This window comes from Carassius carassius, chromosome 9 (genome assembly GCF_963082965.1).
Source record: "Carassius carassius chromosome 9, fCarCar2.1, whole genome shotgun sequence".
In the NCBI taxonomy this organism is placed as follows: domain Eukaryota; kingdom Metazoa; phylum Chordata; class Actinopteri; order Cypriniformes; family Cyprinidae; genus Carassius; species Carassius carassius.
This window is the reverse complement of record NC_081763.1, coordinates 33,156,590-33,444,947: the sequence shown is the minus strand read 5'-3', so window position 1 is coordinate 33,444,947 and position 288,358 is coordinate 33,156,590. Positions and strand designations below refer to the sequence as shown.

At 38.7% G+C, this 288,358-nt stretch overlaps 9 protein-coding genes across 12 annotated transcripts in view; 2 read left to right on the top strand and 7 right to left on the bottom strand.

Moving 5' to 3' along the window:
- Window positions 1–31,216: 31,216 nt before the first annotated feature.
- LOC132149765 (interferon-induced very large GTPase 1-like) lies at window positions 31,217–60,315 on the bottom strand. Its single transcript, XM_059559169.1, has 4 exons — window positions 60,185–60,315; window positions 59,188–59,433; window positions 59,019–59,142; window positions 31,217–36,019 (listed from the first exon to the last, which is right to left on the bottom strand). The coding sequence occupies exons 1-4, from the start codon at window positions 60,313–60,315 to the stop codon at window positions 31,217–31,219; spliced, it is 5,304 nt and encodes a 1,767-aa protein (XP_059415152.1).
- A 10,627-nt stretch (window positions 60,316–70,942) lies between these two features.
- LOC132149764 (interferon-induced very large GTPase 1-like) lies at window positions 70,943–76,865 on the top strand. The gene is made up of 2 exons (XM_059559168.1): window positions 70,943–71,110; window positions 71,746–76,865. Exons 1-2 carry the CDS (start codon window positions 70,943–70,945, stop codon window positions 76,576–76,578), a joined length of 5,001 nt encoding a protein of 1,666 aa, XP_059415151.1. The 3' UTR covers window positions 76,579–76,865.
- Window positions 76,866–99,733: 22,868 nt separating this feature from the next.
- Window positions 99,734–110,714, bottom strand: trim35-3 (tripartite motif containing 35-3). Of its 2 annotated transcripts, XR_009435048.1 has the most exons (7): window positions 109,925–110,714; window positions 109,690–109,785; window positions 102,736–102,966; window positions 102,636–102,658; window positions 102,434–102,555; window positions 100,193–101,259; window positions 99,734–100,120 (listed from the first exon to the last, which is right to left on the bottom strand). XR_009435048.1 is itself a non-coding variant. In XM_059559064.1 (6 exons), exons 1-6 carry the CDS (start codon window positions 110,315–110,317, stop codon window positions 100,781–100,783), a joined length of 1,344 nt encoding a protein of 447 aa, XP_059415047.1. In that variant the 5' UTR covers window positions 110,318–110,714; the 3' UTR covers window positions 99,734–100,780. The 2 variants fall into 2 exon arrangements, 1 of the variants encoding a protein (XP_059415047.1); XM_059559064.1 differs by having other exon boundaries at window positions 99,734–101,259.
- A 1,986-nt stretch (window positions 110,715–112,700) lies between these two features.
- On the bottom strand, window positions 112,701–125,226 carry zc3h7ba (zinc finger CCCH-type containing 7Ba). Its single transcript, XM_059559166.1, has 24 exons — window positions 124,992–125,226; window positions 123,540–123,615; window positions 123,415–123,451; window positions 123,042–123,239; window positions 121,565–121,723; window positions 121,311–121,391; window positions 121,138–121,194; window positions 121,043–121,047; window positions 120,062–120,147; window positions 119,260–119,450; window positions 118,895–119,138; window positions 118,757–118,815; window positions 118,568–118,670; window positions 117,771–117,932; window positions 117,483–117,688; window positions 116,599–116,699; window positions 116,335–116,513; window positions 115,485–115,540; window positions 115,122–115,360; window positions 114,911–115,016; window positions 114,625–114,733; window positions 113,440–113,573; window positions 113,187–113,356; window positions 112,701–113,098 (listed from the first exon to the last, which is right to left on the bottom strand). Exons 2-24 carry the CDS (start codon window positions 123,596–123,598, stop codon window positions 112,918–112,920), a joined length of 2,922 nt encoding a protein of 973 aa, XP_059415149.1. The 5' UTR covers window positions 123,599–123,615; window positions 124,992–125,226; the 3' UTR covers window positions 112,701–112,917.
- Window positions 125,227–145,067: 19,841 nt separating this feature from the next.
- LOC132149665 (E3 ubiquitin/ISG15 ligase TRIM25-like) lies at window positions 145,068–151,541 on the bottom strand. Its single transcript, XM_059559063.1, has 6 exons — window positions 150,831–151,541; window positions 147,286–147,381; window positions 146,535–146,768; window positions 146,282–146,432; window positions 146,109–146,168; window positions 145,068–146,021 (listed from the first exon to the last, which is right to left on the bottom strand). Exons 1-6 carry the CDS (start codon window positions 151,440–151,442, stop codon window positions 145,492–145,494), a joined length of 1,683 nt encoding a protein of 560 aa, XP_059415046.1. The 5' UTR covers window positions 151,443–151,541; the 3' UTR covers window positions 145,068–145,491.
- A 1,859-nt stretch (window positions 151,542–153,400) lies between these two features.
- LOC132149762 (E3 ubiquitin/ISG15 ligase TRIM25) lies at window positions 153,401–165,351 on the bottom strand. Its single transcript, XM_059559165.1, has 8 exons — window positions 165,253–165,351; window positions 162,097–162,695; window positions 156,327–156,419; window positions 155,953–156,189; window positions 155,671–155,821; window positions 155,525–155,584; window positions 154,732–154,961; window positions 153,401–153,475 (listed from the first exon to the last, which is right to left on the bottom strand). Exons 2-8 carry the CDS (start codon window positions 162,685–162,687, stop codon window positions 153,401–153,403), a joined length of 1,437 nt encoding a protein of 478 aa, XP_059415148.1. The 5' UTR covers window positions 162,688–162,695; window positions 165,253–165,351.
- A 19,917-nt stretch (window positions 165,352–185,268) lies between these two features.
- slc25a38a (solute carrier family 25 member 38a) lies at window positions 185,269–192,414 on the bottom strand. Its single transcript, XM_059559069.1, has 8 exons — window positions 192,257–192,414; window positions 191,999–192,064; window positions 190,266–190,390; window positions 190,110–190,194; window positions 189,848–190,027; window positions 189,355–189,523; window positions 188,506–188,672; window positions 185,269–186,038 (listed from the first exon to the last, which is right to left on the bottom strand). The coding sequence occupies exons 2-8, from the start codon at window positions 192,011–192,013 to the stop codon at window positions 185,916–185,918; spliced, it is 864 nt and encodes a 287-aa protein (XP_059415052.1). The 5' UTR covers window positions 192,014–192,064; window positions 192,257–192,414; the 3' UTR covers window positions 185,269–185,915.
- Window positions 192,415–193,986: 1,572 nt separating this feature from the next.
- On the bottom strand, window positions 193,987–238,518 carry LOC132149664 (myosin-9-like). 3 transcript variants are annotated; one of them, XM_059559060.1, is made up of 40 exons: window positions 238,313–238,517; window positions 224,657–224,988; window positions 222,390–222,546; window positions 220,205–220,232; window positions 220,020–220,113; window positions 218,982–219,002; window positions 216,107–216,199; window positions 215,959–216,022; window positions 215,300–215,398; window positions 215,023–215,166; window positions 214,844–214,939; window positions 213,518–213,789; window positions 213,255–213,428; window positions 212,072–212,245; window positions 211,872–211,986; window positions 210,327–210,514; window positions 208,634–208,755; window positions 208,406–208,475; window positions 208,164–208,324; window positions 205,998–206,106; window positions 205,773–205,904; window positions 205,239–205,583; window positions 205,036–205,159; window positions 203,781–203,952; window positions 203,488–203,700; window positions 202,376–202,520; window positions 202,080–202,286; window positions 201,868–201,972; window positions 201,629–201,781; window positions 201,302–201,550; window positions 200,333–200,545; window positions 200,040–200,252; window positions 198,883–199,044; window positions 198,325–198,453; window positions 198,148–198,236; window positions 196,943–197,066; window positions 196,659–196,867; window positions 196,473–196,581; window positions 196,227–196,399; window positions 193,987–195,337 (listed from the first exon to the last, which is right to left on the bottom strand). In XM_059559060.1, the coding sequence occupies exons 2-40, from the start codon at window positions 224,981–224,983 to the stop codon at window positions 195,229–195,231; spliced, it is 5,883 nt and encodes a 1,960-aa protein (XP_059415043.1). In that variant the 5' UTR covers window positions 224,984–224,988; window positions 238,313–238,517; the 3' UTR covers window positions 193,987–195,228. The 3 variants fall into 3 exon arrangements, with proteins under 3 accessions (XP_059415043.1, XP_059415044.1, XP_059415045.1); XM_059559061.1 differs by lacking the exon at window positions 238,313–238,517 and adding an exon at window positions 238,167–238,273; XM_059559062.1 differs by lacking the exon at window positions 218,982–219,002 and having other exon boundaries at window positions 238,313–238,518.
- Window positions 238,519–280,968: 42,450 nt separating this feature from the next.
- The window catches only part of LOC132149650 (CCN family member 1-like), an 8,363-nt gene continuing 973 nt past the window's right edge, over window positions 280,969–288,358 (top strand). Inside the window, exons 1-5 of the mRNA XM_059559045.1 lie at window positions 280,969–281,174; window positions 283,366–283,579; window positions 285,646–286,050; window positions 287,029–287,207; window positions 288,316–288,358. The exon at window positions 288,316–288,358 is cut by the window's right edge and continues 973 nt beyond it. Coding sequence (XP_059415028.1) covers window positions 281,118–281,174; window positions 283,366–283,579; window positions 285,646–286,050; window positions 287,029–287,207; window positions 288,316–288,358 — 898 coding nt within the window. The 5' untranslated portion in view covers window positions 280,969–281,117. The remainder of the gene's footprint in view (window positions 281,175–283,365; window positions 283,580–285,645; window positions 286,051–287,028; window positions 287,208–288,315) is intronic.

Genomic DNA, 288,358 nt, shown 5'->3' with positions numbered 1-288,358 from the left:
TGAACTGTTTTTCAAATGTTCATTGCTCCCTACTCTCTGAGCAGGGGAAATCTGTTGAAGTTTACCTCACATCGAAACATTCATTCACTGATTTGTGCTGTGCAGCGTCTTTAAAAAAGGACAACTGTGACATCATGACATCATGTCTTGCACAGTTCAATGCACTTTGAATGGAACATACACGTTCATTTCATACTGGAATCATGGCGGAATATCCTGTGATGTCCACTTCGCAGGGCACTAACGTCAGAATAGAACAAACGTCTGAAGCGCTAAGAGAAACATACAAAATGTGCAGAGCAGTGGGGCATGAGGACTGGAATTGAGAACCGCTGGACTAACTCAAAGCCTACAAATCTCATGCCCAAATTCATTAAAATGTCTGGCTACGGGTGACTTAATATCATGATTGTTACTTTTGTGCAGCATGAAATGGGCGGGCATATCCAGAGGTAAACTTGTCTAAAAGACCACTTAGTATTGAAGAGAATGACGTTCTGTCAAATGGACTTTCTTTTGTTCCTTCCAAATATACTGATCCTCTTTCGACAAAAATTGAACTTTTTAAATTCTTTAGGTCCATTAAATTGAAATCCTTTTTTTCTTGTGGAACAGGTCCTTTGCTCTCAGTTCAGCCTATAGTTAGAAATTATTCTAAGGAACATTTGGAGAAGACATGTTTTCGACCAAAAAGTACATTTATGCCCCCTGTATCTAATCCTTCGGTTCAGACTTTTGGCCGGTTGTTCAGGATGTCTTTAATGTATTTACAAGAGATGGACATTTGTTCTTGACCCTTTCGGTTAGAAAACGTACAGCTTTGAGGGCTCTTAGTGAAGATGTTTTGATTGTGATTGCCGACAAAGGTGTAGCAGTTGTTATAATGAAATTTTGAATCAACTTAGAGATCAGGAATTTTACTCCTCTCTTGGGATGCGATGGGATCTCCATTTGCCCCTAATTATGCAAATTTGTTCATAGGTAAATTTGAAGCAGATTTTGTGTATTCCCCAAGTAACCTTTTCCATCACTGTTTGAAATGTTGATTTCATTATATTGATGTGTTTTTCATTTTTAGCGGAACAGTTGAAGAACTTAATTTCATGAATTTTTAAATTCCAGACTTTATTCTATATGATTTTCCTTGGAATGTAATAGATCTTCTATATCTTTTCTTGACGTTAAGGTTTTTAGATCTACTGGTCAGAGTCTACAGACGACAGTATTTTGTAAATCCACAGATAAGAATAATTTTTTTACATTCTAAAAGTTATCATCCTCCATCTATGAAAAAAGCCTCCCGTATAGTCAGTTTTCGCGTATAAGGAAGATTTGTAGTACCGATGAAGAATTTGAAAACTAGGTCAGAATAGTATATGACTGTTTCTTTTCTAAAGGTTACGACCATATAAATCTTGACTCGAGTTTGGATAGGGTACGTGGCATTGAACGAGAATCACTTTTTTAAAAAAAAAAAAACAGCCGCTTTGGACAATCGAGTTGTCTTATCTACGACATTTTCTCCCCTTTTGGGTAAGATTAAATCAATAGTGAATGAACATTGGCATGTTTTATCTAGTGACACACTGATTGGCCAGTCGTTTCAAAACCCTCCACTTTTTCTTATAAGAGGTCGCATAATTTGAGGGATATATTGGTTAGAGCTGATTCTTACAATCTGCCTCCCAATTGGCTCACACACTGTAAAAAATAAAACGGTGTTTTATTCAGTAGAGTTGATATTTTTAGTATTCCAGACAGGAAAATGTGTATTAATATAAATGTATGCAGAAAACCATGTTAGACCAATGTTTTGCATATCAATGATGTGTAAACATGTTTTTGAGAATAAACTGAACATAAAAAACGTATTAAGCACAACAGCCAATTAGAATGCGAAAAGCGCATGCGCATGTTGTCTGACATCCGGGGCGGGGTTTCAACATGGATCTCAACGCGGGCTTTCCTCTCCCTCGAAGTTGTCTTTCTCTCATCTGCAAGTTATCCAGTTAGGACTATCGGGATTGACGGCGTAAAAGTAAGTATTAAATTACGTTTTGAAACTACACTTTAGTTGTGGAATGATTTAGAAGAATTGGATGATTTTCAAAAAAAGCATTTAATCGAAAATATTTCGTCAGAAGATGTGCTAGTTTGAATTGCACTGCCATCGTTGTAATACTAGCAACCTAACTTAACATCCCACCAATTTTTTTTTCGGTGTAGAATTCCACCATTAAAGTGTGGTGTTCAGATATTATACCTATGTGACCAGAAATATATTGTGGCCTATTGTTTCAGTACATTTCGTGTAAGTTAATTGTACCACATTCTAAGTTGATGAGCTAAACTGGATGAGGTAGTCATGCCTGTCTATCAAGAACTAGAACATATTGTCTAACTTGCAGCTAGATGCTAACAGCAGAGGTGGTTTAGAAATCATAGTACTAGACTAAGTTAGCTAACTAGCACGAAATCAAGGATCTTTGGTAACAGTTATCCCAGCATCCAGCTATTTTGTTCGGAGTAACCTATGTTATATGGCTAGTGAAGATATTTTTTTAGCTAACTTGTCATTGTAATATTCTATTAGTGGTTTTACTCTTAATCTGATTTACACCTTAAAACATGGTTAATGGCTTACATTTTGGTTATGGTATATATACTTTTATGGAACTAAAATCACATTATTTACTTGTAAAAAATGCTATGGAAACACACTTTATTTAGCTAAAGTAAACTGGCATTTTAATTATTTCCTTGAACAATATAGCCTCCGGCTTGATGTAACCTAAGCAGTTTTTTTGCATTGTGTTCCTATGATCCTATGTAATATTTTGTATTATGTAATATTAAGTCTTTGAATGTCATAATTATATGTTTCAGGTGAGAGAATTGGCACCACATGCATTGCAAGTTTTGCGATTATTCCGCAGACCAAGACAGTCTCATCAGACATCACCAGCTTAACCACAGAAGACCAAACCATTGGCCGTGTGTTCACCCCAACTGTGTGTGTGTCTTCAAAACTCAAGGAGCTTTAAGGTCACATCTTTCAAGAAATCATCGCAAAGGTGCATCTGTTCACCATCAATCTAATTATACATTCAAATGTGAATGTTGTGATTTCCAAGAAATATGTTCTGAAAGAGACTTTTTTAAACATCTTGGAAATCACCTTAAAATTCAGGAAAGTGTTCCTTGCCCGTTCTTAGATTGTGAGTTTAAGACAAACACATATTCAACATTCAACTCCCATAAATGTAGGAAACACAATCTTTACACATTGAAAGATTTTAGAACTGTGATTCAGCCTGTTGTGATTTCTGGAGATGACATTGCTGATGAAAGTGTAGGTGATGAAAGTGTGGCTTCAACGTCCTTTCAAGATGATGTGTTGAGGGAAGACAGAGTAGGTCATTGTGAGTATGAAACAGTAGAACACAAAATTGCAAGTCTTTTCCTTTGTATGCAGACTGTTTTACACGTCTCAAGAAGCGCAGTTCAACGAATAGTTGAGGAAATTCGGGATATATTGACATGCACAAAATTCCATGCCTTCCTCTCCGTAGCAGAGGTTATTGAAAAACACAATATTTCAACCGAAGGCACTCTGGTTGGGGAAATAGTTGATTCTTTATTTACATCCACCCCATTAGTAACTACAACCTCTGTGAAAGGCTGTCTATCTACTGACCACTGAAGAAACTTATATTTCAAACAAAATTTTCCTCTGATTGAGCCTGTAGAATATCTGTATAGACAGGGCAATAGGAACTCATTTGTCTATGTACCATTGGCATAAGTGCTAGAAAATCTTTTGAGACGCTCTGATTTTTCAGGTGCATTAGTTTTCAGACAGGAAAGCTCACCAGGTGTTTACAGGTCTTTCCAGGATGGTCAGTACTTCAAGCTGAATAGTGCTTGCCTTGGTGAAGATGTAGAAATCAGCTTAGCTCTGTACATCGATGAGTTCGAAGTGTGCAACCCTTTAGGTACATCCAGAAAGATCCACAAGGTAGTTGCAGTGTATTGGGTCATCTTAAATTTACCAGCAAAGTTCAGGTCAGGTCTGACATCCATTCAGTTGGGAGTTTTAGGGAAAAGTGTTGATGTCAAGAAATTTGGGTATGACAGATTTTTAGAGCCACTGATAAAGGATCTAAAGCATGTTGAGCAAAATGGGGTGTTTGTGGAGGCTTTACAGAGGTCTGTTGGAGCAAAGCTGTTCTGTGTCTGTGCAGATAATCTTGGAGCACATGGCTTAGCAGGGTTTCAAGAAAGCTTCACAGTAGACAAGTTTTGTCGTTTCTGTTTGGTCAGTCAAAGTCAAATAGGTGATATAAAACCAAGAGAATTCCCTTTGAGGACTATTGAGCAGCACAATAGGTTTGTGGATGACATAAAGCAAAACCAAACTCTTACGAGTGTAAATGGGGTAAAACAAGAGTGTGTGTTAAGTAAGCATTTGGCTTCCTTTCATCCTGTGACAGGATTTCCCCCAGACATTTTGCATGATTTTTTTGAAGGGGTCATTCCAGTGGAATTGTCATTGTGCCTCAAAGATTTAATTTCTAAAAGATTTTTCACACTTGACAAGCTTAATCACAGCATCAGTTCATTCCCATACAAGAACACTGACCAAGTCAACAAACCAAAGATCATTACTAAAGCAGCCCTCTCAAAGGGTACTATTGGGGGCAATGGGCATGAAAATTGGGCGTTGTTGCGATTACTTCCCCTCATGGTTGGTGGTTGTGTTCCAGAGAATGAACCATCATGGGAAATATTAATGGATCTTAAAGAGATCGTTCAGATTGTTGTCTCTGACAAATTCACAGAGGAAACATTAAGCTATCTTGCATTCAAGTTATCAGATCATCACTTACTACTTACAACCACATTTCCTAATTTTGTGTTGAAGCCAAAACATCATTTCATTGAGCACTACACACACCTCATACGCTGTTATGGTCCGTTGGTGGACCTCTGGACCATGCGGTTTGAATCCAAACATGGTCTCTTCAAAAGAATTGCCCGTAATGTGCATAATACGAAGAATGTGCTGATGTCTTTAGCTACGAAGCATCAGCAGTTGATGGCATACCATTTGGATGGGCAAAGTGTCTTCAAGTCAGACCTTTACATTGACAAAGTCAGAGCTGTTCAGGTGGGATCTTTGGACATTGCACAGAGATCTGCTGTGTTAAGAAAATTCCCAGATGTGGAAACAGTCTCTGTCACTCGTAAAGTGCAATTCTTTGGAACAGAATATGGTCAAGGCATGATCATCACAGCTGGGCAATGCTATGGTCAGCCACAGTTTTTCAAGATTTTGAGCATTTTAGTTGATGCTGACAAAGTGTCATTCCTATCCAAAAAGCTTGTAGCATGGTACCTTGAACATTATAGGTCTTTTCAACTTGATGACAGCAGCTATGGTGAGGTCATCGTTCTTGATATGAATGACTTGAATCATTACTATCCTTTGACAGCCTACTCTGTTGGAGGAAAGCTCTGGGTGACCCTTAGAACACATTCGCGCTGAGAGAAAATGGTGAGCTATCTTAAGATTTTTTTCAATGTCAATTGATGAAGATATCAAAATTTTACTCTAAGCTAAAAGTCATTGTTGTTGTTTCTTTGTAGGCTTTGCTACTCCGTGTTGTGGTTTCTGATGATGAGGCACGGCGTGTTCATCTTTCACAAGTGCCAGAGTCAGTGGATGCCCTTATAGACGTGCTAAAAGAAAAGCTACAGCTACAGGGAGACTTTACATTACAATTTGAGGACCCTGATTTCGCAAAAATTTCCCAGCCTGACAATAGTGATGGTCAGTCCCTTGGATCCATATCGTCGTTGGATACAGCAAGCTTAAACTCTCCAGTGCACACCTCAACTAACCCCTCACCAACCACTTCAGGGAATTTGCGCAGCACTTCAGTTTGGCCTTCTCCATTTACTATCCCCCCTCTGTCTCATGATGTGGAACTGAAATTAAGAAAGGCAAATGAAGCTTATGAAAAGACCAAAACAGGGATTGATGTGACAAGAGACATAAAGACGGACATTCTGGACAAAATTACTCAAGTGACTTTTGACATTACGGCATATCCTAGGCCTCATGAAGTCGAATCCATTGCTGTCGCTTTGATATCCAAGTACCCGTGACTCAAAGAGAATGATGGCAATGGTTATGAGGGATGGTTGACCAGCATTAGGAATAGGTTCAGTAACTTCAGAGCAAAGCTCCGAGTGGCTGGTTGCAGTGAAGTCTCTATCAATAGCAAATCCAAGGGAGACGGTGACATGACATACACTCTGAAAAGGGCTAAACGTGGTGAAATTAACCATTGTCCTAACCATCCAAATGAACATGATGATGCTTCACTTGAGGAACAAAGAATGCTCTTGGTGGAAGCATCAAAGAAAGCCCGAGTAGATGACTCACTTATCAGAGTGAAGATGGACCTGACATTCTCCCTCAGGAGAAGGGAGGTAGTTGAGGAGCAACCCATGGTCATGGTGATACAAAATCGATGGCCTGCTTTATTCTTTAAAGAACAGGTATGTTTTTTACAAAGCTGACAGTAATGTTTTTACTCTTGTCATTTAAATAGCTGTAAACTTTCATTTACATGGTAATATTCTGAGCAACACTATTGCTTTACTCACTGTTCTTCTGTACATGTTAACAGATTGGTGAGGAGTTTTTTCGCATCACCAATAAGAACTTACTGGGGACATTTAGAGCTGCAGTGGAGAAATACACTCCGAAACTCCTTCGGCTCTACCGTTCCCGGAAAGCATCCTTAGGAAAGGACCTAGAACACATCCTGATGAAGCTTGATGATGAGGTATGAGTTATAGTAGAGAAAATACCTCTACTCACTGAGGTGAATGTTTCTTTGTCTGATATAAAGACATTTTTCCCGTCTTTTTTGATAGACCTCTAATATTATCCGGCACCGCCAGGATGCTGCACTCAGAGGACTTCCCATTTTTCTCTGTGAGGAACCTGGACAACTTTTCAAGCAATGTCTTGTAAGTGTCAACTAGAAAAAAAGTTTGAGACAAACTTTAAGTTGGCTTGAGAAAGCCGGACCAGAGAGTTTGGAAAAGTTTAAAGTATTTTAAATTTTGATTGATAAATTAGTTAGGAAGAAAGAAAGATAGATTGATTGGTTAGAAAGAAAGAAAAAGATAGATTTGTTAGAAAGAAAGAAAGATAGATTGATTGGTTAGAAAGAAAGAAAGATAGGTTAGATAGACAGATAGATAGATAGATAGATAGATAGATAGATAGATAGATAGATAGATAGATAGATAGATAGATAGATAGATAGGTTAGAAAGAAAGAAAGAACGAAAGATAGATTGGTTAGAAAGAAGGAAACAACGAAAGATAGATTGGTTAGAAAGAAGGAAACAACGAAAGATAGATTGGTTAGAAAGAAGGAAAGAAAGATAGATTGGTTAGAAAGAAAAAAAGGGTTTGGTTAGAAAGAAAGAAAGAGTTTGGTTAGAAAGAAAGAGTTTGGTTAGAAAGAAAGAAAGATAGATTGGTTAGAAATATAGATAGATAGATAGATAGATAGATAGATAGATAGATAGATAGATAGATAGATAGATAGATAGATAGATAGATAGATAGATAGATAGATAGATAGATATAGAATGGTAGTTTAATTGAGTCTAAGGCTTCAGGGAGTTTAGATTTGAGTTTTTGGCTTGTACACTAATGGGCCACCGTAGTCTTGGCTCAATTTGAGCACTCTGCAATGTAAGTCTATGGGATTTTTATGGTTTTTAATATTAATTTTTAAGAAAACTGAAAGTCAAATCAGTCTGAAAAGATATAGCACACCAAGTCAGAACAGTCTGAAGGTCTGACCTGAGTTTGAAGTTTGTAGAGTTAAAGCTCTAGGAGTTAGAGTTGATAAATTTTGGGTCAGAAGAATAAGAAGAATAATAATAAGTTTAAATAGGATTTCAGTAAGTTGGCTTTCTCAAGCCAACTTAATTATCATAACAGAATAACCACTCATCATTCCAGAAATACATGGAGAAAAAAGTAACATAGAAAGATGGGATGGAAGAAGTTTGCCTCAGCTACTAGTGAACACACAGAGCACACAGTGAATCGAACCTGCAAGCCTTCGATTACAAGCCCGAACCCCTAGCCAGCAGGCCACGGCTGCCCCATTACAATTACAAGATGAAGATGATGTGTGTGTTTTGTGTTGTGTGTTGAAAATCACCTTTTAATGTTTTGACATCTCTATTGTAGGAAACTGATCCAGATGATGTGGCCGTAAAGGGAGTGGCTGTGGGGGTGCTTTATGTCCTCGAGGACTGTGCTGTGGAAACCTCCTCTCCAAAGGTGCAAAACATTTCATTGATTGTGGAGGAATCTGTAGTTGTACAGGACATCGCTGATACTCCCACTGCTGTGGCATACCTTTTTGGCCTTTTATACGCCCTCAACATTTCCTACCCAAAACATCTCAAGTACACTTTTGATACTCTACAGAGCGTCTTTATGGAAATGGGACCTAAATGCACAAAGCGTGTCCGATCGCTTAAGAACAAACTAGCATTGTGAAATACTGGAAAATGAGGCCAAGGGCAATTTCTGTATAGGACAATAGTAATATGAATGTATTGTTCTTATTGAGTAGCTCATTATAAAAATAGTTTGCACCTTCATGTGTGGTTGATTTCAATGTTTTGTTTTTTTGCACAAATGCAAGAGACACTTATGCCATTCTTAAGGATATCGTTAGGATATCTTTCAAGTTTTTTGTTTTGTTTTTTGGTGTATGGTGCTTACAGAACCATACAATATCCCAGATCTCTCCTGCCTTGGCCTTCTCTTCTGTTTTGCTCCTTGGCAACTCTAATGCTGATGGACTCTTCTAACCAAATGTTCAAACTTCCACACATCCCAAGAGGATTGGTTACAGTTGCTCAATAACCATCATAATACATGCATAAGATCATCACAGACAAACATTTACATTAAACACACAATCATATGCACACAGCCTAAAAAAACACCATATTTTATTTTGTATCATGATGCTCTAACGTAATGCTGGATGGGCTCTTTTAACCAAAATGTTTTTGAACTTTTCGCATTGCCCAAACAGTAATTCTGTGTAAGTTTCAGGTTTTGTGGACGTGTTTGATGTCAAATTTTATGTGTATTAATAGTTTTTCATTTATGGTGGTTGTGTTGATTGCATATTTACACTTTTCACATTTTAATTGTAATTTGACCTGTATAGGCCCATGTTTCTGAGCCCCAGAAGTTCTGGATTGTAAACCTCTTAAATTGGTATTCTTTCTGTGGTTTCATTTTGGAGTTATATGGTATGTCATTTGACATGCATTTATAGTTCTTGTATGTTGGTTACAATGGTAACATTTACTCCCAACACGTTTTCATGTTCAGCTACTGTGAATTACGGCTGTTAGGGCTATGTTCTGAGTGCCAGAACACTGTGACAATGTCTACTGTGACATTTATCTTAATTGAAAACATTTATGTGGCCTTTCTGTGTTTATTTTTCATTAATATTATTTTGAAGAGGTTTAATTGCATAGTGCCACCTATTTTTTTGTTTTTAATCAGTAAAATACACCCTTGGTCACAGTGAAATAAAATACTTGAAATGTATGACATTGTTTGTTATGGATTTATTTTAGTTTGTGAATTAAAAAAAAATATGTAGGCCAAAGGAAAATAAGTGAGTTTCCAGTATAGTGGAAAGAGAATCAATATATTCTTGATAAACATTTTCTAGTGCTGTGAACGAGGCTATTGACTGAGCAAATATATATTCATTGGTAGAATGAGGAATTTAAAGTGCTGTTCATCAACAGAACTAAGTAATATTAGTAAGGACAACAACATTATTGTTGTTGGGGTAATCACATGGCTAAAGCGCTGTCCCTTATCAGAACTAAATAATATTAGTAAGGACAACAACGTTATTGTAATTGGGATAATTACATTGCTAATCGTTGGGAAAACATAAAAATGTGAATGCAATGTGTTGCCTTGAATTTTTCAATATTAGCAATGATTTTTTTTTTACAGTGCAACTCTTGATCCGGGCAATTTCCCTAGTAGGAGTTGTGTGAATTGTAATGCGATGATTGTGGGTAATTCTTTTTCACATCCACGGACTGGCAAGATATTCTCTGTGAGAGGGAGAATTACTTGCAGTTCGTCTTTTGTTGTGTACTTTCTCAAATGCCCATGTGGGCTTTATGTTGGTAAAACTAAAAGAGAATTAAGAATAAGATTACACGAACACAAAAGTAACTTACGCAATCATGATATTAAGTCACCCGTAGCAAGACATTTTAATGAATTTGGGCATGAAATTTGTACTTTGAAATTTTTAGGCATTGAGTTAGTCAAACCTCTTCAACGGGAGGTGAAAGGGAGCGCTATTCTTTCTGACCACCATGTTTGGTGATATTCAGGAGTTATCGTTTGGTTTCTCAGCATCTGGGTGATTCTCACGAAATCGTAGTTTCAAAGATTTCATACATGACATTTAAAAAAATGTTTGTATGAACAAATTTTCTTTTTAAGCATTAAGAACCAGGTCTGAAATGTCGGTGACCATAAATGTAAAAAAGTTTTACTGACAATTTAACAACTTTTTAAACATATTTTCCAAAATATGTCCTTAAAAATCTCATTACCGTAACACTCTAAAAAGGCTAGTGCCATGGAGAAAACTAATACTTTTTTACATTTTTAAAAATGGTTTATTAACAGTCATGCACAGTTACTTGAAACTCTGAAATAAAATATATTTTTATAATAAAATTTTTGTGATTTTCAATGATTTCTCTCATTACCGCAACACATTCTGCATTTTGCAGCCAATTATTATTATTTTTTTCATTAAAAACTGAAATATTTTCAAAATGATGTGGCAAACCTGAAAGAACATAATGTATAGATTCTGCACATACATTTAAAAGCAGACTGCTATTTTTAAATTTCTTAAATATTAAAAGAACACATGTAATGATACATAGGTTACAAAAATGAGGTTCATGATTTCGGTAATGATAATAGGCATATTAAGTATGTGGTATACCCTTATGAAAATTAACCATGGTTTTACTACAAATAAAACCAAAAAACCATGGTTACTATAGTTAAACCATGGTAACCACAAATTAACCATGGTTTTGCTAAATTAACCATAGTTTAACCATGGTATTTGTAGTAAATCTGTGGTTATACAAATGGTAGTCAACACGCCAAAAAAACCATAGTTTTACTATAATAAAACCATGGTTATTTTTCGTAAGGGTAGTCAAACAAATAATATTTAATGTAGAAAATAAATTAGATAATATTGGCATAAATTATTTTGCAGTGCTTCAAAACTAGATAACATAGGGTAAAAACACCAGGGGCCATTTTCACAAAATATTTTAAGACTAAATGTTTCTCCTAACTCCTCATCTTTTTGTTCTTAGAGTACTTCTCAAAGTGTTTTTATGTAAAAATCAGCTCTTACATCTGTGAATAGTTAGTGGTAGTCAAGAGGACACCTAAATCACAAAGACCAAATCATAAACAATCCTAAAATGGCTGTTTCCACAGCAATCCAGTTTGGATTTCTTTTACATTTGTACTAAATCTTACTGTCATATCAGCCATAATAATTATATTCTGTTAATTAAAAGGCAGCTTATACATGACAATTACCTAAACATATGCTTGTTTAATTAGTGACACTTAGCAGCCTATATTTAAAAAAAAATGTATTTGAGTATTGCAACATTTTTATTCTGAAAACTTTATTTGATTATGGCAACATGATATCTCATTCTACAATATTTATATTATAAAATGACTGACAGAGACCCATCCCCTATCAGCCAATCACTGTGGGTGTAGTTAGTAATTATGCTGACATCATCCATACCAAAAAGGTCATCCTCACTCTTTCTATTAGCTTAAGATTTCTCCCCATTCCTTAGTAAAATTCTGTCTCGGCTGCTTTATGAATAGGTTTTATGAGAAAACTCGTACCTAAAAACTTTTACTGCTATTAAGGAGAACTCTTAGTGGCAAGATAAAAGGTTTTGTGAATACAGAATATTATATTGTTGTGAGCAAAGAAGCAGTTTAAAGGGCACCCTGTGGTTTTCCACAAAAATAAATACTTAATAGTGTAATGTTAGAAAACAAAAGACATTAATATTAGTATTGTAATTTTAGTTTTATTATTTAAAAATTATTCACAATACATTATTACAAAATAATGTTTCTTATTTTATTTAATATTTTATGTAATCATATAATTATGTAATAATTATTATTTAATAGTCATTGACAGTGGGAATGTAGTCTTTGATAACTCAAGTGGGTTTTTTTCTTTATGGCTACTGAAAGAGTTGGTTCTGGTAAAGAGTATACCCAAGTGTGAACATCTAAAGTTTTTCCAAAATCGCTCATTCCTAAAAGGATGGTTCACAATATATTTTTCTTTTTTCCATAAAGATGTTCTCCTTCAATTTAACCCTAACCATTCTATAATAATTGTTTTTGAATTAGAATTTTTCACATTCTATAATAATTGTTTTTGAATTAGAATTTTTCAGATTTAAATACACTGCCCTTCAAAAGTTTAGCATCAATAATACAAAATAAAAAAAGTTTGTTAAAGCCTCTTCTGCTCATCAAGGCTGCATTTATTTGATCAGAACTACAGTAAAAACAGTAATATTATGATAAAGTGATTATCTTTTTAATATACTTTAAACCAGAATTTTTTTTCTGTGGTGACAAAGCTGAATTTTCAGCATCATTACTCCAGGTTTCAGTGTCAAAAGATCCTTTAGAAATTATTCTAATATGACATACAGCCAAGTATGGTGACCCATACTCAGAATTTGTGCTCTGCATTTAACCCATCCAAAGTGCACACACACAGCAGTGAACACACACACACACAAAGTTCTGTTGCTCAGTATAAAAATCATTACACTTATAGAAAGTCCTCATAATGATAGATGCACCAACATTTGTGTAGGCTTCCCAACAATTTTTGATAACTACTCCTGCTGTAACCTCTAACCCATGATGTCTCTCTCCTTCCTGGGAGTTGGTGGTTTGGTATAAACGTTTTCTCTGAAAATGGTCACCCTAGCCTTTGCTTATGCTTTTTTATTTTGTTATTAAATAATATTTAATTTGATAACTCATTATATACTTTTAAAAATAGTCTGAATGATTAAATTCTCATTACCGAAAAAGAGGTTCTCTCTACCGCAGCTGGCCTTAAATTGTTGCGGTGAGCGAAAATGCTGTTGCGGAGGATGAGGTGTCTTAGCATGTTTTGCTAACAACAGAGAAGCCATGATGATTTAGCAAATTTTTTACTCAGTGTATATAATCAGGCATTAATGAAGTATATTTTCATAGAAAATTTGTAATCTAATATTTTTCTAAATGGGGAAAACTACCCGTTTTGGTGATGATAATGAATTTGTCGTGTACACGTTCTGACAAGAGAATTTTAAACTTTTAACTGGAACAATATGAAGATATCTGCCTACCTTGTCGGTATTTTGAAGGTTCTGCCTCATGTGTTGCTTAATTTAAAATCAAGATTTATATAAAAAAAAATTGTGTGCGTAAATGACCCTCAAACAATATTGCGGAGGATGAGAACATTAGTCATGGACACTTTTGTATCATTATTATTATACATGAATATTCAGTCTGTCATTTTTCTGTCATGTGAAAAATTATAGAAGAATATCCATTTACTTTTTTCAGAATATTTTAATTGTAATTTGTTTAAATTACAACATAACATAAGTTAAGATACAGCTGGACGCATTGCGGTAATGAGAATTCCGGCAGAAAATGCAATAAAATGCAAAAATAATTAATTCCTATGTTGAAATTACTCTTTGTGCAAGGTAGAGAACCGTATTGTCTTTATTATGGTGTTTTTATATATTACTAAATTGCATGTTTAATATCGAAAATAACTAGTGCCATGGTGTTTCAACAGTTTCGTGAGAATGACCCACCCAAGATGTGTATCAGATTTAAGTCACAACCCAAGGATAGAAGGAAGGGAAATGGTTTTGCTACTACAGTAGCCATCATAGGCTCACTTTCAGGAGTTGGGAGTTCAAAATCAGCCTTGGAGGAGGCTGACAAGAATGATTGCCTATGCTGTTGTTATAATCACTCATTGGAAGAGTGTGATCAGTTCAATTAAAAGAAGCATAAGGAAAAGATGGGCTTTCTTAAGGAAAAGGGATTTTTGTTTGTATGTTTGTGTACTGGATTGTAAAGGACACCTTAAATGCAAAGTTAAAACATATGCATTCTTGGATCCGGGTAGTTCGGCTACATTTTGCTCAGAACAGCTTATGCAGAAGCTGAATATTTCAGGTAAACCAGTCACATTTCTGCTCAGTACAATGGGGCATCAAGCCATAGTTCCAGCTTACTTCTTGACTGGCTTGGAAGTATCTAGTCTGGATGGAAATGACTTCTGTCAACTTCCTGAGGTGCTCACAAATAAGAAAATGCCAGTTAATACTGAGAACTTGATTACATCTGAAGATTTGGCTAAGTTTCCAAACCTATCAAAGTGTACTACCCAAACATAAAAGCAGATGTGGACTTGTTGATTGGTAGCAATGCTCCCAGGATATTGGAACGGATTGGAGTAATGTGCAGGTTGGAGTAAATGTTAATCAATCAGTACAATCATGACTTCAATGAAAGCAAAGTGAAAAAAGAAATGTCGAGGGAGGACATCAGTTTCATGGAAATCATGGAGCAGTCAGCTGCATTCAAGATGGGAAATATTGTTTGAAGTTGCCCTTCAAGACCAACAAAGTCCATCTACCTAACAACTTTGCTGTGGCAAAGCAACGGGTCCTTGGCTTGAAGAAAAAATTCCACAACAACCATGATTTTCATCATGAATATGTAGAATACATAAATGATGTCATAAGCAAATGCTATGCAGAACAAGTACATCAAGAACAGCTGCACTGTGAAATTGGGAAAGTATGGTATATCCCTCATCATGGTGTCCACCATCCAAGAAAGGGATCTATTCGTGTAGTGTGCGACTGTGGAGCTACATTTCAAGGAACATCGTTAAACAACAACCTTCTCATTGGAGTTCTCAATCGCTTCAGTGAAAGTGAAAAAAAAGTGAAAGTAGTGACATTTGCCAAGTATGGTAACCCATAACCCATCCAAGTGCACACACACAGCAGTAAGAAGTGAACACACACCCGGAGCAGTGGGCAGCTATATATCCAGCGCCCGGGGAGCAACTGGGGGTTCAGTGCCTTGCTCAAGGGCACTTCAGCCATGAGTATTGAGGGTGGAAGAGAGTGCTGTTCATTAACTCCCTCCTACCTACAACTCCTGCCAGCACCAAGACTTGAACCGGCAACCTTCTGGTAACTAGTCTGGCTCTGGGTGACATTCAGGCTATCTTCCATCAAGTGTAATTTTCTATGCTTTTTAGGTGGTCAGATGGAAACTTCTGAGAAACTTGTGGAATATAGAATGACTATACATTTATTTGGTGCAGTTTCCTCTCCAAGTTGTGCAAGTTACGCACTGAGGAAAACTGCAGATGACAATCAATTTGACTTTCCAGTTCATGTGATTCAATCGGTCAAGCAAAATTTCTATGTGGATGACTGTTTGAAGAGCTCAGCCTATGGAAAAGGAAGCCATAAAGACGATGACAGAAAGGGAGATTTATTTTGGGAAAATGGATCGGTAGTCGTGCACGGTTGCAAACTATTTAAGTGGATCAAAGGGCTAAAGACCTGAAGGAGTTAGATTTAGACAGAGATAAACTTCCACTTGAAACAGCATTGGGCCTACAATGGTGTATGGAAACAGACTCTTTTAAATTTAAGTTAGAGGTAAAACAGCAATCTCTTACCAGACGATCACCAGGGGTCTTATTTGTAAAACTCTCCGTAGATTTCATCTTAAAATGTTATGTAGGCACAAAAGCTAGATTTAGCTCTGCTTTTTCAGGGGAAGATTGTGCGTACGTGCATTTCCACCTCATCTCCTCCCCGAAATCACCATATGGAGCTTGCAACACCTTGTTTTACTATGCATAACTTCATCTTCATATAATTTACATGCAAATTCCCATTCACATGACACCATGTTTAACACAGAGACAGTGGGGAAATAGTATCCCTGCTGTGTTTTACAACCCGAATTCCGGAAAAGTTGGGACGTTTTTTACATTTTAATAAAATGAAAACTAAAAGACTTTCAAATCACATGAGCCAATATTTTATTCACAATAGAACATAGATAACATAGCAAATGTTTAAACTGAGAAAGTTTACAATTTTATGCACAAAATGAGCTCATTTCAATTTTTATTTCTGCTACAGGTCTCAAAATAGTTGGGACGGGGCATGTTTACCATGGTGTAGCATCTCCTTTTCTTTTCAAAACAGTTTGAAGACGTCTGGCATTGAGGCTATGAGTTGCTGGAGTTTTGCTGTTGGAATTTGGTCCCATTCTTGCCTTATATAGATTTCCAGCTGCTGAAGAGTTCGTGGTCGTCTTTGACGTATTTTTCGTTTAATGATGCGCCAAATGTTCTCTATAGGTGAAAGATCTGGATTGCAGACAGGCCAGGTTAGCACCCGGACTCTTCTACGACGAAGCCATGCTGTTGTTATAGCTGCAGTATGTGGTTTTGCATTGTCCTGCTGAAATAAACAAGGCCTTCCCTGAAATAGACGTTGTTTGGAGGGAAGCATATGTTGCTCTAAAACCTTTATATACCTTTCAGCATTCACAGAGCCTTCCAAAACATGCAAGCTGCCCATACCGTATGCACTTATGCACCCCCATACCATCAGAGATGCTGGCTTTTGAACTGAACGCTGATAACATGCTGGAAGGTCTCCCTCCTCTTTAGCCCGGAGGACACGGCGTCCGTGATTTCCAACAAGAATGTCAAATTTGGACTCGTCTGACCATAAAACACTATTCCACTTTTAAATAGTCCATTTTAAATGAGCCTTGGCCCACAGGACACGACGGCGCTTCTGGACCATGTTCACATATGGCTTCCTTTTTGCATGATAGAGCTTTAGTTGGCATCTGCTGATGGCACGGCGGATTGTGTTTACCGACAGTGGTTTCTGAAAGTATTCCTGGGCCCATTTAGTAATGTCATTGACACAATCATGCCGATGAGTGATGCAGTGTCGTCTGAGAGCCCGAAGACCACGGGCATCCAATAAAGGTCTCCGGCCTTGTCCCTTACGCACAGAGATTTCTCCAGTTTCTCTGAATCTTTTGATGATGTTATGCACTGTAGATGATGAGATTTGCAAAGCCTTTGCAATTTGACGTTGAGGAACATTGTATTTAAAGTTTTCCACAATTTTTTTACGCAGTCTTTCACAGATTGGAGAGCCTCTGCCCATCTTTACTTCTGAGAGACTCTGCTTCTATAAGACAAAGCTTTTATAGCTAATCATGTTACAGACCTGATATCAATTAACTTAATTAATCACTAGATGTTCTCCCAGCTGAATCTTTTCAAAACTGCTTGCTTTTTTAGCCATTTGTTGCCCCCGTGCCAACTTTTTTGAGACCTGTAGCAGGCATTAAATTTTAAATGAGCTAATTAAGTGGATAAAAGTGTAACATTTCTCAGTTTAAACATTTGCTACGTTATCTATGTTCTATTGTGAATAAAATATTGGCTCATGTGATTTGAAATTCCTTTAGTTTTCATTTTATTAAAATTTAAAAAACGTCCCAACTTTTCCGGAATTCGGGTTGTAGAATAAATACATGAAAATATCCATAAAAACAAAATCGTTTCAAATAGTTCTCAGATATTTTAGATGATCTCATTCTTTTACACTGGCCAAATATAATTTCGATTATTTCAAATTAAATGTGTGCAGGTTTGCTGCTAAGATAAACATATTTTAGCTATTTTAGTGGAAACAGATAAACGCATTTATTGTCTGATTCGGTGCATCACTGACAAAGTATTGTAAAAAGAACACATGCAAATGTTAACACCTCTGTGCAGCTGTGGTTGTACAGTAATCCAGCAGTGTCTGTCATAATATCACAGTAAGTACGCATCATCGATCATTGTTCTCGCCAAAATATTTCTCATAACATGTGGTCTGTAGTTTAGTTTAAAGATTAATTTTTGTGCACCTATAGCACTCCTCGCTTTAATAAAAATAACATGTCACAGGAAAATTGTTTATTGTTAATGAAATTATGCAATTATGTTGTTTGTAAAATTATGTAACTTCAGTGTTAACCTCTTTTAATGTGAGTGGAATATTTCATGTAAATGTGTATATCGACATGAAAACAGTTTAAAGTCGTTGTTTATTTCATTAATTTTCTCACTCCATTAAAAAGTTTGTACGCATGGTTTATAATGTCCGTATGGTGCGTACATGTTTACGGCAAGTTTATTTTTTTATAATTCCTGATATGTTCATTAAAAAATGCATACACAATTTCTATGCCTATTTTGTGCGTACACAACGTTTATAAATGAGACCCCAGCTCCGTGTATGATCCTCTGGGGTTCCTGGCGCCAGTCATGTTGTCTGCTAGGATGATGCAACAAGAACTCTGCAGGAGAGGTTGTGGGTGGGATGATGCCAAACCAAAGGACATCCTAAGACAGTGGAAGAGATGGTTGGAGGATCTGGGGTCACTAGCTGCATTCACTGTGGACAGGTGTACGAAGCCTAGTGATTTTGGAGACCTTATGCATGGTCAACTACACCATTTTGCAAATGCAGGTAACAAATGGATATGGTACAGTAACATACATCAGAATGTTAAATCATTCCCCGTTTGGAGTTGACAGCAGCTGTGCTTGCTACCAAGGTAGATGCAATGCTGAAATGCTTGGTTTTCTTTTCTCCTCTCCCTCGCTCCAGTTTTTCACAAGTTCATCAAACAACCGCAGTAAGAATTTTCATCAAGCACGGTGAGTAATGGCTTCTCCTATCATTGTTTCTTGCACCTCTTGCCACATGTACAGTTTATCTATCTCTGTCGCTGATGAGGGATTCACATGTGATAAATGCAGGGAAATAGTTAGGCTGACAGAGAAGATTTCAGAATTAGAGACACGCATCCAAACTTTAATTGAGGACAGTAAGAATGTTAGGGCTCTAGATACGGCTTTGGATGCGTCTAGCTCAGGGATTCCTGTACATTGTTCGGTTCCGGAAACAGAGCCCCAGCAGCAGGGCAACTGGGTGACGGTGAGGCAGCGTAGTCGTGGGTCAAAACACCGCTCTTCTGTTCCGATCAAAACATTAAACAGGTTCTCCCCACTCAGTGATGCACCCACTGAGAAACCTGATGAAAGTGCTCTAGTTATTGGTGATTCTATTGTACGGAACGTGAATATAGAGACACCAGCCACCATAGTCAAATGTTTACCGGGAGCCAGAGCGCCTGACATCTTGGCAAATTTAAAAGTGCTGGCTAATGCTAAATGTAAATACAGTAAGATTTTTTATTCATGCCGGCGCTAATGATGTTCGACTTCGCCAGTCGGAGATCACTAAAAATAACATTAAAGAGGTGTGTGAAATTGCAAGCACGATGTCAGACACTGTAATATGCTCTGGTCCCCTCCCTGCTTACCGTGGTGATGAGATGCATAGCAGATTATCATCACTCAATGGCTGGATGTCTAAGTGGTGCCCACAGAATAACATAGGTTTCATAGACAATTGGACGAGCTTTTGGGGCAGACCTGACCTGTTTAAAAGAGATGGTCTTCATCCCTCCTGGGGTGGCGCCACTCTTCTCTCTAGAAATATGGCAAATAGTCTTAGTGTTTATACTTGACTAACTGGGGCCCAGGTCAGGAAGCAGACAGACTGGCTAAACCGACCGTCTGCTAGCTGCCTCCCGTCACAGAGGTCAGTTAATTCTCAGCACATAGAGACTTTTTCACCTAGATATCACACTATAGAGACTGTGTCGGTTCCCCGAACTAGAAAATACAAAAAACGTCCAAACCAAGTTAAGATTAACAATTTAATTGAGGTTCAACAAAATAAAAAACAGAAGCAATATGGATAAACAAATGATAAAGCTTGGCTTATTGAATATCAGATCCCTTTCTACGAAAACACTTTTTGTAAATAATATGATCACTGATCATAATATAGATGTACTCTGTTTGACAGAAACCTGGCTAAAACCTGATGATTACATTATTTTAAATGAGTCCACCCCCCAAGATTACTGTTATAAACATGAGCCACGTCTAAAAGGCAAAGGTGGAGGTGTTGCTTCAATTTATAACAACGTTTTCAGGATTTCTCAGAGGGCAGGCTTCAAGTATAACTCATTTGAAGTAATGGTACTTCATATAACATTATCCAAAGAAACAAATGTTAATGATAAATCCCCTGTTATGTTTGTACTGGCTACTGTATACAGGCCACCAGGGCACCATACAGACTTTATTAAAGAGTTTGGTGATTTTACATCCGAGTTAGTTCTGGCTGCAGATAAAGTTTTAATAGTTGGTGATTTTAATATCCATGTTGATAATGAAAACGATGCATTGGGATCAGCATTTATAGACATTCTGAACTATATTGGTGTTAGACAACACATTTCATGACCTACTCATTGTCGAAATCATACTCTAGATTTAATACTGTCACATGGAATTGATGTTGATGGTGTTGAAATTATTCAGCCAAGTGATGATATCTCAGATCATTATTTAGTTCTTTGCAAAATTCATATAGCCAAAATTGTAAATTCTACTTCTTGTTACAAGTATGGAAGAACCATCACTTCTAACACAAAGACTGCTTTTTAAGTTATCTTCCTGATGTATCCAAATTCCTTAGCATATCCAAAACCTCAGAACAACTTGATGATGTAACAGAAACTATGGACTCTCTCTTTTCTAGCACTTTAAATAAAGTTGCTCCTTTACGCTTAAGGAAGGTTAAGGAAAACAGTTTGACACCATGGTATAATGAGCATACTCGCACCCTAAAGAGAGCAGCCCGAAAAATGAAGCGCAGCTGGAGGAAAACAAAACTAGAGGTATTTCGTATTGCTTGGCGGGAAAGTAACATATCCTACAGAAAAGCATTAAAAACTGCTAGATCCGATTACTTTTCTTCTCTTTTAGAAGAAAACAAACATAACCCCAGGTATTTATTCAATACAGTGGCTAAATTAACGAAAAATAAAGCCTCAACAAGTGTTGACATTTCCCAACACCACAGCAGTAATGACTTTATGAACTACTTTACTTCTAAAATCAATACTATTAGAGATAAAATTGCAACCATTCAGCCGTCAGCTACAGTATCACATCAGACAGTGCACTATAGATCCCCTGAGGAACAGTTCCACTCATTCTCTACTATAGGAGAGGAAGAATTGTATAAACTTGTTAAATCATCTAAACCAACAACATGTATGTTAGACCCTATACCATCTAAGCTCCTGAAAGAGGTGCTTCCAGAAGTCATAGATCCTCTTCTGACTATTATTAATTCCTCATTGTCATTAGGACATGTCCCCAAAACCTTCAAACTGGCTGTTATTAAGCCTCTCATCAAAAAACCACAACTTGACCCCAAAGAACTAGTTAATTATAGACCAATCTCGAATCTCCCTTTTCTGTCCAAGATACTAGAAAAGGTGGTATCCACACAATTATATTCCTTCTTAGAGAAAAATGGTATATGTGAGGATTTCCAGTCAGGATTTAGACCGTATCATAGTACTGAGACTGCTCTTCTTAGAGTTACAAATGATCTGCTCTTATCATCTGATCGTGGGTGTATCTCTCTATTAGTTTTATTGGATCTTAGTGCTGCGTTTGACACAATTGACCACAACATTCTTTTGCATAGACTTGAATACTTTGTTGGCATCAGTGGAAGTGCATTAGCATGGTTTAAATCATACTTATATGACCGCCATCAGTTCGTAGCAGTGAATGAAGATGTATCCTATCGATCACAAGTGCAGTATGGAGTACCTCAAGGCTCAGTACTAGGGCCGCTACTCTTCACGCTTTATATGTTACCCTTGGGAGATATCATCAGGAAACATGGTGTTAGCTTTCACTGTTATGCTGATGATACTCAGCTCTATATTTCTTCGCAGCCCGGTGAAACACACCAATTTGAAAAACTAATGGATTGCATAGTCGATATAAAAAACTGGATGACGAGTAATTTCTTACTGCTAAATTCTGAAAAAACAGAGGTGTTAATTATAGGACCTAAAAACTCTGCTTGTAATAACCTGGAACACTGTCTAAGACTTGATGGTTGCTCTGTCAATTCTTCATCATCAGTTAGGAACCTAGGTGTGCTACTTGATCGCAATCTTTCCTTAGAAAGCCACGTTTCTAGCATTTGTAAAACTGCATTTTTCCATCTCAAAAATATATCTAAGTTACGGCCTATGCTCTCAATGTCAAATGCAGAAATGTTAATCCATGCATTTATGACCTCAAGGTTAGATTATTGTAATGCTTTATTGGGTGGTTGTTCTGCACGCTTAGTAAACAAACTACAGCTAGTCCAAAATGCAGCAGCAAGAGTTCTTACTAGAACCAGGAAGTATGACCATATTAGCCCGGTCCTGTCAACACTGCACTGGCTCCCTATCAAGCATCGCATAGATTTTAAAATATTGCTTATTACTTATAAAGCCCTGAATGGTTTAGCACCTCAGTATTTGAATGAGCTCCTTTTACATTATAATCCTCTACATCCGCTACGTTCTCAAAACTCAGGCAATTTGATAATACCTAGAATATCAAAATCAACTGCAGGCGGCAGATCCTTTTCCTATTTGGCGCCCAAACTCTGGAATAACCTACCTAACATTGTTCGGGAGGCAGACACACTCTTGCAGTTTAAATCTAGATTAAAGACCCATCTCTTTAACCTGGCATACACATAACATACTAATATGCTTTTATTATCCAAATCCGTTAAAGGATTTTTAGGCTGCATTAATTAGGTAAACCGGAACCGGAAACACTTCCCATAACAACCTATGTACTTGCTACATCATCAGAAGAATGGCATCTACGCTAATATTTGTCTGTTTCTCTCTTGTTCCGAGGTCACCGTGGCCACCAGATCCAGTCTGTGTCCAGATCAGAGGGTCACTGCAGTCACCCGGATCCAGTACGTATCCAGACCAGATGGTGGATCAGCACCTAGAAAGGACCTCTACATCCCTGAAAGACAGCGGAGACCAGGACAACTAGAGCCCCAGTTACAGATCCCCTGTAAAGACCTTGTCTCAGAGGAGCACCAGGACAAGACCACAGGAAACAGATGATTCTTCTGCACAATCTGACTTTGCTGCAGCCTGGAATTGAACTACTGGTTTCGTCTGGTCAGAGGAGAACTGGCCCCCCAACTGAGCCTGGTTTCTCCCAAGGTTTTTTTCTCCATTCTGTCACCGATGGAGATTCAGTTCCTTGCCGCTGTCGCCTCTGGCTTGCTTAGTTGGGGACACTTCATCTACAGCGATATCGTTGACTTGATTGCAAATAAATGCACAGACACTATTTAACTGAACAGAGATGACATAACTGAATCCAATGATGAACTGCCTTTAACTCTCATTTTTGCATTATTGACACTGTTTTCCTAATGAATGTTGTTCAGTTGCTTTGACGCAATGTATTTTGTTTAAAGTGCTATATAAATAAAGGTGACATTGACATTGACATTGAAAGAAGAATTGAATATCCAGTTAGAAGATTCAGTCTTCTGGACTGACAGTACAGCAGTACTGAAGTACCTAAACAATGAAGATAAACGTTTTCATACATTCATAGCTAATAAGGATTGCAAACCATTAGAGAAACACCTGAACCCTCACAATGGAGATGTGTTGGTTCTAAGGACAATCCAGCTGATGGTGCTTCAAGAGGAATGAAGGTTTGCAAACTTTCTGAAGAACAGCACGTGATTTGAAGGTACAGCCTTATTTTGGTTGCATGAGGAGTATTGGCCAATAAACGCACTAAATGTCTCGACAGACTCTGATGACACAGAGGAAAGGAGAAACCACAGTAAACGTTATTACTGTGAAGGAAGTGTCTAATCCTACTGATCAACTAATTGCTTACTTTTCTGAGTGGAGGAGGCTCAAAGTAACGGTGGCCTGGTTTCTCAAGTTGAAAATGATCTTGTTGGAAAGAATTAACTTGGGAAAGGAGCAGAAGGATACAAATGCTGGTCACCCAAAGAACAATCAGGATCGTGGTGTACAGTCTGAGGGATCAAGAGTCACAGCAATGCCTAAGTCTTGTTTTGACACTGAATGATCTAATGGGAGCAGAGGAAGCCATCGTTCGCTATTGTCAGCAAAAGAAATTTGATAAGGAATTTTTTGATAATTCATCTGGGCAAGTGACAGTGAATCGGCAAAGTCCTATTTATCGGTTGGATCCATTTTTGGATGATGGACTATTAAAGGAGTCATACCCTCGTATTACCTTGGATACCTACTGCTGTATTATAGTCTTTCAGGCCCTTCTAAAAAAGAAAAGTGGAAAAAAAAATAAACACAGAGCTCCTCAGACCCTTATCTCTGTAGGCATTATTGTCTCGCGAGATCTGATGCGATATTTTGGCTGTCGTGGACGGTCATTATAATAATGCAAATGAGGGGCACGTTGATTGGTTGCAGGAAGGAGGGGGGTTGACACCGCAGGTAACGCTTTAGCATATCATTACAAACTGACATCATGGCGCAAGTTGTGAATGAACGCGACCGGCTTCCCGGCCAGTGTATAAGTATGAGGAGCTGTTTAGGGCTTAAATCAAACTTCATTCACGCACACATATGAAACACGCTTGCATATATACTAAGTACTAGTCACACATACATGTATATGAACTATCTACGCACATAAAGTTACTCATATGAGACGTGAGCACAGCACACACACACAAATATAAGACGTGAGCACACACACACACAAACTAGACGGGGCCTCATGTAAGCGTTAGGCAATAAATAAACAATAACCGAATTCATGATGATCTCAGTCATTTGTTTTTTGCAAAGTACGTTAGCAGCCATTCCCCATACCTCGAAGCTAATACTCCCGCCAGAGTTGTGCCTGGACGCGTTCATTGAACGATAATTCATGAACTCGTTCATGTTTTGGACTGAACTGAACGTACCGCATTACTGCCTGATGAGCGTTACTGTGAAGTCGTTCATTCTGGTGTCTGTGAACGCCACGCTCTCTCAGTTTAACTTCGTTCAGTAGGATGCCAGATTTCTATAAAGCCTTCCAGGCGAAAACCCACCGTAAACCGGCCTTAATATGTAGCGGAAAAAACACCCAATCTGGCAACGCCAGACTCTCTTGTTCAAACTCGTTCATCAAAATGAACAAATCTTTTTTCGAGTCATTTCGTTCATTTAAGGGGCTTTAAATGTTACTATTAATTGGCAAATTCCCCGAACACATCAACCTACGCAATCTTGATCATATTCTGAATTAAGAAATCATTATAATGCAGTCAAAAGTCCATTTTTGCAGTCCGTTTACAGGGAACATAAATGATTACATCATCTCCAGTCTTTCGTTTATTTGTCTAGTGACAGACGCAATAGCATACAATAGCCGCATTAGCAGTTATGCTGTTTGTTACACACAGTAGAGCAATAAAAACACAGTCTTACCGTTTCAATTGCAGGCAATTTTGTTGGAATGGCGCTTTTCCCGAGCTTCGATGCCAACTTCGCCTGATATTGCCCCAAATTTGTGAAGGATTTCGGCCTACAATGTTTAGCACAAACACGTAACGATAAACCAGTGGAAGGGTTGAAGGAAATGCGTCATTAAAAATGAATTTAATCCACTGGTCTCTGATAGCTAGGTCCATTCTTGGTAGAGAAAACACATGTTGATTCTGGCAGTCAACCACAGAGCAACTCACGTGTGCACTACGTTCCAGCGTCTTTCTCGACTGAATATGAGGGGGAGAGGGGAAGGGCGAGCTTCCTGCTGCGGTTTCCATATATGGGATGTCCTGCCCCGTCTTGACGTCAAGACGGGGAAGAAATCAAAATCTCGTATTTGAGTGCGCGTGCACGTGGGCTATTTTACAAACCCTGAGGTAAACAAACGCTTCACTTTTAAATATCGGCTTCCCGGCCAGTGTATAATCGTTAGGCAATCATAACATACATTGATTCTCGTGGAAAAGTGAAAATTGTGGGTCATGACTCCTTTAAGAGCTGGAGGAACACTGAGCAAAGCAGCCATTTTCTGAAGAGGTCAGGCATCCGCTTATACTTGGCAAATATCAGCATATTTCTATGCTTATTCTGAAGCATATGCATGAAAGTCTGGGTCATGGTGGACAAAGCCAAACGTTATCTAAAGTTAGGAGAATTCTTTGGATTACTATCTCCAACTCAGCTGTTAGGAAGATCATTTCTGGGTGTGGCTTGTGTAGACACCATAATAGAAGAGCAGCTGAACAAAAAAATTACAGATCTTCCAAAGGAGAGAATTTTTCCCGATTTACCACCATTTACTAACACTGGAGTAGATTACTTTGGACCAGTGGAAATAAAGAATAGAAGAGTAATCTGTAAAAGATATGGAGTAGTATTCACCCATATGGCAAGTTTGGCAATTCATCTTGAGGTAGCAAGTTCACTGGAAACGAGTGCATGTATTAATGCATTACGGCGTTTGATTAGCAGAAGAGGAAAAGTGATGCATCTAAGATCACATAAAGGGACTAACTTTATTGGAGCACAAAGAGAACTGAAGGAGGCTTGCGCTACATTGGATCATGATACATTTCAAGGAGTGTTGTCACAGGTTGGAATTGGTTGGAGCTTTAATCCACCAGCAGGTTCACACCATGGTGGTGTATGGGAAAGAATGATACGCTCTGTAAAAAAAGGTTCTCAACTCTGTGCTACATCAACGGTTAGATGATGATGGTCTTCACAGAGTTTTCTGTGAAGTGGAATCCATTTTGAGTGATAGACCAATTACCAAGCTATCATGCGATCCTAATGATCTGGAGCCTCTCAGACCTAATCATCTTCTTCTCTTGAAAGGAAAACCAGCTTAACCACCTGGTGTGTTTGAACCTCATGATCAGTATGCAAGAAGACGAAGGAGACAGGTGCAATATCTTTCAGATTTTTTCTGGAAAAGATGGATACGGGAGTACCTGCCTTTGCTTCAAGAGAGGCAAAAGTGGAATCAGAAGAAAAGGAGTTTGGTTGCTGGAGACATTGTAGTAATTATGGACTCATCAGCTCCTTGTGGTTCTTGGGCACTTGGCAAGGTCATAGAGGTTTTTCCAGATAATCTTGGTCTGGCCCAGCTTGGAATGGCCCGAACCTAGAGTACCCCCACTTCCCCGTCTAATTATAAAGTGAACTCGAAGTGAGGAGATGGGGTGGAGGAGGGATGCTGATTACCCGTCAATGGATAGAGGTAAGTCAGCGATATTTATACTGTTGGATTGATTACTAGATTGTGGTCCACCTGTGTTGATTAGGCTAAGTATCTGACGCATTCCTCCCGAACCCTGTTAACGAGAACATCATAAGGTTTTTGACCGCAACAGCGCAAAAGATGTGAACGTTTGTTAGAGTTTCCTTTTAAAGTATGTATTGGATGGTAAAGTGGAAATTATGCACACTGATGGTTTGTGGAACCAATAAATTGTTTATGGTGATGCAAGCAGAAGAATGGTCTACTCCTTTCTAATGAAGGAAGTAAACAACATGCGTCAAAGAAAGCGCGTCAACCTAAATTCTCCGGGATCAAACAACTCAGTAGCTTAAAGTATTAGATTTGGCTCCTACATGTATACATTAAGTTTCATCGCACATTTACGAATGATGTTACATGTATTTATGGATAATTGAATCTGCATTTGCAAATCATCACACATGCATTGACTGCTTTGAATTTGTGTGCAGTATTTTTGAAACCTTCCTGACAATTCATAAATTAAATGCCCTGAATCTCAGCTACCCTGCTGACCTCCGCTACACTTTTGAGGTAATCCAGAAGTTTTTTTATGGAACTGGATGGAGAAAAACTTTTGAATAAAGCACTCCCTTTTTAAGAATGGGCTTTTCATTGAAAGGATCATTGAATAGAATGCACTGCCACCACAACTTTGTATCACTTTGTATTCACTTGTATTCAAAGTATTCACTTTGAAGAATCAATTAAAACAGTTTATTGTTTACCTGTTTTTAGTCAGTTTTAAAGACAATTTTTGTATTATATATTGGATACTTTGAATCTCCTTTGACAACAGAAGTTGCAACTATAACAAGCTCTAGCTCCATTTCAACTTATTAACTTTGTGCCATGTTTAGATTACTACGGTAAGTGTTTTGTTCGTGTTAAGATTTTTACAGATGACTTTGCTGTTCTTAATTTGCACTGACAACCGTTTATAAATGTCTTAACTTTCAAATCCACTGTGATGATGTATCAAGTGTGATATTCACTGTAAAAATGTATGCCAGGTTTCTTCATGTATTGTGATTACATTACACTTAATGCAGAATTGACATGAGATTTGTGAGTCCACTCTGAAATTAATACTATGTTTATATTATAAATGCTGTTCTTAATCCACTGTGACGATACATTTGAAGTAAGTATGCTCTGATAAATGTAAATACAAGGGGTTTTCTCTATGTGAAATATGGACTAATAAGAGGCCTGAAACCTGTTGTGGTGGCTGACACTGACATTTACATTTATGCATTTAGCAGAAGCTTTTATCCTAAGCGACTTACAGTGCATATGGGCTAATATTTTTTACCTAACATGTGTTCCCTGGGAATCAAACCCACAACCTTTTGCGATGCTAACACAATGCTCTACCTCTGAGCCATAGGAATCAGAGGTAGAGCATTGCACACAATGTATTTTAAGTACAATGCAATTAATGCAGAATTTATATTAATTTTGTGAAACCACTCTGAAAACAACTGTCATTTGCATTGTGTAATACGCTGTTGCTGATACAGCATTTAAAGTGTTGTTTTGATCCTACTGTGAAATAAATTCATGACACCTGTCATAAGGCCTACATTTTTGCAAATATTTATAATTCAATATAGCAAAACTTAAGTACCAACTCTTGCCTTTTGCCTTTATTATTGCCAATATGCATTTTTACTTTTATTATTTTACACACACACACATTTGAACATGCCTAGTACATTTGGATGGTGTTAACTTAAAGCCAATTGTGTTTACACAACTCTGGTACCAAAGACATAATGAAATTGCTTTAGAGTTGCATAATAGCTTTTGATATAATTACAGCATTAAGAAATTACTTTGGATTACAATTGAAAATCTGGTACTTTTGACACAATGAAATCACTTTAATTGTACACAATACATTTGTATTACAGTAATGTCAAATCTTGAATCAACATTATTTTTTTGAGTAGTCTAACATAAATGAAATATTTTGGTTTGGCAATCAATAATTGATTTGAGAAAAAGAGAGTAATTATGTCAGTTGGCCACATTCTGATCATGTGGGACCGACGTACACATTAAAATTGAGTAAAACCTTTTTTTTTTCAGTCACAGGAGCCAATCACCACTTCAAATTAATGCATATACTTCATATTTTGTGACATTGCTCCACCTTTGCTTTTCAATCCGGAAGAATGAAATTACTTAGAAAAATGCAAAGATAACCAATTTCCACTAAAATATTTGAGTCCTATTGCTATTATACCATCAATGTACAATCTATATATTTCGGTTAATATCTCAAAAAATGTGTTTCATGGTTTCTTGACCCTTTAATATTGATCGTCTCTGAGTATTCATGTCTTCACCTGATGAAATTCCTAGACTACCACAATATTTTTATAAAAAATAATGATTGGAGAAACATTTAATTCAGTGGCAGACATTACTTCAGCTGATATTCCTTATAACAGCATTTAAAGACCTAATCACTCTCGTGGTCTGTGCAGCACCACTTCAAGTCAAACATACTTCTGTGGAGCACAAGTTACTGTGGCAATGAACAGTGGTAAAAGCAGAGCTACTTTCTTGGTGCCTAAAACCCAGGATTAACACAAACTAACCTGAAATGTACCTTGCTATCGCCACCTAAACCAGCTTCATGGCATAAGCCCCTTAGGCTCAAAGACACAATCTCAAGAATAACATTTGTGTCAATGTAGAAATATTTAACCTCCATTAGATCTGTTTCTGATAAATGTATTGAATTTACTGAAAAATAATTCCATTACTGTTTTATTAACACACACACACACACACACACACACACACACAGAGGTAAACGTAAATATACACATGAATACAATGTTTATTTTTTTGTTTCTTGTACATAATCACAAACACTTGCATTGATACTACAGGTCTAAAATGTGCATACATTTAAACCTCACAGAAAGTCTGATGGGCAGACACAAAGATACACATTTGCAGGAATGTATTGGATCCTTCTGAAAGTTTTTAGGAAGTAACTTAAAACTAAAATTATTCGTAAAACCTTTTCATCATTCTAAAACTATTTAAAATAAAATATCATATGTTTTTTGCTAAGATGCACACAGTATATTTTATATTCATTAATTTAAAACATTCACAACCCTATGATTGCAACTAGTAATAACTATATTAAAAAGCTGCTTAGTGTTCAGGGTGCTTTCACACTAGCACTTTTGGTGCGCACCCGGATTCTATTGATGTCAGAGTTCGGTTCGTTTGGATGATGTGAACGCTGTCTTCCGTACTCGGATGCGCACCCGCAAACCGTACCCGAGTCTGCTTAAAAACGGTGGTCTGGGGTACGCTTTATGTGAACTCTGGTACGGTTCGCTGCTTATGTGAACCCCATAAAATACACCCATAAAATACTAAATCTAAAATAAAACTGATTTGAACACAGCAAACTAAATTGAAATGACAAATAGTGATGTTTTTTTCTCAATATGATATTTTGTTCCTACAGCTTTTGTTTTATACAGTGTTGCTAATGAAGTTGAAGGTGAGACATTCAACTTGAAATTTTTAACTTCCAACCTCAATGCAACCTCAATGCTTGTTCATTTAAATGTAATTGTCCAAACTCTCAATAGCGTCCAGTTTTGAGTATTTTTTCCATTCATCTGGTATCTTACCCTGTCCCTCAAATGTTTTTTTGTGGTATTTTTCCAGATCTTTCTGGAATCTGCACACAAACCACTTCCAGTAGGGCAGTTCAGAGAAATCAGGGGTGATGCTCCAGTCTGCAAAAGCTCCTCCTGCTCTTCTGTAATCTGTCCAGGGGATTTCATCATCTGAGTCATTGGGATACATATATAGAATGCTGCTTGCTTCTGCTGATGTGCAAATATGAGTAGACAAGTTAGATGTATCATTGTAATATATTCCATTCAGACCAATACTACGATGGAAAGGAGCACTGTGATCTCCATGATGGTTGTTTATGGTGTGATTGCATGTGGCTCCACAGAATGGACACTGATCCCAACAGCACTGACAGAAGTGATCAGTCAGAAGCTCATGTGGTCTGAATTTATAGTCTAGCTTCACTAGAAAAGTGTCTGTGTTTAAACTATTGCTGATGTCAGACATTATAGCAGTTAGATCTTTCTTTATCACATCTTCTAGGAGGTTGAAATCATCAACATCATGATGTTTCTCTCCACTGAGGTCTTTCTGAGAGAAGATCAGCGCGTCTGAGAGCTGCTGTGTGAAACTCTTCAACCACAAACCAACATCTCCACTGTTGACTTGAACATGTTCAGTGGATTCATGAGCTGCTTTCATGATCTTCTGCTGCAGGAGTTTAATGTTCTCCTTCATCTTGGGTAAAACACTGAGACTGAACTTATCAGTGATGTACCGACTGACTTCATCTCTGATGAAACTCTTGAAGTGAAGCCTGGGATAATTCAGGTAATCCGTGTATTGGACAAAATCCTCTTCTTCTGCCAATGTCTTCAGGATGTGTTTCTCCAGATTTAATCTGTTTCCATTCAGTGATTCACAGTTTTTCATAATTTCATCTGTCAGATCTCTGGCAGTCTTCTTGTAGACACTCTGCTCAATGGGCTCTTTCAGTTTTTGACAGATGATCTTGCCAAAAACAGCAGCTGATGGAGCTTCATTACAGGATTTTTGAAAGATAATATAGTACTCTTCTCTCTTCTTCTCGACATATATCACAGGATCATTGGTTTCCCTGAATAGTCTGTGTTGGTCTGTGATCATCTTGTTTGCTTTTTTACAAATGGAAAGAACCAAATCGATAAAGAACTCATTCTTGAACTCATATTTCACTGGTCCTTCCTGATGTTCTGTTACTCTTTTCTTGATATAATGTATGAGTTTTTGAATGCAGCTGATGTTGTAGCCCATCTTTGAAATGTTAAATGACTGAATCATTTTGTCTGTCTGCTGGTCAACATCTGAGACTAATGATTTAATTTGAGCTTCTTTCTCTGGAGACAGATTTTGAATATTTCCAAATGTTTCTTTCTTTGTACTGAAAGCACCCGTTATCAAGCCTTTAACCCCCTTTTTTGTGGACGTTTTGAAATGAACATAATCAAAAAAACTCCAAACAGTGAAAATACTGATGTACTCACTGTCCTCTTTAATGTAGTCAGGGAGATCCCCCTCATAGATGTCACTGAGAATTTGTATTGCATCTTTCATAATGTCAATGTCATTGATTGGAGGCGTGTCTGAGATAATCTCATCTACACTCTGCTCCAAACACAAATCAAACTCTTTCTTCAGTGTTTCTTCATCATTTGCTTTGTCTTTGAGTTTTAAGGGAAGTTCTTTGCTCTTTTCATAGAGAGTGTTTTCATGGTTTGTCCTCTGATCATCAGTCTTTTTCTTCAGGTCTCGCTGCTGAACAATCCCATTTAATTTCCTCTTTGTTTCTCTCACGATATTTTCCTGAAGCTCTTTGATCTTGATTTCAAATGATGTTTTCCACTGAATCAGTATAAACACTGAATCTTTGTCTTTCTCAAAGAATTCAGACATTGACTTTTCTACTTCTTCACTTGTCTTCTTCAGTTCATTTTGAAGATCAGTTTCCTCAACCTCATGAATTGCTTCATTTTCTATTTTATTGTATAGTTTGTTCTCAATTTCCATCATGGCACTGTGCAGACTCCAGGACCACTTGCTGTACTCAGTTTCCAGTTTCCTGTAAGCAGAAATCTCCAGAGTATTTCTGAAGCTGAAGACAAATCGTTCATTCAGTAAAGCCTCCCAGAGATCTTTAATACGATCTTTAAAGTGTGTCAGCATAAGTCTATTTGATTTAGCTGCATGAGAAATAATAGTTTGATTTAGTTCTTGAATGTTCTCACAGTAGTTTGGGTTTGGTGGTGCCATTGGTGGGCTGCCCTCCCAGAGATGAGCGAAATATTTTACATCATTCTGAACATCAAATCTAATGACATCACTGAAATGTTGTGCATCACAGTCTTCCTCTTCAGCAGCGAGTTTTGTCATCTCATCCAGTTTCTCCAATAGTCTTCTCCTTCCCTCCATGTTTTTCTCTCCAGCAGTGACGTCTGAGACGTTCTGGTGCACAAACACACATCTGGGATTCAGTCTTACCTTCTTCATCCTCATTAAGGCCTGAACAACAATCTGAAGAATGTCCTGCATCTCAGATGGGTTTTCTCCAAAGATGTTGATCAAGGTCAGATTTGCAAGACCTACAACAAATGTGGCCAGTTCATTATCATGATCTCTTGTTGATCCTTCAGCAAGTTCTAGAGCACAAAGACCCTCTGTATCAACAACCAGAATATAGTCAAAGTTCATCTGTGTTTTCATCTCGTCTGATACTCTGATCAGCTGCATGAAAGCTCCTCTGGTGCACCTGCCAGCACTGACGGCAAACTGGAGTCCAAACATGGCGTTCAGCATGGTGGATTTCCCAGAGCTCTGAAGCCCTAAAACTGACAGCACAAAGACTCTCTGGTCTCCCAGTTTCTGGATGAGTTGATCTAGAACAGCAGAGACCCAGATCACAGGAACATGAGCAGCATCTCCATCCATCAGCTCCAGTGGAAATCCAGAGATCATCATCTCAGCTGCAAGACTCGGGAGAGAAGAGAAGTGAACCTGCAGGTCTTTCTTGTTCTTCTTCACAGATGAACATGATTCATAGATCTGACCGATCTCCCTCATGATGTGCTCCAAACCAAAAGCTGCAGCTTGAAGATCCTCAGATATTCTCTCAAGTTCTGCTTGTTCAGCCGGGAGTTGTTCAAATTCATCTTGATTCTCTTTCATTTGTAAGACCATTGACCACTTTTCATTATACTTGTGATGTAGAGCAGAAAGATCAGCTGAGATATATTCAGGCAGAAGGATTATGAGCCATCTAATGAAAATCATCTTTTCATGTTCAGTATCTGAGTTCATTTGTTTTAGAAAGAGTTTCATAAACTCACTGATGTTAGATTCATGCTGTTGCTCAAGGATTTTCTTCATTTCTGTCTGTTTTATGCTTATGTCCTTTTCTGTCTCATCCGCTCGAGGTCGATGTAGTTTTTTGTTCTTCTGACTCCACTGATGCCACAGTTTCCCCTGATGAGGCAGAAATGATTCTTTGATTTCTGTCAGATCTTTCTTCTCCAGTAAACTCATCATCTGCTGTGCTGCTTCTCTTCCTCTCCTGCAGTCATCATCATCTTCCTCATCTACTTTGATGTCTGAGAGTTTGGACACATCTTCAAGTTTGAACGTGGAAGATCTTTCTGAGAGACAATCCTTTATTGCTTTTCTGAGTTCTTCAAATACATCTGACTGATTTCTGTCTTTCAGACCAATCCGGTATTTTTTCTTCAACACAGTTACAGCAGATTCATCCTCAGTAAAAAGACAAATGAGTGGCTTTGATCCCTTATAGAGTTCTTGAAGTTTTGTCATGCTTCTGTCATTCCTCTGAAGTTGTGGTAGAAGGACAACATTGACTGAGCTCATTTCAGTGAGGATCTGCAGCTGTTTCTCATGGTCTCCTGCATCACCGTGTAGATTGCAGAATGCTACACACTCAGTGAATTTATCTGTGTCTCTTCCAGAAGGGCAGAACCAGGCGATCTCCACCACTCCATCCATCAGGAGCATGTTTTTGCTGCTGCCGGGACAGTTCCTGTGGAAGAACGTGTTGTGTTTCTCATTGATCAGACTGTTCATCAGCTGAGACTTGGATGAAGACACCGAGCCAAACCTGAAGAAAAACACCATTGGAGTTTCTGCCTTGTAGATGGGCTGGGTTTGACTGATGATTTTATTGTTGATGTTTCTCATCTTCCAGCTCTTGTTGATTTGTCTGAACGTCCAGAGAGGAAACTCAATCTGTTGAGTGAATGGATCAGGAACAAGTAGAGGCAGAGCGTACTGACACTGGGACAGTTTAGTGACCATCAGCTGCTTCAGGAAACTATCAGCACAATGAAACACTGCCATCTGAACATCCATCGGATGAATTTTCTCATATCGACCTGTTTCTTCATTAGACACTGACCATAAATTGTGAAAAAAATCATCAGAATCAGCCACTTCTGTAAATGAATCATAGCTGGTTTGACCTTTGTGAACTTCCCCATTGTTGCCTTTAGTTTTAATATATCTTGCTCTGTAGTCCGTTATCAGTAGTTTTTGTATGAAACTCTGAATCAGGTCTTCTTCAGCACAAGACTCATGGGAGTGTAATGAATGTGCAGTTAACTGAAGAACATCTACAGCTCTCAGTTTGTGATGTCTTTCTTTCAGAAGTCTGTGAAATAGAGTCTCTGTTTTATTCAACAGTTCCTGATGTAGGTGTTGATCTGAACTAACTTCTGATGTTGCATAGAGCTTGTTCTCTGCCTGTTGAAGAAAGAAACTTTCATTTACTTTGGTTTTAAACAATTACATACTAATATCAGTCTTACATTTTATATTTGATAACATTTATTGGATTTATTGTCAGTTCCAATTTTTAAGCATAGACATGAGAATAATATATCCAACTCAAATGGTTGTAAATCATGAATTGCTTTAGTCAGAAACATAACTTTGGACTCTTTTGAGATGGAAAACTTTGCAGATTATTATTGTTTGTTTAATTGAAAAAACGATTCTAAAAGTGGAACAGGAAAAAAGTTATAGAAGTTATAGTTGTAAAGAAGAGAGTAAGACTTTGTTTGGGCACAGTGCCACACTTTTCCACAAATGACACCCATGCTATATGATTTGGGTGATCTGAACCATATATTTCCATTCAAAAATCACAGTTTTTGTAAAGTAGACACTGTATTCAGAAATAGTATGGCAGTGTCTTTGAATACAGTCTCTAACAAACAGGTTTGGATCGCTAGATTCAGCAAGATCACCTGTGTTAAATGCACACCTATACACTGCCAATAAACTTAATAAGACATTTCATTTTGGCTTCCAGGTTAACATTAACTGCCGTAATTAAGGTTTTAAATGATCTGAAATCTATTCAGGACTCGGATAAAGACTGGCCAACACTAAAAAGCCTTATCAGATTTTCAAGAATATGAACACAAACTTGACTATGAAAAAAAAAAAAAATATATATATAATAGTTTTAACAATTTTGTTCCTGTAGTGTGTGGAGTACCATGGTGTGACCTATAAAGCACACATTACTCTAACATATTCCATTCAAAAACAAAAAGAGTCCCAAATGTGAAATTCATCATGGTAAAATGTGGCTTTAGAGTAAAGAAACATTGTGGTAAATGGGCAAGAATAAATGACAATAATATAGTGTTTGGTATAAAGGATAATATTTTTGGAAGTGTACATAAAACTGTAAGCGTAAAATTAAATTTACATGAACACGAAGCATTTTGCAAAGGTGTAAATCGTGATTCAAGCACAATATTTTTTTTGCAGCATTTTACTGTTAATAGTAAATGTAATTCATGTATTGTGTACCTGCAGCTTCATGCTAGCACAAAATAAATATGATCTGTATTCTTCTGACTTCCAGTTTTCCGCGCTTATACTTTTGGCACATTGTTTTTGCCAAAAGACGGTCAAAAGCACTTCAAGCCTCTGAACAGTGATTTGCCAGTGAAAACAACGGTTTAAAGACTGCATATTAGCAATCTGTATGTGTAAAAAAAAAAAAAACATTTTGTTGCAAATGTCTTAATGACTCATGTACGTACAGCAAAAAGTTCCAGATATAATCCGATATGTACAGCTCCTTCTTTCTTTTCTTTGAGCTTACAATTTTGCCATGATTCTCTCACTAACTGAGTTTTGCAAGTGTGAGGGGGAAGGAAGGTCCACCTCCTGCTTGTAGCCAAACAAATGAGGCTTTCACTGTCTCTCCATTTACTCTTCCCTGATTGGCTTAATAAACACATCATATGCCAAGACATCTATCTTCATTTAGTTCAGGATCGTTCCTGCTGTCGGAATGGTAATTTTGGTGAAAATATATATATACTACAAAGAGAGCCATTGCTGCTGTTATACAATCAAAGGCTGTTTAATAGGCTATTGACCAGTAGGCCTGTCGCGATAATCAATAAATCAATTAATCGCACAAAAAAATGAGCTCGATAATATTTTCGGACTTGATCATTTTTTTCAATTTTTATTTAAATAATGTAGCATGTCATGTCATGATGTGGGGTTAGTCTGGAGCGCAGCCTGTGGACAGCCCGCGGTAGAAAACACCCTCTCCGATGGCACAGATGTCCCGGGAATAAAGAGATAACATCTCGCTAGAGTGGCCAGCTTTGGGAAACGCCTTTCATTTGCTTGTGGATGTTTATGTCGCAAGTGACACAGCATTGTACTTGCACTACTGCTTTATTTTAACACCGCGTAACATATTTTGCAAGTAACTTTGTTGCCCTTTCTGTGGAAATGGGCCTACTTTTCACTCGCTTCATTTGGCTTGCTTAACTAAATATGTCTGTAGGCTTGTGGTTGCATGTCAATGCGCCCAGTGAGTTCACACACCCACACACATACACACATCCGTTACAACAAGGAAATTTCAGAAATTTCAGTAATTGATTTCCACCACCAAAAAACCCTTGCTGTAACTTGCTGTAACGTAAAAAAGTAAAAAGTGTTTGGGTGCACCCCATTTTTCAAAGTGATGCACGCGTACAGGAGTGATTGACAGTTCGCGGCACTGTGTACAAAAAAATACTCCACTACACAATTATTTCGTTATTTTAGTTTAAGCTTATTAGCGTTAGCGTTACAGAAAGGTCTGATTTACGCACTGTTACAACAGTCATTGTTTTTTTGTTTTGTTTTTTACAATGACATTTGAGTTCTTGATTTTAATGATGTTTTTATTAACAAGATTCGGGAGGAGCGCGTCAGATACTTAGCCTAATCAACACAGGTGGACCATAATCAAGTAATCAATCCCATAGTATAAATATCGCTGACTTACCTCTATCCATTGACGGTTTATCAGCATGCTGGTTCGCTACGTCTGTCAACTTATCACAGACCCAATTTTCCTACCAACGAAGAGAGCTACACCGGGGATTTATCAGACCTGCTGCTTTTGCCGGAACCACGATCATTCCTACCCAGCCAAACATGGCCGTTGAGGACCATTAAGCGTCATCGCGACAGCTGCTCTCCTCGCCAAGCCACACGTCATGGCCAAAAGACTGCGCAAGCTCCGAACTCTCCTCGCTCGACACAACAATCGTGCCGCCCGAGACCGAGCTCTCCTCGAGTGCTGGATTGCAGCAGCAGGAATCCAACCAGCCTGGGCCGCACCCCAGTTCTCACCGCAGCAAGCCTCTCTCACTGCCGACCAAGGCGCAGTTTGAGGCCGCTTCCTCTAGCAGCGCAGACTGCGTGACGTAAACCAATACATTTTTAGGCGAAGACGCTAAAAGCAGGTTCGCGGCTAAAGTTTGTTAAACGATGTCATGACGCAGTTCCGTCTTCTACTAGTGTTTTATGGCGTTTTTGGCAAACCAGCGTAAAGATGCATTACCGCCACCTGCTGATCTGGAGTGTGGAGTGAGCATAGATTTGGAAGACAAATGTAGTTCCGTCGGATGACGATGCCACTTTTAACCACGAAGCCAAGGCATTATTTCCAGAGTCTTCATCCACACTGATAAGATCCATGATATAAAAAAACAATAAATAAATAAATTTGCATGAATGCACTGTAGGTCGCTGGATAAAAGCGTCTGCTAAATGCTTAAATTTTATTTTAAATTTTATTTTCCATGCAAGTATTCTGGCAGGACCAAATTATTTAGGGACCTATTTCACCATTCACTGGCGTGATCACTCAAAATTCATCTAAAACGCATCTGCCCTCGTGTTTTGACGCAGGATAGCAAGTGTGAGTAAAATTACTGTTGCCTTTTTAGGACCGTAATACGAAAAACGGGCAAGTAAATATCTTTAGAAACCACTTGGAAGCGAATAGCACATAACTGCTATTAACCCATTTGCTTGCAAGCATCGCCAACGGCCCCAGTTTATTATCGTTTCACTTTCACAGCACGTTAAACATCACTCTCTTACTTGATCTGGATAAACCGTGCATCAATTGAAAGTCTAAAGACTCTGGCTTCGATATTTGACCAATATTTCGATAAAACATCATTTCAGTGACAGTTATTTAGTCTTACAAGACTAAACATGCTTCATCGTTTTCAAAAGCCTCTGTTTCCACAGTCCATACTACAACGTGAAAACAGCGTTCCAAACGTATCCACTCTGGAGACCGTCTAAAAAGGCCGGAGGTCAAATGAGAGGAAAGATGCTTTTCCAAAAGGAACATAATAATGTGGACAAGGCTTGAGGAATTGTCAAATCAGGCAACCAATTGCTAAGCTGGCAACACAGTAGGCTACCCTGATTTTGCAGAACATTTAGACTAACTTCCGTGCACAGATAAAAAAAAAAAAAAAACATTTCACTGGACAAGCGAGGTGACAGTAGTGCCGACTAAATGAACTAGCTGTTTTAAATATAGTATTTTATATTTAATGCCAGTTTATCAGTACGTCCGAAAGTATATTTTTCGGCTCTTTTTCGTGCACCTGCAATGGTTAAAATGGCAAATAGTAAGCTCAGACAAGAATAAAGAATCTTTCTCTTACTCCACCCGTGCACGATTAAATTGTCGATATGTACCATCAATCTCACGTGCTGACAATGACGATTCGACAATGACCACATCGCTGATTCATGGCACCTATTCGAGGTACACTGGCACAGGAAATCCAATTTATTTTTGCACGCTTAATTTCGAATACAATGACTGCACCAAGATTTTTCTGACTCGTTATCGGAAGCAGCTCATTGGATTTGCTAAACAATTATTCAAGTAAGCCTCACAGCGTCTACCCTCGTAGACAACCAAATCATCCTTAGTATTGAACTCCCTGTCAGAGATACTTAGCCTAATCAACACAGGTGGACCTTAATCAAGTAATCAATCCCATAGTATAAATATCGCTTGCTTACCAGATCCATTGACGTTATATCAGCATCCCTCCTCCACCCCATGTCCTCACCTTGAGTTCACTTTATAAATAGACGGGGAAGGGGGGGTACGCTAGGTTCGGGCCATTCCCGAGCTTGGAGCCCTTCCCCGGACAGCATGCCAAATACGCATACCATACCTCAGCTAATTATATGTAAGCGTGAACTAGTGAAATTTTGTTGTTTCTTGTGGAAGACTAAAGAGTAATGACAGACGGTAGTGCAGTGCAGTCTCTCAATTTTTATAGAAGCTCCCGAACAAAAATCATTATTATATTTTGATGACATATGCTACGCAGAGCTAAACTCTCGAGACAAGACTTATGACAGATAATATATGTTACTAAATAAATACACAATTGTGATAGATAATAAGAAGCTGACGTCTGATTTCTCCTGGTTGCATTTACCATGTTTACTATGGTAACGTTAATGTTTAGTGTGCACAGTCTTTTACATCGCTTATAAATATTTCTGCCGTGTTTGTTGATTATAATCCACATTGAATCAAGTTATTTCAAACACTCGCTGCTGACTAAGAGTGATTTTTGAACTCAACTTATTTTAAAAAGTCTTTAATAGTGGAGTTTTAGTTGTTATCTTTCTGAAATGATCCGCAGCACTGACGCTCTCCAGACACAGAGAAACTCTGCCTTTGTTCATAACCCCTCCTCTAGCCCCAGCTGGCCCGCTTTAGACCAAGGTTTTCGTTGGACCAAAAAACCCTGGCCATTGGCCCAGAGGAAGCCCCGACAAGACACGATCAAGCACCGGAAGTGATAGTGGAATCACGACTGGCCCTGGCACACACTAGCACGCCCGGTTTAAGCTCGACAGTGGAAACGCGGCTAATGTAGATCTGTCATCAGTTTAGCCATGAAATGACCAAAAGGCAATTACTAACTAACTGTTAGTTTATCTAAAGTCCTTTTTCGCTTATTAGTATGGTTGAAGAAATTTTTAGGAAGAAAAAAAACATTTGTGAATTGCTGGCCTTCTGGAAAGTATGCTAATTTACTGTACAAGTACTCAATACTTGGTAGGGGCTCCTTTTGCTTTAATTACTGGCTCAATTCGGCGTGTTATGGAGGTGATCAGTTTGTGACACTGCTTTCTTTCTTTCTTTGACAGTGGCCTTCAGCTGATCTGCATTTTTTGGTCTCTTGTTTCTCATTTTCCTCTTGACAATTGACCATAGATTCTCTCTGGGGTTCAGGTCTGGTGAATTTGCTGGCCAGTCAAGCACACCAACACAATGGTCATTAAACCAACTTTTGGGAGTTTTTGGCAGTGTGGGCAGGTGCCAAATCCTGCTGGAAAATTAAATCAGCATCTTCAAAAAGCTGGTCAACAGAAGGAAGCATGAAGTGCTCCAAAATTTCTTGGTAAATGGGTGCAGTGACTTTGGTTTTCAAAAAAACACAATGGACCAACACCAGCAGATGACATTGCACCCCAAATCATCACAGACTGTGGAAACTTAACACTGGACTTCAAGCAACTTGTGCTTTGATCTTCTCCACCCTTCCTCCAGACTCTAGGACCTTGGTGAAATACAAAACTTGCTCTCATGTGAAAAGAGGACTTTGGATCACTGGGCAACAGTCCAGTTCTTTTTACCCTAAGCCCGGGTAAGATGCCTCTGATGCTGTCTGTGGTTCAGGAGTGGCTTAACAAGAGGAATAAGACAAATATAGCCAAATTCCTTGACACGTCTGTATGCCTTGACCCAGCCTCAGTCCATTCCTTATGAAGTTCACTCAAAATCTTGAATCAATTTTGCTTGACAATACTCATAAGGCTGCGGTTCTTTCGGTTGGTTGTGCATCTTTTTCTTCCACACCTTTTCCTTCCACTCAACTTTCTGTTAACATGCTTGGATACAGCACTCTGTGAACAGCCAGCTTATTTGGCAATTAATATTTCTGGCTTACCCTCCTTGTGAACGGTGTCAATGATTGTCTTCTGGACAACTGTCAGATCAGCAGTCTTCCCCATGATTATGTAGCCTAGTGAACCAAACTGAGAGACAATTTTGAAGGTGCAGGAAACCTTTACAGGTGTTTTGAGTTGATTAGCTGATTGGCATGTCACCATATTCTAATTTGTTGAGATATTTTTGTTAAATGTGAGCCATATTCATCACAATTAGAGGAATTAACACGTTTCTAGCATGATACTAACATTACTAGCAAGTGACTAACATGTTTTAACATGATTAACAAGTGACTAGTATGTTGCTAGTATGATTAACAAGTGACTAGCTTTGTTGTTAACATGTTTCTAGCATTTAGTTAACATGATTAGTAAGTTACTAGCATGTTGCTAGCATGATTGGTAAGTAACTGACATGTTAGCCATATTAGCAAGTAGTGTTGTCAAAAGACCCGGTACTTCGGTACCAAGTCGGTACTAAAAAAATATTTATGTGATGGTACCAGGTTTCTTTAAGTACCGGTAGTACCGAGGTCCCGTTCAAACCCGGTTCAGCCCTATGATTTCCGCGAAGCAGAAAACGAGGACGGAATCTCAAAATCCAGTCATGAAAATGAAACTTACATTTTAACATGGACAGTCATGGAATTTGTCAAAGTTAGCATAAATTCAAATCTCCATATGGACCAGTATCTGTAAATGTTAAGCCGCAAAAGTTGTTTGAAATATGAATCCGTGTTCTGCACGTCTCTGTGTGAATTAATGAATGGCAGAGACGTGCGGGTTTGTTTACTACATAGACCGAAGCGCATGACGCTTGCATTAATTTCAGCATCTGAGCATCAGAGTTCTCTCTCCATCAAGCGATCTGAACTTTTCAGTTCATCTCAATGGACGCACAGTGCACCTGTAATTGATGCTCTGTAAACTCTTTGTGAAGGCGCACGACTCACCGTCGCTTTACTGATAGCGCTGTTTCTCACACATGCAAAGAGAGAGAGAGCGACAGTCTTACCACGCTGATTCGACACGCTATATGTAAACTATTATTCGGTGTCTTCTCCAGTCAAAATAATGGAGTCCATATAGAATTATTCATATTTATTTTCGAACAAGCTGAAGACATACCGGTTTCTCCTGTAGTGGGCGGAGCTAATGCGCAAATGGCAATTTCATTGGCTGGCGCTGATCTCTTACCGTCCCTGTTTTGATTTCAGCAAATCATTTTGACCGAACGCAGACAACGTGATTAATATTCATGAACCCAGCAGCTCCATGCATTGTATATACATTAGTATGATAGTAGAATTAGTAGTAGTATTATCTTTTAATAATAATTAATATGATCTATTACTATTTTTTTACAGAAACCCTCAATGACCAAAAATATCTTATGCATCACCACCAGTCTTAAGTTCAGTTAAAATGACAAATATGCATTCATTAGGTCTAAAAGTTAATTTTTACATAACGGCATTGTGCTAGAAATATTACTATTATTTAGTAAAATGTATGTGATACTGCTACTACTGTTGAAAAAAATTATAAAACTTTATTTTTTAAAGAAATAAATCACAATATTTCTTCCATGTTTTAATTTTACTAGCAAATCCCCTTTATTTACCAAAAATAAAATGTTTAAATTTCATAAATTAAAAGACAAATTAAATTTGGGTGAAACTTGTTTACTGTTTTTCAAAATTATATAACTTGTAGAAAAACTTTAAACACAGTTGTAATTTTAATTTTAATTTTATGCATAAATTTCTGTTTTTAGTGCTAAAAAGTTATTTTTATTTTTAATTAGCATATTTTTGTGTTTTGCTTTGGTACCGAAATTGGTACCGAGAACCGTGAATTTTCACTGGTATCAGTACCGAATACTGAAAATTTGGTACCGTAACAACACTATTAGCAAGTCACTAGCATGTTGATAACATGACTGCCAAGTGACTAGCATGACATTAGCATGATTAACAAGTAACTAATCATGCTAATAACATGCTAGTAACTTAATCATGCTAGCAGCCTGCTAGTTATTTGTTAATCATGCCAACAACATGCTAGTCTTTTTGCTAATCATGCTGGAAACATGCTAACGACAAGCTAGTTACTTGCTAATCATGCTAATGACATACTAGTTACTTGGCAGTCATGCGATCAACATGCTAGTGACTTGCTAATAAGGCTAACAACATGTCAGTTACTTGCCAATCATGTAATAATCACGTAATATTAAGATCAGTCGGACGATCGTTTTTACAAACTTCTTAGGCTTACGAAGCTTTTAGAAAAATCTGCCCTGGACAGCTGGTCGTATTTAAAAATAAATTTCATTAACGCATATAATCAGTTAAATGACAGGGAAAAAAAATTATTTGGCATAAATGTATAATTTTATGGACTATCACACGTCTAATAAAAATGTGAAATTGTTAAATTATACTATATTTTCTCAAAAAGAAAAAAAAAACTTGTGATAGAGAGATACAAATACGCAATACAACAGTAATATTTTTTGTTGTGAAATATATCAAACCTGAGTATTGAAGTCCTCCATCTCTGTATTATCAGTTCAGTCTTGGGCTGCATCTGAAAACTCTGTGAGCTACTGTTTGTCTATTTATACTGTATGGCGTGATGCGGAAAATGCTTTGCATTCTTCAAATCAACTGTTTTTGGGTTATCTTTGCGAGGATGTCTTTGAGCTGAGTTCACCCTTTTTGCATTTCCTGAAGATGTGAATGTTTCATTTCTTTCTGTTTCTGTCTTTATTATTTAGAATTAGTTTACAATAAATGTGAAATAAAGAAATGTAGAAATTAATAGATGTGGAAATAAATACACAAATACATAAATTGGGAATATACTATTTACATATACATGAAAAATAAAAGAATTAATTAATTTTGAGTTTTTAGATTTCTTTGTATGTATATTTATTTATTTATTTATTTATTTATTCACTTCACTTCACTGCACTGCACTGCACTGCACTGCACTTCACTTCACTTCACTTCACTGCACTGCACTGCACTTCACTGCACTGCACTGCACTTCACTTCACTTCACTTCACTTCACTTCACTTCAATGACATTTGTATTCTCTTGGAAAACACTTCCTGTTTACTTTAGAGCTTGAAGTGGTTCATTCACAATGGAGCTGTTCATATAGTTTAACTAGAATGGAATGTAGAGTTTTTTTCTTTAGAACTGTTCTTTAGAAAAATATTTCCCCATTTTTGTTTTAGGATATCTTACTTCCTCTTTCCAGTCAGACAGGTTCTCAAGATCACTGAAAATGTATAGTTGAAACCTAGCTTACAATTTGTTCTAAGAACATTTCCAAATTTATTTATTTATTTATTTTAACACAAACACCTACAGTTTTCTAAATGTTAGTGGACCAGATTTTTTTAAAGTTTAGTATGGTGTTCCTGAAACATTATTTCAACTTAATTTTAATTACCAACTCAGCATTTTAGGAATGTTGATTTGTAACTTCCCAAGAAGATAAAAAAAATTCAGTTTCCGTAATGTTCATAGAATGTCATTAAAAAGCTTGCATGAGGTGCCTGAAATACTCATGTAATTTTTATTAACAAAAGTTATCAAAAAGTTACTAATAAATCCAATGGAGAAGGCTGTAGCGACATGGTACACATCTGAACAGACATTGTCTGAAGAAACTGCAGTTAATAAGATAAGTGATTAATTGAGTGATGATTGAGAATTACTGATGAACACCTGTTGTTTACAGACAGAATCACTAAAGTAAAAAAACAAAACAAGAAGAACAGAATAAAGCAGAGATGAGCAGAAAGCACAAAAATTACAACTAACTTCCAGTCATAGCCTAGATGATATCAAATGAAATAAAACATTAATAAAATACATTAATCCCCTCGAGATTTGTTCTTGCTCATTTCTCCTGCATCCAACATAAAATTTAACAACGCTTAAATATATAAATACAAACACAATTTTGTTAAAACCCCATAAAGAGTTGGTTTTGTCTTAAGTGAGTGTAAACCGTTGAAAAAGAAAATGCATGTATGACATTATATTGGATCTGTGCAGCTCTTAATGTGACAGCAGTCAATAAAATACTATTCCAAAATGACACCCTTTCCATTAACCAATGTTATGTGACTGAAACCAAATTTTTCCTCTTACAATAAGTCATGCCGACAGATGTTGGTAGGTTAATATATTTTCTTTTAATATATTTCATCTTGTAAAAATGACGTAATTTGGAGCTTGATTCTGTACAGAAGTGGTTCATTTGGGCCCTGAGTCTGCTCAGTAGTGATAGTAAGGACGTTCTAAACCGAAGTGCTCAAAAATTGTGACTTCAAAGGGCCCTTCAGAATGAAGGAGTTCGAAGGGTGCAACTGATGGTACACTTTGGGCCCCCATGATCTTTTGCACAAGTTGTTTGGCATCACAGAGTTCGACTTCAGCTATAAATGTATGTACAATATTTATGTACAATATTTTTTTATACTACTGTAATATTATACGCGTTAGATTTGGTTATTATTATGGATAAAATGGCATTGTACTTCAACAAAAATACTTTACATCTACCTTTATATGTCCATTTAAATGTTTCAAATATATACACACAATATACATTACAAACACATATTACATTACATATACAAATATACATTACATTTAACGGAAAATACCTTTGGGGTCAAGCAGCATACAAAATGTGCGATTGTCTCATTAAGGTAAGGCCGAAGTGCATAAAAAAAAAGAATTCATCCCTTCAAATGATGACTTGCAGTTAATAGTGTGGACAGTTTGGCTCAAAAAGATGTGATTTGACAAAAAATATTTGCCCGCAGTTTGAACATAGCTATAAACATTGAGTAGTGTTCATTTAACACCAAAGATTTTGTTGTGTCTCTTGTGTACCATGCATACAGCAACAAAATCCTACATTAGATCAATTTCTAAATTTTGCTAATAAAAATTAAGTTTAAAGAATGTTCCAGGAATGTTTGACATTTATTTAGCAATAAGGAAACTGGATTTTTGTTGTTGTTGTTGTTGTTCCTGGAATATTACAAATCAACATTCCTAGAATGTCGAGCTGTTGAAAGAATGTTTCAAGAACGCCGTACTAACCATTAAAAATCCATTCCACTAACATTTAGAATATTTTTAAATAGACTTTGAGCTTGTTAACTTAAGCCGCGTTTCAACCGCAGGAACTTTACCCAGGAACTAGGGACTTTGTACGGTGCCCGTAAGGTGACTTGTTCGGTTTACTTAGTTTTGTCGTGATAATGATAACTTTATGATATGTTTATGATAAACTTTATGATAAACTTCATTTGAATGCTATATACAGCCTGGTAGCCAAAGCATATGGTTAATATAATAATTACTTAATTCAAAATAAAATATTAATGATTCCATCTCTGATAATCCTGGGTTGCTATGGTCACGCAGGTTTGTTTACGCATTAAACTCGTGGCCATGAGAAAAACATGTTGTTCCCTCAACATAAGAAGTCGTGGCCACGAGAAATGGATGTTGTTCCCTCAACATAGCATCTCGAGGCCCCGACATAAGGATGTCGTTACCTTGACAAAATGATCTCGTGGCTATGACATATGACGTTCCCACGAGTTATTATTTCGTGGCCACTACAAAACTAAGTAAACCGAACAAGTCACCTTACGGGCACCGTACTTTGGGCTGGTACTCGATGTGTTTCCACCGCAGGAACCAGGAACTATATAAAGTTCTGGGTAAAAAAATGCCCCTCAGAAAGTCCCTGCTGTCGAGATAGTACTTTTTCAAAGTCCCTGAACTTTTGGGGGCGGGACTTGGGCGCTAAACATCCCGATTGGTTGAGTTCACGCAGCATTGTGATTTCAACCTCCATTTATTCTGGTAATTTTCAAAATATAAGTGTTATTGTGTCATGAAATGTAATTTTAAAAGTATTTTAGGCGAGAATGTAGTTGTTTAAAACTCAAATCTGTGGTTTATTTATAAAGACAGCGCCTATTTAAAAATGTGTTTCGCCGATCTTGGAGACGTGAGCTCCACGCGATCAGCAGGTGCTCAGTGATCATGTATCCGCCGAGAGCAGCCTCACCTCGGCTAGACCTTCTGATGTGTGCCACTGGCTCTGATGTCTCTTTAGTGGTTAAACATAAAATATAATTCATTTTGGGTAAATCTAACAGGTTATCTTTGGTCTTTATTCAATTTATCTATATGTTAAAATGTGCACATTTATATAATATTTCGTTTCATTGTAATGACTTTATATACGCACATTTCCCTGAACTAGTTTCTGCTGCTATTATTATGTTTAAATGAAAAATGAAAGGAGGCAGTAGTGTTTGATATCCTATTTTTTTTATTGTAAATATACAGTGATGAAAATTGCAGTAGCCATGGTCAGCTGACTGAAGTAATCAAGTAAGCTGCTGTTTGAAGAAATCGCGGACATCACACTCTCGAGTCGACTGCACAAAGTCTGAACTACAGAGGATGCAAGTCCAAAATTCACGTACTTTGTATTGAGAAACGCACACAGACATACATCATCAGACTATTTGCTTAATCTTCACAGCACTTTAGACCACGGTGGAAACACAAAAAGCTACAGGTCTGGGGGGGAATAATGCCGCATTCCAGGCAACCCGTAACTAGGGATCGACCGATATGCATTTTTCAGGGCCGATGCCGATACCGATTATTACAGATCAAGGAGACCCGAGAACCGATATGTGTCTAGTGTAAAAATGAAAATTAATGTCAAAATTAACAATTAAAAGGCCTCTGACAAAGACTCTCTTCAAATTATTTTAACACATCTTTAATTCTGAGAACTGTTCATAATAACAACATTAATATTAATAATAACAACAAACATAAAAAGTGCTGGGAGCATCCATCAGCAGCATTCTGTAAACTAAGTAAAACTTGCATCCATCAGCAGCATTCTATAAACAAAGTAAAACTTAAAGCAAATTTAAACAGCAACAAATGAACAAATAATGGAAAATAAATGTAATCTCTCTGAAGTTTTATAAAGTAAATTAAAATGGGTAACAATTAGTAGTCCCAATTCAGCAGCACCAGGTTGTGGTGCAGGAAGCAGAGCTGCTCCGCGTGCTCTCCAGTGAGCCTGCTTCTTCTTTTGTCATAAATTGCAGACACTTTGTGAATGGTTGGTTGTCAGAAATGATCATTTATGTGATCAGTTTGTCCATTTGTTTTGATCTGTCATCCAGATTTGTCCATTTTTTTTGTTTCTGAAAAATGTCATGTATTGTAGGCTGACATGTGGATGTTGCTCCCTGCTCAGATTCAGCTTTGTTTGATTGGGCAGATTTATACAAGTCATTGTGGTGAATTCTAAGATGGGACCACAGGTTTGAAGTATTGGCACTTTTTGCCACTGTACCACCCATACCGACAACATTTTTACATGTATTGCACACTGCCTGCCCTGGTGTTGGTTGAGTGTAGTACTCCCACACTGCACTTCTAAATGTTGTCTTCTTCTGTGAATGCATCTACAATGAGGGTAAGATAAAGAGAGAGTTAAAAGTGGGACCACAGTATGTTTCATGATTAAGCCTATAGATATTTTACTACAGCTAAACAGCTTAGGGAAAGGGAAGTATTGGCATCAATAATTTACATGTTAGAAATGTGCAATAGCTTAACCACTCATAATTATTTTCTGATGACTAAAACATAGCCTAAAATAATAGATGTGACCACTCAATTAATAGTCTAATGCTCATCAATGGATTAACTAAAAAAGCACACACATACACACACACACACACACACAGACGTGTGTATATATATATATATATAATGTATGTATGTATATATGTGTGTGTGTGTGTTATAGTTAGCATTTTATTTGCAACCCAGAATTGCATTAAAATCACACACAACCCATATTGTAATAGTGTTTTTTTTTTTTTTTTTTGATGTGTAAAATGTTTGTTTGACTGTTTATCACGGCGATACAAACTAGGAAGTATACAGGACAGCGTCATCCAGAAACGTGCAATGTGAGATTATTGACAATTTACGTTATTAGCATAGGGTTATTAGTCAAATGAGAGAGTGCGGCCGCGGAGATAACTAAATCAGGAATAGGGAGCTCGCGTCACGTCAGGGCGTCAGAGCTCGCGCTTGATGCCCTTTCAGCTCTTCAAAATTGCATAATGGTAATTCTGTATCTGTATGATAAATTGTTTTGCAATCATGTTAGAATAAAGCAATATTTCTCCAAATATGCGCAATGTTTTTGACTAAGAGCCCTAACGGAACGGACACTGTTCAGTGAAGCTATGTGAACAACACAAAAAAAAAAAAAACACAGCAGGCGTGAGTGAATTCATTCGTGTTGATAATCTATTCACAATATAACGTTAAGTTGGCCGAATGCTGAGAGAAGTAGGTTTTAGTTTCACTATCTCAGCACTGATGTGATGATCCGTTAAAGCATATCACTGCAATGACGGACATTGACCGGGAATTCACAGTATAATAACTGAACGGGGCTTGTCATCATAAATCGATTATATTTAGTTGTTTTGCAACTTCAGTGTAGTGATTTATTGCAACTTCAGGAACGTTTACTGCATTCTTACCTTCGAGAGATAACTTATTGATGTGTGATGATGATCACTGAAGCAGCTCCTGTGCTTTCAGTGTGAGAGCGGAACATTTTCCAGCCGCGCCAGCCGTATTGATTGGCCAGTAAAATAAAATAAAAATGCTTAATATCGGCGCCGATAATCGGCCACGGCGATAATCGGTCGACCCCTACCCGTAACTCGTGTTTTTCCAACCTTCTACCCGTGAAAGTGCATTGGAACAGCAGTCAAAGCCGTGACACCCTACTCGTGAACTCGTACTAGATCGATGTACTCCCAGTTCCGAGCTCTGACATCACATAACCCACGAAACAACAATGGCAGCCCCTGCGTATAATATTGCCTACGGATGCAGTGTTTATTCAAGTGGTACTCATTGAAAAATAGATTTCAGGACAATATAACATTGCAATAAAATGAATAATCTAGCCACAATTCTTTTCTCTCAGGAAGTTTGGTGTGACTTGCCTAGAACTCTACAAAGTCGTGAGTCGTGGTTTGAAGTCGTGACTAATGGGCTAAAAACCTGCCTGGAACGCAGCAATAGTTTCTGGAGAAAAAAGTTCCTGGTACAATTGTTACAGGTAATTCCGGTGGAAACACGGCATTTGCAAATCTTTTTATGCTCGAACAGCAACATTACAGACGAACTAAAGTTGAAAAAGCAAAATAGCACCCCTATAATAAACCTTATTTGTTTTAATTTTAACTACTTGTTGATGAATCAAGCACCACTTAAAAGTATTTTTCACTGTACTTATTTCAATTGTTTCACCATTAGTGTGTGTCTGGTGTAAATTCTGAGTTTATCAGAATTAATAGAATTAACAGAAAAGCTAAATGTATTATGCAAAAAAAAAGGAAAAATAAAAGCTTATTTTTTTAACTTTACTGTGTGTGTGTGTGTGTGTGTGTGTTTGTGTTTGAGCATGTTTATGTGGTTTTAGGACACAAATTTGTATAATGACATGGTTATGACATAGTTACAATGAGGAGGTGATTTATGAGGACATTTTCAGTGTCCCCGTAATTCAAAAGGCTTATAAATCATTCAGAATGAGTTTTTTCTTTTTCTAAATCCACAACTACACAAATTGTCCTGTGAGGGGTAGGTTTAGTTGTAGGGTTGGTGTAGGGCAATAGAAAATACAGTTTGTACAGTATAAAAACCTTTACGCCTATGAAGAGTCCCCATAAACCACATATACCAACATGTGTGTGTGTGTGTGTGTATTCCACAATATATTATTGTATTTTAAAATATTAATTTGCTCTGTGTTAAATGGAAGAGGTCAAGAAAATGGAACATGCTGCACAACTCCTTGTTCAAGATCTTGTTCTGTCCAGGCTGGACTATTGCAATGCCCTCTTGGCAGGCCTTCCAGCCAATTCTATCAAACCTTCTCAATTAATTCAGAACGTGGCAGCAAGATTAATTTTTAATGAGCCAAAAAGAATACACGTCTCACCTCTGTTTATCAATTTGCACTGGCTTCCAATAGCTGCTCGCATAAAATTCAAGGCATTGATGTTTGCCTACAAAACTACCACTGGCTCTGCACCCATTTACCTAAATTTGTTACTTCAGACTTATGTGCCTCTAGAAGCTTGCGTTCTGCAAGTGAACGTCGCTTGATTGTGCCATCCCAAAGAAGCACAAAGTCACTTTTACGGACTTTTAAGTTAAATGTTCCTTCCTGGTGGAATGACCTCCCCAACTCAATCCGAGCAGCTGAGTCCTTAGCCATCTTCAAGAATTGGCTTAAACCACATCTCTTCCATCTTTATTTGACCCTCTAACTTTAACACTCACTATTCTAATTCTATTCTTTAAAAAACTACTAACTACCTTTCTAATCTTTTTATATTCTATTATTTTTCATTAATTATGCAATTGTATGTGTGTGTGTATGTGTAAAGACCTCTAACACTAGCTTGCTCTATTCTTTTTTTTATTCTATCTGTTTTCTTTATATTATTTAAAATCCCATGCTAGGTGTACTGTGTTAAGCTAACTGAGACTTGTTATAGCACTTATATATCATTGCTCTTTTTGTTGTTTTTGATTGCTTCCACTGTCCTCATCTGAAAGTCGCTTTGGATAAAAGCCTCTGCTAAATGAATAAACGTAAATGTAAATGTAATGTAAGAAAATACTGTTCAAAAGACATTACTCCAGTTATTGGAGTTACTGTAGTTGTACTCAGTGTGTTTGAGGTAATCAGTTGCCACAAAGTTTTGAACCGCATTATTTTGAGTATAGTAATATTAAAGTGTTTGAGCTAAGTTCTCCTAAGTAATACTGAGTTAAGTAATACTAATATTTACTTTTATATAACTTCATTTTTAAGTATTTCTTTTTAAGTTTTGTTAACTTAATAAAATATTAAATGATCAAGTCATAATAACTTATAATATTTAAGTAGATTTAAAGAAAACTTTTAAATTAATCTTAGTCAAAAAAAGTACATGTAACGTTATGCAAATATTTAACTTCTAAATACATGATTTCTATGTTTATTAACTAAAAAAAAAAAAAAAAAAAAACTAAGGCAGTCAATTGAGTTCTGATACCATACAGGTTACAGGTTTCTACCAGTATATATTTTCATTGATCTTGAGAACCTGTCTGACTGGGAAGGGGAGAAAGAAAATGCCTGCAAGAAAAAAACAAATGAGGAAATAATTTTCTAAAGAACAGTTTGGCAAAAACAGTTCCTAGACATTTCTTTCTAGTTAAACCTTTTCAAGATTTACATATCATCTCTAAAATTATGTTCATATCATTTATACAAACATTTATTACATATAGTTAGTTTATTATTAAAATCATAAAAATAATAAAGACAGAAATAGCAGAAATTAAACATTCACATCTTCAGTAAATGCAAAAAGGTTGACCTCAGCTCAAAGACCTCCCACAAAATTAAATAACACAATAACTTTCACTTTCTTACTGTTATGACAGTTGATTTGAAGAATGCAAAGCATTTTCCGCATCACGCCATACAGTATAAATAGACAAACAGTAGCTCACAGAGTTTTCAGATGCAGCCCAAGACTGAACTGATAATACAGAGATGGAGGACTTCAATACTCAGGTTTGACTTCATTATTTCACAATTAAAATTGTTAGAGATTTGTTATATATTGTGTGTGTGTGTGTGTGTGTGTGTGTACAGTACATATAAACCACCACCAAATTATATTACTCTACCAAAAAAGACAATGTGACTGAAATTACATTTATACATTTATTCACTTAGCTGACGCTTTTATCCAAAGCGACTTACAATTGCTATATATGTCAGAGGTCGCACGCCTCTGGAGCAACTAGGGGTTAAGTGTCTTGCTCAGGGACACATTGGTGTCTCACAGTGGATTCGAACCCGGGTCTCTCACACCAAAGACGTGTGTCTTATCCACTGCGCTAGCACCACCCCTAAATTAAAGCTAAGAATTCATTGTGGGTAGAGAAAAACATTACATTTTCAAAAGAAATAAATAAAATAAATCCTGTTGGTAGATTACTTTGCTTTGATAAATGGTGTATAACACATGCATAAGTATAAATATAAGCTATAAAGAAGCAGCATTAACTTTGAGTGTGAACTTATGGAAAGAAAGATCACGTTCATATTCATTGAACTTCTAAGCTCGTCGCCTCTGAATGATCTTTGCCAGGTTTTTCACGTTTCCAGCTTCAGGGAAGTGTGATTGTTGTCCACAGTTAGAAGAAGAACTCCAAACTTACAGTACATGAGGACAGATACTCCATCATACTATAGCATACCCTGGAGATGATTTCTTTGCCCCAGCAATAGCTCTTTTATGTTCAGACAAAGAGAATGTACTTTCAAAAGAGCTTTCAGCTGCCATATATTTCTCTAAAACATAGAGATTTCTTCTTCTTTACCTCCACATTTCCAAATTTCTCCTGTCAAAATACAGTCAGTATACACCTTATCAATGACTTTAGCAAACATCTCTGAAGGTCCTAGAAATAGCAATCTCCTTCTCCAGTTTTTAGAGGAGGCATATTATTGTCTTCCTTTGCAAACTCTCTTAGTCCTCCTCCTCCACCCCACAAGAATTGCAAAAAAAATTGTAATTTTTCTATTGACGGCTGTTTGTAGTGCTGGCGAGGTGTTACTGCTTTATCTAACCCTTAAATTTCATTTTATCACTGTAACCTAATGTATAGGTTAATTAGGTTGATATTTTTAGGTTGGATAAAATCAAATAAATTAGATGTTACAACATTAACTTTGTAAATATTCAATAAAGAAAAACACTTAAAGGGACATTAATGTACAAATATAAGCATTTTTGGAATGGGTTGTCCCTATTCTCTTAATAAGTAATGGTTAAAGCTTGCGAGCAGATCATCAACGGGACAAGCAGGAATCCACCAAAGCTGATGAGTCAGTAATATATATGTGTGTGTATTGGCACGATTGTTCAATTAATTTAATTCATCATTATAAGCAGTAATAGGCTGAATTGCAAATAGGTAGCCTAATTCTAATACACGCAATGGCTATCCATCATTACATTTTTATATTTATGTAGCCTACACAATAATATTCTTTTACACTGTAATCCTTTTGTTTTTAATATTTGGCATGTTTGTGTGATGTGAATTTCTGTGTGTAATAAGTAAAGTCAATGCACACTGTGGACACGCCCAGAGCATTTTCTACCAACGCGCTCTTTAAATAAAAAAATTGCGCCATTGACTTTAGACTAGGGCTGTCACTTTTGTCAAAAAATCATTTAGATTTTTATAGATTTTTAAGACATAAGTGTTCATTGAATCGATTGTAAAATCAATTTTCCATGTCTAAAAAAAAAGACGTTTCCTTTTTCAACGTCAAAATAACGGACGAACGTAAAGAGGGCGCTGGAAACGCACAAGTCAGCAATATGTCTTATTTATTGGCATGAAGTTTTATGCAGAATAACAAACAGCAACAGGAGTGCAACATTCTCGAAAAAATATATGTGCAGAGGGGACGGCTGCCATAACAAAAGAAAAACATCACTGCAGGCTCCAACCAGGCTGCATTTATGATTTTAGGCAATTCAAAAATCTCCAAGATTATTTTAAATAATGATTCAATCCTTTTCAAACAACTGTTCAAAAAATGAAACTTTAAATGGACTTGAGAACAGGCCATGTGTGTTTTTTATTGAAGGTAACCGACACTTAGGCTAGGCGGCACTAGGCAGGCATAATGAAATGCACAAAAAGGCTAGGGCCATTACAAATTTATTGGACAGAAAAACAAGTCGATCAACATTTTCGGGGTCCAGAGCAGAGCGTTTTTTATTCACTATATGTCCACAACACACTATATGTTGTTTGTGAGTTTTGTTACATCTATATTTTTTAATTGTTTAATTATTTTAAAATTAATAGTGTACATATTTGGTTAAAATCGATTCCCTATTTTCATTTTCTAAACTTTTTTTGGTTGGTCTGTTGGTAAGTTGGTAAAAGTGAGAGTCCTACTTTAGACCAGGTTTGAGTTGGTCTATGGTGCAGTCTATTTTCAGCTCCATAAAATAGCAATGTGCCTGAACACACCTCTTTTTTATACCAGCATGCCCATGGGTGCACAAATAGGTGCAAATGCATTTGCTAATTAAACGACGTGGCGCTGGACGGGAAAATCAGAACGGCGTCGGACTGAAACTAGCAAACACATTTGCGCTGCGCCTTGCATTGCATTGCGCCGGGTTTATGATACGGCCCATTGACTTTAATGTCTGTTTTAGTGAGACCCAGGACAAATGCATCAGATATCACTACAGCTGAATAACATGCAGATAGAGATACTTTGACTGATGAAACGTGGAAGACAATAAACACACAATTGCAATGCATCACAATATATCACAGTATATTATTTTATAAAGAATATTTTCTCTCTCACCTTGATAGAAAGTAGGGGTGTGCACGGATAGTCGAACATTCGAATATTCGTTCTGCTCTAATTATTCGATAAGTAAAAATGATATTCGAATTTCGCAAAAAAAAAAAGTTCACAATAAAACCTAATTTGGTCACTTTCTGTGATTCACCACGGCATATTTGAAGATGTATGCAAGCAAAAAATAATGAATAAGGGGCTGTTCACATATCGCGCCTAAAAACGAATGGAAAACGCTAGGCACACCGCTTTCTCCTTCTTTCCAAGGCGCTCGGGCAGAAGCGCTCCTGGGGCTCTCTCCATGAAGACGCAGAAATTTCAGCAAAGGATAAATGGATTTGCAGCACAAAAAAATCGCTTTTAGTAGCTCTGCTACTAAATTTATTTCAAAATGGCAATCCATATATAGCTATGATACGCTGTTCCTTCATCTTGGCTGAGCTTTCAACGTTGTTATTGGAAAGGATGAAGCTGAATGTTTAGTTCTTGTCACATGACCTGCGGTGCGCTTGCAGCATTCAGAAAAGTTGAGATGTTTTTAACTCGATGCAGTGTGGACGCACCTGAAAAAAACGGGCGCGTCGCACCGCGAGCGCATCGCGACCGCGTTGCTTCCATTATGAGCGTGCATACCGCGCACCTACATTGGAAATAACGAACTTGAGCGCGCAAAAGACACGATATGTGAACGGCCCCTAAGAACTGCAGTCTTCTACAGTACTTCAGATATGCTGTGGAGAATCAGAGAAAGTGACCGAATTCAAGAACATTGTTGCGGCATCTCTCAAGCAACGAATAAACACCGCTACTTTGGAGAATGCAGTGAAAACTCCTCTTCTCGCATCTGCCCTAGACCCTCGGCACAAACATCTCAGGTTCCTCGACAAAAACAGACTAAGGAGCCGACTTTGATCATTTTTACATGCTCATATTTCTTAACAAGAACATGACAGTTTAAAAGTTTAAAAGTTAAGTGTAGGCTATGTTCTACAATAGCCTAATTGCTGCAGGCTGCTTTACGTTTTTTCTTTGTTCACTTTTTTTTCTCTTTGTTCACTTTTTTTTGTTGCTTTTAATCTACTTTTGTTTGTTTGCACTGCACGCATTGATAAAGGTTTTCAGCTACAAAACACGATGTGTGATGTTCAAGCGTATTGTGTGTAAGCTTGTTCAAAATGACGGAAACAATAAATGTTGCTGAAAAATAACGTCTGTCTCATTAAACTTAATTTAAATAAACGAATATTCAAATATTCGTTTTTTGTGAGCTCAAATAGTCGAATGTGATATTTGCGGAAAACGCCCATCCCTAATAGAAAGCATCATGGAACCACAGAAGCTAACTGTTTCAAACTCGACTGATGTGATTTAGTGATTTTGGAGCAGAGCATGATATTAGTTTGACGCTATGTTAAGCAAACATATTACCTATCCCTGTTGCCAAGAGCAGCAGTTTTAGAACTAATTTTGAAACGTACATTCACTAATAAGATTATGTAGTTATTTTTAAGAAGGGAAAAACCACAGAAGGGTAATTAAGGGTTTAACATAAAATAAATTGTTTAAAACAGTGTGTGAATTGAAATTTGCCAGAATAAAAATAACCTGGTGTATAAGCAAGGCAAGGCATCGTTTGAATTTTTATGATTCCGATTCTTGTCAATTGCTCATTTTGATTCCTATAAGGTAAATAATAATAATAATCAGGACTGCAGCCAGAGAGCTAAATTTAGTTGCCCCCCCAAAATATGCGTGTTGAGAAGAAAAGCGCAGAGCGACCGGAAGAGCCTGTGCAGTGTTCGACGAGAGCTGCGGCCCGCAACGTCTTACCGGCGAGCCCTCTGTGCCACTTATGAGAGGAGCACAATGCCGGATATCAAAAAATGAGGGACTCTTTTTGCCTCCGAAGGGAGCTGCGGCTCTGCTGCACCAGAAGGGAGAGTCCCTCTTGCGGCTGAGTACGAGGCACGGTTTGGTGCATCTGATGGAGGGCTCTCACTGCGACCGAATGGAGCCAGCAGCTGTAACCCCTTCGGGAGGGAGATCCCTGGCCGCCATCGAGTATGCGAAGTACTCAGACGGGGGTTCACACTGCGAGCGAAGGGAGCCGTGGGTCTGCTGCACCCGAAGAGGAGCCCTACTCCGATGCTGAGAAAGCAAAGAGACACGATTGATGGAGGGACTCCCGCTGCATCTGAAGGGAGCTGCGGCTCTGCTGCATCGGAAGGGAGAGTCCCCGTTGCGACTGGATATGAAGCATGAATAGAAGCGTCTGGGGAGGGGAGCCCCGTCCGATGCAGAGTAAGCAAGAAAATGCGACTGATGGAGGGACACTCGCTGCGTACGAAGGGAGATGCAGAGTAAGCAAGAAAATGCGACTGATGGGGGGACACTCGCTACGGAAGAAGGGAGCTGCGGCTCTGCTGCACCGGAAGGGAGAGTCCCCCTTGCGACTGTATACGAGGGGTGATTTGATGCATCGGATGGAGGGCTGTTACAATGACCAAAGGGGGCCTGTGGCTCTGCTGCACCAGGAGGGAGAACCCCAGCTGCCACTGAGCGTGCAGTGCAACTCAATGACAGACAAAAGGCTCACGCTGTGACCCAAGGGAGCCACTGCACCGGATGCTGAATAGGTGAGGAGATTGTAACGACGGCTGGAGGGCCCTTACTTTGACCAAAGAAGCGATAACTGACTGCAATGGGAAGGAGAGGCTCCGATTAAATGTATTTATTTTTCTTTAGCTTTAGCTTTGGATATAAGAAACGAGAGCCTGATAAGGTTGAATTGGAGATGGGAGATTGAATATGTATATGTAGTGGCCTTTCCTTTCTTGGTCCGTCTTTGTTTAATGGAGTAAGCGATAGTTTCGTTATCCAGTTGCACAAATTAGAGATTGTCGGGTGGAGTTTGGGGTTGAATTTAGAGGTTATTGCAATTTCTGAGCATCTCAGAAAACCAAAAAAAGCCAATAGGAACATGGCATCTAGGGTACGAGTGTGGTATGGATCGAATGATACTCTGTGCGTAGATTTTGGATGCCGAAGCAGAAGAAAATAGCTCAGCCTGCTGCTCTCCTCTGCCGAAGAGCCTCTGCAGAGTAAGCCTGTCTTCCACTGTGGCCATCCAGTTTTCACAGAGCAAATTTCTGACCAAATTCCAGCAACATTATTGCAAATATCTTTCCATAAGTGTGGCTCGTGCAGGCATGCCATGCATGATACAGATGGGCACAGCGAGTGCGTTACCTACAGTGTTAATTTAGTCAATGAAGACAGACGAAAAAAATTTGTTAACAAACATTTTTTTCTGTGACGAAAACGAGGCGTTGACGAGCTAAAACTAATAACTGATGATAAAAACTATGACGAAATATATGCCGCGTCTTCATTAACAAGACAAGATGGGACTATAATGTTATTTGAGGACTACCAGACATTCAAAATACATCCCATAGGCTAGGCTACTGTCTTGTCCTTAAAAATGTGTGTTCCTGTCATTGGATTGCAATCGTATTAGGGGCGTTTGCATATCTATTCTCAGTATGGCAGCCGCAGTGGATGGATATACTAAACAAACGCAAACTAGCAATCTGAAACAATGGTCTTAGCACCCGAAAGGGTAGGGATGAGTTGACCAGAAGTAGTTTTCCCCGTGAGTCACAATTCGTTGTCAATTAACTTTAAGTTAGTGAAGGCGGGATAGGCGGAATTGTGCTGATAGCAGTGCTCTCTCTCGCGCATGCTCCACATCTTCAGTTCTCATATACAGCGCAGAATCAGTTCTCAGTGCTCAAATACACACATAGCAGTCCAAATGTCTTTTGTGTAGAATATCATATGTAGAATACAGCTATGCATTAAGTGAAGGTGAACAGGTGGGTGAAAACTGAACGTGTGTCAGTATTACATGCATGCTGTCTTAAAGGGACAGCATTCCTAATTAAGTACCTATCCGTGCCATTAATGTTAACCAACAAATATTAAATAAATAAGTAAGCCTAATGTATCTGAAAAAAAAAATGTGTTTACTTTGTATCTTTTTCGTATTTGTCTTATCTTGTTCGGCATCTTTTGATAAGATATAGAAATTATAGGGGGCGCTGCTGAGGTGCGCATGGAGTAGACGTGTTTTATCGAGCTCCTCCACACCAAGTTTCTTCAACGAGTGAAACTAAATGCCGTCTTCATTTTTATTTCATATACGTGTGTTGTGAACTTTATTTAGTTTGTATCTCTCAATTAGTAAATACCTGGATGCGCAAAATGCCTTTAAAATCGACAAAAGCCTCGAAAAGTTCCGGCTCTCAGCCGTCGGCTAGTTGTGACGAAGCTAATCCCGCCGCTAGCCAAGCCTCTGTCGACGACGATACACCGTCGATGTGGGAAAAGATATCAAACAGGATTCTTGCGACAATAAATGAAAGATTTGACAAGTTTGAGGAAGACTTTAGGTCTCTACAGACATCGGTACGGGATTTCGCGGAGAGAGTGGAGACTGTTGAGGGTCAAACACGAGACCACGAGGACCGCCTGTGCACTCTCGAAGCGACTTTGACTGATTTGCAAAAGACCAATAAAGCTCTTAAAGCGAAGGTCAACGACTTAGAAGGGCGATCTCGGCACAACAAAATAAAAATAATTGGTATCCCGGAGGGAGAGGAGAAAGGGAGACCGACCGAGTTTGTCGCGGCGCTAATTCCAAAACTACTGGGAGAGACTCACTTTCAAAGACCGCTGGTCATTGACCGTGCTCACCGTGCGCTCAAGCCAAGGCCATCAGATGAGGAGAGGCCTCGCCTCATTATTGCTCGAGTGCATTTCTTTCAGGAAAAGGAATTAATTCTTCGACTTCGCCGGGATCGCACCCTGGAATACAATGGTCACAGGGTTTATATTTTTCCGGACTACACCGCAGAAGTTATGGAACAGCGAAGGGCGTTCAGCGACGTGATGCGCGACTTGAGAGAGCTAAAGACAACACACAGTCTCCGCTTTCCTGCACGTATCTGTGTTCAGCACAATGGACAGTTCCAGACCTTCACTGACCCTGTAGAGGCTGCGAAATTTGTGGAGACTAAGCTGAGACCGGGGTAGAGACATATGCGCAACACTGGTATTACTCTTAAAATGCTTCATACTGCCTGTTGATACGTTATCATTTTTTTTGTTTTCATCAAGAGTGTTTCCAAAACAGCATCTTTATAGACGGCGTCATTGTTAATAGTTATAGACTAAAATGTTTGTAACTTGGAAGTGGAGTAGAGCGGGTTTTCCGCGATCGTAGTGACTGGTGATGGTTTTTCATACTACTTACATGCGAGTAGTGTTCTCGGGTCGAATTAGGGACAATGTGCTTCATTTCGGGGAAGCCAGGGGTGGGAGGGGATGGGTCGACTTTGTTCTAAGTTCTAAAAGTTTACATGTTCCTGTCTTATGTGCTTGGTTTTTTTTTTTTCTCTCTCTCTCTGGACTGCCTCATTTCAATGTCTCAATTTTTTTTTTTTTGTAGAATTTGATGTCTAACATTACGGGAGAAGCCTTAACATTGGCTTCCTGGAATGTAAGAGGGCTTGGCCATGTAATTAAAAGAAGTAGAGTGTTTGCACATTTGAAATCACTTAAAGCTGATATAATATTTCTCCAGGAAACCCACCTCAGTATAACTCATCAATGCAGACTCAGGACCAACTGGATATCACAAGTATACCAGGCCCCATTCAATGCCAAAGCAAGAGGTGTAGCTATTCTTTTTTGTAAGAATGTTCCTTTTCGACTTTCATCCATGGTTGCTGATCCCCAGGGTAGATATATAATGGGCATATTAATGCTTTTCCAATAACTTTGCTTAATATATATGGCCCCAATTTTGATGACTCTGACTTTTTCCACAAAATCTTTAGTGTAATCCCTGATGCAAATTCTTCAAATGTCATAATAGGTGGAGATTTCAACTGTTATTTAGATCCTTATATGGATAGATTATCGTCAAAACCACCACCTACAACCACCTCCATACAAACACTTAACAATTTAATCAAATCTAGAAACATGGTTGACATTTGGAGGCTTCAACATCCGACCGATAGGGATTATTCCTTTTACTCCCATGTTCACAAATCATACACTAGAATTGATTACTTTTTGGTAACATCTGAATTGATTTCCAATATTAATAATACTAAATATCACAATATATTAATATCTGATCATAGCCCAGTTACACTCCAAATTAAAAGTGTTTTGCCAAAAGGAAACTACTCATGTTGTTTCAACCCAATGCTAATCAAAGATTCAACTTTTATTTTACATTTAACTGAAAAAATGGATGAGTTTTTTGCGACTAACGACAATGGCGAGGTTTCAGATTCAATTTTGTGGGATACCTTTAAGGTCGTAATGCGAGGCCATATTATATCATTTGAGTCGTCTAAAAAACGGGCTTTAAATAGTAGGCTTCGGAAAATAGAGGAAACTTTGCCGGTACTCGAACAAGCTTATAGAGTGTCACTCTCAAAGTCTGATTATAATAAAATATTAAAACTAAAATATGAATATAATTCTATCCTAAATGGCCAAATAGGTAACCTCCTCCTCAAACTCAAGCAGAAGAATTTTGAGTTAGGGGATAAACCTGGAAAGTTGCTTGCTAGGCAATTGAGGGGTGAACAAGCCAAGAAGGCAATTCAGATGGCTAAATCAAAAACAGGCATCCCAATAACTAATCCTAATAAGATAAATGAATGTTTCAGGGAGTTTTATTCTGAACTATATACTTCTAAAATTACAGATGCTGACCTTAATTATGATGGCTTTTTTCTAAACTTAATCTTCCAAAACTTAGTGAATCCTATAGGTCTGATCTAGAATCTGAACTTTCAATTGAAGATTTGTTAGAGGCAATTCATGCTTTTCCATCTGGGAAAGCAGCAGGCCCGGATGGGTTTGGCAGTGAATTTTTTAAAGCTTTTAGTAAGAAGCTGGCCCCTTATATGCTGAGAATGCTACAAGATTCAATGCAAAGGAAAATGCTGCCTGATTCTTTGTATGAAGCAAATATTTGTGTAATTCTGAAAAAAGGAAAAGCTGAAACAAATCCAGCTAACTATAGACCCATTGCTCTTTTAAATTTTGATCAAAAAGTTTTGACTAAAATATTGCCTTCCAGATTAGCACGACATATCTCAACAATTATTCATCCTGACCAAACTGGGTTTATTCCAGGAAGGTTTTCATTCTGTAATGTCCGCCTACTACTTAATATTTTATATTCTGATCATCAGTTAGCCGACAATTCTGCAGCCGTTATTTCACTAGATGCCCAAAAAGCCTTTGATCAGATTGAGTGGCCATATATGTTTGAGACTTTGAAACAGTTCGGATTTGATGACAAATTTATCAACTGGATCAAAATTGTTTACTTCCATCCGTCCTCATCTGTATTGACCAATGGTATTAGATCCAGCTCTTTTGAACTGAACCGGGGTGTACGACAAGGTGATCCTCTTTCACCTCTACTTTTTAACATTGCCCTCGAGCTATTAGCGGTAGGAATTAGAACTCATCCACATATCCATGGAATCTCTTTGGGCAATGCTGAAAGTATGATAAGCTTATATGCAGATGATCTCTTACTGTATATCACAGATCCTGTGGTTTCTGTCCCGAAAATGATGGAGAAAAAGGATGGAGAAAAAAAGGTTTATGCTGTATAGGAGATCTCTATATAGCAGATCAATTTGCATCCTTTTTGCAGCTTAAAAATACATTTGCACTCCCGCAGTCTCACTTCTTCTGTTACCTGCAAATTAGAAATTATGTAAAGAAAAATATTCCACAATTTATAAATAAACCTGAAAGCAATGTTATTCACACGCTTTTCTCCTCTAATCCTGAAACTAGACATTTGGTATCTCGTTTTGTTCATGCTTTTACAACACCTATAAGCACCAAGCACCTTAAAATAGCCTGATCTAATGAATTAAGCAACGACGTGTCTGATGAGATCTGGGAAGAAGGTCTGTCGAGAATAAAGAGTTGTTCTGTAAATTCAAGATATAAACTAATCCAGTTCAAAGTTATGCATCGTATTCATTACTCCAAAACTAGATTGAACAAAATATTTCCCTCAATTTCTTCTCAATGTGATAGGTGCAAGATGGCAGATGGGACATTGGCACATTTATTTTGGTTTTGCCCTATTCTTTATGATTTTTGGTCTAACATTTTTGAATTGTTTTCAAGCGCATATGGAGTTAACATTCAGCCTGACCACAATCTGGCCATTTTGGGCTATTCTGATGTTATGGGTACTATCCCTCATACTCATCAGCACGCGCTAATGGTAGGCTTAATCGCAGCCAAAAAGATTATACTCCTCAATTGGAAAACCTCACAAGCTCCTTGTTTTCAGAGTAGGGATGGGACGGTATGAAAATTTAATATCACGATTATAGTGACTAAAATTATCACGATTATCAATATTATCACGGTTTTGTTGAAACGAGATGAAAGTGTTCAAAAATAGTTGATGCTCACACTGAAAACATTTCAGCAAGTTTTATATTTAATAATCAACAAACAACTAATAAAACAAGCAACTCTATGCACTTAATTTAAAGAAAGATTAAATTCTGTGGCATTTCCTTCCTTACAATGAAAAGTGTAGAAGCATAGAAAAGCATAGAAAAGTCACTGACTTTCACCATTCCTTCTCGAAAAAAAACAAAAAAAACATTGTGCGCTGCGCTTGCGTCAGACTGTTGCTGGCTGGACATGATTTAATAGTGAGTTATTAAAACCGCGATAATCAAACACGGTTTAAATGATAATTCCTTTTTAAACGATATTACTAACCTTCAGCACATTTTATCACGGTTATCAATAAAACCGGTTATCGTCCCATCCCTATTTCAGAGATGGTTAAATGAGATGCTTCATATTATTCAAATGGAACAGCTACGTTTTGGTGAGCTTGGCGCACTAAAAAGATTTGAAGCCACTTGGGGACCTCTCTTGAGTCTTTTGGAAGTTCAAAAATAACATACTCTGTAATCATATCCTTTTATTTTATTTATTTATTTTTTTTTTTTAATTCGTACCAGTTTTATTTACTTCACTAATGGTGATATTACTGATTTACAACACAACTGTGAATATTGTCAGTTATGCCTACTCTCAAAAATTATTATGTATATATATTTGCTGACTGAGGCAATCCAGATGTGTTTTTTTTTTTTTTGTATCCTTGTTGTCTACTGTTCGTTGTTTATTCATGTTTCTGTGTTTGTTAATGCAACTTTAAAACTTTAAATAAAATATAAAAAAAAAAAGATATAGAAATTATTAAATATACATGAACAACTATATTTTTTTCAAATTGCTCCCTTTTCACTACTATTGAAAGGATAGTTCACCCAAAAAGGAAAATTGCCCTCATGTATTCAAGTTTTTCCAAATTCAATCCTTCATTCAAATTTATTATAGAGTACATAGAAAATAACTACCAAAATAAATGTTGGTAACTGCAGTTTGACTAAAAGTAATGATTAATATAAGATATAAGTCTTATATATTAGATATAAGACTTATATGACTAAAATGTGATTAAGACTATTAAGTATTTTCATCTCAAGATAAAAGACCTGTCAAAAATCCCTGTCAAAATTAACACTGGTTGCTTGTCTGGGCAGTGCCTGCGCAGAGGCTGCAACTGCCAGGGGATCATGCTCTCACTGGAAGGATATGAGTCTCACCCCTTCTCCGCTTGCATATCACCTTCTTCCACAAAGTCAAGTCAAGTCACCTTTATTTATATAGCGCTTTAAACAAAATACATTGCGTCAAAGCAACTGAACAACATTCATTAGGAAAACAGTGTGTCAATAATGCCAAATGATAGTTAAAGGCAGTTCATCATTGGATTCAGTTATGTCATCTCTGTTCAGTTTAAATAGTGTCTGTGTATTTATTTGCAATCAAGTCAACGATATCACTGTAGATGAAGTGACCCCAACTAAGCAAGCCAGAGGCGACAGCGGCAAGGAACCGAAACTCCATCGGTGACAGAATGGAGAAAAAAACCTTTGGAGAAACCAGGCTCAGTTGGGGGGCCAGTTCTCCTCTGACCAGACGAAACCAGTAGTTCAATTCCAGGCTGCAGCAAAGTCAGATTGTGCAGAAGAATCATCTGTTTCCTGTGGTCTTGTCCTGGTGGTCCTCTGAGACAAGGTCTTTACAGGGGATCTGTATCTGGGGCTCTAGTTGTCCTGGTCTCCGCTGTCTTTCAGGGCAGTAGAGGTCCTTTCTAGGTGCTGATCCACCATCTGGTCTGGATACAGTACGTACTGGATCCGGGTGACTGCAGTGACCCTCTGATCTGGATACAGACTGGATCTGGTGGCTACGGTGACCACGGAATAAGAGAGAAACAGACAAATATTAGCATAGATGCCATTCTTCTAATGATGTAGCAAGTACATAGGGTGTTATGGGAAGTGTTCCCGGTTCCGGTTTACCTAATTAATGCAGCCTAAAAATCCTTTACCGGATTTGGATATTAAAAGCATATTAGTATGTTATGTGTAAGCCAGGTTAAAGAGATGGGTCTTTAATCTAGATTTAAACTGCAAGAGTGTGTCTGCCTCCCGAACAATGTTAGGTAGGTTATTCCAGAGTTTAGGCACCAAATAGAAAAAGGATCTGCTGCCCGCAGTTGATTTTGATATTCTAGGTATTATCAAAATTGCCTGAGTTTTGAGAACGTAGCGGACGTAGAGGATTATAATGTAAAAGGAGCTCATTCAAATACTGAGGTGCTAAACCATTCAGGGCTTTATAAGTAATAAGCAATATTTTAAAATCTATACAATGTTTGATAGGGAGCCAGTGCAGTGTTGACAGGACCGGGCTAATATGGTCATACTTCCTGGTTCTAGTAAGAACTCTTGCTGTTGCATTTTGGACTAGCTGTAGTTTGTTTACTAAGCGTGCAGAACAACCACCCAATAAAGCAATACAATAATCTAACCTTGAGGTCATAAATGCATGGATTAACGTTTCTGCATTTGACATTGAGAGCATAGTCCGTAATTTAGATATATTTTTGAGATGGAAAAATGCAGTTTTACAAATGCTAGAAACGTGGCTTTCTAAGGAAAGATTGCGAGGTGATAATTACCACCTCTGTTTTTTCAGAATTTAGCAGTAAGAAATTACTCGTCATCCAGTTTTTTTATATCGACTATGCATTCCATTAGTTTTTCAAATAGGTGTGTTTCACCGGGCCGGGAACAAATATAGAGCTGAGTATCATCAGCATAACAGTGAAAGCTAACACCATGTTTCCTGATGATATCTCCCAAGGGTAACATATAAAGTGTGAAGAGTAGCGGCCCTAGTACTGAGCCTTGAGGTACTCCATACTGCACTTGTGATCGATATGATACATCTTCATTCACTGCTACGAACTGATGGCGGTCATATCAGTACGATTTAAACCATGCTAATGCACTTCCATTAATGCCAACAAAGTGTTCAAGTCTATGCAAAAGAATGTTGTGGTCAATTGTGTCAAACGCAGCACTAAGATCCAATAAAACTAATAGAGAAATACACCCACGATCAGATGATAAGAGCATATCATTTGTAACTCTAAGGAGAGCAGTCTCAGTACTATGATACGGTCTAAAACCTGAAATCCTGGAAATCCTCACATATGCCATTTTTCTCTAAGAAGGAATATAATTGTAAGGATACCACCTTTTCTAGTATCTTGGACAGAAAAGGGAGATTCGAGATTTATCTATAATTAACTAGTTCTTTGGGGTCAAGTTGTTTTTTTTTATGAGAGGCTTAATAACAGCCAGTTTGAAGGTTTTGGGGACATATCCTAATGACAATGAGGAATTAATAATAGTCAGAAGAGGATCTATGACTCCTGGAAGCACCTCTTTTAGGAGCTTAGATGGTATAGGGTCTAACATACATGTTGTTGGTTTAGATGATTTAACAAGTTTATACAATTCTTCCTCTCCTATAGTAGAGAATGAGTGGAACTGTTCCTCAGGGGGTCTATAGTGCACTGTCTGATGCAATACTGTAGCTGACAGCTGAATGGTTGCAATTTTATCTCTAATAGTATCGATTTTGGAAGTAAAGTAGTTCATAAAGTCATTACTGCTGTGGTGTTGGGAAATGTCAACACTTGTTGAGGCTTTATTTTTCGTTAATTTAGCCACTGTATTGAATAAATACCTGAGGTTATGTTTAATTTCTAAAAGAGAAGAAAAGTAATCGGATCTAGCATTTTTTAATGCTTTTCTGTAGGATAGGTTACTTTCCCGCCAAGCAATACGAAATACCTCTAGTTTTGTTTTCCTCCAGCTGCGCTCCATTTTTCGGGCTGCTCTCTTTAGGGTGCGAGTATGCTCATTATACCATGGTGTCAAACTGTTTTCCTTAACCTTCCTTAAGCGTAAAGGAGCAACTGTATTTAAAGTGCTAGAAAAGAGAGAGTCCATAGTTTCTGTTACATCATCAAGTTGTTCTGAGGTTTTGGATATGCTAAGGAATTTGGATACATCAGGAAGATAACTTAAAAAGCAGTCTTTTGTGGTAGAAGTGATGGTTCTTCCATACTTGTAACAAGAAGTAGAATTTACAATTTTGGCTATATGAAGTTTGCACAAAACTAAATAATGATCTGAGATATCATTACTTGGCTGCATCATTTCAACACTATCAACATCAATTCCATGTGACAGTATTAAATCTAGAGTATGATTTCGACAATGAGTAGGTCCTGAAACGTGTTCTCTAACCCCAATAGAGTTCAGAATGTCAATAAATGCTGATCCCAATGCATCTTTTTCATCACCAAACTATTTAAAATCACCAACTATTAAAACTTTATCTGCAGCCAGAACTAACTCAGATGTAAAATCACCAAACTCTTTAATAAAGTCTGTATGGTGCCCTGGTGGCCTGTATACAGTAGCCAGTACAAACATCACAGGGGATTTAACATTAACAATTGTTTCTCTGGATAATGTTATATGAAGCACCATTACTTCAAACGAGTTATACTCGAAGCCTGCCCTCTTGAGAAATCCTGAAAACATTGTCATAATTTGAAGCAACACCTCCCCCTTTGCCTTTTAGACGCGGCTCATGTTTATAACAGTAATCTTGGGGGGTGGAACCATTTAAAATAATTTAATGTTTTTTAAAGGCAGTCCTCTCCGCTCTCCCAAGAGAAAGAGTACAGAGGAGCAGTAGGGTTTCCTCTCAGGGCTCGAGTGAACCCATGTCTGCTCAGTTGCCGCATGCTTCACTCTCCCTTTTTTTAGCTTGAGCTCCTGTGCTTCACATGTGAGGATCAACGGCCCACATCTGCTTGGTATAGCCTGGTTTCTTTCGGTGCATCTGAGGAGGAAATTGCCAGTGATGACTCTATGTCATTAACAGTGCCTGACACTGAGCATGAACAGTGAGCTGATATGCGTGTACATGAAGGCTGTGAAGGATCTAGGTCTCGGTTGGTTGGCTCCAGAAGGGCCTGCCTTCAGCCTCCTTGAGTGGTACCTGAGTGGATGCCGTCAATAATCCTCCCATTATTGGCCCAGTCCATTCCTTAGTTCACCAGGAGCTCACCAGGATGCGGCAGTCTGGCTGGGAAGCTGATGTCTTCAAGGAGCTGTGCACAGCAACAAACCTCACTCTACTCGCTACCAAGGCAGGGGATCGGCAAGACCATGACCAACTTGGTGGTGTTGGAACGCAACCTTTGGCTGAGTTTAACTGAGATCAGCGGCGCTGACAAGGTCACCTTCCTCGACTCGACAGTCTTACCCAAAGGACTGTTCAGTCCAGCCGTAGATGGGTTTGCGGAGCGTTTCATAGTGGCACAGAAGACTTTGCAGGTACTGCAACACTTCTTGCCAAAAAGACCCCATCCAGCTAGCAGCTTGCAAAATAGTTTATGTATCTAGAGATGCCTTCATTACAAAAAAAAGTACAAAATATATGTGCATACCAACAGATTAAATCCTGCTGCACCCCTTTTCTGAGTTTGGTTAAAATATCTCATTCCATTCAAGAGTTTTTGCATCCTGTTCCAACCGACAATGGAACTAGAAATTTTGCTAATCAGACCCCAGAGGATTTTTTCTTTTTTTTTTTCAGTAGGTTTTGCAAAAAAGTCCCTATGACTTATGGTTTGTTCTGCATGATCACCTTGAACCCCTAACGTGCAACAACCCCCCCACTGAAATAAATACACAATGACCTACATTTTCTGTGTTTATTTGTCCTATTACTTTTCATTACTCGCATAATCAAATACGATTTTGATCACATCACATGCCCCTAAGGCTGATAACACAAAAATGGGTTGAACAGACACTGAAAAACCATAAATTAACCAAGTGATACACAACATCCACAATATATTTATTTACTCACAGAACAGCATCATATGTAAAATCATATTACCATTTAATTGTTTAAGACCAAAACAAAGTAATTAAAATTAATGAAATATATATTTCTTCAACAGGCAGAGAACAAGCTCTATGCAACATCAGAAGTTAGTTCAGATCAACACCTACATCAGGAACTGTTGAATAAAACAGAGACTCTATTTCACAGACTTCTGAAAGAAAGACATCACAAACTGAGAGCTGTAGATGTTCTTCAGTTAACTGCACATTCATTACACTCCCATGAGTCTTTTGCTGAAGAAGACCTGATTCAGAGTTTCATACAAAAACTACTGATAACGGACTACAGAGCAAGATATATTAAAACTAAAGACAACAATGAGGAGGTTCACAAAGGTCAAACCAGCTATGATTCATTTACAGAAGTGGCTGATTCTGATGATTTTTTTCACAATTTATGGTCAGTGTCTAATGAAGAAACAGGTCGATATGAGAAAATTCACCCAATGGATGTTCAGATGGCAGTGTTTCATTGTGCTGATAGTTTCCTGAAGCAGCTGATGGTCACTAAACTGTCCCAGTGTCAGTACGCTCTGCCTCTGCTTGTTCCTGATCCATTCACTCAACAGATTGAGTTTCCTCTCTGGACATTCAGACAAATCAATAAGAGCTGGAAGATGAGAAACATCAACAATGAAATCATCAGTCAAACCCAGCCAATCTACAAGGCAAAAACTCCAATGGTGTTTTTCTTCAGGTTTGGCTCTGTGTCTTCATCCAAGTCTCAGCTGATGAACAGTCTGATCAATGAGAAACACAACACGTTCTTCCACCGGAACTGTCCCGGCAGCAGCAAAAACAGAGTCCTGATGGATGGAGTGGTGGAGATCGCCTGGTTCTGCCCTTCTGGAAGAGACACAGATAAATTCACTGAGTGTGTAGCATTCTGCAATCTACACGGTGATGCAGGAGACCATGAGAAACAGCTGCAGATCCTCACTGAAATGAGCTCAGTCAATGTTGTCCTTCTACCACAACTTCAGAGGAATGACAGAAGCATGACAAAACTTCAAGAACTCTATAAGGGATCAAAGCCACTCATTTGTCTTTTTACTGAGGATGAATCTGCTGTAACTGTGTTGAAGAAAAAATACCGGATTGGTCTGAAAGACAGAAATCAGTCAGATGTATTTGAAGAACTCAGAAGAGGAATAAAAGATTGTCTCTCAGAATCCTCGTCCACTTTCAAACTTGAAGATGTGTCCAAACATTCAGACATCAAAGTAGATGAGGAAGATGATGATGACTGCAGGAAAGGAAGAGAAGCAGCACAGCAGATGATGAGTTTACTGGAGAAGAAAGATCTGACAGAAATTAAAGAATCATTTCTGCCTCATCAGGGGAAACTGTGGCATCAGTGGAGTCAGATGAACAAAGAACTACATCAAGCTCAAGGAAATGAGCTAGAAATGGACATCAGCAGAAAACAAAAGGAGATGAAGAATATCCGTGAGATGCAGCACAAAACTGATATCAGCGAGTTTATAAAGTTCTTCATTAAAGAAATTAACTCAGATACTGGACATAAGATGTTTTTCATTAAATGGTTCGGAATACTCCTGTATGACTATACATCAGCTGACTTGTTTGTTCTTCATCACAAATATTATGAAACGTGGTCAACGGTTTTAAAACTAAAAGAGAAAAATAAACTAGAAGAATTGACACTTAAACAAACAGAACTTGAGAGAATATCTGAGGATCTTCAAGCTGCAGCTTTTGGTTTGGAGCACATCATGAGGGAGATCGGTCAGATCTATGAATCATGTTCATCTGTGAAGAAGAACAAGAAAGACCTGCAGGTTCACTTCTCTTCTCTCCCGAGTCTTGCAGCTGAGATGATGATCTCTGGATTTCCACTGGAGCTGATGGATGGAGATGCTGCTCATGTTCCTGTGATCTGGGTCTCTGCTGTTCTAGATCAACTCATCCAGAAACTGGGAGACCAGAGAGTCTTTGTGCTGTCAGTTTTAGGGCTTCAGAGCTCTGGGAAATCCACCATGCTGAACGCCATGTTTGGACTTGAGTTTGCCGTCAGTGCTGGGAGGTGCACCAGAGGAGCTTTCATGCAGCTGATCAGAGTATCAGACGAGATGAAAACACAGATGAACTTTGACTATATTCTGGTTGTAGATACTGAGGGTCTACATGCTCTAGAACTGTCTGGAAGATCAACAACTCATCATGACAATGAACTTGCCACATTTGCTGTTGGTATTGCAAATCTGACCTTGATCAACATCTTTGGAGAAAACCCATCTGAGATGCAGGACATTCTTCAGATTGTTGTTCAGGCCTTAATGAGGATGAAGAAGGTCAGACTGAATCCCAGCTGTGTGTTTGTGCATCAGAACGTCTCAGACGTCACAGCTGAGGAGAAAAACACAGAGGGAAGGAGACGACTGCAGAAGAAACTGGATGAGATGACAAAAATAGTTGCTAAAGATGAAGTCTTTGATGCAAAATGTTTCAGTGATGTCATTAGATTTGATGTTCAGAATGATGTAAAGTATTTCGCTCATCTCTGGGAGGGCAGCCCACCAATGGCACCACCAAACCCAAACTACTGTGAGAACATTCAAGAACTAAAGAAAATTATTATCTCGCATGCCTCAAAATCACATGGAATGATGGTGCAACACCTAAAACTTTGCATTAAAGATCTCTGGGAAGCTATCAAAAATGAACGATTCGTCTTCAGCTTCAGAAATTCTCTGGAGATTTCAGCTTACAGGAAACTGGAGACAAAATACAGCAAGTGGTCCTGGAGTCTTCGCAGTGCCATGATGGAAATTGAGAACAAACTATACAATAAAATAGAAAATGAAGCAATTCATGAGGTTGAGGAAACTGATCTTCAAAATGAACTGAGGAAGACAAGTGAAGAAGTAGAAAAGTCAATGTCTGAATTCTTTGAGAAAGACAAAGATAAAGATATACTGATTCAGTGGAAAACATCATTTGAAAACAAGATCAAAGAGCTTCAGGAAAATATTGTTAAAGAAACAAAAATGAAATTAAATGGGATTCTTGATACTCAGAGGACACATCATGAAAACACTCCCCATGAAAACATCAAAGTACTTGTCTTAAAACACAAAGACAATGCAAATAATGCAGAAACACTCAAGAAAACGACTGAAGCTAAGAGAACGGATCATGAAAACACTCTTTACGAAAAGAGCAAAGAACTCTTAAAACTCAAAGCAAATGATGAAGAAACACTAAGGAAAGAGTTTGATTTGTTTTGGGCGCAGACTGTTGATGAAATTACCTCAGACACACCTCCAATCAATGATATTGACATAATGAGAGATGTGATAGAAATCCTCAGTGACATATATGAGGGACATCTCCCTGCTGACCTATTTAAAGAGGACATCGACATTTTCACTGTGCCAGGTTTTTCTAAATATGTTTTCAAAAAGTCCTCAAAAAGGGGGTTTAAAGGGTGGGTGATGGGTGCTTGGAGAAGATTCATAAAAATATTTGGATTTGCAAAAACTTTGTCTCCAGAGAAAGAAGCTCAAATTAGATCATTAGTCTCAGATGTTGACCAGCATACAGACAAAATGATTCAGTCATTTAACATTTCAAAGATAGGCTACAACATCAGCTGCACTAGAAATCTCATAGATTATATAAATAAAAGAGTAACAGAACATCAGGAAGGACAAGTGAAATATGAGTTCAAGGATGAATTCTTTATCGATTTGGTTCTTTCCATTTGTAAAAAAGCAAACAAGAAGCTCACCAACCAACACATCATTTTCAAGGAAACAACATTCTCTCAGAAGAGAGAAGAGTACTATAGTATTTTCCAGACATACTGTCATGTAGCAACTTCAGTTGCCATTTTTGGTGAGATCATCTGTCAGAAACTGAAAGAGCCCATTGAGCAGAGTGTCTACAAGAAGACTGCCAGAGATCTGACAGAAGAAATGAGAACAAACTGTGAATCACTGAATGGAAACAGATCAAATCTGGAGAAACACATCCTGAAGACACTGGCAGAAGAGGAGGATTTTGACAAATACATAAACTACATTCATAATCCCAGAGATCACTTCAAGAGTTTCATCAGAGATGAAGTCAGTCGGTACATCAATGGTAAGTTCAGTCTCAGTGTTTTACCCAAGATGAAGGAGAACATTAAACTCCTGCAGCAGAAGATCATGAAAGCAGCTCATGAATCCACTGAACATGTTCAAGTCAACAGTGGAGATGTTGGTTTATGGTTGAAGAGTTTCACACAGCAGCTCTCAGATGCGCTGATCTTCTCTGAGAAAGACCTCAGTGGAGTCAAACATGATGATGTTGAGGATTTCAACCTCCTAGAAGATGTGATAAGACAAGAACTTTCTGCTATAATATCAGACATCAGCAGTAGATTCAACACAAATACATTTCCAGTAAAGTTAGAAAATAACTTCAGACCAGATGAGCTTCTGACTGATCACTTCTCTCAGTGCTGTTGGGTTCAGTGTCCATTCTGTGGAGCCATCTGCACCAACACTATAGAAAACCATGATGGAGATCACAGTGTTCCTTTCCATCGTAGCATTGGTCTGAATGGAATATATACATCTAACTTGTCTACTAATATCTGTTCATCAGCAGTAGCAAGCAACAATCTATGTTTTTATCCCAATGACTCAGATGATAAAGTTCTCTGGAGAGATTACAGAAGAGCAGGAGGAGCTTTTGCAGACTGGAGCATCACCCCTGATCTCTCTGAACTGCCCTACTGGAAGTGGTTTGTGTGCAGATTCCAGAAAGATCTGGAAAAATACTACAAAAAAACATTTGAGGGTTATGCTGAGATACCAGATGAATGGAGACAATACTCAAAACAGGAGGCTATCGAAAGTCTGAATAAGTACCTTTAAAAGAAACGACATAGAATGAGACTCTTACATTTCTCAGATTCTCCTGAGACCACAGAAAATGAGTTTCTATGAAATTCATCATTGAGTCTCTGGAGTCATTACATCAAATAAACTAGAAGAGGTTTAAAGACAAGATTCAATTCCTTATACACGCATGTGTGAAATTATCTTATCTTCAAAACAATAGGAATTCATGTCTATGTTTCATGTTTGATGTATATTACAATTTATTACTATTTGACCGCTTAATCTTTATGATCAACCAGCTATGCCTTAATTAAAGCTATACTGCAAGGGTAGAAGATTTTTTCTTTTAATTTCTACTATTTTTCTTTTTCTTTTTTCTTTTTTGCTTTGAAGTGGTAGACACCATTGCATTGCACCTTCTGAATGATGTTAAAAAAATTAAAAATCAAGAAGTGTTTCTTGTCAGATTTCTTTTTGTTTTTGTCTTTTGGTAAAAACCAGGATCTGCAATTGAAGCAGTGGATGCAATTGTTACTCAGTGCAACCCATGTTGATGGAAGGCTGCAGACATTGTTCTCACTTTTCTGAAAGTCTTCAGTACTTCTTTGTAGCGTTTAATAACTTTTCTGGCTTTATGACTGCACAAAAAAAGTCAATACATTTAATGAACAAAGACAATAAAACACTGAAGACACAAAAATGGAGTTATTAGTTATTTGCCACAGTCATCTCTGTCTGCTCACTGTGACCCAAATCTTACACAATATGAGTAATTTTCAATCTCAGTAACAATGTTACTATGAGTTAATCAGATTACTTTTTCAAATAATAAAATAATACTGACATCAAAACTCGCTTAGAAAAAAACTTACTAATATATAAGCTTCTCATACTTCCTATATACTTTTATTAAAAAAAAACATTAAGAAAAGTTTGAGTAACAAATATTTTCCCTTTGAATTCGGGTCTGGTGAGTTTGCTGGCTAGTCAAGCACACCAACACCATGGTCATTTAACCAACTTTTGGCAGTGTGGGCAGGTGTCAAATCTTGCTGAAAAAGAAGCATGAAGTGCTCCAAAATTTCTTGGTAAACGGGTTCAGTGAATTTGGTTTTCAAAAATCCCAATGGACCAACACCATTAGATGACATTGCACCCCAAATCATCACAGACTGTGGAAACTTAACACTGGACTTCAAGCAACTTGGGCTATGAGCTTCTCCAGCCTTCCTCCAGACTCAAGGAACTTGGTTTCCAAATGAAATACTAAACTTGCTCTCATCTGAAAAGAGGACTTTGGACCAATGGTAACAGTCCATTTCTTCTTCTTAGCCCAGGTAAGACGCCTCTGACATTGTCTGTGGTTCAGGAGTGGCTTAACAAGAGGAATATGACAACTGTAGCCAAATTCCTTGACTGTGTGTGGTGGCTCTTGATGTCTTGACCCCAGCCTCAGTCCATTCCTTGTGAAGTTCACTCAAATTCTTGAATCGATTTTGTTTGACAATCCTCATAAGCTGCGGTTAGAGATATTGACTACTATTGACTACTAACCCTAAGGTTGTGTGTTCGAGTCTTGGGCCGGCAATACCACGGTGTCCAAGGTGTCCTTGAGCAAGGCACTTGAACCCCCAACTGCTCCCCGGGCGCTGCAGCCTAAATGGCTGTGTGTGTTGGTGTGTGTGTGTGTGTGTGTGTGTGTGTGTGTGTGTGTGTGTGTGTGTGTCCGGCCTTTGGATGGGTTAAATGCAGAGCACGAATTCACATCACTTTCAAAATTATCCCAATGAAAAGAACCAAAGACTTAAACTACTTCAGTCTGTGTGCATTGAACTGATTTAATACATGACTTTCACAATTTGAGATGAATTACAATGTAATGATATATATACTGAAAAAGTTATGTACATTGTGTTTTACATTTTGAGGTAAAAAAGGATCAAATCAGGAAGCCCCTGTGTCTGAGATAGTGACCTTTTGTCTTTGTACTCTTCCTTGAAATTTGGCTTTTTAAGACTGATTGAATTAGCACCTATGTATTTGAATGACACTGTTATGCTGAAGAGATCAAGGCAGTGTCTGGCATTTTCCTGATTCCTGATTCCTGATTCCATTTGCGTGCTTTGTGTAAATTGTCTCCACCTCTGTGTATCCCTCCTGCTTGAAATGTATATAAACTACAATGTATTAATGACTAGTTAGACTTTTGATGACTATAGCACACACAGCGTGTTTCTAAATAAAGAAATCGTCTGAAGATATCCCAACATCTCCTGGTCTTCACTTCGGAGATTCCAAACCTGTGTTCACACTGTGGTCAGTTTTTATTGTCTTAATTTTGTTATTGAAATGAAAGCGCGCAGCATATATTTACATATTCATTCAAACGAATCTCAGCAGCCTTATGTTCGGCTGTATTTGCTCTGTACTGGAGCACTGTGTTTTCTTCTCTTGAATTGCATACAGGAGGAATTGCACTACATCGCCACACTAGTCAAACTGTCCTTCATAACCATCAAACAATTTTTCAACAGTGAGTTTGTAGATTCTTATAAACTGTGAAAAGTCTATAGTTCCTGTTAGGGTTAGGTCACTGGTCAAAGGTTACTTCTTCACTTTGTATGATACTAAAACTCCTTTCACTGCCATTTTGTTTTTATATCTCCAGAAACAACAGCTTCCAAGACAACTTTATTATTAACAAACAATTATCTCTCAACTGGTATCTTCAGCTCCAGTGAGAAATTAGCTAAAAGGAGAAATAATGGTTGTGTAAATTTGGAGAAGTGAGAGTGTTAGTGCAAACCAACATTAGATGACTTACAAAAGTTCTTCTCATTTACTTTCCATTGTACAATAAGGTTTTTGGGGTAGAAATTCTCAATAACACACATGACAAATGTACTTTTTTTTAAAAAGTCATTACAGGAAGCAAACTCAGGGCTGATGTTTGTGGATCCTCTGAATTAAAATGATTTGGGTTTATATACAATGAAATTATGATGCTCTGCTACACAGTTTATATTGCATTGATTTAATTTATCTTAAGCATCCCTAAGACTGACTCAGAATGACTTGTCTCCAGCTCCAAAGAAAGCATAACATTATCGTGTAATGTAAGATGTAAATGAGTAGGTCCCAGTTACAAAAAGTACAGAAGGGTCAATGACTTGATTAATCCTTATTTCTAATCCTGGTAACTTCTTTACTTTTTCTGGGTGAATCGGAGTAAGCTGATCTGAAAGATCTCTCATGAATGTGTGATTGCACACAGAGACCAGGTCAGGACTTTTTGTTATATAAATAAATAGAAGAAATAAAATGGGAAAAGCAGTTTCAGAGGCAAAGACCAAAAAAAAAGAAGTGAAATGAAACTTCTTGAGTTGCATTTACGCAACATGAACAGAAGTTTAAATTCTGTAATTTAGGCCAAGCTCACTTCTGAAGCCTAAATCTGTAAGCTGTTTTGACTGTTTCATGTATTTTATTGATTTTAGAAGAATGGTATGTGATTGTTAAATCTGACCCAAAGAGCATTGTGAAGTTTTATAACATCTTAGGGCTTTCAAACATTGTAATGGTACAGTCATGACTAAATGTTTGTAATTGGCATTGTAAAATGTTTCCTTCAGAATTCAGAACAATCTAATGTGAACACTGAAAATGTTAAAATCCAGCGTCTTGCACTTTATTTGTAAATGGATGACAAATACTGAGTTTTGCAAGCTTTGAAACAAATGTAAGTTTGAAATAACTTATTTTCTTAAATTTGTAGAAAATATTTTTAATACTGTCATTTATTTCTTTCAATACAATACAATCTAGCAGAGTTAAACATTGAGCTTAATGAATTTAGTGAATATTTTATTGTAAAAAAATGAAGATGTGATTATTTACTTCGTCTTCCTGTCAAGCTGCAGAAAATGATTAAATCTCTAATTCTGAATATGTAAAAAAAAAATGCTGCTTCTATGTTAAATTGTAATGTCTGAAAATGGTCTTTGATCATCACGGATTATCTTCTTATAGGCTATATCTTCAAATAACTTGTTAAATACAGTTTTTGATTGAAGCTTTCCACTATTTTAATTCACTCTTTTCCTTCCCTAGTTCATTTTAAATGTTACTGCAGTGTAACAAATGAGCTCTTGACAATTCAGATGTGTTGTGTTATAAAAAAAAGTAAAGTCATGGTTGCTTGCAAAACTTCAACAATATCCTCAATTCTGAAACAAAAAAACACTGTAATTAAAAGGACCGTTGATGTGACAGTGTTAAACATGCCTCTGTCTCAACGGTTTTGGAGTGTGTTGCAGCCATCAAAATCAAAGTGAGTTTTTATTTACAGAATATAATGTATTTAGTTAGTGTAAACATTGGAAAGCTTTTGCCAGTTAAAATAAATCTTAAACAGAATTAACAAAACAAATTTTATTGCATTTTACAAAACGTCCCAACTTTTTCCCAACTCTGATTTGGGGTTGTGTTTATATGTAGGTAGATGGATGGATGGATGGATGGATGGATGGATGGATGGATGGACGGACACAGACAGACAGACAGACAGTTTTAATCATGAAAGAGCTTCAGTGATGATTTTCATACTGCACATGCCTAATCGGCCCCTCATCATTCCTAGAAGCAATCAGGCACATGTGATCATTCCTTCTACAAAAAAAACAAAAAAAAAACATTGCAACCATTCCAACAGTCCCTCCATTGATGTAAAAGCTTGCCATAACATTACAGAATTGTAATTTTACAAATTAATAAAGAGCACCTTTCAATAATTAAGTAGATTAAAAATCAGAGTCTAAAGTGGACTAGTTTCCTTCACTCTCATCTTTCTTACAAACACACACACACACACACACACACACACACACACACACACACAATTATAAAGCCAGTTATATAAAATTGTATATTTCTCTAATTTAATGAATTTGAAAAGTAAGACTGATCTTAAATACTGAAGTAAGACTGTCTTAATATGGTGCCTATATTTATGCATCTGACCTGAGTTCAGTAAATGTCTCGGTTACGTACGTAACCCTCGTTCCCTGATGGAGGGAACGGAGACATTATGTCGAACGAAATATGGGGTCTCACTTGGGAGGCCAATCATCTCGGAGTTTAAGAGAAAACGCCAATGAAAATTGGCTAGTGGATTTAACGTACATGAGCCACTCCCCGTGCCAACGGGTATAAATAGGGCGACAGGTGCATCCACTCATTAGGTTTTATGCCGAGGAGCCGAGAACGTGTCCCGGCAACAGCGACCGGTTCAAGGTTGTGGCATGGGGACATAACGTCTCCGTTCCCTCCATCAGGGAACGAGGGTTGCGTATGTAACCGAGACGTTCCCTATCTGTCGGTCACTACGAGTTACAGCGAACGACATATGGGGTCCTATGGAAAACGCCACAACCTGAACACCGTCACAACCCTGTGGCGCTACAATTGTCGACAAGCCGTGGTGTGCCACAAAAGCTACGCTTAAGTTCGTAACCTTCCCAAAGCCCCAGTGCAAATTCACTGACCTTGGTACCGAAGGGGCCAAAGGGTGAGTACCTCGCTGCTGGAGAAGGCCACACAAAGTTAGTGGAAGGGGTTTCATCCTTCGGAGAAAGATTGCTTCAAATCTTCCCTATTTGTTTTTACAGCTTGGCAAGACGATGGGGAAGCGGGCCTTAGGAAAAAGTCACTACGGAGACCACATCCTACCCGTAGGGAGGTGACATGTGGATATACTAATATGGACTGACCCCGGGGGCAGTACTACATATGGAATGGGTCTCTGAGGCAGGTCCTACCTTAGAGTAGGGATAGAACAGCTGCCAAAAGAGACTGACAGAGTGGGTCTGTCAAGGGAAGACACGGGTTTGCCAAGAGGGAAACCTTACCGTGGAAGAATACAAATATGGGATTACCCACAGGGAATCAAGCCATATGGACACCTAGCCCAGTACAGGGGCTGACCAGAGCTCCGGGCATGCGAACACCAGTACTGGGCCTGGCAACAGACTGCTCCGCCAAGTCTGGCTGCCGAGGTTGCTGGAGGATGCTCGATCAGGGTATGCCAACCGGGGAACTCTACTGGGAGAAGAAAGGCGCTTGCATCCCCGTGTTAGGGGGAATGGCGCAGCAAGCGTGACACCCAGCTAGCCCTTCCCGCCAATTACCTGTTACCCAACACACGGGAAGAAACTGGCTCTAAACAAAGGTTGTAAAACCTCACAAAGGTGTTAGGTGTCACCCAGCCCGCAGCTCGACAGATGTCTGCCAGAGAGGCACAGTGCACCAGTGCATTGGAGGAGGCAACATTCCGTGTGGAGTGGGCCCTCACCCCCAGGGGGCACGGCTCGCCTTCGGAATGGTATGCCAAGGTGATGGCATCCACTATCCAGTGGGCCAACCTCTGCTTGGAGACAGCCTTCCCCTTCTGCTGACCTCCAAAGCAGACCAGGAGCTGCTCAGAGCCTCTGAAGCTCTGGGTGCGGTCCACGTATATGCAAAGCACTCTTACGGGACACAGCAACACCAAGGCTGGATCTGCTTCATCCAGTGGCAGCGCTTGCCTTGGGCACGTATCCCGGGCGGGTTCTCAGGACAACGTGAGAGTAGGCTGGCGCGAACACAAGGCACTCTTCACTTACCGAAAATGCTTGAAGGTCCCCGACCCTCTTGATGGAAGTGAGCGCGACCAGGAGTGCTGTCTTGAGAGACAGGAACTTAAGCTTGACTGAATCCAGCGGCTCAAAGGGACCCCTCTGAAGTCCTGTCAGGACAATACAGAGGTCCCAGGAGGGAATCAGGGGTATCCTAAGAGGATGTAACCTTCTGGCACCCCTCAGGAACCTAACAATCAGGTCATGCCTCCCCAGGGACTGGCCGTCCACTGCATCGTGATGGGCTGCAATGGCAACGCTTGTGGCCATTGTCAGAGAACAGGAAACGACCGCATCCAGAAGGACGCGGACGAAACGTCATCTTTAAAAAGACACGAATCGTCCGTGATTTGCTCTTTTAGGAAATCTGCTCTCTTAGTTGAAGCACCCAGGGGAATCGCTGAAAGGGACACCGCTGTTTGCGCCGTACCGCTAACCAGAACAGCTTCCTGACACAGCAGATGAATGGCTTTGTGGAGTATAACAGCTTTCATACAACCACTCGGCTCCGAAGCAAAAATCTAATGAGTGGATGCACCTGTCGCCTTATTTATACCCGTTGGCATGGGGAGTGGCTCAGGTACGTTAAATCCACTAGCCAATTTTCATTGGCGTTTTCTCTTAAACTCAGAGATGATTGGCCTCCCAAGTGAGACCCCATATGTCGTTCGACATAACTCGTAGTGGGCGACAGATAGGGAATCACAGATGTTAACAGAAGTAAGCTATTATTAAATTTCAGTGTCTTGATTTTGATTAAATTAATATTTTGTAGTTCAAATGTATTGTAATGATTAACCAAAACATGGTTGTTGTTTGTTACTTGAAAAAAAGTCTCTTCCAATTACTTTTTTTTTTACAGGCAGTTTAACTTATTAAATAACTTGTCTGCTTGAGAATTTATTGCAAAACAATACAGGACACTGACAAAAAAACATTCATTGCAACAATATAAGGCAGTGGGGCAATAAACAGTTGCATTTCAACACTGACCAGTGCAGCCATATAATAATAAACATTGTACATGTAAAAATTTGTTGTTTTGTGTGATAGATAGTGCAAGGATTTTATTTGTGCCCCTTTAGCAAAAGAGTTTCAATGAATTGTGTGTGTGTGTGTGTGTGTGTGTGTGTGTGTGTGTGTGTGTGTGTGTGTGTGTGTGTGTGTGTGTGTGTGTGTGTGTTAGTCCAATCCTTTTGTTTTGAGGAGCATGCCCATAGACAGCTATGAGGTCACCGAGGTCCAGACCTCTGTATTTTTATGAGTTACTTTGTGAAATAATTGCCTAATATAGTATTAGCCTTACTTTGTGCTTCACAGATATTGCACAGCAATACTTCAGTTAGCGGCAATTAAGTGCGAGATAAGATGCAAGTAGCCAAACATTTCATATCTGACAGCATGTTAAAGGACTGGCAAAAATAATCAGGAATGCAATACTTATATAATAAAATACTTTAATAATATGAATAGTATTTGAGTTATATTAAAATTTAAAAGTCATAATTTGAGTTAGGGGGAGGAAAGCCGTCGTCTCCTGTGGCTACAAGACAAGAAACCAGATGTGCTCGTTTTCTCAGACGCTTGCAGACAAAAGGCTTACCAAAACAAAGTTAATGGGTTCATCTTTTTCACGTTTCCTTGGTTGGTAGATGCACCGGGGACCTGATTATAGCACTTAAAACCTGGAACAGTCAGATTTTCATGATATGTCACCTTCAAGAGAATATGCTAATTCGGATGCAGCAACACTGCAGTGTTCTATTCTCTTCTTCTGTTATTTAAAGGAGCTGTATGTAAGATTTTGACTGTACTAAAGCAAAAACATACCATAATATATTTGCAGATATTTAAGAAAAATGCTAATACTTGTTTATCCGAAAAACAATGCCACAGTCAGTTATTTTACTTTGAAAATGTGTGTTCCGGCCCAGAATGTCTGTGTTTGTTTTGGTTTGTGAAATCTGCTCACTGCCAGTTTACCCAATTGTATTTTGGCATCCCCGGTTGCCAGTTGGAAGAAAACACAGTATATTTAATTTCATTCATCATCAAGTGCACTCATTCCTGTTGTGTTGTCAATCTGGCAACCTGTGTGTGCGGCAAGTCTGAGGAGAAGGGCCTGGGTGAAAAAAACCCTCTCCAATATTTTGATATTTGTATTACAATACCAAGTTCAACCACTTTGTGTAAATTCTTCAACTAGAAAGGGCATTTCCACTGCCTACTAGACTGGAGCATGAAGCGCAACTTAGTTGGCAATTTAAAGGAAAACTAACTACTTTAAAATACTATTGACGAGTCTTGCAGCATTCAAATATCTAAATATTTTTTTTCTCCAGAACGCTGGCTGTGTGAAGTCTCTTTCATCAACAAATATTGCTTATAAATAACAGAACTTTGAATAAATGAATACATCTGTACATTAAATCACATCAATATGTGTCTGAAGCCAATAATAAAATACATCACTTCTTCTATAACATTCATAACGTAACACCCTTCCGTCTGTGTCCTCTTGCAACTGCAAAATGAGTTATTTCCTCGTGATGACAATACAGTTATTTTGTGTTCGACATCAATTTGTTCTTCAGTAACTTTTTCCACTTTTCATGAAAGAGATAACTATTCAGAGTCCCAATCTTGATGAAACACTATTTCAACAGTGTATAATAAAGCATTGAACTCATTATGAAATACACAAAAAAAAACATGAACTTCATTACACATAACTTTCTGTTGACATTGTACAACTATAGCTACTCTTCTGTTCCACTTAAACCACTGTGACACATCTCATTTAGTTTTCTCCACCCTAATGTTTAGCATGTTTAGCATGTTTAGCATGTTAAGCATGCCGATTAGCATAGGTAACATTACAGTCTTTGTTTGTATCAAACACCATGCTTTTGCATATAATCTCAGAAAAATCCAGTCTCATGACTATTATATCACTTTAACTCATGATGAAAATACATTTTTATGTATTTCATACCTGATAAAGGGGGAAAATAGAAATTAATAAATGAAAACACAGACTCGTGCTGTAATCCGTCTGCAGTGCGTATGCAGTCGTGTGCGTTACGTACGTATGACTCATTGTACTTTCACACAGGACGCGTTTGCAGTCCGCTACTGATCCGCGGCTGTTTAAGCCACAAAAAACAACATTTGTCCATTATTTTGATATCAAATCATGTAAAAAAAAAAAAAAAAAAAAAAAGTTTTTCAGCATTGTGATACTCTTTCATCACAGTACAGTAACAATCTTTCATAGACATATTTAAATTCAAATATAAACAACGTATTACTCAGGCATCTGACTGCTAGGTTTTTATAATAAGTTGCTGAAACAAGCTGCAACACATTTAAACACAACATTAGCCTACTTTTCTTGTTAGGCTATCACAAACATTTAAAATTAAAACTCACCACTGACAGAAACAGTCGACTCTCGTGCATTTTGCATTTAAATCTTTATTACATGCAATCCAACTTTGTTTTTCTGCCTCTATAAAAGTGCATATATAATGTTGCCTTGTTTCTCTAAAGTTGCTCTTTTTATTGTTTTAAATCAAGCCAAAACTCATGTGTTGCGTGTGAAACACAGTAGGCTTTAATTAGTATACATTTATTGTGAAATGACTGCATTTCCGTGTCAATCCATGTTCATTTTTACCACGAACAATGCGCTGTCACTTTAATTCAGCGCATGCAGCACAGCAAAAATAGACTCGGTACGTAAACGATCGCTGCACTGCTGCAGACGCACTGCTCCTGGAACGCTCTGACGGACCGCAACCGCGTGAAGTGTGAACGCTGGAATCCGTTAACATGGGTGCGTAAAAAATTACGCAACGCATACACACCGCAGACGGAGTATGTGTGAAACGGCGACGCACAGCACACATCGCATCAGCCACAACCTGCAACCTTCAATCTCCCCCTAGTGGACACTCCAAAAGTACACTTAAATCATATATTGATTTTATCCCGTTTTTTTCTTCTCTTTTTTACAATCGAATCACATTGATTCCATCATTTATATGATCATTTTGATCTTTAATCTTTTTAACCTCTACACATACAACAGTTAGCGGAAGCTAGAGATTAAGGATTATAATGTTGTAAATATGGATTGTTCTTACACAAATGCATTGTTTCACTTGTGTGAACTTCATTTATAAAGGATGGGTGAAATTGTTTTCAATTCCAATTATCCACTCCCATTATAAAGCATGGTTTAGCCTGGATATTATTTAATGTAACTCCGATCGTTTTCGTCTGAAAGAAGGATGTCATTTAAACCTAGGATAGATTGAGGGAGAGTAAATCATGAGGTAATATTCATTTTTGGGTGAACTAACCTTTTAAGTCTAACTTGTTCTTTGTCTTGGAGTGCTTGAAATAATTTCAGTTTCCTTCAGTATTTCTTGTCTTGCTGAGGATACACCACTCGCTAAATGTTCTAGCTCTGAGCACCCTATTCTCAGCCAGTCCTACACTGTTTATGGTGGATTTACTTTCGTCTTTACTTTTCAGAAAATATCAATGAATAAATAGTTTTGAAAATATCCCATTTAACTGACCTAACTATTGAATTGATTAAGGATCATTAATTTTTTATATCATATAAAAATATTTTTAATCATAATGGATTTTGTATTTATTTGATTTATTTCTGCCTTTGTAATGTGTTGTGTATATAAATAAAGTTAATTACTTTCTCATGTGACTGTAGGGACTCACTACAATTAACTGCTTTATTAACTGGTAACTATAATAGTCACTATTGGAAACAATAATTGGCTTTACTATATGCAGAATCACATTAATATTATTGTTTCTCTAAATACTGATGAAAATGGACCAGAAAACGAACCACACAAAATTATCTTATGTCAAGAATCTCATAAGAGCTGAACTGAATCATGCAAAGACAAATATTTATTGCTTAATATTCTAAAACAACATAATCAACTGTATTGGATTTGAATCATATTTTTTAGTAAACAAAATCTTAGAATCTTAGAATACATTACATGGCATGACTGGGTAAACAGCAGTACAGAAAGCACAGGACATGCTCTTGAAAACATTTTAATTTTCACACTATGATATTTATATGTGGACATATTTATTTGCATGTAATAAAATATTGCGACTTTAATTTGGTACTGATGTCTGAACGATGCAGTTCAGTGAAACAGATACAGACAGAAAAGTGCACAAACACCGAAGATATATGAACTGACGAGAACATAGAAGTCAACAACATAAACGCAGTGATCGTTTGGTCCAGTTCTTTAATCACAGGAAATCTCTGGCTCTTTACTATTGGATACTGAAACTTGTAATGGAGCTCCATTATGCATGTTGGCATGTATGACTGCGCAGGTGATGGTGGTTTTGGGATTCATACTCTTGTTTTGACAGTGTTAGTATGCTGAGCACAGATGTGGAGTCCCGTTGATGGATGGGAGCGCTGGTTGAGCCCTTTCTGTAAGACTCATCGCCCACTTTCCACATGATATAGACATTGCCAAGATTAGGGCTGGTGACTTCACACACCCAAGAGAATCTCTCTTTGTCAGAAACAGGTTTGTAAATGAAAACACTGGGTGTCAGTCCATCTGAATTAAAAAGATTGATAAAGATTGATTAAACAATCAAACATAAGAGTCAAATAATAGTGGATAACAGTGGTTTAATTTCAGTGTATCACAGGGCATTTTATATATGCTTGCATTTTCTGTCAGACAATACAATTATGCTCAAACTTTCATCATCTATGAATGCACACAGAGCCACAGAGTTGATCATTTACCTCCTTTATCGAAATTTGGGTTATGATTATTTGGGTCATGAACGGTGCAGGTGACCGGTTCACCATCCAACCATTTATTTCACCAACAGTGATTTTTTGGACTGCTATAAACTGTGAAGTGTCCTGAGAAAAGTATATATTTCCTGATACAGATTCATATTTTACTTTGCATGCCACTGAAGCCTTTTCCACTGACTGCCATTTATCTCCAGTAACAACAGCTTCCAAGACAACTTTATCATTGACAAATAATTCTCCCTCAATTGGTGGCTTCAGCTCCAGTGAGAATTTATCTACAAGGAGTAAGAAAAAAACAAGAACCAAGCTCAGGGTTAGCCTTAGACGATTTACTGAAATTAAAACAGTTTTATAGACACACACACAAAAAAAAAAAAAAAAAAAAAAAAAAAAACATTATATATATATATATATGTTTGATTTCTCTTAAATATTCATAAGACTAACTTTACATGACTTTTCTCCAGTTTTTACTGTAGGGTATTGGATAAAGCTAGTCAATCATTTCCACTCTGCTCCATACATTTGAAATAAATTTGAAAACCCAGAGGCCCAATAGTGTGGCATTATCATATAATATTTTAAAGATGTAAAAACAGTGATATAAAAGTTACATTTATCCTGTTTTCTTAAACCTCTGTGCTGCGCTGGAAAAAAACTGTTCAGAAAATGTTTAAAGCAGTCAATAAAATGTGTTTAACCTCAGCGAACTGTATGTTTTACTGTCAAATTCCAGTAGACCACTGAATACAACCCCTGGCAAAAAGTATGGAATCACCCCTCTCAGAAGATGTTAATTCAAATGTTTAATTGTGTAGAGCAAAAACCAAGCACATATATGCCACAAAACAATTTTCACTCAACAAAACAATATTCTTGCTGTATAAAACAATTAAAAAAACAACAAAGAAAGATAACTATTGTCAATTACAACTGTTTTTACAGATCAAAAAAAATATGGAATCACACAAATCTGAGGAAAATTATATGGAATCACCATGCACTTTGCATTTCTAAAACAAACACCTGTATCTGATTACAACTGCTAATTAGTCTGCAGTTAAAAACGAGTGCTTGCACACATTAGTGATGTGTTGAACCAAGATGATTGACATAACTCATGGCTCCAACACGAGAGATGTCAGTTGAAACAAAGGAGAGGATTATCAAACTTCTCAAAGAAGGTAAATCTTCACGGAATTTTGCAAAAGATGTTGGTTGTTCCCAGTCAGCTGTGTCTAAAATCTAGACCAATCAAATGTACAGAACAAATCAAATGGAATATCTTATGCATATTCATTGATTTTAGAAAATAGACACTCAGAATTCATTGGGCAAGCAAATGAACAGATTACCATAATTCCTCCAACTTCAGTTTAACAGTGATGTAGATGGGTGTACAGTACTTCTTTTCAAGACCAAATGTCAACAGTAAGATGAAAATCATAAGGGAGTATGAACACAGCAAACTCTGTGTGCGGTTGTGCACATACAAAAGAAAAACTGATTTATAATAGAACATTACTCTATGACAAGCCCAACAATAATATGAGTGGAAGTGGAAGTTTGTATTAAGTTATCTGAGGCTCTTATTATCAACAATATAATAAGGTTTTTGTTTTTTTTGTTTTTCAAAGGTTGTAGTAAATTTCTAGTTTCTGTAATGTTTTCATCAGGTACAGCGTGTGTTTGCTGATTTAAACTCTTAGAACAGCAGGCGACAGGCACCTGAAACATTAAACAAAAATAAAGAAATCTAACTTTTAGAGAATATTGTATCACTGTAAGTTTCTGCACATATAAATCTACACCATGTAAATCATTTCATTACTGCATTGTTATTAGTAAACTATATTTAGATATTATGCTTGAGTGTAGTTACTTACCTGTAATTGTTGCCATCAGATTTATCTGTATAAGCTTAAATTCTTTCATTTACTGTTTTTTTTTTTTTATATTTGGAAGTATTTACAATATACAGTATTTAAGGGCCTGAGAACTAATGGTGCAAGGAAACTTTTGGAATTGTGATGCCCCTCCTGCTACATTTCACGTTAATATACAAAATTTGGCACACACATGTATGTTATGTCCCAATTCCTACAAAAAAAGTATCTTTGAACGAAACCTACAATAAGGCTTCGCTTGACAGGAAGTCAATTTTTCCCCTGCAACTTTTGTGCAGTTTTTGTCATTTTCAGGCATCATACTTTTAACGAACTCCAACAGTTTTAATCTGATCATCTTCACATTTGCTAAGTGTTATACTAAGGCCTTGGCAATGCACACATTTTGATGTTTTGCAGTGAAAGAGGAAATTTGTGTACCTGCCACAAACTTCACGTTTGATAAGAGTACGGTCCTGAAGACCGCTACATGCAAATATTCAGTTATAGTCACTTATAAAATGATCTGGAACAGTATGCCACCTTCTGAAATGGGACTAGATCATTTTCCAAAAACTCCATTTGATATTAAATATACAAGCTTGATAAAAATGATCATTCTAGAAGAACATTTCAGATGGCACTTAGAGGCTTTTGAATCTGAACTCTTCATGTATTATTGATAGGCCCCTATAAAACAAATATTACATATTAATCACGTAAATTTCCTGCACCTGTTATAAATGTCCAAATGACGTCCAAAAAAATTATCCAGTTCAAAGGTCAAATGTTGAACGTCAAGATGACGTCCAAGTTGGGTCATAGTTGGACGTCCAAATAGTGGACCTAGTTTGGAGGTCGAATAGATGTTCAGAAATGGCCATGGACCGCCGGACCTAATATAGACATGATCTGCACGTCTATCTGACATCCAGTGTTTAGTGGGAAGCATACAAAGTCCAATCTGCCCCAAACCCCACTTTTGATATTAGTCCTGGTCTAAAGACATCTACATGCCAAAATTTAGATATAGTCATGGCGCCACCAGCTGGCAACAGGAAGTGTGGCATAAATAGAAGTGTTCTTTTTGTCAATGTCGTTAGCTTTAATATAGTATATATAATTTACAAAAAAGACTACACTTATAACCTCTGAAACTTATAGAAAACAAGAATGAAGAAATGATTAAAAATGTGCTCTGATTGGTCAACTGAACAGGCCTGATGTGATTGGCACAGAGAGCAGTCCTTGAGCCAGTTAGCCAGCGCTACCATTGACAAAACGCCTTCACATAAAACAATAATATAGTGCACCAATCCGTTCTTATAATAATGACATAATACAAAAACACTTATGCAAGCAAATCGTACCCACAGCTAAAGTTTAGCTGCTAAACTGTGAACACTTAAAACAATAATGGTGGGTACGTTAGCCAAATGCTAATGTAACTATCTGATGAAACAATACAGTTTGTAAACCAAAATATGTCTACTGTAATGTTTGAAGAACGGCAGACAAAAGACGTTGTCTTAACTTTTAATCAGAACAGCTGCATCACAGGTGGAGCAGACTTAAATAACCCACTCGTCTCTCCAGCATTAACTCTTTAACTGTCGGTGAATATACACATAACGTATCAATCGTACTTACAGGTTGTGTTTCCGAGAGCTTGTTAGTCCAAATTAAGAAGATTAGAAGCCAATGATGATAAAAGCCAAGATTAGAAAAGCAGTCCTTGATAAAATGACATGCACAAAACAAAAGGCTCGAATTGTATTTCTGTGGTATGCTCTCTAAAACATAACCCATTCAGGACATTTGCGATGTAAGAATGTACAGGAATAATTCAGATATCAATCAAGTCCTCAAGACATCAGATTTAATCTAATAGCCTATATCGCTTTACCTCAAACATTGTTTTCCTGCTCCTTTTTATTCAAACTAAGTCAAAAATAAAATCAGATTAATCAGACCTAGAGCCGTGCATTTCAGCCCGGGACCAACGGGGCCCTTCTTGTTTTAGGCCGGGGGATTTGGGACAATTTTCACAACATAGATGAGACGCAGACTGGGCTTCGGGCCTGTTTTAGGCTCTCCTTATTTTTATATTTTAGACATCCATCAATTAGTGATGAAAGAAATTGCTGCACTGGGGGAAACAACACGAGACCGTGCGAATGCGACTGTCACGAGCGGCTGGACGGTGTTTATTGTCCCGCAGCAGCAGCGCAGGTGAAGAGGATCTCCCTGTTGAATCTCCTCTATCAGACCTGAAGGCTTGCTGATCTGAAGATCATCTACTGACTGTGACGGTTTTTTTGTATGTGTGTGTAGAGAAAATGAAGGAATGAAATGCTTTTCCACATGCAGTGAAAAGGGTTTTCTCCGGTGTGGATCCTCTCATGTGTTTTCAGGTGAAAGATTCTCTGCTGGTTTGCAGGGTTCATTTTCATTCATTTTTATGTCCACATTTCACTGCTTTTACTTTTATTTTAGAGTTGATTGAAGAAAGCAAGGAGAATTAAGAATTGTGTGAATTAATAATAATCTACAATTGAAGTGTTTAATGCATGCTTTTTTTTTTGAGCAGTGGGGTTAGACGAACCTGCTTGGATGCGGTGGGGATAATACCTGTGTGGGTCTAGAGAGCAGGTTGTAGGTTGGCTGGAGAGGAAGTGTGTCTCTACTTCTTCCTCAGTGAGGTTGACAGAAGGAAGAGAGGGGAGTTTTATCAGAGGATGTGGTTGGTTTGAGTTCCTGTGAACCGACTGCTGATGGGTTTAGATGTTTTTTTTATGACAATGTCGAGTCACATTATATGGCTTAAGCTTACGATCTTATTTAAACGTACAATTTTAAACTCGCATTAAATTGTTACATTGCATTTCTGAAACTTACATGACGCATCAGGGTTGTTCAAGTCCTTGGTGGTACAAATGCATGCGCATAGTAACTTGTTGATTTCCAAGCTGAACACGCAGTGCTGTTTGGGGTTTTGATCTGATGTGGCAGGGACAGAGGAAGGACACAGAGAGACAGAGAAAGTAGAAGAGAAAGTTTATGACCCAAGTTAACAGTAGGTGACAGTAATGCACTGACTAGTACAGTTTGCAGATAAAAAGAAAGAAGTGGGTCCCGGCTCACTGGGTCACAATACAGGCACAATGTTGTCTTTGACATTAGAAGAAATCGGATTTATTCAATTTATCAATCCAAACACTTCAAATAAAGAAATATAATTGCAACTGAAAAACTAATATGCTACTAATAAGTTGTAACATCACACAAAATACACAGAAACAAACACCTGTGGCTTTAAAAATATTTTACTCATTACCAGAATTTCAGTAATCGGCCTTAACACCAACATTTCAAGATATTTGGAACCAATTTTGGTATCATAGCAAAAACAATGGAGTGGAGCAGGGATTATGTCAAAAGTGAAGATTAATTCACCATGGGTTCCCTCAAGATCTTCCTGTGAGGTTTTCAGTTTATGACTTTATTATGAGTTTATTGTATGTATTGTAATAAATGACTACATGAGAACATTTGGGGTGTGTGCCGCTTACGTTACAGAACAAAAACATCAATGTATTGTCAAATTAGGATTACCACAGACGTTATTTTACTCATAAATTGAAAAACCCCATAAGAAAACCTTGAGGGACCCCAGAGAAAATTAATCTCCCAGGTTTGGACATAATCCCTGCATCACTTCGCTGGAACTATAGTTAACTATTTTAAGAAGAAGAAAAAAATTATATATATATATATATATATATATATATATATTCAATGATATACTTATTATTATTATTATTATTATTATCATTAATAAGTAAATAATATATTGGCAAGTGGCAAGTCTAGAGTGCTTTGGTTCGATTTCCTGGTCCAATTTTGATTGTGTTGACGTGGAAATTTTTGGTTCCCAAGCATGGAATGTTTGCATGGAAAGAGTCACAGCTGTTGCTAGGTAACAACTATGCAGAAGATGGCAAAATTAATGGACGCTTCGATTTGGAACTACAGATTTTAAAAATGTTGATTTAGTCTCAAAAGCGGAAAGACTGAATGGCACATGCATCCATTTGTCATGAATGATAATTCTATTTATTTCTATTCTAATTCTATTCTTAAAAAATGTAACTACCTTTCTTTTTGTATTCCATTTTCTTTTAATTTATTATGCAATTATGAATATATATATATAAGACCTCTAATACTAGCTTGCTCTGTTCTTTTTCTATTCTATCTGTTTTCTTTTTATTTGTTATATTATTTAGAAGCCCTTGCTACGTGTACTGCTTTTAGCTAACTGAGACTTGTTATAGCACTTATTAGGGCCCGAGCACTGCAGTGCGAGGACCCTATTGGAATTGCTCCGTTTATTATTATTATTATTATTATTATTATTCTCCAGAATGAATCGCATTTTTGAGGGCCTAAACATACTCAAAAAGTCATGAAACTTTGCACACACCTCAGAACCGGCGAAAATGAACATCTGATATGGGTTTCAGAAGTGGATGTGGCAAAATGGCTCGACAGCGCCACCTATACATGTTCAACGGTGTGCGCCTCGAGCTATGTTTCACGTACATGTATGAAAATAGGTACACACATGTAACTCTCCAATACCTACAAAAAAGTCTCTTAGAGCAAAATTCTAAACCCAACAGGAAGTCGGTTATTTTTAATATTATGAGCAAATTTTGTGTCATTTTTGCCATTTCCATGAGTTGTATTTTAACGAACTCCTCCTAGAAACTTATTCAGATCAACACCAAATTTGGTATGCCTAATCTAAAGGCCTTTGCGATGTTAAATTGCGAAGATTTTGAGGTTTCGTTAAAGGGCGTGTCCGTGGCGGCCTGGCGAATTCCGATGATTCGCCATGAAAAATGAAGTTGCTATAACTCAGACATACAATGTCCAATGTGCCCAAAACTTCACATGTTTAATAAGACTCCTGACCTGAACATATTTACATGCCCATATTCAGTTATAGTCATAGTGCCACCTATAGGCAACAGGAAGTGACATATTTTACTCTTCGACAGACTACTCCTAGAAATTTTTTGACATCAATGGCTTTTTTATGGTCAGTATAATCTAAAGGCCTGTGCAATGTTAAATTGTGAAGATCTTGAGTTTTCGTTAAGGGGCGTGTCCATGGCGCCGTGACAAAATTCAAAGTCTCGCCATGGGAATAAAAGATGTTATAACTCAGGCATAAAATGTCCGATCTTCTCCAAACTTCACATGTGTGATAAGGGTCCTGGCCTGAACAGATCTGAAGGCCAATATTCCATCGGGTGTGGGAAAATGGCTCGATAGCGCCACCTATACACTTTCAACGGAGTGCACCTCGAGCTATGTTTCACGTACATGTACAAAAATTGGTACACACATGTAACACACCAATACCTACAAAAAAGTCTCTTGGTACGAAATCCTAATCCCAACAGGAAGTCGGTTATTTTGAATTTTCCCTGCAAAATTGGTGTTGTTTTTGCCATTTTCAGGGGTTGTACTTTAACGAACTCCTCCTAGAGATTTATTCAGATGAACACCAAACTTGGTCCGTGTAATCTAAAGCCATTTGCGATGTTAAATTGCGAAGGACTTGAGGTTTCGTTAAAGGGCGTGTCCATGGTGGCCTGACAAATTTCGATGTTTCGCCATGAAAAAGGAAGTTGCTGTAACTCAGACATACAATGTCCAATCTGCCCCAAACTTCACATGTTGGATAAGACTCTTGACCTGAACAGATCTACATGCCAATATTCAGTTATAGTCATAGCGCCACCTATTGGCAACAGGAAGTGAAATATTTTACACTGCGACAAACTACTCCTAGAAATTTTATGACATCAATGTTATTTTTGTGGTCAGTCTAATCTAAAGACCTGTGTGATGTTTAGTTGTGAAGATCTTGAGTTTTCGTTAAAGAGCGTGTCCATGGCAAAAATGACAAAATTGATGTCTCGCCGCAGCAAGAGAAGTTGTTGTAACTCAGGCATAAAATGTTTGATCTTCCCCAAACTTCACATGTTCGATAAGAGTGCAGCCCTGAACACATCTGAAGGCCAATATTACATTATAATGATAGCGCCACCTCCTGGCAACAGAAAGATTGGCACATATATGGAATAAACATTGATATATTCCACTTATATTTATGAGTTTAAATGCATATTTCTCACCGTTCACCTATTTACTAAAGCCACTCGCTGCCGGTGAGCCCGGGTGCGAGGGCCCGTTCATCGCTGCTTGCAGCTTTAATTCTTCTTCTCCGTAATGAAGCGCATTTTTGAGGGCCTAAACATGCTCCAAAACTTACGAAACTTTGCACACGCATCAGGACCGGGGAAAATTTACATCTGATATAGGTTTCAGAAGTGGGTGTGGCAAAATGGCTCGATAGCGCCACCTGGTAAATTTCAACGGAGTGTCCCTCGAGCTACGTTTCACGTACATGCATGAAAACCGGTACGCACGTGTAACACACCAATACCTACAAAAAAGTATCTTGGTACAAAATCCAAAACCCAACAGGAAGTAAGTTATTTTGAATTTCCTGTACGATTTTTGTTCAGTTTTTGCCGTTTCCATGCCTCGTACTTTGACGAACTCCTCCTACAGTTTTAATCGGATTATCTTCAAATTTGGTGAGGGTCATCATAAGACCTTTGTGACGTTAAATTGCGAAGCTTTTGAGTTTTCGTCAAGGGGTGTGTCCCTGGCGGCCTGACAAAGTTTGATGTTTCGCCGTGAAAAGCAATGTCCGATCTGCCCCAAACTTCACACGTGTGATGGGTGTTCTGTCCGGAGCGAACACCCATGACCAAATTCAGTTATAGTCATAGCGCCACCTGCTGGTAACAGGAAGTGACATGGTTAACGCAGTTATGGACTCCTTGCAAAATAATAAAAGGCATCAACAAGGGTTAAATAGGCTGGCAAAATTTTATAAGCATGCTAATACATGCTAACAACATTTAGCTAAGTGCTAAAGCATGCTACTAATGCAGTGAAACAGGAAATTGCTGTAACTCAGGCAAGCAATGTCCGATCTGCCCCAAACTTCACACAAGTGATAAGTGTTCTGTCCTGAACAAACTCCATGACCAAATTCAGTAATAGTCATAGCGCCACCTGCTGGTAACAGGAAGTTACATGTTATGGACTCTTAGGAACATATAAGTCTCAACAAGTGTTACAAAGGCTCACAACATGCTAGAAACATACCAATACATGCTAGCAACACTTAGCTAAATGCTAAAGCATGCTAGTGATGCAGTGAAAAAGGAATTTGCTGTAACTAATGAAAGCAATGTCCGATCTGCCTCAAACTTCAAACGTTTGACAAGAGTCCTGTCCTGAAAACATCAACATGCCCATATTTGATTATATTCATAGTGCCACCTGCTGGCAACAGAAAGTGGCATGTTTAACACTGTTATGGACTCCTTGCAAAATAATAAAAGGCATCAACAAGGGTTAAATAGGCTGGCAAAATTTTATAAGCATGCTAATACATGCTAGCAACATTTAGCTAAGTGTTAAAGCATTCTACTAAGGCAGTGAAAAAGGAAGTTGCTATAACTAAGGCAAGCAATGTCCGATCTTCCCCAAACTTCACACGAGTGATAGGTGTTCTGTCCTGAACAAACACCCATGGCCAAATTCCGTTATAGTCATAGCGCCACCTGCTGGTAACAGGAAGTGACAAGGTTAACACTGTTATGGACTCCTAGGAACATATTAAAAAGCATCAACAAGTGTTAAATATGCTGGCAACCTTCTAGAAGCATACTAAAACATGCTAGCAACACTAAGCTAAGTGCTAAAGCATGCTACTAATGCAGTGAAAAAGGAAGATGCTGTAACTCAGGCAAGCAATGTCCGATCGGCCCCAAACTTCACACGTTTGACAAGAGTCCTGTCATAAATAAATCAACATGCCCATATTCGGTTATAGTCATAGCGCCACCTGCTGGCAACAGGAAGTGTCATTTTTAACACTTTTATGCACTATTTGCAACACAGTAAAATATGCCATTGTGTGCTAATCATGCTAGAAATATTTTCAAACATTCTAGCAATACTTGTATGTGCAAAACGATGCTATTAATACTATGAAACAAGAAGTTGTTGTAACTCATGCATACAATTCCCCATCTTACCCAAACATCACATGTTTTATAAGAGTACTGGCCTGAACACAACTAAAGGCCAATATTCAATTCTAAGTATAGCGCCGCCTGCTGGCAACAGGAAATGAATTATTTTATACTAACTTAAACATGACTTGTCTGATCTGCCCGAAACTTTGCATGTTTGGTAAGAGTCCTGGCCTGAAGAAATTTACATGTCAATATTCTGTTATAATCATAGCGCCACCTGTTGGCAGCAGGAAATGTGGCACAAATATTTACTATTATATAAGCATATGGCCCAATGTTCACTGTTCCTCCTATGGGCACCGGGTGGTGGTGAGCCCGAGTGCGAGGGCCCTTTCATCGCTGCTTGCAGCTTTAATATATCATTGCTCTTTTGTAAGTCGCTTTGGATAAAAGCGTTTGCTAAATGAACAAATGTAAATGAATGTAAAGCTAAGGGTTCAAAAGAACATGGCAATCAATTACTTCAACCAAAAATGAAATATAAATTCTCTCTGCTCACAGTAATTCAGTCAGGCATATCAGGAAAGCACGTGAGTAAACACATGAATACACAGTTTGACAATTTCATACAGCAGTGAGTGACCTGATGCGAACCATACCAGAGTTCACTTGACCATGCCCTAGAAGACCATCCTTTTAAGATGGACTTGGTTACAGTTTGCGAGTGCACACCTGTGTTCAGTAAACAGTGTTCATACTATACAAAACAAACCCAGGTGCACACTGGCACAAAAGTGCTAGTGTGAAAGATATGATGCACTGATCTATTCTGACATACAGAATCAGATTCTTTTGTTTCCGTTTGGTGCTATTGTTATCACTATGACAGTCACTGCAGTTTCAGATTAACTCTCAAAACAATTGTCACTCCTGATACTTTGGGTGTGTACCTGGCAGCATGTTAAAATACATCTTTTATTCAAATTGTGAATAGGTTGTAAAGAGCTCTCCCTTTATAACCACTGAAGCTGTCGATCGCTACAGTTTTGAGCACAAGATCATGGAGTTCTGCACTTGAAAGAAAACTCCTGTTATAATAAGTGAAGCTACCTACACTGCACAATGAATCTTTTGTTTTCATTGTCTTTATACTTTATAATCAAAGGATGCACGGGTGTGTAGAGCAAAAAAAACTGGCATTTTGAGCAATGTTGAGCAGATTCTGACTTAACTTTGGCAAAAGTGTTAAAACGTTCCACAGACATGTCCGTGATTGGATACAATGCTCAATGCTTCAAAAAGCGAATAAAAAGGAACACTGGATTATTTTCACAGAGTGCTCAGAGAGATACTGAACGCACAGCAGCCTTTCAGTGGGTACTGAACTAACTCGGTACATTTGTAAAATGCCAGTACTGACTTGGTACCAATACTTTTGATAATTCTAGTCAAAACTTTGACAGTTACTTGAACCAGCTCTTTCAAGTCCTGTGTGGTGCTTTGGCTGTGCACCTTGCATCATCACCCAGGAATCTAAGGTTAGAATTTTTTAAACAAGCTTGACCAGTTCCTCACTGCAGATTGACTCAAATGAACAATTTCTTTAAGAATAGGGCATCACAAGTATCTGGCGTCAGATCTCCCCCAGTGGAGTCACTTTGAGGAACATGTTGCCAAACAGCTCTTGGATCGGACTATTCAGTTAACTGGTACAATTTTCAAATCATTACACCAGAAGAATGGGAAGACGGTGTCAGTGAAGATGGTTGTGAATGTGTGTAGATGTGTGTTAGTTACAGGATCAGAGAATGACAATGTTCCTCTGTTATAGTCCAGATCAACTCTCACCCTGTCCAGCCTCTGTTTAACAGGAAAACCAAACCGCTCATCCAGTCCGTACTGGACCCACCAGACCTCAGTGTTAAAGAAAACAAGTCCCTTTCTTTGGTTTGATGCTGTAGTTACTCCAATACTCCAGTACAGACTCTCTTTAACCTCCACATCCCAGCAGTGTGTTCCTGAGTTAAACCCCTCTGAACCCAGGACACAGGCATACTCGTCGAATCTCTCTGGATTATCTGGAAATAGTTGACTGGTCAAGCTCCATCTCAGACTGGTCAGGTCATCAGACAGGATGAGACATGGATGAGCCGTGTTTGGATCCAGAATCACAGGAACTGATGGGACACAATCAACAGATGCTTTTATTCTGATGTTCATTTAATGATCAAGAGTGAACTGAACACAGATTATTATGAGTTATGACACTGAGTGATCAGAAGAAAATGTCTAATGTGATTGATCAACAGTGTTAGTAAATCCATTAACATTTTCAGATTTTCATCGCATGTAAACAGAAACTGATATTAAATCAATCAATCTGCTGTATCACTGTAACTGTAAATATCATGTTCTTGTTTTATGGCTCATTTTGGTGCAGTAGCTCAGCTGATACTTCACACATAATTCTAAAAGCTGTAAAACTTTCATTCATCATTGTGTAATGGTGTGTTCACACCAAACGCAACGTGAATATGCGCACCGCGTCACTCGCTCTAGATTGCTCGCGGGATGTTTTTCACCTCACTTGCGCAAATAATCAACCATGGTGAGGATAGGTATGATCGCTGCTTTTTATGCTTATATTCGCATCTTTGCATTGACTTTGTATGTAATCTACTCGCACAAATAATTACATTTGCATTTGCGCATCACATCACTCGCTGTAGATTACTTGCGGTATGTTTTATGCCAGTTTATTGAATAGTCTGATAGAAGAGTTGTGACAACCCCCCACCTCCACCACCCACAATTTTTATTCTACTTTGATGTTTGCCAAAAGATTTGGCAACACATTCCCTCAAAAATACTCCATTGGGGGAGATCTGACACCAGTTACATGTCCAATTCTTGAAGAAATTGTTATTTTGAGCCAATCTGCGGTACAAATTCTAGTCTGAATTTCTGAGTAATCAACATGGTGTGGATAAATATGATTGTTGTTTTGTACCTGTTGGGGAAGTCCCAAAAACGCCGGAAAGCCAAATGCAGATGTGCCTGGGTTCGCAGCACCATACAGAGGCACACACAACTCGATTAATTTCAATGTCTTCTCCAGACGGCTATAATAATTTGCTCCCCCATTTTCTAATACAGCCGGACGTTTCAATAAGCTCTTCGCTGATTGGCTTGCGTGAGAATGCATCAGGCAGATGAATGCATTCAGGTCGCCTGGTGCAAATTTACCTCTGTTTGCATCTTTGCATTGACTTCATATATAATCTACTAATGCGAATAATTACATTTGTGTTTGGTGTGAACCATAAGAGCACAGATCATCTGCAGACTCACTGTTCTGGACGATGTCCTGCATCTTCTTCCAGACTCTGAAGGGCAGGTTGCCCAAGTATCGTGGCACATGAATCAGAGCTCCAGAAGGAGTCTGTGGATCCGGCTGTGATGAGATCTGGACTCTGGAAGAACATTCAGGATCAGAACTGAAGTGACTCTGGATCAGAAGCAGAGAGAGCAGAGACAGCAGCAGATCACTCACCTTTCCATTGAGACTGGAAACTTCTGCAGAACAAACACACCATTGATCATCAACAACTCAATCAATCAATCAACAATCAATCAATGATCTGAAATCAGACCTTCAGAAAGCAGACGTCACTGGCATTCATCATCTCCTCCATGTCTTTGATTGACTGTGAAAGAGCTGAGATGTGTCTGTTGATTTCATCCAGCTCCTTCTTCATCATCTGTTTCTTCTGTTCCTCTTCCTCCCTCAGTGCAGTTATTGTAGCAGCTTCTTCATCTCTGAGAAACTGATGAAGCTTCTCAAAATGCTGTTTAATCTGACGCTCCGTGTGATCAGCTTGAGACTGAAATCAAAGACATGACTGATTCTGAAGCAGCATGAAGAGGGAATGAGTAAATGTGGGTTAGCACAAAATTCTACTGTGTTAAATGGCTTGAAGGCAGGAATATACTACACAACTTTTGCCTTGATTTCTCCCCAATTTACAGTGCAAAAAAGTTGACGCTAGTTACAAAAAGTCAAACTCAATCTGCAGATTAGAGTTGAAAGATTCCACAGAAAATAGCATAGTGTTTATTGGTTGCAGATGTAAGGTCCAGGCACTCGGCCCAAGGAAGGTATTCGGTGCTGGATGAAGGTTTCCTGCGTGTTCTGTCTTTCAGCGCGTAGAGTTATTCAATTTAGGTTAAACTCAAATCTGACTCCATTTTATTATCTAATCTGACTCCATTTTATTATGACCTCGAATTTAGGTTGAAAGGCAAATTGGTTGTTTGTCGGTCTCTAATTATTATTTTTATTCTTCTGACATTTGATTATTCTAATGTAACTCTTTACTTTATTTTACTCGTTCATTAGGAATCTATGTCGCTCAGGGTGCCCCACGACGGCCGTTCTTCTACGTGTGCCCCACGATCACAAACTCGCCAGTCTAAACAGTAGTCAGAGGTTATGACTAGTAGTCCCCCTCAGTTACCCATGTACAACTTAGTTAAAGCTCAAAACAATAATCAGCAGTTATGCTAGCACTACCTGTCTTGCCCCCCTGACAGTCATATAACTATGTACAACTTAAAGCTCAAACAATAATCAGCGGTTATGCTAGCACTACCTTTCTAGCCCCCGACAGTTATATAACTACGTACAACTTAATTAAAGCTGAGACAATAACCAGCGGTTATGACCAGTACTTTTACTAGCCCCCCATACTTAATGCAACTGAGTACAACTTAACTAAAGTCAAGCGGTTAGTCAGAAATCTAAAATATCACTTGATGTGCCCTATGCTCCATCTAGCCATCTAGAGTTTTAGTATGCACTTAACCCTGGACGCAAATTTGCGGAAACATAGCCTTCACTTAATCTACTTGAGAAAATAATTTCAGAGTAACTCAGAGTAAATCAAATGTAACAATTTATTATCAGTCAGGTAAGGATTATGCCAATTACATAGCCAATTCATAGATATCAAATCAATACAAGACATCAAATTCTCAAAGATGAATCTAAGAGTAAAAGATGCATACCTGACTTTTAGAAAAATACACAGTATGAAGTTTGTGGACACACTTCATGCTATGGGCTCAATCTGGCTACAGAAGGCCCTGATCCTTTTGCTGCAGTCCTTTAAATACATAACATCCCCCGAGATGGAGACAGGTCCCAAGCCTGGGTGATTTTACAACTCAATGGGAACAGGGGGTAATTTACATGTAGGACCCTGGGAAGGGGCACTCCTATTACAGTAGGCAAAATATATCTTAACTCTTAGGATCTGTATTATCTTTTAATCTACTTTTGTAAGATTGAGACCATTGTACCAGTTGCATGGAGACATTTCCAATGATACTAGACATGGGTGTTAGTTCACATGCATTGACATTTTCATGTAATCATTTTGAGCAGACTGAGTAGAAGGAAGAATGGGTGAAGGGATTTAAAATGAAACAAATGGCAACAAGGGAAGGAGGTCTCCTGCTCCTCCACTCTGAGGGGTGTCTCGAAGATGCCCGTGGATGTTTTTTTTTATTGTCTGTTTCTCAGGAGATCAAAGAATCTCAGGTTCTTTCATCCTTACACAGATTTTATCTTTAGATTATGAATATGGCATTGACACTGAAAGTGATGTGACATGACATGTGGGTATGGTAACTCATACTCTGAATTTATGCTCTGCATTTAACAATTAGTTTTACCACACACCAGGAGCAGTGGACAGTCATTTGCTGCAGTTGGGGGTTCAGTCAGTGCCTTGCTAAAGGGAGGAGTATTGAAGGTGGAAGAAAGCGCTGTTCATTCACTCCCCCCAACGATTCCTGCCAGGATTGAGTAGGTCTTGGGCAATAAATCGATGCATCACGATTCGTGGATCGATTCTGAGATTCTGAGAGAGTTTGAATGCTAACCATAAGGTTGTGGGTTCGAGTCTCGGGCTGGCAATACCATGACTTAGGTGCCCTTGAGCAAGGCAACGAACCCCCAACTGCTCCCCGGGTGCCGCAGCATAAATGGCTGCCAACTGCTCCAGGTGTGTGTTCATGGTTTGTGTGTGTTCAATGCTGTGTGTGTGTGTGCACTTTGGATGGGTTAAATGCAGAGCATGAATTCTGAGTATGGGTCACCATACTTGGCTGTATGTCATGTCACTGTCACTTCACTTCATGTTTACCACTGTGTGGCATCCTCTCTTCTTTTTATAACAGTCTGCAAACGTCTGGTGTCAGAATGGTAAAGAAAGGTGATTTAAGCAATTTTGAGCGTGGCATGGTTGTTGGTGCCAGATGGGCCGGTCTGAGTATTTCACAATCTGCTCTTACTGGGATTTTCACGCACAACCATTTCTAGGTTTTACAAAGAATGGACAAAGAAAACATCCAGTATGCGGCAGTCCTGTGGGCGAAAATGCATTGTTGATGCTAGAGGTCAGAGGAGAATGGGCCGACTGATTCAAGCTTATAGAAGAGCAACTTTGACTGAAATAACCACTCGTTACAACCGAGGTATGAAGCAAAGCATTTGTGAAGCCACAACACGCACAACCTTGAGGCGGATGGGCTACAACAGTAGAAGACCCCACCGGGTACCACTCATCTCCACTACAAATAGAAAGAAGAGGCTACAATTTGCACGAGCTCTCCAAAATTGGACAGTCGAAGACTGGAAAAATGTTGCCTGGTCTGATGAGTCTCGATTTCTGTTTCTGTTCAGAATTTGGCGTAAACAGAATGAGAACATGGATCCATCATGCCTTGTTACCACTGTGCAGGCTGCTGGTGGTGGTGTAATGGTGTGGGGGGTGTTTTCTTGGCACACTTTAGGCCCCTTAGTGCCAATTGGGCATTGTTTAAATGCCACGGCCTACCTGAGCATTGTTTCTGACCATGTCCATCCCTTTATGACCACCATGTACCCATCCTCTGATGGCTACTTCCAGCAGGATAATGCACCATGACACAAAGCTAGAATCATTTAAATTGGTTTATTGAACATGACAATGAGTTCACTGTACTAAAATGGCCCCCACAGTCACCAGATCTCAACCCAATAGAGCATCTTTGGGATGTGGTGGAATGGAAGCTTCGTGCACTGGATGTGCATCCCACAAATCTCCATCAACTGCAAGATGCTATCCTATCAATATGGGCCTACATTTCTAAAGAATGCTTTCAGCACCTTGTTGAATTAATGCCACATAGAATTAAGGCAGTTCTGAAGGCGAAAAGGGGTCAAACACAGTATTAGTATGGTGTTCCTAATAATCCTTTAGGTGAGTGTAGGACATGATGGGCTAAATAAATTTATCACTGCATCTAAACCAACAACATGCCTATTAGATCCTGTTCCCACTAAATTACTGAAAGAGTTGTTACCTGTAGCAGAAGAACCGCTTCTCAATATTATTAACTCGTTATCTTTAGGTCACATCCCAAACCCATTCAAGTTGGAGGTTATTTAGCCTCTTAAGAAACCACAATAAGATCCTATTGAACTGGCAAATTACAGACACATTACAAATCTTAAGTTTATTTCAAAATATTTGGGAAAAGTTGTATCTGCTCAACTGTGCTCGTTCCTGAAATAAAATGATCTGTATGAAGAATTTCAGGTCAGGTTTCAGACCCCACTATAGCACAGAAACTGCACTTGTTAAACTTACAAATGACTTGTTTCTTGGAAATGTAACGCCCCTTTCCATAATCGTGAGCATCATCTATCAAAATAAATGTAAAGAAAGTCTCGCTCTCGTACACATGCAAAACTCGAATTTTGAACATTCAATACCAAATAATTAAACTAATAACATACTTACAGTAGCTGATTCAGAAGAGCCAGATTGTCACAGAAAAGTCAGAATGATCTCCTCTCCTAGGTTCACGAAACGGTCATCCATAAAATGCGTTGCTGTTCTGTTGTCTTAATCTTAAAGATTCCTACAAATGCATCTACTTTCGAAAAGGCCAAATAAAGTGCTTTTGCTTTCTCCTAGATACACACAGAATCTCCCTGACATGGCTGCTTCAACTCTAACTGCAGTTACTGAAACCATGCCTTCTTTCTTTGCATAAACATTTTGGCGACATTAAGCAAATATGTCCACGTAGTGATGTAGGCATGTGGAGGCCTGTATAATTGAGCCATTTTAGGAGGTGTGGCTTAACTTTTATAAAGAATTTCTCTTTGGATTTGAGACTTTAGTCTTTGCAACTTTACAGATCTTTATGCACCAAGAGTTCGTAACACTCCAAAGAGAAGGGAAAAATTTAAATTGCATCATATGACCCCTTTAAGATGGTTAAGATTCTATCTGTCTGATCACTACCACTTTATTTATTTAAATGGGGAATCATATCAATTATCACTTGCGTGTCAAGGTGCCACAAGGATCTGTCCTAGGTACTCTGCTATTTTCAGTATACAGTACATGTTGCTTCTGGTAATATTATTAGAAAATATGGGATTAGTTTCCACGGTTATGCTGATGACACTCAACTATATATCTCAAGAGGAGATGAAACTTCGAAATTATCTAAATTACCAAAAAACAGTACACAGAATCTCTTGGAATACAATTTGCAACTAGACAGATGTACTGTTACTTCCTCTACAGTCAAAAATCTCGATGTTATATTAGACAGCAACTCGTCTTTTGAAAATAATATTTCCCTTCCCATGTTACAAAAACAGCATTCTTCCGTCTCAGTAAAATTGCCAAGCTATGAAACATTACCTGTTTCTGATGCAGAAAAGCTAGTTCATACATTCATGACCTCTATTATGACGTATATTGTACAGCTGCTTTGCAACGATTTGTATCGTGAAAGCGCTATACAAATAAACTTGAATTTAAATCAATCAACTGCTTAGGAATATTTATCACGTTGTCTGCGTTTGACTAAAATATGTTGCTGAAAGCAGAGTGTGAAAAGTGAGCACTAGGCAATGGGATTGCCACTCGCATGTTAGTCCCACCCACTGCCGAAGCAACCAGCAATCAGAAGTTACAGCTTATGTATTTTTGTCAGTTTCTTTACATAGCATGAACTTGAATTATTTTTAAAAGTAACATGTCGTCCTATTTATAATAGTGGCTGTGACCCTAAGGAGGAGGAATATTGGATGGTTTTAAAGGGGTCATATGATGCGATTTCAAGTTTTCCTTTCTTTTTGGAGTGTTACAAGCTGTTTGTGAAAAGATAAGATCCCTAAAGTTGCAAAAACTAAAGTCTCAAACCCAAAGAGATATTCTATATAAAAGTTAATACTCGTCCACGCCCTCCTAAAATGACATGTTTAAACACGCCCCCACATGTCTACATCACAATGTGGGAAGATTTGCATAACGCGGCCCAAATGTTCTTTAATTATTGCTGTTGCTGCCGGCGCCATGTTTTGGAGACGCTGTTTCATAGCGAAAGTGAAAATACTTAGTTTGGCCTTCTAAAAAAAAGACACAACTAGAAATCAGTGGTTATTTCCAGCACTGTTCCAGAACAGTTCAACCCAAATATTCAGATGTGTGCACCACATTTTATAGAGTAATGTTTCCTGATCCTGGGAGAGAAGACTACAATGCCGGCTATTCTGAGGGTGCTTTCACACTAGGTTCGCTTGCCTGGTCCGAACCAGAGTTTGATTGCTCCCCCCTCCCCCGCTGGACTGTGTTCATATTATAATATTTGAGACTGAATCGTGGTTCGATTGCGTCATCAAGCCTGCAGCTGTTTACCCCGTTGCTTAGTAACGACGGCACAGGAGAAGGCGGCAAATGGATAACATTACTCTCTGCACTTTTATGTACTTACGTTTTTGAACCATTTGTTTTGTTTACAAGGCTTCGGTACATAACGGCACCTATGTCTGTCTTATGAATGTACTGCAAATGCTCTAAAGAATACTGAAGGTGAACAGAAATGAGATATACAGCTCTCTGCTTGCAGCGCGTCAGTCACGCTTGTCAGGAAAGTGAGTGAAACACACACACACACAAACACATTTTCATCAAATAATACCTCATTAATAGCGGTTCACTTCCGCGATTTGGTACGATTGCGTTCACATCAGCAGCGAACCGTACCAGGGTGCATATGAACCACCCCAGACCACCGTTTTTAAGCGGACTCGGGTACGGTTCACGGGTAAGCACCCGAGTTCGGTAGACAGCATTCACATCATCCAAACGAACCGAACTCTGACGTCAATCGAACCCGGGTGCACACCAAAAGTGCTAGTGTGAAAGCACCCTGACTCACAGTCTGTAAGTACGTTTACATGTGTAAAGGATTTGCCACTGATGTTTCAAACGAGAGTTTTGAGCAGTGTAGAGTAGCGCTGGTTGTTTGTCGTTTCTCCTAACACAGATGTTTTGTTGTTGTTACTTACATATTTTATAAACTACACTTTAAATGTCTGTATATGATTATTTAATAATAATTTACATCATTATATACTATGAAATAAAAACATGCATTGAATATTTTTGTTTTCCAGTCAAAGTTAAATACAATTATGTGAGAAAACCTATAAAGTTTTTCTCATCAAATTCGATTTCAAAGGAATAATTTCTCACCTTGATGTGTTGAACCGTTCTCTCAAATTCCCCTTTAATGTTTTCTTTGTGTTTTAGTTTCTCTTGTAAGGAGTTCAGTGCTGGATTGAGCTCCACCTGAAATTGAAAGTGAAAATCCACATGACATATTCATGTAAATTGAATACATATTGTACAGAGACATGCATTGTTTATTATATATAACTTATAAAAGTTTAAATCTTATCTTTAAACTTAAAAAATTTACATCTCCTACCTTATATGAAGAAGCCACTTCACCGATGGGTCTGAATGTGTGATTGATGTGTTTCTCTGAGTCTCTGCACACTAAACAGGCCGGCTGTTTGTCCTCCAGACAGAAGAGTTTGAGTTTCTCACTGTGTAAACTGCAGAGCTCCTCAGACTCTGATGAAAGATTCTCGTTATTCTCCTTCAAGAACGACTCGCACAGGTTTTTTAACGCCAGATTAGACGTAGGTTCATATTTTGAAAAACTCCTACAAACCGGACACTCCCGAGACTTCTTGATTTTCCAGAACTGTTGCAGACACTCTTTACAGAAACTGTGACTACATGATAAAATAACAGGAACATTGAAAACATCCCGACACACGGGACAACTATAATCATAATCAGCTGGCGAATCCATTTTCAGCGTCTGAGCTCCAGAAATCTAAACTTTACTTTCACTTTCTGAATGATGGCTTCAAGAATCACGAGAATGAGCTCAAACAAACTAAACTTCACTTTCATTTCATGAACGAGAATCACAAAGATCTGCTGTCGGTTCAAAAAGAAAAAAAAATCCTTCTTTAGAAGCGTTTTTTTGTCCAACATGAGTCAGGATGATAGGAAGAGAAATCATCAACCTCTTCCTGGTGTTGTGTGAGAGGGAGGAGTTTCTGATCATCATCATCATCATCGTGCAGTAGGGTAATGTGAACAAAATGCGTTCAAAATTAACTTTAATGCTAGAAAACCTTGAATCAGTAACATAAAAGAGAGATTCAACACACTTTATTTGCTCGAGTGTTCAATGTATTCTTTATTCGAACCTCACGAGTCAAAATGATTCCTTCTCATGCTGAAGTCACTAAACACGTCATCTACTAGGGCTGATTGTCTGTGTTTGGAGAGACACACCAGTTTCTGTCTCTCCATGTCTTCTGCATCATCCTCATTCACCGTCACAAGGTTATGACCAGAACATTTATTTACATTTTACATACACATTTCTTAATTTAGCGGACACTTTAAACCAGAAAGAGTAATATAACAAAGTGATGCATCTTTGTTTAAAAAGCTATAAAATACAACACAACAAAAAAAATTGCAAAAAGCATCTACTTTCAAATTTTTGTTAAGAAATGCATACAATAAATACCGTTTTGTGGCTCTTAAATGTGTCCTGACAGATCGCTGTAGCGCCTCAGTTTAGGCAAAACCTCTAAAAACACACTGCAGGAAACCAGTTTTTAATGGTTAATAGTTGATGGTTTGTAATATGTAATGGAAACCAATAGAATCTCTGTGATGAGTTTCTATTGTTTATTTATTTCAGCAGGACCATCATCTCTTCCTCATTACTAGTTACAGCGCGAAATAACATCAAAAACTCACAATGCCATATTTAGTTTTTCTGTGATATATACTGCAAATCACCAGATGACTTGAATAGTTCAATAAAAAAAAATATATATATTTTGTAGGCGAGTAAATCAACATAGAAAATAAACAATAAACATGCATAGATAAATATAATAGAACAAAGTTACCAATGATAAACAGCGCTTTATATTTTTCAGGCCAGTCTAACAGAACGCAGGAACAGAAATTGAATAATCAATTGTAAAATAAAACTGTAACGGCTACACTGTATAAATTTAAAGTGATTATTCTCTTTGTGTTTTGTTGATTGATTAACATTCATGACATAGAAAGCATCCGGAACCTTAAACTGCTGTGAACCAGTATACTGTTACACATACTGTACGTTTGTTTCTTTGTCAGTTGTTTACCTTCACCGAAGTCATAAGCAACTGTGTTTAGAAGGACACTTGCCCGTTAAGTGTCACTTCAGAACAGAATTCAGTGTTGAGCTGCATCTGCGTGGCTCTGTGTGTGAGCACAGAAAACAACACCTGTTCCTGAATGTTTAGACAGACAGGACCTGAAACACATGCAAATGATGAACCTTCATTGTATGATGGTTAAACTTTGCGATTAATCCAATAATCACCTGCGACTCGAACCCTGGTCCATACAGATTATCGATCACTACACTAAATATCACACATCCTGTGATGTGATTATGAAATATCTTGCAGCCCTAGAAGGTATGATATTTCAAACATGGAAAGATGTCCATACACCATTATTTGTCAGACAACTTTAAGATACTCCCAGTGAAGAGTGAATTACGAAATTAAGTTAACCAATTTCTTCCCCATGTCCATTTTCACATGCATTGATCCAGGACAAGATTGAGTTGTTGTCAGCTGGTGTAGTGTGTGACCCCTGTTGCAGATCATTAACATCATGTGAACACCACAATGAGCTCAAGACAGACAGCAGTCATGTAGTCTGAGCAGCAGAGCCATCTGCCGACGGTTGAAGACGTGTAGTCTGAGCGAGGCATGAGATCACATAACATTAAAACAGTCCCCATTTACTTAATCGTTAAACTCACTTCCACTTTAATTCTCAGATACTGACTCGTTCGCTAAAGCCTAGCTCAAAAGCGGTAATGACACAAGTGAATAAGACATGAAATGGTTGTAAGACTTTAACACTGACTTTTTGTGCACAAGCAAAATAAACTTGAAAGAAGAAGCAGGTTTGATGCGATCATCAGTAAAGAATAATGTCCACTGATTCACATCAATTATAAAAGCATCAATAAATAAAAGTATAATATAGTCAACAACAAAAAATAAAATACAAAAAAAGAGCTTCACAATAATAATGTTTACGGCATTATACTGTAATTATTATGAATAATGTTTCATTTTCTTTTATAAACTGAGTTAGAGTAAAGGTAAAATAAAGTTACTTTTATTCAGAGTATTAACAACATTTATTCTCTTTTTAAGGAACATGAAATAAAAGATCCTTCATCAAACATGAGATGTGTTCAGGAGGTATGACATCTTTCCGCTTCATTAAAACACGTGAACACTCATCAGGACCTGCGCTAACTCTCACCTGATCGAGCTCTCATAGACACAGTAAAAGTGGGAGCCTGTTTGTTCAGTTCTGGAGCAGGAAGTTGTAGATCCCAAAGTTGTTGTCAGTTGGAGAGATCAGCATGTCGGCTCTGGCTTTGTCCAACATCCTGCGCAGGAAGTCCCTCCGTCTGCACCACTCCTGAAGCTCCTCCTCACTGTGAGCGAAGTCACAGCTCGCTCCATCAGCACAGCCCTCATCCAACCTGTCATCGCCAATGAGGACAAAGAGCATGGTTAATAACACACCCTTCATCATCCGTGACTGACCGGCTGGACCTGATGATGGAGCACCTGGGACAGATGGAGAAGCGGGGTCCAGGGAAGCGATGGGACCAGGCCAGGCTCTCGTCCTCTCCCTCTCCGCTGAACACTCGGTGCTTGTGTTTCTCTGAGGAGATGTGCTGCTGCCACTGCCGATCACTGTTACTGTGTTTCCCACACAGAGGACAGTAGAAATAGTCCTGCGGCACCAACACACACACACCAGCGGCTCCATCAGCACACGCAGGGACAGTCAACATGAGAACCCTGAGAATGAACATACCATGGCTTCAGCGAAGTCTGTCGGCATGGTGATCTGCTTCTCTTCCATTGGCTGAGATGGTGAGGTGCAGTCAAATGCTCGGTTCTGATTGGAGGTGGAGAACCAGACGTCAAACACCTGCTGGATGTCTCTGACTGCAGCGGAGAACATGCGACCTCAATTAAACCACTCACATTCATTCATTCAGACAGACCATCTCTATGAGAATAACATACTGCGCTGGTGACAGTAAGATACATGCCGTTTTAAATTCAGGTTCTTATATCATTGGAAGCCTTGGCTCAAGATGAACAAAATGTATATCTCCTACAGTACTTCATTTTCATCATGAAAAAGAATTCTGCCAAAATTAATTTTTATTTTTTTGCAAAACTAGTCCTAGGTTTTTGCCCGATTGGAAATTCTAAACATCAATGAAATAGCAATATTTCAGGCACTTCACCATGAAGGCATAGAGGATGGCCATTTCTACTTAATGGTTATAATTCTTAAACAGAATGAGATATTTTGACCAAAATTGGTGCATTTATGCATGCGCTCAATCTGAGGACACACGTGAAAACTTGCAGAGCTTGGGGAATTTATGGCCCTGAAACAGGAAAAAACTTGAATCCAAGTATAGCCCTACTGGTCCGATTGAATTAGGGTTAGGCAATGTCTTTGTCTAAGATGCCATCATTGCCTATTGTTCACATGTCTTGAAAGGCATGGCCATCATCAGCCAATTAAATTTCAGCAGCTATTGAACAAGGTTAACAGAGGCAGAAAGGAAGGGAAATTGGTGGCCACCACCAGGTGGAGCTATATTCATATTTTAGCAAACATTGTTTATAATACAATGATTCACACATTTATCAAACAATATTCATATCAAGCTTTAGATCTCCTCTTCCTAAAGAAATGCTGTCAGTCAATTTGTATGTTGAATGTTTGATAGTTTAAACCTACTTTATAAATAAATCCTACTTTTCTAGACTTGTGTGTAGTTGAAATCACTTGACTGCCTAGATAAAAAAAAATCTAAAAAAAACTTTGATGTCATTTACAAATGTTGCCATGAACAAATATACCAAACCTTTTTTATTTCTACATGAACCCTCAGAACTTCTCAAACGTATTAAGAGCATGCTTCTTTCGACTGTAACTGAACACCAGTGTTGATTGTGTGTTAGATTTGACGCTCACAGCCGTTGTTCTTCATGTACGTCCACAGGTGCTTCTCCTCCTGACTGTGAGCGAAACTACAGTTCCCGATGTAATGACATTTACGCTGCTTCAGCACGTGGACACAGATCTGTGAGGAAACGTTCAGCATTAGACACCAAGAGCTCCGTTTTCACATCTGAATTGATTGATTTGGGGTTTTATTCACTCTTTTCCTTCATTTTAAATAGCCCTGCAGTGTAACAAATTAGTTTAGTGTATTTCACATCCCGACTTCAAAAAGAGCTAACACATTGATTTCACGTACGTCGTATTGTTGAGGAAAGGTCTTGGCAAAAGGCAAAGGTCGCACTGCGACCCACTTCTTCCTCTCATGAGATTTGACCAGTAAAACCCTCCTGTCTTTGGTCCAGCTGAAGAGAGAGAATCAGAGGGAGAGAGTGAGACAGCTGTGGGTGTGTGTGTGTGTGTGTGTGTGTGTGTGTGTGTGTGTGTGAGCATCAGTCCGTCCTCTGCACCTGTGTCTAGCTTTAGCAGTGCAGTATTTCAGAGCTCGGTCCGGTTCACTGAGCAGCCCATCTTTCCAGCACTGACCGCACACAAACTTCATCATCAGCTCCAGCCCGTGACCTTTGACCTCAGCACTTCCTGTTCTCTGCACGGGACCCGCCTTCCCATTCGTCTCCTCCGCTCTGCTTGGACTCTTTGATTTAGCAGCAGTGATTTTGTTCGGAGAGTGTGAAGCCACGACCGCAGGCTGATGGAAACAGAAATGATCATCATATGCTTTGTGAAAGTCTATGTACTTATTAGTGCACCAGGGTAAATAATGAGTAAAAGTACTCATATTTCTACTCAATAATAACTGAGATGAAACTCACACGCTGTTTGTTCCAGTGTTTTTTGGACTCCTGCACGATCTCTTCATGACTGATTCCTGAAAACACAGATGAGTTTAGTAGTTTTTCTGCTGGATCTCTGATGTAATACAGGACCTCACACAGAAAACTATCTGTGTGCTGTGATGCTTTCACTGAAATGTCTTGAATAAATGCAGATCATGTTTATTTGAGTTTAGGTTAGTAGTTAGTATATTTAACATGTTGCTGTATTTTAAAATGACATATTGTTGGTCTGTTTAGTATTAATGTGTTATTTTAACGGCACATTTGTTTTTAAAAACGTGATTCTTCACGATTGCTCGATTCTTATCACTGTGTGTCATTACCTAGATGATGCACAACTTCTTCGGTTTTGTTTTGTGATGTTAGTTCATGAGCCCAGAACAGTAAACTGCCCTGTTCTTCAGAAAAATCTTCCAGATCCATCAAATTCTTTGCTTTTCTAGCATCTCATGTATATTTGACACCTTTGCAACGACTGTATGACTTTGAGATCCATATTTTCACACTGACGACAACTGAGGGACTCGCTATTAATAGAAAAGGGATTGAACATTCACAGATGCTCGAGAAGCAAACAGGATGCACTGAGATCTGGATGAAGATATGAAGACCTTTTTCTTATTTCGTTTAAATATATATTTTTTTTTTTCATTTAGTATTGCCCTTCAGAAAATACTTGCATGTTTCCCGGAAGACGAAATAAGCAAGAATTCAAAAGGTCTTCTGTAAATCTGACGTTCAAACACATACTAATGTTCTTTACACTCTTATACTTCTCTGTATCTTTTGAGTGAGAGATGTATGTGATGCGGTGTTGTCTGTGCACCTGTGTCTCTCTGCAGGATCCAGATCTGCAGCTCCATGAGCGAGTGAGCGAAGCAGCAGTCCTTCTTCTTACAGGCCAAAGCCAGCTCTTGAAGACACACATCGAACTGACAGCGGGAGCTCAGCGCTCGGATCTTACTGTAGCTCACAGCGCTGCTCTTCACCACATGAACCAGACACCTGACCGAGAGACAGAGAGCACTCATGATCCCGTATCATTCAGCTGTGACGTCTTTATTCACACATGACCATGTTTCTCACGCACTTCTTCTTATCAAACTGATGCTGTGTCGGTGCGTTGGCACACAGAGCTGGATTCTCCTTCCAGCGTTTGCTGATCATTCTGGGTTTGCAGTCAAAACAGGCCTGTGCAAGAACAACACAACACGTGTTTGAGCAGCAGATCGGACAGAGGGGTTCAACAGGCCATTGTTTCAACTTCATAGCATGCTTTTCATATGCAAAATTAATAATTGCATGCATTTTAATTCAATCATTCTGTTAATTGATGATGTTAAATGTTAAAATATGACAAGTAAGAAACAATGGCACAATATAAACAATGATCTTTTTTTATTGATATATATTTAGTTATATCTTTTATATTCTATTATTGTTGTGTTTTCTTTTTCTAATGGATGTATTTTGTGCTATACTAGTAGCGCTTTGGGTTTAAGAAAAGTGTGTTGTTAATGAAATTTAAGTTATATTTCTGTCAAAAAAAACCCAAAAATTATGACTTTAAGGCCTGTTCACAGAAAGGATGATAATGATTCTATTCTAACTAAATAATAATATCGGACCACAACTATAACAATAACAACATATACAATCAGTTACAAAACAGCTAATAACTGATAAACAAAACATCTACAGCCAATCAGAATCGATCCTTCTTCAAAAAGCTTCTTCATTTAAAGCAGTGGACGACTAAACTGCAGTGCACACTTAAAATAAACTGAACATTAGCATGTGTTTGTGTGGAGCTAATATGGTTATTGGAGGTGAACAGCCCTGAAGATAAAAGAGTAATTAACGCTTGAAATGAACACTTATGGCTGCTATATTGAGATCACATGACCAGCTGAACATTCAAAGACTCTAGACTTTACACTGACTGGACTCATGAAATAAGGTGTGTGCTCTTACCTCACAGAGGAACATGAACATGCCCGTGTGTATCTTCAGCAGCTCGATGACGCTGAGTGCTTGGCTCTCATTGGTCGAGAGCGGATTGAAGAGCAGCTCTCTGACCAGTAAGCCACGCCTCTCCTGCGTCCACACGTCTATCTCTTCTTGACAATATGCAAACGTGCATCCCTCACCGTACTTACACACCTGATTCTCCAACACCTCTGCACACACACACACAGGGAGGATTAATCCACGCTGTGAGCACTAGTTCATCAGTCACTGACTGGTTCACAGGTGAAGCACCTCTGCAGAGCACGTAGGACGCCTGGAAGTTGTTGCGAGTTGGGCGGGGCCGGATCCGCCTCCAGGGAGAGCTAGCCCCGCCCCTTCTCCTGCACAGCAGAAGATCCTTCTTACATCTGTGAGTCACATCAGACCTCAACTCAAAATCCAGCACACCTGGACCTGAGGGAGACACATGGACAGATGAGCTAAAGACAGACAGATGGACCGAACGACAGACAGAACGACCAGAATGATAATAGTTTCAGATAGAATGATAAATAGAACTAGAGATACAATTAAATTTGAACAATTAAATGCATTTATTTGAACAAAAACAGTAAAAAAAAAAAAGGATAATAAATGGAACAATAGATAAAATGTTAAATGGAATGACAAAACGATAAACAGAAAGAAAAAATTACCGATAAAAACGATAAATAGAAAATGGTAAATAGAAAGATCAGTAGAAAGAGAGAACAATAAACAATGATAGATAAATCAATCAAATGATAAACAGAACGAACATGATAAAACAATTGATAAATGCTCACAAAATATTATAGCAAAAGATAGAATGATAAAACGATAAATAAAACAACTATGATAAAACAATAAATAGACTGACAGATAGAATGACACAAAGAATGATTAAAACAATAGTTGGAAAAATTAAACGCTAAAACGTTACATTAAATGCGAGTGATGTGTGTGTGTGTGTGTGTGTGTGAGTGTGAGTTTGTGTGTGTGTGTGTGTGTGTGTGTGTTTGTGTGTGTGTGTGTGTGAGTGTGTGTGTGTGTGTGTGTGTGAGAATCACCTGTACTGGTGAAGCAGCTGCTGCAGGCTTGAGTGAAATCATGTGTGTGCTCCAGCGGGTTCTTCGACAGCCTGGATAGAGTCGAGATCACGTGACCATTCCTCTGTAACACACACACACACACACACACACACTCAGAGGTGCACGAATGCTTACACACCTTCAGACGGCCAAAAACACAAAACCTACCGTATGAGGAGAACCTGTCAGTTTGACCGACGGCAGAAAACTACGACAGTCTTTCCCACCTGACAGAGAAATAAACACACGCTAGAATCCAAACATCATCACGTGTTCAAGGTTATCAGTCGAGCTGAACACGCAGACCTGGCAGACTGAATTCAGACAGTGAGTCGAGCGCGTCTCCTCCCACCACCAGAGGGCGCTGCGGGGACACGGGGGACGGACAGATGAAGTCCAGCGCGTCCAGATCACCGCTGGAAGAGTTCGGGCTCAGCTCAGCTTTAGTGAAGGAGTCCAGAGAGTTCAGCTGACCCCCGAAGGAGGAGAAGAAGGCTGGAGGAAGACGAGGAGACGGGAAGCACAGCAGGGAGCTGGGAACCACTCCACTCTGAGCCCCAGACAGGACAGAATAAAGCAATGAGCCCCAAGAAGCAGTGAATTTATAACAGCTAAGGGACTTGTTGACTTTATAATCGACTCGTAACTGTCCGATTGCTCAGTGTCCTCACCTGTGATGCGTCTTCCTCTTTAGACATGCAGTCCAGCAGACTGTCCAGCTCGTCTCCCATCAGCTCACTGTCCTCCAGCGACTGAGACACGGGCACTGAGAGCGGCACGGCTCCGGACTGACCCGGGGCCTCATGGGAGTCGCTCACAGGGACCGGCGCGGGCAAGACAGGAGACGGCCAATCAGAGTCAGCTGTACAGAGAAAACCCTGAACATCAACACAATCAGACTAGACGCGTCTGTAATGAAACATACGGTGCACTATATACTGGCTTCTTTTCTATTACAATAGCATGTAAAACAGCATGCAATTTTTCAGTTTAAATTAAGTACCAATTTTTTTTTTATAATTCATATTGGAAACAGGTGTGAAGTCTGTTCTGCTCACCAATGCTGCATTTATTTGATCAAAAATAAAAATAAAAAGTTAAATATTTTACAATTTAAATAACTTTTCTAACTGAATATATAATAAAATAGAATTTATTTCTGTGATCAAAGCTGTTTTTTTAGCATCATTCCTCCAGTCTTTAGTGTCACATGATCTTCAGAAATCATTCTGATATTCAAATTTAGAGCACATTAGAATGATTAGTCAATGCCTTTACTGTCACTTTTTTAATGCATCCTAATTTTCTTCCAAAAATTCATCCTGTATTTGGCAGGCAGTTTTATCAAAAGAGATACTGCCTTTAAAACAAGCGTTCAGGTCCTGCCTTCTCTGGGAATCAAGTGCATGACCTTGGTGTTGAGCTTCAGGAAAACATGTGCTATTAGTATGACATTCAGTCTGTTTGAAATACCTGCAGGGTCAGTCACTTCCTCCAGCCCAACAGAACAAATCTGCAAACAAACACAAAAGACGTCTAAAATCATCAGCTGGCTAAGGCTTAAAGGCAGGGTAGGTAAAAAAAAATGTAAAAAAATTTTCCAAATTTGTTTAAACTTTATTTATATATCAATACATAATTAAAATGTAAGTACTCTGAAAAAGAAAGTATATAAATCGAGTGACTGTAGACCTCTAACGACTGTTTTAAAGACAGCTCATTATTTCCATTCACTCCACCCCCTCCCTTCTGGGCTCCTTCCAAAGCCTCTACTACGGCTCGCTAAGTAATGTTATGTTAGCTATATTACGCAGCTACGTGTGCTAATGACACATGCTTCATGAAAAAATAAACAAAAAAATATGTATGATCAAAATACAAAAAGAAAGATTTACCTGTCCAGCAGAAATAAAGCCATCAAGGAGTCACTTTTCAGCCCCTTGAGTTCCCTCAGTTCTCGCCATCGCTGGAAAGCCACGCCGATATTAACTCGCATTTATTTCTTTGTTTATCCAAAGACTTTTTGTTCATTGCCTTTTCTTGTACTGTTACTGTCTTCCTTTTTTTGCCTGGTTTGCCTTCACTAACTGCATAGGCCGGTACTGTGAATTTTGCTTGCTGTTTCTCTGCCATTGTTTTGGTATTCCTAGGATCCGTGCCTGTTGAATCAAACGTGCTGTTTCCTCAAATCAAACGTGCACGCGCAAGTGGGCAGGTCATGTGTGGCAAAAGGGTGGTTGCCATGGTTGCGAGAGAGTGACAGTCGCCTAAGCCAATCCTATGTTTCGGCCCAAAATGGAAATAATGAGCTGTGTTTAATACAGATTAAACGGTTTAGAGTCACTCGATTTTTATACTCTTTTTATCAGAGTACTTACAATTTAATTATGCATTGATATATATAGAAAGTTTAAACAAATTTGGAAGAAAGTTGTTTATACATGTATTACCTACCCTGCCTTTAATGCACAAATGATAATCATGAGAAATAGGTTTAAAATCAAAGGTTATATATTTATATATGTATATGTATAGAAATGAAGTCCTGCCTCATCTAAAGGTGACGGCGTGCCACAGTCGTCCTCAGATCCTGCTGCTTTCTCCCTCTGAAACAGAAGAACAGGTGTCAGGAAAATAATATGATTATCGTTCTGAAACATCTCCTTATTGCACTCAAATATAAAAATATTTCACCAGCACGCACAGGATTCTGGGTACTCACGTGTGAACTGATGTACGCTTTTCTGTTTTTCAAGCCCAGACTGGCTGCGATCTCCTTGGACAAATTACTGACCGTCTGATCCTGAAAACAGAGACACAACAGATAAAAGAATGCTTGGTTTAATGAAGCAGATATTCCAGATAGAAATAAAACATGAAACCACCAATTGTGACCTCCTAAATGTCTTTGAAGGCTGGCCATTTAATCATTTACTAAGGTTTTACACTTGATACTACCAGATGTGTGTTGTGTACCTGCGGTGAGGCCAGCAGACATGCAGTGCTGCACTCATACGCCTCTCTCAGTTTCCCAGACTCCTTCAGACACACAGCTTTACGGTATAACGCTTTAGTGCTGTCCTTACACACCTCCAGAGCCAGATCACAGTCCTTCACACCGCTGTCAAACTCGCCCTGACAGACAGAGAAAACTCTCATCACAAAAAATACAAAGCATTGGGAACTGTAAAGACCAAAATCCAGAGACTGATTGAATTATCACTTTCTTCCATTCTTCAACCGAGTATGTTTACATGCACACCAGTAATCTGACAACTCACACATCAGCTCTTAAAACAACCCGTTTTCTCCGTTTACATGCACACCAGTAATCTGACAACACAAGTCAGCCGTGTTTACATGACTTTATTAATAAATCAGGTTATTTCCCCTTTAGTCAAAACATAACCACTTGCATACTGTATATGTCTCAGCTGTGATGTTAAATAAAGCTTGCGACGTGTCAGCAGGAAACGTCCAGCTCATATTATCCTCTCATGCACTTACAGATGAAACACTTCTACTGCACGAGATTTTCTGGCTCATGAAAGCTACGTTCACACTGAAGGCGAAATCAGTTTTTGTCATGACCGTGTGAACAGAACAAACTGCATGGAATCTGATCTTTTCAATTCTGACTTGTGCTTCTTCTACATGTGGTACTAAATCAGATACAGGTCAGATCATGTCAGAATTCATGTGACTTTTACCTCACTCCAGATCGACGTTCGTCATAATTCTGCGATGACGGGAGACACTTCAAAGACTTTATATACCCAAAGTTATCAAGACAGTAAAATAAAACGCATAACTGCTTACTTTATATCGTCCGTGTTTACTTCCATGTAGCCAAATCAAAGCGGAATTTGGCTACTGTTTTAAACTTCATGGTTTGACGCGACCCCACTAATGTGATGTTTACCTCCCTGAACATGGATGGGCTAGTTTAGCACTAGTTTTGAGAAACAATTGGGCGGATTTTGTTGTGAAAACCTGGAAACCTATATTCGGATCATTCTTTTGCGCATGCGGGTCAGTTCACGACCATGATCCAATCACACTGTGAATCTGATATCGGCCACATTTAAGAAAACAAATGTGAACAGCTCTACAAAAAAATCAGATCTGAGAAAAAAAATTGCCAAAGAGTCTGCATTTGTGACTGGTTTCCTTCTGTACTGCAAAATGCTCACTCTGGATTTTTGTTAGTTTGTTTATAGTTTATAAGTGTAGCTTTTATTTTCTGGCCATTTTATTTAGGCTTTGAAATTCCTAAAAGTTGTGTTCTGATTATCGTAAAAGAGCAAAACCTGTAAGAATCATAAACGTGTTTGTTGGTCTCAGAGCTTATTTTCTGCAATAAACCCAAACCCAACAGAAAAAAATCCCATTGGGTTTTAATCAAAAGCATCTGAGTGATGGTAACTTCTGTAGCTCTTGGTGTCAAGTTCACCATGTTCTGATGGACGGCTGCGCGGTTGATGTACAGACTCTCCAGCAGGGCGACGGGAACGTTCAGCCCCTCGGCTTGAGCATACAGCGCCACATTGACAGCCTCGCTGAAGTGACCCCGCGCCTGTGTCCAGTCACCCTCTCGAAACAAGGCATTGCCCTCTTCTAAGAGATCACACACCAGCTGAACCACAAACCCCTGATGAACAACAACAGGACAGAAGAAAAAAAAAAAGAGTTACGGGAGAACGTTTTTAACATTTGTTTTGAGTTTCAAACTGGTCCAATCATGCTAAATGCAGCTATACTTCGGAGAGCAACTGTGAATGTGTTTCCATTTGGATACGCATGCAAAATATTTCCTCAAGCCTAACCTCATAGCCTTCAGGGTCCGGATAAGGCAGAGAACACCTACAGACACGGATAACAAACCAGAAATCAACACTACGACTGAACAGAAGACAGTCAGCAGGAATGACTGATACTCAAAACATAGTACTTGATGAAGCTCAGTGCTCTCTGGATCTTCTCCCGGCGCTTCTGACGCTCACCGCTCATGTTTGACCATCACAGACCTGGAAAACAAACAAACATGTGTGCAAAGGTCCACGTTTACCAGCTGTTCACCATTACACTCTCAAAAGACACCAATGCTTTCTATGTGAAAGGGTGTATTATTAACCAAACAATGAGTCAAACCCCAGTTGGCTACAGAGACAGCATTATTATTATTATAGCATTATAAGAACGTTTAGCTATCATTTCTGTTAAGCTATGAAAATGGTATTTCTCAATTATCAAAACTTCCAGGTTTTTTTATTTTTAGAAAAAATTTGAGAAAACATTAAAGAAACGTTCCATGTTATCATTTTGCAAACAATATGGGAAAGCAGGGCTCGCAAAATGTAAAGATCCCTGGTCGCCCTTTGTGCAGGTCTTAAGATTTTGGTGCCCGAAATTTAACTAATTTTAATTTAACTAGCCCAAAAAAATAAAAATAAAGTTTTATTGTCAAACAAAAATATTTTCAATACACATATATAAACAAATGTGAAGGAAGGAATTTTATTTCTCTATTTACAGGGTATTTGCAGATTTTATTTTTTATTTAATGCAATTTATGACCCACTTTAAATGTAAAATGACCACTGTATGAGTTTGGTTGGAAAATGTCTATGGTAACATACAATACTGAGCCATAAGATGACATGACTTACAGTTTATATACAGGTTTTCACAAAAACAAAAATCTTATACAACTGCATTTCAGCCTTTAGACCATTTTTATGAAAAAAACTATAAATCAAGCATATAAAATATATTCATTTAAAATGTATAAATATTACGGTCTTAATTGTTCAGATTTTCTGAAGACGTCTTTAAATTATAAGACGCATTTAAAACTCTTTATGGCCTTAAGTTTGTTACTACTCACTTTAAGAGTTTTTAATGAGCCCTGGAAAGTTACTTTTTAAGGGATCAAAATACTATCTATGTTGATGCCACGATTTCAAATAAGAGAGGAAGTGAACAATATCGGTAGCGGCAGATAAGTGTTTGTTAAAATCAGTAACTTATCTGCCCCCCAAAAAACCATTTTGTTTTTATAATCTGAGTCTTATCTTGTCCCTGTCATCCTGTTGCACTGTGAGCTTCTGTCACCGACACAGATTCCTCGTGAGTTACGTGTAAACACTTAACTGGCACTAAAGCTCATTCTGACTAACGTTACAGACTGAAACACGCCCAAACTAACACGACTTCACTTCCTCCCACACACAGTTTCCACAAAAACGAAACCGAAGCAGCTGGAAATAAAAATCCAGAATGACAACACAATAATCCATAAAGTCGTCCACAAAAGCATAGGATAAAGGATAAAGTCGACATTAGAATCGCAGCTGTGAACTGGAAAACTTTCCAGATGACTCCAGTTAGAGTCTTTACTCACCTGTCTGGAGAAAACCACGACAAACAGCTATTTCCTCCGAGTTTCGAGAGTGTTTGGCTGGCGGTTTGTGTGCAAAACACTAGTGTAACGGCTGAAAGATTTTTAGCTGATCGATCTCAAGACATTTGCAAGTTTATTTGTGTGAACGCTTCCCCGCTCCCTCTCCGTGAACCCGACTGATGTCTCCAGCTAATAACGGCTCGCGGTGACTCCGCCAGAAGGCGCTCGGTGGCTGGAAGAGCCTAGTCCCTCATTCAAATAAGTTCAACTCTCTGGACGTTTTTTCGCATTATTGGGAACGTATATACCGTAGGAAATATATTATTTTTTATCATATTCATTTATAGAATTGATAACCTGGATACACATTAAAATACACTATATCAAAGATTATAAAATTGTGTCCGAGTAAACCATGTCCAGGAATCAACGAACAACTGTGATTGGTTCATCCTAACCAGCGCTGAGTAAAGTAACACGTATCACGTGACAGTGACGCTGTGCTGAATTGACGGTTGTTAAATATTATTTTATTTTACCTGTATCTTAGAACTTTATTTAACTTCATTTTAAACTATTACGTTTTTGTAGTTTATATTTGTTCAGTACTTGTATATGTTGGAAATCAATAAAAAAAACTGTTAAAATGTAACATACTACGCCTTAAACGTTTTAAGGAAAATAAATCACTGAATATACTCTATCAAAAACATGCATTGACCTGTTTTTTGTTTTCGTAAAAAAAAAAAAAACTGAAACCTCAATTAGTTTCAGGGTTGAAAAGCAACCCGTGTCAACAGTGTTAGAGTTGCCCAACCCCACAGGAAAACTGCGGCCAGGACCTGGCAACACTGGTTGGTTTGTTAAATAAATGTGTCCTTGAGTTTTGGTTGATTACAGTGGCCTTGAATTCCCTCCAAGCAGCGCAGTAACTCTACAATAATTTAGTCACAGTGAAAAACGTATTCTTAAGTGATTACACTCACGCCACTCTTTAACATTAATTATTATTTAACATTAACACTATTTATAAGAATATTTAACGTTTTAACGTACAGTGGGTTTATTTGGGATGAATTTATCAGTGACGTTTAATATTATGAAAATATTTTAATTACTAATTTACATTGTTAATAATAGTAAATAATGTTAGTAAAAATGTAGTGGGTTTGATTGTAATGTTTGTCAAATGTTATCTTTATAATTCACATGAACTTTGTCTCTTTAACAGGAGAGTTAAAATCATGTTAAACTCTTGTGTTCATGTGTTTTCTTCAGGTGGTGTCCAGATGGAATCAGATGATGTGGCAGATCTCACCGACTCATTGGCCAAGTAAATTCATCCAGTCATGCATCATTTGGACAAAAATAAACCAACTTATTAACTTTTAAAAAGCAGGAGAAAACAAATTTGATCTATTTTGTTATTGATGTCAAAGGCTAATTTTCTTTTTTTGTTTTCTTTTTTTATATATATATTTAGCTGTCATTTGATCAAATTATATCAAATTTAGACCAATTTCAGGTTGTGTGACTTGAGTTAATAAAAAAAAAAAAAAAAAACGATCCAGATGACATTTAATACAGGTTCAGAGAAAAAATATGATTTGTGTCATTCACAAATTTAACATGAAAATTTCACTGAAGGCATCAAAACTATGAATTAACACATGTGGAATTATATATAGAATTATATACATGTGAAAATGTGAAACAACTGAAAATATGTCATATTGTAGGTTCTTCAAAGTAGCCACCTTTTGCTTTGATTACTGCTTTACACACTCTTGGCATTCTCTTGATGAGCTTCAAGAGGTAGTCACCTGAAATGGTCTTCCAACAGTCTTGAAGGAGTTCCCCGAGAGATGCTTAGCACTTGTTGGCCCTTTTGCCTTCTGTCTGTGGTCCAGCTCACCCCTAAACCATCTGGATTGGGTTCAGGTCCGGTGACTGTGGAGGCCAGGTCATCTGGCGCAGCACCCCATCACTCTCCTTCTTGCTCAAATAGCCCTTGATGCCTTCAGTGTGACTCTACAATTTTCATAGTCATGAAAATAAAGAAAACTCTTTGAATGAGAAGGTGTGTCCAAATCTTTTGGTCTGTACTGTATATATATATTAAGATTAAGATTAAATGCTGTACAAATTTTGTTCAATGTTATTTCATAACTAATGTTATCAAAAAACACGGTGAAATCTTATTGTACAGTCTTCCTATATAATATTTCCTCCCATCTTATATTTTCTATAGCTCGCTCCAACCTTTCTATACATTCCATCACCATATCTACTTAGGAAATCAGTACAGTATTTTGCACATTCAATTATTGGCTCCCAAAAGCAAGAAACCATGCTTAGATGATGATATTGTTCTGATAATGATGTTTGCTTACGAATCACATTGTCATGTGGTGACATAAAATTCAGAAACCAATTAAAACCACCTTCTTTATCTCTCTCTCTCTCTCTCTCTCTCTCTCTCTCTCTCTCTCTCTCTCTCTCTCTCTCTCTCTCATGTAAGTGCTGCCACTGGAGTGACATGTTTACTGGCCGCCTTTGAGCTGAGATTCCTTCAGCGCTGGTAAGATGAACACTAATTGAATTAATGTTTCATCTTTTAGAGCAAGGACTTGCAAACTCTTATTCAAACCCAGTGTACTCAGATTTAAGAGTCGTGACTGTAACGCTGGTAAACTACGCTTCTCTAGGTTTATCTGGGTGATGCGTTAATCACGGCTGGAGCTCGGCTGAAGGTTCTGGATCTGAGCGATAATGCTTTCAGGCCTGAATGGTGTGAAAGGCATCGAGAAGCTGCTCAAGAGCGCCACCTGCCACACACTGCAGGAACTGCACCTGAACAACTGTGGAATGGGAATCGGAGGAAAGATGGGTGGAGTTTATGATGATGATGTCACCATCCCTTGAAAAACAGGGCACCACATTTGTGCTCTATTATATAGCCAGTTAATATTTTTTGTAAATGTGTTGTTACCTGCTTCTCTAGTTCCTGGAAGCTGCTCTGATGGTGTGTGATAAGGAGTCGAGTGCGCTCGCGCCCCCTTGCAGCTGAAGGTATTCATTGCTGGCAGGAACAGACTAAGTCACAGCGCTGGCACAGGCCTTTCAGGTGCTGAACCATTTCTGACTCATCCTCCAGAATAATATTAATATTTCTCTTGCCTTTCGTTAATTTGGTGTTTTAAAATCTACCTGATTGTTGAACTTTGTGATTTGGTGCATGATAGATGTTTTCAGTTTCTTAGCTGATTGGTCATTGCTTTATCTTCCTCATTGGTCATCCGGTGTTGATCCATTGATTAGTTGCTTTATCTTTTTCATTGGTCATTGGTCTAATAAAAATGTTTGTTAATTGTAATAAAGCAGAAATAAAATATAAATATTAGATGAATAACTTTAAATGAAAATTTAAAGTTTTATGTTGAATCACTAAAATTATTAATTGGAAATAAATTAAAATAAACAAAAATAAAACAAACCAAAATTAATCTAAATAGTAATATAAAAAAGCTTTAGATCACCCTTCTGTAATTTAAGACCTTAAATCAGAGCAGAAAGTCATAAATTCATACTTTTGTGACATTAAATGTTGCCTGTACTGCAAAAAAATGAAGATCTTCCTCAAAATTTGTCTTGTTATCAAATACAAACGTCCTTTAATCAAGAAACATACTTGAGAAGCAAAATAAACACATGAAGACTGCTTTCACACCTGCTCAAATGGATTCTATGTATTAAAAACCGCTCCATTTGAAAGCAGGTGATGGGGATTTACCTAGGTTGACCATATGCGCCGTTCATACGGGACACGTCCCAGCCAGGATTTTAGTATTGCCTAAAATATCCAGGTTTTGGCTATTTGCACTGTGCAGGTTGATCGGTGTGTAACATTCATGAGAGCTATAAAGAGCAGAGCAGACGGCTCCTTATGCTTTCGAATCGCTTTCACGTGTTTGTTCGTTCGTTGACTTGAAGCATTGTGGCACACTTTGTTTTTGTTTTTTGGATTTGTGCACAGCGACACTTCAAGTCAATCAAATGAACAAACACGTGCGCATATTTGCATCGCTTTGATCGTTCCCTCTAGATCACACCTTCTCATACGCAGCCCCACGATTGGTCGATTAGGTACAATACCTGCATGTTATTGGTCAAACTGCTCTGGATGTTTTAGGCATTATTAAAATCCTGGCTGGGACGTGTCCCGTATGAATGGTGCATATGGTCACCCTAGATTTACCACTAATCATGGAACCGGCTTTACTGACGAGATGCACATGATCATATCGTTCAATATATTTTCCAGCCCTACAATGTACATGACTTGTTGAATTTAAGATTTTCTGCTCTGGTTTTGTGGCAGGACTATTTAAGACCAATAAACCTGTGGATTGTGTCTAAATCCTGTGTCTGTGTTTTTTTCACAGGTGGACATGTTGGACGCGAGTAAGACAGCTGAAGCGTTTCTGAAGATCTCCTCTGTGTATAAGGAAGACGACGCAGAGGTGAAACCAGCCGTGCTGGAGAGTATCGGTGAGATGAACATCCGTCAGACGACTGCTGTATGATCCAGACATCTGACTGATCGCCGTGTGTGTGCGTGTGTGTGTGTGTGTGTTTAAGACACAGTGCTCAGTAAAACCTTCCTCACTCTTTCCTTCCAGAGCTTGAGTTTCATGTCGTCGTTGCTGGTGATCCTCAGGCTGTTGAAGGTACAAACGTTTGGTCTAGTTTGTTTACGATCAAACTTTACGTATAGTTTCTTCGTTTCACTTGGAAATGTCATGTAACTAAAATAGATTATTAATGCCATTTGATGCTCATTTCCACACAGTTATTGTTGCTGAATCCTGATTGTGGTGCAGATTTTTGATTACATCAGCATTACATTACCACATTTCACTGAAGTATTTTACCAGCGCGGTTCTCCTGGTAAATGTGTTTAGCTAACCATTCTGGGAAATCTGTGTGTGGAACTGCTTGTAATCGTACTGGGTTTTCAAACTTTTTGATACAAATAACCCTCTTTCTCAAATATAAAGACCAGATCATTCAAACTATGAAGGAAAAACGGTAAGCATGATATGATAACACACACACATACACACATACACACACACACACACATTTATATATATATATATGTGTGTGTGTGTGTGTGTGTACTGTATAACATGCTTAAAAACAATCTTCATTTTATACAAATTTATAAAGAATATTTAATAAATATTATCAGGGTTTCTGCAGGTTTTCTTAAATTTTCAATTCAATTTAAATTGACAAAAAAATGTCTACATTACAATTTTGAGTGATCTGTTATCAGAAGTGAATGTGTCCCAGTAATGATCATTTCACAGATTCAGTTCAATGTAATAAATTCATATTTAGCTAACATTAATTAATTTCAGGCAGAAGCTCATTAAAGCAATTTATTACAAGTATGATCATGATGATTACAATATAGAGAAATTTTGGTGGTTGTTCATACATTTTTGTTTTTATACTTTATCAAAAATGTGAGGAATAAATTAAAGCGTAAACAATAAGTCAATATGGTCTCTAAATGTAAAGGCCTTAGAAAAACGCAGTGAGCTTGTAAGTTCGAAAATAAAACTTCTTACCGATCTCTACTACCATTTGATTAATTTTATGAAAAATAGATTTACTAGAATATGGAAATTACTTTTACTGTAACTTATGATCACACTGTTAGAAATGTTCCCCCTCAGTATTTTTGTCTTGTTTTCCAGTACAAATAGTAAGAAAATAAATAAATAAAAATCTGCCAAAAAGAAATGATACGAACAAAGTAAATTGCTTTTTTTTTTTTTTTGGAAATACGTCATAATAAAATGATTAAAAAAAATCTTAGTTCATAAAAATAATTGATTCAAACTGATTCAAAGGAAAAACAAGTTTTCATTCCCCATTGTTTAAGCATAAACCCGCACTATTTTCTTCCGTTTCCGAAAAAAAAATTCTTGATTTAAGAATGTTTAGCTATTTCTACAGACAAATATTAACAAATACGTTTGTTTTTGTAGTGCATGCAACATTTAATGCCATGATTATATAAATTCAAGTTTTTCTACTCCAATTTAAGGCCTTAAATTAAGACTGAAATAAGACTTTTTAAGACCAGAAGAAATTCTCATTTTATAAATTTGTGCACAAAACTAAATGCACATTTACCTTTTATTTCTAATTGTTTTTCATATTGTCCCTCTGGACCCATTTTGAAACCCCCTGTCCTAATAGAAATGCAGTTGGTTTGATTAGTCACTATGACTAGAACTGTTACGCCTGATGGTGGAGAGGGTTTTGATGTTCATCTTTCTCTCTGTAGATTGAAGACAAGCTGAAGCCTTTGAAGGTCATCCCAGGACATCTACAGTGTTTGGAAAATGCAGTGAAACAGAGTTATTTCCCTCGAGAACATGTCACTGTGCTGAACGTTTTCATGGCCAGGTAACGCAACACACAAAAGTGTTCACATTCATGAACCTTTTATTTCTTATTAACAGTATGTGTCTTCATACCAAGTTTTTCTTCCATCTAGGCCAATATTCAGATTTATTAAAGCAGCCTAACTACGGGTGAAAAAAATAATAATAATAATATATATATATATATATAAAACCCTATACCATCTAAGCTCCTAAAAGAGGTGCTTCCAGAAGTCATAGATCCTCTTCTGACTATTATTAATTCCTCATTGTCTTTAGGATATGTCCCCAAAACCTTCAAACTGGCTGTTATTAAGCCTGTCATCAAAAAAAAAAAAAAAACCTAACTTGACCCCAAAGACTTACTTAATAATACACCAATCTTGAATCTCCCTTTTCTGTCAAAGATACTAGAAAAGGTAGCAGTGTTAATTTTGGCAGGCATTTTTGATTTAGTCTTAGTCTTAGTCTTGAGACAAAAATGCTTAATAGTCTTTCATAGTTTTAGTCTAGTTTTAGTCGACGAAAAGTCATTGCATTTTTGTCAACTTTTAGTCACTACTTTTAGTCAGCCAAACTGTAGTAACCAAAATTTATTTTGGTAGCTATTTTACATGTAGTTTTCAAATTATAATAATCATTAATTCTTCTCTGTTTAGACCAAATCAATTAAGCTTATGACGAATTTGAATCAAGGACTGAATTTGGAGAACCTTGAATAAATTATGACAATTTTGATTTTTGGGTGAACCATCCCTTTAAGTTAAAAAGGAGCAACTTATAATATATATATATATATAAATATATTTAGAGAAGCACAATAAGACAAATACAACAGAGATAAAAATTAAACTAATTTTTCAGATACTGTAGGTTTTACTTAACATGTACAGTATACATTTATTTAACATCTTTTGTTGGTAATGACAGATAGGTATTTCATTTGGAATGCAGTCCCTTTAAGATTGAAGGCATGCATGAAATACTGACACACGTTCAGTTTTCACCCACCTGTTCACGTTCACTTAATCCATAACTTAATGTATTTACGTGAGATACTCTACACGATAAACATTTGGAACGCTGTGTGTGTATTTGAGCACTGAGAACTGATCGCGCGCTGTATATTAGAACTGAGGAAGTGGAGCGTGAGCGTGAGCGAGCGCGCGAAAGAGAACACTTCTATCAGTGTGATTCCGCCTATCCCGCCTTCACTTACTTTAAGTTAATCGACAAAGAATTGTGACTCCCGGGAAAAACGGGACGTCTGGTCACCTCTTCCCTACTCCTTCGGGTTCTGAGGCCATTGTTTCAGATTGCTAGTTAATTTTGAATGTCCAGTAGACCCAAATAAAATTATAGTCCAGTCTCGTCAAGTTAACGAAGACGCGGCGTACATTTCGTCATAATTTGGTCATCAGAAATTATTTGTAGCTCGTCAACGTCTTGTCTTAGTCACATAAAAAAATGTTCGTTAACTAATATTTTTTGCCGTCGTCTTCGTTAAGGAAATTAACACTGAAAGGTAGTATCCTCACAATTACAATTCCTTCTTAGAGAAAAATGCTATCTGTGATGTTACGCCCCGTCTAGGGGTAGAGCATAACATGGGAAAAAACAAGCGTGAACCATCAACTTCTTTTGAATTTTATTTGGGAGTCCACTTTCAGGAGTTGACAGTGCCAAAATAATAAACAAAATGTGCTAAATATTAAACCCTCTAAATTACCTATCCAAAATAAGGAAGCAAACAAAAAAAATACAATTCTCTTAACCTAACTACCTAATCCAAAAACAGAGATCCAAACATTACAAAAACAAAAGGTGGCGTCTAACTCCCTACTTTCCCAAAACTATTTACAATATTCACCATTAAGATTTACAAAGAAACATCAAGTTCAGAGGAATATCCAAAATCAAAATCGTACAACAGGCAAAAGGTTCAAATAAGCGAGAGGTTCACTTCAAAGCAACAAATATCCAAGCAATCTCAATCTAGTATACAAACAGGGGTAAAACAACACAAGCACAGTACAAACAGCATGGTTCACAAAATGCCCCCCCCCCATTAAAGGAAATGCTGTCCTCTCTTTTAAAGGAGCGAAGACCAATCAGAGGACAACAGCAATGAGTCTGCAGGAACCAATCAGCAGCAACCTGGGCAGACACACACAAACCAAAACACAAAACTATAGGGTCGTAACAGTGAGGATTTCCAGTCAGGATTTAGACCGTATCATAGTACTGAGACTGCTCTCCTTAGAGTTACAAATGACCTGCTCTTATCATCTGATTGTGGTTGTATCCCTATATTAGTTCTATTGGATCTTGGTGCTGCGTTTGACACTATTGACCACAACATTCTTTTGCATAGACTTGGACACTTTGTTGGCATTAATGGAAGTGCATTAACATGGTTTAAATCATACTTACATGACTGTCATCAATTCGTAGCAGTGAATGAAGAGGTATCATATCGATCATAAGTGCAGTACGGAGCACCTCAAGGCTCAGTACTAGGGCCATTACGTTTCAAGCTTTACAAGTTACCCTTGGGAGATATCATCAGGAAACAAGGTGTTAGCTTTCACTGTTATGCTGATTATACTCAGCTCTATATTTATTTGCGCCCTGGCGAAACTACCGGAATGCATAGTCGGTATTAAAACCTGAATGAGGAGCAATTTATTACTGCTAATGTAGCCGGTCAATTTAGGCATTTGAGTTTTTTTTATTTTTTTTTTATTTTATTTTTTTTATGCGTAATAAGAAATGTAGTATATACTGTTAACTTCAGCAAAACTTGTTTTCAATGCACTGTTTTCAATGATTTTGATAGAGTTCCTATCCATTGTTGTATGTGGGGCTTTAATTAGTGGGACACCTACGTAAACTATAGCGCTTCTCCTTTAAGTGTTCGCGCTCAGACGCATGGTGTATGCAGACGGGGAAGCGGAGGTAGTTTTTCTCTCTTCTATTTGTCTTGTATTGACTGATTTTCGGTAATGAAATCACCTTATTTATGATGTCAAAACACTGTTAAGAGGTTATGTCATAAGGTGTATCAGTGTGATTCGATTATTTTCTTTGTAAGTTGCTCTTTTAAACCGTGTTAAAGTTAGAGCCTCATTTTCACGTGCGTATTTCAATGCAGGAATTAGAGAGTAGGCCTTCTCGAATGTCCCTAATTGTGCCTCACTACTCTGTTTAAGGTATGTTTTTTCCCAATTTGTGATCATTTATTTTACTGTTTACTATTTAATGTGTGAGTTTAACTTGATAGTTGTGTACCTCCAGTATATACTAGGGCTAATTTCATACTAAAATGCCTTGTGGTATATCTTCATACAATGAGACTGTTTGTGTAAAATAGGAACTTTATTATACACACAGTAGTTCAACAATCAGTTTAAAGTACATTTATATGTGCATTTAAGTGAATTTATAACATGTTTGTATGTTAACTTTTTCTGTTATTTAATTTCCATTTATTTTTCCTGTGAGTGCTGTCCTGTTATGTGGGGTAATTCAGCACCATCGTTTACATGTTAAATGCTATATAATGCCTTTGTTAAAACATTCGCTCAGACGCATGGTGTATGCAGACGGGGAAGCGGAGGAATTAGAGAGTAGGCCTTCTCAAATGTCCCTAATTGTGCCTCACTACTCTGTTTAAGGTGAATAAACAACACAGAGTATCATCACTTCAGTCGTTGAGTGGTCGTGTTTCCATGGTGTCCTGTGGTTACTACTTGAAGTCTGCTACATAAAACTGGTGCCGTGACCCGGATCCACATGGTCAGCTGCAGCCGATCGCCGGGGTCTAGCAGTGTGCTGTGACGTGTTCTGCGTGGCCAGAGGATCTACAGAGCAGATATTCAAGTGAAGTTATTCGGACATTTGCACACAAACACACGCGTTTACCGGTCCACCGTGAAGTTCCACTTAATTCCAGACTGCACCGTACACTTTACATGCTGGCGTACATCGGACATTTGCACATATTGGACGTTGACATTTACATTCCTTTGAAGACTGAGTTCATCTCAAACTATATATTTTCATTGAGTTTTTTTTTGCAAATCTGTAACCACTGCATATTTACATATTTCACAAATTTCTGTTAATTTATTTGGGATTCATTTTTGTCTTAGCATTCAGAATGGCCGGGAGAGGTCAAGACACTTCTGATATATTCACTCCATTAGCTGGGAGGGGTAGGGGTCTGTATAGTGTAAGAGAGAATACAGGGGCCATACCAAAACTGTTATTTCCAAGTACCTTGTCAGAGCCAAAAGTAAATCCCCATCCAGAGTTAGCACAGCCAACGTGTTCCACTCCAACTGGCCCCAACGTCACACAGCAGCCACGAGAGTTAATAGGAGAGCTGGGTAGTCAGATTGGTGAGTCCATAATCAGCCATTTGCTAGCCAGTCAGAGTGTAGTCAACCCGTTACCTACAAGTCCACCAGAGCTAACCAAGAATGTGCTCCATCCTGAATCCCCCAAAGTCAACTTTATAGTGAGGTCTGACATCAAAGAGCCACCCATGTTCAAGGGAGACCAGAGTGACAAGTACACAGTACAAGAATGGATAGATGTTATGGAACTGTACTTGCAGAAAAGCAGTTGCCCTGAAGCAGAGAAAGCCGTTACTGTCATGAGTCACCTCTTAGGAAGGGCTAAAAATATAATCAAAGTGGGACTAAAAAGCACAGCTTCTTCCAGTCCAGCTAGTGTTGAGAAAATTTATGACGTGTTGAGACACTACTTTAGCGATCACCCAGTGTCACTGTTGCCATTGGCAGATTTCTACGCAACACAGCCTAAAGCTAAGGAAAGCCCCGTCGACTATTGGGTGAGATTGAACTCCGCAGCTGAACGAGCCAATGGTCACTTAGAACGCAGTGGGAGTAACATGGAGAACATGAGTGTGGAAGTAGCCATGATGTTCATATGAAACTGCCCTGACCCAGAACTGTCCAGTGTGTTTAAATGTAAGCCTATGAGCAAATGGTCGGTCGAAGAGATACAGGAGGCTATTGATGAACATCAGAGGGAAAGACATCAGAGGGAAATCAGAGGGAAAGTTTTGCAGAGCACCCAGTACAGTTATGCCTCGCACCCTTCAAGTATCGACAGCTACAGCAACCTCTAACGTTGAAGTCGTGGAAAGTGAAATAACTGCTATCAATGCCGCAGCATGCACTCCAAGTACCCATCCTAAGACAGGTGATGCAGTCAATCCTGATGCATTAGAACGTGTCCTCAGCATGTTAGAGAGAGTGCTTGAGCGGACTAGTCAGCCGGCGTATGGTCCTTCAAGGCCCGTCCAAACACATGGAGCTCGCTTTCTGTCTTGCCGCATTTGTGGGGACACAACACACTCCACTCGCTCACACTGCATGCGAGAGAGACGGTGTCTTGTCTGCATGAGGGTTGGACACCAGCGTAAAGACTGTCCTAGTGTTACAGAACCAGCCTCCCAGCCGAACATGGTGCCTCACACTCAGGAAAACTATCCTGCTCACATTGGGGAGGGGACTATGTGAGCGGGAAAAGTGAAACCCTCAACAGCAAAGATGACCTTTGGGTGTATGAAGAAAGCTGCAAAGCAATTCCTGATAAAAGTGTTCTATATCAAAATGTAATGAAGTTGGAAAGAGCTGACAGCCTGTTTTACACTGATGTTGTCGTTTCAGGGGCCCCAGTTACATTACGTGCTCTGCTTGATAGTGGGTCCATGGCCTGTACTATGAATGTGGAGGCTGAATGCAAGTTGAAGAGTGCAGGAGTTGCGCTCACCCCCAGTGAAATGCGCTCCGATATCGTCCTTGTTGGTTGCGGTGGTGTTAGCATTCAACCAGAGAGTATTTACCAGCTTGAAATGGAAGTGTATGGACATGAGGTTAGTGTTCCCACTCTTGTCCTACCTGGTCAGTGAGACGAAATGATCTTGGGCACTAATGTTATCAAGTACATCATCAGCCAGATGAAAGGTAAACATGGGTACTGGCGTGTCCTAAATCGACCTGAAAGTTCAGGAGATGAAGATATTATGCAGTTTCTGGACATGTTGTCTGGCCTCCACAGGTGGAAAGGCACTGAAATGCCCAACAAGATAGGAACGGCCAAACTCATCCAGGCCGTAGAGCTGTGTCCTCAGCAAGAACACCTTGTCTGGGGACGCCTACCTGATTCCACACCTGTTTCTGTGGGAAGTGCTGTCCTTGTGGAACCTGCAAAGTCTCAGTCACATAAGAACATAGTCATTGGGCGGGTGGTAGCCTCCATGAGTGGTGACAGATGGGTGCCAGTCAAGGTGCTAAATGCTACAGAAAAGCCCATAACATTGCGGAGGAACACCAAGTTGGCTGATGTATACCCTTGTGTAGCTTTGGAGGACTTGGATATCAGTCAGCAGCATCTAGCCAGTAATGAGCTGAAAGTCATGAACCAAACTGCAGGTGTTTCAGTCTCTGACAGTAGATCCGCTGATTCAAGTTTCTGCGATAGACTGAGCAAACTCAGTCTAAGCGACCTTGATGTTGAGTCTTGTGAGGTGTCATCGCATTGGAAGGAACAACTTGTACAGCTAGTATGTAAATATGAGGATGTGTTCTCAAAGAGTAAATTAGACTGCGGCAAAGCGAAGGATTTCTCTCATCGAATACATCTTGCAGATAGTCGCCCCTTTAGACTGCCTTACCGACGTGTGCCCCCCGCCCATTACCACAAGCTCAGACATGTTCTTTCAGAAATGGAGGAGCTTGAGATAATTCGTAAATCCTCAAGTGAGTGGGCTTCCCCACTGGTGCTCATCTGGAAGAAAAGCGGAGATTTACGCATCTGTGTTGACTATCGATGGCTGAATGCCCGCACTACTAAAGACGCCAATCCTTTGCCACACCAGGCAGATTGTCTAGCTGCACTTGGCGGCAATGCCATATTCAGCGCTATGGATCTTACCTCAGGATTCTACAATATAGAGATGGCAGAGGAAGATAAAACATTCACTGCGTTCACAACACCAATGGGACTCTATGAGTTCAACCGACTCCCTCAAGGTTTGTGCAACAGTCCTGCAAGTTTTATGCGTCTAATGATGAGCATATTCGGGGACCAGAACTTCCTTACCATTCTCTGTTACCTAGACGACCTTCTAGTATTTGCACCAAATGAGAGTATGATGATGGAAAGGCTCGAGCTGGTGTTCAGCCGCCTGAGAACCCATGGTCTAAAACTTGCCCCGAAAAAGTGCCACCTGCTACGTCGGAGTGTACGGTTCCTAGGTCATGTGATTGATGAGAGAGGGGTAACTGCCGACCCCGACAAAGTTCAAGCCATTACAGCGATAACCGAAACGGACCTTATGATGGAAGATGGGGTTACGCCGTCTCAAAAAAAGATAAAGTCGTTCCTGGGCATGGTTATGTTTTATCAGCGATTCATACAGAACTGCTCTAGCATAGCTAAACCCTTGTTCGCACTGACCGCTGCACCAAGGGGACAAAAGAGTAGCGGAACAAAGCCATCTGCCTTCAGGAGGCTGAACCCAAGCGATTGGAAGAGGGAACAGCGTGACTCCTTCAATCATCTAAAGTCAGCCCTTTTGGAGTCAGTAGTGCTTGCACACCCAGATTTCAACCGCCCCTTCATCCTGTCAACAGACGCCTCTCTGGATGGATTGGGTGCTGTACTTTCTCAAGTCTCGGAAGGCGAAACTAAAGCACGTCCTGTCGCTTTCGCTAGTAAGGCCCTCTCACGTGCACAAAGCAATTACCCTGCCCACCGCTTAGAGTTCCTGGCTTTAAAGTGGTCTGTCTGTGACAAATTCAGTCTGGACGGATAATAATCCGCTAACCTACACCCTGACGAAGCCAAAGCTCGATTCGTGTGAGCAGAGGTGGGTCGCCAAGTTGGCACCATATGACTTTAGTATCCAGTACATCCCCGGGAGCAAGAACGTGGTGGCAGATGCCATGAGTCGACAACCTTTTGTCCAAGGACGTGCAAGTCGGAGGTTGGTAACAGAGCCTTACGTGAGACTGCTGAAGGAGGCCAATCACTTCAAAGAGGACGTAATACAGCACGCTTTCAGAATCAGTGCTAAGTGTCAAAGTGTCGAACCCCCTGTCTCTGACCAAGAGCCAAATGGTTTCTCGTTCTCCTCCGATGAAGTGTCGGCCATACTGATGAACCAGGCTGAGTGGAATGTAGGGCCAAAGGGAGAAGTGCATTATTGGCTAACTCAGGATGTGCACAACTTAATTCCAGCAGGGCAAAGTGTGCTGCCAGTATTTACACTGAAAGAGCTTCAGGATAAACAGTCAGAAGATCCTGTTTTGGCTCGAGTTCTTTCTTATGTCTCCCGTGGCAGGAGGCCATCAAGACGTGAGAGGACAAAAGATTCGTTAAAAATCCTGAAGACTCTCAAACAGTGGGAGAGGTTGAAAATGTTGGATGGAGTTTTGAATCGTGTGTGCAAAGACCAGCTAACAGGAAAGAAACGTTGGCAATATATCGCCCCAGCTTCACTCACCGAACAAGTCCTGCAGGGAGTACATGACGATGCTGGTCACCAGGGCCAGGCCAGAACACTTCATTTGACCAAAGAAAGGTTCTTTTGGGTAGGCATGGAGCGGGATGTCAGAGAGCATGTTAGATGCTGTAAGCGCTGCGTGGTGAGCAAGACACCTGAGCCAGAAGCAAGAGCCCCACTCGAGAGTGTTAAGACAACCAGGCCTCTAGAGCTGGTGTGCATAGACTTTTGGTCTGCAGAAGATCGCAGAGGTGGAAGTGTTGATGTGTTGGTGATTACAGACCATTTCACCAAAATGGCACACGCCTTCGCATGCAAAAACCAAACAGCCCAGCAAGTAGCTCGCCAACTGTGGGACAGATATTTCTGCATCTATGGATTCCCAGAGAGGATCCATTCAGATCAGGGTGCAAACTTCGAGAGTGAACTGATCCAGGAGTTGCTGCAGATTGCAGGTGTCAAGAGGTCGAGGACGACGGCTTATCATCCTATGGGGAATGGTCACACTGAGCGGTTTAATCGCACACTAGGCAGTATGATACGAGCCTTACCCCCAAGAGTTAAGCAAAAGTGGCCTCAGATGTTACAAACACTGACGTTCACCTATAACTGCACCACTCATGAATCAACGGGTTACGCACCATTCTATCTGATGTATGGAAGGATCCCTCGTCTGCCAATAGATGTTATGTTCCATAGTGTTGGAAGAGATGACGACATCACAGACTATGGCAGCTACGTTGCAAAAATGAGAGATGATCTCAAGGAGGCTCTTAACCTTGCTCAGGCTAATGCTAGTGCAAGTCAGCAACGACAGGCTGAATTCTACAATAGGAGAGTAAGGGGATGCGACATTGAGGAAGGAGACAGAGTACTGTTAGCCAACAAGGGTGAAAGAGGACGGAGAAAACTGGCTGATAAGTGGGAATCAGTGCCCTATGTGGTGGTTTCTAAAGACCCCAGATGCCACACTTATCGTGTTAGTACACCGTAACCTTATGTTGCAAGCCAACTTTCTGCCTCTTGAGGAAGGAGAACATGAAGATGAGTCTTTCCACGATGACTCATTAGCCAGCCAGGAGCAGTCAGGTGAAGCTTTGGCACATAATTCTGCACTGGGGAGTGACCTTCCTGAAACAGAGCGTACTGCTGAGTGGGTTGCTTCCTTACCTTACACAGATAATTCGGTGGAAGGGCGTTTAGATGCGGGAGAACAGGAGAGTGTAATGGATCTTGGAAAGCCTGAGAGTAAATCAGACGATTCTGACCCAGGGTCTGAAATTAATTTCCCTCAGTCCGACTCCCAAATCATCCCATCAAATCTTACAGACTCTCAAGACCAAGTGTGTGCAGTTGGCGCAATGCCCAGTGCTAGAGATCAGTTGAGATCCACCAGCACCCTGTCCATCTCTAGCGCACCCCCTAATGTATCTGAAATAGTGACCCAGGTACGAACACGGGTTGGTAGGTTAGTTAGACCGGTAAACAGACTGATTCAAAATATGACTCAGAGAACAACTCACAACGCAGTTAAAGATGTTTCTAAGTCTCTTTTATTTTAAGAGGTTTTAAGTTATGTGGGCCCAGTAATAAGAATGTGAGGCAACAAAAAAAGTGTAAATTAAGTCACATTGAGTGGTGTATAAGGCACCTCTTGAGCAAAAGAATATCTGAGAGCCTGATCAACTTTCTTATGTTCTTTTTCCCGTGAGTGTCGGGAAACGTGAATGTTGTATGACAGAATGATGTTGTCAAGTAACAATCTAATTGCCCTATTTGCTCCTTTATTCAACACAAAGGTCAAGTTTTGTGAAGTTAAGGGGAAAGTATGTAGCCGGTCAATTTAGGCATTTGAGTTTTTTTTGTTTTTTTTTTATTTAATTTATTTTTATGTGTAATAAGAAATGTAGTATATACTGTTAACTTCAGCTAAACTTGTTTTCAATGCACTGTTTTCAATGATTTTGATAGAGTTCCTATCCATTGTTGTATGTGGGGCTTTAATTAGTGGGACACCTATGTAAACTATAGCGCTTCTCCTTTAAGTGTTCGCGCTCAGACGCATGGTGTATGCAGACGGGGAAGCGGAGGTAGTTTTTCTCTCTTCTATTTGTCTTGTATTGACTGATTTTCGGTAATGAAATCACCTTATTTATGATGTCAAAACACTGTTAAGAGGTTATGTCATAAGGTGTATCAGTGTGATTCGATTATTTTCTTTGTAAGTTGCTCTTTTAACCGTGTTAAAGTTAGAGCCTCATTTTCACGTGCGTCTTTCAATGCAGGAATTAGAGAGTAGGCCTTCTCGAATGTCCCTAATTGTGCCTCACTACTCTGTTTAAGGTATGTTTTTCCCAATTTGTGATCATTTATTTTACTGTTTACTATTTAATGTGTGAGTTTAACTTGATAGTTGTGTACCTCCAGTATATACTAGGGCTAATTTCATACTAAAATGCCTTGTGGTATATCTTCATACAATGAGACTGTTTGTGTAAAATAGGAACTTTATTATACACACAGTAGTTCAACAATCAGTTTAAAGTACATTTATATGTGCATTTAAGTGAATTTATAACATGTTTGTATGTTAACTTTTTCTGTTATTTAATTTCCATTTATTTTTCCTGTGAGTGCTGTCCTGTTATGTGGGGTAATTCAGCACCATCGTTTACATGTTAAATGCTATATAATGCCTTTGTTAAAACATTCGCTCAGACGCATGGTGTATGCAGACGGGGAAGCGGAGGAATTAGAGAGTAGGCCTTCTCGAATGTCCCTAATTGTGCCTCACTACTCTGTTTAAGGTGAATAAACAACACAGAGTATCATCACTTCAGTCGTTGAGTGGTCGTGTTTCCATGGTGTCCTGTGGTTACCACTTGAAGTCTGCTACACTAAATTCTGAAAAAAAAACAGGTGTTAATTATAAGACCTAAAAACTCTGCATGTATTAACCTAAAACACTGTTTTTCTTTTGAAAGACACATTTCTAGCATTTGTAAAACTGCATTTTTCCATTTAAAAAATATATCTAAATTACTACCTGTGCTCTCAATGTCAAATTCAGAAACATTAATTCATGCGTTCATGACCTCAAGGTTAGATAATTGTAATACTTTATTGGGTAGTTGCTCTGCACACTTAATAAATAAACTCCAGCTGGTCCAAAATTGAACAGCTAGAGTTCTTACTAGAACCAGGAAGTATGACCATATTAGCCCAGTCCTGTCAACACTGCACTGGCTACCTATCAAACATTGTATAGATTTTAAAATCTTGTTTATTACTTATAAAGCCCTGAATGGTTTATCACCTCAGTATTTGAACAAACTGTTTTTACATTATAGTCCCCCAAGTCCGCTGCGTTCTCAAAACTTTAGGCAATTAATATAATATAATACCTAGAATATCAAAATCAACTGCGGGCGGCAGATCCTTTTCCTATTTGGCGCCTAAACTTTGGAATAACCTACCTAACATTGTTCGGGAGGCAGACACACTCTTGCAGTTTAAATCTAGATTAAAGACCCATCTCTTTAACCTGGTTTACACATAACACACAAATGTGCTTGTAATATCCAAATCCATTAAAGGCTGCATTAATTAGGTAAACCGGGAACACTTCCCATAGCATGCAATGTACTTGTTACTGTGCATCATTAGAAGAATGGCATCTACGCTAATAATAGTCGGTTTCTCTCTTATTCCGAGGTCACCGTAGCCACCAGATCCAGTCTGTGTCCAGATCAGAGGGTCACTGCAGTCACCCGGATCCAGTACGTATCCAGACCAGCTGGTGGATCAGCACCTAGAAAGGACCTATACAGCCCTGAAAGACAGCGGAGACCAGGACAACTGGAGCCCCAGATACAGATCCCCTGTAAAGACCTTGTCTCAGATGACCACCTGGACAAGACCACAGAACACAAATGATTATTCTGAAATCTGACTTTGCAGCAGTCTGGAATTGAACTACTGGTTTCGTCTCACCAGGGGAGAACTGGCCCCCAACTGAGCCTGGTTTCTCCCAAGGTTTTTTTCCCCATTCTGTCAATGATGGAGTTTTGGTTACTTGCCGCTGTCAATTCTGGCTTGCTTAGTTGCGGACTTTTCGATTCCAGCAAAATCATCTTGCACAGATACTATTTAAACTATACTGAACTGGATGATGTCATTGAATTCAATGATGAGCTGCCTTTTTGCTTTATTGACACACTATTTTCCTATTTAATGCTGTTCAGTTGCTTTTTAACAGTCTGTATTGTTAAAAGCACTATATAAATAAAGGAGACTTGACCGGTAACTTGACATCTTCATCTCCAGGTCAAGCAGCAGCATACATCGAAAATAATAAATTCTCCAACAATCCTCATGAGCGTTAAGCAAAAAAAGTTATGTCAGCCAAGCAACCAACCAAGTTGCCCACACACTGAAAAAATCAGAACAAAGTAGATTTTTAACTTTGCACATTTTCATCTTTTTCACATACAAAAAGAAAAGTAAAAACAGACCTGTGAGCAAACGTTTCATCCCATAGCTTTCTTCAGTGCTAATAGAACAAACAACATTTTCAAATTACAATTACAAATTGTCACCAGCTGAGCTAATACAATTAAAGGGTTTTGCCTCTGAGCAAAAAAAATAAAAATAAAACCTTAAAGAAAACATGTAAGATCCATTTCTTCATTTAATCCTAAAGGGGACATTGAGGTCAAGATGTTGTCAATCAAAAACTCACCACCCAATGAGAACCCACAGCTTCTAGCCCCACCCCCTCGAGGGATTTTGAGCAAGGATGGTGAAAAAAAAACAATAGTAAACAAAAACTTCAGAAGTGTAGATGAAAACTCTTGACAGCGCATTTGTAAGTCCAGATCATCAAAAGAAAGAATAAAACTGTTAGCAATTAAAGCATGCAGTATATTATACATCAAATTAAGTTCACTAACTGTATTGTTCTTTATTGAAACCAAACAAATAACCCAACATGAAAAGATAAACCAGATAACCTTTCAATAACCCAACATGAAAAAAAAGGTAACTTCATTAAATTCCACAAAAGCCAGAAATCTTTTTATATACATATTATCACTTCTTCAGATTATCTGATTATGACAATCTTATTATAATTTCCCACTCCCACAATACGACCATTATTACATGAACCTTATAATATACTGTCATAGCTGAAGTCTTTAGAAGTTCCGCTGTTGATTTATTATCTAGAAAATAAAAGAATCCATTTAATCTAAACTTTATTGTTTTATCGTGGTACTTATTACATGTTATATAGCAATATTTTTGTATAATGTCTGTATCACTAACATTATTTTGCCAAATTTGCACTCTAAAGGTGGCATAGGAGTGCTTCAGAAGTGGCTACTTACACAGAGTTTTAAAACATTATACTTTGATACTAGAAGCATTACATCTACATCTGTACTTAGAATTGTCAGCAGGTTCAGAGCTTGTCTGTGTATAAGAGCTAAGCTTAATTACGTAGATGACACAGTTTTGAGGTTGAGTAGAGACCCAATCCGAACCCGGCATAGAGCGGCTGAGTGAATGTGGTCTGGACTCTATGAATGAGACCCATTGTGTCTGAGACACTGTAGAAGGACAGAGTTCCTGCGCTGTGATCCACAAACACTCCTATCCTACTGTTGGACACTAGAGGGAGATTACAGTTGATGTTGTTGTGACTAAATGAGCACTTCGAGGGAGAAGAGAACAATATCCAGGACTGATTATTACACCCGAATGCACACTCCAAACTCTGTCCCTTTCTCCTGATGCTCTTATATGCCACTGCCACATACACACCTGCACTACCGCTGTACTCCAGCTCCCAGTAACAGCGTCCAGTCACGCTCTCTCTACACAACGCCTGAGCGTAATCAAAGCGCTCTGGATGATCAGGGTAACCATAGTATGTGTTGGTGTAAGTGATCACTGTGTTCCCCTCAGAGAGCTGGAGGCATGGATGCACTGTGTTTGGATCCAGAGAGGGCTGATGGAAATCTGATGGAAACAACACAAAACACAGTGTGTTTAATTGCTACAGAAAAGGCTTAACAAGTGTTTGTGTGGGTTTTTCTAGTAACTCACATTGTAGAAACTCCTTTCTGGTGTCATATTCAGGAGTCTGAATGATCTGGATGGTTTTCACTACCGACACCAAAACACATCTGCTGTTTAATTCTCACACCAACATGAAATTAAACCTACATTTACTGCATTTTTATATTCAGTTAATGGTGGTGAGTTCAATTAATATTCACCTGATCCAGATATGTTTTTCATAGTCTCTCTTAAGAACTGCTGTAGTTTGTCTCTGAGTTGTGAGACAGATTTCATCACATCGTCGAAAGGCATATGAGAACCGCCAGTGATGCCTTCTGTAGATCCAGAGAGAGAGGCAGACGACAAACTCTACACAGACAAAAACACAAACTCCCTGTTAGTAAGAGAGATTTTTGAAGTCCTCAGTCTTTGAGACCTGCAGTCTGCTGTGTTTGAGAAGATCTCTGTTACCTGGAGGAAATGAATATGATCATCTGTGTCTGAAAGTTGCTTCAGTTCAGCGTCTTTCCTCTTCAGATCATCAATCTCCTTCTTCAGTCTCTCCATTTGTTCTTCAGCTGGACTCACTGCAGCTCTTTCCTGATCTCTGATCAGCTTCATCACCTCAGAGCGAAGTTTCTCAATGGAGCAGATGAGTTCAGTGAAGACCCTCTCACTGTCCTCCACTGCTGTCTGTGCAGAGCGCTGTTACAGGACACACATCACAATCAGCTCATTCACTAATGGTTCTCACTGATTGATTAGACAAAAGTTTTAAAGTAATAGTTCTCCCATTTACTAAACTTTCATACAATGAGATTGTTCTGTCAAGCTCCAAAATAAACAGCACTCTTTTCCACCCTCAATACCCATGGCTGAAGTGCCCTTGAGCAAGGCACTGAACCCCCAGTTCCTCCCCGGGTACTGGATATATAGCTGCCCACTGCTCCTGGTGTGTGTTCATGGTGTGTTCACTTCTCACTGCTGTGTGTGTTTAACCCAATGCAGAGCACCAATTGCAAGGACGGGTTACCATACTTGGCAAATTTCATGACTTCAGTTCACTAAGAATGACTGTAGACTTTTATTGTATTGAAAGGAGTAGCTCAGACCTTCTTCTTCTTATACTCTTTGAATAAAGGATTTCAAAAAGCACTAGAGTAAATAAATCACGGCAGGATTTTCCATCCTTTTCCAGCTGTCAGCAGTTTCTCTTTCTCACCTTATGAGACTCCACCACCTCTCTCAGCTCCTGAAGATCTTTCTCTCTCTTCTGAATTCTCCGATTAATTTTCTTCTCCGTCTCCTCTAAATGTGCCTGTGGGAAACAGAAATATTGTTAAACCAGAGGAAAGGCGGGATGCACAATGCTCTTCCATGTTTATGGAAGTTGATGTCCTAAGAAGCCTAACTCCATTGTGTTTGCTTTAAAAATCATCTTGCTTATGTTATACACAAAAACGTCTAAGTTATGTATGTAACCCTCGTTACCTGAAGGGAAGTCAGTCAGACAGAGACTGATGAATGAGGTCTCCTCCGAGAGCCCAATCACCTTCAAGTGCTAAGAAAATGAGCCAATGGTACACAGTGTACCTTGATCTGCAGGATTTGCATCGCAAGCTCCGCCCCACTGTGTGGGTATACAAGGAGCAGTGCAAGCAACTCGCATTCAAGTCTTCACTGAGGAGCCGAGCCCAGTGACCCAGCCGTTCAGCGGAACAGCGATGTGGCAAAGGGACGTAACGTCTCCATTCCCTCCTTCAGGGAACGAGGGTTACATGCGTAACCTAGACATTCCCTTTCAGTCGGTCACATTCAACGTTATGTCAGAAAGAGACTGATGAATGGAGTCCCTTACAAAATGCTACATGGCTTTCTTCCAGTGACCTGTGTGAGTGATAGCACCCTGTCATGAGGCCAGCACGAGTGAGGGCCTATACCTAACACAGAATCCACTGGGTATCAACACTGCAGGACATCAACAGTGCTGGAGGAACCCAGGGTTCTGATCTCAGGAACTCACCTGAGGGGAATAGCGCACGTATCCAGTACGTGGAGTGGAATGGTGCAGCAAGTGGACTGGCACAGAGCAGGTCCTTACTGGCCCGTAGGGGTGAGTACCCGGGAGGACACAGGGTCTACACAGAGATTATTATATTAAATCTTACAAATGTGTTAGATGTTGCCCAGCCCTCAGCTCTACAGATGTCTGTTAGCAAGGCGCCATGCACCAGCGCCCAGGAGGAAGCTACACTCCTAGTTGAGTGAGCCCTCACCCCTAGGGGACATGGCAGGTCTTGAGCCTGATAAGCCAGGACAATAGTATCCACTATCCAGTGGGATAACCTCTGCCTGCTCATAGAAAGACTTCCAAAGGCAGGTATCAACCATGCGGAGGTGATACACATAAATCTCTGAGGTACCCAGCCCGCAGGGTGGAAGTTTCAGTGACACAGCTGGCAAGGTGCTTGCCAAGGGAAAGAAAAATGCTCCCAAGAGACTTACTGTGGAAATACACACGTGGGATTGCCCAGAAAAGGGGGAATCACAACACGCATTTTTCCATCGCAAAAATATATCTAAATTACGGCCTATGCTCTCAATGTCAAATGCAGAAATGTTAATCCATGCATTTATGAACTCAAGGTTAGATTATTGTAATGCTTTATTGGGTGATTGTTCTGCACGCTTAGTAAACAAACTACAGCTAGTCCAAAATGCAGCAGCAAGAGTTCTTACTAGAACCAGGAAGTATGACCATATTAGCCCGGTCCTGTCAACACTGCACTGGCTCCCTATCAAGCATCGCATAGATTTTAAAATATTGCTTATTACTTATAAAGCCCTGAATGGTTTAGCACCTCAGTATTTGAATGAGCTCCTTTTACATTATAATCCTCTACGTCCGCTACGTTCTCAAAACTCAGGCAATTTGATAATACCTAGAATATCAAAATCAACTGCAGGCGGCAGATCCTTTTCCTATTTGGCGCCCAAACTCTGGAATAACCTACCTAACATTGTTCGGGAGGCAGACACACTATTGCAGTTTAAATCTTGCAGTTTAAATCTAGATTAAAGACCCATCTCTTTAACCTGGCATACACATAACATACTAATATGCTTTTATTATCCAAATCCGTTAAAGGATTTTTAGGCTGCATTAATTAGGTAAACCGGAACCGGAAACACTTCCCATAACAACCTATGTACTTGCTACATCATTAGAAGAATGGCATCTACGCTAATATTTGTCTGTTTCTCTCTTGTTCCGAGGTCACCGTGGCCACCAGATCCAGTCTGTGTCCAGATCAGAGGGTCACTGCAGTCACCCGGATCCAGTACGTATCCAGACCAGATGGTGGATCAGCACCTAGAAAGGACCTCTACATCCCTGAAAGACAGCGGAGACCAGGACAACTAGAGCCCCAGATACAGATCCCCTGTAAAGACCTTGTCTCAGAGGAGCACCGGGACAAGACCACAGGAAACAGATGATTCTTCTGCACAATCTGACTTTGCTGCAGCCTGGAATTGAACTACTGGTTTCGTCTGGTCAGAGGAGAACTGGCCCCCCAACTGAGCCTGGTTTCTCCCAAGGTTTTTTTTCTCCATTCTGTCACCGATGGAGTTTCGGTTCCTTGCCTCTGTCGCCTCTGGCTTGCTTAGTTGGGGACACTTCATCTACAGCGATATCGTTGACTTGATTGCAAATAAATGCACAGACACTATTTAACTGAACAGAGAGGACATAACTGAATCCAATGATGAACTGCCTTTAACTCTCATTTTTGCATTATTGACACTGTTTTCCTAATGAATTTTGTTCAGTTGCTTTGACGCAATGTATTTTGTTTAAAGCGCTATATAAATAAAGGTGACATTGACATGGAGGCACCTAGTTCAACACAGGGGCTGACCGAAGACTCTATAACTTTTAAGGTAATCAAGTCTCTATCTTAACACCGAGATGGTCATGTCCCCGCAATAAGAGCATGAGTCATCCATGAATGCAGTCTCAGCATGCTGAAAGCCCAGACACGTGACACAGCGATTTTTGGCCATCACGAGGAGCCATATATCGACTGCACCCAGAAACCAAGGGGCGGAATGACATCTTTAAAAAGACCCAAGCCAAAACTCTTTTAGAAGTTCTTCATTGGTGCTGAAGTGCTCAGGGGAACGTGGGAGGTGAAAACAGGAAGCTCTTGAACTGCTGAATCGCGCTGTCACACCAACACCAGCTGATTTGCTTTGTAAGCACTCCTGTGAAACCAGCAGGAGATGTGCTTGGCCCCTCAAAGTGAAAGCTTGAATGGCAGTTGCTTGTGCTGCTCCTTATATACCCACACAGCGGGGCGGAGCTCGCGATGCAAATCACATGGACCATGGTACACTGTGTACCATTGGCTCATTTTGTTACCACTCAAAGGTGATTGGGCTCTCGGACGAGACCTCATTCTCAGTCTCTTTTTGATGTAAAGTCTAACGTGACCAACTGAAAGGGAACTGTTTGGATATCAGAGACTTTAACTTAATGAGATCCTCACAAATTCAGACTTACCACACACTGTAATGGGCTAAATTACATTTATGCTTGCAACTCAGGTACTGAAACTGATACTAACCCTGAAAGAATGTATTTGGCATGTGCCAATACATTCCTGTTTGTGTTTGTGCCAGTAAACTCATACACCTCAATTACAATTAATTCTGTAGTTATCATGGCCACATCAAGATTAACTGTACAGGTTTTTCAGTTCATACCTGTTTCTCTGCTCTTGCCACTGCAGTTGATACAGTGTCGTGATTTTTGTGTTCATCCATCAAACACAGCATGCAGATACAGCTCTGGTCGGTACGGCAGTAAATTTCCAACATTTTATTATGTTGAGGGCAGATCATCTGCCGCAAACGTCCAGTGGCGTCCATCAGATTGTGTCCTTTGCCTCTGAAGAGATTCTCATGCTGTTCAAGATGAGTTTGACAGTAAGAGCTCTGACACTCTCTACAGGTCTTCACTGCTTTCTGTTTAATTCCAGTGCAGGAGTCACACTGAACATCTCCAGATCCAGCGTGAAGAAGACGGCAAGCAGGAACAGGAGGAGGAACAGGAGCAGCTTGAAGTCTCGTCTTCTTGAGCTTCTCCACCATTTCAGCAAACACCATATTTTTACATAAAACAGGTCTTGGACTGAAGGTCTGCCTGCACTGAGGACAGCTGTAGATTCCCTTCTGATCGTCTTGATCCCAGAACTCTGAGATGCATCTCTTACAGTAATTGTGTCCACAAGGAATCGTCACTGGATCCTTCAGCAGATCCAGACACACTGAACATCTGAACTGATCCTCAGTCCATGAGATACTGGCTTCTGCCATTGAACTGTATATGAACACACAGACAGAGAGACGATACTCACGGTAGCTCTACAGTCAAGTTCCTTCTTCTGAACTGGAGGGTTGATATATCTTCCTGATGACATGCTTGAGAAACAGGTTTTTCTGTAGGGGAGTGATTTACAGCAACGTTTTATTTATTTTTTATTTAAAAAAAAATTGTTTACACTGATTCCAGTTTGGTTGGCCGAAATGATTGTTCATGATTGTGTATAATAACCAAAATTATATTGATTGTCTCTTTGCAGGATGCATCACGCCACAATACAAATCACCACAATATCAAAACTGGTTCATGATGATAACTTAATTGAAATTGAAACTTTTTTCCCCAAAGAAAACCATTTTACTAAAAGTGCAATTTAGCATTGCATTTATATTCTCATCTGCTGGCCTGTATAGGATATCTGTCGTGTCTTCTTCACTTAACAAGCAATAATGAACTCTGACGACTCGAATTAAAACAAAGAACTGGTTTACTGTAGTTTCAGACAGTTTTACAGAGAATGAGTTTACTTTAGCAGTATACACATACAAAGTTCACTTCTAGTGAGCTCTCAACCTGAATAGGGCAATGAATTCTTAAAGGGGAACAGCCCAATTAATTACTATATGTGTAGTTAATGTTCTTATTATTGAACAATGAATTAAGCATTGTACTAAGAATTTATGATTCTCAATCTCATTTAAGTTACAACAATATCCATTATCAATAATGTGTATATTGAATATGGTTTTTAATAGGGCATATTAACGCATTCATTTTTTCACATTTTTAGTTTAACACTGGCTGGCTTTCTTAGTGACTGAAAAACTGAGGGAGAAGCTGTATATGGATCGCAAGTGTGCAAAGCTGGCGCTCTGTTTAGAGGTGAGCTAAATATTTTGGATTAAAACAGATGGAAAATTGACATGTCTGCGCAGCAGTTCAAAATTTATTTAAGGTTTTCATCTTCACAACTCCCTAGTCACATGACTGAAACTTTTCCAACACAAACAAGCACCATGTGGAATGATAATCAGCTGTCCTCAAGCTTAGCATGTTTATCCAGTTTGGTCGCTTAACATTTTTCTCCAACCTCTTTCAGATCTCACCCATCCGCATTCCTAAACCTCTACAGAAAGTCCAGTGCTCTTAATACTGTGGAGGTTCTGCATAAATGTGTTTCAGTCAAAAAAGGAAAGAATTTGTGACCAAAATAAAACATTTTACAAACGTGAAAATACCTGGCTGGATATGGCTGCAAGTGGATTGCAACATTGTGGGATAATTTATTTAGGTTTTGAATTACCATACACTCGTACATGTGAACGTTTCAAAAATGAAAATTGTTTAGACTTCATAAAGTCACATTAGTTTTTGGTCAGTGTATATCACTATTTAACAAACAAAATCTTAATCTGTGCAAACAATGGGCAATTTAAAGATTATCCCTACAACTGAAATATTCTCTATATTAAATTTGTTTTATGAAGTAACACTATATTGTGAATCATTTTTAAAAGTAGCTTAACCCAACACTGCACATGGGAGCATCAACGACTGATTGGACAAGAGTCTTAAAGAAAGAGTTCACCCAAAAACTTTCTTCAAGAATACAAAGACGTTTAGTTGAGCTGTTTTTCCATATAATGAAAGTGCAGAGTGATTTTTACTGTCAAGCTCCAAAATGCACAAAAAGCATCATTAAAGTACCATAAAAGAGACCATATGACTTGTGCAAAAAAATTCCAGGTCTTCTAAAGCAATACACTAGTTTTGTGTCAAGAACTGCATTGAATTTAAGTTTCTACAGTATATTCACTGAAAATATCCCACTTGCATGTATTCTGATGAATTGATGGCTTTTAGGAAACTTTTATGGTGCTTTCATCCTTTTTAGTCATCAAAAATCTGACTCTCCTCTTATTGCGTTGAAAAGAGCAGCTCAGACTTTCTTCTAGACATCTCCTTGAAGGAGTCGTCCAGTGGCGTCCATCAGATTGTGTTTTTTACCACTGAAGAGACTCTCATGCTGTTCAAGATAAGTTTGACAGTAAGAGATACGACACTCCAGACATGATTTCACTGCTTTCTGTTTAATTCATGTTTAATATTCCAGAGAAGAATAAGCAAACGGTTCAACACAAATGTTTTAAGTGACTAAATTGAGTGGAAAACTAGAACAAAGACAACAGGACATTAAACAAAACCAACTAAAAGTCCATGATAGTGAAAACTAAATAAACCAAATACTGACAACACATCACCACAGTATCAAAACTGGATCATGATTGAAACTGAAACATTTCACACACACACACACACACACGCTACAAAGAAAGAAAACCAGCAAATGACTTCAGATTTTTATATTATTATTAACTGCATTTCTCTAAGGCTTTTTTCAGCATGAACAAGCAATCAGCTGTTCTGTAGTTAAATCAACTAAACTCATTTTAACTAGTTTACTCAGCTCAGGTTTGTGTCTGTTCAGTTTGTTGTTGATGTTGTTTGTCCGCATTACTGAAACATTATGATAATAGTTTATTTATCCTCTTTTAAAATCTCTCCAACCACATTCCTAAACCTCATTCAGTGCTTTAAATAATGCTGTGAAGTTCTGTTTATACTGAATATTTTAGTCCAAAAAAGGGAAGAAATTGTAACAGAATTAAAACATTTTACAAACATTGTGAAGAGAAGATTGAGGGAAATTTTATTCAGGCTTTAAATGGTCACACTTTCATTTAATATATTTTTTAATGTTTAAAAAAAAATCTAGTGATAATACTAGCTTTCAGTAAGGTCTCCATTTAATAAACAAAAACTTAAGACGAACCAAGCTAACAAACAGACGGGCAAACCACAGGCCATTTCAACATTTTTAACAGCCAAACACTTTACTTCAGTAGATTGTGATTATTCAAAATAAACTGTTTACATAAATCACAGTAAAACGATTATTGTAAGAACTACATCAGCTCAATAGGGTTTATAAAGGTAGGAGTCCCCCAACAACTTATCCTCAATACGCCTTCAGGTCCGGCGATTTGGGACCCCCGACAATCCCCCAACCCCAAATAAGCTTACAGGGGCGGGAGCAGGGGGTTTGCCCCCCACCCCCCCGAATAAGCTTAAGTGGGCGGGGGCAGGGGGTTTGGACCCCCCTACCTCCCCAAATAAGCTTACAGGGGCGGGAGCAGGGGGTTTACCCCCCACCCCCCCGAATAAGCTTAAGTGGGCGGGGGCAGGGGGTTTGGACCCCCCTACCTCCCCAAATAAGCTTACAGGGGCGGGAGCAGGGGGTTTGGCCCCCACCCCCCCGAATAAGCTTAAGTGGGCGGGGGCAGGGGGTTTGGACCCCTCTACCTCCCCAAATAAGCTTAAGTGGGCGGGGGCAGGGGGTTGGGACCCCCCTACCTCCCCAAATAAGGTTAAGTGGGCGGGGGCAGGGGGTTTGGACCCCCCCACCTCAAATATGCTTGTGGGAGCTGTAATTTCGGGGGTGAGAGTGGGGTCTGGGAGCATGAACCTCGAAAATTTAAATTGTTCTCTATGGAGTGGTTGGAAGCCTAAAGTGAATGAGGGCTCCTCAGCTGTGAACACCTCTGGATGGAAAGCTGATGGAGATAAACATAATTATTCAAGACATTCCATCATTAATATTACACATAAGCTTAAAGAATAATTTAATTTAGGGAAGAAATCTATGGTAAACACTCTCTACAATGATGGTACAGATAAACTAATTATTTAACAGGTAACAGTGTCTCACCTCATATGAATGTGTTACTGTAATTTATTCTTGTATGCTAAAGGCTAAACCTGATGAAATAACATTACAAGTGACAAATATGGTTATGTAAAATCTAAACCTACTTTTTTCTACATATATCCACGTATATTCTAGCAAAATTAATAGTTTTAGTTTAACTGTTTTTGCACTAAGATTTGTACTGTAAAGTGATTACTGGATCCATCACTAATTAAGTTTTTCATCAATTCTCACAGATGCAACTAATCCATAATGACAATTGTTTATGATTATTATTTGTTGTGTTGATTATTCAGAGTAACTCACAGGGTAGAATCTCCTCTATGGTCTCACATTCAGGAGTCAGAATGATCTGGACGCTTTTCACTTCAAAACACATCTGCTGTTTAATTGTCACGTCAAGGGGAAATTAAAATTAACCTATTGATTTCCACAAATAAACCAGTATTTACCTATTTTAGATATCTTCTGTATGTCATCTGTGCAGAACTGCTGCAGTTTGTCTCTGAGTTGAGAGACGGATTTCACTACATCATCAAAAGAGAGATGAGCACTGACTGTGAAGCTGTCTGTAGATCCAGTGAGAGAGACAGATGGCCAACTCTACAGACACAACGACAAAAACACAAACTCTGTGTAAATAAAGTAGCTTAACATCACCCGTTTGAGAAAACCTCTCTGTGTTATACCTTCTAAATAAAAAATAAAAAAGTGAAATGAATAAATGTAAATACCTGGAGGAAATGAACATGATCTGGTGTTTCTGAAAGCTGCTTCAGCTCAGTGTCTTTCTTCTTCAGATCATCGATCTCCTTCTTCAGTCTCTCCAGTTGTTCTTCAGCTGGACTCACTGCAGCTCTTTCCTGATCTCTGATCAGCTTCATCACCTCAGAGCGACGTTTCTCAATGGAGCAGATGAGTTCAGTGAAGACCCTCTCACTGTCCTCCACTGCTGTCTGTGCCGAGCGCCGTTACAGGACACACACATCACAATCAGCTCATTCACTAGTATTAGTACATCACACAACAACAGTGGTTTCTGTGGGACTAAAAGAACTTCAGAACTGGAGGAGAGTCTTAAACTTTTCTTCTTTTCTAAACTCACCTCATGAGAGTCCACAGCCTCTCTCAGCTCCTGAAGATCTTTCTCTTTCTGATGAATCAGTTTCTGGAATTTTCTCTGTGTTTCCTCAAAATGTCTCTGCAGAAAATATTTGATGAATAGAAAGTTCAAAAGAACTTCATAAAAAAAAAAAAATCTTTTCTAACATAATTTCTTTAAATGGGTGGGCGATATGATGACTTTTGAAAATGTCTCTATGACCTGCTTTTGAAGAAACATTGTAGTATTGCCACATACATTCACATCAAATTATTTAACAGTAGAGCTACTCACGGACACTGCACTTATTCACAATCATACAGATTTTCATTCATGTGCTGTCCTGACATGTGCTTTTTCTGGTTGTGTACAATAAACAGCCTGTCAAACTGAGCCTGATTCCTGGACTAAGTTTTCTTTGGCGTCTGATAGCGGTAATACTGTCAAAAACACTCAAGGTTTACATGTAAACACCGTTGGTTATGTCTTATAGGTGCATCTCAATAAATTACAATATCGTGGAAAAGTTCATTTATTTTAGTAATTCAACTCAAATTGTGAAACTTGTGTATTAAATAAATTCAGTGCACACAGACTGAAGTAGTTTAAGTCTTTGGTTCTTTTAATTGTGATGATTTTGGCTCACATTTAACAAGAACCCACCAATTCACTTTCTCAACAAATCATAATATGGTGACATGCCAATCAGCTAATCAACTCAAAACACCTGCAAAGGTTTCAACATGGTCTCTCAGTTTGGTTCACTTGGCTACATAATCATGGAGAAGACTTCTGATCTGACAGTTGTCCAGAAGATAATCATTGACACCCTTCACAAGGAGGGTAAGCCACAAACACTCATTGCTAAAGAAGCTGGCTTGTTCACAGAGTGCTGTATCCAAGCATGTTAACAGAAAGTTGATTGGAAGAAAAAAGTGTGGAAGAAAAAGATGCACAACCAACCGAGAGAACCACAGCCTTATGAGGATTGTCAAGCAAAAACTATTAAAGAATTTGAGTGAACTTCACAAGGAATGGACTGAGGGTGGGCTCTCAAGGCATCAAGAGCCACCACACACAGACGTGTCAAGAGATTTACTGAACCACAGACAACATCAGAGGTGTCTTACTTGGGCTAAGGAGAAGAAGAACTGGACTGTTACCCAGTGATCCAAAGTCCTCTTTTCAGATAAGTGCAAGTTTTGTATTTCATTTGGAAACCAAGGTCCTTGAGTCTGGAGGAAGGCTGGAGAAGCTCATAGCCCAAGTTGCTTGAAGTCCAGTGTTAAGTTTCCACAGTCTGTGATGATTTGGGGTGCAATGTCATCTGCTGGTGTTGGTCCATTGTGTTTTTTGAAAACCAAAGTCACTAAACCCGTTTATACAATGCAGATGAGCTGAAGGCCACTGTCAAAGAAACCTGGGCTTCCAGACCACTTCAGCAGTGCCACAAACTGATCACCTCCATGCCACGCCGAATTGAGGCAGTAATTAAAGCAAAAGGAGCCTCTATCAAGTATTGAGTACATGTACAGTAAATTAACATACTTTCCAGAAGGACAACAATTCACTTAATATGTTTTTTATTGGTCTTATGATGGATTACACTGGATATTAATATCCAGTGCACTATTAATTAGCACAGTAACAAGTGCGGCAGTTTAAGACAGTAACTTGTAAGCATAAAACACAAGATACGCCACTTTTCAATATGAATAAGGCTTTATTAGATAAATCTAAGGCATATAAACTAATCTAACACATAAGCGCACGCACTCACACATTCACACAAGTTGTAGGAAGATAGAAAGTTCGGAAAGACTGAGTTTAAGAGAATGAAAATGTGAGATACCAAGTTTACAGCAATATGTGAAATTGCACAGACATGAACAGCCATCAATCACTTAATCAACCCTCGCATTGAGTTCCTCAATGAGGTTAAAATTATATTAGATAGCTACACCAGTATAGTTCAGAGTCTGGAGGTACGTTACTTGCGTCGCCTGTTGTCGTTGAAAGGGGGTTTCCTGAAGTTGCTGATTGGCTGATACAACATTGTTGTAATGATGTCTTGAGAAACCTGTGGTTGGGCGTTGGCGGACGATGCGGAGTTGTGTGAGCTGGTTGAAATTGAACGGGCACTCGAGGTCAGACTCGGAGACACAGCGTTACAAAACTTAACTCAGAACACAAAACTCTCAAACGGAAAAAAAAGAAACTAGAGTAAAAGGATAGAAGTAAAGTTTGACGAGACTAGGTGGTGTTTCGTCTCATCGTGGCGAAGTAGCAGCAGGCGTTCAGGCCGAAGCATGCTGGAACCGTGCTCAAAGAACGCTAACAGTGATGGCTAAAAGCAAGAGCTAAAAAGCTAAATTTGATGGTGTCCTGAGTATTTAAACTGGCCTCTCAAATGTTGTCTTGACTAGTTAAGATATCGTCTTTGCATGGGGTATCATAAATCTTATGTTATCATATCAAGCACCTGGTCCGAATTTTCTTGCAGGGTATAATTTTGGAAATGATTCAAGAATATGATACATTTTAGTGTTGGGCGATATGGCCATTTTTCAAATCGTCATATAGTCAGCCCATGAGATCGACGATACACGATATTATCATGCATGGGTGGAGCAAGAGAGAGACTATTTGTTCTTGTAATAGCAGAACTATTTGGTGTTTTAAACCACGCAGGATATGGAATCACCAATAATCAAAAAAATATACTTTCAAACATACTGGTAAACTAACGTTAAATATAAAAATTCTATATTTAAAACAGCTGGTTGATATATAGTCAAACGCAGCTGTCATATCACGTGTCCTGTGACAAATCTGCCGCATCTGCACACAGAAGTTATCAGTCTAAATATTCTGCAAAATCAGTCAACGATGAAAATCAATAGTAGATTTCATTTAAAGTCACGCAGTTTAACACTAATATTGGACATAAACTAACACATTAAATATAAAGCATTCAAAACAGGTAAGCTGATATATTATGAGTAAAGCTGAATTGAACTGGTGCATCAGTCAAACAGCGCTCCGGACTGCATGCCTCATTTCGAGCCCGACACACCGCCACCGAAACAAGAATGAGATGCTTTCTAACATAACTGTGCCATTAAACTCAGTTAGTGAGGGCTCTTTAAAATATTACACATATATAGCCCGTTCAGTTTACTTGTTAAAATGCAATGAAACACCATATATCTGCAGACGATGCATGTCTGTTTGTGGATGGAGACTTTGTAACGGCCAAAACTATGTATTTTGCATGCATCACATTATAGTGCGGAGTGCATGAAAATGATAACAAGGCTGCACAGCGAACTCATCATCTATAGTGGTCATCACCACATGACAGTGTGCGTTATAAGTTAAGTGATCAGTCTTTTAAGAGTAGGACTACGTGAGAACCACCATGTATGATAAGTTCACTCTGCCACCTTGTTATTATTTTGTCTTCACTTTATTTGTAACGCCAAGAAAGAGTTAATCTCTCATGAATGAGAAGAGCGCGTTGCCGTGTAGCAGCCATTAAATGTGTGGGACACCAACTCCTCGTTTTCTATCTCTTTCATTTCATTCTCATTTCTATATATATTTTATATTTTGTTGTTTGTAATTTTACTAAGCAGATTATTCTCACAGATATATTGCTGATACGTTTCTCAGTTAATATTCTATATATCAGTGCATTTGACAGTTGTTTATTATAGAGTTTGTTATATGTTGAGTTATTGGTAATATGTAAACAATGAGTATTTATATTGTTTTATTTATTTCAGAAACTACCTCAAATACACTAGCATGTGTGTTAGGTCACATCTTGTGCAATAAACCATCAAAATGAATATGATGACTCCGACTCCTTGACAAGAGTTCTGCAGCGGTCAATAACTATTAACCAGCATTCAGTGGGGCAATCCCCAACACAAACATATACATACTAAACATGAATATGAATCCTTATAAATAGTTTTTAAAAAGACATACACAATAAGTGATTAGAGACATGATAGTCAAATGTGTGGGTTACATATATAATTTGGAGTCAAGCAATGGACTGGTATTCGTTTAGAAGTCTTTTTGGTGCATCTACATCGTTAAAAGACAATTTCTCTGCCATTCCTTGACATAAGGACGTTCTGTAGAGACAAGAGTTTAAAAGGTTGCCTTAGGAATTTTAGTCTGATTCTTGGCTTCTATCATGGGTTTATATGTGATGGTCAGGCTGTGCATCTCTTTGACCATCAATCTGGATTACTTGCCCCAAATTTGACAATCTCTTCTCCGAATTGAAATCGTCAATAATTGTTCTAATGGTGTTAATGTTGAAAACTGTTCTGTTAAAGAGTTGGTTGGTTATCTTACTTCAGACTGGCTGCTTCCTTTCTGAGGAATTCGCCTCCTCATGTTTCAACCACGCTACCGATCAAATCTTTAATTTGTCTGGTTCAGGTCTGATACGCTAAAAATATGATCCAAAATCATCAAAATTAAAAGAACCAAAGACTTAAACTGCTTCAGTCTGTGTGCACTGAATTTGAAACTCGATTTGAGTTGAATTACTGAAATAAGTGAACTTTTCCAAAACATTCTAATTCACTGAGATGAAGCTGTATGTGAAAGTAAACACTGCTGACGTGTTTTCTGGCACACCCAATAACAAAGAAAACATGTCAGCAGCATCACTGCAGTGTTGTGAATGCGGTCACAACAGACCTGGAAGAGAAGACAATGCTGAATAAAGTCGTAGTTTTTGCTATTTTTGGACCAAAATATATTTTCGATGCTTCAAAATATTCTAACTGACCCTCTGACTGATGTTTTTCTTCCCTTTCTGGACATGGACAGTAGACCGTACACACAGCTTCAATGGAGGGACTGAGAGCTCTCGGACTAAATCTAAAATATCTTAAACTGTGTTCTGAAGATGAACGGAGGTCTTACGGGTTTGGAACAACATGAGGGTAAGTTATTAATTACATAATTTAAATATTTGGGTGAACTAACCCTTAAAGTTTAAAGTTTAAGTTTCAAACTTGAGTGAGCAAATGATGACATACTTTTCCTTTTCGTGCAAATTATCCCTTTAATGTTGATAAAACAACAAAACACAGTGGAAAAAATCACTCACTGTTCTTGACTCAAAAACTGTAATACAATTGCTTTAATAAGAATCAATGTATAATTTATACTGTAAAGTGTACAGTGTTTTATTTTCGAATTTGTTCATTCAATTTCTTGAATGCTCCTGCTAAATACACCTACTGTATCTGAAAAATAAAGCATTGTTTGTTTTATTTGTATATTATGTGTATTTGCAATGTTTTTGTTTTTATTTTTTAATAACAAAGAGAAAACAATTTCAAGGATTTTTATCTTCGACCAATTTGGCCTAAATGTCTGCCATTCTTTTTTATTTTATAGATTGTTACCTTATAAGGCCTTGTTTTTCAAATATGGAAATAAGTTTGGCTGTACTGCTCAGACAGCTTGCAAAATTGTAAAACCAACATGACAAAGAATCGTGATAAATTCGTGAATCATGATTCAACTTCATATTATATTTCTGCTAAATCACCATGTCTCTTTAAAATAAAAATCATACTGATCCCAAGTTATATTTTAGAATGAATTATCTAATGTCTGTATAAGTACTGCACATCAAAACACAGTTAATCAAATCAGCTTCCCTAACTGAGAGAAAACCCAACAAATAAGGACAGAAACAACATGAACATCACTCATGAGATCCAGTAGTGAGCATTACCTGTTTCTCTCTTCTTTCTGCTGCAGTTGATACAGTGTCGTGATTTTTGTGTTCATCCACCAAACACAGCATGCAGATACACTGTTGGTCGGTACGGCAGTAAATTTCCAGCAATTTATTATGTTGAGTGCAGATCAGCTCCTGGAGTCGTCCAGTGGCGTCCATCAGATTGTGTTTTTTACCTCTGAAGAGATTCTCATGCTGTTCAAGGTGAGTTTGACAGTAAGAGATAAGACACTCCAGACATGATTTCACTGCTTTCTGTTTAATTCCAGTGCAGGAGTCACACTGAACATCTCCAGATCCAGCGTGAAGAACCACAGGAAAAGCAGCCTGAAGTCTCGTCTTCTTCAGTTTCTCCGCCATTTCAGCAAACACCACATTCTTATATAAAACTGGTCTTGGACTGAAGGTCTGTCTGCACTGAGGACAGCTGTAGATTCCCTTCTGATCGTCTTGATCCCAGCACTCTGAGATGCAGCACATGCAGTAACTGTGTCCACAAGGAATCGTCACTGGATCCTTCAGCAGATCCAGACACACTGGACATCTGAACTGATCCTCAGTCCATGAGATACTGGCTTCTGCCATTTCACTATCTACACACACAGAGAAAAAAATAATCAGATTTGAAACCGCCAAATTCACTATTTTTTTATTTCCTATAAACATTGTAATGTGTTAATGCAGCACATCAGTGCAGTCCTCGATTCTAAAAATATTTTACCCAGGGTGACCATACATCCTCTTCTCCATGGACATGTCCTCTTTTTTTGGACCTAAAAAATGCATCCGATTGGGATTTCTTAATTAAATTGTTTGGGATTTGGGATCTTGGGCTGACAATACCACTACTGAGGTGCCCTTGAGCAAGATGCTGAACTCCCAACTTCTCTCTGGGTGCCGCAGCATAAATGGCTGCCCACTACTCTGTGTGTGTGTTCACCGCTTCAGGTGTGTGTGTGTGTGCATTTTGGATGGGTTAAATGCAGAGAACGAATTCTGAGTATGGGTCACCATACTTGGCTGTTTGTCACATCACTTCTTTATTTTTTCTAATCATTTTCTTTTTATTTATTATAAAGAATCAGGATTTATGGTTGCCTACGACCTTCAAAGTGATAGCTCAGCCAGATGACACTAAATCTGTGTATACAGTTGCTCCTGTGGATGAATTTTGCCCACCAAAGAATGTAAACAGAACAGAACTGAGGCCATGTGGTCCAGGTAGGGGCATTTCATCAGGGTGAGGTAATCTGAATCAGACTAAGCATGAGTTGTTAGGGAAGAGGCCTTAACTGAATCCTTGCAGAGGGTGGGAAATCGATCTGAACCAGCGTTATGCAATGAATCAGACACTGATTCAGTGGAGCAAGTTGGTTCATATGAATCTCAAATGTTTGAAGTCACTCAAGTACCTCCAGTTCAATTGCGGCGGTCTAGTAGAGCAACAGCAGGGAGGCATTTAACCCATTTAATCTACCCAGATCTGTTGTGTCTAATGGAGAATATAGTGGTGTTTCAGAGTAGACCATTACTTATGAAGGACATTGGGCTTTTGACATCATCTGGAACATTTCTTTTAAGTTTTGTGTATGTGGTTAGTAAAATGAATTATAAGCTCGTCGGGACGATGATCAGTGGTGGGGTGGTGAATGTGATGGCTATGGTAGTCCTGTCTGGAAGGGTGAGTACGGTTGTTTCTAGCCTTGCATCCTTTACAACCATGTATGTGAAAAATCTTGAATCTTGAGTCTTAATGAAGGGGATGGTATTAGCTTTGGACTAATGGCTGGGTGCACAATGAATCCCAGATAGTTGGCTGTGATTTCATTCTTGAAGGTTAATAAGTTGTATTTGTTGTGTTGGATGTAAGACTGGTTTGATTGGTTTGACTGGACTGATTTGGTCTAATCATGTGCCTTAAATTTTTTTGTCCAGATGGCAATGGTGGTTTGTGCCAGAGTTGGAAAACTGTTGTCATAGCAGGTACTAGGTATGTGATATATATGGTTGAAGTGTATGTGTGTATGCTGTATTGAAATGTGTATTTTTGTATTTGTATTTGTATTTCGTAGTTATAAATGGTTTTGAATGTTCTAGCACAATAAGGAAGGTGCCTTCCGGCTCTATTTTAGGAACTGGTCTGTGTCACTGTTTTAATTATATTGTGGGTGTTGAATCCTTCCGGTATCAACTTAAGCCTATTTATGTTTTAGAACTTTTTACGAGTTGTTCATAAATGACAATTACATGGACGATTTTAGTGGAGAAATCTATTGCTTGTCATAGATGGGCTTTACACAAGCATCATCAGTTATTTTTCTGTTCTAGAGACTTAGAATATATTTACTATAAAAACAAAACAAGCAAACACACACACACACACAACCCTTGCTAGGCAATCCTTTTAGGCAAAACCCGCCCACGCTCCAGACTTTGTCTGACTCTAGTTGAATGATGCACAAATGATCAGTCGACATTCCCGCGGATTCTATAAATAACTCATTTTCTGTTTACCTGTCAGCTGATCTACAGTAAATGAAAGTCACGTTCGCCCAATTCATATTCATAAAAGCTCAATCAAAAATCTGTGCTTTCCTTTCGACTTACTTATACCTATTTATAATAATATTAAACCTGGGAGCGATTGAACATGTTAGTCATTAAAACATCAAAATAAAATAAAATAAAAATATTTATTGAAAAAACAAAACCGAAATTAAAGTTTTAATTTAACCAAAACCGAAAGTAAATTCTATTTCGTAACCATTCAATTAATTATCCACGTGCATTTAATAATCAACACTCAAAATATAAACGTATTTTTGCTGTAGACAGATACAGATTCTGTTAAACAGATAAAAGAAAATTAAGTTAACATCTTTTAATCCCAGTCCTCTTTAAAAAATAAAAAATAAAAAAAAATACTTAAAAGTCAAATAATGACTATTGTAATTTGTAAAATTACAATAATTATTTAAATGCTTACGTCAGCGTTGTTAACTCAAAACTCAAAATTAAACTTAGGCTCACACTGAGACTCTAAAAAAATCATAAAACATAAAACGTAAAACGCTAAAACGTAGCCTCGATGAACATCAAAGCACAGTCACAGCAAAACCCCAGTCATACATTGAAATAATTCACCTTTACCTGGAGAAATCACAACAGACAGCGAGTTCTGCGACTCTGTTTTTTGTTTTGTTTTTTGTTCTCTTGAATGATGGACAGATGATCCGTCGATCAGAAGAGTCTTAGTGGATAAAGAGATGGTGAAGTCGGACACTTTCTGCTTCCCGTAGACTCGTCTGATCAACACTAAAATGAAAGTCACACAGTTTTTACATCTAAGCAAAACCAAAAGCCCAAACTTGTGGTAACTTGTAGATAAAATGTACAGGTAACGCTGAAAATGCAAGCTCTCATGCAATGCTTATGTTATTAACGTCAACAATTTGAAAAGAAAGTATAACAGTACTAATAACTGACACGGTTTGATGTGATATGATTAAACTGATCTTTAGTCACCAATTTTTTTTTTCCTCAGTTGACCAGAACAAAAGTGGCATACTTTATACTTGAGTAAAATGGTTATACTTTAACTTGCATTAAAAAAATAATAATAATAATAAAATCAGAGTACCTCTTTCTAAACAGTATCTGTAATTCTACTTGAGTGAAGAATATGTGTACCTTAGCCATCTGTGAATCACATACAAGAAAAGAAAAGACAAACGATTAACATCAGGTAGTCCACTTATACAAAATTGCAATAAATCCTATCAGAAAGAAAACATTTAAGTGTGCACATATATGCAAAAGGTTATTTTTTTCAGCTACATACTCGAGGAAATAGTGAACTAAAAACATCCTGAAATATGCTGATTGTCTGGAAGTAGCAGAAGCAGAGAGTTTCAGAAACAGATGAATCCTTGAGATGTTTTATCTTAAGTCATGCATTCAGTGTTCCAGTAACAGACACAAAACACAATTTCTTTAAACAAAACTGATTTAGCAAAAGAGATATGCCAGTATTAAATGGTATTTATGAACATGCATGTGCAGACGACTCCTTTGACACAGAAGCAGGAATAAGACTGAAAACCCTGTGAAAATATTTAGTTGAGTTAATACATTTTTCAGTAGTGATATCTTTGATTTAAAATAAGTTTCATAAAATCATCATCCTGTGATATAACAAAGCAATCTGTAGAATGTATATATAGAATATTTATAGTCAAAATCTGACAGTAGGTTAGTTGTGTATGGGTTTTTACTGTTTTACTTCATTGTTGTATGTCTGTATTTATGTCGTTCTACTGTAAGTCCACACATGTAGAGGAACGACAATAAAGCTCAACTTGAAACCTCTCTTCTTCTCTAAACTCACCTCATGAGACTCCACAGCTTCTCTCATCAGATTTAAAACTTTTCTTCTTTTGCTGGATTGATTCCTGGATATTTCTCTGCATTTCCTGAAAAAGTATGAATACATATTTTTGTAAAGTAACTTTTTTTAATAAAGTCTTATTTAAGGTTACATTTATTTGATCAAAGAATACAGTAAAACATTAATTTAACTGTTTTCTATATAAATGTTTTGTAAAATGTAATTTAGTCCTATGTAAAATAATAATACTAAATAAATAAAAATAAATTACATCAGTTTCCCTGATTGAGTTAAAATCAAAAACAAATGAGGAGGCTGCTGGTTTGAGCTGGTTCTGAGCTGGTCATGTGCTGGTCATGTGCTGGTTTGAGCTGTTTGAGCTGGTCATGTGCTGGTTTGAGCTGGTCATGTGCTGGTTTGAGCTGGTCATTTGCTGGTTTGAGCTGTTTCTGAGCTGGTTTGAGCTGGTTCTGAGCTGGTCATGTGCTGGTCATGTGCTGGTTTGAGCTGGTTCTGAGCTGGTCATGTGCTGGTTTGAGCTGGTCATGTGATGGTTTGAGCTGGTCATTTGCTGGTTTGAGCTGGTTCTGAGCTGGTTTGAGCTGGTTTGAGCTGGTCATGTGCTGGTTTGAGCTGGTTCTGAGCTGGTCATGTGCTGGTTTGAGCTGGTTCTGAGCTGGTTTGAGCTGGTCATGTGCTGGTTTGAGCTGGTCATTTGCTGGTTTGAGCTGGTTCTGAGCCGGTTCTGAGCTGGTTTGAGCTGGTTTGAGCTGGTCATGTGCTGGTTTGAGCTGGTTCTGAGCTGGTTTAAGCTGGTCATTTGCTGGTTTGAGCTGGTTCTGAGCTGGTTTGAGCTGGTCATGTGCTGGTTTGAGCTGGTCATGTGCTGGTTTGAGCTGGTTCTGAGCTGGTTTGAGCTGGTCATGTGCTGGTTTGAGCTGGTCATGTGCTGGTTTGAGCTGGTCATGTGCTGGTTTGAGCTGGTCATGTGCTGGTTTGAGCTGGTTCTGAGCTGGTTTGAGCTGGTCATGTGCTGGTTTGAGCTGGTTCTGAGCTGGTTCTGAGCTGGTTTGAGCTGGTTTGAGCTGGTCATGTGCTGGTTTGAGCTGGTTCTGAGCTGGTCATGTGCTGGTTTGAGCTGGTTCTGAGCTGGTTTGAGCTGGTTTGAGCTGGTCATGTGCTGGTTTGAGCTGGTCATTTGCTGGTTTGAGCTGGTTCTGAGCCGGTTCTGAGCTGGTTTGAGCTGGTTTGAGCTGGTCATGTGCTGGTTTGAGCTGGTTCTGAGCTGGTTTGAGCTGGTCATTTGCTGGTTTGAGCTGGTTCTGAGCTGGTTTGAGCTGGTCATGTGCTGGTTTGAGCTGGTCATGTGCTGGTTTGAGCTGGTTCTGAGCTGGTTTGAGCTGGTCATGTGCTGGTTTGAGCTGGTCATGTGCTGGTTTGAGCTGGTTCTGAGCTGGTTTGGTTCTGAGCATAAATGGCTGCCCACTACTCTGTGTGTGTGTTCACCGCTTCAGGTGTGTGTGTGTGTGCATTTTGGATGGGTTAAATGCAGAGAACGAATTCTGAGTATGGGTCACCATACTTGGCTGTTTGTCACATCACTTCTTTATTTTTTCTAATCATTTTCTTTTTATTTATTATAAAGAATCAGGATTTATGGTTGCCTACGACCTTCAAAGTGATAGCTCAGCCAGATGACACTAAATCTGTGTATACAGTTGCTCCTGTGGATGAATTTTGCCCACCAAAGAATGTAAACAGAACAGAACTGAGGCCATGTGGTCCAGGTAGGGGCATTTCATCAGGGTGAGGTAATCTGAATCAGACTAAGCATGAGTTGTTAGGGAAGAGGCCTTAACTGAATCCTTGCAGAGGGTGGGAAATCGATCTGAACCAGCGTTATGCAATGAATCAGACACTGATTCAGTGGAGCAAGTTGGTTCATATGAATCTCAAATGTTTGAAGTCACTCAAGTACCTCCAGTTCAATTGCGGCGGTCTAGTAGAGCAACAGCAGGGAGGCATTTAACCCATTTAATCTACCCAGATCTGTTGTGTCTAATGGAGAATATAGTGGTGTTTCAGAGTAGACCATTACTTATGAAGGACATTGGGCTTTTGACATCATCTGGAACATTTCTTTTAAGTTTTGTGTATGTGGTTAGTAAAATGAATTATAAGCTCGTCGGGACGATGATCAGTGGTGGGGTGGTGAATGTGATGGCTATGGTAGTCCTGTCTGGAAGGGTGAGTACGGTTGTTTCTAGCCTTGCATCCTTTACAACCATGTATGTGAAAAATCTTGAATCTTGAGTCTTAATGAAGGGGATGGTATTAGCTTTGGACTAATGGCTGGGTGCACAATGAATCCCAGATAGTTGGCTGTGATTTCATTCTTGAAGGTTAATAAGTTGTATTTGTTGTGTTGGATGTAAGACTGGTTTGATTGGTTTGACTGGACTGATTTGGTCTAATCATGTGCCTTAAATTTTTTTGTCCAGATGGCAATGGTGGTTTGTGCCAGAGTTGGAAAACTGTTGTCATAGCAGGTACTAGGTATGTGATATATATGGTTGAAGTGTATGTGTGTATGCTGTATTGAAATGTGTATTTTTGTATTTGTATTTGTATTTCGTAGTTATAAATGGTTTTGAATGTTCTAGCACAATAAGGAAGGTGCCTTCCGGCTCTATTTTAGGAACTGGTCTGTGTCACTGTTTTAATTATATTGTGGGTGTTGAATCCTTCCGGTATCAACTTAAGCCTATTTATGTTTTAGAACTTTTTACGAGTTGTTCATAAATGACAATTACATGGACGATTTTAGTGGAGAAATCTATTGCTTGTCATAGATGGGCTTTACACAAGCATCATCAGTTATTTTTCTGTTCTAGAGACTTAGAATATATTTACTATAAAAACAAAACAAGCAAACACACACACACACACAACCCTTGCTAGGCAATCCTTTTAGGCAAAACCCGCCCACGCTCCAGACTTTGTCTGACTCTAGTTGAATGATGCACAAATGATCAGTCGACATTCCCGCGGATTCTATAAATAACTCATTTTCTGTTTACCTGTCAGCTGATCTACAGTAAATGAAAGTCACGTTCGCCCAATTCATATTCATAAAAGCTCAATCAAAAATCTGTGCTTTCCTTTCGACTTACTTATACCTATTTATAATAATATTAAACCTGGGAGCGATTGAACATGTTAGTCATTAAAACATCAAAATAAAATAAAATAAAAATATTTATTGAAAAAACAAAACCGAAATTAAAGTTTTAATTTAACCAAAACCGAAAGTAAATTCTATTTCGTAACCATTCAATTAATTATCCACGTGCATTTAATAATCAACACTCAAAATATAAACGTATTTTTGCTGTAGACAGATACAGATTCTGTTAAACAGATAAAAGAAAATTAAGTTAACATCTTTTAATCCCAGTCCTCTTTAAAAAATAAAAAATAAAAAAAAATACTTAAAAGTCAAATAATGACTATTGTAATTTGTAAAATTACAATAATTATTTAAATGCTTACGTCAGCGTTGTTAACTCAAAACTCAAAATTAAACTTAGGCTCACACTGAGACTCTAAAAAAATCATAAAACATAAAACGTAAAACGCTAAAACGTAGCCTCGATGAACATCAAAGCACAGTCACAGCAAAACCCCAGTCATACATTGAAATAATTCACCTTTACCTGGAGAAATCACAACAGACAGCGAGTTCTGCGACTCTGTTTTTTGTTTTGTTTTTTGTTCTCTTGAATGATGGACAGATGATCCGTCGATCAGAAGAGTCTTAGTGGATAAAGAGATGGTGAAGTCGGACACTTTCTGCTTCCCGTAGACTCGTCTGATCAACACTAAAATGAAAGTCACACAGTTTTTACATCTAAGCAAAACCAAAAGCCCAAACTTGTGGTAACTTGTAGATAAAATGTACAGGTAACGCTGAAAATGCAAGCTCTCATGCAATGCTTATGTTATTAACGTCAACAATTTGAAAAGAAAGTATAACAGTACTAATAACTGACACGGTTTGATGTGATATGATTAAACTGATCTTTAGTCACCAATTTTTTTTTTCCTCAGTTGACCAGAACAAAAGTGGCATACTTTATACTTGAGTAAAATGGTTATACTTTAACTTGCATTAAAAAAATAATAATAATAATAAAATCAGAGTACCTCTTTCTAAACAGTATCTGTAATTCTACTTGAGTGAAGAATATGTGTACCTTAGCCATCTGTGAATCACATACAAGAAAAGAAAAGACAAACGATTAACATCAGGTAGTCCACTTATACAAAATTGCAATAAATCCTATCAGAAAGAAAACATTTAAGTGTGCACATATATGCAAAAGGTTATTTTTTTCAGCTACATACTCGAGGAAATAGTGAACTAAAAACATCCTGAAATATGCTGATTGTCTGGAAGTAGCAGAAGCAGAGAGTTTCAGAAACAGATGAATCCTTGAGATGTTTTATCTTAAGTCATGCATTCAGTGTTCCAGTAACAGACACAAAACACAATTTCTTTAAACAAAACTGATTTAGCAAAAGAGATATGCCAGTATTAAATGGTATTTATGAACATGCATGTGCAGACGACTCCTTTGACACAGAAGCAGGAATAAGACTGAAAACCCTGTGAAAATATTTAGTTGAGTTAATACATTTTTCAGTAGTGATATCTTTGATTTAAAATAAGTTTCATAAAATCATCATCCTGTGATATAACAAAGCAATCTGTAGAATGTATATATAGAATATTTATAGTCAAAATCTGACAGTAGGTTAGTTGTGTATGGGTTTTTACTGTTTTACTTCATTGTTGTATGTCTGTATTTATGTCGTTCTACTGTAAGTCCACACATGTAGAGGAACGACAATAAAGCTCAACTTGAAACCTCTCTTCTTCTCTAAACTCACCTCATGAGACTCCACAGCTTCTCTCATCAGATTTAAAACTTTTCTTCTTTTGCTGGATTGATTCCTGGATATTTCTCTGCATTTCCTGAAAAAGTATGAATACATATTTTTGTAAAGTAACTTTTTTTAATAAAGTCTTATTTAAGGTTACATTTATTTGATCAAAGAATACAGTAAAACATTAATTTAACTGTTTTCTATATAAATGTTTTGTAAAATGTAATTTAGTCCTATGTAAAATAATAATACTAAATAAATAAAAATAAATTACATCAGTTTCCCTGATTGAGTTAAAATCAAAAACAAATGAGGAGGCTGCTGGTTTGAGCTGGTTCTGAGCTGGTCATGTGCTGGTCATGTGCTGGTTTGAGCTGTTTGAGCTGGTCATGTGCTGGTTTGAGCTGGTCATGTGCTGGTTTGAGCTGGTCATTTGCTGGTTTGAGCTGTTTCTGAGCTGGTTTGAGCTGGTTCTGAGCTGGTCATGTGCTGGTCATGTGCTGGTTTGAGCTGGTTCTGAGCTGGTCATGTGCTGGTTTGAGCTGGTCATGTGATGGTTTGAGCTGGTCATTTGCTGGTTTGAGCTGGTTCTGAGCTGGTTTGAGCTGGTTTGAGCTGGTCATGTGCTGGTTTGAGCTGGTTCTGAGCTGGTCATGTGCTGGTTTGAGCTGGTTCTGAGCTGGTTTGAGCTGGTTTGAGCTGGTCATGTGCTGGTTTGAGCTGGTCATTTGCTGGTTTGAGCTGGTTCTGAGCCGGTTCTGAGCTGGTTTGAGCTGGTTTGAGCTGGTCATGTGCTGGTTTGAGCTGGTTCTGAGCTGGTTTAAGCTGGTCATTTGCTGGTTTGAGCTGGTTCTGAGCTGGTTTGAGCTGGTCATGTGCTGGTTTGAGCTGGTCATGTGCTGGTTTGAGCTGGTTCTGAGCTGGTTTGAGCTGGTCATGTGCTGGTTTGAGCTGGTCATGTGCTGGTTTGAGCTGGTCATGTGCTGGTTTGAGCTGGTCATGTGCTGGTTTGAGCTGGTTCTGAGCTGGTTTGAGCTGGTCATGTGCTGGTTTGAGCTGGTTCTGAGCTGGTTCTGAGCTGGTTTGAGCTGGTTTGAGCTGGTCATGTGCTGGTTTGAGCTGGTTCTGAGCTGGTCATGTGCTGGTTTGAGCTGGTTCTGAGCTGGTTTGAGCTGGTTTGAGCTGGTCATGTGCTGGTTTGAGCTGGTCATTTGCTGGTTTGAGCTGGTTCTGAGCCGGTTCTGAGCTGGTTTGAGCTGGTTTGAGCTGGTCATGTGCTGGTTTGAGCTGGTTCTGAGCTGGTTTGAGCTGGTCATTTGCTGGTTTGAGCTGGTTCTGAGCTGGTTTGAGCTGGTCATGTGCTGGTTTGAGCTGGTCATGTGCTGGTTTGAGCTGGTTCTGAGCTGGTTTGAGCTGGTCATGTGCTGGTTTGAGCTGGTCATGTGCTGGTTTGAGCTGGTTCTGAGCTGGTTTGGTTCTGAGCATAAATGGCTGCCCACTACTCTGTGTGTGTGTTCACCGCTTCAGGTGTGTGTGTGTGTGCATTTTGGATGGGTTAAATGCAGAGAACGAATTCTGAGTATGGGTCACCATACTTGGCTGTTTGTCACATCACTTCTTTATTTTTTCTAATCATTTTCTTTTTATTTATTATAAAGAATCAGGATTTATGGTTGCCTACGACCTTCAAAGTGATAGCTCAGCCAGATGACACTAAATCTGTGTATACAGTTGCTCCTGTGGATGAATTTTGCCCACCAAAGAATGTAAACAGAACAGAACTGAGGCCATGTGGTCCAGGTAGGGGCATTTCATCAGGGTGAGGTAATCTGAATCAGACTAAGCATGAGTTGTTAGGGAAGAGGCCTTAACTGAATCCTTGCAGAGGGTGGGAAATCGATCTGAACCAGCGTTATGCAATGAATCAGACACTGATTCAGTGGAGCAAGTTGGTTCATATGAATCTCAAATGTTTGAAGTCACTCAAGTACCTCCAGTTCAATTGCGGCGGTCTAGTAGAGCAACAGCAGGGAGGCATTTAACCCATTTAATCTACCCAGATCTGTTGTGTCTAATGGAGAATATAGTGGTGTTTCAGAGTAGACCATTACTTATGAAGGACATTGGGCTTTTGACATCATCTGGAACATTTCTTTTAAGTTTTGTGTATGTGGTTAGTAAAATGAATTATAAGCTCGTCGGGACGATGATCAGTGGTGGGGTGGTGAATGTGATGGCTATGGTAGTCCTGTCTGGAAGGGTGAGTACGGTTGTTTCTAGCCTTGCATCCTTTACAACCATGTATGTGAAAAATCTTGAATCTTGAGTCTTAATGAAGGGGATGGTATTAGCTTTGGACTAATGGCTGGGTGCACAATGAATCCCAGATAGTTGGCTGTGATTTCATTCTTGAAGGTTAATAAGTTGTATTTGTTGTGTTGGATGTAAGACTGGTTTGATTGGTTTGACTGGACTGATTTGGTCTAATCATGTGCCTTAAATTTTTTTGTCCAGATGGCAATGGTGGTTTGTGCCAGAGTTGGAAAACTGTTGTCATAGCAGGTACTAGGTATGTGATATATATGGTTGAAGTGTATGTGTGTATGCTGTATTGAAATGTGTATTTTTGTATTTGTATTTGTATTTCGTAGTTATAAATGGTTTTGAATGTTCTAGCACAATAAGGAAGGTGCCTTCCGGCTCTATTTTAGGAACTGGTCTGTGTCACTGTTTTAATTATATTGTGGGTGTTGAATCCTTCCGGTATCAACTTAAGCCTATTTATGTTTTAGAACTTTTTACGAGTTGTTCATAAATGACAATTACATGGACGATTTTAGTGGAGAAATCTATTGCTTGTCATAGATGGGCTTTACACAAGCATCATCAGTTATTTTTCTGTTCTAGAGACTTAGAATATATTTACTATAAAAACAAAACAAGCAAACACACACACACACACAACCCTTGCTAGGCAATCCTTTTAGGCAAAACCCGCCCACGCTCCAGACTTTGTCTGACTCTAGTTGAATGATGCACAAATGATCAGTCGACATTCCCGCGGATTCTATAAATAACTCATTTTCTGTTTACCTGTCAGCTGATCTACAGTAAATGAAAGTCACGTTCGCCCAATTCATATTCATAAAAGCTCAATCAAAAATCTGTGCTTTCCTTTCGACTTACTTATACCTATTTATAATAATATTAAACCTGGGAGCGATTGAACATGTTAGTCATTAAAACATCAAAATAAAATAAAATAAAAATATTTATTGAAAAAACAAAACCGAAATTAAAGTTTTAATTTAACCAAAACCGAAAGTAAATTCTATTTCGTAACCATTCAATTAATTATCCACGTGCATTTAATAATCAACACTCAAAATATAAACGTATTTTTGCTGTAGACAGATACAGATTCTGTTAAACAGATAAAAGAAAATTAAGTTAACATCTTTTAATCCCAGTCCTCTTTAAAAAATAAAAAATAAAAAAAAATACTTAAAAGTCAAATAATGACTATTGTAATTTGTAAAATTACAATAATTATTTAAATGCTTACGTCAGCGTTGTTAACTCAAAACTCAAAATTAAACTTAGGCTCACACTGAGACTCTAAAAAAATCATAAAACATAAAACGTAAAACGCTAAAACGTAGCCTCGATGAACATCAAAGCACAGTCACAGCAAAACCCCAGTCATACATTGAAATAATTCACCTTTACCTGGAGAAATCACAACAGACAGCGAGTTCTGCGACTCTGTTTTTTGTTTTGTTTTTTGTTCTCTTGAATGATGGACAGATGATCCGTCGATCAGAAGAGTCTTAGTGGATAAAGAGATGGTGAAGTCGGACACTTTCTGCTTCCCGTAGACTCGTCTGATCAACACTAAAATGAAAGTCACACAGTTTTTACATCTAAGCAAAACCAAAAGCCCAAACTTGTGGTAACTTGTAGATAAAATGTACAGGTAACGCTGAAAATGCAAGCTCTCATGCAATGCTTATGTTATTAACGTCAACAATTTGAAAAGAAAGTATAACAGTACTAATAACTGACACGGTTTGATGTGATATGATTAAACTGATCTTTAGTCACCAATTTTTTTTTTCCTCAGTTGACCAGAACAAAAGTGGCATACTTTATACTTGAGTAAAATGGTTATACTTTAACTTGCATTAAAAAAATAATAATAATAATAAAATCAGAGTACCTCTTTCTAAACAGTATCTGTAATTCTACTTGAGTGAAGAATATGTGTACCTTAGCCATCTGTGAATCACATACAAGAAAAGAAAAGACAAACGATTAACATCAGGTAGTCCACTTATACAAAATTGCAATAAATCCTATCAGAAAGAAAACATTTAAGTGTGCACATATATGCAAAAGGTTATTTTTTTCAGCTACATACTCGAGGAAATAGTGAACTAAAAACATCCTGAAATATGCTGATTGTCTGGAAGTAGCAGAAGCAGAGAGTTTCAGAAACAGATGAATCCTTGAGATGTTTTATCTTAAGTCATGCATTCAGTGTTCCAGTAACAGACACAAAACACAATTTCTTTAAACAAAACTGATTTAGCAAAAGAGATATGCCAGTATTAAATGGTATTTATGAACATGCATGTGCAGACGACTCCTTTGACACAGAAGCAGGAATAAGACTGAAAACCCTGTGAAAATATTTAGTTGAGTTAATACATTTTTCAGTAGTGATATCTTTGATTTAAAATAAGTTTCATAAAATCATCATCCTGTGATATAACAAAGCAATCTGTAGAATGTATATATAGAATATTTATAGTCAAAATCTGACAGTAGGTTAGTTGTGTATGGGTTTTTACTGTTTTACTTCATTGTTGTATGTCTGTATTTATGTCGTTCTACTGTAAGTCCACACATGTAGAGGAACGACAATAAAGCTCAACTTGAAACCTCTCTTCTTCTCTAAACTCACCTCATGAGACTCCACAGCTTCTCTCATCAGATTTAAAACTTTTCTTCTTTTGCTGGATTGATTCCTGGATATTTCTCTGCATTTCCTGAAAAAGTATGAATACATATTTTTGTAAAGTAACTTTTTTTAATAAAGTCTTATTTAAGGTTACATTTATTTGATCAAAGAATACAGTAAAACATTAATTTAACTGTTTTCTATATAAATGTTTTGTAAAATGTAATTTAGTCCTATGTAAAATAATAATACTAAATAAATAAAAATAAATTACATCAGTTTCCCTGATTGAGTTAAAATCAAAAACAAATGAGGAGGCTGCTGGTTTGAGCTGGTTCTGAGCTGGTCATGTGCTGGTCATGTGCTGGTTTGAGCTGTTTGAGCTGGTCATGTGCTGGTTTGAGCTGGTCATGTGCTGGTTTGAGCTGGTCATTTGCTGGTTTGAGCTGTTTCTGAGCTGGTTTGAGCTGGTTCTGAGCTGGTCATGTGCTGGTCATGTGCTGGTTTGAGCTGGTTCTGAGCTGGTCATGTGCTGGTTTGAGCTGGTCATGTGATGGTTTGAGCTGGTCATTTGCTGGTTTGAGCTGGTTCTGAGCTGGTTTGAGCTGGTTTGAGCTGGTCATGTGCTGGTTTGAGCTGGTTCTGAGCTGGTCATGTGCTGGTTTGAGCTGGTTCTGAGCTGGTTTGAGCTGGTTTGAGCTGGTCATGTGCTGGTTTGAGCTGGTCATTTGCTGGTTTGAGCTGGTTCTGAGCCGGTTCTGAGCTGGTTTGAGCTGGTTTGAGCTGGTCATGTGCTGGTTTGAGCTGGTTCTGAGCTGGTTTAAGCTGGTCATTTGCTGGTTTGAGCTGGTTCTGAGCTGGTTTGAGCTGGTCATGTGCTGGTTTGAGCTGGTCATGTGCTGGTTTGAGCTGGTTCTGAGCTGGTTTGAGCTGGTCATGTGCTGGTTTGAGCTGGTCATGTGCTGGTTTGAGCTGGTCATGTGCTGGTTTGAGCTGGTCATGTGCTGGTTTGAGCTGGTTCTGAGCTGGTTTGAGCTGGTCATGTGCTGGTTTGAGCTGGTTCTGAGCTGGTTCTGAGCTGGTTTGAGCTGGTTTGAGCTGGTCATGTGCTGGTTTGAGCTGGTTCTGAGCTGGTCATGTGCTGGTTTGAGCTGGTTCTGAGCTGGTTTGAGCTGGTTTGAGCTGGTCATGTGCTGGTTTGAGCTGGTCATTTGCTGGTTTGAGCTGGTTCTGAGCCGGTTCTGAGCTGGTTTGAGCTGGTTTGAGCTGGTCATGTGCTGGTTTGAGCTGGTTCTGAGCTGGTTTGAGCTGGTCATTTGCTGGTTTGAGCTGGTTCTGAGCTGGTTTGAGCTGGTCATGTGCTGGTTTGAGCTGGTCATGTGCTGGTTTGAGCTGGTTCTGAGCTGGTTTGAGCTGGTCATGTGCTGGTTTGAGCTGGTCATGTGCTGGTTTGAGCTGGTTCTGAGCTGGTTTGGTTCTGAGCATAAATGGCTGCCCACTACTCTGTGTGTGTGTTCACCGCTTCAGGTGTGTGTGTGTGTGCATTTTGGATGGGTTAAATGCAGAGAACGAATTCTGAGTATGGGTCACCATACTTGGCTGTTTGTCACATCACTTCTTTATTTTTTCTAATCATTTTCTTTTTATTTATTATAAAGAATCAGGATTTATGGTTGCCTACGACCTTCAAAGTGATAGCTCAGCCAGATGACACTAAATCTGTGTATACAGTTGCTCCTGTGGATGAATTTTGCCCACCAAAGAATGTAAACAGAACAGAACTGAGGCCATGTGGTCCAGGTAGGGGCATTTCATCAGGGTGAGGTAATCTGAATCAGACTAAGCATGAGTTGTTAGGGAAGAGGCCTTAACTGAATCCTTGCAGAGGGTGGGAAATCGATCTGAACCAGCGTTATGCAATGAATCAGACACTGATTCAGTGGAGCAAGTTGGTTCATATGAATCTCAAATGTTTGAAGTCACTCAAGTACCTCCAGTTCAATTGCGGCGGTCTAGTAGAGCAACAGCAGGGAGGCATTTAACCCATTTAATCTACCCAGATCTGTTGTGTCTAATGGAGAATATAGTGGTGTTTCAGAGTAGACCATTACTTATGAAGGACATTGGGCTTTTGACATCATCTGGAACATTTCTTTTAAGTTTTGTGTATGTGGTTAGTAAAATGAATTATAAGCTCGTCGGGACGATGATCAGTGGTGGGGTGGTGAATGTGATGGCTATGGTAGTCCTGTCTGGAAGGGTGAGTACGGTTGTTTCTAGCCTTGCATCCTTTACAACCATGTATGTGAAAAATCTTGAATCTTGAGTCTTAATGAAGGGGATGGTATTAGCTTTGGACTAATGGCTGGGTGCACAATGAATCCCAGATAGTTGGCTGTGATTTCATTCTTGAAGGTTAATAAGTTGTATTTGTTGTGTTGGATGTAAGACTGGTTTGATTGGTTTGACTGGACTGATTTGGTCTAATCATGTGCCTTAAATTTTTTTGTCCAGATGGCAATGGTGGTTTGTGCCAGAGTTGGAAAACTGTTGTCATAGCAGGTACTAGGTATGTGATATATATGGTTGAAGTGTATGTGTGTATGCTGTATTGAAATGTGTATTTTTGTATTTGTATTTGTATTTCGTAGTTATAAATGGTTTTGAATGTTCTAGCACAATAAGGAAGGTGCCTTCCGGCTCTATTTTAGGAACTGGTCTGTGTCACTGTTTTAATTATATTGTGGGTGTTGAATCCTTCCGGTATCAACTTAAGCCTATTTATGTTTTAGAACTTTTTACGAGTTGTTCATAAATGACAATTACATGGACGATTTTAGTGGAGAAATCTATTGCTTGTCATAGATGGGCTTTACACAAGCATCATCAGTTATTTTTCTGTTCTAGAGACTTAGAATATATTTACTATAAAAACAAAACAAGCAAACACACACACACACACAACCCTTGCTAGGCAATCCTTTTAGGCAAAACCCGCCCACGCTCCAGACTTTGTCTGACTCTAGTTGAATGATGCACAAATGATCAGTCGACATTCCCGCGGATTCTATAAATAACTCATTTTCTGTTTACCTGTCAGCTGATCTACAGTAAATGAAAGTCACGTTCGCCCAATTCATATTCATAAAAGCTCAATCAAAAATCTGTGCTTTCCTTTCGACTTACTTATACCTATTTATAATAATATTAAACCTGGGAGCGATTGAACATGTTAGTCATTAAAACATCAAAATAAAATAAAATAAAAATATTTATTGAAAAAACAAAACCGAAATTAAAGTTTTAATTTAACCAAAACCGAAAGTAAATTCTATTTCGTAACCATTCAATTAATTATCCACGTGCATTTAATAATCAACACTCAAAATATAAACGTATTTTTGCTGTAGACAGATACAGATTCTGTTAAACAGATAAAAGAAAATTAAGTTAACATCTTTTAATCCCAGTCCTCTTTAAAAAATAAAAAATAAAAAAAAATACTTAAAAGTCAAATAATGACTATTGTAATTTGTAAAATTACAATAATTATTTAAATGCTTACGTCAGCGTTGTTAACTCAAAACTCAAAATTAAACTTAGGCTCACACTGAGACTCTAAAAAAATCATAAAACATAAAACGTAAAACGCTAAAACGTAGCCTCGATGAACATCAAAGCACAGTCACAGCAAAACCCCAGTCATACATTGAAATAATTCACCTTTACCTGGAGAAATCACAACAGACAGCGAGTTCTGCGACTCTGTTTTTTGTTTTGTTTTTTGTTCTCTTGAATGATGGACAGATGATCCGTCGATCAGAAGAGTCTTAGTGGATAAAGAGATGGTGAAGTCGGACACTTTCTGCTTCCCGTAGACTCGTCTGATCAACACTAAAATGAAAGTCACACAGTTTTTACATCTAAGCAAAACCAAAAGCCCAAACTTGTGGTAACTTGTAGATAAAATGTACAGGTAACGCTGAAAATGCAAGCTCTCATGCAATGCTTATGTTATTAACGTCAACAATTTGAAAAGAAAGTATAACAGTACTAATAACTGACACGGTTTGATGTGATATGATTAAACTGATCTTTAGTCACCAATTTTTTTTTTCCTCAGTTGACCAGAACAAAAGTGGCATACTTTATACTTGAGTAAAATGGTTATACTTTAACTTGCATTAAAAAAATAATAATAATAATAAAATCAGAGTACCTCTTTCTAAACAGTATCTGTAATTCTACTTGAGTGAAGAATATGTGTACCTTAGCCATCTGTGAATCACATACAAGAAAAGAAAAGACAAACGATTAACATCAGGTAGTCCACTTATACAAAATTGCAATAAATCCTATCAGAAAGAAAACATTTAAGTGTGCACATATATGCAAAAGGTTATTTTTTTCAGCTACATACTCGAGGAAATAGTGAACTAAAAACATCCTGAAATATGCTGATTGTCTGGAAGTAGCAGAAGCAGAGAGTTTCAGAAACAGATGAATCCTTGAGATGTTTTATCTTAAGTCATGCATTCAGTGTTCCAGTAACAGACACAAAACACAATTTCTTTAAACAAAACTGATTTAGCAAAAGAGATATGCCAGTATTAAATGGTATTTATGAACATGCATGTGCAGACGACTCCTTTGACACAGAAGCAGGAATAAGACTGAAAACCCTGTGAAAATATTTAGTTGAGTTAATACATTTTTCAGTAGTGATATCTTTGATTTAAAATAAGTTTCATAAAATCATCATCCTGTGATATAACAAAGCAATCTGTAGAATGTATATATAGAATATTTATAGTCAAAATCTGACAGTAGGTTAGTTGTGTATGGGTTTTTACTGTTTTACTTCATTGTTGTATGTCTGTATTTATGTCGTTCTACTGTAAGTCCACACATGTAGAGGAACGACAATAAAGCTCAACTTGAAACCTCTCTTCTTCTCTAAACTCACCTCATGAGACTCCACAGCTTCTCTCATCAGATTTAAAACTTTTCTTCTTTTGCTGGATTGATTCCTGGATATTTCTCTGCATTTCCTGAAAAAGTATGAATACATATTTTTGTAAAGTAACTTTTTTTAATAAAGTCTTATTTAAGGTTACATTTATTTGATCAAAGAATACAGTAAAACATTAATTTAACTGTTTTCTATATAAATGTTTTGTAAAATGTAATTTAGTCCTATGTAAAATAATAATACTAAATAAATAAAAATAAATTACATCAGTTTCCCTGATTGAGTTAAAATCAAAAACAAATGAGGAGGCTGCTGGTTTGAGCTGGTTCTGAGCTGGTCATGTGCTGGTCATGTGCTGGTTTGAGCTGGTTTGAGCTGGTCATGTGCTGGTTTGAGCTGGTTCTGAGCTGGTCATGTGCTGGTCATGTGCTGGTTTGAGCTGTTTGAGCTGGTCATGTGCTGGTTTGAGCTGGTCATGTGCTGGTTTGAGCTGGTCATTTGCTGGTTTGAGCTGTTTCTGAGCTGGTTTGAGCTGGTTCTGAGCTGGTCATGTGCTGGTCATGTGCTGGTTTGAGCTGGTTCTGAGCTGGTCATGTGCTGGTTTGAGCTGGTCATGTGATGGTTTGAGCTGGTCATTTGCTGGTTTGAGCTGGTTCTGAGCTGGTTTGAGCTGGTTTGAGCTGGTCATGTGCTGGTTTGAGCTGGTTCTGAGCTGGTCATGTGCTGGTTTGAGCTGGTTCTGAGCTGGTTTGAGCTGGTTTGAGCTGGTCATGTGCTGGTTTGAGCTGGTCATTTGCTGGTTTGAGCTGGTTCTGAGCCGGTTCTGAGCTGGTTTGAGCTGGTTTGAGCTGGTCATGTGCTGGTTTGAGCTGGTTCTGAGCTGGTTTAAGCTGGTCATTTGCTGGTTTGAGCTGGTTCTGAGCTGGTTTGAGCTGGTCATGTGCTGGTTTGAGCTGGTCATGTGCTGGTTTGAGCTGGTTCTGAGCTGGTTTGAGCTGGTCATGTGCTGGTTTGAGCTGGTCATGTGCTGGTTTGAGCTGGTCATGTGCTGGTTTGAGCTGGTCATGTGCTGGTTTGAGCTGGTTCTGAGCTGGTTTGAGCTGGTCATGTGCTGGTTTGAGCTGGTTCTGAGCTGGTTCTGAGCTGGTTTGAGCTGGTTTGAGCTGGTCATGTGCTGGTTTGAGCTGGTTCTGAGCTGGTCATGTGCTGGTTTGAGCTGGTTCTGAGCTGGTTTGAGCTGGTTTGAGCTGGTCATGTGCTGGTTTGAGCTGGTCATTTGCTGGTTTGAGCTGGTTCTGAGCCGGTTCTGAGCTGGTTTGAGCTGGTTTGAGCTGGTCATGTGCTGGTTTGAGCTGGTTCTGAGCTGGTTTGAGCTGGTCATTTGCTGGTTTGAGCTGGTTCTGAGCTGGTTTGAGCTGGTCATGTGCTGGTTTGAGCTGGTCATGTGCTGGTTTGAGCTGGTTCTGAGCTGGTTTGAGCTGGTCATGTGCTGGTTTGAGCTGGTCATGTGCTGGTTTGAGCTGGTTCTGAGCTGGTTTGAGCTGGTCATGTGCTGGTTTGAGCTGGTTCTGAGCTGGTTTGAGCTGATTCTGAGCTGGTCATGTGCTGGTTTGAGCTGGTTCTGAGCTGGTCATGTGCTTGTTTGAGCTGGTTCTGAGCTGGTTCTGAGCTAGTCATGTGCTTGTTTGAGCTGGTTCTGAGCTAGTCATGTGCTGGTTTGAGCTGGTTCTGAGCTGGTTCTGAGCTGGTCATGTACTGGTTTGAGCTGGTTCTGAGCTGGTTCTGAGCTGGTTTGAGCTGGTCATGTGCTGGTTTGAGCTGGTTCTGAGCTGGTTTGAGCTGGTCATATGCTGGTTTGAGCTGGTTCTGAGCTGGTTCTGAGCTGGTTTGAGCTGGTCATTTGCTGGTATGAGCTGTTCTGAGCTGGTTCTAAGCTGGTTTGAGCTGGTCATGTGTGGTTTGAGCTGGTTCTGAGCAGGAGTTAGTTTCTTAGGACCATCTCATGACCAGATGAGGACCTCAGCTGCTTTAGATGCCTAATGCACTGCTGCAGTCTGTATATCATTATTTGAAAAGTCACCAGGGCTACTAGTGAGGTTCATAATACCTAACAGAATTAAACATTACCCTCTTAAAAAAAGGTGTTTCTAAAGGTTCTTCAAGCGATGCCACAGAAGAACCATTCAGTCAAAGGTTCTTTAAAGAACCATCTCTCTTACCTTTTTATAACCTAAAGAACTTTATTTCACCACGAAGAACCTTTGGTGAAACAGAAAGGTTCTTCAGATGTTAAAGGCTCCTTAGAACCATTTAGACAAAAAGGTTCTTCTACGTGTATCACCTTTTTTGTAACATTGCAGCAAAATCATGAACTTTACATCCTGCAGGCATCTGATAATTTCTGAAGGATGTTACACAAGGACACGTTCAGTGGACACGCTCTACTACAGGAACACTACGAGTATGATAAATTCTGCAGGACATAACAGTCATTCAGGAACATCCCTACAGGACTCCTGCGGGAACATACCCTGGCCTCTAGGATTTTTATTCGGGATTTTTCATCAATGAAAAATAAATAAAACGCCGTAGCATCCTGAGGACATCTTCTAAACATCTATCTGACATCTGATAGGAAACATCCTGTAGATGTATTGCAGATGAGCAAACACACACAAATGCAGATGTTAAATAGTGATATACGAGTGCTATCAGAGGTATAAAAACATATGCAGCGAAATTAATCAATTAATGCTCATTACATTTACAATACTTATAACTTCTCACATTAATGAAAACTAGGCTAATAAGACTGAGATTTAGAGGCATTATGTGTACACCAATAGTGTTGTATTTTCTGCACAGTGTTTTCTCTCCGCTGGGTGGCGCTAGTGTTCAGTGTTGTGTTTAACTGTGTTTCCTGTCCTGGGCTCTGGGGGGCGCTGCAGTGACGGACGGGGGACCATATTAAGACACACGGGATGGATTGTCCATATTAAGACAAAGACCATATTAAGACAATGGCCTCCTCGGTGAAACATGGTGTACTTTCTGTCGCAACTTCTGTTTGCTGAGAGACATAATGTCCTGAAGGACGGAGTCACGATTGTTTACACAGCGCACAAACACGGCTCCATGTGTTTAATGAACATGTTAAGAAACATCTATATTCTATGGATTTATGCACAGTTCTCAAAAATCTGAAGTGAAAGTGAAATGAGCAGCGAGATTAGGACAATACCGTGTGTTTTTGTGTGTTATCAGTTATCAGGTTGTTCCTGAACAGGTTAAACATAAATCAGTGATTTGATGATCTCAGGTGAATATGAAAGAAACTAGAGCACGGTTATCATCACGTCCATCATTTACTGAATTAAACATGTTCTGTTCCCCTGAAAACCCCAAATAACTCACTTCTGAGGAGACTGTCATAGACAACAGTGTTAACTTACAAAATAGATTCCTAAACAAAGCCAGTGTTGTTTCTACTGCAGTGAAATTGTGTTTTTAATTAAAATATAATTGAAATAAAATATTTTATTAAAAATTACAGAAAATTTGTATTAAATTGTTTCAATTTACTAAATTAACATGCATATTCTGAATGCATTTTATTTGCTATTAATATAGTCAATAATTATTTAAAAATGACAAAAATTCAGAATTAAAATATTGTATTTATTAAAGGAAAGACTGAAAGTCTGCTTCTTTTACGCCAATTAATGTCCTTTCCAGCAGCAACTGTGCAGTGAATATGTTATTTGGAGGAATTATAGCCTATGTAAAGCTGCTTTGAAACTTACAAATGAAAAAAATGCTTTTTTTGTGTGTGTTTTATCAAATCAGAAACATAATACACTCAAGTAGCAAGAGTATGAATGATGGAAACGGCAGTAGTTTTGCTGAATATTTATTAAAGCGTTTCTCTGTTGCAATCGGCTTCTGAACATGTCAAACAAACACATGTAAAGCTCTACAGATTTCAGCATGTCACATGTAATAGTTTGTGTACCCTCCTCTGACTCTCTGAGAGGGTTTTGCGTAAGAGGCTGGAGGTCATCGCTCTTATCTGCTCCCTTCATTCAGACAGTCTTCACTTGGGCTGATGACCCTCAATTAGATCAGAAAACACTGGCTGTTTCTCCTGTGTTTTATTTGGCTGCACAACATATAAAGTTACCCTGTCAGTCATAACCATATTTAAATTTCAACATGACAATTGTATTATTCTAGACGAGGTTAGCACTTCTGTCTGCTAAAACAAATAGATGTAAATAGGAAAAAGACTATAAAAGCAAACATATGACTGTCTTAAAGCCTCTCATTAAGTGCACATTCATAAATACTAAGCATTATTTACTCATAAACAGACAAGAGAAGCCGAGCGGACATATTAAAGTGCATTTTAAAGTTGACACGTGTTTTCATTGAAACTCAAACGTGGATCACAGTCAGTTCAGCAAACAGCGTTCAGATTTTGTGATCCGTCCCACACTGAAACGCCGGACGTCCCATGTGAAGATCTGTGGTTTCGGGCGGTCTCAGGATCTGAGGCCCATCTGAGCCATCAGCTGCTCGTACACCGTCCACGCCATCGCCGCTATCATGGTCCTCCTGAGCGAGCGAGGAACCGCGCCGCGGAAGAACCCCACCAAACCGTGCTCCTGACAGACAAACAGATTTAATCATTTTAATTCCAAGTTTTATTTGTTTGTTTGTTTTTTTGTAATGGCCCTAATTAAAGATTCTGGAAGTTCTGGAAACTGCCATGGCAACAATTCTAGTTTCCATTTAGTTTTTCTAATCAGTTAATGATGTTTCAGAATAGTTTTAGTTGTGGTTTTTGCTAGCAATAACATTGCGGGTTAGTCTAATCAGATTTAATATGTGAATGACAAACCATTCACTTTATAAATCTCATATCAAAGAGGTCCAAATGGAATCTAGAGTTGTTTTCAAATTTTTGGAATCTGAGGAATTTAACAGAATGCAGATTCAAACGGAATCAAAACTGTTTATCTGATTAAGCCTACAGGGTATGAGACATCTACACTGGCAGGTGATGGAAACCTGTTTGAAAACAGTCATTCATTATCTCCTACTGCTTGGTGAAGCTAGCGGTGCGTAAATAAAGAATAGCAGAGTCCACACCACAACTGTAACGATAAAAGCACAGAGAAAAAGTATCATTGGAATCACTTTCAGAACTATTTTTTCCAGCTGATGAATGACACAAACATTGACAGCCAATCAGAATCAATCCTGCTATCACGAGCTGGAGAATTTAAAGCGGCAGACGTATGTGCACTCACTACATTGCTTGCTGGTGTGGACGCTAATATTGTTATCCTGATGTGAACGGGCCTTAAATATGCTTTCACTCTGTTTTCACTTAATATATTACAACCCGAATTCCGGAAAAGTTGGGACGTTTTTTAAATTTTAATAAAATGAAAACTAAAAGACTTTCAAATCACATGAGCCAATATTTTATTCACAATAGAACATAGATAACATAGCAAATGTTTAAACTGAGAAAGTTTACAATTTTATGCACAAAATGAGCTCATTTCAATTTTGATTTCTACTACAGGTCTCAAAATAGTTGGGACGGGGCATGTTTACCATGGTGTAGCATCTCCTTTTCTTTTCAAAACAGTTTGAAGACGTCTGGGCATTGAGGCTATGAGTTGCTGGAGTTTTGCTGTTGGAATTTGGTCCCATTCTTGCCTTATATAGATTTCCAGCTGCTGAAGAGTTCGTGGTCGTCTTTGACGTATTTTTCGTTTAATGATGCGCCAAATGTTCTCTATAGGTGAAAGATCTGGACTGCAGGCAGGCCAGGTTAGCACCCGGACTCTTCTACGACGAAGCCATGCTGTTGTTATAGCTGCAGTATGTGGTTTTGCATTGTCCTGCTGAAATAAACAAGGCCTTCCCTGAAATAGACGTTGTTTGGAGGGAAGCATATGTTGCTCTAAAACCTTTATATACCTTTCAGCATTCACAGAGCCTTCCAAAACATGCAAGCTGCCCATACCGTATGCACTTATGCACCCCCATACCATCAGAGATGCTGGCTTTTGAACTAAACGCTGATAACATGCTGGAAGGTCTCCCTCCTCTTTAGCTCGGAGGACACGGCGTCCGTGATTTCCAACAAGAATGTCAAATTTGGACTCGTCTGACCATAAAACACTATTCAACTTTGAAATAGTCCATTTTAAATGAGCCTTGGCCCACAGGACACGACGGCGCTTCTGGACCATGTTCACATATGGCTTCCTTTTTGCATGATAGAGCTTTAGTTGGCATCTGCTGATGGCACGGCGGATTGTGTTTACCGACAGTGGTTTCTGAAAGTATTCCTGGGCCCATTTAGTAATGTCATTGACACAATCATGCCGATGAGTGATGCGGTGTCGTCTGAGAGCCCGAAGACCACGGGCATCCAATAAAGGTCTCCGGCCTTGTCCCTTACGCACAGAGATTTCTCCAGTTTCTCTGAATCTTTTGATGATGTTATGCACTGTAGATGATGAGATTTGCAAAGCCTTTGCAATTTGACGTTGAGGAACATTGTTTTTAAAGTTTTCCACAATTTTTTTACGCAGTCTTTCACAGATTGGAGAGCCTCTGCCCATCTTTACTTCTGAGAGACTCTGCTTCTCTAAGACAAAGCTTTTATAGCTAATCATGTTACAGACCTGATATCAATTAACTTAATTAATCACTAGATGTTCTCCCAGCTGAATCTTTTCAAAACTGCTTGCTTTTTTAGCCATTTGTTGCCCCGTGCCAACTTTTTTGAGACCTGCAGCAGGCATTAAATTTTAAATGAGCTAATTAAGTGGATAAAAGTGTAAAATTTCTCAGTTTAAACATTTGCTACGTTATCTATGTTCTATTGTGAATAAAATATTGGCTCATGTGATTTGAAATTCCTTTAGTTTTCATTTTATTAAAATTTAAAAAACGTCCCAACTTTTCCGGAATTCGGGTTGTAGCATTATAAAACAAAGAGTTGTGTGTCTGATCTGATTAGTCGAGCTGTGCTGCTTCAGGCTTTATTTGAGAGCCAGTCTAAAGCAGCAGAGAGGGTCACATCGGGAGAATCGGGGTTTCTGTTACCTTGTAAATGAACTGCACCACGTCTGATGTCCTGCTGAAGACGTCTGGACTCACTTGAATGTGAGTTTTCACCACATCTGCTGGCTGGGTCACAACGGAGGCCAGGACGCCGGCCAGGACCCCACAGCTGAAGTTTGCTAGCGGAGCGTAAGACGACTGACTGATCTCTGAAACAGAGAGAGAGAGAGAGAGCATCAGTACAGTCTGATCCACACGGCTGTTCAACCTCTCACTTCATCTCTGAGCCACTCAACGGCTGCTCATCTCTTATGAAGAAGCATTTCTAGACCAAGAGCAATATTCCTGACGCCTGATGTCTCTTCAAATATGGTGACGGATAAAAAGAGATTTGAAGGAAAAACTATTTTTGTAACTTTTTTTTATGTTTGCTTGGAAAAACTTTTTTTTATGTTTGCATTGCCCTCAGAATACTTTTGCTTGCTTGCGAAATTTGTGTTCCTCTGAGAAACTTTTCATGTTCCCCCTTAAAAATCTGTTTGCTCAGAAAACATTTGCAACCCTCCAAGAAACTCAATTTTGAAAATTTTCATAGAAATCTTTAGCATTCTTCAAATAAACTTAAACACTTTTGCATTCACCTGTAAAGGGGTCAAAAAATAAATAAAACAAAATAAAATAAAAAAATATGTTTTTTTTTTATAATAAAAACTAAAATAATAAAAATCCTAATCTGTAAGACAAAAATATCATAGTGCAAAATTTTGTTTACATAAAATAAGTTTAAACTGGAAGTTTCTTTGTAAAATGAACCATCTGGAATCCTGAAATCCTATTCTGATCACATGCACATTTCAAGCAGAGGTGCATGCAGTATATTCTCACACACACCTCGTGGCAGTGTGTATTTGGCCTGGCTGTAGATCATGACGTATATCCCAGAGAACGGTGCGTCTCGGAGCAGCGTGGCAGTCAGACCCGAGAACAAAGTCTTCGCTCCCTCGGTCCGACACACACACTGCAGCGCTCCAAACACACTGCTGTACTTATAGCGGCCGCTCTGAAACACACATATACACCACGTTACACAGTGTGTACAGAGGGTTTGTAAGCTGTTTGTGAAAGAACCTCATCAAAGCTGCATTTGATCAAAAATACAGTAAAATGTAAAAATATTATTACAATCTAAAATAACTGTTTCCTATGTGAATATATTGTGAAATGTAATTTATTTCTGTGATCAAAGCTGCATTAATGCATTATCGTTTTCAGGATTCTTGGAACAGAAAGGTTAAAAGAACAGCAATAAAAGAATTTAACACATTCTTAATGAACAGAAGTATAGATTTCTTTCAAAAACCCAAATGTATTCACACACACACACCTCAAATCGTGTTTTGATGACGGTGACGGGCAGCATGCAGACGCCTGCCACACATCTGGCTCCGGCCCCCAGCAGTGCGGCCTGTAAAGGCCCCGGGGCCCCGTCGCCGAAAAAACGCTGCTTAAGAGTGAAATATGTGCTGAAGTAGATGCCGACGCCTGGAATACAGCGCACAAACGACTGCGGAGACAGAAATACAGAATATAACCATGCACACACAAACATAACAGAGCTTTCATACCAAATCAGGAGTGATACTCACAGGAGAAACGCCTCTCCACAGTCCCAGGAGCTTCTCTGTGCGCAGGACACTCACAAACACGGCGAGCATGCCGACACGACCCGACCTGAGGAGCAGAAGACAGTTCATTAACACTCATCCAGCCGGACTGAGAGCTGGTCGTGTGTGTGTACTGACCCGGGCTGGACGCCGCTCTGTAGCGTCTGCAGACGGGTCTTCACCAGGTCCAGAGGCTGGAAGAGCAGTGTGGAGCACATCCCGCTCAGAGAGCCACACATGAAGGCCTTCACCGCCGGATGAGCCTCGATCACACACAGAAGGAGAGAAACCGTTCATATAGGAGTCACGTGTACAATACCACACATTAAACACTAACTACAGTCAGTCAGCAGCTGCTTCAATCACAGCTGATTACACAAGAGGCTATTTAAAATGATTGTAGATAGATCACAATGCTTTGAATCAAATTTGTGTTTACAAAACAGGGTTAAAAATACAACTCAGGCTGTAAAATAATATTTTGGGTTATATTTATAAAACATTAAGTGAAATAAAAATACAATATATCAATAAAAATAAGATTAAAATGACTTATAATAAATTACATGTGAAACTTATATTTTGTTTTATTTTATCTAATGGCCAAGGCAACGTTTGTCATTTTTCAACAGCTACATTTTATTAAATTAAGTGCTGAATTACTGAAATAACAGACTGAAATCAAAATAAAACATTAAAAAATGTATAAAAACACAACAAAACAATTGCTAAATACTAAAATTTAAAGGGAAAATATTAATAAAAACTGTATTCGTAAATCGATACTAAAATAAGCAAAAAATATTTTTTTTGGCCCTCATATAAACCCTGATAAATGATCTGATCTCGTAAGTTAATGATATGAGTGTGAAGTAAAGTTCGTCTTCTGCTGGACTTTAACTGGAGTTTCTCATCTAACTGAGGGAGTTCGCTTAGCCCCGCCTCTTTTGGCCAGCGCCATGGCAACCGAATGTTTACCGATGCCCTGCCTCACACGGACCAATCAGAACGCAGGAAACAAGAAGCTCGGCTAAAGCCCGCCCCCTCATTGGCTGCTTCACTTCGCTTCTGCGAAAGCTTGAAGCAGACAATAAACGAGCTTCCTGAAGAGAGTCCGCTCAGATCTCCAACAGCTTATTCCCGTGACTGTTATCACACATCTATAGATACCTATGATCACACACTATAAACCGCGAGATATAGCGCAGTAACTAGCGCTCACACTGCCCTATCACTGACCAGATAACACGACTGATATATGACCTGCAGAAATGGAGCAAGCTGAGGTGAGCGGATCAAGTCAAGAGGTCAGAGTTCAGAGGGAAACTGCACAACAGACGAAATCTAATTTCGACTAAATTGATGTCCACATCATCCATTAGTATTTTGCATTATATTACATAACATATTGTAAAGCCTATTCTGGCGCATATAGTGTACTGTACAGAGCGCGGTGGGTTGTATAACGTAAAGTCTATTGTTGTAGGTCTACAGAGACATGATGGAAGTTTCTCCGTGTCTAACATAAACATAAAATGGTTAGATTTTTTAACATCTTTAAACACAACAACACAAAATCTATCAAATAAACATTTAAAAGGAAAAAAACAGGATGAGATGATAAAACTATATTCCAGTGCTCGAGAGCGAACGGGAACGCGCAATACGCGAGAGAACGCTCTAGTTTTGAGCGCGAATGCCATATTTATGGATAACTTATTTTCTCTCTCTCGCTTTTTTTATTTTTTTATATAAGATAGATCTTATATAAGACACATAAGTTTAGCGGGTCAAAACTTGTTTTTAGAAGTGTACGTTAAGTTACACAGGTTTGCAAAAAGCAGTTAAAACACAAACACATAGAAGCTTACCGGTGAGAACTCCATGATGTTTGAGATGATCAGTCGGTTAATTTGTTCTTCAGCGCAGCTCTGCTTCTGAAAACAGCAGAATATCACACACGCACAGAATCACGCAGTGTTCATTATTCTATCAGTGTGCCCGGTGCCGCTCATTATGCGCGCGCTTCCCACGTGAGGAGCACGTTCACGTGCTTTGAATTTCTCAGTCAGAAATAGTAAGGTGTAAATAAACTACAGTTTAAACTGCTCTTAAATAGATCAGCTCACCTTTTCTTACTCTGTGTTCACGAGCATCATTCAGCGTCACAAAATGATGTTTTCAATAAAATAAGAAAAATAAAGAAGAACGAAGATAAATAGAAGTGAAGTGAGCACCAGTCGGTCCAGTAAAGCGCTGCTGTCTGTCCTGCTGTGCACGCGCACCACAGATAGGTACAAGAGAAAGGGGCGGGGTCTGAAGCAAGGTGCGCAGTAAACTCAATTTGATTGGTCAACTGTAACGCCTGCAAGACGAGTGACTAAATATAACGGTTGAGAAATAATAAATGCAACTGTATAAAATACATTTTATCCAATATATCTGAAGCAGAATTCTAAACCAAAGTTTTAAGACTAATAGATTAGCCCAATTTGAATGAATTAATTAATGAAACATTTATCTGAGAAAAAATGAGAATAGAGAATGATGACATACAACAAAGCTTAGTATTTATGTCTCGCAAAATAAAATAAACTAGAAAAAATATCTCAGTAACACAGATTGAAAGGCTGTACTAGATTCGCTTCAGTGTGAAGCGGATAAAGCTGCTCAGAGCGCCGCTTCGGAGCGCTTCAGTTGCGCGGTCACGTGCGCGCTCTCGCGGCGGAGCTCAGTAACTGTCCAAACAGATTACTGACCAATTCACGAGCATAACTTACTCTGCAGGACAGGTAGAGATACTCTCCTAAAAACTCGTAAAAGAAACCATTTACATCAGTAATCATTAAAATCGCTGAACATAATTGATGGTGATTATAAATCAAGGGCGTAGAATTTGACATGTCCTTAATATCCTGCGATTAATAAATTGTCGCAAGCAATAATCAAACAATTAAACATGTGTTACCACTGTTGTAATCTAGGCATCTAAATAGGTCATGCTATTAAAATTCGCTAGAAAACCTCGCTCTTTTAAGGACGCACATTAAGCTGTTTATGGGCTGTTTATCTGATTTATTTATATAAGAAACACAAGACAGTGTTTAAAACGTGCACGGTTCAGCTGAATGATCAAATTTACCCTCTTTAACTTATATGTTGTTAAACTGAACGTACAAAGCTGAAATATCCACAAAATAAAAACCAACACTGAAGAGCGCGCGGTTTAGCTGTCAATCAGATGCGCGTGAAGGTTTTCTTTCAGAATCAGCATTGGTCTAATTCATATTTAATATTAAAATAAAGCGATGCATAGCGTGGTTACTATTGGTTTTACATAGGCTAATCAATTAATTATTGTCTAATGAATAGACTCTTTTATTATTAATTATGAGTATGTTGGCATGTAAGATATGCGAAAATATTGGGAGTAGTACTGCTATGTCCCCGCCAATATCAAAATTAAACCTTCGCCCTTGATATAAATAATTTATGTATGTTTTTATGAAATTACGTTCTGTACATTAAACATGATTCGTAACCTATTTTGCAAAAAAATAGTTAAAAAAAAGTTAATTTAAAAAAAAGTAAAAAAAACATAATAAAAAGTTAATTTAATATGCCTAGCAACACTGTGAGGCGCGGGGGTTTTATTTTTTCTGATTGGCTAAATAATGAAAAGAGAAAATTTGTTTTGACTTTCAGAAAGATTATCAATAAATATTTTGGGGTAAACGAAAACATTCGTCGGTGATCGAGAATGAATGAAGGGTCCAGGCGTCTGAATTTAGTGATTTTGTCTTTAACTGTAACTAAAAACCAGGACAAAACAAGACCAAGTCAAGAACTCTTGCTAAAGTGGTTTTGAAAAAGCCATTTTATTGCATCATTATACCAACGATTCATGACAAATCTCTCCAGATATCATTCAGGAGCTGCAGACAGAGAGAGAACATAACAAAATCACAAAGTCATTATTGAGAGAGAGAGAGAGAGAGAAATGCTCTATCTATCCATACATAATCAATAATAGTCAATTTCTCTCACTTCCCAGCAGTGTGAGCAGAAAAAAAGCAGAAACCGAGCACGAGCTTCGCTCTCTTTAGATCTTAATGAGAGCACAGATCGCGGAGTAATCAACTATGACGTCACAGAGTATTACACGTGACCAGAGGTAGCCATGGAGGCGTTCCATGTTATTTAAAAAAAAAAACACCCGCCAAACGGAGGATTCCCGCCCAGCCGTGCTCAGCGTTTACAGTGTGTGCGTGAGAGAAACCCTCCACCCATCATGCCCTGAACTTCAAAAAAGACACATATACTGGAAGAAACAGAGGATCAGAAAATATCCAAATAGTAGGTTTAAGGCGATAGTGCATAGTGCCATATCTAAATGAGTTCATGCTTTGTCTACTGCATCTTTATTCCTTCAATCCGCCGCAAAAGTCTGATAAAACGTCCATTTTATTACTCAAAAAACATTTCATGTGCATATATGGTGGCGTGGGAATCTTTAATATTTTCTGTGCTGGTCTGATTTACTAAATGCCTTATTGTGTGTGTGAGTGTATATATTATCAGTAATTCTCAACACAATCATATATTTTATTCACCAGCAGAGGTGCAAGAGAGCAAGCGCTATCCGTATACCATTATAAAAACATATGAATGAAATACAGTTTTGTAGAAAGCAACTTTTGCTTTGGTCCCCTTCAAATACGTTCTCTTCTTTACTATCTTTTAATCCTTTTACTTAGAAAAATAGATCCAGGGTCGGGACAACAATTGAGGGAATGCGTCCTTACAAAAATATCATTGTGCTCTTTCTGTATTTTAGACAATGATATGAAAACACAAATTTGGTCCTCGGTGTGAGTGAAGCTGTTGTGTGTGTGATTGTCAGGAGAACCAGTGTGTGTGTGTGTGTTTGTGTGTGTGTGTGTGTTTGTGTGTGTGTGTGTGTGTGCGAATACACTATGGCACTAAAATAAGAACAAAAATCGAAAACAAAAAACAAAAAGACAAGGTATCTCTGAGTTTTCAGGGATGTTGTCGTCCGAGACTTGTGTGTTTGCGAGGGAACGCTGCGGTGCGGCTTCTTTCACTCAGGTTTGGGTTCGGGGGTTTCGCTCTTGGCCTCCGGGTCTTCATCGCTCTCGATTCCCGAGCGGCTGACGATACGGCGCATGGTGAAGGGCAGATCGCCGCGTCTGGACACAAAACACACTCATTACTATGACAGACACACATCTGATCACACGCAGGACTCAGGGAGGTAACGCACTTCAATCACGATCAATCCGAATTACAGGAAAACTGAACGAGAGTAGAACAATTTAGAAAAAATAGAAAGTATAGAGAAATTGATGACACAATAGATCTATAGAAAAATAAAAAGATCATAAAAAATTTGGATTTTAGTTAAATACATTTAATCGTGTTTTGGTTATTTTTGTTAGCTGTACTTATTTTAGTACTTAAAAAAAATTTTTTTTAATGTCCTTTCAGTTTTTAATAAAATTTTTAAACAATATTTCAGTTTTATTGAATAGCTAATTTTAGTAATTAATCTCCAAGGTAACGTTATTATTCAAATATATCTATAATTTTTTATATGATTAAAAAAAAAGTTTTGTCATATTTCAGCTTTAGACTGAACAAAACAAAACAAAATTACAAATATGCTCTAGCAGCCATGTCAAAATTGAGCTATAATTTCTTTTATTTCATATAACACCATTTTCTTTATGGTTTTACTTAAACTACTAAAAATATTAGATTTTTTTTTTAAATAAATCGACATAATTTTTATTTATTTTAGTACTTAGTTTGACGTAATTCTAAACAAAAATTTGAAATATATATTTTTAATATATCTATTTACTTTTTATAAATTAAATTTTAGTTAAGTACTTAAAGTCAAACTAAATGAAGAAATCATATTTTAAATAGTTTATTATTTGCTATTATTTTAAATCAGTTATTTCAGTTATATTTAATAACACTGATGTGAATGTGCACTAATTCTGATGAAACGGTGAATAATGTTATGTTTCAGGTGAGCATCAGTCGCAGTGTTCTGGTGCATGTGTGACGCACCGGAGTTTGCTCTTCAGGCTGTTGACCTCTCGGTTCATGGCGTCCGCAGACTCGGTGGCATCCTCCAGCTCTCGCTGTAGTTTCCTGCGGTTGGCGTTGGCTCTCTGCGCCTCCTCCTCGGCCTCCTCCAGCTGCCGCTTCAGCTGCTTCATGCGGCTGTTCAGTTTCTCGGACTGCAGGCGATCACAGACAGACGTTAGCGTGATGAACCTGAACCCTGAGCACACAGCTCGTGGTGAGCATCACCTGGTCTTTATACTGCTCCGTGTTGCGTCTCTCGTCGTCCACCTGCAGAATCACCTCCTTCAGCTTCTTCTCTGCACGACGCACCAGTTTAGAGGCCTGCTGCCGCTCTCTGAACACAAACATCATCATTACCTCCAGAGCAACCACTGTGGTTGTGTGTGTGTGTGTGTGTGTGTGTTGCTGTACTTGGTCTCCACGTCGAGCTGCTCCTCCAGCTGGATGATCTTGGCCTCCAGGGCGGCGATGGAGGCCTTGTATTTGCTCTTGACGGCTCCCTCCAGCTCGGTGAGTTTGAGCTTCAGCTCTTTGTTCTGGCGCTCCATCTGTGAGCGCGCTCCCTCCAGACGCTGGGTGGTGCTGCGCTCCGCCGTCAGCTCCACGTTGATCTGGTCCGTCTGTGGACAGAGAGACTCTGTGAGTGTGCTGTGGGGGTCAGACGTCAGGGGTCAGAGGTCAGCGGCGCTCCTGACCTGCAGCAGGGCTCTCTTCAGCCGGTCGTTCACCAGCTCAGTGTTGTTCTGCTCCTCCTCCAGCTCCTCCTCCAGCTGAGCGATGCGCGCCTCCAGACGCCTCCTCTCCTCCGAGCCCAGAGCCCTGAGCACACACACACACACACAGACACACAGACACACACACACACAGACACAGACACACAGAGACACAGACACACACACAGGATTATGGGCCGGTCTACCACAGCGTGTCAGCCAGCAGAAATCTGTCCGTTTTAACTACTGTTTTTTAGTTGTTTGTGCGAAACTGTGACTTGTGTATTTTGTTTTTTATAAACACAGAAGACTTATTTTCAAGTAAAAGTATTTTATTTATTTTTTGTTTAGTTTTAAAAATAGTTTTAATACATATTTAATAAGATAAAATATAAAATAACATTTAGAACAAGAGTTTTTTATAGTTATTTTATTATAATATACACATAAAAAAGTCAATATATAAAAAACAAAACCTTTTTGAGAATATTTCATTCCTATTCAGTATGAATGAATAGGATAAAAGGCCAAATAAAAAATGTTATATATATATATTATAAATAAATATATTTCTCACAGCAATGGATGATTTCTTTAGTATTTTTGGTGTGTTTGGATCAAAAATATTTATTAAAATATTAATATAGTAGGGTTAATAATACAAAAATAATTAACAAAAAAGCATTTTTAATTTCTTTATTACTCTGTTTGATTATAATTTATATTTCATTTTTAGAATTTATGTTATAATTTATATTTATATGATTGATAGGGAAATCATAAAGAAAAATCAATAATCTACATAAACACTGAAAGAATATTATTATTATTATTATTTTCAGATTTCATTTAAAACTGTTTGTTTTAGATTGAAATGGTTAATAAAATAGCAAGCAAATATACAAATTAATAGCAATAAAAAATGTTTAAATTGGTTTTTTAAAATCCGTTGCATTATATTGTATATGTTATATACGTCTTTTAGAGAAATCATATAGTAAAAAGAGATAACCTTCAAAAAAAAGAAAGGAAAAATATTGTTTTGTATTTTATTGCTCCCCTATGTATCTCCTTAAAATCTAAAACCTTTTTGGTTTGATTGAAGAGGCAGTATTTCAGCAGTGTTGTTCATGTCTTCCAGTCAGATGAATGTGTGTGTGTGTGTGTGTGTGTGTGATGTCACTCACCCTTTGTTGGCCTGGTTGTTGATCTCGTCCTGCAGCTCATCTCTCTCTTGCTGCGCTTGTCTCTTGGCTCTCTCCGCCGCTGCCAGCTCCTGCACACGCACACACACACACTCATCAGACAGAAGCCACGGCAGACTCGGCTCTCCAGGACACACACACACAGAGACACACACTGACCTCCTGCAGCTGGATCATCTCGGCCTCCATGCTCTTCACCTTCTTCTCGTTCTCTTTGCTCTGCGCCAGGATCTCCTCGCGGGACACACGTGTGTCCTCCAGCTCCCGCAGCAGGTCCTTCATCTGAGCCTGGAGCACGCACACACACATACACACACACACACACACACACACACACCTCTGATCATGACACAGAAGCAAGCGCTCCTGGAGCAGAGAGTTCAGTCCTCGATTCTGATTGGCTGAGCCACGTTTGAATCATACACATTTGTTTACTTCTGTGTGTTGCTCGGCAACCACTTTATCAGAACCCCAGCTGATTCTACGGAACTACACTGTTTCTCTTAATATCACTACACTTTATTTGATCTGCTTTATTTAGTAAAAACCTTACTATGTGTAAGGAATAAGCGTTTAATAAAAGCAGTAACCCCGTGAAGCTGTGGTTTACAGTGAATTTATAACAGCTGAGGGGCGTTGTTAGGTACGACGCGAGGGCTTATTGGGACATCATTGTTTTATTAAGAGATGTTGTGTATCATGACATCAGTCACAAACCTGCACTTTCTTGAGCTGTTTGAGCGCCTCGTCGCGGTTCTTGTTGGCCAGGTCGATGGCAGCCTCCAGCTCCTTCAGGTCCAGCTCCATCTTCTTCCTCGCTGCCATCGCTAGCGTGCGCTGCTTACGCTCGTCCTCCAGCTCCATCTCCATTTCACGCACCTGACACACACACACACACACACACATAGGAGAATAATAACATCATTAACATCAGTAATAACCCCAGCAGTGCTCGAGCACAGATTAAACTTGATCACTGATTTATATATCTCTGATTATATAGATATATGTTAAATATATTAGTGCTATATCTATATCCATCTATATATCTATATCTATCTATATATATATATATATATATATATATATATATATACTTCCAATATTATTTTATATTTTTTAAAACAGTTCTTACTCAAGATATCTGATTAAAAAAATGTAAAAATGATGAAATTAAACATACAGAAATATTTCATATAGGATAACTGATTTATCAGTAATGCATTTCCTTGAATAATCAGGTAGACCTAAATAATATAAAATAATTCGATTTTTTTAAGTAAAATGAAAAAATAAAATACAACAGAAAAAAAACGTATTATTTATAAAAAAAAATAAATAAAAGCTACTATAACTAGAAAAAATATTTTTAAAAAAAGTATATTAAAATACCCATGTAATTTTAAGTCTGTTTATGAAGGATTTTATAAATAGTTTTTACTCTCAATATATGATAAAATAAAGGAAAATTCTTTAAGATAAAAATGACATTCCTAAAACAATCAAATAAATAAATAGTTTTATATAAGAAAACCGATTAATTGGTCATTTATTTCCTTGATTAGTTGTATGTATATATATATATATATATGAATAAAATATTTTATTTTTAAGTTAAAAAAGCAAAAACTCAGAATAATTTATTTTACAAATATTAAAAGCCTGTATTACTTACAAGATCCCCATGTCAGTTTATTTTTCCTCTAAAATAAATAGAAATATTTTTCCTATATTATAATAGATTCATTGGTAGTTTACTTTCTCAATTAATTGGATGTATATATATATATATATATATATATTAATATTTATATTGAGTCTGATGAATTGCGGAGCTAGGCATCGTCTGCATGATGTCTGTGCTCAGCTCGCACCTGCTTGAGCAGCTGTCTCTTCTTCTCCTCTCCCAGCTCGTCTCGTCCCTGCAGGTCTCTCTCGTACTGTGCCTTCATGGCCTGCATGTTGACCTCCAGACGTAGCTTGGCGTCTTCAGTGCCCTGCAGCTCGTCCTCCAGCTCCTCCAGCTGTGTCTTCATCTCCTCCAGCTGCTGCTCCATCGCTCGCTTCGACTTCTCCAGATCGTGAACCTGAGACAGAAGCACACACACCGTCAGACTCCAGCCGATCATCGGACCGGCTCGTCTCGGAGGACAGCGAGGCGTCTTACGCTCTTGCCCACGTCATCTTTCGAGGACACCAGGTCCTCCATCTCGGCGCGCAGCAGTTTGTTGGTGCGGTCCATCTCGTCCTTCAGGTCCGTGAGGGTCTCCAGCTCGCGGGACAGCGCTAACACACGCGTGTCCTTCTCACGGGCCTCGGCCTCGGCGCGGTCACGCTCCTCAGCGTAACGGCCAGAGATCAGCTTCTCCTCAGCCAGCATCTGACAACAGCAGCACGGCAAGAGTTCACCATTAGATACATTCACATTCACAAGTCTAAGAGGACCAGATCTATACGCTTTCAGGAATTACAAATGACAAATTAATCGTCTAAATCTGTCACAACAGAGCTGTGCTTTAAGTGATTCAGACTAATTCAGTGTGTGTCGAGTCTGTGTCGGCTGAAGATAACATTTTTAAGGCAATGTTTAAAAAAAAGGAAGTTCAAAATCAAGTCGGTCAAAATATTGTATGCATTGTTATTAAATTATACTGTTAACTTAACTTGTATTTAAATAATTAACCCTTCTAAGCTGTCTGGGCTTGTTTGTTTATTTAGTTTTTAAAAGATGTGACTATGACTTCTGCACTCGCTGTAGTCATTTTAGAATGAATCCAAAAGCAGGAAGAAAAATAATAAAATAAAAAACCTTGCCAGTTGAGCTAAAGGGTGATGCTCTGCTGCCATCTACTGGATATAATGGTCATTTCATGTCTTTCCAACTTTAAATTCTTTGGGTTTTTTTAATGTCATCTTCATGAATGGAATGCAACTCTTTAAAGTGAATTTTACTGCATGGCTATAGAGGGTTTAAAATATAATAATATATTTATAAATGTGTTCATGAGGCTTCCATGTATATCCAAACAAATGAAACATCCTGATTTTTTCGCTTATTTCGATGACTGTTTCGTCCTATTTTAAATCACTTTCTGTCTCTGCTCTGATGATCAGACTCATGCTCCTTCACTGTCACCTGGTCGAACTTCTTCTGCTTCTTCTCCAGGTTGGAGACGATCTGTCTGAGATGGTCCTGGTCCACCAGCATGTCGTCCAGCTCCTGCTGCAGGCGTGTCTTGGTCTTGTCCAGCTTGTCGAAGGCGGCGTTTCTCTCGTCCAGACGCTGCGTCACGGCCTCCAGGTCACGCTGGACGCGCTTCTTGGTCTCCTCGGAGCTCTCCAGGAAACTGGCCTCCTGCTCCACCTTCTTCTTCATCTCGGCCAGCTGCAGCAGAGCAGACAGACGGTTGTCATCACACGTCTCTGTGTGAACAGGACAGGTGTTCTGCGTGTGTTAGCGTACCTGCGCCTGCATGCTGCTCATCTGTTTCTCCAGGTTCCTCTTAGCCTCCTCCTCCTCCTCCAGCTGCTCTCTCAGACCGCTCTGCTCGTCCTCCAGCTGACGCAGACGTGTGTTCAGCGCTAGCTTCTGCCGCGTCTCCTCCTGCAGCACTTCCTGTGAGGACACGGTCAGCGTTCAGTGAGAGAGCGAGGCGCTCAGACCGGCAGACATCCCATAATCCCACGGGCCACTGTACGTACCTGGACGTCCTGCAGCTGCGACTCGACGGATGAACAGTCCTTCACCGCTTTGATGGACTTTCCTTCAGCTTCGCTCAGCAGAGAGTTGACGTTATCCAGCTCCGCCTGAGAAGAGACAGAAGCGCCGTCAGCGCTAATGCTAACGCTTCATCACACAGCTAGGGCTAACGAGCGATCAGTAGGATGTTGCTAGGCGTGTGTGGTTCTCTCACCTGCATCTTGGAGACTTTCTCAGCGAACTCGATGCGCTGGCGTTCGCTCTCGGCGTGTTTGACCTGCAGCTCCTGCAGCTGCGTCTCGGCTTTCTTCCTGCGCTGCTCCGACTCTCCTTTGCCCTGCATGAGCGTCTTCAGCTCGATCTGCAGCTCGTTCCTCTCCGACTCCAGAGCCTGTCTGGTCTTCTCCACCGAGACCTTGTTCTACAGAGACGGAGAGACTCAGAGTGACGCTGCTGATTACGTCGCATGAGTGTTTTCAGTGTGTGTGAGTGAAGGAGAGCGTCTCGTACCCGTTTGACCTGCTCCAGCTGCTCGTTGAGCTCGTCGAAGGCCTGACTGTGCTTCTGTCTCATTTCTACCACCACCTGCTCATGAACTTTAGCCTCTTCCTCCAGAGTCTTCTTCAGCTGAGCCACTTCAGTCTCACGCTTCGTCCTGCAGAGGAGATATATAGCTGAGGGGTTCGCATGATAAACATCTCATACTGCTGCTGCTGAAACTCTGAGGGAATTTAAATCCTTACAAGAACCAACAAAGAAAAAGCACTCTTAATTATAATAAAAAAAATAACTGTGGTACAATTGTAATGCAAAATAAAAGATGAATATATAACAAACTTAAAATTAAATTAAACTTTAATTAGAAAAAATAAATAATACATTTATAAAAAATAAATAAATGAATATTTAATAAAATAAATGAAATTAAATTATTGTTCTTAAAAGATTAAATAAAGGATGTAGGATTGTAATAACTCTACTATTAAATAAACAACGAACACTGAACAAAATACAAATCTAATAATAATAAATAATACTAATAATACTAAAATAGTATTATTTTTATATTATTATTTTAACCCTAATCATAAAAATGAACTGTAATGCAATTGCACTGTTAAATAATAATAAATATCTAATAAAATAAAAAATTTAAATAAATTATTTTAATTTTTTAATAGCAGTTTTATTATGTTATCTATAATTATAAAATAACATTTACAACACAATCATGCTGTTAAATGAATATCTAATAAAATAGAAAAATAATACAATATAAAATATAATAAGTACTTAAATTATGTTTTACATTATTATTTTAACTCTATAAAAAATGAAGAATTGTAATGCAACAGTAGAAAGTATAAAAATGAATATCTAGGGAAAAGAATTCTAGATATTGGATTTAATGATGATAACAGTAAAAATACTGATATTTATGTGTTCATTTCTTCCACCTTCTTCATGTGTCAAACCTCTCAAACTTTTAATTTTGACTGCAGGGACACGTTTACACTTCAGGTTCATGAGAGCTTCACATTACAAACCTGAGAGATGCTGAAAACTCAAAACCGTTGTAAATGACGCAGACATGAGGTGAAGATGAACCTGTAATCACAGACCTGAGCTCCTGCTGCGCGGCGGTGGAGTCGAGCGTGTCCTCCAGCTCCGTCTTCAGCGCCTCCAGCTCTTCTCCCAGGTCTCGCCGGTGTTTCTCAGCTTTGGCTCGAGCCGCTCGCTCCAGCTCCAGATCCTCCTGAAGCTCGCTCAGCTGAGCCTCCAGCTCACGGATCTTCTTCTGCGCCAGATTCTTCTGAGCCGCTTCCTCCTCGATCCTGACGGGAAACACAGTCACTCAGGAGCTCTGACGCCTCATTAGTGATGCTCGACTGTGATTGGACACTGTGCGTCTCACCTAGCGAGCGCCTCCTGAAGCTCCTCCTCTTTTTTAGCGAGCTGTGCGCGTAGTTCGGCGATCTGAGCCTGCAGCTCTGCGATCTGGTCGTGCAGCTCTGTAGAGTCGCCCTCCAGCTTCCTGCGGTTCTTCTCCAGCTCCTGACGCTGCTTCTCCTCGCGACGCAGACGGTCTGATGAGTCAAGAAATATAAGATTTACTGATGTCAACAACCAGTTCTTCCAGTGCCACTGAGTTATTCAGTGCCTGTTTGAGTTCACACACACTATTAACACACATCTGTACGAGTTAATACACATCCAAACAGCAAACCATTACACCCTCTGGGCTCCATACAGAGGTAAACTACATTTACGTGATTAAAGAAATCAAGAAAGCATTAGAACATTATTTTAAATTCATTATAATCTCAGGCATTAGAATCATAATAAAGACATTTTTACACTAACTATATAAATATTTACAAATTTACAGTACATTATACATATTATGCTATCTATCTACACACAAATATGCATACACTATATAACCCTCGATTTTACACTTATTTTCACTTTATGTAAATTCATATATAATTGTATACTTTACAAAATGTACATATTTTAAATTAAGTATACATTATGCTAGATTTTTCATAGTTTACATGAATTACACATTATATTTATAGAATTATATATTATTCTATATTTTATATTGTTTTATATTTTACATATGTAAATTTACTTGCATAATATATACAATATTTTACAAAAGTTATACATTTTTCATATTTTATGTGAAATACATTATGAATCATTTACATTAACAAATATTATGCTATATTTCATTAATATTATACTTCATATATAATTCTACATATAACTAAAGTTATGTAGTTTGAATGCTAAATTTTGCATATTTTACATTGCATTTCATGAATTGTACATTAAACATGAATTATTTACATATTCTTGTTATTAACATGACATGAATATTACATTATTACATGATATATTTGCCAATTACTACATACACTAAATGGTACATTTTTCTATACTTAATTCTATTTGATAAATTAAGCATATTATAATATGACTTACACATTATGATTTAGACACATTTTCCTATATTTTAGAATGCACTGCTTTGTTGTATTTCTCATGTGGATAAAAGCATCTGCTAAATGAATAAATGTAAATGAGCTATACATGATTACTGAAGACTGTATTGACCTGATGCTCTACAGCAGGATAAAGCGTAAGGTTTATTTGCTCACCCTCCAGGTCGGTGATCATGGTCTCGTGTTTGTTCTTGAGTTTCTGCAGGCTCTTGGACTTCTCCTCCTCCTCGGCCAGATTCGTGGTGAACTCAGCGATCCGTTCTTCCATGAGCTTCTTCTCCTGCACCAGCACACGAACAGTGAGGAACAACAGCCAGCGTTTAAACCGAATCTCAGAACAATGACCCCTGCAGACAGACCTTGGAGAGTTTGTTGTTCTGGTCGTCCAGCACCATCACGTCCTCTTCGGTCTTCTTGAGTTTGGCCTCCATGGTGACCTTCTCCAGCTGCAGCTTCTGGCGCGCCGCCTCCTCCTCGTCCAGCTGCTGCTCCAGGTCGGCGATGTTCTGCTGCATCTTCTTCTTCTCCACCTGCAGGTGATTGGCTCGCTCCTCCTCCTCCTCCACGCGGGCCTCCAGGTCGTGCAGGATCTCCTCCAGCTCCTGTTTCTTGGCCACCAGGCGGTTCCTCATCTCATCGGCCTCGGCGCACAGATCCATCTCCGCCTGCAGCTGCTCCTGAAGAGCCATTTTCTCCATGTTCAGCTAAAGAGAGGAACAATCACAACATTAACATTCCCACTTGTGTCTTAGTGTCCACGATAAACCCCCACAACAAACAGAATTGGTAATGTTATGATCTGTAATAATTAACAAATACAATAAAATAAAGTAACAATGAATATTTAATTTTGTATGTATACTTCACAATATATAATTAATGTGAAACATTACCTGCTGCTGTTTGACCTCCATCTCCTTCAGCTGCTGTTCGGCCACCATCTGCTTCTCCCGAACCTTGTTGAGCTCCTCGTCTTTGGCCTGCATCTCCTCTTCCTGTCGGCTCACCTGCAGCAGCGGCTTCACCTGAAACACACACACACAACACACGTGGCCTCAGCACAGAACACACCTCTAGAATAACAGCTCATCTGAACATGTATGTGTGTGCTTGTGAACCTTAGTGAAGAGTCTCCACCACTGCCAGTTCCTGAGCTTCAGATACGCAGCGCAGTTCCTCTGGATCACCCTCATGGCCGTCAGCTGCTGCTGCCTCTTAGCGAATGCCCTGGACGACAAACACACACCCCGTTACACACCACAGGACAGAGGTAATGGGGTTCTGTGGACTTCAGTGCATGTGTACATCTAGAGTCTTTTTATATACACTCTATCCTCTAGCAATCACTTAAATTCCATAGTAGCACCCTAACAACCACCTGAACACCCTAAAAACTGGCTAGAACTACATAGCATCACCCTAGCAACAACTAAATCCAATAAACTGGCTAAGAACCACATAGCAACGCCCTAGTAACCATTAATCCCAATAAACTGGCTAGGAACCACATAGCACACCCTAGTAACCTCTAATCCCAATAAACTGGTTAAGAACCACATAGCAACGCCCTAGTAACCTCTAATCCCAATAAACTGGTTAAGAACCACATAGCAACGCCCTAGTAACCACTAATCCCAATAAACTGGCTAGGAACCACATAGCAACGCCCTAGTAACCTCTAATCCCAATAAACTGGTTAAGAACCACATAGCAACGCCCTAGTAACCACTAATCCCAATAAACTGGCTAGGAACCACATAGCAATGCCCTAGTAACCACTAATCCCAATAAACTTTCTAAGAACCACATAGCAACGCCCTAGTAACCTCTAATCCCAATAAACTTGCTAAGAACCACATAGCAACGACCTAGTAACCTCTAATCCCAATAAACTGGCTAAGAACCACATAGCAAAGCCCTAGTAACCACTTATCCCAATAAACTGGCTAAGAACCACATAGCAACGCCCTAGTTACCACTAATCCCAATAAACTGGTTAAAAACCCACATAGCAATGCCCTAGTAACCACTAATCCCAATAAACTGGTTAAAAACCCACATAGCAACGCCCTAGTAACCACTAATCCCAATAAACTGGCTAAAAACCACAAAGCAACACCCTAGTAACCACTAATCCCAATAAACTGGTTAAAAACCCACATAGCAACGCCCTAGTAACCACTAATCCCAATAAACTGGCTAAGAACCACATAGCAACGCCCTAGTAACCACTAATCCCAATAAACTGGTTAAAAACCCACATAGCAACGCCCTAGTAACCACTAATCTCAATAAACTGGCTAAGAACCACATAGCAACGCCCTAGTAACCTCTAATCCCAATAAACTGGCTAGGAACCACATAGCAACGCCCTAGTAACCACTAATCCCAATAAACTTTCTAAGAACCACATAGCAACGCCCTAGTAACCTCTAATCCCAATAAACTTGCTAAGAACCACATAGCAACGACCTAGTAACCTCTAATCCCAATAAACTGGCTAAGAACCACATAGCAAAGCCCTAGTAACCACTTATCCCAATAAACTGGCTAAGAACCACATAGCAACGCCCTAGTTACCACTAATCCCAATAAACTGGTTAAAAACCCACATAGCAATGCCCTAGTAACCACTAATCCCAATAAACTGGTTAAAAACCCACATAGCAACGCCCTAGTAACCACTAATCCCAATAAACTGGCTAAAAACCACAAAGCAACACCCTAGTAACCACTAATCCCAATAAACTGGTTAAAAACCCACATAGCAACGCCCTAGTAACCACTAATCCCAATAAACTGGCTAAAAACCACATAGCAGCACCCTAGTAACCACTAATCCCAATAAACTAGCTAACAACACCCTAGAAACGGGCTAAGAACAATATAGCAACACCCTAGTGACCAATAAACACAAATACACTGGCTAAGAACACCCTAGAAACTGGTTAAGAGACACATAGGAACACCCCAGTAACCTCCAGACCAAATAAATTGGTTAAGAACAATATAACAACCCCCTAGTAACCACTAAACCCAATAAACTGGCTAAGAACCACATAAAAAAACGCCCTAGTAACCACCTAGAACCCCCTAGAAATGAGCTGAGAACCACATACTGATACATACATAACTGATATCAACTGTGTCAGACTAGCAATAACTCATTTAGTTGTGTTTTACATGTTGAGTGAATATTGTGTAAAATTAGTGTTATTTTGACATCAGCAGTTTGACGTCAGTCTCTCATTGTTAAAATCTATTATACATGTCATGATGCTCACTTGCGGGCGACATATCCACGACACCAGGCCTGGAAGTTAATGATGACGTCGGTGATCTTCATATCACGCTCCTCCTCCAGGTGAGCCAGAACTCCAGCACGGAAAAACACTTTGCTCTGTCCGATCCGGTACAGGTTGGGATCCAGCTCCAGCGCTTTGATCTGACACACAGTTTAGGAAACTTAATGAAGTAACACCAGATGACTTTAAACCAGTTTATTTAACAGTTAAACTGGTCTCACCATCAGCACGCAAGCCTGTTTGCCATCCATAAAGCCTTTGGGAATGGAGTTGGGCGTGAGGATTTCATACCTAAGCGAAAAAAACACAAACCACCGTTAACATCAATTAAAAACACACAATCAGGTCTAGAATTAGTGAGAACTAAATCTCAGAGAATAAGATTCTTAAGAGGAACAATTAAGGAGCTTATTCTGAAGAATTAATTGCGTTCAGAGAAAGCAGCGAACCTCTGTCTGAACTCCTGGAAGACGATGCGGTTGGGGAATCCCTGTCTGCAGATACGGATTCCCTCCAGCACACCGTTACACCGGAGCTGATCCAGAACCAGTTGAGGCTCCAACTTACCAGCCTGAGATGGACAGAGACACGATGAATTCAGGAATTCAAATTAAGCAAATTAATCCTAAAGTATACTTCTGCTTTTACATGTACGCTAAAGTATGCATAAAGTGTGCGGAATCTAAATTTAATCAAGCAAAGTATGCACACACAGTCTCATTTTTCTAACTGTGCATATTCTGTACGCTTAAATTGCACACATTTTAGTAATTTTAGTTATCGTTATTGGTGTGAATATAAATATTTTTATTTGTATAGTCATATTATTATTTGTATGTCTTTTTAATTTTTAATTTATTGATATATGGGGTTTTTTTTTTTTTTTTTACATTTTGTTTCATTTCTTTCTTTCATTTTGAGAACAATTGTAACATGTATGCAATTTCCCCCTGGGATGAATAAAGTTCTTTGAACTGAATTGAATTTACAGTTACTGTATGTTAGTGTGAACACTAATATAGTTAACATTATAAGAGTGAACTATGGTTTTAGTGTTATCGTTTCAGTGATCTTTACAGTTATCGTTCTGGGTACGGACATTAATATTGTTATCGTTTCAGTGATCTTTACAGTTATCGTTCTGGGTACGGACATTAATATTGTTATCGTTTCAGCGATCTTTACAGATATCGTTCTGGGTGCGGACATTAATATTGTTATCGTTTCAGCGATCTTTACAGATATCGTTCTGGGTGCGGACATTAATATTGTTATCGTTTCAGCGATCTTTACAGATATCGTTCTGGGTGCGGACATTAATATTGTTATCGTTATAGCGATCTTTACAGATATCGTACTTGGTGTGGACATTAATATTGTTATCGTTATAGTGATCTTTACAGATATCGTTCTGGAAGCGGACATTAATATTGTTATCGTTTCAGCGATCTTTACAGATATCGTTCTGGGTGCGGACATTAATATTGTTATCGTTTCAGCGATCTTTACAGATATCATTCTGGGTGCGGACATTAATATTGTTATCGTTATAGAGATCTTTACAGATATCGTTCAGGGTGCGGACATTAATATTGTTATCGTTATAGCGATCTTTACAGATATCGTTCTGGGTGCGGACATTAATATTGTTATCGTTTCAGCGATCTTTACAGATATCATTCTGGGTGCGGACATTAATATTGTTATCGTTATAGAGATCTTTACAGATATCGTTCAGGGTGCGGACATTAATATTGTTATCGTTATAACGATCTTTACAGATAACGTACTTGGTGTGGACATTAATATTGTTATCGTTATAGCGACCTTTACAGATATCGTACTTGGTGTGGACATTAATATTGTTATCGTTATAGCGAACTTTCCAGATATCGTTCTTGGTGTAGACATTAATATTGTTATCGTTATAGCGATCTTTCCAGATATCGTTCTTGGTGTGGACATTAATATTGTTATCGTTATAGCGATCTTTACAGTTATTGTTCTTGGCATGGACGCTAACACAGTAATCTTTATAGTTTACTCTTAATTATAACTATAAAGTCATCGTTGCTGGTGTGAATGCTATTATAGAAATGTTTTAAGGAACACGTCATTTATTCTAAGCCGAGCAGTAAATACCTTTTTCTCATGGTTGGGAATGATGCAGCGGACGAAGTTGGGGTTGGTGTTTCTGAGCGTGGCCATGAGTTTGGACAGCTGCTCCTTATAGAGCTGCCCGACTGTCCGGAACATTCCCTTACGGGTCTTAAATGCACCCGGCAGCTCAGACATGCCGGCCACCTTATCCAGACCCACGATTCGGTCCACTGAGAGACAGACACACACAGAGAGAGACCGACAGTTACCGTGCTGTAAGGGATTCATCTCAGGCATGCAGTCTGGTCATGATGTGAAAACTACCCACAGTTCAGTGGGCCGTACACACGTCAGAACTGGTGACAAACTACAGACACACACGATGCTGGTGAAGAGTGGGGGGGCACACGGGATGATGATCCAAATCAATGCAGTGCAGGTGACATGTACGTGTGTGTTTGTGTGTGTGTGTGTGTGTGTGTGTGTGTTCAAGGGTCCAAAATAAACACTCACCTCATTCATGAAAACACAAGCTGAATTGAATGACACAGATTTCAGAACAATCACAAACAATTCATTCAGCTCGTGTTTCATGAATGAGGCTCAACAAGCACAAAATAAGAGTGACAATTCATTTTGGTCATTTTTTAATTTTTTTTTATTAAAAGTAATAACTGCCATAACTCCAGTGATGTATGTTATGCACTGTGTCACAATGCATCTTATTAATTGACAACAATTCAACAGGATTTAACTAAAGCTATTATAAAAAAAGTTGTCGACTGAAATAAGGTTATATTATTATATTATATGTTTTTATGAGACATATGTTTTTATGAGACTGGCTAGTTCATTAAAATTAATATTTTCCCAGATATAATTAACAATTTAATTTTTTACAGCTGTCATTGTCAGATTTAGTTCAAGTGAATTCTGGACCCTGTGAGTGTGTGTGTAACTGCATACTGAGGTCATGTTTCACTGGTGAGAACAGAACCAAACCCATGCAGTTTATACCCATTTCTGCAGTACCACAGACCAACAGCGGGGGCGAAGCACACTATATTATACAGAGAGGAGAGACAGCAGAAATATCAGATATATCAACACCTCAGAGAAACAGTCACGCAGGACAGCTGATGGAGAAGGAGGAGGAAAAGAACATCACAGGAGAGAGAGAGAGAAAGAGAGAGAGAGAAAAACCAAAGATGTCACCTGGCTCTAAATGAAGGAAAGGAAAACGCTGATAGAAATAAGCTCTCTGACAGTTCAGGACCACTGAGAGAGATTGACAGATAGGACACAGTGTGTACAGAGGTCCAGGAGGACGTGAAACAATAGGTCAATGGATGGATGGAGAGGGGAAGTAACAGAGGACCAAACGCCAGCCGAAGAGAACAAATCCAGTAAGTTTCCACCAATTTTGGCATGAAAAAGGCACCCAGAGTGTAAACGTTAGTCATTCTTTCTCCTTTGTTGAGTTTAAAAGCTTCACGCCCTTGTGTCCTACACATTTTTTCATCATTTACAGTCTTCCTCCACAACCTATTAATTTAAGAGGTGATCCAATGAGATATATTGACTCACCATCCTTCCACAGCTCTGAAACGAACTTGTCAGTGGATTGATTGAGCAAAGTGGCCACGTTATCGTTCAGTGGGTCCATGTTCTTCATCAGCCACTCGTCTGCCTTATAATCCACCTGAGAAACACAATAACAGATGTTTCAAAGTCCCATATAAGGTTATGAAATGGCACACGGGTTCAGCAGAGGAGCATGTCAACACCTTTCCAGCGTAGTGGATGATGCAGAAATCTGCCTCGTCCTTCAGTTTCTTGGGTTTGTGGAATTTGGGGTGCGTCCCCTGCTCCTGCAGGACCTTCTCCACGAAGCTCTTGTCTGTGGCTTTGGGGAACCAGCACTCCTCGTCCAGGAGAGCGAGGATTCCCGGAGGACTCGCCTGGAAAAACACAACACAGATTTCAATTAAAGTCTTCACTATCAGCAGAAGATCAGGACTAAGGAAGGTCAACTAATGACTATCTTGGTCAAACCCAAACCCAATTTGGACCAGTTAATGACCATTTTGACCAGGTAATAGCAATTCTCAACAAGTCTGGACAAGCTAATGACCATGTTAAACCAGTTTAGAGCAGGTAATAACCATTTTTTACCATATCTGTCCAGCTAATAATCATAATAACCAGTTAAGAAAAGCTAATGACCATTTTTAACCGGTTTAGACCAGCTAACAACTGTTCTGGACCAGTTTAGACCATCTAATGACTATTTAGATCATACTGGTCCAGCTAATGTCCATTTAACCAGTTTGGACCAACTAATGACTATTTACGTCCAGCTAGGATAAGCTAACGACCATTTTCAATCAGTTAGTACCAGCTTATGGCTATTTTTGACCATCTTGGTCCAGCCAATAACCATTTATCACCAATTAGAACTAGCTTATGACAAATTTGACCTTCATGGTCAGCTAATTATCATTTTCAACCATGCATAAAAACCATCTATTTACATCAAAAGAAGATAAGACATTGAAATCAAACAGAATTTAGGGTTTTTAAAATAAAGGATTTCCAAGTTCTCAATTCTGACTAATATCTTTACATGAAGACAGTTCTATTACAGGTCACATGGTCATTCTAGGGGTTACGCAATTGGTGGAGATTGGTTTACCTTCTCTACCTGCTCTAACCAGTTTCTCTAGGATGATGTACCAGGTCATTCTTGGCCCAAATGGCTGGTAGTCTAGCTAATTAACCTTACAAACCAACTTGAAGCAGCTTTGACCAACTAGTAGCCATGTAAAACCAGCTACTCTCTTTCTATATACAACAGCAGAATTTCATGAAGACATTATGGAAATCAAACCCTATCTTAAACATGAAAAAAGCTCCATTAAAGGTCACATGATCGTTCTAGGAGTCACACGAATGGTGGAGGACACTAACAGGTTTCTCGATGAGCTCGATGCAGGGCTGTAGGTCGAGGCCGAAGTCGATGAAGCTCCACTCAATGCCCTCGCGCTGGTACTCTTCCTGCTCCAGGATGAACATGGTGTGGTTGAACAGCTGCTGGAGCTTCTCGTTAGTGTAGTTAATGCACAACTGCTCGAACGAGTTTAGCTGCGGGGAGGAACAGAGACACAGTTACTGCTAGGAATTGTGGGCTATTCCACTGTAAGCACCCTTGAGGTTGAAGGATTGTGCCAGACCTCAAAGATCTCAAAGCCGGCGATGTCCAGTATGCCAATGAAGGAGGCGCCCTGACGTTTGGTCTTATCCAGAGCTTTGTTGATGCGCATCACCAGCCAGCGGAACATCCTTTCGTACGTGGCTTTGGCCAGAGCCTCTACTGCGAACTCAGCCTGCTCCTGTGTCTGGGCCTTCTGCACATAGTCACGGCCCACCTTGATCCTGGGTGAGAGGATGGCGCGTGTGAAATCAGTCACGTTCATGCCCATCAGATGGCTCACCTTCTGGGCAGCTGAAGAAAGTGAAGGCAAAGTCGGTTGGAAATAGTAACTTATAACAACAATTGCTAGATTATCTTCTCTGCATACTCTAACCAGCCTGACTAAGAGATTTTACCATGTCAACCTTGGCCTCGTCAGCTGGTAATCTAGCTAATTAAACATTCAGACCAGTTTGAACCAGCAGATTACCAGTTTGACAAGTTTGGACCAGCTAATGAGCAGTTTTTACCCGCTAATAACCATTTTTGGTCAAATGTCTATTTATAGCCAGTTTGGAGCAGCTAATTATCATTTTCAACCAGTTGGACCAGCTAATGACATTTTTTGGCCAGCCTGTAGCAGTTAATGACCATTTATAACCAGTTATACCAGCTAATGACAATTTCTGAGCAGTTAGACCAGCTAATGACCAGTTTGGGGCAGCTTGGACCAGCTCACGGCCATTTTCAAGCATTTTTGACCTGCTAATAGCCATTCACTACAATCTGTAGCAGCTAATGATTATCTTTTAAAGTTTTGGAGCAGAAAATGGCCATTTTTGACCAGTTTGGACTAGCTAATGACCATTTTTGATCAGTATGTACGAGCTAATGTCAATTTGTGGTCAGCATGTAGCAATTAATGACCATTTTCGAGCAATTTGGCCAAGCTCATGACCATTATCAACCAGTTTGGACCAGCTAATAACCAGTTTTGGCTAGCTTGGACCAGCTAATAACTATTTTGATCAGTTTGGACTGGCTAATGACCATTTTACTAGATTGGACCAGCTAATGAGCATTGCTGACCACTTTAGACATTACTAATGTCATTTTTGGCAATTTTGGAACAGTAAATCACTATTTTTGATGAGTTGGACCAGTTAATAAATTTTTTAGCAGTTAATAACCACTTTGGAATGGCTAATGAACCATTTTCAACCATTTTTGACCAGCTAATGACCAGTTTTGACTTGTCAGAAACCATGTAAAACCACCAGCTAACTTTATAGTGATAAATTAGCTACAGATTAACAGCACAAGGCGTGATGGACGTGTTTTATTAAAATCATAAAGATGCGTTTACCTGTGTCATCAGGCATGGAGGCCTGGTCCGAGTGACGTTCCTTCTTAAAGGACATATTACCCAGCTGTAGCACAGACGAAATTACCCTCAACAGACCTGCAGGGGGCAACATACGATTAAAAACCTCAAACTTTTAACAAATAATATTGTCATGTTTGAAAACAGCAGTATATATTCACCGATATGTTCTTCCTCAGAGAAGCCCATGATCCTCATGGCCTCCACAGTCTCTAAGTACATGTCTCGGTCCTGCTGTCCCGGGATTGTCACGTTCCCGTTGGACAGGAACCGGTACTTACTGTAGCTCTCCAGACAGAGTTCAGCTGATGAATGAAGGAACGGATTGATTCATTTACATTCATTACCAAACATAAGAGCCTCATCCTACAATTTTAGTAATATATAAGCATCAAAACAGTTCAGAAATCATGTTTTAAAGCAGCGAAGGACACCCACAGCGCAGTTTGTCTCCTACACCGGTGAGCATGTAGTAGAACATGTGGAAGGTTCTCTCTTCTTTAGCTTGACGGATTGCACGGGACTTTTCCAACAGGTCTGACGGTCAGAGTCAAGGACACACAACAGAACAGATGCACGAGTATTGACACGAAGACCTTCAACAGCCTGGGTCTTTATCAGCCAGTTTCAGTTCTTACCTCATAACCATGTTAACATTTAACAGATGCTCTATGCTCATTGCATAGACACAGAAACTATCATTAGTCTTTTAGCATTTATTAAATGTTAAATTATTAAACCTCTCAAAAAGTGAGGACTGGGGCATTTAAAAGACTATATAATGCTAAAAAGTAAAAGAAAAATACTGATATAAATTGCATCTGCACATCTGTCAAACTTTGTTTTTTAAATGCAGTGATTAATGGAATTTTTCTCTACAAATGTCACATTTTCACAGATTCACAAGCGGTTATTAAAAACAGGTCATGCTCTAGTTGTGGGCTGTAAATCCTCCAATAGATGTTATACTAAATATGCAAATCAGTCATAATTACCTTATCCAAGTAATGGTGAGCCGGATTTAACCATTTAAATTGAAAAAGCTTATGTATCAAATTTTTGAAAACCCTCTCATATTAACTAGCTCATAAAGATACAGGTTTCAATATTGGCTCCGACGATGTACCCGTTAACATCAAAGTTGATTCTGATGAACTTTCCCTGAAACACAGAAAATACAAAAATATAAATCACACGCACTTATAGACTAATGTGTGAAAAGTCTGCCCTAACGGGAAGTCTTACGAATCGAGAGGAGTTGTCGTTCTTGACGGTTTTGGCGTTGCCGAAGGCTTCAAGGATGGGATTGGCCTGCAGCAGCTGCTTCTCCAGCTCACCCTGTGCTCAAAAACACACCATCCACATCAGTTCAGTTCAGACAATCACTGTGAAGAGATGATCACATCTGGCTGTCGAAACCAAAGGCTCTTAAACACAACATCACAAGCTTTTTGCACACAGAAGAGCCAATAAGCCGAAACAAACACATACAAAGATAAGCACGTTCTGATCCCCGATCCCAAACCACCACGAAAGTGAGCAGCCCGTCACCTCCGAAAACATCAAACCGATGACCACACGACTCTTAAATCTGACGCTCATCTCACACAAACACAAACGTTCATTCACTTTAAAGGAATATTCCAGATTAAACACATCTTCAGCTCTGTGCAGCATCTGGAGCCAAGGTTATTATCGTTAACTAAAGATGAAACTAAAATTATAACAAAACACTCTCTTTACTTGAAATAAAATAAAACTATTAAAAATAACTTATTTTATTTAAATTAGTTTCCAAAGGAACATTCTAAATAAATAAAAAAACACACATAAAAATGACAAAAACACAACAAAATGACTAAAACTTTAACTAAAATTAAAACTGAAAAATAATTGAAAACCTAATAAAAATGACAAAAAACAAGATCAACTGTTGCTGTTTTTTTAATATTAAAATGAAAACTGCTAAAAGAGAAAACTAATGAAAAATGAATAAAAATGACAAAAATGCACAATATTAGTAAACCTGACCAATTAAAATTAAAACTAAAAACTAATAAAATAGGCAAAACGTTAACTAAAATGAAAAAAGCTGCAAAAAAAGAACAATTAAAACTAATAAGAATTATATACAATAAAATGACTAAAACTTTAACTAAACTTAATTTTAAAAACTATAACACTTTATTAATTATAATAAAATAAACCTGTCTCTCAAAATCACTTTAACTTGAGGCTCAAGTCATCATGTTCAGGTGTGAAACAAAAGGAGAAATGTGAAGTTAATTTATTCATACGCATATGTAATTTATGTGGCCTTCTAGTGGGCGGAGCTTGATTATCTAATCTACATGAATTAAACTCCACCTGAATCAATGACATAAGTACAATATCCTCCGCCTAGAAAAGCATTTTCACAATTTGGAAAATATCTCCCACATGCAAAGTTGTTGCACGAGCGTTTAACTCGTACCGTCTGTTCCTTTGCGTTAAAACAAGCAAAAATATTCCCTTTTAATAACACAGAAACTAACGACCATCATCTTGTTCAAATCATGTTATGACGAGAGGTTTCCCGCAGCTCCTCTGTAATCAGTTTCAGATTGCGCGCGCTCTCTCGCAAAGCGAGGCTCGTTAAACTCAAGTAAAACTCGCGCCAGAAGAGCGCTCCAGCAGCACGAGCTTCGTGTTCGCTGAAGTCATCGCTCGCGCCGCGGGAGGCTCGCGCAGATGGGCGACTGAATCAATGCATAAACACACACACACACACACTTAAATTCAGACAGAGGAGATCAAACCAAAACTCATGAGCGCAGAACAGACAGATTCACCACGCTATTCAGACACATGAGAAGTTAGAGAGCCGAACATGTTCATGTGATCACTAGAGCTGGGTGAAAATATACAAAATTATCATCTTATTAAGCGATTTCGATTCTTAAATCCTCAGAAGCGATCTGTGCTGTTTCCAGGTTGATGTGTGAACAAAATATTATTTGTGATGCGCCTTCCCTCCAACAAATCGCAATAAACCGTATGCCTTGTTACGTTTGATATGAAACAAGGTCTCATCTTTCAAATTCTGTCAGTTATTTTTTGAAATTCAAAACAATACAGTTTGGCGCTCTTTTAAGTGGCGCGACGGTAAGTCGTATCCGCGTCAGTTCAAGAGTTACTTCTGAACACGTTTCGACGCAGTTACTACACGAAATAAACAAGAAGGAACAGCAGAAGGTATGTAGAGATAGATAATAACAGAATCATATCTCATGTAATCGATCAATCAGTGTTTCAACCGCCGAAAGACATCAATCAAACCGTTTGTAAACACTTATAAACGTCACATTTACCTCAGAAATGACCTTCTGTGTCCATAAACGCCATAGTTAGCTAGACAAATGAACTAGAAAGGCGAATTTAGCTAAATATATCCATTATATTACATAATTATTTTCTTAACCTGTTCTTCAATATTTAGTAGGTTTGAATAAATCCCGACATGTACTGTAAACTGGAGTAGAAAGATTATATCATTTAAATTTTATTATAATAGACACTTATCATAAAAGACATTCAAATGTTATTTTACGGGCTTATTGTATAGTTTGCAGCAGTACTAGTTGAAAGATTTCTTCCTTAAAAATAATAATAATAATAATAATAACTGATTATACTGTACCTGATTGATTTATATCAGAATTAATTAATCTTGAATCGGAAGCATGTGAATTGAATCAAATCATGACATTTCTCACTAACCAGCTCAAATGATCACATAAATCTCAATTTACACAATTTATTTTGGCAAATCTCAGTAAAAATGTCAGTATCTGGATCATATTTAACCCCAAACAAACTAATTCAACCATTTGTTTCTGCATTTTGACATCATTTTCACCTAAATCAAAACACTTATAGCTGTGTCTCTTTTTCTGAATGCAAATCGCGGTTGATTGATTTTAGGGTGAAATATGAGCCAGGCTCTGTGATATTGATCTGGTTCTCTGTGTCATGTGTCTGAATCGCTGTGCGATCGGCTTCGGTTGTTCACCCAGCAGCGGAGAGATAACACAGAGACATGAAAGAGACAGAGAGAGACAGATGGAGAGATGTAACTCACATGTGACAGGACCGAGCTGCTCTGTTGGTATAAAGAGAAAAACACTCAAACCTTCAACTTACAGCCAAAGGCCAGATCCAGCGATCGGCCGATAATGACCAACAGAAACATCAGGGACAGGTTTGGACCGAATCCCACAAAACACTTCATCTATCGTCACAAAACACTCACAGGTTTGAGTTTTCGACAATGTTTCCATTAATAAGGTGCACATGAGGACAATCATTCAACCCAAGTTACTGTGAGAAAAGATTCATTTTATTTATAAGAGTTTATCATAAGTGATCAATACAAAAAGAAAGTGGGTTGCAAATTAGACTTCATTTTTAATACATTTTAACTTGTGTATATTTTAATTTGTATTACAATATATATTAAAAAGTGTATGCTAAAATAATTAACAATAAATATACAAGATAAATGAAACTTCATTCAGAATTTTTTTTAATATGCAGAAATATGGCCTTAATAACAGACTTGCAAAAATAAATAAGTTATTATATTAAAAAAAAAATTTCTAATTTAGTTTTATTTCTTATTTATGTATTTTACAGTATGCAAAAATATGTATGCTAATAAATAAATGTATAAATGGTTTTGAAATCTGATTTAAACTATTTGCAAATAAAAAATGCCTGCTAAACTAAATATAAAAGAGCGTAAATGTAATATAAAAATAAAGTTAATTTATACAAAAAAAAAAAAAATAGCTTGGTTTTATTTAGTTTAATTTCATGAAGGTTAAGAGTCTCTTTTCACTGACCATTTGTTGTAAAAGTATTTTAAAAATGCTATCTTAAAATCTTAAAAGTTGTGTTTAGACGAGGGCCATGTGATGCTATATTGGCTTGTGATGTCACACTGGATGTCTGGCATCCTTCAGATGTCTGGGTGGATTAAACTGGACCGGGCAGTTTGTGATGGATTAGAGAGTCCCTCCCAACCCCCAGAACTACCCACATTCCTCCAGCTCGCCCTGATCTGATAAGACCCACATCTCTGAAACCGAAAGACCCCGTGGCCTCATGAAGGACTAACCTGGTCCTTCTTGGTTTTGTGGGACGAGGCCACGTGGGCCAGATACTGAATGACCTTCTTGGTGTTTTCGGTCTTTCCGGCTCCAGATTCGCCCCTGAACACACGCAAACACACAGACATGAGAAATCAGCACATCTTTAATCAACAGATCCTAAAACACACACATGCAGGGTCATGTGACTCACGTGCAGAGAATCGATTGGTCCTCACGGTCTGTGGGAGGAGACAGAAAGAAGAAAATGAATCATTTGCACAACGCAAACACTTTAAACATGAAACGACATTCACTAGGCATTTCACTTCTGTCCTTATGTATTATTTAATTTGTATTTTTTAAACAAGATGTATTTTATGTATCTTGAGTGAGTTGGCAGGAAATAATCATTAAAAATTTTAAGATTCATTATTATTTTTACTTTGATTCCATTTATATTTTATTTTAGTGGTTTCATTCTTTACATTTTTCTGTTTGACAAGCAGGATGTGAAATAACGGTTTCTTATCAATGGACAGGAAGTTGTTTCAGAGGCAGAGAAAGTGTACATTAAATGTCTTCTTTAGAAGGTCATGAACTGTTGATCCACTAAACAAGCTCAAGTTTGATGGATTCGGTTCACTTCGATGTTCTTTAAAGCGTTTGCTGATCATTCGTCACGTTGGTAAGTTGCTTTAACCAAACGAGCAGCTATAAATTCCTCTAAACGGAAAAACGCACCACCCATTCGCTCTCAACAAACCCTTCTGAACTTCTCAAGCAGGAAGAGCTCAGACCACAAAACAGGAAGTCAATATCTGACTTCCTGTAACTGGAGAGGGAGCCGCCTTTCCAGAAAACTGCAGTAAAATAACGGTCCTCGTACTGATTAACTCTTACATTTGCTAAACGACTTATAAAAACACATGAAAACTCAGAGCATAATAATAAATGAGGAGATTTTTTTTTTCAACGTTAATACTAAGTGTTGGGGGTTTCATCACGTCACTGAGCCCAAATCAGAGCAATAAATGTCTTGGCAAATATCCTTTAAAATATTCCATCCATAACAAAAGCCCTAGAGACGATTAAAGTGCATGCATGAATATGATCTGCTGTCGGACTGTAACGAGTCCCGCTGCAGGAGGCCTGTGGAGGATTTAAGAGGGGAATTAAACCTGACGGGGGGCCGCAGTAAATGAGGAGCCACGGGACAAACACTCAACAGAAAACACACCCTTGTGATCCCTTACTGTGTGTGTAAGGAGCTGTGCAACATTCCCCGTCAAATCAAGATTTTACTCAAGATTGTGTGTTTGAATAAAGTTGAACCCACACAACAAACACAAACTCATTTTTCTTTCGTTTTGATTTAGCGTGTGGATTTTAAATGTATTACATTCGACAAACAGAATGTAGAACCGCAATTCAAGTTTGAATACAAGAAAGCAGAATTAAACTGTTGTTTTAAGTGTTTTGCACACTATTTTTATTTTTTTTTAAATCCACACCCCAAACTTAATGAAACTACTTTATTCTGTAGTTTTTTTTCTTCTTCTTTTTTTCTTCTATTGGACTTTAAGCCACATTTTTCTTGAAATTTGATTTGATGTGGTTTTTAACTATACATATTTTTGAACCAACAGACCCAAAAAATTAAATATTATTAGAATTTTTCTCGGGCATATTTGTAAATATTCCTTTATTAAAAAAGAATTTGAACTGCGATAACAAACAGGACTTACAGTAGAATTCAAATTTGAATTTAAAAAAGTAAAATTAAAATGAAATTAATATAGCTGATGTAAGTGTAGTTTTTATATTTATTTTATTTGAATATTTATTATTTTAATTAAAATTTTAGATAACCTAAAAATTGTATAATAATTATAAAAAATAACTTATTTAATTTTTTTATTATAGTTCTATGACGAAAAATTTACAAATAAAGAAATAAATAAAAGCTTCATTTTTTTCTATTGGAACTGTGAGTCTCCGGTTTCTTGAGACTGGATTCAACAGTAGATTACACTCGAATTGTAATATAACTGTTTTTGAATCAACAAAACTGACAAATTACATGCACGATTTGGCACAAAGCGTTTTCTTGTGGGTTTATAAATATAATATTTTTTTTGAAGGCATACGGTTTTCATTGTTGTGTATTGTTGTGACAGCAGAGAAAATTTAATCTATTAACATTTCAGGACATAAATACACATAATTAGGCTGAATTATTGATGTAATTATTTATGTTTTCTCTGTGTTTGACTAATGAAAATACTTTTTTGTGTAACAGCTGAATTTCTTTCATTTGCCATTCAGTCAATTCCTCTTCCTGCCATTCAGACTCTACATCCTGAGGCAGAAGTGTGTGTGTGTGTGTGTGTGTTCACCCTGCATCATGCTCCTGTAGGCCGTGTCTGTGATGGCGTAGATGTGCGGTGGCATCTCGTGTCGTTTCTTGCCCTTGTACATGTCTACGATCTCCTCGGAGTAGATGGGCAGGTTCTTGTAGGGGTTGATGACCACACAGAAGAGACCCGAGTACGTCTGCGAGAACAGAGACATTCAGTCACAAACACACACTCAACATCAGCATTCAGACGTCTAGAAACTAATCTGGCCTGATGAGCATGAACTACATTAACTTAAATATTTTGGATTGGGCAGAGAGCAAGTCAACATGTTGAACCATGTGTAAACACATTTGTGTCCCCGGAGCACTAAACCAGTCTGGAGTCACTGGGGTATATTTGTAGCAATAGCCAAAAATACATTTCATGGGTCAAAATGATAGATTTTTATTTTATGCCAAAAATCATTAGGATATTAAGAACATGTTCCATGAAGACATTTTGTTAATGTCCTACCGTAACTATATTAAAATGTAATTTGTGATTAGTAATATGCATTGCTAAGAGCTTGATTTTGATAAATTTAAAGATGATTCTCTAAATATTTAGATTTTTTTTGGAGAGATCATTTATTCAGTTTTGTGATGATGTAAAAATCTCAGTTTTGAAATATTGACCTTCATGAGTGGTTTTGTGCTCCAGGGTCACATTTCACTAAACCTCATTCCCCAAAATCAGCACAGAAAACTTACCGTATTTTTCGGACTATAAGTCGCACCTGAGTATAAGTCGCATCAGTTCAAAAATACGTCATGATGAGGAAAAAACATATATAAGTCGCACTGGATTATAAGTCGCATTTAATTAGAACCAAGAGAAAGCATTACCGTCTACAGCCGCGAGAGGGCGCTCTATGTTTTCAGTGTAGACTACAGGAACACTGAGCAGCATAGAGCGCCCTCTCGTGGCTCTAGACGGTAATGCTTTCTCTTGGTTCATGTCTCTTAGCTCATTTCTCTCGGTTCATGTCAAATTAATTTTGATAAATAAGTTGCACCTGACTTTAAGTCGCAGGACCAGCCAAACTATGAAAAAAAGTGTGACTTATAGTCCGGAAAATACCGTAACTTCACAAAGTCCGTCTGCTAATACTGTTGAATTTGTCTATCTGAGTTTAAAGTAGCTCTCATTGGACAGTTATTTTTTTTTGTTATGAAACCACAGGAACACAAAAATGTGAAGCAAAACCTTTCGATTGTTGAGTGTTTGATCTAGATACTGTGGTAAACAGGTCGAGCTATTCTAAAACGTTTTTATGAAGTTTCAGAAAGATTGTTTAATTTTTTGGCCCAATGCAAAAAAAATAAAAGAGAATGCAATGGTTTTGTTTTTTTACCAATGCAACGCTAGTGTGTTCTTGACTGTTGCTAGGTCCATTGCTGAGCAGCTGCCATGATAACCTAGACTGGATCAAGCAAGCCTGACTTATCTTAACCAGATAAGATGAGCCTGTCTGTGTCTAGCAGTCTTTTCTCAGATGCACTTCTGCTTCCTTCATCTCCTACATATCATTTCCTGTCCTCCAGGAGCACATTGTTCCTACAGCTTCCTGTTTAGAGAAAACGCACTAAACTATTTCAGCGAGCAGGTCAGCGAGACCCTATTATCTACAATCAAGGCCTCCGAACCTCTTAATATTCCTCAAAACAAACCCTTGCTCCATTGTGATAGCGTCCCGAGCAGTCTCAAGGAGGATCAAAACCACGGGGCAAAGTTGGTGCACCAAAAAGGGTGTTTTATTTCAAGCAGATGTGCAAAATGTGCAAATAAATATACGTTTAAGAGCTTAAAACAAAGATTATTAATAAAAACAGTCTGAAACCAGAACTGCCAAGTACTTAAAACTGTAAAAATCAGTGCGTCTCAAATCTGATCATCAAGCGTTTGTTTCCAGAAGCTTCTCTTTCACTGTTCCTCAGCGGTGGAATGATCTTCACAAGCCTCCAGAACATCTCACGTCTTCTGAGAACGCTTATTTGTATCATAATTTGGATTGCATTCAATCTCATCTCACTTTCTGGAGATATAGAGTGATATTTAGATCATTTTATGTAAGTATCTGCTCTACTGTTATAAATATCTCACTGATTTACATCCTAAGCATCTGAATTTCATCATATAATGAATGAATATTAGCATCTGTGCCAAATGCATATTTCTGATCATTGAGAGTCTCTGAGCCTTATATAACACTATATAAAGCTTGGCAGATGATCCTGCAGTGGTAAGTGTTTGCTCAGACTCACGTAAATGAGGCCGGAGTAGTATCTCTCCTTCAGGTTGTGCAGCACGGACGCCTCGTTCAGGCAGGTGAGCTCGGCCATGTCCTCCACCTTGCTGAACTTGGGCGGGTTCATCTTCTGGACGTCGTCCTTGTTGACCCGCACTTTCTTCCCCGAGTCGGCCAGCTCCACCACCACCTCATCGCCGTGCTCCTCCTTCACCGAGCCGGTCTCGAACCCCAGCCGCTCCGACGGCACCCACACCAGCTTCTTGGTGGCCCAGTCGGCCTGCGCCAGAGGGTTGTTCACCATGTTGCGGTCCACGTACAGGAACTTGTCGGCGTCCGACATGGCTGCTGTGGGCGAGAGAGGAGAGAGCGAGACGTTACGGGTCAGAGATCGATTAATTATAGACCATTAATACACACACACACACTTTACAGAAGTGCACACTTTAATAACAACAAGCTTGTTTAATCACGAACAGACTGTTTATTTCAAACACTGACCGGCAGAATAAACCAGCAACGGCGAAAATAGAAGATTACACCATCCGTCCGATGAAGCTTTTCGGTTTATTTTTGTTAATAAATGCCATCGAACATGCTGTTCTAGACAAAAATGTGTTTATAATGTCTGAGGAAAAGAAATGTAATAACTTTTTTTCTAATGTAACTTAGTCTGGACCATTCCAAAATTGGATTTCAAAAAATGTGTTTGTTTTCGGAAAAAATCTAATCTTTTTATTATTATTGTTTTCGATTAGGTTGCACCACTGCCAAAAACATTTTAACCAACGGTTTTGTTTTTTTAAAGGAAAAATGCAAGTGATGTTCACCAGTGCAAAGCACATTTTAAGTCATTGCTAGGGTGTTCTGAGCATTTTAGCCGATTGTTATGCAGTTGCTAGGGTGTTCAATTGGTTGCTAGGGTCATGGTGAGGTTGGAGAAGATCTCTGATACCAGAGATGAGCATCTTCAAATAAACAGCAGCAGAAGAGGCTCTTCGACTGATGCTAACAACAGAGAGAGGACGAGAAGCAGATCCACGACAGAGCGTTTTCTTGCTCTTCTTACGCAGGTCTTCAGGAATGCTGGGTCTGTTTCGCACGTCCAAACACACGCTAGGTCAGCAGCTCGTAAAACACGGCACACTTCAGGAAGGTGAGCTCATGCTCCTGTCAGCCACATGAAATAACAGCACCGCACATAATTACAGTCACGGCATCTCAGACACACACACTTTGTTTTGAATGTGGTCGGGCCAAACACACTATTAATTCCTCCATTCAGAGACGTGTTTAGACAGCGCTGTGCATGTTTAAACCGTCAGAGAGCAGCGGGCCTCGTTCAGACGGCAGGGAAAAACAACGCTAAATGCTAATAAAACAACGCAACTAGCCATATAATCATATAATTTTTTGCAACTGTTAAGGCCCTTTCTAACCAAAAGTGAAATGAATAAGCTTTAGGCTGAAAGAAGTGGCTCTGCACCTCACTCCAGATTTCTCTTAACACCAGGAAAACACAGGAACTTGCGTTACTTATCTGAAAAAGTAACTCTAAGTAAATATTTTATTGTACATTTAGAAGTAATGCGTTACCTTACTTGGAAAAAGTATTCTAAATATATAACTTGCATTACTTGTAATGCGTTACCCCCAACAATGATTACAATATTGCATTACTCAATAAAAATTAACTAATTGCGTAACTTGTTACTTTTTATGACAAATAATGCATGATGTTACTTTTGCGTTACATTTTTTCACCTGAGGTGGGCTTGCTTATTTCTTTAATAACAAAAAAACCCACAAGATATATTTTTGGCAACCCAAAAGTGAAACTGATAAGCCTCAGGTTGAAAGAAGTGCCTCTTCCGTTATTAAAAAAGGAAATACTAAAAAGTAACTCCGATATTTTCTTGTAAATTTTAAAGTAATGCATTACGTTAGTGTTGTCACGGTACCAAAATTTCAGTATTCCGTACCGATACCAGTGAAAATCCACGGTTCTCGGTACCAATTTCGGTACCAAAGCAAAACACAAAAATATGCTAATTTAAAAAAAAAACTTTTTTAGCACTAAAAATAAAACCAATGCCATTCTTTATACTTATTTACAATTGTGTTTAAAGTTTTTCTACAAGTTATATAATTATGAAAATCAGTAAACAAGTTTCACCCAAATTTAATTTGTCTTTTAATTTATGAAATTTAAACATTTTATTTTTGGTAAATAAAGGGGATTTGCTATTAAAATTAAAACATGGAAGAAATATTGTGATTTATTTATTTAAAAAATAAAGTCTTATAAATTTTGTCAACAGTAGTAGCAGCATCACATACATTTTACTAAATAATAGTAATGTTTCTAGCACAATGCCTTTATGTAAAAATTAACTTTTAGGCCTAATGAATGCATATTTGTCATTTTAACTGAACTTAAGACTGGTGGTGATGCTTAAGATATTTTTGGTCATTGAGGGTTTCTGTAAAAAAATAGTAATAGATATTAATTATTATTAAAAGATAATACTACTACTAATTCTACTATCATACTAATGTATATACAATGCACTATGAATTGATGAGCTGCTGGGTTCATGAATATTAATCACGTTGTCTGCGTTCGGTCAAACTGATTTGCTGAAATCAAAACAGGGACGGTACTAGATTAGCGCCAGCCAATGAAATTGCCATTTGCGCATTAGCTCCGCCCACTACCGGAGAAACTGAAAAGTTCAGATCACTTGATGGAGAGAGAACTCTCAAGCTCAGATGCTGAAATTAATGCAAGCGTCATGTGCTTCAGTCTATGTAGTAAACAAACCCGCACGGATTCATATTTCAAACAACTTTTGCGGCTTAACATTTACAGATACTGGTCCATATGGAGATTTGATTTGATTAATTTATGCTAACTTTGACAAATTCCATGACTGTCCATATTAAAATGTAAGTTTCATTTTCATGACTGGATTTTGAGATTCCGTCCTCGTTTTCTGCTTCGCGGAAATCATAGGGCTGAACCGGGTTTGAACGGGACCTCGGTACTACCGGTACTTAAAGAAACCTGGTACCGTCACATTTACATTTTTTTAGTACCGACTTGGTACCGAAGTACCGGGTCTTTTGACAACACTACATTACGTTATTTGTAACTTGAAATAAGTCATCTGATTTGCGTTGTAATGCATTACAGATTAAACATGCACAGGTTTGTGTGACTCCCTGATTCTCCAAAAACCAACACAACAGAAGAAAATCTGACTGCAGAAACAGATGGTTGAGTGTGTTTTCTGAGGTGCTAGAAACAAAGAAACAATAGTGGCGAGTGACTCCAGGTGGTTTGGATCTCACGCCGTTGACGATAAGCTCTTGGCGGGAAGGAGCCCGTCAGGTGTGTGAACTCCTGCAGGTGTCAGGTTAACACAGTCGCCCAGGGACATAAACAAACTCAGAACTCAGTTGAACCATAACACTGCGAGCCCAAACAGGCTCAAGATGGCCGCCAGTGGTTCCCACGCTCCACTGCTTCTCAAAGCGTTCAGCTACAGGAGAGGGAGGAACACAGGTCTTACCAGATCAGACACACACACACACAACAACCTCGAAAGACAATCATGCCAGCAGCTTCAATGGACAGAAAACACCATCTGCGCTTGAGCTTTCTGCCACTTGAACAGGAAATTACGGGCAAAAGTGATGGAAAAAAGGCTGAAAATGACAAAGTTTCCCCAAACACTCCAGCATTTTATAAAGGGTTAACATTCACAAAAAGCAAAAGAATGTTGTTCTGAGTGGCACACGGTTTCCTGCGCCTCAGGGGAACCTCAGGGGAGCTGGTTTGGGTGTTAAGTGATTTGCAGCGGCACACTCCATTGAGTCTGTCAGGCCCATGAGTTATTTCAGAGCTCGACTCTCTTCCACACCCTGAGCAAGAAACAGATTGCCACATGGGAGGACTCTGGCTGTTCCAGATTTGATATAGCGATCCGATGTGTTTGTACTGATGAGCTGGAGGTTTAACAGCCGTCACTGATATCTAGACAATAAGTGACTGATATAAAACCAGTTTATGACGACGCTGGAGAGACGGTGAACTCTGGTTGCTTTGAGATGATGTACATCAAGCAACAGTCTGGTCAATGGGGTTGTAGATTTTGGAAAATGTCTGTTGACTAGCAATTGGGTCCTAAACACAGCTTAGTTAATATGAATGGTTAAAATAGCATTACTGGTTAATCAATGGTTAAATCTGCACCAGCATTGGTGGAGTCTGTGTGTGTGAAAAACCCTTGAGAAAACACATCTGCAACACTCGGTCAGCGGCTCGACCGCTGGGCCGTTCTCATGACCCCAAATTAGCTGTGCAACTGAGCCAAGAATGATGGGAAATGTAGTTTTAGCAGCCATAAAGCAGTGCAAACCAGTGCACAGGAGTAATTGCTCGTGGAGTCGTTCATCTGGTAAATAGGGTCATTAGTTCCTCTTGTGCTCGAACACCCATCGGCAGGTTTATCAGCTTTATCAAAGAGCGCTTGAGTTATTCCACACGTTTCTTTCCACATTTCCCTTTTATTTCTGCTGTTTTTTTCACATCCTAGAACTAGTCCCCAAGAAAACAGTTCAAAATATTCAACTAAACCACAACAAAATTTATTTAGACGAGTTCAGAAATTGTTTTTTAATCAGATTTAATATGGTTTTGCTGTTCTGACTCCCAAATAAATGGAGTTTACATCCCTTATATTTGGATTTTTGTGTGAAATTTCGATTCATATTCTATTCTACTATATGAATACCTTTCTTCTTTTCATATGTTGGCATTAGGTGGATCATCACACACTTAGATGCTTCTTGACAAACCCAACAGTTGACATTATGCAGTATAATTTAATGATACAAGCACCTAAACATTGATTTCACACAACACTCAGTTCGTTTAAAATAGACACTGCATTATCCATCGAGAATAACTCTAGATTTCCACATCTCAAAATAACACAAACATCTGTTTTTAATCATTTTTAATGAGGTCCTGCTCTTTAAACTGTGTCCATTTATCTAAATCAATGTCAACACAAATAAATAAAGAAATAATCTGACATTGTGGTTTCTCCTTTCTTGAGTTTGAGATTCAAAGAGTTCGACACACTTGAGTCTCACATAATAACAAAACAATTGAATACATATATAAACAATATACTTCTGTATTATTATATTAAGTACAATAATTAGAATATTTAAAATAGAAAAAAATTAATTTAAATTTAATAATTTAGCAGAGCTTTAATCGTAAGAAACTTAGGACATTGGGAAATATATGAATTAAATGTATTAAACCATTTACATTAATTTATTACTTAAGTGTATATTAATGTCATATAATATAATAATCAATTATTTATCATTTAATTCATAATCAAATATAATAATTTATCTATTACTTATACGTAGTAATTTATTAAGAATAAATTTACATTAATTTGTTTAATTAAAATAATACAGGTAAATTAATTTAATAATATATAATTAATCGATCATTTAATTCATAACTACATATTAATTGATTTAATAGTACTACTAATAATAATAAAACAAATACAATAATGCATACAAATATCTTACTTTATAATAAATATAAAACATATTTATTTATTATTTATAAAACATTATATGAAAAATACTAATAATAAATATTTTCATATTATAGTCACAAGAATTCGGCGCTTTAAGAGTGTGATGAGAATAACTTCACCATACAAAACATCTTAATAGCAATGAACATATAAATATCTTTTTGGACTGGATCAAGAGATGCAGTCCAATCTGACCGAAGCTCCCGGAGGAGAAGCAAAGGATTGTGGGAAATCTTGCTCCAGATACCAGTTTAAATGTGACCCAATGTTCAGCTTTCCCTATTTGTATGAAAGAGTGTGTGTAAGTGTGTGTGTGTAAGTGAGTCCCTCCAGGCAATCAGAACACAGCAGCTCGTATTTACATATTAATCAGGCCCCGCCCTCATTTCCTTCCTGTGAGAAAGGCTCATCTCGTGGTGTTCAACAGATCGGCTCATATTCAGTCAGCTTTCATTATTAAAGTGAACCGTTTCTTCTTCTTCTGTTACGTCTCTGACAGAACTACTAACTGGGTTTCATTCGTGATTCAGAATTAATTTCACCTGTTTATGAATCCATTCTTTCACAGAGGGCTGGAAGATGAATTTGACGACTTACGCAAGAACGGTTTTATGAACAATTAAGCAGCACTTAATTTAGCTGGTGATAACTGAACGAAGCACAATAGAGGGTTTTCACCTACGTCCCGATTTGGTCAGTTACCCGGATGCGCGGCCATATTGGAGGTACTCGGATGTAAACAACGGCATGGATTGCACTGTTTATGTACTACTGAACACATTGTTACACTAATTTCTGATGTCTAAACCACGGGAACAACACATGGAAGCTGCAAAATCATATAGAGAAGGACTTAAAGCAGGAAAGAGCTCAACATTTTGACAAACTTAAGGTAATATGTGGTAAAGATCTGAACGAGCTAGTACATCCATATGTGGTTTAATATCCTATTCAAATCACATATCAGGAAATCCACCAGTCTGAACGCTCTTTCGCGTGGTTTATGTGACTTTCTCACGCCACGTAAAATGTAAACATCAGACGTTGTTATTGGGAACATGCTGAAAGTCGCTGCCGAAACAAGGCTGTGTTGTTGCAAAGTGCCGGACGAGCAGAAAATTATTATTTTTGAAAAGTATTTTGAAACCGGCGCGGAAAAAGAGTTGTGCAAACAGTAACTTACCAGCCTCCTACAGTTCTGCAGCTCGAGACGCAGTAACTTAGTCCAGCGCGGCCAGAGCCGCCTTAACCACTGTCCGTGTGTTGAAAAAAAAACTTAGATTAAACACACTCGCAACAGACACACCCCAAAGCGGAGACGTTACAGCGATGCCATGCGCACTGAGCGGACTTTTGCCGCTGTAGTGGACAGGACACGCACTGAAAGGTGCGTTCAGACCGGACGCGAATAGCGCGTCAGGCGCGAGTGATTTCAATGTTAAGTCAATGCAAAGACGCGTCAAATTTAAATAAGAAAACATTTATATTGCCAATGCAATACCCCTCCATCAACGCAACATTGCCGTGTTGTCAAAGAGCTGCGTGGACACACAAATCGGACCTGAACAGTTGCAATACAGCGTGGACATCATTTTAGATAATATTCCAAACGGATACAAAGATAATCGGATTGACAGTGTGTATGTACCCATAGTTAACTATTTTACGTCAAAAATGTAGCCATAGATAATGCTTCATTTACACATGTGGCTGATGCTGTGCCTCTCTCTACCTCAAACGCCATCTTTCATCAGTTTTTTGCACTCTTCTCTTTAACTTTCGGCAGTCTATAGAACTAGAAATGTTTTTTCTCGGTGCGACCAATGAGTACAGACCAAAACTTGACCATTTTTCAGAAGCAATAATCAGCCAAATTTGCGAGTCCATTCAGTTCAATGGCACTGTTTACGTTCAGTGCCTCCAAAATGGCCGACTTCCGGGTTGATGACGCGTCGTGAAAACCCTCTATAGTGCAGTTCTGATGCGAGGCTGGAGAGAAACGGGAAACAAGCATGTAAACAAACGAAGGAAACGACGAAGAGTTTGTGTCTTTAACAGACCGAAGCATCAGCAAACAGACAATCACTTCATACGCTCAAGTCAAACACTTATTATTACAGGATACATTTCAATTAAAGTATTAATATTTCATAGTAAAACAAATAATACATGTCTTACATAATATTAAAACCTTAAACGCATTATTTTAATACAATAATATATATGCAAAATATTTTACTATCATGCATTTTACTAATCGTGAATAATCAAATAAATATTTTATTTACACAATCATAATAATTTACATTAATAAACATGTACATGAGTTCATATAAAAAGTACAATTAATTTATAAATGTATTATAATTAATAAAATGAACTGTATAGCTTAATATATACAATTTAAATAATACATTATACATAAATATTAAATATAAATCAAATAGTATATCTACAGTTAAACACAGATGTACAATCTAACCTTGATGTGCCCAATAAACCAATACAACACGTACATTTATCTATTCATTTAATGAATACATTTTTAGATTTAGATTAATTTAATTATATGTATTTACTAATAAAAACATAATACTTATACAATAACACATATAAATGTTAAATATTATATTAAATATTATAATAAAACAAATATCCAAAACTATTATTTATTTATATGTAATCAAGACCATATTTTTCCACACACACACAGGCAGTGTAATATCAGCTCATCTCTGACTGCACAAGTAAACATTTACGAGTGCTGTTATCAGTAAAAGCCCTTCCTCTGGTTTCACTTCTAATCTCTCTCAGTTCATCTGTGTTTGAGGACTCCACACCCAATCAAATCACAGCTCAAAGTCCCGCTGTAAACGTCTCGAGAAGCGCTGCAGGAGACACTGATGAACCACGAGAAGAAGAAGAATATCCCTCTGTTTTAGTGTTTGCATGCAGCAGTTCAGTTTCAGAGTCACAGGAAATAATTTTAACATTTTATTAATCATTATATTCATTAATATAAATGTTAACCCATTATATATATTTTTTATTATTGGTCATGTGCATCTAATATATTTCATTATTATGAAATAAAACTGTAAATGCATCATTACGAATAAATTATAAATATAAATAGTATTAAATTATAATAAGTAATTGAAAATATACTTATTTTATAAGTAGTAGTAGTATTTTAACTAAAAATAAATAAATGTAAGAATTTTTTTAATAAATCATAAATTAAAAATGACTTAAGTAGAACGTAATATATATATAACATTTCTACATTTGATTCAGTGCTGAATATATTTATTACTGTTGCATATGTATAGCTACATTTTATTTTTATTAAATATTATAAATACATGACATTATAAATATAAATATCATTATAATAAATTAAATCCCTTCAGAATTGTATTAAAATGCAACTAAAATAATCTGTAAATACTATTAAAGTTATTAATAAATTCATGACTTTTTAAGTGGAATCACAAAAGATATTCCAAAGAATGTTTATAAATGAATGATTAAATGCCTAATATGAAATAAAACTGACTGATGAGTTCAAGAGAAAACCAGGCAACTATAACAAGCCCTGATCTGATCTGATCTGCTTCAGGAAACATCCACAAGACAGACAAGCTGACTCCTGCAACAGGAAGTGACATCACGTCTCTGACAGTGGGCCACTGAGCAGGAGGACTGAGTCTGCAGTGAACACAAGGCCTGACAGTCGTATGAGCGCTCTCACTTCCTGTCAGCTGCACAGGTGCACTATGGGAAGGCCTGCAGGACTGGACAGAAAGGAGGATGAAGACGAATCTTCCTGACGAATCCCGTCTAAACGTCAGTGGAGTAAAACAGAGACGGCCGAACATCATCTGATCCACTGGGAAACAGGATATGATGCGGCTCTACGAGATGAGAACGCAACACAATAATGATCATCACTTCCCTTCCAAACCTCTCAGACTGTCTTATATATATATATAAACATAAACAACTAATAAAATAATAACTTTCTGAAACCGAGTTCCTAATACTCAGTCATGTTTATTTATATAAAATTTAATTTTGTGTTTTACTCAAGTAATTTATTTAATAATATTAAATATACATTAATTTACTGTGTATTAACTTATTTATTATTTAAATGTAAGTAATAAATGTGAATGAAATTGTATTCATTCACTTTCATAAAATAGGTCTTGTTTAGTTTATGAATATTTATTTAGTAATAAACTCTAGTAACTGTATATAAACAGTGTTCTGTGATGTTTAAACATCAGACTCAGACATGATTGTTTTCATCTGAACTCTCCTGTGATCTCCGGCACTCTTCCCATGATGCACTGCGGGTGATGTCATCACACAAACAACCACAGCAGCAGATCTCTCCGGAGGAGGTGAGACGAGAGGAAACTCCATGACCTGTCCACCCCCCGGAGCCTGACCCCTGTCTCAGCACACGCATCAGTTACCCACAATGCCCTGGGGCTCGGAGGGCATAAACAGCACCTGGAGCTGGATGAAGAGCCACACCTGTCGACCTCATTAAACACACACCAGTCTCCTGAAGAACATGTGCAGACGGATCACTGCCTCGGAGTACAATACTACATCACAATCACTGCTACTGATCAATAACACTGTGAACGCTATGCTAATTATGACACTGATAAATACACACACACACACACACACACACATACATACATACACACAATTTTTAACACTCAAACAGATTTAAAAATGATCTCTGACATTTCTAAAAATGATCTTTTGTGTCCCACTTAAGAAACAAGTTTATTTATGAATAATATTTAATTATGTTTCAGTTTTAAAAATGACTTTATTATGACATTTTAATGATCATTATATAATAAAATAAAAAATTTGCTGAATAAGATTTTTATAATATTTAATAATAAATGTAATGCATAAACATTCTTCTGTCTGTAGCTGTACATAAATTCAGCCTTGTTAAAAACATACTTTATTATTATAACATTTAATAAACTATTTTCATATTCATTATAATTAATGCACATGTATTATAATTCTTTATTATTAGAATTAAATATTATGAATAAATGTAAAATGTATCTTACAATTAAAATAATGAAAAATAATTGTATTAACGATATCGATCAACTTCTTCACAAAACATGATATTGCAGATGAATCTCTCCGCATTAAATATGTTTCTTATTTGTGTTTATTATTATAATTATATGTATAGATATATCAGAGATCATTTCTAGATGTTTTATATATTTTAACTGATCGCTGGTGTTTATTATATAACTCTCCTCACTGTTTTATAAAAGCACAAGTAACTCTAAACTCATTTCCAGTCTGATTTCAGCCGGCTTTGAGCGAGGACTAACACGATAGAAATCACTGTAATGCATGACTTCTTTCTTTCTGAAAACACACTGTTGTAGTTTGTACACTGCTCACGGTCTCTAAGAAAACAGCATGTGATGCGATACGCTGGAAAATGTGCTGTAGGGTTTACTTACTCAGAAACTGCTAGTAAATGTCACAAATAATTGCAACCAAATGGCAAATTGGAAGTTTAAAGACTGAAATAGTGTTTTCTTGGAAGACACGCTCCAATAATCTTTGTTTCATTAACGACATTGAACATTTAGAAATGCATAAGGGCTTTTTTTAACCAATTTTATTGCAAAATGTCCTCATTTTTGACATTCTGATAAAATAGAGTTGTGAGGTCGTAATTACATCGTCTGATGCGTTCAAGTTACATTTGGTCAATTCACAAAGCCGCTGTTAACTTCACTGTTCCATCATAAGTGTATAACACAGCTAGGTTACTGTAAATTAAAAAGATAGCAGTGTCAAACTACAGACGTCGGCCATGTTTTCTCACTGACTCGCCCCCAAACATGGAAACTGTGGGCTCAAAGAAAGTGTCCCCACCCACGCTGAGGTTACGTTGGAGCGTGGTTGTGTAAACCTGATCTCTGTGGCATGACCAGACGCTGCAGAAACGCTAGCATTCCCCAAACATGTGCTGGATTAACAAACCAGAGCAACTCAAACACAACACAGAATAAGACCAGCACGAGCTTTTAATGGGTCACAGCGTCCTAGACGCACACACACACTAGCGGAAAACCAGGTCACACACACACACAAACACACTGGCCAGGTGTCTACTGCAGATGTCTAAGAAAGTGAAAATGGGTAGAGTACGTTCACACCAGCGGTATTTGATCATTAGCACACTGTTAATAACTAGATGAACACGCAGACACAAGTATAATGATGATGATCGAGACTGTAGTACACACTCATATCGGTGTGAATCTGAGAGGTCACGAGGATCAGACACAGACTTGTGTGCGATTTCAAACCACGACAAATCACAATCAAATCAGTCTAAGGCTGACGTCAAGACTGACATCCTGATCGCTTTCCTCTAACAGAGTCAATAACAGGGGTCTAACGGTTCAGGATGTTCTTCAACAAAATGAGATTTAAGACAAATTATAGATTAAATGTGTCCTTTTAATGTCGCTTGGACTAAATGCGGCACATTTATTTGTGAAATTGAAATATAACACTAATTTGTAATATACTAATATTGCTCTTTTGTTGGTTTTGATTGCTTCTGTTGTCCTCGTTTGTAAGCAGCTTTGGATAAAAGTGTCTGCTAAATGACAAAATTTTAACAAAACTCAATTGAAATTTTAAAACAAGCCCCAAATCAAATAAAATAAATCTCTTCATATAAACAAACTAATGCTTTGTCTGTGCTCTTTCCATTAAAATTTAGATGCAACCACTGTATTTTAATCATGATCCACACAACGATGCTGCATACATGCAACATGAGCAGTTTTTAATCTAAAGCATTTCGAATTTGAAGCAAAAACAGATTTTGAGTTGAGTTTTGTGAAACTATACACAAACAATATCTGCATGAAACAGAAACAGCAGAGGAGCTGAACGAAACGCAGATTCACTCTCTGCCAGCAGGTGGCGCTTACAGCGTTTCTTTGGTTACCGCTGTAAACAAAGCAGCGCTGCACTTATGAACTTTAATATGTATTATACAGAGGCAAGATGAGAAGAAAATACCATCTAAACTCTTTTAAAGACAGGCAGTTCTCCTCAGACATACATTCATATAAACTCCTGCATCCGAAAACTCAGAGACAATGACTTAGCAGGCAGCGTTTTTGCCCAAAGGCATCTTGTGAGAGTGATTTCGGACAAGCTTCTGAGGCGGCGTAACAGTTTAATGATCTACTACAAAATAGAACGGGTTTTGGTGATAAGACAAATATTTAATTAACATAACTGTAATACTGATTTCTTGCTAGTAATAACATCAAAAGCACAAAGAGTTAGTCGGAAATATGCAATTACACCCAAACTGACCACCAAACGCCACTTTCAGACGCCATCTTTATGTTTTAGACCATCGCACAGGATTGTGGGATATCAAAGACAGCGAAGGATACATCTATGCAGCCTTCAATCGATCAGAAGAAGGTACCTCCGGAGACAGGAAGTGAAGCTGAATCTGGACTCGGACGTGCTTTGATGTCTTCCTGTCTCCGAAGGCAGCGTGTTATGCAGTTATTCAAAGCGGGCACGGATGCGCGAGCCCGGATACAGAACTTTGAGAGCGCGCACGTGCTCCGCTTAACCAACTTGCAAGAACTCCCTGAAAGCGTTTACCTCCGTCCACGTTCATTTCTCTACTCAGGTAAGATCTCGCGAGTTCAGGTTAATCCGCACAGTGACATCATGCTCAGCACAGTACTCCGTGCTCTAACGTTTCTCCGCGCAAATAACGTTCTTCTGTGCCATCACTGCACTTCCGCGTACCGCGGTGCTCCTGTAACTCACCGCTCGCGCGTCCTGGCCGACCTTGACGCGCGTCACAGCTTATCAGTCCCTCGCTACAACGATGAAGCGTTGCGATCTGACGCACAGAAGTTTGAAAGAGCAGCGAGATCAGGTCGAGTCCCCCCCAGCGGCGCTTCCTGCTTTACCTGCTGATCAGATGCAGACGCTCTCAGACTCCAGGGACTCAGTGTAGATCCGGATCCGTGTCGCTGCGCTGCAAACTTCCCTTTTCAATCCGCAGAAACTGCGCAGAAGTTCGCTCCCCTCGCCTCGTTCTCTCTTTTCTATTTTTTCTCTCCTCTCTTCCTCTTCTTCCACTCGGTAGTTGAACTCCGTCCTGCTGTAATGGTTCGGGGCGCGGTCCCGAGAGGGCGGGTTCTGTTCTACGCGGCTCCGCCCATAGCCCCGCCTCTCCGCTAATCACAGCCCGCTCGCTCTACATTCCCGAGCGCCTCGGCCAATCACGAGCGATGTGTGTGCGTGTCCGAGCGGCAAAGTACGCGTCACAGGGTGCACTTGAAATAGTGGCCCGTATGTGTGTTTAATGTCTGAGGTATGTGCGCAACTTTGGGATTTTGTGACCATATAAGTCGCCGGACCGTGTTTACACACACACACACAGAATAATTTCTGGAATCAGGAAATTTCTTAACAAACACTTTATTTTAATAAATAATGAGTGCCAGTGTTGACATACATTCCACAATATGACAATTTTATTTGATTATTTCCATTCAAATATTGAGTCCATAGTTTATTTTACTACTTTAAAAGTTTATTCTAGTATAATCACGGATCTTATGCATCCATCTATTGGTCTGTCTAGCAATATATATATGTCTCTATCTATCTATCTATCTATCTATCTATCTATCTATCTATCTATCTATCATTATTTGAATGTGCGTAGAATAATTTTATTATTGAAATACACTTTAATGTGTACATTTTGTAAGTGTTATTGTTAAATTAAATTCTGGATATTGAAACTATAACTGCTTTCTGTTCAAACTGACACTCATTCAATCAAGATCAAGATACATAAAAAATCAAGATAAAAGCACGCATACATGCAAAACCTGAACGATATCTGCACATCTTACTGCAGAAGTACAGAAATAAATGGTCACATTATTTATTTTGCATTACTTTTTAATTCAATTCATATCAAATGGAATATTAACGAACAGATTCTTACTCACTTTAGAATAGTTCTGGATTAAAGAAACAGTTAAATGTTCCTCACTTATGCAATAAAAATGTGCAATATCCTTATATTTATTTGTTATCCCTCCAGTACATCCTTGCATCTTACGCAATCCTATTCCATTATCATTTATGGCACAACTGTTTATACACTTAATTATTTGCAAAGGCTTTAGTTTTTTTTTGTCTGTGTGTTGTCTCTGTTTACTGGAAGCTTATGTCACTAAAACAAATTCCTTGTATGCACAAGCACACTTGGCAATAAAGCTCTTTCTAGTTCTAAGGAAATAATAAGTGTAAATGTGAATGTGTGCTGTATTCGGGCACCGATCAAACACGAGTGATCACCTGCAGGAGGCTGGAGCGTCTCCAGCTGCACACGACTGGAGTATCCGAGGAATGCGGTATTAGGATCCAGGGAAAACGACGGAAGGACCTGCCAGGAGTATTTTATCAGCGTGTAAGGAATGTTTGTGGGAGTCTGCAGTGGCCTGAACGCACGCAGCGATCAAAACACAGCTCTCGGGCCTTTCACTCAGCGCTGATTGGACAACTACAGGACTCTCAGACGCAGAGTCAAAGGTCACTGACTGAGCGATGCCAGATGCAGTGAGACACACAGAGAGAGAGAAAGAGAGAGAGAGATGACCAAATAAGGCCACTTCTGACCTCTCTCTCTCACCCGCTCTCTCTCCCTCTCTCTCCCTCTCTCTCTCTGTCTCTTCCTCTCAGTCTCTCTCTCCCTCTCAGTCTCTCTCTCTCTCTGTCTCTCTCTCCCTCTCAGTCTCTCTCTCTCTCCCTCTCAGTCTCTCTCTCCCTCTCAGTCTCTCTCTCTCTCCCTCTCTCTCTCTTCCTCTCAGTCTCTCTCTCCCTCTCAGTCTCTCTCTCTCTCCCTCTCTCTCTCTTCCTCTCAGTCTCTCTCTCCCTCTCAGTCTCTCTCTCTCTCCCTCTCTCTCTCTTCCTCTCAGTCTCTCTCTCCCTCTCAGTCTCTCTCTCTCTCCCTCTCTCTCTCTTCCTCTCAGTCTCTCTCTCTCTCTCAGTCTCTCTCTCTCTCCCTCTCTCTCTCTCCCTCTCAGTCTCTCTCTCTCTCCCGGAGGTCTGACCCGCTTCACTCCTGGGGTGTGTGTGTGTGTGTGTGTGTCCCGGCTCTGGGTGTGTTCCTGTATTATGGCACACACACACAGTGTTTCTCTGTGAATGCATGCACTGCAGAGACCTCACCTTTCATTACAGTGTGTTTGAGAACTTATTCTGGGTTTAATCCACCTTAAATGAGTTGTCCTTGCCATGACCCATGCGTGATTCTTTCTCATGACTGATATTCTGACGCTTGTGTTTGAGTGTGTTTGTCCTTAAATGGCAGCACACAGAGCCTCGGATTAATTAAAAGCAGCAGCATGGACACAGGAGCAGGAGCAGGCCGACGCATCTCATCCTCCAGAGAGCGCAGGAAGTGATAAGACGTGTGTTGACTCACTCCCTTCGGGAATGTTTTCCACAAGTTCCCTTTTCTTGTGAAATCTGCCCTCCTCACACTAGAAATACCCTCTGTTACACATCATAGGCTGTCATGAGAAGAAAAACTGTGGCTGAGCGAGTATCAGGTTCAGAGTCTGTTTAAATGACAAATAATGCTTGTGCAAATATTGATATTTACTGTAAACGATTAGAGGTATTTTGTGTTCAGACGCCCACACTTAGTCACATAGCTATTCACTTTTACATAACCATATAATAATAATACTTAAATACTCCTATTGTTCATATATATATATATATATACACACACCTTTGTTTAAGTAACAAAACAAAAAAATAAATATGTTTTATGAATGCAGGGATTCTGATTTCGTAGGCACTTTTGCTTTCATTGTCCTGAGGTCAACAGCAGTGTTTCCACTTTTCTGAATGGGTTTTTGGTTAAATGCCTGAAATAATGTTTGTGGTTAACACTAGCTCAAGATATTTTTACTTTTACCAGATAAAGCTCTTAATTTCCTTGAAAAAGTGCCAACACGTGTCTATAAATGGGACTACAGAGGTTGTCATTTAAAGGTCCTTGCACAAAACGGGTAAACTCATCTAGTGTTGGGAGTACCTTTTAAAAGTAATGCATTGCAATATTGTATTAATCCATTAATAAAAAGGTAAGTAATTGTTACCTTTAATGAAAAGCAATGCATTGCATTACTTTTCAGCTGGGTTGGGCTTGCTTATTAGTTTTTTTCTCAATAAGAAAAACCCAAAATTATATATTTGTCAACGGTAAAGGCCCTTTCACTCCAAAAGTTTACTGTCAATAAATGGTACAACAAAATAACTTATTTGAGGAAAACAAAAAACATGCTTACACCCAAGTTGGCTTACAAAAACTGAATTTGCTGTTGTTTATTGCTGCTTTCTCACTAGTGTGCACACTTGTCAGACAGATTTGAAACTACAAGTGTACTACAAGAGCACACATCAAAGATCAGCTCGAGGCGGTTAGCTTCAAACATCTGGGGACAAATGTCTTCCACTAGCTAAAGCTACATAAACACACAACCCCTTATCATTAGCATCTGAGGTGTAGCCTAGCGAGAACAACGCAAATGAGCACTTTTTTGCTTTAAAGTCAAAGAGCCTGAGAAAAAGTAATTATTAAACATGAGCAAGAGAAAAGTGACGGAGTGTGAAAGAAACGAGAGCGCAGGAATTCTGCAGCGGCGCTTGATCAGTCTCGCTGTTTTTACCTTATATGGTCACAGACGAGAGAGAGAGAGAGAGAGAGACTGAGAGAGACACAGAGAGAGAGAGAGGGAGAGAGACAGAGACTGAGAGAGAGAGAGAGAGACACAGAGAGAGAGAGAGAGACACAGAGAGGGAGGAGGTGTGGTCTATTGTTTGAAAGCGGAAGAGGTGTACAGTTTCTCTTCCGTCATTCTTTCACCTTCTGCGGGGTTGTTTTGACGCAGCTCTCAGTAACTCAACAATGCGTCTTTCAGCAGCACATTCAGCGCCAGTCACTGCAGGACACTTCCCCAGTCATACAGACTTAATACAGCCTCCAGTGCTTTACACTGGGACAAAAACATCAGGTTAGGAAGAAGAAACTTTATAATCCAATGCTGAAAAAACAATACAAAAATAAAAATAAACTGCTCAAACCAGCCTAATCTGGTTTACTGGTTTTAGCTGGTCATAACTGACCAGCAGCTGGTTTTAGACCGGTTTTGGTAACTTAGATGCTCAGGCTGGGAGACCAGTTAAAAACAGCTACTTTCAGCTAAAACCAGCTTAGGCCCGGTTTAGCGGGGGTTTTTTTCGCAGGACTTAAAGGGGTCATATGATGCACTTTCCATTTTTCCTTTCTCTTTGGAGTGTCACAAGCTCTTGGTGCTTAAAGAAGAATAAAGAATAAAGTTTCAAAGAATAAAGTCTCAAACCCAAAGAGATATTCTTTACCAAAGATAAGGCTCGTCCACGCCCTCCTAAAACACCTCGCTCTAACACGCCCCCACATCTCTATGTCACTGTGTGGGAAGATTTGCATGACACCGCCCAAATGTTCACGCTAAGAAAGAAGGCGTTACTTTTATTCTCGCTGGCGCTGTGTAGTGGAGTCACTGTGTGTTTTACTGTGAAAGCGAAAATACTTTGTTTGGCCTTCCAAAAGCGGACAAGACTAGAAATCATTTGAGTTGTATTTCAACACTGTTCCAGAACAGTCCAACCCAAATATTCAGATGTGTGCAGCACACTTTACAGAGGATGAGGACTGATTCCTGAAGCAGTAGCCTGCAATGCATCTGTGCCACACAGACTGTTTCTATAAAGGTGGGCCGTTCAAACGTTGTAAGGACAGTCTGGTACTTCTGACTCACAGCCTGTAAGTACGTTGTTTATATTTCTACAAAATTAATAATTTGCCACCGATGATTTAAATGTGAGTTTTGAGCAGTGTAGAGTAGCGCTTGTTGTTTCTCCGATCACAAATGCAGACATGGTTTTATGTTTAAGCAGATGCGATACACAACACAACATGTAAAAACACTTATAATCAGTAATTATGTCCCCACTGGATGCAACAAATGCCTCGTCTGTAATGGGTTTTACTGGTTTTGTCTCGTCTGATGAACGAATCTGGTCAAACCAGTTCACCAAATCAATCTGAATCGTTTGAAATGGTTTGCGTCTCCAGTACGCACTAATCCACAAATTACTTAAATTATTTGGTTTATAAACGTGCCTTAAAAATTGACGTGTTTCCGAAAGCGAGGCATAGAGGAGAAACAATAATGTACATTATTATGGAAAATAATGTGTTTTTGAACATTAAACCACAGACACATTTCATTACACCAAATACACAAAATAATCTTTTTAGCATCATCATAGGATCCCTTTAACTGTCACCTCAACGTCAAAGAATAAATACAAGAAATTATGTTTAGCTTTTTGTGTGTTAAGACTTAACCATTAGATGCTATATTATTTGTTATTGTAGCTATTTCTTATTTTCATTTAGTTTCACTAGACATATTTTATAGAGAAAAATAAATACACCTTAAGTTAAAATGGAATGGCAAATTAAACCCGGATTCAAAATATAAATATAGAAGTAAACAGTAATATGAGAGATAATGAAATACCACTGACTCTTTCAAGTGGAGTCTTTCTATTTGCAAAGATGGCGCCGCACATGGCTGCTTCAGTGCTTGGCTCTCCAGTGTTTGTACTGTTTTTGTTCGTTTTTCCTGTTTTTTGTTTAACAAACACGATCAGTTTCACCAGGGATGAACTGCTGAACATTCGGCAGAACACACCACATGATATTTTTCCGGATTTCTATTATACAGACGTTTTACTGAACATTGTTATCGGAGGAGCAGCGGCGCTGATCAACCGCTTCAGGACGCGCAGACGGGGAAAGCGAGCGGGAGCGCTCGTCAGACTCAGGAAGCGTGGATTTCGAACGCCGTTGCCTAGCATCCATCTCGCAAATCTCCGCTCTCTACCCAACAAAACGGACGAACTCCTTCTGCTCTCTCGGACAAATAAGGATTTCTCACACTCTGCTGCTCTGTGTTTAACGGAAACCTGGCTGAATGACGCCATACCGGACAGCGCACTCCATCTGCCGGGCTTTCAGCTGTTCAGAGCGGACCGCGAAGCAGAATCAACGGGGAAATCGCGCGGCGGCGGGACATGCTTTTACATCAATGAACGGTGGTGTACAGATGTAACTGTATTAAAGAAGATGTGCTGTCCTGATCTAGAAACGCAGTTTATCAACTGCAAGCCGTTCTATTCGCCGCGGGAGTTTCACTCGCTCATTCTGGTTAGTGTTTACATTCCACCTCAAGCGCAAGTAAGTCTGGCTTTACAGAAACTCGCTGAGCAGATCACAGACACAGAACAACAACACCCGGACTCTGTTTTAATCATTCTTGGGGACTTTAATAAAGCCAATCTCTCCCGTGAACTGCCAAAATACAGACAGCATGTTACCTGTCCCACCAGAGACAGTAATATACTGGATCACTGTTACACCACAATAAAGGATGCATATCACTCTGTTCCACGAGCAGCTTTGGGACGTTCTGATCACTGTCTGGTTCATCTTATACCGACCTACAAGCAGAAACTTAAATCTGCTAAACCTGTAGTAAAGACTGTGAAGAGATGGACCAGCGAAACAGAGCAGGAGTTACAATCTTGTTTTGACATCACAGACTGGAGCGTTTTTGAAGCTGCTACCACCGATCTGGACGAACTCACAGAGACTGTAACATCCTATATTAGTTTCTGTGAGGATATATGCATTCCTACCAGGACTTATTTAACATTCAACAATGATAAGCCATGGTTTACAGTAAAACTCAGACACCTTCGTCAGGCCAAAGAGGATGCCTACAGAAATGGGGACAGGGTCTTGTACAATCAGGCCAGGAACACACTGAACAAAGAGATTAGAGCGGCTAAAAAGACCTACGCTAAAAAGTTGGAAGACCAGTTTACTTCCAACGACTCTACTTCAGTTTGGAGAGGACTGAGAGCCATCACAAACTACAAGACACCATCCCCTTGCACTGAGGCTAATCAACGACTTGCTAACGACCTGAATGAGTTTTATTGTAGATTTGAAACCCCCAACACCCACTCTGACCATCTCCCTACACAACCATTAACACCTCCTGCAATCCCCCTCTCCATACCTCCTGCTCTTCAAATCTGTGAAGATGATGTGCGCCAGGTCTTCAAGAAAAACAAAAGAAGAAAAGCACCAGGCCCAGATGGCGTTACACCAGCCTGTCTGAAAACCTGTGCTGACCAGCTGGCCCCCATCTTTTCACAGATCTTCAACAGATCTCTGGAGTTGTGTGAAGTGCCTTCCTGCTTCAAACGCTCCACCATAATCCCCATTCCAAAGAAACCCAAGATAACAGGACTTAACGACTACAGACCTGTGGCTCTAACGTCTGTCGTCATGAAGTCGTTTGAAAAACTGGTTCTGGCTTATCTGAAGGACATCACTGGACCCTTACTGGACCCCCTGCAGTTTGCGTACCGAGCAAACAGGTCCGTGGATGATGCAATCAACATGGCATTGCACTTCATCCTGCAACATCTGGACAAAACAGGGACTTATGTGAGGATCCTGTTTGTGGACTTTAGTTCGGCTTTCAACACCATCATCCCAACAACCCTCCAGACCAAACTGACCCAGCTCTCTGTTCCTAGCTCTATCTGTCAGTGGATCACCAGCTTTCTGACAGATAGGCAACAGTTAGTGAGACTGGGGAAATTCATGTCAAACAGCTGCTCCACCAACACTGGTGCCCCTCAGGGATGTGTTCTCTCCCCTCTGCTCTTCTCCCTGTACACCAACGACTGCACCTCTAAAGACCCCTCTGTCAAGCTCCTGAAGTTTGCAGACGACACTACAGTCATCGGCCTCATCCAGGACGGTGACGAGTCTGCTTACAGACAGGAGGTTAAAGAGCTGGCTGTCTGGTGCAGTCTTAACAACCTGGAGCTGAACACGCTCAAAACAGTGGAGATGACTGTGGACTTTAGGAGAAACCCCCCTGCACTTTCCCCACTCACCATCATGAACAGCACTGTGACTGCAGTGGAGTCATTCAGATTCCTGGGAACCACCATCTCTCAGGACCTGAAGTGGGACAATCACATTGGCTCCATTGTGAAAAATGCCCAACAAAGGTTGTACTTCCTTCGCCAGCTGAGGAAGTTTAACCTGCCACAGGAGCTGCTGAAACAGTTCTACTCAGCCGTCATTGAGTCAGTCCTGTGTACTTCAATTACTGTCTGGTTTGGTTCAGCAACAAAATCAGATATCAGAACTGTTCGGACTGCTGAAAGGATTATTGGTGCTCCCCTGCCCACCCTCCAAGAACTGTACACATCCAGAGTGAGGAAAAGGACTCAGAAAATCACTCTGGATCCCTCACATCCAAGTCACCCCATCTTTGAACTTTTGCCATCTGGCCGGCGCCTCAGAGCCGCAAATACAAGAACAGCAAGGCACAAGAATAGTTTCTTCCCCCAGGCAATCTACCTCATGAACAGTTAAATGTTTCCCACTTAAACTTATGTAAAAATGTGCAATATCCTTATATTTATTTGTTACCCCTCCATCCTAGAACATTCCTGCATCTCACTCAATCCTATTCCATTATCATTTATAGCACAATTGTTTATACACTTATTTATTTGCCAATTTGTAAATCTCCTGTAAATGTGTTTTTTTTTTTTTTTTTTTTTGTCTGTGTGTTGTTGTCTCTGTTTACTGGAAGCTTATGTCACTAAAACAAATTCCTTGTATGCGCAAGCATACTTGGCAATAAAGCTCTTTCTGATTCTGATTCTGAAGTGGAAGCGCTTCTGGCTGATGACGTCATGGGCGGTCAGGTCATGGCGGGCTGTGATTGGTGGCTGGAGTTCTGCTGGATGACATCATGCGGCTAGAGGACCGCAGCGCAGTGAGGAGACGGACGCGATGACGTCACGGCAGAGAGAGAAACACGAGTCACTTTCGAGAGCCCTCAAAGGATTTATTTCCACTAACAGAAATATCTTAAGAAAATACCTATTCTTTTGTGAGGTACATTTAATCAAATCGCTGAGAATAATTAATTATAATAAAAAAGTATGAAGTATGATCTTTCATGTAACATGACTGATACATGTTTTGCTTTGTTTTTTTTTCTCCTCTTCCTTTTGTTCTTTCCTTTTGCGTTTACGTGAGAATTATACATTATGCAAAATCGATTGTACTTGCGTAATCTGTTTGCACTATTATTATGTTTATAAAAACTTAAATATTTGTACATGCATATTTATAATAATAATTAAGAGCCCTATAACATCAGTCACTTGTAAAACATCTGCTGTAGCTAATTATAAGTGCACATGTTGCTTCAGGTTAACATGTTGATTTTTATTTTTGTTGACAGTTTATAAACTCATTTCCCAGGTTTTGCAGTTTTTCAGCAGGAGGTCCTTCATCTCGAGACATGATCTGATGATGTTAGTCTCCTGCACACACTGTTATTAAACACCTGCTGAACTGCATCACTGCACTCAAATATGAAGATCGTTTTGGTGGCTGAACACGACCTGTTTGAGACACGCATCTCTCTCTCGTGTCTGCTGACAGACGGCTCGTGAATGAGTCGGTCATTAAGTTACTAATGGTTTAGTTTAACAGAGCCTGGGGCTGAACTAAAACCAGATCCACCTCTCCAGAGAGACAAGAGAGAGAGACCCAACTGATCAAACACACCCGAGAGCGCCACACGCTGGACGAACCTACAGGACGTTTACAGTAAAAACAATAGTTGTGAAATATTACAATTTCATATAATTGTTTTCTGTGCATAGTAAAATGTAATTTATTTCTGTGATCAGAGCTATATTTTCAGCATCATTACTCCAGTCCTCCGTGATCTTCAGAAATCATTCTGATATACTGATTTACTGCAGTTATTATTAGTTAAAATTGGTTATTATTTTTATATTTTTCAGTTTAAATTTTAGCAAAACGTTCAGTAATTTAGTTTTTGACAGTTCTATTAGTTTTTTTTAAATAGGTCTATAATTGTAATTATTTATTTTGTTAACTAAATGTTTAATTTTTCTTTTAATTAAACTAAATGGATTTTCCCGGCAATTCGTCGAAATCAAATTAAATATTTATTTTATTTCAAGTATACAACATTTTGTTTTATGGTTTCAGTTAACTACTATTTACTGCAAAATATTATCTTATTATTATCATTGTTTAAAATGTGCTGCTGCTTGATATTATTGTGTAAACTGTGGTTCATATTATTTTTCAGGATCCTTTGATGAACAAAAGATTCCAAAGAACAGCATTTATTTGAAGCAGAAAATTTTTGTTGCACAATAAATATCTTTACTGTCTTTTTTGACACATTTAATGCATCACTATAGTCTTTATTGACCCCCAAATTAGTTTTTAAACTAGGAATACCAGAATATGAAACACCAGCCAACAGCTGTGAGTTAAATACAGTACAGTTGCTTCATAATTTCATCAGACTAGTTGTTTATATTACAATTTACATAAGTTACAGTCTAAACAAAAGCATCATCAATCCCATGCATCCTGCACCAAATTCACAGTCAGATCCAAAAAGAGAGAGAAAGCATGCACACTTTCTGCAAAGCAAAGTACAGCAGCTACAGGACGTCCGAGCACACTTTACAACATCTTTACCGCGGTAAAGCACGATGCACTGCCACAGATCCTCTAAAAACACATCAGCTGAATCCGCCCGTTTCCAATGAACGTGACCCACTGCAGAAGCACAGAGGACTACATTCACACTGCTGGGAACTCTATATACAACACACCTGCTACCTTAAAGACATCTTCAATATAACGTGGTGCAACCATCCTGTGCACATCGTAATCTTTCGTTTTAACAAAGTTTTTAAATACATCTTGAGCCTTGAACAATTACTACTCATTGACAAGTATAGGTGTTTTTGGTTGGAATTGCGCCCCCTCGTGACCGTCGTGCGCTCCTACACTCAAATATTCAGAAAAATAATTCATCAACGTATTTTGAAGTTAAATAATTATATGAGATCATTTTAGTACTGATCGATCATCTGACTGATTGAAATAATGTTAGGATAAAACTAAAAATCAAAAGATTTGACAACATGTTGCAGTAACTTAAACACTTTCTGCGTCAGATGTAATTATAACACATCATCATAATGCATAAGACTTAATTATGACTGGCGCACGCAGTTAAAATAGTTTTGAAAAGTATGAGCTCTTAAAGTATCATTTCTAAAAAATAAATATATAAATTTTAAAAAAGTGTGAAAAAAGGCATTTCATATTGAGGCATTTCATACTGATCATCTCTCTTTGTGCTCGTCACTGAAGGCACAGCTGTGAGTTGCATGTCTCTTCAATATTTGAACAGATTCACTCATAAAATACCTCAGATTTTTTTAGGTGGGGGGGGGGGGATCTAAAATCTCGTCTAGGGCCCCAACAGAGCCTGGGACGGTGTAGCAGTCGATTCTGTTCCCCTTTACGCAAACATACTACAATTCTTGCGTAGTTGCCGTGTTACTATACGTACGATAAGAACTAGCGTGCGCAAGAAGCACGACTGGATGTACGGCAAGTCAAATAGTTCAAAATACCTTCCTAAATCCTAAACTTGAAAATAGGTTTAAGATGAGAGGTTTTTCCAACTCGAAATAATAATAATAATTTTTTTTGTGATGTGTGATGCTTGAGGATTTGGCTATTCTGTTTCATACTGTCGTATACTTTTCATTTATTTTTACATTTTTTTTATTATATGGCTTACTGTATGTACTGAAAGCTTAAAAACAAACTTTGTGTGTGGCGTGTGCAAAACATGAATTAGAATAAATATACACTGAACCATAAATGTCGTGTCTTAATCAGAACCCTATGCACACATGAAAACTGTAATTGATACTGATTTTCCCCCTTCATTCAATAAACTACAAACCTGGTTAACAGACTCTGTGCCTTGATCAGAAAGATAATCTGTGGTGCCCCAAACCTGTGAAATAAAGTAATGCAGTACACAACTGCTTCATATTTAGTCAGAATAGCATAGGCTACTTTGTGTAATGGTCAATAAATGTACTCATTTACATTGTTGGTTCCAATGACTTTCCCCACTAAATTCATCCTTGCTGTTAACATAATCAGTTTATGTCTCACAGCAATGTTGAAAAGGAAAATATTTAGTAGCCTTTTTAACCATTTATCAGTGTCCATACTTCACTTTATTATGAGAAAACGTGTCCGTGTAGAGGAGTTATCACTTAAAGTAGCTACTTTGCTTACCATCAACTTGGAAACTGGAACATCTGCAAATGAAATATTTCTGCTCTTTTATATATATATAAGTATACAGTATATAAGTAGGCCTATACAGTGCTTTACGCACCGGTACTTACCGCCACTTCCAAATATAGCTCTTGAGCGTACTGCCACCTCTCCGTGCACCTAGAACGTGCTTTTAGCGTACCGGTACGTTCATTTGGACATCTGTTTTAATAGAGGTTTTAATCCTTTGCCTGCGCTGCCGCTTTTCAGAGCGCCCTTCACAATGCAAGCTTCCTAGTTCTTCCTAGTTCGGAGTATTGAGCGTGAATCATTTGAACCAGTTTGGGAGTTCGGAGCGGGATCGCGAATCATTTGAGTCAGTTTGGGGATCGCGAATCATTTGAGTCAGTTCGAGAAATCGTAGCGGGTTCGCGAATCATTTGAGTCAGTTCGGGAGTTTGGAGCGGGTTCGCGAATCATTTGAGTCAGTTTGGGGATTGCAAATCATTTGAATTAGTTCGGGAGTTCGGAGCGGCTTCGCGAAACATTTGAGTCAGTTTGGGGATCGCAAATCCTTTGAATCAGTTCGGGAGTTCGGAGCGGGTTCGCGAATCATTTGAGTCAGTTTGGGAGTTCGGAGCGGGATCGCGAATCATTTGAGTCAGTTCGGGAGTTCGGAGCGGGTTGGCGAATCATTTGAGTCAGTTTGGGGATCGCAAATCATTTGAATCAATTCGGGAGTTCGGAGCGGGTTCGCGAATCATTTAAATCAGTTTGGGGATCGCGAAACATTTGAATCAGTTCGGGAGTTCGTAGCGGGTTTGCGAATCATTTGAGTCAGTTCGGGAGTTCAAAGCAGGTTCGCGATTCATTTGAGTCAGTTTGGTGATCACTAGGTTTTAATCCTTTGCCTGCGCTGCCGCTTTTCAGAGCGCCCTTCACAATGCAAGCTTCCTAGTTCTTCCTAGTTCGGAGTATTGAGCGTGAATCATTTGAACCAGTTTGGGAGTTCGGAGCGGGATCGCGAATCATTTGAGTCAGTTTGGGGATCGCGAATCATTTGAGTCAGTTCGAGAAATCGTAGCGGGTTCGCGAATCATTTGAGTCAGTTCGGGAGTTTGGAGCGGGTTCGCGAATCATTTGAGTCAGTTTGGGGATTGCAAATCATTTGAATTAGTTCGGGAGTTCGGAGCGGCTTCGCGAAACATTTGAGTCAGTTTGGGGATCGCAAATCCTTTGAATCAGTTCGGGAGTTCGGAGCGGGTTCGCGAATCATTTGAGTCAGTTTGGGAGTTCGGAGCGGGATCGCGAATCATTTGAGTCAGTTCGGGAGTTCGGAGCGGGTTGGCGAATCATTTGAGTCAGTTTGGGGATCGCAAATCATTTGAATCAATTCGGGAGTTCGGAGCGGGTTCGCGAATCAATTCGGGAGTTCGGAGCGGGTTCGCGAATCATTTAAATCAGTTTGGGGATCGCGAAACATTTGAATCAGTTCGGGAGTTCGTAGCGGGTTTGCGAATCATTTGAGTCAGTTCGGGAGTTCAAAGCAGGTTCGCGATTCATTTGAGTCAGTTTGGTGATCACGAATCATTTGAATCAGTTCGGGAGTTCGTAGCGGGTTCGCGAATCATTTGAGTCAGTTTGGGAGTTCAAGGCGGGTTCGCGAATCATTTAAGTTAGTTTGGGGATCGCGAATCATTTGAATCATTTCGGGAGTTCGTAGTGGGTTCGCGAATCATTTGAGTCATTTCGGGAGTTCAAAGCGGATTCGCGAATCATTTGAGTCAGTTTGGGGAACGCGAATCATTTGAGTCAGTTTGGGGAAAGCGAATCATTTGAGTCAGTTTGGGAGTTCGTAGCATAGACAGTAAAAGAAATGGACACAGCGACCCCATTGGATTCAACGGAGACAAATGAAGTCAATTAGAAGCACCCCCAAATTAGTTTTTAAACTAGGAATACCAGAATATGAAACACCAGCCAACAGCTGCGAGTTAAATACAGCTTCATAATTTCATCAGACTAGTTGTTTATATTACAATTTATATAAGTTACAGTCTAAACAAAAGCATCATCAATCCCATGCATCCTGCACCAAATTCACAGTCAGATCCAAAAAGAGAGAGAAAGCATGCACACTTTCTGCAAAGCAAAGTACAGCAGCTACAGGACGTCCGAGCACACTTTACAACATCTTTACCGCGGTAAAGCACGATGCACTGCCACAGATCCTCTAAAAACACATCAGCTGAATCCGCCCGTTTCCAATGAACGTGACCCACTGCAGAAGCACAGAGGACTACATTCACACTGCTGGGAACTCTATATACAACACACCTGCTACCTTAAAGACATCTTCAATATAACGTGGTGCAACCATCCTGTGCACATCGTAATCTTTCGTTTTAACAAAGTTTTTAAATACATCTTGAGCCTTGAACAATTACTACTCATTGACAAGTATAGGTGTTTTTGGTTGGAATTGCGCCCCCTCGTGACCGTTTGCGCTCCTACACTCAAATATTCAGAAAAATAATTCATCAACGTATTTTGAAGTTAAATAATTATATGAGATCATTTTAGTACTGATCGATCATCTGACTGATTGAAATAATGTTAGGATAAAACTAAAAATCAAAAGATTTGACAACATGTTGCAGTAACTTAAACACTTTCTGCGTCAGATGTAATTATAACACATCATCATAATGCATAAGACTTAATTATGACTGGCGCACGCAGTTAAAATAGTTTTGAAATGTATGAGCTCTTAAAGTATCATTTCTAAAAAATAAATATATAAATTTTAAAAAAGTGTGAAAAAAGGCATTTCATATTGAGGCATTTCATACTGATCATCTCTCTTTGTGCTCGTCACTGAAGGCACAGCTGTGAGTTGCATGTCTCTTCAATATTTGAACAGATTCACTCATAAAATACCTCAGATTTTTTTAGGTGGGGGGGGGGATCTAAAATCTCGTCTAGGGCCCCAACAGAGCCTGGGACGGTGTAGCAGTCGATTCTGTTCCCCTTTACGCAAACATACTACAATTCTTGCGTAGTTGCCGTGTTACTATACGTACGATAAGAACTAGCGTGCGCAAGAAGCACGACTGGATGTACGGCAAGTCAAATAGTTCAAAATACCTTCCTAAATCCTAAACTTGAAAATAGGTTTAAGATGAGAGGTTTTTCCAACTCGAAATAATAATTATTATTTTTTTTGTGATGTGTGATGCTTGAGGATTTGGCTATTCTGTTTCATACTGTCGTATACTTTTCATTTATTTTTACATTTTTTTTATTATATGGCTTACTGTATGTACTGAAAGCTTAAAAACAAACTTTGTGTGTGGCGTGTGCAAAACATGAATTAGAATAAATATACACTGAACCATAAATGTCGTGTCTTAATCAGAACCCTATGCACACATGAAAACTGTAATTGATACTGATTTTCCCCCTTCATTCAATAAACTACAAACCTGGTTAACAGACTCTGTGCCTTGATCAGAAAGATAATCTGTGGTGCCCCAAACCTGTGAAATAAAGTAATGCAGTACACAACTGCTTCATATTTAGTCAGAATAGCATAGGCTACTTTGTGTAATGGTCAATAAATGTACTCATTTACATTGTTGGTTCCAATGACTTTCCCCACTAAATTCATCCTTGCTGTTAACATAATCAGTTTATGTCTCACAGCAATGTTGAAAAGGAAAATATTTAGTAGCCTTTTTAACCATCAGTGTCCATACTTCACTTTATTATGAGAAAACGTGTCCGTGTAGAGGAGTTATCACTTAAAGTAGCTACTTTGCTTACCATCAACTTGGAAACTGGAACATCTGCAAATGAAATATTTCTGCTCTTTTATATATATATAAGTATACAGTATATAAGTAGGCCTATACAGTGCTTTAAGTGGGCCGGTACGCACCGGTACTTACCGCCACTTCCAAATATAGCTCTTGAGCGTACTGCCACCTCTCCGTGTGCCCAGAACGTGCTTTTAGCGTACCGGTACGTTCATTTGGACATCTGTTTTAATAGAGGTTTTAATCCTTTGCCTGCGCTGCCGCTTTTCAGAGCGCCCTTCACAATGCAAGCTTCCTAGTTCTTCCTAGTTCGGAGTATTGAGCGTGAATCATTTGAACCAGTTTGGGAGTTCGGAGCGGGATCGCGAATCATTTGAGTCAGTTCGAGAAATCGTAGCGGGTTCGCGAATCATTTGAGTCAGTTCGGGAAATCGTAGCGGGTTCGCGAATCATTTGAGTCAGTTCGGGGATCGCGAATCATTTGAGTCAGTTTGGGAGTTCGGAGCGGGATCGCGAATCATTTGAGTCAGTTCGGGAGTTTGGAGCGGGTTCGCGAATCATTTGAGTCAGTTTGGGGATTGCAAATCATTTGAATTAGTTCGGGAGTTCGGAACGGCTTCGCGGGTCATTTGAATCAGTTTGGCAATCGCAAATCATTTGAATCAGTTCGGGAGTTCGGAGCGGGTTCGCGAATCATTTGATTCAGTTTGGGGATCGCAAATCCTTTGAATCAGTTCGGGAGTTCGGAGCGGGTTCGCAAATCATTTGAGTCAGTTTGGGAGTTCGGAGCGGGATCGCGAATCATTTGAGTCAGTTCGGGAGTTCGGAGCGGGTTGGCGAATCATTTGAGTCAGTTTGGGGATCGCAAATCATTTGAATCAGTTCGGGAGTTCGGAGCGGGTTCGCGAATCATTTGAGTCAGTTTGGGGATCGCGAAACATTTGAATCAGTTAACCATGGTTTTACTACAAATAAAACCAAAAAACCATGGTTACTATAGTTAAACCATGGTAACCACAAATTAACCATGGTTTTGCTAAATTAACCATAGTTTAACCAGTGTTGGGAAGGTTACTTTGGAAATGTAATAGGTTACAGATTACAAGTTACCCTATTTAAAATGTAATAGTAGTGTAACTTTTTTAATTACTTTAATAAAGTAATGTAACTAATTACTTTTGAGTACATTTTGATTACTTTTATAAATCTCTAATGAATGTTAATTTGCAACTGTTAATCATCTTCAACCATTTTACACCATGCAGGTTTAACCTTAAAGTAGAGCTCAATACTGTCAGACTTTCACCATCCTTCATCACCTGAATTAAGATGATCAAATTTGAACACATCCACCACACAATCAGACTTTAGTACTGCCTTTTACTTAGAGATTGATCTGAAGTTCAAAGCAGATTTAAAATCAAAAGAAATAGTTTATAGATACTGTTTTTGAAAGCAAATCTTTGCATAACTACAGGCATCTAACTGCATCTAACAATGGTTTGGACAAAAATAGTTAATAAAAAAATAAAAGCATATACATCAACTCAAATAAGGTTATCTAATAAGCATGTGTCCTATTTTGTGTACTAAACTCCTGAAACATTGGTGTCTTTTTGAAACACTGCTGTCTCTTTGTATATGATATGATAATAGTTTCTCAAAATAAGTAAAAAATGCTCATGAAGTGACTGTTCTAGAGATTAATTTCCATGAGGGGCGGACTGGGAAAAAAAATAGGCTGGGAAATCTCACACTCATACACCCACAACCCATTCTGAAACATGGACAACCTTATTTTTTTTTGGACCTGACATGAAAAAATGTGAATCCTTAGGTTGGGGGACTTGCAACGTAATCAAGAGTTCTCTCCTGAACTGCCCCTTCACTTCCATTATCCACCCATCTCTCTCATGACTTTAATACTGAAGATTTTTATTTGACTTTTACCATGTTTTGTAAGTGCAATGTAGTTTTTTTGGCAAATGAATTACCACTTGTATTTATTTTTACTACAAATTCCATAGTTAAACCACGGTTAGTGCCGCCATACATTAATTTTCCTAAGGGTTGTGTTTTTGTATGCACTAGCTCCCCCTAAAACTATGATAAAATATGATGATTTGTCTGCTAACTTACTACTGTAACATTACAATAGATAATAATGACGTCGTTTATACAGTATTTTGAGTGATTGTGAGCAATGTGCTGCTGCTGCTTGACTAAGTAAACAAAGACAAAACTACATTAGCATATTTACAGATGAAACTGACCTGCACCTGAAACCCTGAACAGAAGTGTCGCTTCTCTGCTCCAGCTGTGCGCTTACACAGTTCACTCCGGTCTCTCTCTCTCGCATTGATTACTCGGAGTCTGATCCAAACCGTTCGGCGGAGGCGCGGAGAGCGCGCGAGCCCAACCATTGCCAGTCACGACTAACCGATTCATGATTTATTAGAGATTTAATTATCGAATGGCGGATTCGGAAATAATCGCTTTAGTATATTCGGCCTGCAATTATACAATAACAATATTAAAGTAGAAGGCCAAATCGTCTGCCAGGCCACCGGGAATAGTCCCGGTTCTCCCAATGTCCAGTCAGCGCCTGATTTCCACAGACACGCAGAACGTGCAGGATTCATATTCAGTCTTTTTGCAGCTTAATATTTACAGACATCAGTCCATATCGGGTTTTGATTCAAGTGTACTGACCTACTTTTGATTTATTCGTCCAAAATGTGGCATATTGCGTCCGCGTTATAGGCTGAATTCCACTTTTATGACTGGATTCTACGAATGTTTTTTCCGCGTCTCGGAGATTATGGGCCATATGTCTTAGTGCAATTTGGGAAAGAAATAAGCTGTATGTGGATGCGTGTAAATATTCAAATGTAATCCTCTTTGTAATCGTTACAATTTTCATAAGTAACTGTAATTTAATTACTCATTTTTTCTTAGTAACTGTAACTGATTACTGTTACATTTATTTTGTAATTAAATTACGTAACGCCGTTACATGTAACTAGTTACTCCCCAACACTGAGTTTACCCATGGTATTTGTAGTAAATCTGTGGTTATACAAATGGTAGTCAACACGCCAAAAAAACATGGTTTACTACAGTTTTACTATAATAAAACCATGGTTATTTTTCGTAAGGGGTTTGCGAATCATTTGAGTCAGTTCGGGAGTTCAAAGCAGGATCGCGATTCATTTGAGTCAGTTTGGTGATCACGAATCATTTGAATCAGTTCGGGAGTTCGTAGCGGGTTCGCGAATCATTTGAGTCAGTTTGGGAGTTCAAAGCGGGTTCGCGAATCATTTGAGTCAGTTTGGGGATCGCGAATCATTTGAATCAGTTCGGGAGTTCGTAGCGGGTTCAATCTTTCAGAGAAGGCGAGCGTGAACAGGAGCACATTTTGTTAAGTATTCTGATTAATTATCTCCCTTGACTTTGCCTCCAGGTCCCCCTGATAGCCTCATAGACAGTAAAAGATTGCCTGCGAGCTTCTCCTCCTGTCTGTACGGTAATTTCTCTACTGTGCGACAGAGAGTCGCTGGTTATGACGCAATCATTAGCCTATTTTTTACAAAAACTGCTTCTACGGGAACATACCGTAAGATACAAGGTAATGGAGCCTTTTATACATTATCTTGTTTCTTTAGAAATAATTAATGGACAAATGGAGTCTTTAAATGCCTCAGATGTAGAGTTATTCGCTGTCAAAGTGACGCCAAAATGAATGTGAGTCAATGGAATGCTATCAGCAGGTGGGGTCCGCTAGCCAATGGCATATTAAAAAAACTATGAAACCCTGCCCCCCTGGTTCGTAGCGGGTTCTCGAATCATTTGAGTCAGTTTGGGAGTTCGGAGCGTGAATCATTTGAGTCAGTTTGGGGATTGCGAATTATTTGAATCAGTTCGGGAGTCCATAGCGGGATCGCTAATAATTTGAGTCAGTTTGGAAGTTTGAATGCAGTAATGCAGTAGCTCTTTCTAAGGGTATTTTTTCTAAATCCTTTTGCACATTTTATTTATGTTCAGTAGTTCTTTCTAGCTCAAGCAAATCCACAAACTAATAAAAGGATTTATTATTAAGGTCGCCTGTTGACTGCTGTATATAAAAGCCCTTGAATATAGTTGTTGTTACCTCAGGGAATGAGGGGAGTCAAAAATGGGCTATAATAGAGTACCAGCACCTCTTTTAGGCCACTTAAAGCACTGTATATATATATATGGGTCAAATATATATATATATATATGGGTCAAAGACGTTAAGATGTCCGCATCAAGAAAAATGTAGAAAAGTGATTTTGTGTCCATAGAAAGCACATTAAATGAAAGTAAAATGTCTACTTTTAAGGTTTTAAATACGTTTTTGGAGAATAAAATGTCAAAATTTGGTTGAAATAATGTTACAATGTCATTCAGTGTACCACAATATGTATGCAAAAATTCAAACAGCATACTTATTCTGACGTGTACATATTAAAATATCTAAATGAATAATGGAGCATACTAAATTTGATTGTGTTTTAAATTAGTACAAAATTCTTACTGACAAATGGGCAAAACCTAGGATAGTGGCAAATTTTAAAAATGTAAAATTACAACTCATTAGTATTTGGGGTGAAAGTAATTAGTCTTTTAATATGTCATAAATTGATTTTTAGTGTTAAATATGCCTGACAAGATTGTTACACTGAATGACATTTTACTGGGTGTCTTCTGTAAATCAGGGCAAAATGTATGATATTTATTTTTTGCTCAGAAAAACTAAAACAAAATTGCAATTAAATAAAACAGAAAACGTTTTGCATCTGGGGGGGGGGGGGGGGGGGGGGGACTACAACAGTTTAAAGCAGTATTACACTTTTTTTATGCTTAAACACTTTTTTGTCTTTGACCCACATATGTATATATATATATATATATATATATATATATATATATATATATATATATGTATATATATATATGTGTGTGTGTGTGTGTGTGTGTGTGTTACTATGACCTTTTTATATTTATATTTCCAATATAATGTTTTAATTGTAAACATTCACCCGCGTTATATGTACTATTAAAGATATTAAAGCACAATTTTCCTTTCATAATAGTAATACGTTTACTTTAAAAGATGGATGGACCCAATGGACACAAAATCACTTTTCTACATTTTTCTTGATTCGGACATCTTAACGTCTTTGACCCATATATATGTGATGTTTCAATAAAGCAACTTAGTTTCCTCAAAGTCTGAGCTTTATTAACATCGAACTTTTGACTGTACATGCAAGCACAATGTGACTAGTCTAAGGAACTGGTAGGCTCAAGTTCCTTTTAGTGTCTGCAACTCCACTCTTAGAAAACACTAGGTCGCCACCTAATGGATTAAAGACACATTACCTATAACAACATTAAACTGTTTTATATCACATCTCCCTTCCTTATGAGTTACTTAACAAATGTAACATTGAACTGTGAAATTACTGTAGTCAGAAAACAACATTTGGTTTACTCTTTTTTTTTTTCATGAATGTCTTTCTTTTATCTTGCAAAGTCCTTGTATCTCTTAGGAGTTGTGACAATTCGTCCAGACCTTGTTTGCACCCTTTTAGGTGAACTGATTGTAGTGAGACTAGAATCAGACTCAGGTAGATCAGTTCCTGGTTGTTCATACTGCACTGAACTGTCTGGGACGTTATCAGGCTTAGTTGTAAGTTGATCCTGACCCTGAACTTCATTTTGAGTTGGTTGAACTGAATTAGATGCTGGTTCAGTGTCACTGACTGTAGGCATCAGGTGTCGTCGATTTCGTCGGAGTACTCCAGTTTCAGATTGGATGAGGTAAGACCGTGGTGATTCACACTTTCTGAGAATAGTCCCGGATCTTATCCAACCGCCACTCTTCTCTCTAGAAATATGGCAAATAGTCTTAGTGTTTATACTTGACTAACTGGGGCCCAGGTCACGAAGCAGACAGACTGGCTAAACCGACCGTCTGCTAGCTGCCTCCCGTCACAGAGGTCAGTTAATTCTCAGCACATAGAGACTCTTTCACCTAGATATCACACTATAGAGACTGTGTCTGTTCCCCGAACTAGAAAAAACAAAAAACGTCCAAACCAAGTTAAGATTAACAATTTAATTGAGGTTCAACAAATAAAAAACAGAAGCAATATGGATAAACAAATGATAAAGCTTGGCTTCATCAGATATCATCAGGAAGCATGGTGTTAGCTTTCATTGTTATGCTGATGATACTCAGCTCTATATTTCTTCGTAGCCCGGTGAAACACACCAATTTGAAAAACTAATGGATTGCATAGTCGATATAAAAAACTGGATGACAAGTAATTTCTTACTGCTAAATTCTGAAAAAACAGAGGTGTTAATTATAGGACCTAAAAACTCTACTTGTAATAACCTAGAACACTGTCTAAGACTTGATGGTTGCTCTGTCAATTCTTCGTCATCAGTTAGGAACCTAGGTGTGCTATTTGATCGCAATCTTTCCTTAGAAAGCCACGTTTCTAGCATTTGTAAAACTGCATTTTTCCATCTCAAGAATATATCTAAGTTACGGCCTATGCTCTCAATGTCAAATGCAGAAATGTTAATCCATGCATTTATGACCTCAAGGTTAGATTATTGTAATGCTTTATTGGGTGGTTGTTCTGCACGCTTAGTAAACAAACTACAGCTAGTCCAAAATGCAGCAGCTAGAGTTCTTACTAGAACCAGGAAGTATGACCATATTAGCCCGGTCCTGTCAACACTGCACTGACTCCCTATCAAGCATCGCATAGATTTTAAATTATTGCTTATTACTTATAAAGCCCTGAATGGTTTAGCACCTCAGTATTTGAATGAACTCCTTTTACATTATAATCCTCTACGTCCGCTACGTTCTCAAAACTCAGGCAATTTGATAATACCTAGAATATCAAAATCAACTGCAGGCGGCAGATCTTTTCCTATTTGGCGCCCAAACTCTGGAATAACCTACCTAACATTGTTCGGGAGGCAGACACACTCTTGCAGTTTAAATCTAGATTAAAGACCCATCTCTTTAACCTGGCATACACATAACATACTAATATGCTTTTATTATCCAAATCCGTTAAAGGATTTTTAGGCTGCATTAATTAGGTAAACCGGAACCGGAAACACTTCCCATAACACCCTATGTACTTGCTACATCATTAGAAGAATGGCATCTACGCTAATATTTGTCTGTTTCTCTCTTGTTCCAGAGGGTCACTGCAGTCACCCGGATCCAGTACGTATCCAGACCAGATGCTGGATCAGCACCTAGAAAGGACCTCTACATCCCTGAAAGACAGTGGAGACCAGGACAACTAGAGCCCCAGTTACAGATCCCCTGTAAAGACCTTGTCTCAGAGGAGCACCAGGACAAGACCACAGGAAACAGATGATTCTTCTGCACAATCTGACTTTGCTGCAGCCTGGAATTGAACTACTGGTTTCGTCTGGTCAGAGGAGAACTGGCCCCCCAACTGAGCCTGGTTTCTCCCAAGGTTTTTTTCTCCATTCTGTCACCGATGGAGTTTCGGTTCCTTGCCGCTGTCGCCTCTGGCTTGCTTAGTTAGGGACACTTCATCTACAGCGATATCGTTGACTTGATTGCAAATAAATGCACAGACACTATTTAACTGAACAGAGATGACATAACTGAATCCAATGATGAACTGCCATTAACTATAATTTTTGCATTATTGACACTGTTTTCCTAATGAATGTTGTTCAGTTGCTTTGACGCAATGTATTTTGTTTAAAGCGCTATATAAATAAAGGTGACATTGACATTTACATTTCAGCATCCAGCTTGACTGCAACGGGAGTTCCAGGTGGAATCTCAGGTAATGTTCTAACACTGTTTCTTTTGTTGTAATACTTCCTGTAGGTCCTTTTTGCCTTTTGATCAGACTTTCTCACTCGACGCAGATCGGGCCATTCAGGTCGCAGGTGTGACTCCAATGTGGGAACTGTAGTTCTTATTTGTCTTCCCATCATCAGCTGTGCTGGACTTACGCCTGTAGCTTGAAGGGGTGTGGATCTGTAGCTCAACGCGATGAATGGATCAGACTGTTTCAGAATCCTTTTAGCTGTTTGCACTGCCCTTTCAGCTTCTCCATTTGACTGGGCATAATAAGGGCTTGAAGTAATGTGCTGAAAATCATAATCTCTAGCAAAGTCTTTGAAAGCACTTCCACAAAACTGTGGGCCATTGTCAGTAAAGAGAACGTTGGGACAGCCCCATCGTGCAAACATGTTCTTCAAGCAAGCACGTGCTGTTTCACCTGACAAGTTTTGAAGGTGAGCAATCTCAATAAATCTTGAAAAATAGTCCACGACTACCAAGTAATGTTGCTTATTCACTTCACAGATATCAGCACCAATTCTCTCCCATGGACGGTCTGGCAGTGGAGTGGTTAAAAGTGGCTCCTTCCTTTGGGTAGGTCTTGATTCCAGACAGTCCTTGCAGCTGATAACTAGATTCTGGATTTCCTGACTTAAGCCTGGCCACCACACACTACATCTGGCTCTCTCTCTACATTTCACAATGTCTTGGTGACCACTGTGCAATCTTTGCAGTATGTCAGACCTCATATTTTGGGGAATTATGATCCTGTCATCATAAAGCACAAGGTCCTGGAAAATTGACAAGTGATGACGTGCACTGTAGTATGACTTCAAGACTTGAGGGACATTAGCTGCATACCTGGGCCAGCCATCAGTCACATACTGCCTCACCTTTTGTAGCTCAAAATCCATCTCTGTCTCTCTTTTCACAAAGATTCCAGCTTTGTGGGAGAAATTGGCCATGCACCACTGACTGCATTCTCATATGCTTCCACTTCTTGCACTAATTCAGAAACCACTGATGAAATGGTTGGCTGAGGGTGTCGTGAAAGTGTATCAGCGACCACCAGTTGTTTGCCAGGTACATGTTGTGCGACTGGATTATAACGCATCATCCGCAGCAACAGCCTTTGACATCTCAGGGGAACTGAATCAAGATCCTTTGCATTGATCAGAGGAATCAGTGGCTTATGGTCGGTTTGCAGGATGAAACTTTCCAATCCATACAAAAACCGTGAGAATTTTTCACAGGACCACACGGCCGCCAGGCACTCTTTTTCGATCTGGGCGTACCTTTTTTCAGCATCGGTCAGCACCCTGGAACAGTAAGCCACTGGTTTCAGATTTCCATCATGGTCCTGCAGCAAAACGCCCCCCAGACCATAGCTGCTCGCATCTGCGCTGACGACTGTGGGCTTTGTGACATCGTAGAATGCTAGCACAGGAGCTTTTGTGATTAGGCGTTTCACATTTTCAAAGGCCTCATCTTGTACAGCACCCCAGTACCATACTACATCTCGTTTCAACAGCTCATTGAGAGGTCGAATATGCTCTGAGAGATGAGGAACATACCTTCCCAGGTAATGAATCATTCCTAGCATTCTCCATAGCTCTGAAACGTTCTTTGGCTTTTCAAGGTGAGTGATAGCTTCGATTTTGGCTGTGTCTGGGCGGATGCCCTCCTGGTCTATGACATGTCCCAAGTACCGGAGTTGGCTCTGACGTAACAGGCATTTTTCCGTGTTCAGCTTGAGACCAGCCTGGTCAATGGCTTCCAGAGCCCTCTGCAGTCGCTGCTCGTGTTCCTCTGGAGTGTTGCTAAATACTAAAATATCGTCCATAAAAACTGCAACTCCTTCCAAGTCTTTTAGGATGACTGACATTTCCCGTTGAAAGATTTCGGGCGCGCTGGTGATCCCAAACGGTAGCCTGCGGAAAAAATATCTTCCAAAAGGTGTAATGAATGTTGTCAGTTTAGCACAGTCCACATCCAGAGGAAGCTGCCAGAAGCCACTAGCTGCATCGAGAAGTGAGAAGACTTTGGCGTGTGCTAGCCTAGGAAGGATGTCATCAATTGTTGGTAGCACAAATTTCTCTCTTTTTACAGCTTTATTTAATTGTTTCAGATCGACACAAATTCTTTTTTGCCCTGTCTTCTTTGGAACGGCCACCATAGGGGCGCACCACTCTGTAGGCTCAGTGATCTCCTCAATAACACCACATTGTACCATTCTCTCTAGCTCCGCCTTGACTTTTGGAAGCAAGGGCACGGACACCCGTCTTGTAGTGTGCACACTGTATGGTACAGCATCCTCCCTCAGGCAGATTTTAATGGGTTTTGTCTTCACTAGTCCCAGTTCAGAAAAATAAATGGGTTGGAGCTCTTCTAGCCTCTTAACTAAACCCATTTCACTTGCTGCATCACGACCAAGGAGGTTGTTTACATAGGGGCCAGTCACCACAAATGCTTCAAAAATATACTGCTCATCTTTAAAGGTAGTCTTCACTCTAAACTGACCTTTGCATTGCAATGTACCTCCTGGGCTCTCAAGTTTCACATTGACTTTGTTAAGTTTTGGCTTGTACTTCAAAACTGAGAAGCTTTTCTCAGAAATGATGCTTATGTCAGCGCCTGTGTCAATTTTAAAATCTATGTCTGTGCCCTGAATTGGGAGTGTGACAATCCAAGCTCCACTTTTGTCATCAATGTGAGTTAACTCACCCAGGAAATGTGTTACACTGCTGCCCTCTTGTGGTTTGCTGACATCATGGACTTCTCGGGTTCTACAAACTGCAGCGAAATGACCCTTTTTCCTGCATTTCCGACACTCAGCACCTTTTGCTGACAAATGTCCCCTTTCCCATGATTTCTGCCACATCTTTTACATCTCCAGTCAGAAACATGCTCAGTCTGGTTCCAATTCGATCCACGGTGCTGTCTACCTCTTTCACTTTGGTGGAATTTTTTTCTGGCACCGGCCACCTCGCTGATTTGGCCACTGACACTGGCATTCTGTTCATTAATGTGTCCACGGACCTGTTCAGACTGCCTCACAAGCTCTGTGGCATTTCTGAGTGTCAATTCGGGTATCAATTGGAGCTTCTCTGACAGCTTTCTGTCCTGAATCCCGATTACGAGCCTGTCGCGAATATTCTCCTCTTTAGCAGCACCAAAGTCACATGTGTTTGCTAGCTCGTGGAGGCTACGAATATATTCTTCGGCCATTTCACCTGGCTTTTGAGCCCTCGTGTGAATAACATTAACTTTTGGTACAAAGTAGTCATCAAGCTTTCTGATCACAGTTTCATAGTCCTCTCGTTCTTCTTCCCCGAACGTAAATGTCTGATACACTTGTTCAGCTTCTTTTCCCAGAGAATAAAGCAGTGTACAGACCTGTACTTCAGCCTCTTCTTTGTCAAGTTTAGTGGCTATCCTGTAGTGGCGAAATCTCTGACGCCATTCTGGCCATCGTTCGGGGTGACCGAAATCAAAACTGTCCAGGGGCTGAAACTTTGCCATGGTGTTAACAGTGCTCCACTTCTGACACCATGTGATGTTTCAATAAAGCAACTTAGTTTCCTCAAAGTCTGAGCTTTATTAACATCGAACTTTTGACTGTACATGCAAGCACAATGTGACTAGTCTAAGGAACTGGTAGGCTCAAGTTCCTTTTAGTGTCTGCAACTCCACTCTTAGAAAACACTAGGTCGCCACCTAATGGATTAAAGACACATTACCTATAACAACATTAAACTGTTTTATATCACTATATATATATATATATATATATATATATATATATATATTTAAACTACAACAAATTTTTGTGGTGCTACTTAATATTACGCACTACTAATCTGTTTTAATAGCGCATATAGTCTCTATAGGATCACGTGTTTATACCATAGACTGTAGACAGGTTTATACCTGTTTTTATACAGTCTATGGTTTATACTCGTGTTTTATCAGCGGTTGTGTGTAAATCTGTGAGGTTTTTATCCTCCACGTGACTTTCAGCTTCTGATGCGTTACTCGTATGTTTATGTTCATTCTGGGGTGTTTATGAACGCATGTGTACGGCGGATTTCTTAAGCTTCGGTGTTGTTTCATGGTTGTTTCATATGTTTATGATAGTTATGACTGAGACACAGAATAAAATACCGTGAGCTCTGGAGTCCTTCACTTCTCCGACGCGCAGCAGCTGGTGTGACACAGCGACACGCCGCGACACGGAGACAAACTGCAACTACAACCTGTAGAGTGGGTCTGCTGAATAAGATAAAATAAAATAAACCATGATATAATTAAATAAAACATGCTAAAGTAAAATAAAATAAATTTACAATAAAAAATTAAATTAAATAAAATAAAACATGATAAAGTTAAATAAACCATAATAAAATAAAATGAAATAAAATATGATAAAGTAAAATAAAATAAAATATAAGAAAATAAAATAAAACCTGGTAAAATTAAATAAAATAAAGTTAAATAAACCATGATAAATTAAATTAAGATAATATAATATACTAATAATATTTTAGTAAGTAATAAAATGCAAATCTTGTGGTCAGTCACTGTGTGAGATCATGTGGACGTCAGCCAGGAATCATGAAGGATTTTGAGTGTGTTGGTCAGAGCTTCTGTCCTGCATCTACTTCATAATTGATGGACAGACAGAAGTGCACCACATGAAAGAGAGAGAGAGAGAGAGAGAGACAGACTGAGAGAGTCTCCATCCTGCAGGATGAGATCTGCCATTTCCAGACTAAAGGGAATGTGTTAATGTGTGGCGATCTAAATGCCAGAACTGGAAATGAACCAGACTTTATCAACACACAGGGAAACAAATATATCACAAACACCAGCCACTCTCTGCCCTCATACCAACTAAGAAACAATTATGACAAATTAACACACAAAAGTGGGAAAAGCCTTCTAGAGCTCTGTCGGTCACTGGGCCTGTATATCGTGAACAGTCGCATACGGGGAGACTCTTTCGGTTGTTATACCTTTAATTCTTTCTTGGGCAACAGTACTGTAGATTACTTCATCACAGACATTGACCCAGTGCATCTCAGAGCATTCACAGTCAGGCCTCAAACACCTCTGTCAGACCACTGTAACATTACACTCTATTTAAGACAAACTCATAGCAATGAATCACACAGACAGCCCTCTCATTTACTGAAGCTGCAACCACCCTACAAGTGGACAGATAACAGCACAGAAAATTATCACAATGCATTAGAAAGTCAAACAATCAAATTATTATTGGACAAATTCATAATGAACACATATCCACAAAATAAAGTAGGCATAAATCTGGCACTAAAGGACATTACAGATATATTCCACCAATCAGCATCCATGTGCAATTTGAAAAAATCATTAAAAAGAAAACCAAAAAACACCAATGAGAAGTGGTTTGACGAAGAGTGTAAAAGAATTAGAATGACAGTACGAAATCTTTCAACTCCGCCATCAGTATCACGAAGCCCTTAGACTGTACAAACAAACTCTAAAAGCAAAAAAGGAAGAGCATATAGAACAATTATTTCAAACAATGGAGGAATCAATAAATACCAGTAACTTCTGGAACACGCTCTATAGACCACAGAAAGAAGAATTGGCCATTCAAAACGGGAACATATGGAGGACACACTTTGAAAATCTGTACAAAACAACTGAAACAAATCCTGCTCGAAATGAATTAAAAACCAAATTAGAAATCCTGAAAGAAAAGATTAAAGACAATCAGAACCCCCTGGACTCTCCAATCACAGTAAATGAGCTTACAGATAGACTACATGTGCTAAAACCCAACAAGGCATGTGGCATCGACGGAATATTAAACGAAATGATAAAATACACCAACGACCAATTCAAAACCGCAATAATCAAATTATTCAACCTTGTTTTGAGAGTAGGATTTTTCCCCGACACCTGGAACCAAGGCCTAATTACACCAGTCTTTAAACAAGGAGACAAATATGAGCCAAACAATTACAGAGGCATATGTGTCAATAGCAACCTGGGGAAAATATTCTGTTCCATTATTAATATAAGATTGCAAAACTTTCTCAAAACCCACAAAATTCTGGACAAAAGTCAAATTGGATTTCTGCCCAAACACAGAACATCGGACCACATCTACACCCTCCACACTATCATTGATCGACATGTATACCAAAGTAAATCCAAAATCTTCGCTTGCTTTATTGACTTTGAGAAGGCTTTCGACTCTATCTGGCATGAAGGACTCTTTCTAAAACTACTGGAGAATGGGATTGGAGGGAAAACATTTGATTTGATGAGCTCCATGTATAAAAACAATACATGTGCTGTAAAAATAGGAAATAAACGAACCAAATTTTTCTCCCAACATCGAGGAGTAAGACAAGGTTGCCCATTGAGCCCCACTCTATTTAACATTTATATCAACGAATTAGCCAAAGCCTTAAATAATTCCCCTGTCCCCGGCCCAACCCTGACGCAATCAGAAGTCAAATGTCTCCTCTTCGCAGATGATTTAGTCATTCTGTCAAAAACTAAAGAGGGACTACAGCAGCTCCTCGACGTCGTAGACACATTCAGTCAAACATGGGCTCTTAAAATCAACCTCGCAAAAACCAAAATAATGATTTTTCAAAACAGATCCAGATGTAGGGAAAATAAATACATCTTTCGAGCAGGAAACCAAGTCCTCCAACACACCCATGAATACACCTATCTGGGATTAAAACTAAGTTCAACAGGGAACTTTAATCTGGCTGTGAATGAACTGAAGGCAAAAGCAATGAGAGTCTTCTACATGATTAAAAACACAATTCGACATGAAATTCCGATTCAAACCTGGCTAAAAATCCTAAAATCAATAATTGAACCAATTGCTCTGTATGGCAGCGAGATATGGGGACCTCTAAAAACCCAAGATTTTTTTGAGCTGATGCTCAAACTACAGCCAGACCAGCACATCACCATCCGGACAAACCAAATTATACAATTACAAAAACAACATTACATCACCTACTGGAAACATGCTACTAAATCACAGAAGAAGATGGAGCTGTATTTAGACCTGAAGAGAGATTATAAACCAGCAGAATACCTGAGCTGTGTAAAAGATCCCAAATTAAGAAAAACACTTACAAAATACCGACTGAGTGATCACTGTCTGGCTGTAGAGAGAGGACGACACAGACAGAGATGGCAGCCGAGAGAGCAGAGACTGTGTTCTCAGAGAGAGCTGGAGACAGAAGAACACTTCCTACTACACTGTGATTACTATCACAACATAAGAGCCGCATATTTCCCCAAATTACAACAAATTAAACCCAATTTTATGGCATTACCAAATAAAGAAAAATTAAATCACATTTTAGGGGAAAATTCCAAAATGATCACAACAGCAGCAAGATACGTATCAGCCTGTCACAAACTAAGACTGTCAGCCAGTGGACAAAACTGAACAAGAGCATCTCTTACATGTACTGTTGTGCAAAGTTATTATTATTACAGTTTTCTCAATTGCTAAAACACTAAATCCTATTGTCTGAACCAAATGCTCAGTTGCCTGAACCCACTGATTGAATCAATCACTCTTTTGGCAAAACCATAAGCACTTTTCACCTGTTTAGACACAACTTGCCAACACATTTTCATTGTGATGCACCCGTGCTACATAATGGTGAGCACAGGTGACAAAAGTCAAACACAATTAAAGCACAGATGTCACCATTTGAACACAACAACTCAAAATTGATCACACTTGTGGCTTATGATGTGAGGAAACATATACAGTAAGCCAGTTCAGAGAGCACTGGTTTGTGAGGCCCTACAATGGATAGAAATCTGAGAGGAAGAGTTCGTGTGAGAGGAGGTCGAGGTGGACGAGGTGGTCAGCGAAGACAAAGAACAGTAATATCTGATGAATTCAGAGCTACTGTGATTGACCATGTTCTTGTCCATGGTATGAGCATGAGGGAGGCTGGACAAAGGGTAAAACCAAACATCAGTAAATTCATTGTGTCCACCATAATCCGAAGATTTAGAGAAGAGGTGAGGTAATTACCTTTTTTGACATTATAGTACAGTGTGTACATGTTGACAGCAATTACTGTATGACATACTATATACTAAATATATATATTAAATCTGACCAAAAGGAGAAGGAGAGTCCGTAATGTGATGGGCCATTGGGCTATTGTTGGTGTTCCTGGGCAGCGTGGTGGCAATGTCACATTATGTGCTGCCATCAGCAATCATGGGGTTGTCCACCATAATGCCAACCTGGGGCCTTACAACACTCACCAGCTCCTCATTTTCCTCAATCACATGCGAGATGCTCTGTTAGGGCAATAGGATGAGCATCCCATCTATGTTGTTGTTTGGGACAATGTGAGTTTTCACAGAGCCCAGGTTAGAGAGTGGTTCAATATGAACCAAGGTTTTATCAATCTTTGCCTTCCACCGTACTCCCCTTTCCTAAACCCCATTGAGAAATTCTTCTCCTCATGGCGGTGCAAGGTATATGAATGCCAACCTTACACCAGGGTAAATCTCCTGCAAGCCATGGGACTTGCCTGTGGTGACATAGGTGTGGATGCATGCCAAGCCTGGATACGGCATGCCAGGGTTTTTTTCCCCATTGCTCAGCCAGACAAAATGTGGCCTGTGATGTGGATGAAGTACTGTGGCCTGACCCTGTACGGAGACATGATGCTGTGAGTAATGCACTTATTTGTATATTTTTGTACTATACTTTTACATCAGCTTACTGTACACAAGTGGCACACGCATAAGATTTCTGTTTTGTCTTTTTGTACAAGTGCTAAATGCACAGTTTTTTTTGTTTTGTTTTGCAACATGCATTTAGCCTACAGTGAACAACAAACATTTATTTATCCAGCTTCATGTCCTGAGCATTGTGTTTTCTATTTTTCTATGTAGTGTTTAGTGACTGTTCAGTAGTGTTTTTAATTTTTATTGACCTGGGGCACGATTTGACAACACAGTTCAGTTTTGAGCACAGATTGAACTGTTTTGAGGTGAAAGTTTGGTTTTGTGAATGTAGCTTGAAAATTGGGTTTTGTGTTCACAGTTTAGAGAAAAGGAGAGCAGCTTAAAAGAAATGTGTCTTAGCAATCGAGAAAAACTGTATTATTATTATTATTATTTTTTTTTTTTTTGTTATTTGTTATTTGTTGTTGTCTTTTTCTTGTTTCTTGTTTAAAGAAAAAAAGGAGAAAGTATACATCTACTTAATTATTTTACAAATCTGTTTTTGTTTTATGTATTATATAATTGTTTATTCCTTATTCATGTAATGTACAATGCTTTGGCAATACTGTGCAAGTCATGCCAATAAAGCTCATTTGAATTAGAATTTGACTGAGAGAGACAGAGAGAGAGAGAGAGAGAGAGAGAGAGTGAGAGACTGAGAGAGAGAGAGACTGAGAGAGAGAGAGAGACCGAGAGAGAGAGAGACTGAGAGAGAGAGACAGAGAGAGACTGAGAGACACTGAGAGAGAGACCGAGAGAGAGAGAGACTGAGAGAGAGAGAGAGACTGATAGAGAGAGAGAGAGAGAATGAGAGAGAGAGAGAGAGAGACCGAGAGAGAGAGAGACTGAGAGAGAGAGAGACTGATAGAGAGAGAGAGAGAGAATGAGAGAGAGAGAGAGAGAGACTAAGAGAGAGAGAGAACGAGAGAGACTGAGAGAGAGACTGAGAGAGAGAGAGAGACTGATAGAGAGAGAGAGAGAGAGAGAGAGAGAGAGAGTGAGAGACTGAGAGAGAGAGAGAGAATGAGAGAGAGAGAGATGCTGATTGGTCTTTCCGGACTCCATGGCAACAGATACTGAGTGTGTTTGATGAGAGATGAAGCGTCTGACTGTAAGTGTCTCTTGATGTTGATCTGTGAGTACATCTGACCTCTTCATCATCAGGTAGATGTTTGTTTCTCATTCACTCTCTCTTCCTAAACTGAGCGTCCTAACAGTTTCTCTCTTCATCTCATTCTCATACAGTATCTTGATGTGTCTCTCTGTGTAGTGTTTCCATCTGCTTTATTCTTGATATCATTTATGATGTTGCTTCCAAAATAAATATACTTTATTGAGACCATGTTTACTTTAAGTTAAACCATGGATTTCCAAATTTATATGGCGTTGTTTCTACATTATAGTTTCTTTAAAGGATTACAAAGGATTATCTATGTGCAAAATACATTAAAATATCAGTGATTTTTCATAATTGCAACTAAAGTCGATCTAAGAATTACTGTCCTTCTTTGTTAATCAGAAGTAGAAATAATAAATCTGTTTTTATATGATAGTTTATGGATGTTGCTAACCGTTTAACCCGGGAGTTTTCAATCTTTTCTTTGCCAAACATGATTATGCTAATGTAAGAGAAAAACATCTATATACTTTCATCTAGACCCACTTTATACTACGAAAGAATATTATTATAAATATGTCGAAACATTTATTCATTTATTTGTTTTTGGTAATTATATTTATAATTATGTACTTAGTACTGTGTCTATTTGTTTTGATGTATTTATAATGTATGTGTTTGTTTTAATATAATGTTTATTTTAATCAATTATTAATTCATTTATAAGAATCGTCTTTATTAATATTTTTCTTATTTATAAATGCTGTATTTTTACTCTTTTCACACTATTTGTTTAAACATTTACAGAATCAACACATTTAATTCAATCGTTTTATATTTTCTTTTTTGTTTAATTTAATTTTAATTTCTTTATTCAGTGTGATTTAATTTTAAGTTATTTGTTTTAGTCTTATTATTTATTTTCTACAGTTTTAAAATATTAAGTTTATTTTAATCAAATGTTTATTTATTCTATTCAATTCTATTTTCAGTTTGTTTAACTTTTATTATTCTTATTTATTGTTTACATTAACATTTAGAAAATCCTCTACCTCTAACCCTCTATATTTTTATAATGTTTATAATTTATTATTTAATCCAATCCTCTTCTTTTTTTTTATTTGATTGTTACTCATTTATTTATTATTACTTTTACACACTATTTCTCTGAATATTTTCATGGAGCTCCTATCACCTCCTGTGGCCCCACTGAGGATCTCTGGACCCTAATTAAATAAAAACCCTGGCCCGGACGAGTAATATATGAGTTTGTTGGCTTGAATTGTGTAGTATAATCTGTTTGTCAGTGTGAATGATTAAACAGGAGTGACACCTGTATTACTCTGCAGTGTGAACGAGGTCTTTTACAGCTGAAGACACTGATCTCTGCTCCTCCTCCAGACTCCATCATGGAGAAAACTCCAGAGAGTTCTGCTGGACTCGGGATCATCGCCAGTGAAATCACCAAAACTAGTGAGGACTGTGGAGAGCGTCACAGGGTTGACCTTCGACCCGCTCCTCTCTTCCGTACGCTGGGACTGAGGGGTCTGTCTGCTAGTTTACCGCCCCACCGTCGCCTGCGTTCAGTCTTAAACACATCGGGTCAAACTGTTGATCGTTCTGACTCGTTAATGGACAGACCTCAACGAAATTCACCCTTACATGGACTCAAACACATTCAAGACAAGCCACTGCCCAAAATTGTACATGCAAACCATCAAAAAGATGAGATATCCATAAATAACGAGCCACCAATGGTTAAAGTTCAGCATGGGCATCACGACATGAGGCTAAATCCTGCAGCGAGGACCCGCGGCCGAGACACAGGAATCAGGACTGAGAAGGAAGAGTATTTGTTTGACGATGTTTGGCGGGAACAGACACCAAAGGTGATGAGAAAAAAGAAAAAGAAACAAGTAAAGAACGAGGCATCAGACCTCAGCCTGTGGATGCAGGGTTTAGAAGTAACAGACAGAAGGAGACACCGGAACAGCTCGAGTGGGCGTGGCTACTGGGCGGTGTCTTTGTGTGAAGGGGCGGGGCAAACCCAGAGAGACCGACGCCCACATTTCCTGCCACCCATCACTCAAAGCGACTGCTTGCTTAACGTCCCTCTGCTCCTTCCAGACAACTCTCCACCTCCGTCACCCTGCTCTCCATCAGACATCCGGATCTTCCCTCTGTCTGTTCCTCACATCCAGCCGTTTCCCCGAGAGAGGAGAGGAGACTCAACACGACTCACACTATCACTTACTACAACTCAGTCTTCATGAGTGAAATATACACCAGCAGTCAAAGGTTTGTATATCTAAAATAAGACTAACGTCATGAAAACTGAGGAACATGCATTATGAGCGGTTCATGAAGCTTTGCTGATTCATCCCCCCAAAAAAAAAAATATATATATATATATATATATATATATATAATACAAAAATTACATAAATATTGTAAAGAAAATGTTTCATTTTGTACAATTTATATCTGTGTGCAAACTATTTAAAGGGACATCTCACCCAAAAGAAAATGATGTGAATTCTTCTGCTTTAAATCATCCAAAACCTGTATGAGTTTCTCTCTGCTGTTGAACATGATTTTGAAGCATGTGGCTAATCAGAGAGTTAATAACTAAATACTGTGGAAGTCAGATTTGAGAAATAACATGATTGATTTTAACCTTCACCGTGTGCTTTAATTCAGTGCAGCGTGACGCTTGATTAATAAATCTAGGGATAAAGTAATTAATAAAAATATATTATCATAACAGAAATCCAGGCATGAAGATGATAGTTTTAATATTCCCTGATGTTTCCATGTTTTCTGTGTCTGAACGCTGAAGATATCTGGATATACTGTGACTGAAATGAAGTGACTTGATATTAACTTCACCTCAGCAGACAGTGATGAATCGAATAAACTCAATCATCTACAGTTTGATTGATCTCACTAAATGAATTGTATTATTTATTGTTGTATAACAGCAGTATGTCAGTGTGAGTGTGTCTGTAGAGCTGAGATCAGTCTGTATGTACTGATATTCAGATCAACAGCACTCTTACTCATGTGATATTATGGAGGAAATATTGGAAACTTGATGAAAGCAGGAAGATCCAGACCTACAGGTGTAACATTTACTGACTGCTGAGCGGTAAGATCCTGAGAGAGTCGGCCCAAAAATAGAAGAATGGGAAGACAGTGTCAGTGAAGGTGTTTGTGAATGTGTGTAGATGTGTGTTAGTTACAGGATCAGAGAATGACACTGTTCCTCTGTCATAGTCCAGATACACTCTCACCCTGTCCAGCCTCTGTTCAACAAGAAAACTACATTTTGTGTACAACCCGAATTCCAGAAAAGTTGGGACGTTTTTTACATTTTAATAAAATGAAAACTAAAAGACTTTCAAATCACATGAGCCAATATTTTATTCACAATAGAACATAGATAACATAGCAAATGTTTAAACTGAAAAATTTTACAATTTTATGCACAAAATGAGCTCATTTCAATTTTGATTTCTGCTACAGGTCTCAAAATAGTTGGGACGGGGCATGTTTACCATGGTGTAGCATCTCCTTTTCTTTTCAAAACAGTTTGAAGACGTCTGGGCATTGAGGCTATGAGTTGCTGGAGTTTTGCTGTTGGAATTTGGTCCCATTCTTGCCTTATATAGATTTCCAGCTGCTGAAGAGTTCGTGGTCGTCTTTGACGTATTTTTCGTTTAATGATGCGCCAAATGTTCTCTATAGGTGAAAGATCTGGACTGCAGGCAGGCCAGGTTAGCACCCGGACTCTTCTACGACGAAGCCATGCTGTTGTTATAGCTGCAGTATGTGGTTTTGCATTGTCCTGCTGAAATAAACAAGGCCTTCCCTGAAATAGACGTTGTTTGGAGGGAAGCATATGTTGCTCTAAAACCTTTATATACCTTTCAGCATTCACAGAGCCTTCCAAAACATGCAAGCTGCCCATACCGTATGCACTTATGCACCCCCATACCATCAGAGATGCTGGCTTTTGAACTGAACGCTGATAACATGCTGGAAGGTCTCCCTCCTCTTTAGCCCGGAGGACACGGCGTCCGTGATTTCCAACAAGAATGTCAAATTTGGACTCGTCTGACCCTAAAACACTATTCCACTTTGAAATAGTCCATTTTAAATGAGCCTTGGCCCACAGGACACGACGGCGCTTCTGGACCATGTTCACATATGGCTTCCTTTTTGCATGATAGAGCTTTAGTTGGCATCTGCTGATGGCACGGCGGATTGTGTTTACCGACAGTGGTTTCTGAAAGTATTCCTGGGCCCATTTAGTAATGTCATTGACACAATCATGCCGATGAGTGATGCAGTGTCGTCTGAGAGCCCGAAGACCACGGGCATCCAATAAAGGTCTCCGGCCTTGTCCCTCACGCACAGAGATTTCTCCAGTTTCTCTGAATCTTTTGATGATGTTATGCACTGTAGATGATGAGATTTGCAAAACCTTTGCAATTTGACGTTGAGGAACATTGTTTTTAAAGTTTTCCACAATTTTTTACGCAGTCTTTCACAGATTGGAGAGCCTCTGCCCATCTTTACTTCTGAGAGACTCTGCTTCTCTAAGACAAAGCTTTTATAGCTAATCATGTTACAGACCTGATATCAATTAACTTAATTAATCACTAGATGTTCTCCCAGCTGAATCTTTTCAAAACTGCTTGCTTTTTTAGCCATTTGTTGCCCCGTGCCAACTTTTTTGAGACCTGTAGCAGGCATTAAATTTTAAATGAGCTAATTAAGTGGATAAAAGTGTAAAATTTCTCAGTTTAAACAGTTGCTACGTTATCTATGTTCTATTGTGAATAAAATATTGGCTCATGTGATTTGAAATTCCTTTAGTTTTCATTTTATTAAAATTTAAAAAACGTCCCAACTTTTCCGGAATTCGGGTTGTATACGGAGAAATATGGAGATTCATGATACTTCACACACCAGACATCAGTGATTAAGAAACCACATCCCTTCCTCTGGTTTGATGCTGTAGTTACTCCAAGATGCCAGCACAGACTCTCTTTAACCTCCACATCCCAGCAGTGTGTCCATGAGTTAAACCCCTCTGAACCCAGGACGCAGTAACAATCATCAAATCTCTCTGGATTATCAGGAAGTGATTGTTTTTTCCCACTGTTTCTCACACTGGTCAGATCATCAGACAGAACGAGACGTGGATGAGCCGTGTTTGGATCCAGAATCACAGGAGCTGATGAAACACAATCAACAGATGCTTTTATTCTGATGTTCATATAATGATCAAGAACTGAACACAGATTATCATGAATTATGACACTGTTAATCAAACACATCAGACATTATTGCTCTGATCACTCAGAGTGTAAAAAACGATATAAATACTGTTCGTTTTCTTACACAAACCGCTCGTTTCGTGTCTTAGGTCATCAATGTGTACTTATGATGGGGAATTGTTTAACTTGGACTTCTCTGTGAATGCTCTTTGAGGTGGTGACCATAGACTTCCATTATATTAGTCACAGACAACCACAGTTTGACCTTAAAATATCACAATGGAAACTACTGCGGAAACAAAGACACCTACATCTTGGATGCCCTTGAGGTAAGCTAAAACATACCAAAATGTAATTTCAAAGTGAACTATCCCTTTAATAATACAGTGTTATTGCAGGGTTTTATTGTCCTAATAAGGCGGCATCCATTTAATAATTTTAATAAATATGATATTTTACACTCAGTATGTTACATAATGTTTTATAATGTTCTGCAGTAGATATAAACATCTGCCACCTAACGAGTATTTACACAGCCTATTGCTAAATACTGCTTTTCTAGAGTAAACAGAATTGATATATTTTTCACTTAGTGTAATGGAAATAATATCATTGTTCAGTTAAAGACAGCTCAGTGTTGATTCAGTCCTGTTCAATGTGTAAAGTTCATTATGAGTTCAGTTGGGCGATATAGCATTGTTTACTAGTGTGAACCTTTATCATCAAGCCTTTGTAAACGAACGGTTAGCACAATTAAAGTCTCAAGGGCTGTGATGAATTAATGTTCAATGTTTGTCTTGTGACAACATTGTAGCGTATTAATCTAAAACATTATTTGTTGCTTATTGTATATACTGTTTCACACACTATTCTTAAATAATAGTAGGCACTATGCATGCACTGGGCATATAAAGCAGTAAGCTATAGTGTGCCAAGATCGGTAAAGATGCATTTAATTATTGAAAAAAAATGGATATTGGAAAGAATTTAAATGATTAGTATTATTATTTTTATTTTATAAAGCACTAATATTTGGCCCACTCTCCACAGCAGGTGTCCAAAATTGAAGGTGAATATGAGTTCATGATTTTTTTTTATGATGAAAATGTGTGTGATATTATTTGAATTGAAATATTCACAGCTCAAATATACAACCATGTTGAATTCCAGCCCCTAAAAATGCACTCCCTGATACTACAAAACATTGAAATACAATCCCTGTAAATGCAATGCATTTATGCAGTTTGTTTCGAATGCGTGTGTCATGATGTTCCTCTCATAGGAGGCGCTGTGAGTGTGTGAACAGAGGAGAGCTCTGTGCACCAAACACTGAGGCTCTTCATGTGTTTACTCCTGCCAAACAAACACAGGTGCGGAAATAACAGGGATTTCTGGGATTTTTGAGGCCTACCGATGGAAAGACGGGAAGGAGGCAGAACAAGGAGGCTCTCTATGACACCATCAAGTGTGTGTGTGTATGTGTGTGTTTGTGTGTGTAAGAGTAAATCGATGTAGTGAGGGAGTGAGTGATCGGTCACTACTGATGATGGAGAGTTAGCAGTGGTTCTTCTCACTATGACCTGTAGCGATTGACCATTATAATATATATGTGTGTGTGTGTGTGTGTGGGTGTGTGTGTGGTGTGTGTGTATTAGCATCATTAAAGATTAAATCACAATAACATGACAGATGTGTTTAAACACAGGAATTTTCTTTAGCTTCATCTGGGACCTTATTATGTGTCAGTGACGCCTGAATGAAGTCGTGACGATGATCATCAGAGCCTCAGGTCATGTGACTGTCTCCGTGACTCTGTTTCTGGTGTGTGTCAGGTGTGTGTTTGGGCAGTCAACACCACACTTCCTGTTCTGGGTTAAAAATAACCCACACTAAACCTCCTCTCTCTCTTTATCTCGGTCTGACTCTGCTGGTGTGGAGTAAGATAAAGGTTCCTCGGTGGCTCTTTAACGGTCAGGAGAGCCCTCTTCATATTACACGGGGGTCTTGAGCTGTGATCTGGACGTGTGTTAAATCTCAGATCAACAGGGCTTTGTTCCGTTAAAGCTCCGCCACACAGATGTCTTCCTAAGTAATAAACATTTCTAAAAAATGAAATAAAACAAAAATTGTACATTTAATATATATCTTGAAACATCAGATAAGGAGAATTAAATAAAAAAAGTATTTAGAATTAGAATTAAAATAGCCTAAAACAAAGGAAAATGTTATGAGTAGAATAAAAATAACAAAATACATACATTACACAGCATAAGAATAAGTCTTATTTAGAGAGGTGCACATATATTATTTTATAAATATTAATATTTACATCATATTTATTTCAAGTATTTGTAGGTATTAATAGGTTTGTGATGTAATTGCTGAATGTATTTGATGTGTGTGTGTGTGATGACTGACACTAAACGACCCATGTGGAAGCGTTTCGGACACTTTCTTTCCTGTTATTGACTTTCTAAACGTCTTTCCTTCTGTCTCTCTGTGTTTGTACCTCTGCTCAGTCTTTCCTGTTCAACCTCTGGCCTCCGTCTCTCGGTCGTTTTCCACAGACCAGTTTTTGCTTGTAGTGTGTTTGATCTGGTCCTCACACTCCTCCACCCACATCTTTTTCTACATCACTCCATCCATCTCCTCCATGTGCAGCCAGTTGCTCATTCTGAGCTTTTCCACTCCTGAGGAGACGACTGAAAACATGGCCTGACCTGAGAAACACATTCAAATCTCAAGACTTGTTTTTTTTTCATTACGTGACACCTTAGTTATTTAAGACAAATGCTATTGTTATTTTTATATTGTGCACTTATTTATAGTTATTATAAATTTTGTGTACAATGTTTTGCCAATATTACATAATCAAGTCAATACAGCTTTTTAATTTGAAAATTGAACAAGCTGAAGAAAATATTGAAAATATGTTGAATTCATCTGATCTATCTCTCCATCTGTCTCTTGATACAGGAAATCTCTGCTTGTTTTCTGGGCCGTGGCTTTATTAATGCAGCACACAGCTGAGTATATTTATCTAGCCATGCACAAAGCTCACAGCAGACAGAGCTATGCGTGTCAGAGACTTTAAAGCATCCATAATATTTGTATTAAAATATAAGTCAAAAAGCAGCAGACAGCAGCTCCTCTCTGGAATGAAGTTGTTTTTATGAATGACTGCATTCATCGCTGGCCACGCCCCCGAATCATCATGACCCCGCCTCGACGTCAGAACCACGCCCATTTTAGAATCCCGGCGGCGCTTCCGCGCTCTGGTTGGTCGAGGGGGCGGGGCTTCGGATAAATCACAGTTCACTCGTATAAAGATTGCGGTATGAAAACAAGAGTTAAAAACTTCACTGCCGGATTCAGAGACGGCTGGAATAAACGCGCCTGTCTGGATTATTACAGCTTGTCTGTGAGAGTAGAAGTGCTTCATTCGGGTTACAGTTTCAATAAATCATCTTCCGTGGACACTGAAGGGTTTTGTTATGAAGATGAGGGATTTATTGTGTCTGCTGGTGCTTGTACTGATCATCTGCACGACGGTAAGTCACTTGAATGCCATGTAAACAGTGTAAACAGCAACAGTTCATTTCAATAAGAAACCTAAGAAAATGCAGACCAAAACATATCAGTCGTTCATATAATTATGCATAGTTGCATAAATAACTGTATGTAGCCTATGTATAAATAGCTATATGTAAATACAATTGTTTCATTTATATATTAGTAAATATATGTGTATGCTGTATTTTTTGAATAAGTACACACACACACACACACACACACACATATATATATATATATATATATATATATATATATATATATATATATATATATATATATATATAATTTATGTATGTATATATATATATATATATATATATATATATATATATATATATATATATATATGATTTGCACACCTGAGAGAGTCTGTTGCTGCGGTTCAGAAATAGACGAGCACAGCTCAAAATAACCAAAGCACATCAGTCCCGCTCCATTAACCCCGGCGGTCAGAATCGGTCAGGGGGGGTCCGAGTTATGCTTTGATGTCAGAGCTCAGATCCACATATGGGTCCCGAGAGACTCAGGAGCTGGTCTCCTCTCAGTTTAAGATGCCAGGCGCTGTGGTCATTCTCAGAAAGCTTGGCTGGGTAGTTCACACAGAAACAGGTGCAGTGCTGTCGGAAATGATCCAATGGAAATTGGCTTTAATGGAGAAAAACAAAAATCTTTGGAATGACGAAACAGTCCTTTCCCAGTGAGAAATGAAATCGTGAAGTGTAGATGAATTGTTCTCATCGCTGCTAACAGAGAAAGCCTTAAGAACCTTCTGGAAAGATTCTCAACGTTAACAGAAGGTTCTTTTAATGTTACCTGGTCTTTAATAAAGTTATTCATTCATGGAATGTTTCTTTTCTAGAACATTATCAATGCCTTGTTTTGGAATGTTCAAAAGTAACATTCTCATCATGTTTGAAAGTTATAAAATGGAATGTTCCCTTAACGTTTTCAACAAACACATTCTCCAAACATTCTAAGAACACTTTGTTAATATTCCTATGAATCTATAAATGTTATTCTCTTTTCTGAATGTTTGGATGTTATGAATTTTCAAATTATTTATTAATGTTTTAAAAAAGATTTTTCTTTGGTTGTATGATTATTATAAAATTTTTTGTTTATATATATATATATATATCGATTTTTATTGGTGTAATTTCACATCGGTACATTCATTCTCTTTAGAAACAAAATGGCAAAGAATAAAAATAATTTAGTAATAAAAAATGGCAATAGTATTTTATTTTTTTTTTTTACAATTCAGTAGTATTATATTAAATATTTTGTATAGCTTGGTACCAAATCCGGATGTAAGTTTATATTTCTTAGACATTTTTTTTTTCCATTTTATCATTTTCAAACATTATGTGAACGTTTTGAAACAAGTAAGATGAACATCAAATTAAAAAGTTTTCAGAACATTATTAAAGAAAGATAACACTGAACATTGTATTAACATCGCATGAATCTTGCCAGAACATGACTAAGGCTAGAAGAGATACAGCAAAAACAACTGGTCATGCACACATCAATAGCGTAATTTTTCTCACACTGTACAACAATAATGACTATTTTGGCATTATTGTAAGGTGCAGGTATGGGGTTGATGTTAATAAAACACAATCTAATAGACAGAGAAATGTACTTATCTTTAGCTTCCCTTTTTGCTGCATCTCTTATAGCCACAACCCCAGAACATTGGCCAGTGGTCTAGAAATGTTTGCTGTTCAGATGAGCCCAGTTAATTTTCACTTCATAACTGTTGATTTCATTTCTAGCTCTTAGCCATCCTGACATATTTTATTAAGATCAGCCAAATAAACAAGTTCATTAGTTCACCCAAAAATAAAGACTCTTGTCATCATTAACTCACTCTCATGATGTTCCAAACATGTACGAGTGTCTTTCTTCTGCTGAACACATAAGAAGATATCCAGAAGAATGCTAGTAACCATAAACCTTTGGTTACCCACATATCTTTTTTATTTCTTCTTTTAATGTTCAACATAATAAATAAACTCTTTGGAACAACTTGAGTATGAGTAAATGATGACAGAATCTTTATTTTTTGGTTCTACTATCCCTTTAAATATTCAGAAACGCTCATTTTATTTATGCAGAGGTTTTATCCTCGTTGACATCCGTCTGTCTGTGTGTGGTCTGCAGGTCCGAGCGCGGTGTCCTAAGGTGTGTAAGTGTGCGGCGGAGCGGCCCGTGTGCCCACTGGGCGTCAGTGCGGTGCCCGACAGCTGCGGCTGCTGTAAGGTGTGTGCCGCCCAGCTGAATCAAGACTGCCATGAGAACAAACCCTGCGACCATCACAAGGGCCTGGAGTGTAACTATGGCAACGATGTGACCAGTATCCATGGAATCTGCCGGGGTGAGTTAACACAACACCTCTAGGTTTGATTTTTGAGGTCTTTTAATTATTATTTCATAGATTTAAATTGATTTGCACTAGTGTGTATGTGTGTGTGTGTGTGTGTGTGTGTGTGTGTGTGTGTGAGTGTGTGTGTGTGTATAATTTTATTTGCACAAGCATATATATATATATATATATATATATATATATATATATATATATATATATATGCTTGTGTAAATAAAATTTTAAATTATTTTCATTAGCATTTATCATTGGTATACATCACAGAATATGCTAATACAAATAAAATATTTAATATTTACATATTTAAATATGTCATAATATATGCTTGTGTAAATGAATTTACAATCTATAAATAGCCTATAAATCATAATATGCTAAAGAAATTTATATATTTATATATTTAAAGTCATTTGCATATATCAGAATATATTTAGAATGATTTTGCATTAGCGTATTTGTCACAAAATATTGTATTGATTTTGCAAAATGATTTCATTTGATTTTTAAAAAGTCATACATTTCATGAATTTATATACATTTTGATTACCATAAGGATATAACAATATATTATAATGCAAATGTATTTACATAAGTTTTGTTTGGTTAAGGACAACCTAAATGGTACCAGAAATTAACAAAACCTTTGATGTCCCACCCAAACTTCCTGCTTCAATAGGATATATTGTCACAAAAAAATAAAAATAAAGAAAACACTCTATTCAAAAATATGTAATAATTATCTAAAATAATTAATCGAATGACAACCTGCTTAATAATGTAGTACTAACTTAGGTAACAGAGGAACTGATGTAGTTTTGTCACGCTGCGCTTCAGGTGTTGTCTTTATTAAGACATACGCATTAATTTCCTCACATACAGAGGATATTTTGTGCACTGGGCTAGTTTCTATATTAAGGCAGTTATTTGTGTTGGACTAAAGGGGGGTTTTAGGGGGCGTCACACACACCCAAAGACTATCTGACGCTCAAAGACATTGTAAACAAGTCAAAATTCCACTCTGCCCTAAACATAGAGCCTCTCTCATGACAGCAAAGGATTGAGTGTCAATCTCTGTTTAACCCCTTACTGTCACTCTGTGCAGGTCGTCTTCTCGATAATACAATGCAAATAATTCAAAAGATGTCAAAAGGAATCACAGTTCATCTAAAGAATGTTTAGATATTTTTTACTGGATAACAAGGCAAAATACTGATTGGGACTTAGCTAACAAAAATGTCTTGAGTCTCTGGGGTATATTTGTAGCAATAGCCAAAAAAACATTGTATGGGTCAAAATTATTGATTTTTCTTTTATGCCAAAAATCATTACGTAAAGATCATGTTCCATGAAGATATTTTGTACATCTGAAAGCTGAATAAATAAGCTTTCCATTGATGTATGATTTGTTAGGATCGAACAATATTTGGCCGAGATATAACTATTACTATAAAATCTGGAATCTGAGGGAGGAAAAACCTTTAAATATGGAGAAAATCATCTTTAAAGTTGTTCAAATCAATTCTTAGCAATGCATATTACTAATCAAAAATTACGTTTTGATACATTTACGGTAGGAAATTTTCAAAATATCATCATGGAACATGATCTTAATATCCTAATGATTTCTGGCATAAAAGAAAAATCTACAATTTTGACCCATACAGTGTTTCTGGCTATTGTTACAAATATACCCCTTATAACTATATATATATACTTATATACTATATATATAACTTATGTTTCATGAACAATTTACTAACGATACCATAAAGGTATGAAAATGTTACTTTTAAATGTTCTCTGAACATTCTGAAACAAGTAGTAACATTTAAAAAAAAATGTTAGCTGAAAGACCAATTAAACGGTTTCAGAAAAACAGAAACATTCCATGAAGAATGTGTGAATGATGTTTTTGAACGAAGGTTCAATCAGTGTTTCTGGAGGAACTTTGAAGAATGTTCTGAGAAAATTCCCCGTTAGCTGGGACAACAATTTTTTTTACACTGACAAAAACACCCCATAATTACTAAAACCCTGTCTTTCTTTTGTCTCTTCAGGCAAACTGGAAGGCCGCTCTTGCGAATACAATGGCCGCATGTATCAGAATGGAGAAAACTTCCGCGCGGGCTGCAAACACCAGTGCACCTGTATCGACGGGGCGGTGGGCTGCGTGCCCCTTTGCCCCTCTGATATTCCTCTGGCATCTCCGTCCTGTCCTGCACCTCGACTGGTCAAGATCCCGGGCCAGTGCTGCCTCAGCGTGGACTGTCACAGCGAGTCCTCCGTCCTCCCGCCAGTGTTCAGACGGCCACAGCCGCCTCCGTATCTGTTCCCCAACCTGCACATCTACAAGAAGCCCCGACCAAAGCCCTTCCACTACACGCCCAAAAACTCCCCCAGCAATGAACTCATGGAGCTGGAGAAAAAGTGGGACAAACCGCGTAGCCGAAAGCACCTGCCAGGTGTGTTTCCCCAACACGTTTCGTAATTACCACTAGACTTCTTGGTCAACAAGTATGAAAAAAAGACATAAAATACACATTTAGTTGTTTAGTACACTTTAACTCCGATGCATATCTTTAGAGGCTATGAGTTTTTTCTCCACCTCAGCAGCACTTACATACATCAGACCTAACATATTTATACCCATTTATAATCTGAAGGTTTTTATTGAATGATTTGTTCATTCATTATTTGCTTGATTTTATTATTGCACTCTATCTGTCTGTAGATTTCAATTACAATACACATATTTAAAGGCTGTTTCTCCACTTCAGCAGCACTTACTTTCGTCAAACTGTACACTCTTATTGTTTTTATCTCTATTCTGAAGGTTTTTACTCAGGGGTTTGTTCATTTTATCATTCATACTGATTTACAGTTTGCATTTTATTCCAAAAACAGAGAAAACTTTTTTTTTTCAGGGTGTTGACAGTGTTTTCCGATTTTTGAAAAAATAAATAGAGATATCAATTATGTTAACAAAACGAAACAAGGATTTTAAAACCGGACGTTATCCAATGATTGGATTCAGATTTCTCTTCTGGAAATTAGTGCCTTTTAAGTAGAGACTGCCTCACTGGAAACTTGTAATACAAAACTATTTTTTAATGTTCTGTGATTAATCAGCTAGGTAAGTATGATTATATCTATTAGTAACATTTTGACTATGTGACTATTTATCTTGCCTCAACTTCTTGACATGTCACCAAACATCAAATAACAATCAGTCCCAATGTGAGCTGTGGTGGTTCCTCCTGCATGTGCTTCTGTGTGGGTGCCTGTGTTTAGGAGCCCACTGCTTCTTTTCCACGAGATCCTTGTGGACCAGCCCCACACACACTCTGTCAGCCGTAATCACTTTCTCTGTGCGTCAGTGTTCCCTGTTGGGTGAATGGTGCCTGTGTACTAACTTACCCCATCTCTCTCGCTCTTCCTAGTGTGGAAGCAAGCCGGACGGCGATGTGTTGCACAGACGACAAGCTGGACGCCTTGTTCACGCAGCTGCGGGATGGGCGTTTCATCTCGGGTCACCAATGAGAATGCTCAGTGCAAACTGCTGAAGGAAACCATACTCTGCAACATTCGTCCCTGTAGTTCTGTGAATGTGCCTATAAAGGTAAACATTTCAGAGATTATCTGCACAATCCTGTTGAAAAGACCAGTTTATGTTTGCTTAAATAGCTTAAGAATTCTACACCAATAAAAGAGCAGCTACGAAACAACGTTTCTGTTGGTGCACAGGCACAAACTGGTACTAGCCAATATAAAAACATTAATTAAATGAAATCCATAAATCTAAACCCTGCAATCATCATTTGGCCTTTGGCTCTTTCTAGTACAGTGGAAATGTTGCTCTTACATTGTTTCCCAGTGTGGAAGCAAAAGGTCTATTGTCAACGTTATTTAAAGCCTTGCTTATTTTTTGAATATTATTAGGTGTTTCTGAATATGGAAATAGCTTAAACAACAACAGTCACATTAGCAGTAGTACTTGAAACATGAGTTAACATGTTAAGATAAATGATGCAATGTGATATTTGAATGAAAATGACAAACTTTCACTATAGAAAGTGCTCTACTTCCTCAGTATTTTTATCTTGTATTCCTAGTACAAAAGTCTAAACATTCTTAAATGGACATATGTTTACTGGAGATGCAAAATGACATAAAAAGAATTGTTGTCTTAGAAAATTATCAGAATTAAGTGAGTTTATGGTTAAAACAAGAACATGTATCCGCCAACATGAAAAGATCTACAAGTGCAGTGAGATTAAATACACTCAGAATCTATGAAGACTAAAGTCTTTCAATCTGACGCAGTGTTGCTTCTCTAGTAAATTTATGATTTTAGGGATTTTAGACAATAAAAAATAAGAATAATAAATCAAGAATCAATTTTAAAGGTGCACACATTTATAGTGACCTTTGCATTGTCTTGCCAGGCCAGTAGTTGGCGATGTCACTTCGTAAAGAAACACTGTGTCGCTGTGCACATACTGAAGGACACATAATTAGTAAATTTGCTTCCAAAAACTTGCTCTTTAAAACCCCGTTTTCAGAAGTTTCCATTCTTAGGCCTCCAAAATGCCAAGGTCATGAAAATCAACGGCCAGAATATTTTTAGTTGAAAATGGTGTTGTGTAAATGGCCCCTTAGCCTACCACTGCACACTTGTTTTCCATTGCAGATGTGAGCGTAAACAGCCTTTTATTTTTCTTTAACAGAAGGGGAGGAAGTGCTCTCGTACACACAAGTCTCCTGAGCCTC

Bases quoted from the DNA above. Each gene is read 5' to 3' on its own strand.
- LOC132149765 (XM_059559169.1), bottom strand. From the start codon at position 60,315: ATGGCCACAGTGGAAGACAGGCTTACTCTGCAGAGGCTCTTCGGCAGA. The intron at 59,434-60,184 runs GTACCCTAGATG...CTTCATATCCAG, and splicing joins ATTCGATCCATACCACACTC to TCGCAACGGGGACTCTCCCT. The intron at 36,020-59,018 runs GTAAGACGTTGC...TTTCTTCAACAG, and splicing joins GTGGCACAGAGGGCTCGCCG to GCAGAGAACAAGCTCTATGC.
- LOC132149764 (XM_059559168.1), top strand. From the start codon at position 70,943: ATGACCAACTTGGTGGTGTTGGAACGCAACCTTTGGCTGAGTTTAACT. The intron at 71,111-71,745 runs GTACTGCAACAC...TTTCTTCAACAG, and splicing joins TGGCACAGAAGACTTTGCAG to GCAGAGAACAAGCTCTATGC.
- trim35-3 (XM_059559064.1), bottom strand. From the start codon at position 110,317: ATGGATTCGCCAGCTGATTATGATTATAGTTGTCCCGTGTGTCGGGAT. The intron at 109,786-109,924 runs GTAGGAGATGTA...TTTCAATTTCAG, and splicing joins AAGTGGCTTCTTCATATAAG to GTGGAGCTCAATCCAGCACT. The intron at 102,659-102,735 runs GTCTGATTTCAG...TTTGTTCTGCAG, and splicing joins GTGACGTCTGCTTTCTGAAG to AAGTTTCCAGTCTCAATGGA.
- zc3h7ba (XM_059559166.1), bottom strand. From the start codon at position 123,598: ATGAGCGGTGAGCGTCAGAAGCGCCGGGAGAAGATCCAGAGAGCACTG. The intron at 116,700-117,482 runs GTAAGAGCACAC...GTTCTTGCACAG, and splicing joins TGTTCATGTTCCTCTGTGAG to GCCTGTTTTGACTGCAAACC. The intron at 113,357-113,439 runs GTATGTTCATTC...TTGGTGCCGCAG, and splicing joins CAGACTTCGCTGAAGCCATG to GACTATTTCTACTGTCCTCT.
- LOC132149665 (XM_059559063.1), bottom strand. From the start codon at position 151,442: ATGGCAGAAGCCAGTATCTCATGGACTGAGGATCAGTTCAGATGTTCA. The intron at 147,382-150,830 runs GTATGAACTGAA...TGTTTCCCACAG, and splicing joins TGGCAAGAGCAGAGAAACAG to GCACATTTAGAGGAGACGGA. The intron at 146,022-146,108 runs GTGAGTTACTAG...TGTTTCCATCAG, and splicing joins CAGAAAGGAGTTTCTACAAT to ATTTCCATCAGCCCTCTCTG.
- LOC132149762 (XM_059559165.1), bottom strand. From the start codon at position 162,687: ATGGCAGAAGCCAGTATCTCATGGACTGAGGATCAGTTCAGATGTCCA. The intron at 155,822-155,952 runs GTATTTACATTT...TTGTGTCTGTAG, and splicing joins ATCATGTTCATTTCCTCCAG to AGTTGGCCATCTGTCTCTCT. The intron at 155,585-155,670 runs GTAAATACTGGT...TGTGTTTTGAAG, and splicing joins ACAGAAGATATCTAAAATAG to TGAAAAGCGTCCAGATCATT.
- slc25a38a (XM_059559069.1), bottom strand. The intron at 190,195-190,265 runs GTCAGTACACAC...TCTGCTCCTCAG, and splicing joins CAGAGCGGCGTCCAGCCCGG to GTCGGGTCGTGTCGGCATGC. The intron at 186,039-188,505 runs GTAACAGAAACC...TTTGTCTGTCAG, and splicing joins TGGTGCAGTTCATTTACAAG to GAGCACGGTTTGGTGGGGTT.
- LOC132149664 (XM_059559060.1), bottom strand. From the start codon at position 224,983: ATGTCGGACGCCGACAAGTTCCTGTACGTGGACCGCAACATGGTGAAC. The intron at 216,023-216,106 runs GTAAGACTTCCC...TCTGTGTTTCAG, and splicing joins ACGACAACTCCTCTCGATTC to GGAAAGTTCATCAGAATCAA. The intron at 205,160-205,238 runs GTCTGTCTGCAG...GTGCTGGTGCAG, and splicing joins AGAACAACAAACTCTCCAAG to GAGAAGAAGCTCATGGAAGA.